General features: G+C 41.6%; 3 protein-coding genes and 1 long non-coding RNA gene across 10 annotated transcripts in view; 3 read left to right on the top strand and 1 right to left on the bottom strand.

Annotated features, from left to right (window-relative positions):
* LOC138738894 (coiled-coil domain-containing protein 8 homolog) overlaps positions 1-53,718 on the top strand; it is a 71,356-nt gene extending 17,638 nt beyond the window's left edge. For 3 of the 5 annotated variants that reach the window (XM_069890048.1, XM_069890045.1, XM_069890046.1), the window contains exons 2-4: positions 10,544-11,929; positions 22,180-22,242; positions 26,475-27,301. In XM_069890048.1, the coding sequence (XP_069746149.1) occupies positions 10,607-11,929; positions 22,180-22,242; positions 26,475-26,525 (1,437 nt within the window). In that variant the 5' untranslated portion in view covers positions 10,544-10,606 and the 3' untranslated portion in view covers positions 26,526-27,301. Of the gene's footprint in view, positions 1-9,316; positions 10,456-10,543; positions 11,930-22,179; positions 22,243-26,474; positions 27,302-37,112; positions 37,154-44,900; positions 44,986-53,684 lie in introns of those variants that run through there. The other 2 variants (XR_011341847.1, XM_069890047.1) reach the window with 2 other exon arrangements.
* Positions 53,719-53,947: 229 nt separating this feature from the next.
* On the top strand, positions 53,948-73,499 carry LOC138738896 (uroplakin-1b-like). The gene is made up of 8 exons (XM_069890053.1): positions 53,948-54,018; positions 57,500-57,577; positions 61,111-61,311; positions 64,119-64,193; positions 71,211-71,333; positions 71,571-71,750; positions 71,989-72,072; positions 72,530-73,499. The coding sequence occupies exons 2-8, from the start codon at positions 57,509-57,511 to the stop codon at positions 72,578-72,580; spliced, it is 783 nt and encodes a 260-aa protein (XP_069746154.1). The 5' UTR covers positions 53,948-54,018; positions 57,500-57,508; the 3' UTR covers positions 72,581-73,499.
* Positions 73,500-97,583: 24,084 nt separating this feature from the next.
* On the top strand, positions 97,584-109,354 carry LOC138738889 (uncharacterized). Its single transcript, XR_011341845.1, has 3 exons — positions 97,584-97,779; positions 98,206-98,273; positions 107,913-109,354. It is a non-coding gene; the product is annotated as an uncharacterized lncRNA (long non-coding RNA).
* A 6,109-nt stretch (positions 109,355-115,463) lies between these two features.
* On the bottom strand, positions 115,464-213,473 carry arhgap31 (Rho GTPase activating protein 31). 3 transcript variants are annotated; one of them, XM_069890022.1, is made up of 12 exons: positions 212,817-213,472; positions 156,204-156,306; positions 154,491-154,635; positions 152,026-152,108; positions 149,857-149,964; positions 143,372-143,517; positions 139,330-139,528; positions 135,137-135,261; positions 131,385-131,447; positions 128,102-128,731; positions 125,592-125,890; positions 115,464-118,531 (listed from the first exon to the last, which is right to left on the bottom strand). In XM_069890022.1, the coding sequence occupies exons 1-12, from the start codon at positions 212,917-212,919 to the stop codon at positions 116,387-116,389; spliced, it is 4,149 nt and encodes a 1,382-aa protein (XP_069746123.1). In that variant the 5' UTR covers positions 212,920-213,472; the 3' UTR covers positions 115,464-116,386. The 3 variants fall into 3 exon arrangements, with proteins under 3 accessions (XP_069746123.1, XP_069746124.1, XP_069746125.1); XM_069890023.1 differs by having other exon boundaries at positions 131,385-131,444; positions 212,817-213,471; XM_069890024.1 differs by lacking the exon at positions 149,857-149,964 and having other exon boundaries at positions 212,817-213,473.
* Positions 213,474-288,358: the final 74,885 nt, after the last annotated feature.

Genomic DNA, 288,358 nt, shown 5'->3' with positions numbered 1-288,358 from the left:
CCATGGAGTGAAGTTGGTGAAAGTCCCATCACAGCAAAAAAAAAACCTTCCATCCAAAATGAAAACACTATTTGCCCTCCAAATAGTGGGTAAATTAAAAGATGCCAACATTATTGAGCAATTGAAGCTCTTGAGTGGGCACCCCCCCCCCCCACTCATCCTCTCATTTTTGGGTGTTTCCTCTTTTTAACCTTTCTTTTGTAAGGTCCTTCTGAGTTGTCAGGGCCAACATTTACCAGCACGACTGGCTTCTTTGTATTTTGTTTCTCACACACACACACACAAAGACTGCGGAACACGTCGAGTTTGCTTGTTTACTTTGTTCCGCAAAACAGAGCCCTGCAGTTTTTGCTTCCAGCTCCACAAAAGCTGTAAACATGTCCGTTTATCTCAGAAGAAAAACGGACTTTATTTTAAAAGGCACCTTCAACTATTGATTACTGGGATGTTTTACAGACAAAGAAATTTCACCAACTTTTAATTTCAAAATCTGAATATTCATGGCTTGCATTTCTATTCCCAGACCGAATGAGGAGAGGCTTCCCTCACCTTCCACCCCACCTCTATTCAACAGATCATACTTCTCAATTTTCACCAACTCCAACAAGATTCTACCATGAGAGCTGAAGACACAGGAGCAGAAATAGGCTGTTCAGCATGAGTCTGTCCTGCCATCCACCAACAGACTCCTCAATGACAAACTCAATCAGAGATTCATTTAAGGACTCTTATTTGTGCATTTTATTGATTTCCTTTTTGTTATTTTACAGTTCTTTATTGACTTACAAATTGACGTTGTGTACAGTTTTCTCTTGTTCTGCCAATTAGTGGTCATTCTCAGGGTTGTATGTGATGTCATGTATGTACTCGGATAATAAATCTGAAATCTATTTTTCCATTCAGCCCCACTGCTTGGCCTTCTCTCCATAACCTTTGATGCCCTGGCTAATCAAGAACCTGTAAATCTCTGCCTTAAATACACCCCAATAACGGCCTCCAAAACTGCCTGCGGCAACAAATTCCAGAGATTCACCACCTCTGTTCCATGTTCTCTGGCTAAAGAAATTCCTTTGCATCTAAGTGGCCATTTCTGAAGTTGTGCTCTCTTTCCCTAGACTCTCCCACCATGGGAAATAACCTTTCAACATTTAAAATGTTTCTATGAGATCCCTAAATTTCAACAAGTAGAGGTAAAGAGCCATACAAAGGTTCTTCACATGACAACCCATTCATTCAAGTTAAAGGTACCTTTTATTGTCACAAAATACATTTCAAATGTATATATACATTTATATATTTTTTTAAAAACTTTGTCTGCCATAAGAAAGAGAAGCACAAGAGAGTCCCTGCAGAGTCACAGAGTGTCTGTAGATTCATCTTCAGTGCTTCTGCAGCCACACAAACTCTTGTTCGATTTGATTCCTTGCATCAAAATTGTGAACATCCTCTGAACCCTCTGTAGCATCATCACATCCTTTCTTAAATGAGGAGCCTAAACCTGTTCACAATACTCCAAGTGACACCTCACCAATGCCTTTTAAAGTCTCAGCATCACATTCCTACTTTTACATTCTATTCCTTTTGAAATGAATGTTAGCATTGTATTTGCTTTCTTTACCACTGACTCAACCTATAAGTTTACCTTAATGGTTATCCTACAAAAGGATCCCAAGTCCCTTTACATCTGGGAATTTACAGTTTTCTCCCCATTTAGAAAAGAATCTTCCCATTTAATTTTTCTACCATATTGCATGACCGTTCACTTTCCGACGTTGTATTTCATTTGCTATTTCTCTGCCCATTCTCCTAATCTATCTCTTAAGTCCTCTGCAGCCTCCCTACCTGCTCCTCCACCTACCTGCATACCATCTGCAAACTTGCCCACAAATCTATTCATTCCATAATTGAAATAATTGATATACAACATAAAAAAACACCCTTAATGCCAACCCCAGTGGAACACCACTAGCAGTTGCCAACAAAACATGATCCCTGTATTCTGACTCTCTGCTTCCTGTCAATCAGCCAATGCTCTACCCACACTTGTATGTTTCCTGTTACACCATGGGTTCTCACCTTGTTAAGTAGCCTCATGTGCGGCACCTTATCAAAGGCCTTCTGAAAATATAAATACACAACATCCACTGCACCTCCTTTATCCAGCCTGCTTGTCACTTCTGCAAAGAATTCCAATAGGTTTGTCAAGCAAAATTTTTCCTGAAAGAAACCATGTTGGCTTCGATCTTTCTTGTAATGTGCCTCCAAGTACTCCCAAACCTCATCTTTCACAATTGACTCTCGTATCTTCCCAACCATTGACATCAGGCTAACTGGTCAAATTTTCTAATGGTCCTATACCACACTTAACTCTTATGTTCTTTGTATACTTTTAAAAAATATTTTATTTTTCATTTTCCATCAATAAACAAAGAAACAACATCACAAATTGCTTCAACAATCTAAGTACTTGTGATGTTTCCACCCCTTCCCTCTCCTACCCCCCTTAAAAAAAGAGAAAGAAAAAAAAGAGAATGCTGGGTGCGGTGTCAGCCCTTCGGATGAATATCCAGGAGGCCATGGACCCACCCCCTTATGTAATTTCTTTTAACAATCCATCTATTGGTAATTTTTGTCAGGGTGTGGCTACATTTGTGCTCCAGTGTATGTCAGATATGGCTACCATATTTTAACAAAGGTGCTATGCCAGTTTCTAGGATGGTATGTGATTTTTTTCAGCTATGCATCTTGGTAGTTCACCTACTGATAAGAAGAAGAGGGGAGTCAGACTTCCAGGTCATTGCTATGCACTTTTTGCTACAGACGAAGCAATTAATATGAATTGAATTTGTAATTTGGTTAATTTATAGCTTATGTTCATGATGTTCCCCAGAAGATACAATATTGGATCTGGCAGAAAGGTTATTTTTATTATCCTTGTTAATTTACCATAATGGAGCCACCTTTGCGCAGGTGTTCTTTATATACTTGAGAAGCTTTTTGTATCATCGTTGATATTATTGTCTAGCCTACTTTCCTACTTCATCTTTTCCCCCTTTTGAGTTTTTCATTACCTTCTGCAAGGTTTTAAAATCTTCCCAAATCCTCTATCTTCCCACTAATTTCAGCTTCATTGTATGCCCTCTCTTTTGCATTTATGTTTTCTGTGACTTCCCTTGTCAGCCACAGTTGTGACATTTTTCCATTTGAATATATGCTTTTTTTTGGGTATGTATTGATCCTGCACCTTCCTCATTTTTTTGCAGAAATTTCATCCATTGCTACACTGCCATCCTCCCTACTAGTACCCCCTTCCAATCCACTTTAGCCAGTTTCTCTCTCATGCCACTGTAAATCTCTTTACTCCACTGAAATACTGACACGTCGGACTTTAGTTTTTCCTTGTTAAATCACAAATTGCATTCAGTCATATTCTGATCACTGCTCCCTAATGATTCCTTTATCCTAAGCTCAGTCCAGTACAGCTGATACCCTAGTTTCAACAAGCTGCTCTAAAAAGCCATCTTGAAGGCTTTCTACAAATTCTCTCCATTGAGATCCAGTCCCAAATTAATTTTCCCAATCGACTTCAATGTTAAAATCCACCTTGACTATCATAACATTGGCCTTCTGACATACATTTTCTATTTTCTGTTGTAATTTGTTGTCCATATTCCAGCTACTGTTTGGAGGACTGTAAGTAACTGCCAACAGTGTTCTTTTACCCCATTTCTGAATTCAGCCCACAATGATTCTATATCTTCTGATCCTATGTCACTGCTTTATAATAAATTTAATGCTATTCCTTACAATCAGAGTCATGCTTTTCCCTCTGCTTACCTGCCTATCCTTTTGATGCACTGTGTATCCTTGGACATTCACTCACAGTGACATCCATCCTTTAGCCACAACACTGCCATGGCCACTATAACATACCTGCTGATCTGTAGTTGAACTTCAAAGTCACCCACTTTATTTCTTATGCCGCCTGAATTTAAATATAAAACCTTTAGGCCTGTATTTGTTACTTCTTTTGACTGTGCCCTTGTTGCATTGCAACTCATCCCACTGGCTGCAATTTTGCCCTATCTGCCTGTACTTCCACACAAACTCCTTACAGCTGTCTCTTCTTGTGTACTGACCACCTCTTCCTCTGCTTCTTCACTTTTTACCCATCCCTCTACAAATCTAGTTTAAACCAAACCCCCTTCACCCACAGCATTAGCAAACCTCCCTGCCAGGGCACTGGTTCTTCTTCATTTCAGATGCAACCTGTCCCACTTGTATAGGTTACTCCTTCCACAGAAAAGTTTCCAATGATCCAAGAACTTGAAAACCTGTCCCCCTGCACCATATTGTCAGTCACTCATTTGTCTGTACTATCTTCAGGTTCTGAACTTGCCTACCTTGCGGCACCAGGAGTAATTCAGAGATTATCACCTTGGAGATCCTGCTCCAGCCTTTTTTCTAACTCCCCAAACTTACTTTGCAGGACATCTATCCATTCCTGCCAATGTCATTGGTACGAATACGTACTACCAACTCTAGCTGCTCACGCTCCTCTTTCAGAATATTCTACATCTGCTCAGAGACATCTTGGACTCGAGCACCCCAGAGGTAATACACTATCCTGGAGTCTCTTCTGTGGCTGCAGAATCTCCTATCTTCTAACAATCAAGTTCCCATGACTATCACTCTACCTGAACAGACTTCCCTTCTGAAGCTCAGAGCTGACCATTGTGCTATTGTCTGTCTGCTGCCTTGCCAAGGTCATCCCCTTCAAAGAGGTTGATCTTTTGTTCAGGGGAATAGCCACAGAGTGGCTTACCTTTTATGATTTTTTTAAACATAGAATTTACACCTTTTATCTATTCAAAAATGTCTTCCTACCTTCCGGAGTGGCCATTCACACAAAACAACCAAAACTTGAAAGCTCTGTTTCCTCACGCAAGTTTAAACAGCATACTGGAAGCGTGGTAATTAAAGAGGCGAGACTTGCTATTCATTTTCCCATTGTTTCAAGAATGCCTATAGCCTCTCATTTCTGTTTCGATTTTTTTTACACAGACTGCGTTCTGGAAATTTGGGAATCATTCCCTGAAACATAATGGCTGTGTAAAAAAACATATGACTTACTCAGCCTCCCAGATGATCTTCAGTTCATCCACCTCCAGCTCTAGTTCCTTAATATGGGAACTGGAGTTCGCTGCACTTCCTGTATTAGATTTCATGAATTGTCACATCCTGTAGGAGGACATTCCACTGCCATATCTGCCATAATTCCTGCACTGTGCCATGGGCAACCAAGACTAAATCAACAATAATGAAAGACAAAACCTACCCTTCTCACCTGCTCCTTTGGCCTCAGCCTCTTCCCCAAAGCCTTTTGAGCTAAAGCCTCAATTCCCCACTCCAAGTCTGCCCCACTCACACATTGGCAGCTCCACTTATAGAATATAGAACATTACAGCACAGTATTCACCACTTTGAACAAGCCTTTTTCTGTACTCTCACGCTCCAACCATTTGACATATATTTCTCTCCCAATGCAGCATTTTGAAGGAACTGTTCCCTTTGTGACTCCCTGGTGTCCTGTGCTGTCTCGACCCAACCATTCGCCATCTTATCATGTTTTCCTATGCAACCAGAGGAAATTTGTCACCTTTTATATCCAACATGGAAAGTCTTTACAGATGAAGCAGAGATTCACTTAAATTGCAAATCCAGTGAATTCATTCAGTAATCACAGTGTGTTCTCTACAATGGAGAACCATATGCACATTGGGAGATCACTTTGTGGAGCATCTGTGTTCAGTCCACAGGAGTGACCCTGAGCTTTGGATTGCCTGATACTTTATTTCTCCATCCACTCTCACTCAGACCTGTCTGTGACCTCTTCCACTGTGACAATTAGGACTAGTGTAAGCCCAATAAACACCTCATCTTTGATCTGGGTACTTGGCATACTTCCAGATTCAATATGGAATACTCTAACTAGAGGTCACTTTTTCTATGTCAGTACTGACGGTTTATCCTGTAGATTGTCCACCTGTGATGTTTAGTTCAGTTCTTCTCTCGCCTTCACTACAACCAAACTGCCATGCATGTCCTACAATCCTGCTTTTAGCAACAGATAACATAGAAAAAGTAGCATAACCACCCTCGAACTGCTTCACCTGGTCTCACTCTCACAAATATTCCTTTTATCCTATCCTATGCAACTTTCTCTGCAATTTAAATATATGTACTTTTCCTAGTTCTGATAGAGGCTCTCTTACATGAAACATTAATTTTGCTATTTATTCGACAGATATTGCCTGACCAGCTGAATGTTTCCAATACTTTATTTCAAATTTCCATCATCTATAGTTGAAAACCATGGATTTTACCCTAACAGGAACATGTTGGCCTTAAATCCTTGCTATTTCCTCTTTGAATACTACTCACTATGCAGACGTAGACCTGCTTGCAAGTAGATCCTCTCAAACCAGCCAGGTCCACTCTTGTGTTAATGAATGACTTTATCCTAATTTAAGACCTTGATTACAGGTCCACCCCTATTAACTTTAAAATGTACAGAACTGTGGTAACTTTCTCCAAAATGGTACCCATTGATACTCCCTCTAATTAGCCATCTACATTTCCCAAGACAAGGTCCAGTAATGAAAACATAATAACATAAGAAATAGGAAGAGAGGTAGGGCATCTGGCCATCAGGCCTCCTCATAGGCCAATCCTCTAATCTCTGCAATAAACCTAGTAAGTCTCCTCTGAACTGCCTCCAAAGCCAGGACAGTAAAACCCCCAGCATCTGGGACAAATGCAGATAGGCAGATGCCAAATAAGTGAATTTGCTGTTTGCTTGAGATTGCATGTCACGTAGATTTGCAAACCGACCACTAGGTGGCGTTAATTTTAAACTTTCATATTTTTTACCTATTTATTTTCCATGATTTTATTTTGCTGGTTGCTTGATGTTGCTGATTGCTTGAATTCCAAATAACAGGGATTTTACTGTATATTGTTTCTCAGCTAAGGAGACTAGAAGTTTATGCAATAGTCCAGCTATGGCCTTGCCAGTGCCCTGAACAGTTGCCACAGAATTTCCCTGTTCTTAAATACAATCCCTTAATCAATGAAGACCAATATTCTGTTTGCTTTCTTTAATTACCTGTTGCACCTTCAAACTAACCTTTTGTGTTTCATGCACCAGGACTCCCAAGTCCCTCTGCAGACCTGTATGCTGCTGTCTTTCACCATTCAAATAATAATCTTATCTTCTATTTTTCCCCTCCAAAGTGTATGATTTTACATTTAACAATATCATACTCCTTATGTTAAACCCTTGCTCACTCATGTCTCTGCACAGTTTGGTTTTCCACTCACCAAACTTAGATGGTTGATCCCCTCATCCAAATTGCTGTTGTTCATCATGAACAGATGTGGGCGCAGTACCGACCTCTACGGCACTCTGAGAAACACCCTTATCCCAATTCTTTGTTTTTTCTTTCCTCATCAATCCCATGACTATGACCATACTTGACCATGACAATGACCAACTTAATGCTTCCTTAATTTTCCTTCTCTCATTCATCCATCTACATTTGATTGGAAAAAGCTCTTCTTGACCCTGCACAAAAATGTCACCCTCTCTGAGCTTTTAATGCTAAGATAATCCCAGTTTAAATTTGGGAAATTGAATTTCCCCAGTACAATAACCCTATTTTTAGTGCATTTCCCTGAATGCTGCCTCCATATTTGTTCCACTATCTCCTGTTGATTGCTAGGAGGCCTGTAAAACTGTCCCAGTGAAATGGCAACACCTTTTTGTTTCTAATCCCTACTTGTATGGCCTCATTTATGAAGATAGGATCTCCTTCCTGAAACAATATTAGGCTAATAGTACAATAATGCCTCTCTTTATATTTCCCCATCTATTTTGCTTGAGAATTTCAAACCCTGGGGTATTGAATTGCCAGTCCTTCCCATCCTTTAACCATAGAACATTGAATATTGCAGTATAGTACAAGCCCTTCAGCCCACTATGTTGAGCTCACCTATACATACCAAAAAAACTTTAAAAAAAAATGAAACCCTCCCTACTTCATAACCCTATATTTTTCTTTCATCCATGTGCTTGTCTAAGAGTCTCTTTAATGCCCCAATTGTTCCAGCCTCCACCACCATGCATAGCAATGCATTTCAGGCATCCACAACTCTCTGTGTAAAAATGCTTACCCCGATCTCTCCCCTAAACCTTCCTCCCTTCTCTTTATACAGATGTTCTCTGGTATTTGCCACTCGAGCCCTGGAAAAAAGGCATTGATTGTCTACCTTATCTCTGCCTCTCATGATTTTGTAGTCAAGTCAATCTATAAAAAATAAATAAATAATTGTTTCTTTGTTCCTTAATCCTACATGCCAAGGCCTATACATGCCAAGGCCTATACATGCCAAGGCCTATACATGCCAAGGCCTACTCATGCCCCCTTCAAGCTCTCCTAAGTCCTTTCTTAAGTTCCTTCCTGGCTACCATGTAATTCTCATGAGCCCTTCCTGTTCTTTGCTTCCTAAATCTAATGTCTGCTTCCTTCTTCCTCTTAACTAGCTACCTTACCAGTTTTCTCAACCACAATTCTCCTGTCTCAGTGGGATAAACCTATCTAGAACCCCACGAAAATGATCCCTAAATATCCTCCACTTTACTTCTGACCCTGGCACCTGGGAGGAAACATACCATCCAGGAGTCTCAATCTTATTTACAGAAACCCCCAACAGTATCCAAAATGGTATATTTATTGTTGCGGGGAATGGACAAAGAGATACTCTGCATTGACTGCCTCTTCCCCTCTCCTAAGAGTCACCCAGCTACCTGCCTCTTGCTTTTTGGGTGTGACTATCTCCCTCTGTCTATCACCCTCTCTGCCTCCTGAATGATTCAGATTTCAACCAGCTCCAGTTCACTAACTTGGTCTGCAAGTAGATGCAGCTGGATGAACCTCTTGCAGTGTACTCCCAAATTTCCCACATCCTGCAATTGGACCATTCCACTGCCCTAATTGCCATCCTACTACCTACTCTTACCTTACCTGCTGTATTTCCTCAGCCTCTACTCGCCAAAGCTTCAATATCCTCTCCTGCACAAGCCCACTCTTGTAGTCCCCGACCGAATAGAAACCATGTCTCAGTTATGGCCACAGCATTGTCGACCCATTCTTAAGTAAAGTTTGAGTTCATTTACTTTACAAGTGCAAGTCCTTGCAATAAAACAAGCAACTTAGCTTTGTTTTTTTTTTGGTGCACTTACTCGCTTGTTTTGCTGACTAGTTTTTCTATTTCTCCTCCAGATGATTGTACCCCTCTGTCTGAACAACTGTCCCATTCCCCTGCCAACTCAGTGTAAATCTTTGCAAACTTCACAGCAAGATTGTTAATCCAACTCTGCAAGGTGCAACCTGTCAAGCTTGTTCAGCTTCTATCCTCTCCAGAAACAGTCCCAGCTATCCAGGAACCTAAAGCACATCCCCCTTCACTGTTCTTCAGCCACACATTCACCTGGCATCCAACTACCTCTATACTCACTAGCTTGTGACACCAGAAGCAATTCAGAAATTACAATTTAATTTTATATGTAAATTTATTCATACCGCATGGAAACAGGCCATTTCAGCCCACAAGTCCGTACTGCCCAATTTACACCATTTCGAATGGTGGGAGGAAACCAGAGCCCTCGGGGAATACCCATGCAGACACAGGGAGAACGTACAAATGCCTTCCAGACGGTGTGGGATTGTCCCGATTACTGGTGCTGTAAAGGCATTGCGCTAACTGCTACACCAACTGTGCCACCCAATATTCAAAGTCCTGCTCTTTAAATAGTTTTCTAGTTCCCTTAACACTTATTGCAGGACCTCATTACTTCAACTCCCCAAGTAATTGGTACAAACATGTACCACAAACTAGAGCTGTTCACACTCCCCTTTCAAAATGTTCTTCAAGTGCTCTGAGACATTCTTGTCCCTAATACCAGGAAAGCAACATACCAACCTGGATTCTTTTGTGCATCCACAGAAATGCCTATCTGCCCCCCAATCTGATAGAATCTCCTATCTCTTTTGTTCTCCCAGTCTTGATTCACTTCCACAGCCCATTTTTTATACTGCAATGCCCACTTTGGAGAAAAAAATTGGTATGTTGCTACTTTTTTTCCCTGAGGAGCCATTCTTTCCAACAATACCCCACATGGTATACTTGCTTGAGAGGGAAATAAATGTAGGGGACTTCTGCACTACCTGCCTGCCTTTCCTAGCGCTCTCTTTCTGTATCTACGGAGCGACCACTCAGTACATGCATTGTCTATGACGTTCTCCCCATCTAGGAGCTCCACAATTAGTTCATCTGCGGCTCCATACTTCTAAGCAATCTGCCAGGAACTGCAACTGGACACGCTTCCTGCAGGTGTGGCACTGGAAATACTTCTTGCAACAAAATGGTTTAATTGTACACCTATTTACTATATAATTTTGCATTATTTTTTACTGAATAGAATGATGATCAAAACCCTGTAGAAAAGGACACTGAAAGATCTGCATACAATTCTACCCAAGAAATGGAGTCAGCAGCTGAACCAGTGACAGAAATTGTGGCAGAGCCAGCGGCAAAGATTGGAGAACCAGCAAAAGAGACTGCAAGAGAACCAACAGCAGAGACTGCTGCGGAAGCTGCGGGAGAACCGGCGGCGGAGGCTGCGGGAGAACCGGCGGCGGAGGCTGCGGGAGAACCGGCGGCGGAGGCTGCGGGAGAACCGGCGGCGGAGGCTGCGGGAGAACCGGCGGCGGAGGCTGCGGGAGAACCGGCGGCGGAGGCTGCGGGAGAACCGGCGGCGGAGGCTGCGGGAGAACCGGCGGCGGAGGCTGCGGGAGAACCGGCGGCGGAGGCTGCGGGAGAACCGGCGGCGGAGGCTGCGGGAGAACCGGCGGCGGAGGCTGCGGGAGAACCGGCGGCGGAGGCTGCGGGAGAACCGGCGGCGGAGGCTGCGGGAGAACCGGCGGCGGAGGCTGCGGGAGAACCGGCGGCGGAGGCTGCGGGAGAACCGGCGGCGGAGGCTGCGGCAGAACCGGCGGCGGAGGCTGCGGCAGAACCGGCGGCGGAGGCTGCGGCAGAACCGGCGGCGGAGGCTGCGGCAGAACCGGCGGCGGAGGCTGCGGCAGAACCGGCGGCGGAGGCTGCGGCAGAACCGGCGGCGGAGGCTGCGGCAGAACCGGCGGCGGAGGCTGCGGCAGAACCGGCGGCGGAGGCTGCGGCAGAACCGGCGGCGGAGGCTGCGGCAGAACCGGCGGCGGAGGCTGCGGCAGAACCGGCGGCGGAGGCTGCGGCAGAACCGGCGGCGGAGGCTGCGGCAGAACCGGCGGCGGAGGCTGCGGCAGAACCGGCGGCGGAGGCTGCGGCAGAACCGGCGGCGGAGGCTGCGGCAGAACCGGCGGCGGAGGCTGCGGCAGAACCGGCGGCGGAGGCTGCGGCAGAACCGGCGGCGGAGGCTGCGGCAGAACCGGCGGCGGAGGCTGCGGCAGAACCGGCGGCGGAGGCTGCGGCAGAACCGGCGGCGGAGGCTGCGGTGGAGGCTGTAGCAGAATCAGTGGCAGAAACTGGAGAAATAACCAGAAAGACCGGTGCTGAACCAGCTGGACAAACAATGGTGGAGATGGCAACTAAACTAGAGGAACAAGCCATTACCACATTTGAAACTGAGCCAATAAGTAAAAGTGAAACAAATGTCACTACAGTTCAAGAAACATCTACAGCTGAGACTTTAGTTTCAACTATGACAGAGATGACTGCAGAAGCTGAAGAGAAATTTGCAACCTGTTTTGAAGATCCATATAAGCGATCTGTTTTGTACATGGAAAAACACAATATTCTACAGATATTTCAGGTTGGTTGGATGCTTCAAAAACCACCTCATTTTCAATAGGTTAAACTTACTGAAGGAAAAATTTCCTTTAGCTAGTACCAGATTACCATTCCATATTTTTTTTAGGGAGGAGTGGATTTGTGTATGATAGATGGCTGGGTTAAGTTCCTTATTGTTTCCTTTCTTCTCTGTCCCAGTATGCGTACAGGCACAGAAGACTAAATTTACTGTTGTCAGTGATTTACATGCTCTTCACTTGTTCTCGGTTGAGCTGGCTAATCTCAGTCAGGGATGTGACAAGAATCCTCTGAACTGGCATCAGTGTCCCTAAATCTAGAAGGAAAGAGATCATTTAGGGTTCCTGCAAAAAAATGTTTTTCTGGTCACTTTTGCTAAACCAAGCCGTGGACACAGGATAAGGACATGATTCTCCTTATCTGTGGTGTGGCATACGAGGAAGTCACACTGTTCAGGTTCACAGGTGAAAAATTGTTACTTTCCTGATGTCCTGTGGCGAACTCTGGCCCTTAGTGCCACATTAGCCAAGATTTAGAAGAGGAATAAATGGTTATTAAAATCCGATAAATGCAGTCATCCAGGCTGTGTCACCAGTGCTGGCTCTTTTACAGAGCTATCTAATTAGAGTCCCTTCTCTCCTGATTCCCATGGGCGTGAAAATGCTTTTCACATTTTTATTGAAATTTACTGAAGAATCTTATTAGCATCCTTCCAAAAATCACAACGATTCACTGTAAAAAGTAAAGGTTCCATGTGTTTCTCTGGTTCTTTTGCCTATCACAGGGCTGGCCAAACTTTTTTGATTGTGGACCACATTAAAAAAAAACATAAGGAGTCACAGGCCAAACAATATAAAGCCCGGCAATTTTCAACCAGTTACACTGCAATAAAAATGGTGTTTTTAGACCAGAAAACCCCTGTTCCATTGAAAATTGATTGTCAATCAAAATAATTATATGACAGTTCAACTGTTGACATTACAGTAGTTTATTGATATGCTCAGATATTACTATTGGCATTTCTGTTTCTTCGATTCTAATTGAGTTTTTTGAGAAAGTAACAAAAGAAATTGATGAAGGTAGGATAGTAAATGTGGTTTATATGGATTTTAGTCAGACCCCCAATGGTAGACTTGTTCAGAAAGTCATGAGGCATGGGATCCATCTGTGGATTCAGAATTAGCTTGCCTGCAGAAAGCAGAGGGTGCAAGCAAATGGAATGTATTCTGCCTGGAGGTCAGTAACTCGTGGAGTTATGCAGCAATCTGTTCTGGGACCCCTGCTCTTTGTGTTTTTTATAAATGATTGGGATAATAAAAATGGAAGAGTGGGTCAGTCAGTTTGCAGATCACAAGAAGGTTTGAAGTATTGTGGATGATATAGAAGGTTGTCAAAGGCTGCAACAGGATATAGATACAGAATTGGGTGGAGAAGTGGCAGGTGGAGTTCAATCTGGGTAAGTGAGAAGTGCTGCGTTTTGGAATGTCGAACGTGAAAGTGGAATACATAGTTAATGTTAGTATTCTTAAGAGTTTGGAAAAACAGATGGACTTGGGGCCCAAATCCATAGATCTCTCAAGGTTGCTGCACAGGTTGATAGGGTAGTTAAGAAGGATTATGGTATGCTGGCCTTCATTAGTCAGGGGATTGAGTTCAAGAGCCATGTGTAATGTTGTAGCTCTATGAAACTCTGGTTAAATCACACTTGGAATATTGTGTTCAGTTCTGGTTGCCTCATTACAGGTAGGATGTGAACGTTATGGAAATGGTGCGGAGGAGATTGCCTGGATTGGAGAACGTGTCTTATAAGGCAAGGTTAACAGAACTAGGAATTTTCTCCTTGGAGTAAAGAAGAATGAGAGGTGACTTAAAAGAAGGCTATAAGATTATGAGAGTCATAGATAGGGTGGACAGCCAGTGCCTTTTTCCCAGGGCAACAATAGCTAATACCAGAGGACAACTGTTTAAGAGAGAGGAGGAAAGTTCAGCAGAGATGTCAAGGGTATGGTTTTTACACAGAGGGTAGTGAGTGCCAGGAATGCATTGCCAGGGATGGTGGTGGAGGCTGATACAAGAGGGACTTTTAGAAGAATGTTAAGTTGGCAAGAAAAATAGAGAATTATGGGTGAGATAAAGAATGCTTAGATTGTTGCCTAGGTACTTATTGGTCAGCACAACCTCATGGGCCAAAGGGCCTATACTGTGTTGTCATGTTCTATTTGATTAATTAATTAGGGACAACATTATGTAATTGAAGTCCTTTAGTTGATGCCTATCTGTGACATCCTTCTATATATTTATGTAATCATTCAGTAAAGATGAATCATCATATGGTGAAAGAGATTGAATCTTGCATTCTGCAACGACTACAGCAGATAATTGTTTTTTCTCCCTTCACTCCTTTGAAGGTTGCGCCATTTTGCAATATTGGCTGTTGTAACACAGACAATGATACTAATGGGAAGGGGTGGAAAGAAAACACTAATGTACAATCCCAATTCAATAAGATTCAATTTATTATCATAGTAATAAAACAGTATCATATTACATGAAATTTCTTTTTGCCTGCTACAAGGCAGACAGATCTGCCTCTGGCAGGAATTGCCTAAGCACCTCTTACAGTCAGACTTACAGTCATTGAGAGAGAAGCTAAAGAGAATCCCTCTAGAGCAGGGGTGTCAAACTCAAATTCACAGAGGGCCAAAATTAAAAACTTGGACTAAGTCGTGGGCCAAACTAAATATTTATTGAAAATTTTCAACAACATCTGTATGTTTTCTCTTCTTTCAACATATGTAATGTTAAACTTTTTCTTATTTAAAATAAATGTTTAATAATAGTTTTGGTTAAACTCTTTCCAGAAGAAGCATTAACAAATGAGAAATAAAATATTCAATAAATACTATTTCTCTATAGCCTTTAAGCTTTTAAATGTATTTTTTTTCACAAGCCAACAAGTCAAAAAAATAACAATGTGCTTCAATGACAAACAGGTTTGTCTTTTAAAATGATGAACATATAGTCTGGCTCCCACCTGTCTTGAAAGTTCCTGTTTTCTGTCTTTCGTTTGGCCATTTTTCGTAAGGGGTTTATTACATGTGAGTTGGGCAACAGGTCGCAGATGATAATGTAAGTAAAGAGAGGAGGTGGGGGCGATTAGCAGGCTGACGGGCCGGCGCCAATGCATTTGCAAAGCATTCTGGGATTTGTAGTATTAGCTGTGCATGCGCTATACTGGCACGGCGGCCAGCGGGGCAGCTCTAATACATATTTGATATGATCTTGTGGGCCAAATATAATTATATCACGAGTCAAATTTGGCCCGTGGGCCTGAGTTTGACATGTGTGCTCTAGAGTTACCGAGTGTCTGTAGATTCACCTCCAGCACTCTTCAGCCACACAGACTCCAGTCCAAACCATTGGCAACCCAAGCTCCATATACAAACCTCAAATACAGTCAGGAACCCTTCCACGCCCTCAGCCCTTCTCGCATCCCAGTTCCCATACCTGGTACCCCTCCAGTCAGTTCAAGCCAGTCTCCAGTAGTCCACAGCAGCAGTCTCCAGCAGCCCACAGCTTCCATGGGTTCCTCATCTCGAGTTGTCAGCAACCTGACACATGCACTGGTCCCTCAGCTGCAGAGCCCCCTCACTGGTCTGCCAACGTGGTCACTGTCCTGGTGGGTTGCCTCCTCTGCTTCTCCTTCTCAGACAGTGCGTGATCTACCAATCGTGTGGTGCCCTGCTCCAGTTTTCCACTTCCCCGGAGTCTGTAGCCCCTCATGGCTGCTGCCAATTAATAGGCACTGCCATCTTGGGTGTAGACCCATGGTCGTGGGATTTCAATTAAAACCACCATTGGCTCTCTCAACGGGCTGTTCATAACCTGTGCGGAGCCGACAGTAGTTGACTGGGTGGCTGGACCCCACGGGAGCACTGGATCTCCACTCCCTTGTTCCCTGAGGGTCTGCACCAGTGGCAACACTGCTGCTACAGCGGCTCTGGCAGTGTCAGCAACTTTCCACAAATCAGCCACAATAAGCCACTTTCCACAATGACATGCAATGCTTATTAGAACTTAAAACACCATTCTTTTAGAAAGTATAATATCTGGTCTGAGTGTCAACGTTCTGTTAATGACTAGAAATATCCTTTGTTTCCTCAACAAAAGTACAGGTGTATAGTTAAGACAAAACAAAGCTAATCCTCAATGAAAGCATTTCCCTATAAAATGTAGTCAAGTATGCCAGTGTAGAGCTCGTCGAAAGAACCAAAGACTTGTTGATCCAAACCAAGGCTTTTATTAGCAAAAGACCGGAGCTCTTCACAGGTGGCCGACCAGTCCGGAATGATCCGACCTGGCTAGGGACACAACCCTTTAAGGCCCAAACAATAGGTGTGGCTTAGCTCTCAGCCAATCGCTGTAAGCACAGTCTAGATACAGTAACTATATACACTATGTACATTGGTGATAGATCTGTACTATCACATTCACCCCTTCTTGGAGAATTGACCCGGGAAAAAAAAAAAAACAAAAACGAGGGAGAGAATGAAAAGGGGTAGGTCAAGGACTGGTCGGCCACCTGTGAAGAGCTCCGGTCTTTTGCTAATAAAATTGTAGAGCTCGTCGAAAGAACCAAAGACTTGTTGATCCAAACCAAGGCTTTTATTAGCAAAAGACCGGAGCTCTTCACAGGTGGCCGACCAGTCCGGAATGATCCGACCTGGCTAGGGACACAACCCTTTAAGGCCCAAACAATAGGTGTGGCTTAGCTCTCAGCCAATCGCTGTAAGCACAGTCTAGATACAGTAACTATATACACTATGTACATTGGTGATAGATCTGTACTATCACAGCCAGCTATTCCTAATACAGTAAAACTCCTGGTGTCCAGCACCTATGAGGATTGTTAGATGCTGGATAAGTGTATTTTCTGGTTGCTTGAAACTTACTCTTAAAATGGCTAACTAATACACCAGCATTAAGAATAAACAATTTAAAAGACAAAAATACTATACTGTACTTAGACTGAACAAACTTCACTTGCATGAATATATAAAACTTAAAAGCATTTTACTTTTTTTTAGTCACATTCTTTGAAAACATTTAACTGTCGCTACATCTGCAGGTTCCTCCCCCTTCATGGAGCCACCCAAAAGACAAACAATAATATTATTGATAATTCAACCCCCACCCCACCACCCAAGTTTACAAATAAAGTCTCTGACCGGGGCGACTATTACTAAGCAAGAATGAGGAGACACTTTAAGAGAGTCACCCCACCATCTCTTCATCTGGTGTGATGCCCTTGCTCTTTCACACAATTTTATTCAAACAGCTGCTGCGAACAAAGCACAACCAAATCACTCTGCTGACTGAATATTTGCTCCCATCTTCACCAAAGGTTTATGTGTTCCTTCAGAGGACATTTACTTCTATCCTTTTAAACTTATGTATTCTTACCTATTATTTTATTCTTATTTATTTTAATTTCTAAAATTTATTTTCCTCAGTTTTTTGCTGGTTGCTTGAATTCCAGATATCAGGGGTTTTACTGTAGAAAGGAAAAATCCATTACCTGTATCTGGATATGTTTGCCCTGACATTATTTTATTAGCTACCATTTTAAATAAAACATATACAACACATGTAAATGTATAAAATAAAAATTAAAAAAACAAATTAAAATGTTTCGACAAGAATATATGCTATGGGCACAGAGGTCATGTTATCTGTAATCTAGATCAGTCATTCTCAACCTTTTTTTTTGGCTATGGACCTCTTTGGACTCTGCTCAAAGTTTATGGGACTCCTTCCTTGTGAAGGATAGTTGGTTCCTTCTGTACTTTTCTCCTACTGACTACATAAAAAACAAAAAATATTTTACGATTTCAGTCCTCCTCCTTTACTGTGCTGTAGCCCCCAAGGTGGGGCTGTATGGCTCCCATGGAAAATGGCTAATCGAGATAAGTATTTAAATCAACTAACCCAATTCCTGATTGGATCACCTTGTCTTGATAAGGATGGATGCACACCACAAAGTCATCTTCTTGTTGAAACAAAATGAAGAATTAGCAAAGCCATTACTCAGACAAATTATTTATGTTTCTAAAGTATCTATGTTTGAATTAGGTTATTTTCAGTGATTTTTAGAATTAGTTTAAGATCAGATTAAATTTCCTTTTGGCTCTCAGACGTCATATTTTTTTGGTCACTGCATAATAAAAACAAGTAAAAGTGTTTTCTTCATGTTGGTGAAAGGAAAAATTTAGACCAGCCATTCTTTACATTTTTTTTTACTATGACCCCTTTAGGACTCTGCTCAATGTTTATGGGCCCCGTTCCATATAAAGCAGTCAAGTGTAGTTGGTTTCTTCTGACTACCTAAAAAACATAAAACATATTTTATGATTTCAGTCCGTGCCCCCCACCACCACCACCCTTAAATGTTCTGTGGCCCCCAGGCAAGCTGTATGTCCTCTGTTAGATATGGTTATTTTTGGATATGGTGTGTACTACTTCCAGATTTATTTACCAACATAAACTATGTACTTATCAAAGTTAAGTATATCTGCAACTGAAAATGCAACAATTTCTTATGGAATTGTCACTTTTCAATTTATGGCCAGGATCAAGTATTTTCAAGTAGTGCACAGAAAAGCAAAGAGCACAGGAAGTTCTGACTATTCTGTACCTCTCTGAAATTCTTCCGTTGAGCACAGAAACATCAAAAAATGGGATGGGATGAAGATGAAAGACCCTTGCTCTGTTTCATTATGCGAGTCTCATTTTGTCTGGGGGCATGTGTGTCATTCAGAATGGAAGTTTATGATATTTCAGATCTTTAGTGCCTTTCCACTACTGGCACAAGGCCAACTGAAACAAAGTTATATCCCCTCGAGATAGAGCTTCTCAAAGTTGCCTTTAAATTGCTCCAACATTTTGTTTGGCCTGATTAATCCTTAATTTTTACACTTTCTTTGTAACTCCATAATGCATGTTTCTCCAGAATAGATCAATCTTCTCTTTAATTTGGTTTTAGTTACACTGCCGTGCAATAGACCTTTCACCAAATATAATCTGCGTTTGGAAATAAGTTAAATGACTTCTTTGAACAAAGACAATGCAGACTGCAATGGTACTGCTTTGTTTGCCTTTGTCCCAGCTTAGACCTTGCACCTGTAATCAAAATGAAACTGATACATTTTGCCAGAAAATCTTTTCATGTACTATCTTTTTGAATCAGAAATCTGATTAGAATAGATATTTACAACTATTCACACTGTAAAAATAATTTAAAATGTTTTACCTTCTTGCATGAGTGTTGGTGAATTTTAAAACTAAAAATCACTGTTTTATCAAATTTTCTGACTTGAAAAGCTAATTTTAAATGTGTGGATTGTTATAAACTGAAAATTATGAAAATATTAAAATAATAAAAACATTTCCTACTTAATTTTTAATGTTTATTTGTTTTTTTTATCTTCTATCTTAAATCTTTATTACATATTCTGTAAAATATTTAACATGCTAATTAAGAAATTACACTTCTCCTTTTCTGTTTTGCTGATTGTGAAAATTACTGGTAATCATACACATATATTGGAATAGTGTGATAGTGTGAAGATAATTGACTCTTGATCTGTTTCATTATGCAAGCTCCCTAGTGCATTAATCTGGTCCCTTACTGGGTATTCTTTGATTTTCATAATAAGAAATTGGAGAGATTGCATTGATAGTACAAGGTCAGATGAAGCAAATCCAAATCCACAGCCTCCATCAATTGGTATCAAATTTTGATCAGATTACTCATTGGTGGCCTATAAGTTGCTTTACTATTTTATTAATTGGCATTACTACATTGCTTTACTATATTGTTATATTACTATATTGTTAATCAGCATTAAAACAGCATTTCATGTCATCCTCATGCCGTTTAAAAAGTTCCATAAATAATGTGATTTTTAATTGCAAGGATAGGTGAAACAAACTTGCAGGTGTGGTGAATTGTGAGAAGGATTTGAATGGAGATTAAGATGTGCTATGGAATGGGTGGATGGGTAGAAGAAGACATTTAATGCTGACAAAAACACTTTGACAGAGCAACAAAAAGACAAGGAGACACTGCTACAAGACACTAGACAGTGAGTTATAAAGTTATTAGTTACTGAAGTCTTTAAAATCATGAAAGGTATGGATTGAGTAGATGAGAGAAACAATTGCTATTGGTGGAATGGTCAAGATGGACTGAAGGGGAATGACAAAAGAACCAAGAGTAATATGTGGATAAAACATTATCACTGCCAGGTTAGTAATGGAAGCAGATTTAACTGCAGTGTTTGAGAGGGAGCTAGATGCATATTTTATAGGAAGACATCTTCCGGATTGTAGGGAGTAGCTAGGGAAGTGAGCTTGAGAGATCAGTATAAGCAATATCAGTAGAAGACATTTTCTTTGTGTAAAGAGATCACGGAGATCCTCCAGATTTCAACTGGGTACTGTAAACAGGAACTTGCAGCAATTGTGCAGACTGAGAATGAGTGCAGTGGGTTGAAGGAAATGCAAATGATGTCTTCTTGTATACATGCTGCAAGTATGAAATCCCTGCACCTTCACTGCATTTAAACCTTGTAATAAGCCATGAAACACCCCAACAATGAAGACGCTGTTTACATCCGGTACCGCACGGATGGCAGTCTCTTCAATCTGAGGCGCCTGCAAGCTCACACCAAGACACAAGAGAAACTTCTCCGTGAACTACTCTTTGCAGATGATGCCGCTTTAGTTGCCCATTCAGAGCCAGCTCTTCAGCGCTTGACGTCCTGCTTTGCGGAAACTGCCAAAATGTTTGGCCTGGAAGTCAGCCTGAAGAAAACTGAGGTCCTCCATCAGCCAGCTCCCCACCATGACTACCAGCCCCCCCACATCTCCATCGGGCACACAAAACTCAAAACGGTCAACCAGTTTACCTATCTCGGCTGCACCATTTCATCAGATGCAAGGATCGACAATGAGATAGACAACAGACTCGCCAAGGCAAATAGCGCCTTTGGAAGACTACACAAAAGAGTCTGGAAAAACAACCAACTGAAAAACCACACAAAGATAAGCGTATACAGAGCCGTTGTCATACCCACACTCCTGTTCGGCTCCGAATCATGGGTCCTCTACCGGCACCACCTACGGCTCCTAGAACGCTTCCACCAGCGTTGTCTCCGCTCCATCCTCAACATCCATTGGAGCGCTCACACCCCTAACGTCGAGGTACTCGAGATGGCAGAGGTCGACAGCATCGAGTCCACGCTGCTGAAGATCCAGCTGCGCTGGATGGGCCACGTCTCCAGAATGGAGGACCATCGCCTTCCCAAGATCGTATTATATGGCGAGCTCTCCACTGGCCACCGTGACAGAGGTGCACCAAAGAAAAGGTACAAGGACTGCCTAAAGAAATCTCTTGGTGCCTGCCACATTGACCACCGCCAGTGGGCTGATAACGCCTCAAACCGTGCATCTTGGCGCCTCACAGTTTGGCGGGCAGCAGCCTCCTTTGAAGAAGACCGCAGAGCCCACCTCACTGACAAAAGGCAAAGGAGGAAAAACCCAACACCCAACCCCAACCAACCAATTTTCCCTTGCAACCGCTGCAATCGTGTCTGCCTGTCCCGCATCGGACTGGTCAGCCACAAACGAGCCTGCAGCTGACGTGGACTTTTTACCCCCTCCATAAATCTTCGTCCGCGAAGCCAAGCCAAAGAAAGAAAAGAATCAAGTATATTAGTTGAGGTGCTGGAATTAGTTTTGGGTGAAAATGGTGTTGGTTATGAAGATGCTAGTGTAGACCAAATCCTTTTGCTTTGGGATCCTGGTTTAGATTCAGCACAAATGCTACATATAAGGTTCTTAAATAAGAGAAGTTTTGGTAACATTACAAAGATTCAAGTGAATGTACAGTAGTGATTTTGGAAAAAAAAAATTTGCAAGCCATTAAGCTAAAATAGATTATTGTAGAGACACTCGCTTCAAAATTAATAAAGCATAAATATTCTGGGAAAATTGAATATCAAATGTATATAATGTGAAATATAACTGGTAACAAAAATAGATTTACGGTCAGTTAAATGGTGAAGTAAAGGAATAAATAATTAATGGATTGGAGAATGCTGAATTTCAGAAATCAATTAGATCTCATAATACACCATGCAAGTACGGCAAAGAAACATCACAGATTTCAAATACCTATATTTTGTTTTACAGAAATTGACTGAAAATCTGGTGTATGAAAGACCAGATGACCCTCTTGATTTCATGCTACGGCAGGTATGTGATGTACCACAAAATAATTTGAAAACCCATTTGCTTAAATAGAAAAACTGTTGACAGGGTTACCTTAATACCTCAGTGGTTAATATGCTGAGGTTAATAACTGAGGTAGACAGACTAGGAAGTTCCCATTTAGAATGCCAGTCAATGATCCTCAATTTGAACAGCTTTAGGATTATACACTTGATCTAGTACATTTCTTACAAATTTTCTTTTCTAAATTTACTCCCTATCATCTTTAATGCATGGATAATTAAAAATAAAAGTAGAAACATATCGGGGATATAGTTTAATGAGGTGTAGATTGGGCAGCACAGATTCATGGAGTGAAATGGCCTAATGTCTAAAAAATTTTTCAAAAGCTGCTGCAAATATTCAGCAAGAGGGTCAGCAGTTCTATGGAAATGAAATTTAAAAACCTTTCAGATAATTAATTTTAGATTTCCGACATATCTCTCTGAATTGACTTTTTCATTATCCTGGATAAATTTCTTTCTGTATGAATATTATGCTCACCTATGACTGACTTTATTTGGCTTATCCTGATTTATTTTGCTTTCTTATGCCTTCTTTCCAGGTTTAAAATGTTGCCACTTTCATATTTGAACCACTTTTTAAATGTAGCCCAGAGCAGTAGAATGACTCCAATCTGTGCCTGAGTTGAGGTTAACAAACTGGAATACCACTTCCTGACACTGCACCATTCTCAGGTGTTAGACTGGGGTCAAATCTTTCTCGGTTTCTGAGGTATTAAACTGCAGCAATAAGACTTTAATTCCTTTCAATAACTATGTCATTAGCATCTCTTTTTATTCCCAATGGAATCCAATACAAATGTTGAAAATATTTGCTACGAGAATCTTAAACTGTAACTAGTCCTTGATGAGTTGTTCAAGGTGTAGAGCTCGTCGAAAGAATCAAAGACTTGTTGATCCAAACCAAGGCTTTTATTATCAAAAGACAGGAGCTCTTCACAGGTGGCCGACCAGTCCGGAATGATCCGACCTGGCTATGGACACAACCCTTTAAGGCCCAGACAGTAGGCGTGGCTAAGCTCTCAGCCAATCGCTGTAAGCACAGTCTAGATACAGTAACTATATACACTATATACATTGGTGATAGATCTGTACTATCACACAAGGTTCCTTTTATTGTTACAAAAATACAATATACAGTATGTGATATTTTTATTATAATAAAGAATCTTGGGTTCTTTTTAAACAACTATACTTTATTAGCTATACAATAGACTCAAGATCATGTGGGGGTATCTATCTTGGATCCCCAAGCTCCAAAAAACTGTCTCCAATTCCTTTGTGGTCAGGGGAATCACTACAGTCTCTGCCTCCATCTAGTGGTCGGGAGGATCTCTAGCATCCTATCACTACACAGTACATGATATACTTCAACTTTTGCCTGCAAAAGGAAAAACAGAGAATCACCATGAGCATTGCCTCATACTCCTAAAAATATGAGAAAGAGAAACAAATGAGGGTCCCCTCAGAGACAATGGATGCCTGTGGATTCGCCTCCAGCACTCCTGCAGCTTCTGCAGCCACACAGACTCTGGTTAAAACCATCGTCAACCTGAACTCTAGATTCAAACCTGATATGATCAGGAAGCTTTCCGTGTCCAAGGCCCTTTGGGAGCCCTTCTTACCCTCATCACCCCCATAAATACTGGTTCCGATACCTGCTTCCCATGAACATAGCTCCAGCAGCCTATAGCCTGCGTTGTTCGTTCGACCACACGTCGTCACCAGCTCGCAGTCCTTCAACTGAAAGTCCTTCAACTGAAAGTCACCCACAGATTATGTGCATCCTTCAGCCACTGAGCCCCTTGCTGGTCCGCTGCCGTGATTACCTTCCATGTAGGATCATTTCCCAGGTTTCTCCTTTTCAACAGTGGAGGTGGGTTCTCTCCTTTTCCGCTGGTCCACAACTCCCCTGAAGTCTGCAACCCCTTGTATGCACTGCCCAGCACAGGCACTACAGTATTTGGCACAGACCTCTGTAGTTGTAAGATTTAACAACAACACCATCAGCTCCTCGATGTAGAGGATCAGTATGAATACTTCGTCCAGGTTCTGGAGTGAGATCTCAGTCAGCAGTTTATGCCCTTGAGGAATGAAGGACTTGGACGTCTTCTTCAGCCAATTCAGTTTATTTGATACACAGGCCTTAGAATACAATGCATGGATTTCTATACTCCAATGTTATCTGAGACTAACTTTTCTTAAAACAGTCTTCTCTGAGGCAGCAACCAATATCCATCAGCATTAAGCAATGCAATGTACATCTACATGTTGCACCATAAGGTGGACCTTTCCCCTTGGGTATTGTTTACAGTTTTGGCTCCCTTAGCTCATGCAAGTCACATGAGTTTGGGGCTACTGTCAAATTGTTGTTGTCAGGCAACAAACATCATAGGGCGCCCACTGTCCTTGGGCCTCTGAAACCATCTCAGCACTCCTCCACAAGGCACCTGCCACATACAAGGATTAATTAAGTTGTTTTAATCAGCATCACTCCAAACGAGACAGACCCTTAATTCCACATATTTTTTTTTCTTTGGCTTGGCTTCGCGGACGAAGATTTATGGAGGGGGTAAAAAGTCCACGTCAGCTGCAGGCTCGTTTGTGGCTGACCAGTCCGATGCGGGACAGGCAGACACGATTGCAGCGGTTGCAAGGGAAAATTGGTTGGTTGGGGTTGGGTGTTGGGTTTTTCCTCCTTTGCCTTTTGTCAGTGAGGTGGGCTCTGCGGTCTTCTTCAAAGGAGGCTGCTGCCCGCCAAACTGTGAGGCGCCAAGATGCACGGTTTGAGGCGTTATCAGCCCACTGGCGGTGGTCAATGTGGCAGGCACCAAGAGATTTCTTTAGGCAGTCCTTGTACCTTTTCTTTGGTGCACCTCTGTCACGGTGGCCAGTGGAGAGCTCGCCATATAATACGATCTTGGGAAGGCGATGGTCCTCCATTCTGGAGACGTGACCCATCCAGCGCAGCTGGATCTTCAGCAGCGTGGACTCGATGCTGTCGACCTCTGCCATCTCGAGTACCTCGACGTTAGGGGTGTGAGCGCTCCAATGGATGTTGAGGATGGAGCGGAGACAACGCTGGTGGAAGCGTTCTAGGAGCCGTAGGTGGTGCCGGTAGAGGACCCATGATTCGGAGCCGAACAGGAGTGTGGGTATGACAACGGCTCTGTATACGCTTATCTTTGTGAGGTTTTTCAGTTGGTTGTTTTTCCAGACTCTTTTGTGTAGTCTTCCAAAGGCGCTATTTGCCTTGGCGAGTCTGTTGTCTATCTCATTGTCGATCCTTGCATCTGATGAAATGGTGCAGCCGAGATAGGTAAACTGGTTGACCGTTTTGAGTTTTGTGTGCCCGATGGAGATGTGGGGGGGCTGGTAGTCATGGTGGGGAGCTGGCTGATGGAGGACCTCAGTTTTCTTCAGGCTGACTTCCAGGCCAAACATTTTGGCAGTTTCCGCAAAGCAGGACGTCAAGCGCTGAAGAGCTGGCTCTGAATGGGCAACTAAAGCGGCATCATCTGCAAAGAGTAGTTCACGGACAAGTTTCTCTTGTGTCTTGGTGTGAGCTTGCAGGCGCCACATCTAACAGGTTGTTTAAAGCCTGTACAGAGCTGTCAGCATTGGAACCGGGTCCACACCAGCAGCAGCACTGCTGTTACAGCAGCTTTGGCAGCATCACCATTAAAATATATTTGTTGTGATAATATGTCAACCTACCTATTCATATTTTTGATCAGATGAACCTGATCATTCAGCAGAGAACACTGTATACATATTGTGTGCAATCTCAGACACCAGGGCTGCCTGGGTTATGAATAGCCTCAAATAAAATTCTGACTTTACAAAAACTCTCTCTTACATTTTTAAATAATTTTAATTAATAATAACAGGATGTTTCATGCTATTAATTAATGAGTGGATGTTGAATAAATTCTATTTGTTTAATTATGGATTATGTTAAAGTGATTGTCAATGAAATAGTACATTTAAGGTAAATGTATATAGAGCAATATAATATGGATAGCAAGAGAAAACAGGCTTCTCACTTACAAAGAAATTGGCTTATGGCTAGATCTCAGGAAATGAACCCTTGCGTAACCTGCGTCTGACTGAATTTGCATGTCATATAATGGACAGGAGAAGGTGAAATTCACAATACATGTTTGATAACTGGTTATTTCTGCTCCATGACAGATACAGGCCATGATCTGGATGCGTGATCAACAAGAACTCTGTGTGGAATAACTGCACCTGACCACACTGTGCTATGAAAATGTCATGTAGGCGTTTAAATGTTTTGATCCTTAATCAAGCCTCTTCTGCTTCTACTGTTTCTATTACTGAATATCATGTATAGTACAATGAACAAATAGAGAACACAAGGCAAGTAAACAATGTGACAGTTTGAATGGATGAGATAGCAACTCCTTCACAAGCAAAAACCAAGAGCAGGTCAATATTTCTAATCATGTACATTTTACATGTTTTTGAGGTTTTGCTTTACAGTTTTTTTTCCTAAAAGACCATTAAACATCTGAACGCATCTTTTTCACATGTTTATTTGTATCACTAATAAGGATGTGGTGACAGGGCATAATAAATCATAAAATCATTAGGCAGAATCAAGATAGTTTTGTGGAGGGGAAATCCTATTTTTAAGGATATAGCTAGCAGGGTGGAAGGGAGGGGAAGGCAGCTAGTGTATCTGGATTAAAATTGTCTGATAAAGTGCCATAAAAAGCTTTAACATAAAATATGAGCTCTTGAGACACTGGAAAATATACTGCCACAGTGATGCAGTTGGCTAAAAGGGAGAAAATAATCTTTTTAGGTAGACCGATGTGGTGAAACATGGTACTGCGGGCATGTCCTCACTGGGCTGGGCGGGTGGACCCACCTTCTGTACCTGTAGCTCCTCCCCAGAGAGCCCTCATCTCCTCCCTCATACCTGCCTTGGACGTGAGCCAGCAGCATGTAGAGGCATGTCTGGGTCTTTTGATCAATAAAGCCTTTGACTACTTGCTTCATGTCTGTGAGTGGTCTTTAATTATGCAACAATTTATTGATCAGAATGTTAAAGTGCCATGGACAAGGCAATCTGACTGGAGAAGCTGGAGATCGATCCAAAGGAACCAGAGCCTCCGTAAAGTTTGATATGTGGCTACGCTGTTTGAAGGCCTACCTGAGGTGTCACAAAATCACAGACAATGGTGATCAGTGCAACCTGCTCTTCACAGCGGTGGGCCACCGAGTTTACCAATTAATTTACAACTGCACTGAATATGAAGAGGCAATGTCCCTACTTCGACAGCAGTATGGAGCCTCCAGCTTGGATCCTGATTACATGGTCTGGGTGAGTTGGTCAACAACTTCGTGAGGGCCATGCGGGAGCTGGGACAAGACTGCAGGTGCCGGGATGTGACTGTGTCAACCTACCAGGAGGAGCTCATCCGCGACAGGCTGGTCACTGGATTCCGATTCCTGGAGAAAGGCGATTGGTCCCTACAGGAGGTTGTGCAGATGGCCTGAACGATGGAGACGGCTCAGAAGAACGTGGAAACCTACTCAGCGGGCCACGTGGCCACCAGGTGGGGAGAATGGGCGGCGCCATCTTGGGACTCAGGGGCCCCTGACTGCTGCTGCCACTGCCGAGCACACAAGGTGCAAGTTCTGCCCGGCCCATAGCGTGACCTGCTTGAACTGCCAGAGGAAAGGACACTATTGCCAGGGTATGTCATTCTAAGCCCCTCCCTAGCAGTGCTATGTGCGGCCTGCAATCCACGTCGCTATCTTGGGCCGACCCACTTCCATAGTCATTTCCGCTTGCTGAGAACCAAACTTCTGGGCCAAGGGCGCAACGACACGGAGGGACATCACAACCAGCTTCACTTCTAGGCTCCACTGCATGAGATCTATGGGGCAGCCATCTTCAGGATATCCCAGGTGGCCATCTTGATGGCAGCCAACCCACTGACATAGCAGCAGTGAGTCAGACAGTGAGCTGACATTGGCTTCCATTGTGCTGGACCACACCAGCTGAGACTATCGATGATGGACATTGAGTTAAACAGTCACACGAAAAGCACCAAAAGCTTCATACACTAGGGCACAGCAGATCATTATTCCTTCACTGTGTCCCCAGCCAAGTGCAAGGTAGCACTAGCCTCTAAATCCCTCTCTGTGTAAATCCACAGGAGATGCACCATGACCCTAACCATGGGAGGCACCAAATATAAGAACTTCAAACTGCTGGTGATGCCCCTCCTCTGTGCACCCATCATATTGGGGCTGGATTTCCAGTGCCAGCTTAAGGGTGTTCTGATGCAGTTTGATGGCCCCACCCCCGTGCACCATCAATAATAACCAATTCCAGAAGGCCCCTACACTCCCCCCCCAGAGAGGCCCGAACACCCAGCCGGGCTCCCAACCTGCGAACTGGCCACCTCCGTGTCCCTCCACCTCCACTGTTCCAAAACCTCACCCTGGACTGGAAACCTGTGGCCACTAAGATCAGGTGATACAGCCCTGAGGACAGGGAATTCAGGGAAACAGAGGTGGAGTGGCTGCTGGGGGAGGGCATAATAGAACCATGTAACATTCCCTGGAGGGCACAAGTAGTGGTGATGAAGATTGGGGGGGGAAGTACCAGATGGTGATAGACTACAGTCAGACCATCAACCGGTTCACCTTACGGGATGCCTACCTTTTTCCCCGCATTGCTGATATGGTGAACGACCATAGACCTCAAATTGGCGTATCACTAAATCCCAATTTGCCCAAAAGACCAGCTGTTTGAGGCCAATGGCCAACTCTACCATTTCCTATGGGTCCCGTTCGGCCTCACGAATGAGTATGAGTTCCAAAGGGAAATGGACCGCATGGTGAATGACAATGTCACCATCTGGAGCCATGACCAGAAGGAACAATGAGAACCTGCAGAGATACCTGGCCACTGCAAAGGCCCTCAATCTCGCATATAATAAGAAAAGGTATTTGTTTAGCACCAAGCAGCTGGCAATCATGGGGTACCAGGTGGAGCATAATGTTATCACCCCCGACCCCAAACGCACGTGGCCCTTTCTGGAATTATCTCTGCAACAAAACCCCAAGGCTTTAAGAAGGTGCCTGGGGTCGTCTTGTATTATGCTCAATGGATCCCCACCTATACAGACAAAGCCCAACCCCTAATGAAAGCCACTACCTTTCCCCTGTCAGCGGGGGCCCATAAGGCTTTTGAGGACATCAAGGATGAGATTGCCAAGGTGGGAATGCACACCACTGATGAATCCATCCTGTTTCGACTTCGCTCTGGCTGCCACACTGAACCAAGCAGGCAGGCCAGTGGCATTTTTTCCTGCACACTCCAAGGCCCCAAACGAAGGCACTTGGCCATCGAAAAGGAGACACAAGCTATTGTGGAGGTCATGCGCCATTGGAGGCACTACTTGGCCAGCAGACCATTCACCCTGCTGATGGACCAGAGAGCTGTCACTTATATGTTTAACAATAAACAGGGTAAGATCAAAGAAGGCAAGAGCATGAGGTGGAGAATTGAGCTGTCCATCTACGATTATGAGATCTTGAACCAGCCAGGCAAGCTCAATAAGCCACCTGATGTCCTGTCCCGGGAAACCTGCACTAGGGTGCAAGTTGATTGCCTCCTTGCCCTCCACGATAGCCTCTGCCACCCTGGGATCACCAGACTCTACCATTTTGTGAGGGCCCATATCCTCCCCTACTCAGTGGAGGAAGTCGTGAAGCTGACTTGCGATTGCCTGGTCTGTGCGGAATGCAAGCTGCAATTTTACAAACCAGAGAGAGCCCAACTCATCAAGGCCACTCGCCCCCTTCAAATATCTCAGCATGAACTTCCAGGGGCCCCTCCCATCCATGAATTGGAACATCTACTTTCTGAGCATCGTGTTTCCCATTCTCCATCCCCTGTCCCGACATGACCACATCCACAGTCATTAAAGAACTCCACACAGTATTCACTCTTTTCGGATACCACAGTTATGTTCATTGTGACTGGGGATCCATCTTCATGAGTGAGGAGTTGCAGCAATATTTCCTTTCCAGCTATGAGCAGAACCACCAGCTACAACCCTCATGGGAACAGGCAGGTGGAGAGGAAGAATGGTATGATCTGGAAGGCAGTCCTTTTGGCCATCAAGTCAAAAGAGATGCCCATATCCCAGTGACAAGAGGTCTTTCCAGAAGTGCTGCATGCCATCAGGTCCCTACTGCAACTAATGCAATGCCACATGAAAAAATTGTTCTCCTTCCCTAGGAGGTCGGCTTTGGGAACCACGCTGCTGGTCTGGCTGATGACTCCAGGGCTGGTGCTTCTCCAGAAGCATGTTAGAATGCACAAGGTGTCCCACTGGCCGAGGAAGTGCACCTCCTACATGCAAACCCCCAGTATGTGCTGGTAAGGTACCTGGACGGATGGAATGATACAGTGCTTATCTAGGACCTGGCACAAGTGGGGGGGCCTAGCATGGGAGGTGCATCAATACTCCCAGGCAGTGACCAGTCGGCCCCAGGGATCACCCTGACAGATCGAGTAATGATCCTACCTCCAACACAGCCTCCTGAGTGTTCCCCCCACTGGAATGTCCCCCCTACTGTTATAAACCAATTCCCCACCTCCTACAGACCTGCTAGACAAAGACACTGTTCAGCCCTCCAACACCCAGCTGAGTGCCTAAGCCACTGTTCCGCTGGAACCAACCATACAGCCAGCTGTAATTCGGAGATCTCAGCACTGAATAAAACTGCCTGAGTGGCTGAACCTTTGAACTGTATGAACTATAAGACCCGTGCCAATGGGCATTGCCCCATATCACCCTGAGACTTTATTCAAAAAAAGGAGTGAATATGGTGGAACATATGCCCGCTTCACTGAGCTGGGCAGGCTGGCTCGCCTTCTGAACCTGTAGTCCCTCCCCATAAGATCCCTTAATAAAGGCTAAGACCCCTAGTCTCCTCCCTCATAGCTGCCTTGGACGTGAGCCAGCAGCATGTAGAGGCAGGACTGGCTCTTCTGATCAATAAAGCCTTTGACTACTTTGCTTCATGTCTGCAAGTGGTCATTCATCGGGCCGCAACAGGTTGATGCAAGAATCAATGGAGGATTCTCTGATATTGCAACACACATTAATGGCTTAGCTAAAACTGCAGAATTCTGTAAATCCAATCTTGGTAGGAATGGAGCTTTGAGGGACAAAGGGATCGAGATCGGTGAAATATTTGATTAAGAGAGTGGCAAACTGTAGTCAGGTGGAAAGATATTTCAATGCGATAGTACAAGAACAAATTTATTTTCTTAAATGGTGAGAGACTGTTAACATCCAATGCTGAGCAATTGGAATATTGTGAGATCCGAACTGGAAACTGGGAATTCAGGGGTATGGTGGAGAACACTGCTGATCTGTAATGTCATGGACTGGCACATCCCAAGCCAAATGAACAACTCTGATTTGTGAGGAATGCCCAAAAAAGGGCATGCCAGAGCTGCACCAGGTGTTTCCAATAATGAGCTGCAGGCTTATTGAAGCTGAAACACAGGAGTGTATGCATGCTAAACAGCAAGAAGAGTGTGCATAATAGACAACTGAGCAATGTCGCAACCAATGGATCAGACTGAAGCTCCACATTTAGTTGCGAAGGGAAGTGGACAATTGAATTACCAAAGGGGGGATTGCCACTCTCATTGCTAGTGAACAGAATATGTGTCCAAAAGACAAGGCTGAAACATTCACAATTATGTTCAGCCAGAAATGATGAATAGATGATCATGAGTTTATTGTCATGCACACTATACCATGTACAAATACACCAACAATCTTACTTGTTTCAGCTGAAACAAACACAACTAAAATAGTAAACATTAAATTGAAACAAGATAATAAATATTCACAGTTATCCTACAGCAAAAAAGTAAAGTGACTGCAGTTGTGCAGATGGTGCTTTTGTGGTGTTGGAGCAACACATGATTAGTATAACAAGAGGAGGTTCAAGAGCCTGATGGTCTTTGGAAAGAAACTGTTCTGGAACTTAGAGATGCTGGTCTTCTGGCTTCTCACTGCTACCTGACAGAAGAGGTTGTGACCAGGGTGTGGGAATGTTGGCTGCCTTCAATGTATTGGAGGTCAGAGTTGATGGTAGACCTGAGTTTGTATGCAACCTTCTGCACTCCTGAGCACTCCAATTACCAAACCAGGCCATGATGGAACTTATCTGTATGCTTTCCACTCGTTGGTTTGATTTAGTATTTGATGACATATCAAATCTCCTCAGACCTCTTGGAAAGTAGAGGTGTTGGCATGCCTTCCTCATAGTGACCTCAATGTGCTGGCTCTAGGAAAGGTCTTTTGAAATATGGACTCCCACTTTGTCCCATCAATGCAGACAGGTGCCTGGTCCCTTGGCCTCCTCTTCCTAAAATGAACAATATGCTCCTTGGACTTGGTGACAGTTGGCGTAATGGTTAGTGCAACGCTGTTACAGCACCAGCGATGGGGATTAGGGTTAGAATCCCATGCTGTCTGAAAGGAGTTTGAACATTTTCCATGGGTCTGCATGGGCTATCCCTGGGGGTTCCGGTTTCCTACCACCATTTGAAACATACTGGGGGTGTAGATTAATGGGGTGTAGATTAATTGGGTGTAAATTGGGCGGTACAGTCTCGTGGGGCAAAATGGCCTGTTTCTGTGATGTATGTGCAAAAAAGAGCAATTGTTCTGGCAGCTCCCAACCAGGCTCTCAATCTCCTTCTGAGTCATCATTTCCAGCTATTCGCCCAAAAACAATGGTGTCATCAGCAAATTTATAGATTGTGTTGAAGCAGAGAAGAGAATCTACATGACCACAGTGGTGGACCAATGAGGGGTTCTGTGGCTGAAGAATATTCAGGCAGCAAGCTTTTGGTGATTTAAGGCAAGGAATCCACGGAGTCTGAGGGCTGCTGGCAACTATTAGTCAAAGGACTCACACCAGGCTGTGGACTGCTGGAGATTGGATTGAGACTGGCTGAAGGGGTACCAGACATTGGAACCAGGAAACAAGAGGGTGATGAGGGTGCAGGAGGCTTCCTGATCATGCAGAGGTTTGGACCTGGAGCTTGGATTGCTGATGATTTAAACCGGAGTCTGTGTGACTGAAGAGACTGCAGGAACATTGGAGGCGAATCCATGGATGCTCAGTAACTTTGCGGAACTCTCTTCTCCTTGACTTTCTCTGACTGTAAGGGGCGCCGGTAATTTTCTGCCGATGGTGAGTCTTTGTCTGCCTTACAGTAGACTTGTATCAAATATTTTTCTTTATAATCACTTGAAGGTTATCAGAATGTTGGTGTTGTCAATGACTCCTTCAAACAAATTCATAATAAAGATGAGTTGAGTTTATTTCAACATTTTAATATTATTATCAGTTGCTATACATTGTTTCAGCCATTAAATGTTGTTAGATGGTGTTGTTAAACGGTCAATAAAATTTGTCAGAATATTCTTAATTCCTTGCCCTTTCATAGAACAAAGGGAACCAAACTAACGTGTAATCTCTAACAAGCCATAAGACTTTGACTCGAAGACGATGCTAGGAGACACTCAAAAGGACATGTAAACAACATCTTGAAAACTGCATATAGAATTTGCTTGCAACTAGCAATTCATTTTTAACCCTTATAATACCAGGCCCTAATTATTATGTTTAAAAAATAATAATATCACTGCAAAGAAAAAGAATCAAACATAGTAATATATTGGTTGAATTTCAAAAGAAAGTGAAAGTCAATTATCAAAGGTTTCTGCCTCTTGTAAAAGACAGATTTTGGTAATTGGTCTGTTCAGAAAGCTAGTTTTAGTCTTGATCCGAACTTGACTGGTTATCAACAATCTTCCCATCAACCAGGAATTCTTTGAACAAATTTGGGAACCGTACATGAAACATAACAGAGAGGGCTTGCCTCGGACCTCCACCTCCTAAAATGATAAGAAGACAAAATGGCTTGATCCAGTGTGTAAAAGTAGATGACACATTTTTCTTGTTTATTTTCGTTTTATGATGACATTATGGTTTTATTGTATTGTATATGTTGAACATTTATTGGTTGGGGGGAAGGGAAGTTAGGGGGGATAAAAGGGGAGAAAATGCCACTGTGTATATTTAAGAGGGAAATATTTGTATCTATTTTGGTTGATATTGTTCACAGTGTGAATTATTTAAAAAAAACAGGAATTTCAAGGCATTGAATGGTCCATGATGATCACGACATCCCCAGCCATGAAATAGTGCCTGATTTTAAACCATTTCTGTCACTCCTGCAACAGTGGAAGATATTCTTTTACCCATCTTTGCCAGAACAAATTCAATATAAATTGCACCTGCTTCCACCTGTGGTGCACATATATGTCTTCCTTCTGAAACTGCCCCGGTGGCAACGAAGGCTTAATCTGAAGAATATCCATTCTCGTTCTTAGACTTGGAATTTTGTTTGCAAATCTCTTCCTCTGGAAAAAGCAGATTATCTCCATCTCAGCATGAATCATTTCTTCAACTGTGAGACTTTCTTTTGCTTGAGTCTCAAGATCACTTGCTTCTTTTTGTGGTGGATCTTTTTGATGGATGTTATCCCATTGAAATTGAGCAGGAACATAGCTTGTTTATTTGCTCTGTCTGCTACGATTCAGAAACTATCTTTTAAACCTGAGCATTCATGCGTTGCCTTTTTCAAACAATTTCAGGATGAGAAGTAATGAATTAAGTGGGCAACTGTATCCATTTGTTCAGACATTATCCCAAAGGAGGGAAAAACCCAACACCCAACCCCAACCAACCAATTTTCCCTTGCAACCGCTGCAACCGTGTCTGCCTGTCCCACATCGGACTTGTCAGCCACAAACGAGCCTGCAGCTGACGTGGACATTACCCCTCCATAAATCTTCGTCCGCGAAGCCAAGCCAAAGAAGAGAAGAGATTTTTTTTTTAATATTTTATTTTGATTTTCCAATATTAAACAGGAGAGTACATCACTGGTTGTTACACACCATATAATCTTCATCCAGTAGTTTACTTATATATGATACCTGTTTTTCCCCCCCCCACCCTACCCCTCCTTCCGTCCCAAGTGATTAGACATCATTTGAACAGCATTTACAGTCTGATTTCAGGGTCTTCTGGTAAAATTTATTTTAATTTATCAGGATTTTGAGACCACTCCTTTTGAGGCTGTAGAAGAGACCAAGGCCCTAGCACCCACATTTCATTCTTCAGAAAAAACTTGACTTTCAAACCTCAGGGAGCCAGATTGGCAGGATTGTTAACTGCATTAACATATCTCCACTGAATTGGACGTGAGATTTTATCAATTTCAGTGATTCTGTGAGCCACAAAAGTTCGAAACCTTGTGATTTTATTGTTGATGTATTTGAGCATGGAGGTGCTATCAGTCCAAAATATGGAGTCTGTTAGTTTTATCTGCAACTTTCTTTTTAACATTGTGTCCATTCTGCTTGCCATGGTAGCAACTGTCAACTCCATTCATGGGATAGTGACTGGTTTCAGTGGAGCCACTCTGGCCTTTTCCATTGTAAATCCACAATGTATCTGATGCTTGTTATCATGCAGTAACAGGTAACTAATAGTTCAGGTATCATTTATTAATCACAATTAACACCATACAGCATTAAAACCAGGATAATGTTCCCCTGACCTGGTACAAAAACTACCCAACAATAATCAATTTTCAGAAACCAGATAATGGTACAAGGAGACAGGTTGCAGCTAAATGTTATAAATGTCCACCAGTTTCGGGTGAAGAAGAATGTTCCCCGAGACTGAAAGGCCACTGCGGGCTCTGTTCGCGCAGCTTTCAACAGGTTGGAATACCAACCCCGTCACAGATGTTAAGTTCACCAGCAGTAGGGAACCCAACTACCACCCAGTCATGTTCATGTGGCCTGAGCCCCCAGCACCGTCCTTCCTGAGAGACCAAGGTGACTCAGCCTCAAGAACTCCATTTATCCACAAGGCCTAGGCACATCTCTCCCAACCTATGAGCCCAGCATGGCTCCGCAGCACTTGTCGGACCGACACTATCTTCATTTTCACCGTACGTCCTTTCCATGCAGCCTGACAATAGCCACCTCCAACAATGCTCTGAAGAGCCGAAGAACCACCAGCCTCCAACGATGCGGGTGGCTCGGCCTCCTCCTCTCGGCCATGTCTGAAGCTCCATACCTCCATTAGGTGGGTGAGTTCCACAACTCTGCAGCATCCGGCCGGATCTGCTCCCATTCATCCACACACTATTCCCTGCATTCCAATGTCCATTAAAAGTTGTTCATGGCTCCATACATCTAAGTTCTTGCAGCAACCATGATCAGGAGTGGCCGATGCAGACAAGTCTGTGCCGCCATTTTCAGAACCGCTCCAAAAGTTCCAAAACCATTTTCACATTTGAGCAGATGTTACAATTCCTAAAATTTGTGGGTTTGAAGCAGTTGTCAATCTTGAAGTCTTCCAGCTTACAAAGATCCTGAATCCAACATGCCCATACTTGTACAATCATTCCAATCAATCCTCTTCCTACACAAATTTTGCAGGATCTTCTTGGCAGTCAGGACAACTGGTGCCAATATTTCTAGAGGATCATATATCGAACTGACTGTTGACAGAATCCCCTTCTTCTGAGAGGTCAGTCCTTCAAAATGATTTTGAACTTAAAAACATCACACTGAACACACCAATGTACACCAGTCAGCCTCTCAACAGGAAGGTTGTCATAGTCTAAATCCAAATTCTTCATTTTGTTTGCCCTCTCTCTTTCAGGTATGGGAGCCAATACCTGGTGACTGTTACTTGTCCATTTGGTAAGTAAAAAGCTTCCTTTGTAACAGATCACACTTTACTCACAATAAAGAGCTACTGTAGCTGCAGATGTGAGTCAGTCACCCACATAGAAGTTATTCCTGATGGTCCTTATAGCTTGAGAGCTAAATTGTTCCATATTGTACTCAACTCAACATAATTCCTAAGGGCTAAATTTGCACAACTTGGTGATGAAGTCACTCCCAATAGATGCTCTGTTATACTGTATTCTACCATGTTCTGACCATAGTCTCCATCAGGCCACTAAAGAATTCGTAACACGTCATGGTCTTTATTCTGTACTTTCACCTGATGGAACATTGCTTCAATGTCTGCAGTAATGATGACAGGTTCTTTATGGAATCTAGTTAAGAATCTTATCAATGTACTGGTCAAGTCAGAATCCTGTTAGAGTTGAGAATTTAGTGAAACTCCCCAAAAGTTTGTTTCACAATCAAACACCACACAAAGCTTTTTCTTCTATGGATGCAAAACCCCCATGTTGTGGTAAGTACCATTTTTTTGCCATCACTACATTCCAAAATATTATCTTGTACTTTCTTTGTACAACCTTTCAATATCCTGTCAGACACACATTTGGTGTAGTCTGAATTAAAGGAAAAATCTTTTTTGAATCTTCTCTTTAAATTCAGTCTATTATCACTTCTCTTATCAGGCATGCATATTTCCCTTCTCTTTAAAGGTAATCCAATGCAATAATGATCATTAACTAGCTTAGCAGTTTTTGTCACCGATTCCAAGAACTGCTGGTCTTCCTTTGAAGGTCTTGGTCATCCCTGGGGCACTCAGGAAAGTCATTCTTGAACTGCTGCTCCCACAGTCTATCAAGCTTAACAATTGATATCTTGTTGATACTTAGAGCCGACTGATTTTGAACCTCTTTTCTTTCTCCTAATGGTCCATTAATCATCCAACCAAGCATAGTTTTGACAGTGAAAGGTCCATCTCGCACACTCCTCATCATATCTAATGGTTTCAGAGCTTTAGGTATATCTGAACTAATTAGCAACTCAATCTCAGAGTTGAATTTGCATAAACAAACCTTCGGGGTCCATGTAAGTCTCGTAACCATAACACTGGCTCTTCTTTGGTATTAAATATTTCCTTTTTCTGTTGTCCTTCCTCAAAATGGGACTCCAAAATGCTAGATGTTTTAGATCATTTACTTAGAGCACCGGATACTTCAGAGCCCTCGACCTGGCCTGACTAACAGCAATTTTTTTGTCCAGTTCCATTTGCCCCTTTTGCCTTTTTAGCTGCACTTCCTCCCTCATTAGCTGCTTCTCCCATCTTATTCTTATCCTCCTGCTCTTTTAAGGCCAATTTAATTTGAAGCATTTATTTTACCGCTTCAAGAGCTGCCATGTTAGCTTGAACCTTTAAACGTGTAGTTGCAGTACTTGAAACTCTGGAGCTGTAGAACTCCTCTTGCTTCTCCTGCTTCCAGTATTTGATGCACTATCACTTGGTCATATTTCATCCTGATGTCAGATGCCGCCTTATTATTGGACTTTGTCTCCACTCTGAATTACCCGTCCTCCTCACCACCATCTTGTGGCACAGCTTCAGCCACCACTTCCATGTGGCTGATCTTAGTTTCTATTGATATTTTTTGCAGTAATTCTGATGGATTTGTATTCCCAGCAGCTGCAACCTTCTGCTTTTCTAGTGCCTTGATCAATCTTGCAAAGAGAACAGCTTTGTTTCCACCTGTATCTAAGTGCCGCCATTGCAATTCTTCTTTAAGTTCCATTACCTTCATCTTCTTGACACATAGCTCCTCAGGAACAGCAGCTTCAATGCCGGCTGCCATATTATCCATTCAGCCGACTGACACACTCAGATATTAAACATGTGCAACAATAACTCCAAAACCAAATCAGTCCTAAAAAACAAGCGCAGTTTCTCCAAAATCTGTTCTAACTTGCAATAAACACACAGAAGGAATCCTTTAGTAAGTTTTACCACTTCTTCAATTGCTTTGGTGATGCTGTTGACATTTGTGCCTCCTTGGGTTCGAAATGTTCTAAACAGAGCCTAATTGATCCAGTCTGAATTCTAAATCCAATTTCCAACTTTCTATTGTCTTAAATTCTGTTTTGTATTGACTAAAAATTGTAGTGACTATTTTCCTTATAATCGCTTGAAGGTTATCAGAATGTTGTTATCTATTCGTTAAAAAAATCCATACTAAAGTTGAGTTGAGTTTATTGGACATTCTTAACATTATTAATAGTTGCTGTACATTGTTGCAAGCCATCAAACGTTGTTAGATGGTTCTAAAACTTTGTTAAACGGTCAATAAAATTTGACGGAATATCTGATTCCTTACCCTTGCATAGAACAAAGGAAGCTAAATTAACATGTGTAATCTCAAACAAGCATTAAAATTTGACTCAAAAGACATTGCTCGGAGACACTCAAAAGAATATGTAAACAACATCTTGAAAGCTGCATACAGAATTTGCTTGCAACAAGCAATTCATTTTAACCCTTACAAGACTAAAGAAAATTTTGTGTAATGTCACATTTTTTTTGTTTTTGCCTCAGATCTTGTGTAGTTCTTATTAGAACTGATCAACTAGATCTGTGAGAAGTGAGAAGCTATACCTGCAGGAAGGAAGAGAAAGATACCCAAGAGCACTGTCTGGAGCAGGAGATCATTTGGTGTGAGCTTGCCTACTGATGCAGGGGTTGATCCATCCTGATTTGGAGACTAATCTAACACCCTTTCCAGCAAAAGCCCACCTGCACAAGTTCCACGAGGATGACTGCATCAGCAGCACTCAGAATCCGGAACACCATCAGGGTGGCAGTGAAGGACCTCAGCAAGGATCACCATTTTCCCAAGACCTCTTCATTTGTAAGGTCTTGATGGAATGCCTCAAATATGAGGTGAATGACTTCAACTGCCTTTAGGATGTCATGGATAGCAGTCACTTAGATGTGACATTCAAGACCCTGGCAGGATGAGAAAAGTTGCTCTGGGACTTCCAGGAGAAGGGGAACATGGCTCCACACTCACTATTCAAGGTGCAGCCACTTCCAATGCAAAAGGAAAGAGTGATAATGGTGCACATGTTCAATAGGAAGGCCATCATACCAAGGACTGTGGAAAGAGAATGTGCCGCAACTTGTGCGGGGAATCAGGTCACCTCAACAGTGCCTGCCACCTACGCACAGGCAATAAGAACGCAAATGGTCAACACCACCACGCCCTCAACCTTGACTGCAACTGAAACTCCAACAGGGACTGAGATCAGGCATAGAGAGGAGACCCAAGCACATCCAACTCCAACCCTCAAAACCCAGCCACAATTCTGGAGGTCCCTCCTGAAGAGGCAGAGTGGATGGAAGAGGGAGCTGCAGAGGGAAAATGGCAGACAGTAGGAAAAAGAAAGAAAATGCAAGAAGCCCCAATGACGAAACCAGCAATGGACACTGCAAGCAGGGGGAAGAAAAAGGTCAAGGTACGAACAGAAGCCAGCAACCTCTCAGCATCTGAGTAGGAAGTCAGCGCAAGTGCCAGACAAAGACAGAACAAGTGCAAGGATGGAGAGGAAAGAAAGGAAGAAAGTGGGTTACAATTAAGCCTGATGATGGGAAGTACAGCACCCAATGACCCCCAGCTCAGGGAGACCATCAGCAAGGCAGAGGCCACCAGCCCCCGGCTCTGGGAGACTGGGAACAATATAGAGGCTGTCACTGCACCCCAGCTCCAGAAGACTGGGAGTAATGGAGAAAATGTCACTTCCCCCCCCCCCAGCTCCAGGAGAGCAGGAGCAGTCCAGACACTAGTTCCCCAGCTGTGGGAGAAGAAACCAGAGGACGGAGGAGCTAGAGCACAACTGGATCTCCCACCAGGTTTGCCCAAGGAAGACTCCCAGATGAAGATCATACCTTGTTCCTGAGCCTGCAATCAGTACTGAAGTTCACCAAGGCGATGGACATGTGGGTTCAGACCGATTGACATTGACTGGACAATAAGGATTGCAAATTGGGGACTCCAAGAACAAAAAACGGAGATTAAAATTGGATTCACCATCTCAGCAGGCAGCTCATTCCACATTCTCACCCCTCTCTGGGTGATGAAGTTTCCCCTCATGTTTCCCCTAAACTTTTCCCCTTTCACTCTTAATCCATGTCCTCTGGTTTGTATCTCACCTACACTTCAGTGGAAAAAGCCGATCTGCATTTACTCTGTCTATCCCCCCCTCATAATTTTAAATACCTCTATTATTTTTCATACTGCTCATTGGTTCGCTAATATGAGATCCCATCTGCGCATGTGCAGCCAATTCATCTGTTTGACTGGCAGCACTCGGGCGCCATTTTGAGCACCGACAAAAGTTCAAAAAATGTCAGTAAATCATGTTTAAGATGATCCAACCAATGTAAGGAGGCCGAGCACAAAACCCAGGGAGGCTCTCCCTCGAAGGAAGCAAGCAAACTGCAATCCAGGGCAGCCAGTGGGAGGTTCCCATGCCCTGAGGGGGGAGGGTGCGGGGAGGAGCACAGCAAAAAGGCCTCAAGCTCACAGAGTTTCTACAGCACGATCGAGGTGCCGAAGAATCAGCGGGCCTGCCTGGGAGCAATCAGTCCACTGAGAAGTAGCAATGCTAACCTACCTCTGTTGGGGGGTTGGGTCAGGGCAAGCCAATCTACTTCCAATGGGGGAGGGATCAGACAACAGCGGCCTACCCTCGTGGAGGGTGAGGCCCAAGTCTGGCTGCACTGACCTAGCTTCACTGAAGTTGGGGTCCGACGTGTCTGGCAGTGATACAGAAATGCTACTGCAGGAGGTGAGCTCAATGAGGGCATGTCTCCTCACTTCTAGCAGCGGTGTAGAGGAGGTGCCTTCACTTAGTAAGACAAGGCCTGGCCATTCTATGACCTGCTCAATGGGCGAGGATGACCATCAGCTGCAATAAAAGCCTGAGAAAAGGCAAGATAAGTGTCTCTGATCCACGGGCACCCACTCGATTGGGGTCCATCACAAAAGCCTGCTGGAGTGCAGAGCCTACGACCTATAAGAAGATCTTGCTAAGACTGGACAAGTTGGAAAGCATGATATCAGCAATCATAAGTAAACCATAAGCACCTTCTGAGCATGGAAAGGAATCTTATTTCCAATATGAATGGAACGAGGGAGAGCCTGAGGGGCCAGACATGGAAATTGTGCCCTAACCACCAATACACTACTCCCATTGGTCGGGATGAGAGAAAATTTCCATCAATCGCAGCAAAATTTGAAGTACCAAGATGCATTGGGCAACCCCTCAATGAAGAAATTGCAGGGTCGGGGTGGGGGGGGGGGGGGGGGTGTGCCAAATGATAACATGGAGCTAGACTTGAATTCTCTACTCTCTCCAAAAAAATTTTAAAAGAGAGTCAAGAAGCCTGAACTGACTGCAAGAAAATAGAAAGGGAAGCTATTGGAAGACCTATAGGACAATATGCAATCCCACCTAAGAAAGATAAATTGACTGTTACTTTTCAAGAACGTACAAGTAAAAGAAGCTGATAAAGAAGAGAGGCCTACCTTGAAGAAGTATCCTGGAGCTCTCTGGAGGGTAGGTGCCCTTGGGGATAAGCCTGGAGCTGGGGGACCTTGGACATTGCTGTCTAAGGTCTTTCCCGACAATGGCAGTCTGCCACGGGTGAAGAAGTGACACTGCACATGCGCGAGGAGTCGTGCATGCATGCACAGAGTACAAAAAAATGGAGGCAATTTTAAAAAAAGCTCAAGAAGGCTCCAGCTCTAGTGAACAAGAAGAGGATCAGGAAGAAGAAGAAATGAATGTTGATCAGAGAGTTTTGGCCAAAAAAACAGGAGTAAATAAAAGAGTCTTATATATCCACAACTGAAATTAATAAATATATGATACTTTCCAGCAAACTTTGCCACAGTTAACAATGGAAGTTAAAAAAAATGTAATGAGGGTATAATTGAAAATAAGGGTTCTACAAAGGAGGTGGAGTGAATGATGTCTCAAATGGAACAAAAATTTGAAGTGTTGGATGCAAAATTTAAAGGTAAATAATTTGAATTTCAGCATGTTAAAGAGCAAATGAATCAAGCTGAAGCGGACGCAACTAAAGAACAATTAACTAAAAAAATTGATATGTTAGAACATTTCAGTAGAAGAAATAATATAAAAATTGTTAGACAAACAAGGTGATGAAGGACAAGATATGAAGATATTTTTACAATATTGGATTCCACAAACTTTGGAGGTAACTGAATTTCAAGGAGATATTGAGATTGAAAGAGCTCATTGAGCATTACAATTTAAGCTTCAGCCAGATCAGAAGCCACATTCGATTCTGGTCAAGTTGCTTTGTTATGAATGAGGGAGAAGGTCTTGGAGCTGGCTGTGAAGCAAGTGAAGGAGAAACAATCGCCATTGATTTATAATGATAGTAAGATTTTCTTTTACCCTGATATAAGTTTTGATTTGTTGAAAAAAAGAAAAGAATTCAATGCTGCTTAAAATGTGCAAAGGAAGAAAGGTTACACTTTTGTTTTAAGGTATCCAGCAGTCTTAAAGGTTTTTGTTCCTGAGGACAAAAACAGATTTTTTACAGAACCCAATGAAGTGAAAGTATTTGCAGATTTGTTGCTTGAGAAAATGAGACAAGGACTGGGAGATATTTGAAGAGAGAGAGGAAGTGGAAAAATTGCAGTTGGGGATGGATAATGACATGATATAAGTTTAGGAGGAGAGAGAATATTATAGAGGACAGTTTTTACCTGATAGATCTATGTAAAAAATGAATTGATCTTTGTAAGTTTGAGTAGATTTGAGGAATAAGAGATAGTGTAATATTTTGGGGGAATTAGGTGGGAGCATGATCTTGGCCTCTACAGAATCAAGTGAGTGGGTGTGGTTTTTGATCACAACTTCTACAGATTTGGGGCGGTGGGGGGGTCGGGTTACTGTCCTTTTCTTTGTTTTCTTTCTTTTTTCTCCTTAATACACCTAAATTTAACAATTGTATTATGAATTATTTAGTTAGTATTTTGGATGTAGGAGAGGAGTGGAGATGGAAAGTTGGATGGTTATTGGATGTATGAAAGATTAGATGGCTGATAAATAGAATTTTATTATTATTAATATTAATGGGATTCAGAATCAAATAAAGCAGAAAAAGTATTAGTTTATAGAAAAAATTAAAACAGGTATAGCTTTTTTACAGGAAACACAGTTAACAGAAAAGGAACATCAAAAATTAAAAAGAGATTGGGTAGGGTCATTAATAGCATCATCTTTTAATTCTAAGGCTAGAGGGACAGTAATATTAATTAGTAAAAATTTACCAGTTAAAATATTGCATATTAATATAGATGTAGCGGGAAGATACGTTATGGTAAATTGCCAGATTTATTCAGAACTTTGGGCCTTAATGAATGTATATGCACCAAAAGTAGATGATAGGAAATTTATGCAAGATGACTTCTTGAATTTATCAAATGCCAAAGGGAAAGGTATATTGGGAGGGGACTTTAATTTTGTTTTGGACCCTAAATTGATAGAGCGGGAGATAAAACAGTAAGATAGAACAATAAGGTAGCAAAACTGGTAACAGATTTGATGAAAGATATGGATTTAGTGGATAGTTGGAGAAAAATCCACCCAGATGAAAGAGATAATTCTTTTATTATTTTTAATTTAAAACATATTCACACATAGATATGTTTTTAATTTCTGCACAATTTCAACACAGAGTACAAAGATTGGAATATCAAGTGCGGGTATTATCAGATCATTCACCTTTAATTTTGTCTATTTCATTGGAAGAAAAACAAAAGGTAGGTTATAGTTGGAGGCTAAATACTACTTTATTGAAGAAAATTGAATTTTGTGATTATATGAGATAAATTTTTTTCTAGATAATAATAAAGATTCAGTTGTATTTAAGTTTGTATTATGGGATTCTATGAAACATATTCGAGAGGTCAAATAATAAGTTATACTTCAAAAATAAAGAAAGAATATTTGGAAGAAGTAATTCAATTAGATAAAGAAATAATGAAATTGGAGAAGGAAATTCAGGTACATAAAGATGAGGAGAAGAGAAAATTGATAACTTGAAGAAATTAAGACTAAATGCTGTGCAGACATAGAGTGGAGAGAGATATAATGAGATCACAACAAAAATATTATAAGTTGGGTTAGAGGGCTCATAAAGTTTTAGCATGGCAATTAAAAATGGAACATATTTCCAGATCAATAATTGCAACTAAGAATTTATCAGGACAGAAAACTTATAAAGTGCAGGAAATAAATGATAATTTAAAAGATTTTTATGCTAAACTTTATCATTCAGAATTTTTACAAGATCAAACCAGCAACCACAAAGAAGGCATATCACATGCCTTCTTTGAACAATTACTTTATTAACAAAAAAAATTCACCTTCAAACTTTAATTCAAAATCCCCCTTTTATAACAATACCCACTGGTTACTATGCAAATTTCTATAACAGTGTAAAATTAATAAATTCTCCAGCCTAAATATAACATATGTAATTAAAGTCTAAGTTATATTTCCAACCAACACACAGAAAAATTTAGACACAAAACACACAAGACTCACAAAACTTCGATCTCAATATTCAGTTTTTTTGGTGAACTGAAGCCAAAAGATCTTTGAGAGAGAGAGAGAGAGAGAGAGAGAGAGAGAGCACACAAAATTCGAAGTTGTCCTGTTTTGCTTGCAGAGAGAGGAACAACTGGCTTGGTCCGGATCCTTCTGGCTGCCTTCGGAATGTTCATCCTTTTTGAAATCCCAACATTCTAAACTGTCCTCCAGACCATGACTCATGCTTTGGGCCTTCTCCCACTCCACAGCACCCCCAGTGGTGGTTTATCATCCAAGTCCAGAAATTTTTAGATCATTTTCTGCACATGCTCAGTCTGTCTCCCACTCTTTCAGCAGTCCACATTCACCTTGACTCTCTAAGGCAAACTGTCACTTTTTAACATAAATCCACACATTGCATAGGCCAATACACAACACAGAACTCTGTAACAGAATCTCTGAGAGATGATCAGAAGAGATTATTTGAGACAAGTTAAATTACCAGTGTTAAAGGTAATCTGGTGTGAGGTGCTCTTGGTGCTGCTGTACATGGTGCAGGTGTGGCCCATCCACCACACCTACGCCCTGATGGTTACCAGAGAAGTTTTCCAATTTATATGGGGGTACAAAATGGAGAGGGTCTGAAAAGGCACAATGTACAAGTTGCCAGACAAGGGCATATCCATCATGATCCTCATCCTTTTTTAAAATAATTTTTTTATTTTTCATACTGTGAACCATATCAACCAAAATATATACAAACGTTTCTCATTAAATATACACAGTGGCATTTTCTCCCTTTTTTTCCCCCACCTACCTTCCCTCCCCCCTTCCCACAGCCCTCCAAAACTAATAAATATTCAACATATACAATGCAATAAAACCATTAAACAATGTCATCACACAATTAAAAATAAACAAGAAAAATGTGTCATCTACTTTTACACACTGGATAAAGTCGTTTTGTCTTCTTATCATTTTTGGGGGTGGAGGTCCGAGGCAAGCCCTCTCTGTTCCATGTATGGTTCCCAAATTTGTTCAAATAATGTGACTTCATTTTTTAAATTATGTTATTTTTTCCAATGGAATACATTTATTCATTTCCATGTACCATTGCTGTATTCTCAGGCTCTCTTCCATTTTCCAAGTTGACATTATACATTTTTTTGCTACTGCTAAGGCTATCATAATATATCTTTTTTGTGCTTTATCCAATTTGAGGCCTAATTCCTTACTTTTTATATTACTTAGAAGAAAGATCTCTGGATTTTTTGTCATGTTATTTATTGTGATTTTATTTAATATCTGATTTAGATCTTCCCAAAACATTTTCACTTTCTCACATGCCCAAATTGCATGTACTGTTGTTCCCATTTCCTTCTTACAGTGAAAACATCTATCTGATAATGTTGGATCCCATTCTTTTAACTTTTGGGGCGTTATATATAACCCGTGTAACCAATTATACTGTATCATGCGTAACTTTGTGTTTATTATATTCTTCATAGTTCCAGAACATAACTTTTCCCATGTTTCATTTTTTATCTTTATGTTTAAATCCTTTTCCCACTTTTGTTTGGGGTTTTAGCTTATTTCATCTTTTTCCTTATCTTGCAGCTTAATGTACATGTTGGTTATAAATCTTTTAATGATCATTGTGTCTGTAATCACATATTCAAACTGCTTCCTTCTGGTAATCTCAGTCTGTTTCCCAATTTATCCTTTAAATAAGCTTTCAATTGATGATATGCAAACATTGTACCATGAGTTATTCCATATTTGTACTTCAACTGTTCAAATGTTAATAAATTATTTCCCAACAAACAATTTTCTATTCTTTTAATTCCTTTTCTCTCCCATTCACTAAAGGAAAGGTTATCTATTGTAAAAGGGATTAGATGATTTTGCGACAATAATAATTTTGGTATTTGGTAATTTGTTTTTTCCCTTTCTAAGTGAATCTTCTTCCATATATTGAGTAAATGATGCAGTACTGGTGAACTTTTATATTGTACCAGCTTTTCATCCCACTTATAAATTATATGTTCCGGTACCTGCTCCCCTATTTTATCTAGTTCTATCTTAGTCCAGTCTGGTTTTTCCCTTGTCTGGTAAAAAAATCAGATAAATACCTTAATTATGTGGCTCTATAATAATTTTTAAAGTTTAGTAACTGCAAACTACCTTGGTTGTACCTCTCTGTTAATTTATCTAACACTGTCCTCAGTTTCCCCCCTTTCCACAAGAATTTCCTTATTATTCTCTTTAGTTCATTAAAGAATTTATCTGTTAAGGGAACTGGTAATGATTGAAATAAGTATTGTATCCATGAGAAGACATTAATTTTAATGCAATTTACCCTCCCTATCAATGTTAGTGGTAATTCGTTTCAATGTTCTAAGTCTTCCTGCAATTTCTTTATTTGTGGCTGATAATTTAATTTGTACAGGTGGCTTAAGTTATTATCTAACCTAATACCTAGATATTGGATTGCTTGTGTTTGCCATTTAAATGGTGATTCTTTTTAAAATTCTGTATAATCTGCATTACTCATTGGCATCACTTCACTTTTATTTGTGTTGATCTTGTACCCCGATATTTCACCGTACTCCTTCAATTTCTTATGTAATTCTTTTATTGATATTTCTGGTTCTGTTAAGTATACTATGATGTCATCTGAAAATAAACTGATTTTATACTCCTCCTTTATTTTCATTCCTTTTATTTTATTTTCTGTTCTTATCCGTTCTGCCAATGGTTCTATTGCTAAAGCGAACAGTGAGGGGGATAATGGACATCCCTGCCTAGTTGACCTATTTAATTTAAATTGGTTCGATACATATCCATTTACTGTTACCCTTTGCCAATGGTCCATTATATAATGCTTTAATCCAATTAATATATTTTTCTGGTAGATTGAACCTCTGTAATACTTTGAATAAATAATTCCATTCTACTCTGTCAAAGGCTTTTTCTGCGTCTAAAGCAACAGCCACTGTTGGCTTCTTATTTCCTTGAACTACATGAATTAGATTAATAAATTTACAGACATTATCTGCTGTTCGTCTTTTCTTAATAAATCCAGTTTGATGTTGTTTTACTATTTTTGGTACACAATCGGCCAATCTGTTTGCTAATAATTTTGCTATTATCTTATAATCTGAATTAAGTAGAGATATTGGTCTATATGATGCTGGTGTTAGTGGATCCTTCCCCATCTTTGGTATTACTGTAATTATTGCTGTCTTACCTCACTGACAAAAGACAAAGGAGGAAAAACCCAACACCCAACCCCAACCAACCAATTTTCCCCTGCAACCGCTGCAACCGTGTCTGCCTGTCCCGCATCGGACTTGTCAGCCACAAACAATCCTGCAGCTGACGTGGACATTTACCCCCTCCATAAATCTTCGTCTGCGAAGCCAAGCCAAAGAAGAAAAGAAGACATGAATCTGGCAAGTTTTGTGTTTCTTCTGTCTGGTTCATTACTTCCAGGAGGAATTAACTCTTTAAATGTTTTATAGAATTCTATTGGGAATTCATCCTCTCCAGGCGTTATATTGTTCAGCAGCTTTTTTAATATATCCTGTACTTTCTCTATTTTAAATGGTTTTATCAGTTTGTTTTGTTCCTCTTCTTGCATTTTCGGCAGTTCAATTTTAGCTAAAATCTCTTCTATTTTATCATCTTTCCCCATGTTCTCAGTTTGGTATAATTGTTCATAAAATTCCTTAAAAGTTCTCATTAATCTTTATTGGATTATATGTAATTTGTTTGTCCTTTTTCCTTGATGCCCATACAGTTCTTTTAGCTTGTTCTGTTTTAAGTTGCCAGGCTAATATTTTATTTGTTTTTTCTCCTAGTTCGTAATACTTTTGCTTTATTTTCATTATGTTCTTCTCCACCTTATACATTTGTAATGTTTTGTATTTTATTGTTTTTTTCTGCCAATTCTCTCCTTTTTGTTATATCATCCCTTTTTCCTCATTCCTTTTCTGTACTTACTATCTCCCTTTCCAACTGCTCTATTTCTCGATGTAATCCTTTTTCATCTTAGTTACATGACTTATTATCTGCCCTCTAATGAAGGTTTTCATTGCGTCCCATAATATAAATTTTTCTTTCACTGATTCCGTATTTATTTCAAAATATGTTTTAATTTGGCATTCAATAAACTCTCTAAATTCCTGCCTTTTAAGTAGCATGGAGTTTAACCTCCATCTCTATGTTCTTGGTGGGATGTCCTCCAGTTCTATTGCTAATAACAGATGTGAATGATCAGATAGTAATCTAGCTTTATACTCAGTTTTCCTAACTCTCCCTTGAATATGGGCCGACAACAAAAACATATCAATTCTTGAATATGTTTTATGCCTACTTGAATAATATAAGTATTCCTTCTCTCTTGGGTGCTGCCTCTTCCATATATAGATAAGTTTCATTTCCTGGATTGATTTAACCATAAATTTGGCCACTTTATTCTTTTTGCTAGTCTTTTGTCCAGTTTTATCCAACATTGGATCCAAATTAAAATCCCATCCTATCAATATATTTCCTTGTGTAACTACAATCTTCAAAAAAATATCTTACATAAACTTTTGATCCTCTTCATTAGGTGCATATATATTGGGCAAATTCCAAAATTCTGAATATATCTGACACTTTATCATTACATACCTCCCTGCTGGATCTATTATTTCCTCCTCTATTTTGATTGGAAAATTTTTATTTATTAATATAGCGACACCTCTAGCTTTTGAATTATATGATGCTGCCGCTATGTGCCCTACCCAATCTCTCTTTATTTTGTTCTGTTCCACTTCAGTTAGATGCATTTCCTGCACAAATGCTATATCTATTTTTTTCTTTTTTCAGTAAATTTAATGGCCTTTTCCTTTTAATTTGGTTATGTATTCCATTAATGTTTATAGTCATATAGTTCAACGTGGTCATCTCATATCCTGCTTATACCTCATTTCCACTTCCTCACCACCACCACCCCCCCTTTTCCCCATTTTTATCTCTGTTTTACCTTTTTAAACTCAATGTATGACAACACATTTAAAACATAAAATACTCTAACAACTCCCACATCCAATATTCCCTTAACACCAAATATCACCCCCCTCTCTGAGTTGCCCCTTATCCCTTGCCGGGCAACCACAACTCCTCTTTCCATTTGAATTACAAACCTGCTCGCAAGTGTCAACTGATTTCGCAGTGATGGTTATTCTCCCCCCCAACCCGCCAGAAAACACTTTTTTTTACACATATAACAAATTTATCCCCTTTTTCCCCTTACTTCCTTTCTTCCCTTCTCTTTCCCTTCTTTAGTTCTTTACATATACATTATTTTTACATCTTTATATATATTTTATCGCTGTTCTTCATTCTTGTTACATCTCTTCATCTCTCCTTCTGTCCTGCAAGCGTTCTGCAAATTCTTGTGCTTCCTCCGGATCTGAGAACAGTCGGTTTTGCTCCCCAGGGATAAATATTTTAAGCACAGCTGGATGTCTTAACATTAATTTATAACCATTTTTCCATAGGATTGATTTTACTGTATTAAACTCCTTCCTCTTCTTTAAGAGTTCAAAACTTATGTCTGGGTAAAAAAAATATTTTTTGACTATGTATTCCAATGGTTTATTGTCTTCTCTAATTTTATTTCTTGCCCGCTCCAGTATATTTTCTCTTGTCGTATATCTCAAAAATTTTACTAAAATGGATCTTGGTTTTTGATGTGTCTGTGTTTTCGGAGCTAGTTTTCTGTGTGCCCTTTCTATTTCCAATTCTTCCTGCATTTCTGTTGTTCCCAGGACCTTCGGGATCCATTCTTTTATAAATTCCTTCATATCTGTGCCTTCTTCATCTTCCTTCAGGCCCACTATTTTTATGTTGTTTTGCCTACTATAATTTTCCATCACATCAATTTTCTGAGCTAACAACTCTTGTGACTCTAATTTTTTTAATCATTTTCTTCCAATTTTCTTCTTAAGTCATTTACTTCCATTTATACAGCCGTTTCTTGTTCTTCTACATTTTCTACTCTTTTCACTATTTCTGTCATGACTAGCTCAAATCTTTGCACTTTATCTTCTGTTCTTTTCATTTTTCTTTTAATTGCACTAAATTCTAATGACAACCATTCTTTTAATGCTCTCATTTGTTCTTGAAAAAAAGCTTTATCTATATTCTGTCCATTTGTTTTACCTTCTATTTCTCTGTGAAGATCTTGGTTTTCTTCTTCCTCTTCTTCTGTGTTTGTACCTGTGTTTGTGTCTTCTTCTTCTCTTCTTTATATCTGTATCTCTTTTGACTTTCCTGATGAGTTGATTGTCTCACTTTGTTGGGCCTCTTCTTGCTTGGCCTCTTCTTCTTAGCTGCTCATCTGAGCCTCCTGCTGCTGCTCTCTTGCCTTTCACTCCCTCTCCTGTCACTTTCTTCTTCTTTCAGCTGAGAGCCTGGTGTCGGGCATTCCTCAGCTGGTCGTGCTGTGGTTGCCCGCTCCTCAGCTGAACCCCCCTCCCGTCGGTGTTCTCCTCCTCCTTAGTTTGTGTACTTTTGTTTGGCTCAGAGATCCATTTTTGCAGTCCAGCGGTCGGGGGATCTCGACTCCGCAGGGCTGACACCAACCTTGGAGATCGGGTCCTCTTCTCCACCACGGTTCTCTGTTTCTTTGTGCAGGTAAGGCCTTCTCCTTTCTTTTCCGGCGTCTTTTCTTGTTTTTTTCCCATTTTTACTTTTTCCTTCTTGGGTGCCATTTTTTTTCTTTTCTCTACAACTTTATCTTTTATTTCTTATATTTTGTATTTATTGAACTTTGTCTTTTCTTAACTTTTTTTCTTCTTTTCTGGCGAGGGCTGGTATTACCCTACCGGCCACTACTCCATCACATGACTTCTTCGATCCTCATCCTGATGACCATCTTTGTGTGTAGCTGCTGTGCGTGGAACCAAAATAGGAGGGCACCAAGTGCCGCTATATGCTGAGATTCTACCTGTCCCAGGTGTTGTGAAGGAAGGCCCTGTTCCTGTACCATCTCCTAGTTAGCTGGACTTTGCCACACCATCTATCCTTCATGGAAAACTTTTTCCAGAACAATACCTTTGTCCTCAAGGCCATCAGGTGGTGGTCAGCAAGGAAAGTCCTGGTGAAACTGAGAGATAAGGACTCGTGGATCCAGTGGGATTGTTCAGACTGTCCAGGTTATCTGGCAGAATGCCTCATCATCAGAGCTCACAAACAAGCACCAGGAGTTGGCTTGGCTGGCGGTGAGAGGAGCCCTCCCCGTCAGATTCATCTTGTTCAAATGGAACATCACCCACCACGCATGTTGTCCTTGAGATGACTGCATCAGAGTGGAGATAGCCATCCATCTCTTTGCTGAAGAGGACTCTGATCTACGGGGTGATCCCAGGGACACACTTGGAGTCAGACATCCAGAACTGCTGGAAGACCATCAACTCGGTGAAAGACACACATTAGTTTGCTCAGTACCTTTTGGTCTTTCTGCATACTGAGATGTTAGTGAGGGAATGTACCACTGATACATTCCAGGCTGCAGGAGTACATGCTGAGGGATGCACAGATATTTGGCACAGACAACACAAGGGCACTGTGGCAAAGGACCACAGTCTAGACTAGATTCCTCCCATTATTGGGCACTGAGAGGCTGAGACCAAGGGGGAAGTCCATCAAGCAATAGAGTGGGGAATAATGACAAGGTGTCACAGTGGTGGTAATGTGTATTGAGAGAACAATGTAAATTGATGAGAATGTATAGATATGGCTCACATTATGAGTATTAAAAGACTTGAAAGATTTTTTCTTTGTAAATAATTTATGGTGAATAAAGTATATTTTTGGTTAAAGTATTTCTGTTTTATTACATGAATGTCCAACCGTCTTTTCAACGATAACATAGAGTTGCTGATTGTCATCAAGTACATTCAAGAAGGTAACAGTTTCTTTTACTACCCTTCTGCGGGTCATTAAGTGTCTCAACTCAATCAAAATGACAGCTGATTAATGCTGTATTTAAGCAAAATACCTGAAATACAAATTGAGTTATGGAAATACTGGTCAAAAGAGGCAGCAAGTCACTCCAGTGGGGAAACTTTCTGGGCAGTAGCCCCGATGCGACGAGAAGGCGAGGCTTTGGAGGGTGGGGGCAGCAGGACGCAGATTCTCAGCTGATTGGAGGCATAAAAACTGCAGGCGCCGCCCCTCCTCCGGTAGTGCAGTCGGCGAGCGGAGAGGTAAGGAGCGGGTGCCGGGGCTCTCAGAGCAGGGGCCCAGGGCCGGAGGGGGGAGGGGGCAGAGGAAGGAGGCTTTCGCCTTTAGTTGCGTTCAGTCCGGAGTTCCGACTGTTGTGCACATTTTGGAAGCGCTGGTAAAACTATTTTACAATAGTAAAACTATTGTCACGAGTAGTATTGTTTGGGGATACTCTTCTCCGTCCAAGATAAGTTGGAAATCAAACTCTTGAAACCTCAGCCGATAAGGTTTTCCCGACGTTCTCCCCACTCTTCTTGTGACTCGGCTCTTCACCTTTAATGCAACAGGTATCAGCTTCGCCCCGTGTGCCGGGGGAATGGATGCGCCCGCTGGGCGGGTCGCGCTTCTACCTATTGGGCTTCAAGTAACTGATTCAAGGGAATTTGGGGATGCCTATTTTGCCGGAGAAATTTGGTTTAAATCAAACGATGTCCATCCTCCCTCCCACCCCTGTGTACGAAACGGGCGTATTAATGACGATGGTTGTCGCTGCCCCTCCGAGGCCAAATTGGAATTTTTAGTTCGTCACTTTAAGAATGTTGTTAAACCTGTTGTTCCCACCCAACTCATGGTGTGGCTGAGAGTCATCCTGGATAAAACCAAGGCAATGTCACGAGGGAGGGGTGCGGAGAGTTTACTAATTTGACACAAAAATAACTAATCTAGTGAGAAGGGTTCTTCTGCGAACAGGTATCTCTGAAGTTGCAGCTGAATAAAGAGTACAGAATATTTAGGGTTGCAATATATGAGAAACATCAAGGGCAGCAGTAAAGCATTATTAGGGGGTTTATTCCAGAGCCTGATGGCTGCAGGGAAGAAACTCTTTCAGCCTGTTGGTCAATGTTTTTTTAAAAAAATACTCAGAAGCCTTCTCACTGATGGGAGGAAGGTGGCAGGTCTTTGTACTGGTTGCCCTTTCTAGGTAGTGGGGATGCAGATGATGTCCAAGGAAGTGACAAAAGGGGGTGTGATATTCCGAGCTCCATTCACTGCTGATCTTGAACAGAGCTACTCCCATTCCATGCTTTGATGTATCCAGCAAGTATGGTTTTGATGGAGCACCTCCAGAAGTCATTGAGGAACAATAGGGGTGTGCTGAACTAAGAAAGTAGAGGCGTTCATGTGATTTCTTGATTGTTGCATCAAGTTACTTATCTCAGGTCATTCGATACTTGTTTCTGAGAATTTGAACTTGTCTGCTCTTGACTTAATTACCATTAATGTGGACAGACATGTGGACTTCATGAAGTTCATGATCATTTCCTTTTCCTGCATTCTCATTTTATTTGATACCTAGCCCACAACTGTGATGTCAGCAAATTTGAAGATGGAATGGGGGGGGGGTTATTGAAGGGACAGAATCTCACATCTTTGAGGACATTGTGATTGTTGGGGGCGGAATGTTTCCCATCTTCACTGGTTGCAATCTTTTAGACAAGAAGTCAACGGTCCAGTTATAAAGGGGGCCAAGATCCTAAAATTTTTTAATGGGGTTGCTAGGGACTAGCATATTGAATGCGGAGTTATGGTCTGAAGGAAGGAGCAGTGGGGGCTGCAAAATGTTAATGTCTATTCTACAAAGGGAATTGTCCTTTATATTAATCCACTGATTAAGCTGGGCTTTCTGATTTATTTTTTGGATATGTATAAACTTTTTATATATAAAAAAAAATTTCTGGAGCTGCTGGAAGTCCTACCTTTTTGCTAGTTGATTGTCTTTGCTGGAATTTTCAAGTCCCCATTTCAATGAAGAACAGTGGATGATAATCAAGTACTGACTGGGATTTGTTCAGGTGTCCTGTGTGTCACAGTTATCAGGAAATTTCCCTGCTTAAGCTTGATTTCTCCTGAAATTCACTTTTGACTAAATGGTTGTCTCATTTTAAAGAATTGATTATCTAATTATCCAGTATTGTCAATCATGATTGTCATTTATGGCAATGAAGGTAGTCAAATTGTGCTTTGTCCTGGAAGTGTCCTATTGTTCTGCAACATTGTATAATAAGAAAGTTTTTTATAGTCATGGGCTCAAGTAAAATGTACAGATGTGGTGATAGTTTGCTGCAGAGACTTGGGCACATATTATACACACAGGATAATATAAATTGAAGTTTCACAATAGGCCACAAGCCTTGTTGCCGGAGCTCAGCTCTGGCCACTTCAGGGGGCAGCTCCAGGGCCCCTCCTTGTTGCTGTTTTTGGTGAGCTCTGGCACCTAAAATAATTAGCACTGCACCCTTGGTGATAAACATAAAAGGATAAATAAATGTTCTTGTGTATGTATTTTGAGTAATGCAGTATGAAACAGGCCTTTCAGCTCAATTTGTCAATGCTGAACAAGTAGATTTTTGGGATAGTCCCAGTTGCCTTTAATTTGTCCATAGCCTTCTAAACCTTTCCTATCCATATCTGTTCAAATGTCTTTTGAACAACACAGTTGTACTTCTCTTGCATCTCGTTCAGATGCGGACTCCCATCTGAGTGAACAAAGTTGCTCGTAGGTCCCTCTTAAATCACTCCTGTCTCATCTTAAACCTTTGCCCTCAAGTTCTAGAATTCTCTGTGCTGGGAAATGTGAGTATATTATCCATGCTCATTATTATTTTTGTATACCTCTTAAGTCCACTATGTCCAAGGAGTATTTAGTCATGCATGCAGCACGGTAACCAGCCATTCACCCACAAGCCCATGCATCCCAGTTTACACCCAATGAACCTATATTCCCGGTACGTTTTGAACGATGGGAGGAAACTGGAGCCCCCAAAGAAAACCAACGTAGACTTGGGGAGAATGTATAAACTCCTTGCAGGCAGTATGCAATTCGCACCCCAGTCCCAAACGCTGGTGCTGTAACAGCATTGTGCTAAACGCTATGCCAGCCCTGCTGCCTGAGTAAGACCTATCCAATATCTAAACTCAAGCCCTCCAGTCCTGCCAACATTCTGGTGAATCTCCTCTCCACCCCTTCCAATTTATTGATGACCTTCCTATGGTTGGTGACCAGAATGGCACACAGTTGTCCAAGTGTGGTCTCTTTATGATATGCTTGATTTCTGATTGTGCCATATGTTGTCTTGCTGTAATTTGGAAGATTGAACCAAATGTCACTGCCTTGGCCCTGTTTTGTTTGATGATGTAATAAATAGGCTATTATTTGTAACCATTTACAAAATTAAGTATAAACCTTTTTTGAATATCCGAGATGTCTGAACACAAATAGCTAATCTAGATATGAATTTTCCCTTCCAACAGGTTTTTAAAAAATAAAAAGTTACTGCAAACAGTTATAAGAACTAGTAAAAATGAGCCTTTACTAATTGATCTGTGAACCATCTACATTGTCCAAACAGAAGCAATATCACTGCTGCTGGTTGCATTCATTACAGTAGTTCTTGCTATAATTTTTTGGCTTTGATGTCCTAGATAGGAGATTAATTTTTGTTTCTCTTTTTTGTTTTGGAGGATTACAAAATGGCCAACGGTAGTTCTGGAGTGAGGGCTTTTCAATGTCTTCTCATTTTCGGAAATGTCGTCATCATGGTGAGTATAACTGAGGTTCACATTGTGTTCATGTTATTATTCTCTATCGGTTGGGCATCAACATCAATCAAAACTTAATGATGGACCAAGTTTTCCTATTGATAGGCTTGACAGAGGCACACCTATTTTGTTTCCAAGGGAGAAAATATTGACAGCAAAAAGTGAACTAGACAAAGCCGATTGGAATGGAATGCAAACTTCTATTGCCTATTTTTGACAGGTGGTTGGTTATGCACTAGAATTATTTTGACAACCACCAAAAAAAGCTCCCAACTGCCAAGACTCTGGCTGTCTTAAAGTTTGATATGTATAAAGATGTAAGTAATCAACTCGTACTTGGCTAAATGGGTTCAGTTATTCCATTTGAACCAAACCGATTTATTTGTTGTTCAGTTCTACTCCGTGCTAAGAACATCCATGCCATCAATAGGTTTCTAAATGTTAAGGCTCATGGAGTTGGTGCGGGAAGGTGGATAAAGGTCAAAATGGCTGACTTCCTATTTCTGGTGTCTCCTTGATTTTGATGTGACTGCTTGCCCCAGGCCCAACCTGGCATATTTTGGCAAGCAGATCTTTGGCATTAGAGCAGGAAAACTGAAAATTCTTGTTATCCCACTGAATTCAGAAGGAGTGTTCTGGAGCAGAAGATGATCTGCCCATTTGTCTACTGGTTCTCAATGAAAATAGTTGTCTGCCAGAAGAACCTTGTCCTTGGATGTATGCATCATAAATCATAACAATCTTTGCAGGTTAAGGGAACAATTAAAAAATGCTTAATACTTCAGATGAATTGTAAGTACTGGTATTTTTCCCTGGACCCACAATCCTCTCTCCAAAAAAAATCTGCTCTTTCTAGTCCACTTCTTCCTGTCAATATTTGCTGCCTTGGAAACAGCATTGATATTCCAAAGGAGGATTTTTGTCTACATTAAAATTTTCTTTGAATCCTGAATCTTGTTTCCAGCAAGTGTTCCAGCAATATCTTGTAGATGGTCATCTTAAAGAAATTGCCTAATCATAGTGGTTGTGAACTTGATGAGAAAATAACACCATCTGAGCAGTAATCGTTCAACTTTGATTTTTAAGGTTTTTTTTCGCAGCAGTGTTCCCTTTTAAATGGGATTGGTGCTGTTCATCAGCTTGAAACTTTATTTTACAGAGAGGATTGGGGATCTTGGGTGGGGGGGAGGGGAAAGAAATGTTTTTTGAAAATTTTATTTACATTTTTTGTGTGTTAGCATCCACATATAGAAATAACCTTCATTATTATAAACAATAATACAGTATTTTGTCACCAATCCCTCCCCAAAATAAGCCCAATAGCATAAAGAATTATAGAAAGAAAAAGATACAAAAGATAAAGTAAGAAGAAAGATATCTAGTTACAAAAATCACAGTAAATTCATATTAAACATGTATTCACCAAGGAGTTGATAAGGTTTAAGGTTTTGTGAATGTAATACCTACAATATGTAAATAAGGGCAACAAATTTTTAAGAAATTATCATATTTCTTAAATTGTAATTTTTTAAAGAGGTATACAACTACACATTTCAACATGCCATCTATCTATTCCCAAATTTGAATCTAATCTCTATAACACTGTTGTAGCTTTCCTTGCAACTGCCAATGCAATTTTCACAAATTGCTTTTGAAACAAATTAAGTTTTAGTTTTGGCCTAATCCCAGAAATCTTACATAGCAAGAAAATCATTGGATCTTGAGGAAATTTGACTTTCTTAACCCATTCTAAAAATATTGATAATTCTGTCCAACAAGTTCCCAATTTTGAACATGACCAAGTGGAAGGGAAAAAAATCTCACTTGATTACACCTGAAACATGTATCTAATAAATATGATAAACATGTTGAAAATTTTTGTGGGGTTAAAATGTAAAAGTTATATTGGATCAGTCAATATCTAAAATTGTATTTATCGTACTGTCATGGCACAATTCCAACCAATGATCCTCCCAATACTAATGTTCAAATCAGTTTCCCATCTTTGTCTAGATCTGTGAATTCCTTGTCTTTGTGTTCCCTTTTGTATGTTGCTGAAATCACTTTTTAAATAAAGTTATTAGAAATGAAACTTTCTATCTTGCTTCTTTCAGGTAATAAAATTATTGAACCTAATTTATCATGTAAATATGCCATTATTTAATGATAACAAAATATTGTATTATTTTGTATCCTATATTTGTTTTAATTGATCAAATGTCATAAATTTCCTCCCTTTAAAACAGTCCTTTATTCTTGTAATTCCTTTACTAGACCAATTATTAAAAAGTCTATTATTCATTGTAAAAGGAATGTTTATTTTTTTATTTTGAGTCAATAGCATTTTAGGTATCTGATAGTTCTTAATTCCCATTTCAAAATTTACCTTATTCCATATATTCTTCAAGTGTTTCTGCAATGGAGTGTTTCAGATTGTTAATCTATTATCCCAAATGTATACGAAATCCTCAGGTATTGTCTCGTCTATTTTATCCATCTCTATCTTAATCCACGTGCTTATTTTTCTCCTCAAAAAAAAATCTCAATTGTGCTGCTTCGTAATTTTAAAACTTGGATGTTGTAAACCTCCTTATTCAAATTTCCAAGTCAATATTTCTAGTGAGACTCTTGACATTTTACCCTCCCAAAGAAACTTGCTTACATATTTATTTAGTGCTTGAAAACATTTCTGTGGAATAGATATTGGTAATGTTTGGAAAAGGTATTGTATCCTTGGAAAAATATTCATTTTTATGTAATGAACTCTTCACAATAAAGTTGTAGGTAATTCCATCCACTTTCTTAAATCTTCATTAATTTTCTTAAGAAAAGGGTTTTAATTTAAATATTTTTTAAATTAACTATTCTATTCCTAAATAAATTCTAATTCTATTTTACGATACAAGATTAAACTATTTCTTCCAATGATAATTGGATGTGGATGGATTCTTATTACTTCAAATATAATACTATATTATACAATATAATATAACTGGGTGGGAAAAAACCTTGTGGCCAAAAACAATACCAATGCTTAAATATAAAAGATTTTTTTTTGCTTGATGATTTTCTTGCCCACTCTCCCCAGTATTTTAAAGAGTATACCTCGGATGTTATTTTGAGCCCTTTCCACTAGGATTGTGGAAATTTTCCAGGCTTTAGATGAACTATAAAGGTGGGCAAGAAGCATCATCTGCCCTTTCTAGTGGCAAGGTCCAACTATCATTTTGGAGCCTGCCCAAGTAATCTAAATTGCACCAATACATTGGTTGGTTTGATAAATTTTCTTCTGCATCTTGTTTCTCATGGGATTGTTTGGGGGCAGTGGGGAAAAGAGGGCTATTTGCAGTTGCATGGGAATTGCAAGCTACCACCCATCTAGGAGAATATGAAGAAGAATTTTAAAGGCTTTCAAGGAGTTTCCTAGTATTGTATTAACAGCAATTTTCTCAGTTGTTCTCCAGAACCAATTCAAACATGTCTCTTGTTTGGAAAGATGCAGCTCCTGATTAATCTATTACTTCTGTTTGCAGTTATGTGGCATTGCATTGACGGCTGAATGCATCTTCCATGTTTCTGATCAGCACGGCCTCTACCCACTACTTTCAGCTGCGAATAATGATGATATATTTGCTGCCGCATGGATTGGGCTCTTTGTTGGCTTTTGCCTGTTTTTGCTGAGCATTGTTGGTATATTTGGAATCATGAAATCAGCCAAGAATGTTATTTTGACAGTAAGTAGGAACTCTAGTTGTTTTGCTTTTCATAATGATTTTTACATTTCCCTAAGAAATGAGTCTACATCCTAGGGTACTTAAGGAAGTGGCCATTCTGATAGCAGATGCTTTAAGAATTATTTTCCAGAACTCAATAGACTCAGGATTAGTACCCATGGATTGGAGGGTAGCTAATGTTACCCCACTACTTAAAAAGGGGGGTAGAGAAAAAGCGGGGAATTATAGGCCGGTGAGCCTTACATCAGTAGTGGGAAAAATAATGGAATCCATTATTAAGGATGTAATAGCGGAGCATATGACTAGCAGAAAAGGGATTGGACGGAGTCAACATGGATTTACAAAAGGTAAATCGTGCTTGACAAATCTATTGGAATTCTTTGAGATGGTGACAGGTAAAATAGATGGGGGAGAGCCAGTGGATGTGGTGTACCTGGACTTCCAAAAGGCCTTCGATAAGGACCCGCATAAACGACTGGCTTCCAAAATCAAGGCTCATGGGATTGGGGGAAAAGTATTGATGTGGATTGAGAACTGGCTGGCAGGTAGAAGACAGAGAGTTGGGATAAATGGCTTGTTTTCTGAGTGGCAGGCGGTGACCAGTGGGGTGCCACAGGGATCTGTACTGGGACCCCAGCTGTTCACAATTTACATTAATGATCTGGATGAGGGGATTGGATGTAATATCTCCAAATTTGCAGATGACACTAAGCTAGGAGGGGTTGTGTGCACGGAAGAGGGGGTCAGGAAGCTCCAGTGTGATTTGGATAAATTGAGGGACTGGGCAGATACATGGCAAATGCACTACAATGTGGATTAATGTGAGGTTATCCATTTTGGTAATACAAACCAGAGGGCAGATTACTATTTGAATGACAATAGATTAAGAGATGGAGAAGTGCAGAGAGACCTAGGGGTACTTGTACACCAGTCTCTGAAGGCGAGCATGCAGGTACAGCAGGCGGTTAAAAAGGCAAATGGTATGTTGGCCTTCATATCAAGAAGGTTTGAGTATAGGAACAAGGATACCTTACTGCAGCTGTACAGGGCCTTGGTGAGACCACACCTGGAGTATTGTGTGCAGTTTTGGTCACCTTATCTAAGGAAGGATGTTCTTGCAATGGAGGAAATGCAGAGGCGATTCACCAGGCTGATACCTGGAATGGCAGGAATGACTTGTGAGGAAAGATTGCGCAAATTGGGATTGTACTCGCTGGAGTTTGGAAGATTGAGAGGGGATCTCATAGAGACCTATAAAATTCTGGCAGGACTGGACAGAATGGATGCAGATGGGATGTTTCCAATGATGGGAAAATCCAGAACCCGGGGCCATGGTTTGAGGATAATAGGCAAACCATTTAGGACCGAGATGAGGAGGAATTTCTTTACCCAGAGGGTGGTGAATCTGTGGAATTCATTACCACAGAGGGCAGTAGAGGCAGGTTCATTAAATCTATTTAAGAGGGAATTAGATATATTTCTTCAGTATAAGGGTATTAAAGGTTACGGAGAGAAGGCGGGGACGGGGTACTGAACTTTAAGATCAGCCATGATCTCGTTGAATGGCGGAGCAGGCTCGAAGGGTCGAATGACCTACTCCTGCTCCTATCTTCTATGTTTTTCTAAATGTCACATTTTGGTGCTAATTCTCTGCTGACACCCATCCTGGCATGGGTTTCCTTGAACCTACTAACCCAAATTTGTTTTTGAGTTTGTGATGGCAACTTAAATGACATGGTCTTTTGGAAGTTCTATTGTTTCATATTTAAAAAAACAGTTAAAATGTTCAACTTGTAAAATCCTTCAGATAGTGGAAGGAGCACAATGTCAATGCAGACACATGAACTCTGATGCACTTTTCCATGTGATCAATTAAATGGTTGTAGTAAATAGCATTCAGTTGATGAAAATATCTTTTTCAAGATTTGTTTATTGTCATGTAATAAAATGTGATTTTACACAAAATTTCCTTGAGTCTACCATAAGGCAGACAAAGATTAGTTATCAGCAAAAATTCTCCATAACCCCTTACAGTCAGAGGAGAAAGAATCAAATGAGACCCCTCTCTCCCTGCATGCCCCCCCCCCAAGTCTTTGAATGTCCATGGTTTCACCTCCAGTGCTCCCACAGCCTCTGCAGCCATACAATCTTCAGTCCAAACCTTTTCAACTCCAACTCCAGATCGAAACCTTCAACACAATCAGGAAGCCTTCAGCATTCTTGGCACATTCTCGTATCTCTGTTCCGATACCTGGTACCTTTCACCCAGTCTCCTGCTGTCCGCAGCCTGGTGTGAATCCCTGGACTGCAGTTGCCCACATGGGTTCTTCAGTCTCTGAGCCTATCAGTGGTCTGTTGCTGTGGTCACTATCCCATAGGTTCATCTCCTCTGCTTCTCAAATAGGAGGAGGTTCTCCTTATTTTCTGAGGCCCTGCACCAGTCCTCTACTTTCCCTATGGCTGCTGTCATATATAGGCACGGTATCTTGGGCCCAGACTGTGAAGTATCAGGGTTTTTAAAGTAAAATGGTCTGTTTAAAGCCTGCATGGAGCTGACAGCTGTTGGACTGGGGAGAGCTGAGACTTTGTGCCCTGCTCTCTGTTGATCCACACCACCAGCAGCAGGGTAGCCATTTTATCATAGGCAGCACTGACATATACAGTTAACAATTAATTGTCACTATATTACTTTACTAGCTAATCAGCAGCAGGGCTATTGATCAAGAAACATTCAAACAGTTGTGTATCATGCACACATTTAGTTGCTTTGTAGCCACTGCACTTGATTGATATTTATTCTATTGCAGTACCTCATACTGATGATAATTGTCTACATCTTTGAAGTAGCCTCCTGTATCACAGCTGCAACACACAGAGACTTTGTAAGTAATTGTTATTACAGAAATTCACAAGTTCTCCTTGAATAAGAATTTGACTTGAATGGTACTGTCTAAAGTGCAGCTTAAAACAATATGTTTTTATTTGATACAGTTGTATTATCAAATTGAATATTCTGCATGGTTAACAAGGTGTTGTGGTGATGTATATGGAGTTTAAGATTTACTCTTGCACATTAGCAAGGTGAGCAGAGACGGCAGGGCCGACATTCTCTCGTACCTTGATGAGGGGCTCAGCCTGAAACATCAGTTATGTATTTTCACCTTTGCTACATAAAGGACACTGTTTGACCAGCTGAGTTTCTCCAGTTTGTTTGTGTTTTTGCTTCAACCACTGCGTCTACAGATTTTCATGATTTACTTTCTAAGTGGGGAACTGATCTTGTGCAATTGTATTTGCCTGCTTTGGATCCTGTTCTGGATAGATTGGAAAGGAAATGATCTAGGACAAAGGCACCTAAAGCTTCCTGGGGTTAATGGAGGAGCTGAATTTGATGGATATCTGGAGGACTAGAGAAAGGGACTACTTTTTTGGAAAATTTTTCCATTTGCATCTAAATGCATGTATTCACCTTGAACAATACATTATAATAAAAACGATGCAAAATGATACATAGTTTAATTTTTATCCCTCCCCTCTCCCAAAAGAAAGAGATAAAGAAACACACCTGAATAATTTTGCATCAATATTTATATTTTCTAACATATTAATTCTATCTTGAACATATTAATTGGGAAGAGTGAGTGTAATGGGCGATTATGGATGGACTTTTATCAACAAAATCCTATAAAAAAATGTTTCTGGTTGGTTCCTTAAATTATAAGGTAATTTTTTTTCTAATAGTCTACAATTTTGTATTTCCACATGCCATCTATCAATATTATCCAACTTCCACATTTTCTGCCATACTTGAGGATAGATTTATTTTTGGTTTCGGCCCATTTACAGGGTAGGATCATGGAAACTGAATACAAGGCGAGGCTTTTATCAGATTACTTACCTCTCATATTGTCTATTCTTATGCCAGTTAAGAAGGAGACAGCCTATAGATGGTACCTTAATACATTGCTGTTTAAAAAATATATACATATAAAATGGGAAAAATAAGATCTAAACAGAAATGCAATGATCTAGGGGAAAGAACCCATAAGGTCCTCTCCTGGCAGTTGAAAACAGAACAAGCATCCAGAATGATAAATGCGATTAAGCGAGACTCTTGACAGGATCTCTTTCAAACTATAGGGTATAAATGAAGCTTTCATGCAATTTTGCTAATTTATATAAATCTCATTCAGTGGGGGGATTTGAATAAAATTGAGTTTCCTGTCACAATTGGATCTCCCAAATTAGAATTTAGAAGAAATGGAGGGGTTAATTGCTCCCTTTAATCAAATTGAGATAGGGAAGCATTGGCCTTGTTTCAAATTAATAAATCCCTGGGAGAGGATGGATTTCCAACAGAATTTTATAAAGAATTTAAAGATGTAATAACCCCTCTGTTTATGCGTCGTCTCCGCTCCATCCTCAACATTCATTGGAGCGACTTCATCACCAACATCAAAGTACTCGAGATGGCAGAGGCTGACAGCATTGAATCCACGCTGCTGAAGATCCAACTGCGCTGGGTAGGTCACGTCTCCAGAATGGACGACCATCGTCTTCCCAAGATCGTGTTATATGGCGAGCTCTCCACTGGCCACCGAGACAGAGGTGCACCAAAGAAGAGGTACAAGGACTGCCTAAAGAAATCTCTTGGTGCTTGCCACATTGACCACCGCCAGTGGGCTGATATCGCCTCAAACCGTGCATCTTGGCGCCTCACAGTTCGGCGGGCAGCAACCTTTGAAGAAGACCGCAGAGCCCACCTCACTGACAAAAGACAAAGGAGGAAAAACCCAACACCCAACCCCAACCAACCAATTTTCTCTTGCAACTGCTGCAACCATGTCTGCCTGTCTCGCATCGGACTTGTCAGCCACAAACGAGCCTGCAGCTGACGTGGACATTACCCCTCCATTAATCTTCGTCCGCGAAGCCAAGCCAAAGAAAGAGATCAGGTAGTATTGGCCCATACTCTCCTGGAGTTCTTTTCGATAGCAGATATTAAAGTGATTCCCACAAAAGGATAGGGATCCATTAAAACTGTCATTTTATAGGCCCATATCACTTTTGAATGCAGGCTATAAGATTATTGTCAAAGCCTTGGCAAATAGATCGACTTCTTATTTGTGTAAATTAATAAACGCTCATCAAATGACTTTGCAGGGGTGGCAATCGGCAGACAATGTATGTAGATGACTCAGTAGTGTATATCTGGTACAAACAAGAGATAACTTGAGTGTCGCCATGGCTCTAGATGCTGAGAAAGCCTTTGACAGACTGAAGTGGTACTTCTTATTTAAAGTGCTGGAAAAATACTTATTAATTGGGTTAAAGCTCTATATTCTGAGCCTAAAGCTAAAGAAATAACTAGTAGTCAAATTTCATTAACATTCCCACTGTCCAGATCTAGTAGACAAGGTTGTCCATTATCTCTAGCTCTTTTCCTCCTGGCTATTGAACTGGTGGAATCCATCTGTCTAGACCCAGACAGGATCAATCAGGAAGAATATAAAATCAGGAAGATTTATATGCTGATATTCTGATATATCTGACAAAACCAGTTAAGTCATTACAAAAATTTCACTCTAAATTGGAAGATTTTGGAATTATATCAGGTTATAAAGTCAATTGGGGCATTTACCTGTCATTTACAGGTGTGAATTATGAATAAATTAAGTGAAATTCTCAATTTAATTGGTTGCTCAATGGGATTAAGTATTTAAGTATCAAGGAAGATAACAACCTGCAGAATTTACAAGTTGAATTATCTTCCCTTCTGAAAATTGAGGATGATCGTAATAAATGGGCAACCCTCCCAATAACTTTGTTTGGAAGGGTCATCTGTATTAAAATGAATGTGCTGCCTGTTTCTATACCTCAGATTCAAAACCCTAATAAATGCATCAGGAAATTTCTGTGGAAAGGTAAGCCTTCCAGAGTCTCTTGATGAATTAACTTGGAATTATGAATTGGGAGGATTAATGCTCCTGGATTTCAAAAAATATTTTTGGGCCATCCAATTGAAGTTTGTCACCTCCCTCTTTGACGGAGGAGACAAGTCTTCATGTATAAAATTGGAGTTGCATAAGGTTGGTGAGAGTATATCAGAAATGGAATCCATTTATGCATATATAAATGGAATTCTAAATTATTATCTGGCTCTAATGAAACCTCCCTATTAAGGCATTATAATTATAATATGGAATAAAATTGATGCTCAAATTGGGGACAAGAGGGGTCTTTCACCTAAAACACTCCTAACTCAAAATGTTAATACCATTAAGGATGGATAATAAAATCCTGGACACTTGGACCTAGAGATTGTTATGAGCAAGGACAATTTATGACATTTGAGCAAATTAGGAATAAATAAGGAGTTTTAAATACATATTTTTTTCAGTTAAGATCTTATTTAAGGGACAAATTTGGGTCCAGCACTAACCACAGTGTAGCGAAATAGAGACTCTGGTTTGAAAGGGAAGCACAAAAAAATTATTTAATAAATGAATTCCTTACTTCAGGCGGGAATCCCCTAAACAAGGGTGTGATGAATCAAGACAAAGGTGGGAATCAGATTTGGGTATAGAAATTGATCCATTTTGCTGGTCCAACTTGTGTCAGGACAGCATGGTTAACACAATTAATGTAAGGTATTGGCAGGTGCAATACAAGTTCTTGCATCAGCTATACCTTACTCCACAAAAATTAAATAAATTGAAATCTGAAATATCAGACCAATGTTTTTGATGTGGTCAAGAAATAGGTTCTTTCTTTAATTGAAGCTGGTCATGCCCTAAAGTGAGGCCTTTCTCAGAAGATTTGGGTATTCTCCTGGAAAAAAATATCACTGCAATTCGATACCCTCAGGTACCTGAATTATTGGGAAATTTAGACATAACTCGTTAAGCTCGCTTTAGCAGTGGCCAGGAAATGCAGAGCAGTTACTTGGAAATTTGATCCCCAACCAGATTTAGCCCACTGGAAGATAGAAATGCATAATTGTTTTCCCCTGGAGAAGATCACCTATAACCTCAGAAACAGATATAATGTATTGTCAAGAAAATGGAATTCATACCTAAGGTGCATTGGGGTAAATCTTTAATGATTTCCGCCTCCTGTCTCTTCTCTCTTCCCCCCCCCACCCTCCCCAACCATTCCCATTGCTTGCAACACCAAGGACCCTGGATAGGTCAGATTATTTGTCCCTTGATGGGAACGGGGTTAATCTTCTATCCTTTCTTCCTTGTTTTGTGGGGGTGGGAGGCTTCCTCTTATTTAGTTCTTTATCTTTTCTCCCTTTGGTTCAACATGGACATTGAATTTGCATTTTTGTAGTAGTATTGTAATTTTTCTTGCCTTTTTTGAATGATTTCTTTGCCTCAGTATTCACTAGGGAAAAAAATGTTGAACCAGTTGAAGTAAAGAAAAATAGTGGGGAGGTCATGAAGCATATAAGGATAACCGAGGAGGTAGTGATGGCTGTGTTAAAAAAGATAAAGGTGGATAAATCTCCCGGACCGGACAAAATATTCCCTAGGACACTCAGGGAGGCTAGTGGACAGTTAGTGGGACCATTAACAGAGATATTTAGGATGTCACTGGCCACGGGGGTGGTACCAAAGGATTGGAGAGTGGCGCATGTGGTTCCTCTATTTAAGAAAGGGTCCAAATGCAAACCTGGAAATTATAGGCCTGTAAGTCTGATGTCTGTGGTGGGCAAGTTGATGGAAAGTGTTCTGAGGGATGCTATTTAGAAATTTTTGGACGTACAAGGATTGATAGGGAGTAATCAGCATGGTTTTGTCAGGGGTAGATCATGCTTGACAAACCTGATTGAGTTCTTTGAGGGGGTTACAAAAAAGGTTGATGAAGGGAAAGCTGTGGATGTTGTCTATTTGGACTTTAGTAAAGCTTTTGACAAAGTTCCCCACAGGAGGTTAGGAAAAAAGGTGGAGGCATTAGGTATAAATAAGGAGGTAGTGAAATGGATTCAGCAGTGGTTGGATGGAAGGTGTCAGAGTAGTGGTAGACAATTGTTTGTCAAATTGGAGGCCGGTGACTAGTGGAGTTCCTCAGGGTTCGGTCCTGGGTCCACTATTATTTGTTATATATATTAACGATCTGGATGTAGGGGTAGAGAATTGGATAAGCAAGTTTGTGGATGACACAAAGATTGGTGGTGTTGTGGACAGTGAGGTAGGTTACCGTAGATTAAAAGGTGATTTAGGAAGGCTGGAGGTGTGGGCTGAGAAATGGCTGATGGAATTTAATACAGATAAATGTGAGGTGCTGCATTTTGGAAAGGCAAATTTAAATAGGTCATATACATTGAATGGTAGACAATTGAGGAGTGCAGAGCAACAAAGGGATTTAGGAGTTATGGTAAATAGTACCCTCAAGGCTGATACTCAGGTAGATGGTGTGGTGAAGAAGGCATTTGGAATGTTGGCCTTCATAATTCGGAGTATTGAATTCAAGAGTAGGGAGGTTATGATGAAATTGTACAAGGCATTGGTGAGGCCAAATTTGGAGTACTGTGTACAGTTTTGGTCACCAAATTATAGGAAAGATATAAACAAAATAGAGAGAGTGCAGAGAAGGTTCACGAGAATGTTGACAGGATTTCAGGGTCTGAGTTGCAGGGAAAGGTTGTGCAGACTGGGGCTTTTTTCTCTGGAGCGTAGAAGATTGAGAGGGGACTTGATAGAGGTGTTTAAGATTTTAAAAGGGACAGACAGAGTAAATGTGGATAGGCTTTTTCAATTAAGAAAGGGGGAGATTCAAACTAGAGGACATGGTTTAAGATTGAAGGGGGAAAATTATAAGGGGAACATGAGGGGAAATTTCTTTACGCAGAGGGTGGTGGGGATGTGGAATGAATTTCCGGCAGACGTGGTCGAGGTGGGATCATTGGTTACATTTAAGGAAAGACTGGATCGTTACATGGATAGGAGGGGACTAGAGGGGTATGGACCGGGTGCTGGTCAGTGGGACTAGGAGTAGGGCCGAACTGGCCTGTTCTGTGCTTTAAGTGGTTATATAGTGGTTATATGGTTATAATAATTGAATCACATGTTAACTTTTTTCTCACTTATCGACATAAATTGATATTTGTATTGTTAATATATTATGGATATTGATGTTTTAATTTTTGATTATTCTTCATTTTGACTGCATGTTGTTTGAAATATTGAGTATTTGCCTGCTTGGGTCTTGAGTGAAATCCTCTAAATCCATATTATAAAGTTTATAATGAAAAATTCAAAGCTGGAGATTATCAAATTGCACAGTGATTTTTGGAAAAGAGAAACAACATTTTAAGTTGTATATCCATCATTAAAATTGTATTCTAGATTTGTGTCTAAATCAGTGGTGTTTAACTTAAAATGTTATTGAAAATAAATCAAACAAACTTTGGTTTTACTGCAATATACAGAAATCTTCATTCCATAATTGTTGTCGTGTTCTAGCCAGGTCTTAAAGGCCCTAGATTTCTCTTGTTTATTTGTATCAACCTTTAAATTGGAGATTGGACTATAAAGTTTGATTTAATGCAAAATAAACTTTAATAAAGTTTATTCCAATTTTCCAGTGGTCCTTCTAGGTAGGCACAGGTTTTGACAAGTTTCCACATTAAACTAGTTTTTCCATCCTTTTGAGGAAAAAAATTATAAATGGTTAGTGAAGTGGTTAGCAAAATGCTAATACAGTATCTGTGCCCTGGATTTGAAGCTGGACAACACAGGCTCATGGGCCAGATGGGCCTGCAACTGAGCTGTATCTCTAAATTTAACAAAAATCAAAAATGTTTTAAGTTGTTTGGAAATTATTCGGAGGGGATGGGAATTGTTTCAGATCTGAATGTACAAATTTACTTTTCACCATCTATTTTTCTTTAGCTTGTTCCAAATTTCTTCCTCAAACAAATGCTGCAGATGTATTCCAACAGAAACTGGCAAAATCAAGCTCAGTTTAGAAACTTCGTAGACCTCACCAATGCTTGGAATCGCATCATGCTTGATGTAAGTAAGCAAGGGAGGGGTGGGAAACACTCAGTGAGGTAGCAATAAGTTGTATTTGGATGGAATAACAAATATTAAGAATAGAAAATGCTTCTGGAGGTGTTGTGTGCAAGGAATAGCCTGAATACCGTTAATGAAGCAATCATTGTTGGGCTGGTCAGAAATCTGAAATACTGTAATTGGACTGCTTTCTCTTCAAGCACCTAGATCTGAAGTATATTGTTTCATTCTTTGCAGAACAATTGTTGTGGTGTAAATGGACCTACAGATTGGATTCGGTATGATTCTGCATTCAGATCAACCCATTCCGACTCTGACTTCCCCTGGCCTCGACAGTGTTGTGCCACAGACTCATTTGGCTTGATCAGAAGTGAAGATGGATGCAAGCTTGGTATTGATGGATTTGTTTATAATCAGGTAAAGTTATGGAAATTTGATTGCTCTATTTGTGAAAAGCATTTTTAATTTTAAGGGCAAACATTGAGAAGTTGGAGAGGCTTGGTAGGTCAAGGGGCAGCCCTAGAAAGAAATAGTCAATTTTTTTGGGTCCATTTCTCTCCATGGATGCTGCCTAACTTGCTGAGATTCTCCAGCTTGATCAAATATTTGATTTGAGCAAACAGATGCATTATGTAATGGTTTGCAATGTTTTTAGGGATGCTTTGAATTTATCTCTGGACCTCTAAATAGACATGCTTGGGGCGTAGCATGGTTTGGTTTTGCCATCCTTTGTTGGACGGTAAGTCTCTATCTTCATTGCATTGTTCACTTGTTCATTCTCAATAACTTACAATTTGTGTATTACTTTCCAATAGTCTTCTTGCTCCATTACTTTAATCTGACTGCTACTTGTTACTCTATTGAATTTGCAAATCAGATTTTTTTTCTTTAAAACTCCATTCCTCTGCCCTCTAAGAATAACTCAACAAATGTTCAGTGGATAGACTTTTGAGTGAGGACAGCGTTTCAGTCAATACCCATCTACAAAACAATCTAGAACAATGATTGAGTAGAAGATTTGTGAAAAAGCTATCTTTAGGTTTTTAACTTCCACTTTAGGGAGCATGTTTGCACAATCTCAAGAGATGAGTGGAATAGTTCTCCCTGTTCTAGATTTAATCCCTCTGACAATGGTACTTTAATCTGAATAATGAGTTTGAATTGTCAAATAATATAAAGTGACTTCTTTGTTTCAGTTTTTTGTCCTCATTGGAACAATGTACTACTATGCTATACTGAAGAATTGAATTGGACTTGCAATGGATTTGAGTTGAATGATTTCCAACTGTCTACCACTTGACAATACTGAGGAGAACTGTTCCTGTGACGTATTGGGAAATGTAGCCTGGTCTTGTATTAAATTTCTTGTCTCTCTCCTGCATCATGGCCTGAAGAAAGATTTTGTAATTGATCTTGAAATAGTTGTAGTTCCTGCCTAGGTTCTTGTCAATCAACATTGCTGTCCTTTTATTATATATAGAATCGTGAATATCAACTTGCTCACGTGTGCTGCTATAACCTGTCATGAAAAATTGAACTGCTGAAAATGGGATATTTTTCTCTGTGTCTTGCCCATTTTAATTTAAAAAAACACATTTTGGCCAGCATTCAAAGTGAGTTATTTGACTAATTAATGTACACGTTGGCCTTCCTGGAATTGTGAATGGACATCTCTTTAGTGGCTTTTTGAACAGTGCCTGGATTTTTTTAATATAAACTAGTTATATTAGACATTGCTTTTCTGTGATTGTTTTGGAAAGAAACTTGCTCCTTGAAGTCTGCATAATTGTGGATAAAATTCTAGTTCTCTTTCGAGCCATTTCTGTTACTTGAATAGATTTGTAACTTTTTTAAAAAGACTGTTTACTGTGCTTTTCACTTAAGTAATGATGGAACAATAAAATTAGTGGCAGAAGTTGCAGTGTTTTGTATGTGCTGTCAGCTACATATAAACTGGAAAGTACAATTAGATGCATGGAGAGATAGTGAACTTATTTAAGCACAAGTTATTGAATTGGAAATTGAAGGTAAATTTGGAGGTTGTACTTGTATCTTTTCACTGGTAAGCAGATCATGAGTATTAAATATGTAATGTACATTGCCAGGCTTCTGTATAATCTGTTAATGTATTGAAGCATTAATTTTTAATAAATTGTGTATCTTCAAGATCTGGCATTGATTAACAGTTTTCTTAAGGATGTTCCAGGCTGCAAAATGATAATGGACAATTATCAAGACTGAAGCAGTGATGGAGCTGAATAGTGGTTTGTCCTGAATGCTCCACGTGGATGGACTTGAAGGAAAGAAAAATGGAGCCACTGCCTCCCTCCACCAGGGAAACAGCTTCAATCTTGACCATGGCTGTTCATGGAGTTTACACAATTCCCCATGCACATAAATTTCTTTCCACATCCCAAAGGCAAGAGGGTTGCTAAGTTAATTGGCCATTGTAACTTTGCAACTTGCCACTTTTGTAAGTGAGTGGTAGAAACTGGAGATGGGAATTTTAGTGGTGTAAATGTGTGATTGATTGTTAAAGATGGTGGTGCAGACTCCAAGGGAGTGGAGGGCATCAGGAAATGGGAAGATCATTTCCCCTCCCCCCCCCCACCCCGTCTTGAGAAAGAAGCAGAGGAGACGACCCATGGTGGCTGACCAGTTAGGGGGGTTCTGCGGCTGAAAAACCAATGCATGTGGCGAGCTGCTGGTGACTTTCGCGCCAGGCTGCAGACTGTTGGAAACTGGCTGAAGGGGTACAAGGTATCAGAACTGGGTTAAGGTGCTGAAGGGTTACTGACTGTTGGAGGTTCTGATCTGAAGTGCAAGTTGCCAAGTATTTGGACTGGACTCCGGCTACAGAAGTGCTTGAAGTGAATCTACGGACATACAGTGATGGGGGAAGGGAGGAGGGAGAACTCCTTTCTCTGACTGTAAGGAAGTGCTTCAAGCAATTTCTGCTGATGGTGAATCTATCTGCATTGCAGTGGGCAAAAGAAATTTCATGTAATATGACTGTTTTATTACAATGACAATAAATTGAATCTTGAAACACAATTGCTGGAGAAACTCCACAGGTCCTGCAGCCTCAAGAGGAGGTAAAGATGTAAAACAAATGTTTTTGGCCTGGGCTGTTCAAGGAGTGAGCAAAAAGAAGGCAGGTGCCTGGATCAAAAGGTAGAGGGAGGAGCACAGGCCAAGAGAACATAGTAGACATGGATATGAGGGCAGGAGAGAAAAGCTGAGATTTGATATGGGGGGGGGGGGGGTGGTATTATCACTGAATGCAAAGATGGAGGAGTAGGGAAAGAAACAAGGGGAGAAGAGCTGAAGGAATGGGGATGTGGGGTAGGGGACAAGATAAATTGGGGAGGGGCACTAACAGAAACGAGCTTGATCTTGCTGCTCTCTAGTTGGAGGGTGTCCACAAAGGATGCAAGGTGGTGTTGGTGGTTTCAGTTGGGCAATGCATGAGGCCGTGGACTGATGTGTTGGTATTGAAAAGGGTGTCCATTGGAAGATACCCAATACTATTGTAGACAGAGTAAAGATGCTCAATGAAGCAATCTCCCAGTCTGCGTTTAGTCTTTCTGATGTAGAGGAAGCTTCAATGGGAGCACGGTTGCAGAAGATAACTCCTGCAGATTTCCAAGTGTTGCTTTGCGTGGAAGGGGTTCTAAATAGTGGTGAAGGAGGAGCTCTGTGTGCAAGTGTAGCCTTTTCTGCAGACAAGGGGCTAGGTAGGTACCAAGGAGGTGATTAGTGGGAAGGGATAGGTGGATGAGAGAGTGATCCCTGCAGAAATGGAAAGGAAGAGGAAAATTTATCTGGTGGTGGGATTGCATTGTAAGTGGCAGAAATTGCAGAGGCTGGTGGAGTGGTCAGTGTGGGCAAGGGAAACCTGTCCTGAGGATGGCCAAGTTGATGGTGGTGGAAGGGAAGGAGCATTGTTAGTATTGGTTCATTGGGCTGAAGGGCTTTTTGTGCTATATACCTTGATTATTGTCTAACTTCAATCACAAGACTGCCATTTGACTCTTCAGAATTTGTCCAAGGTTATACTTGCATTTGCTGGCTGAAAAGAAAATACGAAAGGTTTGATCTCGTTCTCCACTGATGGTCGGAACATAAGGAATGGGGGTTAAGAGTCTGCCATCTGGCCTAACAAGCCTGCTTTTCCATTTAACAAGGCTGATCTGGCTGCCTTCCCCATAACCATCTTTTCTCCTACCGTGCAAAGTTTGCCTTTTATATAGTTTGAGGCAGTCTTTGCTGCTTCCTTGGACAAAAGATTCTGCAGACTTACTGCTGTGGGGGGGGAGGGGTGAAGAGAATAGTTCCTCCTTATTTCTGTCTTAAATCTACACCCCAAATCTTGAGGATATCCCCCTAGTTCTAGTCTCACCTACCAGTGGAAACAACTTGCCTCCTGCTATTCCCTTCATATTTTTGTTTCCATAAGATCCCCTGATTCTTCTGGATTCTAGTATGTGTTTTTCCAGGCAACTCTCCCTCCTTGGAAACTAATCCCTTTGGCCCTAGAATCAACCTGATGAACCACCCCTACATCACGTCCAAAGCTGTATGTGGCTTCTCAAGTAAGGGGACCAGAACTTTGTGCAGTACTCCAGATGTGGCATCAAGTACCCTATACAGATGTAGCATAACCTCCCTGCTCTAAAATTCAGTCACTATAGCAATGAGGGCCAGCAATCCATTTGCAGGTGCAACAGTTAATAAAGGCAGCAAGCCAATATTTTGTGATTTGTTCACCTGCAATCTTTCACCATTTCAATAATAACCTGATCTGTTTTTCCTTTCATTGTGGATAAACTCATATTTACCAATGCACTCACTCCAACTGCCAAACCTTACCCACTCACTTAACCTATCTCTATCTCTCTGCTTCTCCATTCACTTCAGTGCCATCAATAAACTTTGCACTACACTTGGTTCCCTCTTTGAAATCATTAGTGTATATTGTGAGCATTTGGACCCAGTGGCCAACCCCCTATGTCACTATTCACCACTGATTACCAACCAGAGAAGCACCCATTCATCTCACCTCTCTGCCCTCTATCAGTTAACCAATCCTCTATCCATACCTAAAATATTGTCCCAACTCCATACATCCTTATGGATGTGTTTTGTGCAACACCTTGTTGACTACCTTCTGGAAATTGAAGTATATAGTATCCACATGTTCTCCTCTGCTCACTGCACTATTACATCCTCAAAGAACATGAGTAAATTTGTTAAACAAGGCTTGCCCTTCCTAAATCCACACTGCAGCTGTCTGATGGAAAGATTTCTATCCAGATGTGTTTGTTTCTTAATAGTTTCAAGCATCATCCTGTCTGCAAATGTGAAGCTAACTGGCCGAGAGCTGCCTGCCTTTTGCCTACATCCCTTTTGACACATTAGTATGATACTTGCTGTCTTTCAATCTCCTCGGACCTGGCCAGAGAATGTTCTTAAATTGACACTGTAACTTCTACCATTTCTTTCAATACCCTGGGATGCATTTAATCAGAGCCAGGGGATGTACCTACCTAGACTCTCCAGTTTGCCCAGCACTACCTCTTTAGTGATGACAATTGTATTGAGATCCTCATTTCTCACTGCATAAATCAAATTACAAATGTCCAGTTTCAAATGTATAGCTACCTTACACAAACGTCACAGTCCCATAGGAGGTGGTGGGGTGTGTGAGGGATGTTAATCAAGTTAACTGCTTCATTTGGATGGTTTAGAACTGCACTGTTCCTGAACAGAAGATGCCATCTAACACATTTTGGAACTGGTGTAAAGGCCTTTGGGATGGCAGAAGGTGAGTTGATTGGGACAGGATATTCAGATTATGACCTCTAAATGCATTATTGCAGGTCTTTAATGACCCTCTTCCATACCCTGCAGCTTCCTTCCCCACTTCCCTGACCTTTCTGGGTTATTGGTGGTTGGGGCTTGTTTATGGTTATACCATTGAATTTGGTATTGTGGCATTTGGCCTACGTGTGAATGTTATCCAAATTATAGAGCAGAAGCTGGGCCTTCAGTCCAAATTGTGCATGCTGACTCTAATCCTATTTGACTGTTTCCTATCAGAGTACCCATCCAAATACCTTTTTAAATTGCAATTGTATCCACCTTTACTGCTTTGGCAGTTCATTTGGGCTAACTACCAATCTCTAGAGGTTAAAATTTGCACTTTGGGTTTTTTAAACCTTTCCTCTTGCCTTATCCCCTCAGCCTTGTGCTTCATTGAAAACAAACCAGGCTCCATCTCCTTGTCACTGAACCCTTTATTTCACATCATCCTGGTGAATTGCTTGTACACTTTTTCTAACGCTACCACATCCTTTGGTGTAATGACTAGAACTGGGCACATTACTCCAGGTGTGTCTAACAGTGATTTGTGCAGTTGCACCATGATATCCCAACCCCAATGCCTCAGCATTTCAAGGCAAATGTACTAAATACTGCCTTCTGTACTATCTACCCATGTGCCATTTTTTTGAACCCCAAGGTTTTTCCACAACATTCCTTTGCCCTGTGCTGTTTACAGTCCTGGCAGGATTAGATGACCCATAATGCATCTCCTGCTCTGCCTAACCTTTCAGCAGATCTGTGTCCCTCTGCATCCTTCAACCACCTTCATTATCAATGACTCCAGCAGGTTTTGTCATCAGCAAACTTTCTAACCAGGCTAATTCTCAACAGAGTTTTTCTATATCAAGAGTAAAGGTCCTAGCACCAATCCTGTGTCAAACCACTAGTTAGGTACTTCCATTCAGAGGAAAAATCCTCTGCCTTCTATCTTTGAGCCAAATTTGGATCCTGTTTGCCAGCATTCCTAAGATATCATGTGCTTTAGCTTTCTGGACCAGCCTCTGGTATGAGGCCTTGAAAAAAGCCCTGCTAAAGTCCATGTAAACTGTCTTTTTTTTTGTGACAGGATTTTCCCCTCCACAAAACCATGCCAATTCTTTCCAACTGAAGATAAATTGTTTACCTTGGAATCTTTTCTCAAAAGTTCCTGCCAATGCAGGAATGTCTGCATTTTCCTTTGTTTCTTGCTCATCCAAACTGCCATTTCTGATTAAATGAACATTTGCTCTCCTATCTTCTGTACATCACTTACTGCAGAGACCCAACAACCTCATTTTCCCAACACTCCCCCAGGATAGAATCTATCAAGCTTTGGGGATTTGTGCACCTTAATGTATGCCAATATCTCTACCACTTCCTGATTCACTGGTTCCAAAGCATTAGAGTACTCCCCTTTTCTCTTCACTCTCTATAATGCATCCCCTGCTCTACTCAGCTTTCCAGTGGATCTATGTCCCTCTGCATCCTTCAACCACCTTGAAGAATATCAAGAAAAATAGTAATTTAGAGTCTTGCTTGTGCCCCTTGGCAACACAGATTTCCCCTTTGGTTCCTAAGGTGATCTCATACCCTCTTGCTTCTAATATACTTTAGGGTTTTATGATTCTCATTGGTCCTAGTAATGAAGGCCTTTTCATGCTCCCTTTCACTTTTGGTTCCTGTATATCCCGATTAAACTTTATAGGACATGCATCATTTGATATGAATGCTTATACTTGACATGTTTCTTTCTCTTTTTGGATCAAACTTTCAACTTCTTTTATTTTTGGTTTTCTAATCTGACTAACATCTAAACACTTCCAACTTAGTGAATGTTTTTCCCTGGAGTAGCTCTTCCTCATCTACTTTCACCAGGTTCTGTCTTAATCTATTGAAATTGTTCTCTTCCACCACTCCCCTGCCATCTCCAATTTAAGACCCTAACTCTGGGATTATCTTTTTCCATGCATACCTTTTGAAACATACTGAATTATGGTCATTGTTTCACCACAGACCCTTCTACCACTTCCCCATGCCCATCCCATTCCCTCGATGGACTCTGCACACGCTTTTTTAAAAAAAAACCTCACTAGGATGCAATTTATAAATTCTCTGTATAAGCCCCTTGCATCAAGACAGTTGCAGTCAATAATGAGAAAGTTTAAAAAAAACATTTGTACTACAGTTTTTGTTTACACTATTGAGATGTTCCTACACCTGTTCTAATTCCTGCAAACTAGTGGGAAGCCTATTGTTTACTTTCAAGGTGATCTATTGTATTACTAAGCACCGCCCATTTATCCTCATTGGCCCATTTGTCCAGGACATCTTTTCTGAGTACAACCATGTTTCTCTACTGATGTTCAGCAGTGTAATACCCCTTGCCCTTTGTACCATTCCCCAATCCCAGCATGCCTGAAATATCAAAACCCTGGAAACTGTTAATCCTGCTTTTCTCTCATCCACCTTTTGGTGATCATATTATCACAACCTTTCAGCTCATTTGTCTTATTGGGAGGCTCATTACATTAAATAAATGCAGTTGAGCCTACCAGCTATACTTTGAATGTACGTGACAATAAACATCATTCGAACTTCATTCATAACCTAGATATTGGAGAGTAGCTGCTGCTTGATTGGATAACTCATTCTGTCCCTTTACTGATGAGAGTGGACTGGGTGTAAGTGACAGATCATCCCTGGGGAATTTTTCCAAATTGTTGAGTGGATGTCAGCATTTTAACTTTACTGAAACTTTACAACTTGTATGGAGATGTAGCAGGGTGGTGTACCCTGAACTAGAGTTTGGCTGGAGACTTTAGAAGGGAGAGTGATATACCCTGCTGTACTAGAACTTGGCTGGAGAAGTAGCAGGGTGGTGTACCCTGAACTAGAGTTTGGCTGGAGACTTTAGAAGGGAGAGTGATATACCCTGCTGTACTACAACTTGGCTGGAGAAGTAGCAGGGTGGTGTACCTTGCTGTATTGTGTTTCAGCTGGAGATGCAGCAGGGAGGGTGGTGTACATAGCTGCACTACCCTCAGCTGGAGATGCAGTAGGAAGGGTGATGTACACAGCTGCAATAAACCTGGGATGTTGTCTGATTCCACTGCATTGGTTCTATCTGGTTCTTTTGCCTGTTTCTTCAAATCCTGTGGAGTTTATTGAGTTAGCTGAGTGGGCTTCTGTGCTGGAGAAAGTCAAAGGATCAACTATGCGTTGCTTTTGTCCTGTGCTGTGTTGAGGATTACAATGATGTTGAAGCATCCTCCTCCAGTGGACCAGTGCTATTTGCAACTTGACATGACAGAAATTCAGAACTTCTGACCTGATCCATTACTTGTGGATGGTTATGAAGAATTTCATGGTGTTTTCATTGTTTACCATTCACCACACATTTTGTTTCAGCTTCACTAGGACAGAATCTCTTTTTTTTAGCCAGAATCATCCAGCTCAGAAACAGGCCTGACAATTCCTTGTTGCCACCAAACACCCTTTACACTAACCCTGTGTAGAGTGATCAATGACCACTTAGACACGAAGCAAGGGGTCAAAGGCTTTATTAATCAGAAAATCCAGAGATTCTTCTACATGCTGCTGGCTCATGTCCCAGGCAGGTATGAGGGCAAAGACTAGAACTCTCAGTCTTTATTAATGGATTTTATGGGGAGGGGCTACAGGAACAGAAGGCGGGCCAGCCTGCCCAGCCCAGTGAGGACATGCCTGCAGTACTGTGTTTCACCACACCCTGCATTAATCCCATTTTGTTCACTCCATGTTCCTATCACCTCACACCCACACTGGAGACAATTTATTACACTGACAACCTGCCCTGTGTTGGGATGTGGGAGAAAGAATTTGGTATGTCCTTTGTGAGGTCTGAATGTGGCTATCGAAAGCTAATGCTAATTTGGAAATTTTGAGCACTAAGTTGACTGGCCTGGTGGTTTTTCTGTGTCTGAATTCAGCACTTGGGTTGACCATCCAGTTTTTTTTATTTGTCTTAATGAAGCACTGAATGGTTAGCTGGGCCATTTTGAAGGATAGTTAAGAGTTGACTACATTCCTATGCAACAGGAGTCACATTACCAAACCAGAGTTTCCCCTTTGTAAGGAAGAAGTGAACCTTATCCATTTTCACAGCAATCTGGTGGTTTTGTGGGACCAGGTGAGTCCAGGAATGCAGAAAGTGGCAGAAAAAGTCAAGTCCATCACAGGAACCAGACTCCCATCACTGAAGACATCTGCATGAGCTGCTGCCTCAAGAAGGCAGCCAACATCACAAATCCATCTCTGAAGACCAGCTTTCGACAAACATCATCTGCAAACCCACCAACTTCTATGGCTACTTCGACTACAATTCTTCACACCCTGTCCCCTGTAAGATTCCATTCCTTTCTCTCAATTCTTCTGTCTCTGTTACACCTGCTCCCAGGATGAAGCTTTCCATGCCAGATCATCAGAAATGTCCTCCTTCAAATAACATGGCTTCTCCTCCACCACCATCAACTCAGCTCTCACCTGCATATCCTCCATAACATGCATACCTTCCCTGGTCCCCTCTGCCCCCACATGCATCGGCAGGATTCCCCTTGTCCCCACCTATCCTCCCCACCAGCCTCCACATCCTTGTCCTCCTCCATTTCCTCCACCTACTATGTGATCCCACTACCAAATACATCTTCCCTTCTCCTCTCTGCCTTCTCTTCCCTCCATGTCCACTTTTCCCTTTCCACCATCACCCCCTTGTCACCTACCCCTGTGACTGCAGGAGGTGTTCTACTTTCCTCCTCCCTCACCATCGTTCAGTTATACTCCAAACAGTCCTTCCAAGTGAAGCAGCACTTCACTTATGTACTGCAGGGGTCATCTACTGCATTCAATGCTTTTGTTGACTCCACTACATCAGAGAAACTGGATGTAGACTGGGAGATCACTTCATTGAGCACCTCAGCTCTGTCACAACAGAGTGGATCACCCTGTGACAACTCATTTAATTTCCCTGCCCCATTCCCTTGCTGATATATCTGTCCATGGTCTCATGCACAGCCAGTCTGAGACCACTCAAAATTGGAGGAACAGTGCTCAATATTCCACCTGGGCACCCTCTAACCTAGGGGAGGCCAACTTTTTAATTCTTAATTTAGACATACAGGCCATTTTGGCCCTGGAGTGTAGGTCAATTGGACGGCATGGGCTTGTGAGCTGAAATGACTTGTTACCATGTTGTATGTCCAAATTTTAAAAAATTAAGTTAGCCACCCCTGCAAAAGTCTAACTGGGTGGAATTGAACAGTTTCTGTTTACCTTGCCTTCCCCCCCCCCCACCCCCATCTTTCCCCATGTGTGCGTCTCTCTCTTTTTCCCCTCAGAGCCAAAAAGTACCCCTTCCCTAATTCAATTCTCACCTTTTCCCCCCATCCTCTTATCCAATTAACATCTTTTCTCTGTTGCTCTGTACTCCACTCCCCCACTCCCCCCATGCTTCCCCTTTTATCTACCCTTGCCTGTGTTTTGCTCCAACCTGAAGGAAGTGCTCAGGCCCATAATATCAGTTATAGATCTTTACCTCATGTCGATGCTATGAGACCCAATTTCCTCCAGAATTTTACAACATCACAAAGGAGCCCTATCATCCTTGTCACACTCTTTTCTGGCTCCTATCTTCAGTTGGAATTGCAGAAGTCTGATTTTTTTTCTTTCATCACCTCTAGGTTCAAGAACAATTTTCCACCCACTGTCATCAGGCTCTTGAACTTTCCCTAACCTAACACTACTACTCTAGGTACACCAAAGACGTGTGTGCACTGTTGAACCAGCATGTGTTTTGGACCACTGAGCATGAGAATATTTTCTATCCTTTTATGTTTTCTCTGGTGCATTGTATGAGTGTGATTTGTACTGTTTTTAGATTTCTCTGTAGTTGCAGCAAGAATTTCATTGCAATTATGTATATGATAATAAAGCATTATATTATTTTCGGGTTTTTCTTGAGTGAATTATTGTAGTTAAGAGAGTGGAGAATCATGATTAACAGGTGAAGACTAAATTTTCCTCACAATCTGGCAGCTTTGGTATATTCATACAATCCATGATACGAAGAACAGCAGATAATCTCTCCAAGAGTTCCAAGGAAATTCACCCCTCAACAATGAAATAAATACATCCTAATGCAGCACAAGCCCTCTATGCTTGCCTTAAAAAATGCTAGAAGCCACAGGGAGAACTTGGCTGGGCAGATGACCTTGGTGTCAAATCCTTCTGTGGTGAATGTCCAGCATTAGTTTCATGCTGGTAAAAAAAATACAATGCTGGAGAAAATCATTTGACTTTATATAGCAAAGATAAAGATACATAACCAATGTTTCAGGCTTGAGCCCTTCATCAAGGTCTGGACAAATCATTTTTGTGCTGTTCATATGCAGAACTCCTCACTAAAATTTTGTGTGGCCTGTGTTTTGGGGAGAAAAATTTGTGAAGTGTGTACCTTGCTCATGTTTTCTTGCCATTTGTTTGAATGTGTCATTGTGCAGCACTGGGGAACAGCACTGATAAACTTAAGATCTGTCAGTGTAAAACATTGTGGACCATATTGATGGACACGCTTCTGTGTACAGGTGAGCCCAGTTCTGTAACTGTATAATGCTGGGAATCCAAAATGGTGGGTATGGTTCTGTCCCCATATAACCCTGATATTACAGTGGTGACCACTGGTCAGTCATTATCTAACCCCAGGATATTGTAGTGGTAGACTCAGGTCTAACACTGTCATGCTGTACGGTCGACAGATGCCTGTCTTTTTTTCCAAAAATAAACATAACTCACAATAAAACTATAAACAGGAAAACCTTACAAAGTCTTTTTGCATCATAATGGCATATTCACATTCATTCCATGATTGCACATTGTTATGTTAATCCTAGCACAGTTGCTAATGTAATGGCCCCTTGCAGTTATCACAAGGGACTTTAACTTGCATATAGACTGGGTTGACCATTGTTGGTCGAGCAACCTTGAGGAGGACTTCATAGACAGCATATGTGATGACTTTCTTGAATAGCATGTTACTGAACCTACAAGGGAACATGCTTTCTTGGATCTAGTCCTCTGCAATGAGACAGTGATCTTCTAGTTAGGGATCCTCTTGGAAAGAATGATCACAGGATGATTGAGTTTATCACACAAATGGGGGTACAATAGTTTGGTCTAAAACTATATATACCAAAACAAGGGAAGCTACAAGGGGATGAGAGAGGAGTTAGCCAGGATATACTGGGAACACAGGCGATATGGAGGGATGATTGAGGAACAGTGAATGACTTTCAAAGAGATCTTTGACGGTGCTCAGCAAAAGTATATTCCAGAATTACAGAGAGGAAGACATCAAGCTAAAACCCGTGCGTTCAAAATCGCCAAGAGTAGTAGTAAACCATTACAAAGCAACAAAGAACCACAAAGTGAGAAAAGAAAGGGAAGGTAGACTATGAGAAAGGATTAGCACAAAATATAAAAGTTTTTATAATTATATAAAGAGCAAATGGGTGGCTACAGTGACGGTTGACTCCTTGGAGGATGAGAAAGAGGAATTGATAATGAAGAAATAGTTAAGGCTTTCAATTATTATTTTTATGACCATCTTCATGGTGGAGGACATGTTGAACATGCCAAAGGCAGATGTTACAGATGTGATGGGAGTTGAGGACCTGGATGTAATAGCTATCACTAAAGAGGTCATATGAAGAAAACTTGAAGGTCTGAAGACAGGGTAGTGAAAGAAATGGCAAGTTATAGTGGAGGCTTTGGTGATAATTTTAAAAAAGATTATTTAAAAAAGGATGTAGTCAAAAGATGGGGAACTCTTGGGCAATTAGTTTAACATCTGAGGTTGGGAAAAAATGCTTGAAGCTATCATTAAAGAAGAAATAGTGAGGCTTCTGGAGTGAAATGGATCCATCAGGCAGACACAGCATGGATTCAGCAAGGGCAGGTCTGGGGGGACGTCTCATGATGCCATAGAGTTAGGTTGTAGGAACCTGACCCTCCTTGTAAACTAGTTTTTAAAAAAAAACTAAATAAATAATGTTTTAAAATAATTAAACTCTTTCAAGTAAAATGCCACCGAAGAAAGATAAAATCGCTGCAGCTCAATGTGAAGAGAAGACTAGAAAAGATCTAAGGCCTGCATTGAGCTTGGAGCAGGGAACTAGTGTTCGAGGTGTTCCCTGGGTGTGAAGGTGCAGAGGGTACATCTCCCAATGTCGCTCTTTTGCAGCGGCAGAGAGCTGGCATCGGAAGAACCCAGAGGTGTACTGTGCATATGTGAAAATCCAAGGTCTCGGAAGAGGAGGAGTCGGGCTCACAAGTGTCTAGCAACGAAGAGGAAGAACAGCCATGTGAAGAGGAGGTATTGAAAGAAGTTAAGATATTTATAGGTAAATGTACAGTAGAGGATGTAACAAATGTTGAACTATTAAGAGTGTGATAGTACAGATTCTATCACCAATGTGTATATGTACAGATGGTAGTGTAGGATGACTGTGATTGGCTGAGAGTGTAGCCACACCTACTGGCAGGTCTTAAAGGATTGCTCCTAGCCAGACCAGGTCATTCTGGACTGGTCGACTTACTTGTGATATGCTCCAGTCTTTTAATTAATAAAAGCCTTGGTTTGGATCAACAAGTCTTTGGTTCTTTCGATGCACATTACAATTTTATTAACTAAAAGACTGGAGCATATCACAAGTAGGTCGACCAGTCCAGAATGACCTGGTCTGGCTAGGAGCAATCCTTTAAGACCTGCCAGTAGGTGTGGCTACACTCTCAGCCAGATGCGCTCTCCAGGGGGACTTGCGCCAACATCCAACTGGACAGGCTACAGAAATTCCACGAGGAGCTCTGTCATCCAGGGGTCACTAGGTTCGCGCACTTTGTCAAATCTCGCAACCTGCCCTACATGGTCGAGGAGATTCGCTCCATGACCCAGGCCTGCCCAGTGCGCACTGAGTACAAGCCCCACTTCTTCACTCCAGAGAACACCCACATCATCAAAGCCACCAGCCCCTTTGAGCGTCTCAGCGTAGACTTCAAGGGGCCCCTACCGTCGACCAACTGTAACACCTACATCCTTACGGCCATCGACAAGTACTCCCACTTTCCGTTTGTTGTGCCCTGCTCGGACATGACTGCCTCCTCAGTTATAGAGGCCCTGCACAGCATCTTCGCCATCTTTGGGTACCCCAGTTACATCCACAGTGACAGGGGGTCCTCGTTTATGAGCGCGGAGCTCCAGCAGTACCTTCTGGAGCATGGTATTGCTTCAAGCAGGACCACCAGTTATAACCCATGCAGTAATGGGCAAGTTGAAAGAGAGAATGCTACTGTCTGGAAAGCAGTTATACTTGCCCTCCGGTCCAAAGGTCTCCCCATCTCTTGCTGGCAGGATGTGCTCACTAGTGCCCTACACTCCATCCGCTCCCTCTTATGCACCGCGACCAATGCCACACCCCATGAAAGGATGTTCTCTTTCCCGAGGAAATCTGAGTTGGGTATGACCATACTGGCATGGCTCACGATACCCGGTCCAGTCCTTTTACAACGCTATGTCTGGTACTCTAAGAACGACCCCTTGGTTGACCGAGTGACTCTGCTCCATGCGAACCCATATTATGCCTACGTTGAGTACTCAGACGGATGGGAGGACACAGTCTCGGTAAGGGACCTAGCCCCAGCCGCATCAGACGCAGCAGTGCCTTTAACCCAAACCCCCCTATTCCTTCTCTCTCAGGTCTTGTGCTTGAACAGAGGGTCCAGCACCACCCCACCAGCTCAGGCCAGACTGTCGACAACGGCGTTGGGGAATTGAGCGAAGCAGTGGCTGCACCCTCCAGGCCTGCCGGCGACATGACTCCGGCGACCCCAATCCTGGCACCACAGCAGTCATGCCTAGGGTCAGTTCTCAAAGAAGGGGTGAATGTGATAGTACAAATTCTATCACCAATGTGTATATGTACATATGTACAGATGGTAGTGTAGGATGATTGTGATTGGCTGAGAGTGTAGCCACACTTACTGGCAAGTCTTAAAGGATTGCTCCTAGCCAGACCAGGTCATTCTGGACTGGTCGACCTTCTTGTGATGTGCTCCAATCTTTTAGTTAATAAAAGCCTTGGTTTGGATCAACAAGTCTTTGGTTCTTTCGATGCGCATTACCAAGAGAACTTCAAGGAATGCAAGGGGAAATGAACAGTCTTGGTTGCAGTCAATAAGATGAAGAGAAACTGGATGGGAAAATGAAGATGATGCAGGAAGAAATGCAACATATTGATGATAGTGAAAAGAGTGAAAGTACTTCTACAAAAGCTCAACAGAAAGTAGACATACTGGAAAATTTCAGTAGAAGAAGTAGTATTAAAATAGTGTGTCTTAAAGAAGGAGAGGCAGAGCAAGACCCAATCGGCTTCTTTAAAATATGGATTCCTGAAATTTTGGGAACACAAAAATTTGAATGCCCTATTGAGGTTGAAAGAGCTCATAGAGGAAAACCACTTCCAAATCAGAACCTGTGTTCTGTGTTAATTAAATTCCTTTGATATCAAGATAAAGAGAAGATCTTGACCCTTGCGGCAGAAGGGGAAGAGCAAGGAAAGGCCCACTTGAGTATGAAAGGTCTAATGTTTTGTTCTACCCTGATATAAGTGCAGATTTATTAAAGAGAAGTGAATTTAATCCAGTTAAGAAGGCTCTTGGGGGGGGGGGCAGGAGGGGGGGGAAGGATATCATTTCATGCTGCATCACCCTGCAACCTTAAAGATTTTCCTGCCTGGAGGTCAAAATAAGTTTGTTTTGTACAAGCAGAAGAATTTATGTGAGATCCTCCAAGAGTGCAAGTAGAATGAAGAATTAGAAACTCAGTTATTGCTACTGTGTTCCAGATGAACATTTTTTTTCAAACAGCTTTGTAGGACTGAATAATTCAGAGTATTGGCTATTCTATCTTTGCTGATCTTTTTTATGAATTAAACTATTTAAGATCAAATAGTTAATGCACCAGGGGTTGGGGTGAGGGGAGATGAGGTTCTAATTGCGAATGGATCATGAGTGTATTTGTGACCCTGGTCACAGTCCATAAAATAGAGGGTGATAGTGTGTGCAATTTAAACAACACTTGTTTTTTTTGAGGGGGGGTATTCTGTTTATATATTCCAACATATATACATATATACACATATCTTTTCTTTGGCTTGGCTTCGCAGATGAAGATTTATGGAGGGGGTAAAAGTCCACGTCAGCTGCAGGCTCGTTTGTGGCTGACAAGTCCGATGCGGGACAGGCAGACACGGTTGCAGTGGCTGCAGGGGAAAATTGGTTGGTTGGGGTTGGGTGTTGGGTTTTTCCTCCTTTGCCTTTTGTCAGTGAGGTGGGCTCTGCGGTCTTCTTCAAAGGAGGTTGCTGCCCGCCAAACTGTGAGGCGCCAAGATGCACGGTTTGAGGCGATATCAGCCCACTGGCGGTGGTCAATGTGGCAGGCACCAAGAGATTTCTTTAGGCAGTCCTTGTACCTTTTCTTTGGTGCACCTCTGTCACGGTGGCCAGTGGAGAGCTCACCATATAACACGATCTTGGGAAGGCGATGGTCCTCCATTCTGGAGACGTGACCCACCCAGCGCAGCTGGATCTTCAGCAGCGTGGACTCGATGCTGTCGACCTCTGCCATCTCGAGTACTTTGACGTTAGGGATGAAAGCGCTCCAATGGATGTTGAGGATGGAGCGGAGACAACGCTGGTGGAAGCGTTCTAGGAGCCGTAGGTGATGCCGGTAGAGGACCCTTGATTCGGAGCCGAACAGGAGTGTAGGTATGACAACGGCTCTGTACACGCTGATCTTTGTGTGTTTCTTCAGGTGGTTGTTTTTCCAGACTCTTTTGTGTAGTCTTCCAAAGGCGCTATTTGCCTTGACGAGTCTGTTGTCTATCTCATTGTCGATCCTTGCATCTGATGAAATGGTGCAGCCGAGATAGGTAAACTGGTTGACCGTTTTGAGTTTTGCGTGCCCGATGGAGATGTGGGGGGGCTGGTAGTCATGGTGGGGAGCTGGCTGATGGAGGATCTCAGTTTTCTTCAGGCTGACTTCCAGGCCAAACATTTTGGCAGTTTCCACAAAGCAGGACGTCAAGCGCTGAAGAGCTGGCTCTGAATGGGCAACTAAAGCGGCATCGTCTGCAAAAAGTAGTTCACGGACAAGTTTCTCTTGTGTCTTGGTGTGAGCTTGCAGGCGCTCAGATTGAAGAGACTGCCATCCGTATGTTCTATAATTGTATATTTGTATTTTCTTTATTTGGATTTACTGGAGAAAATGCACATTTGACACATTGGATATTGAGTAATAGAGTTAAAGGGGGAAGATTCACAGGCAGAGGTAGAGGAAGTAATAGAAGTAATACTAAAAGGAATGAATATGCTCTGTTAAGATGAGTAATACAGTGAAATTTGTAAATTTAATGTTAATGGGTTAAATGGAGTAGTGAAGAGAAAGAGTCTTAACAAAAAAATGGGAGTTGACTTTTTTGCAAGAAACCCACTTAATTGAAAAAGAACATCTGAAATTAAAAAGTGATTGGGTTGGGTATGTAGCAGCTTCATTTAATTCTAAGGCAAGAGTTGTGGCAATTTTAATGAAAAAGAATCTTCCAATTAAAATTCAAAATGTTGTGATTGATCCTACAGGGAGATATGAGTACACTGTCAAATATATTCAGAACTATGGACCCTTTTGAATTTATATGCACCTAATGTTGATGATGAAAAATCTATTCAAGGAACATTTCTTAATATAGCAGATGCACATGAAAATATTTTAATAGGAGGTTGTTTTAAATTTTGTTTGGATAATTTTTTTAGATGGATCTAATTCCAATTGAGGAGTGACAAGAGCTAAAGTGGCAAAAGCTACATTAGTATTAATTAGAGACTTGAATTTAGTAGATGCATGGAGGAGAATTCATCCTCGAGGAAAGGATTCTTCTTTTTATTCAAGTAGACATTATTCTTATTCTAGAATTGATTTATTTTAATTTCAGCACACATTCAAGGTTGGATTTTAGAAGCAGAATATAAAGCAAAAATTTTGTCTGGTCATTTTCCTTTATTAATGATGAATGTAATGCCTAATAAAGAGAAATTGGTTTATAGATGGGGATTGAATCCATAATTTCTAAAAAATTGGATTTTTGTGATTTTATTAGAAGACAAATTCAGATATTTTGTGATACAAATGAACTCTCTGAATGACAAGTTTGTAATATGGGATGCTTTGAAAGCATATCTGAGAGGGGAAAATACAAGTTTTACTTCAAAAATTAAAAAGGAGTATATGAAAGAGATCAATTAGAAAAAGAAATAATGGTTTTGGAAAAGAATTTTCAAAGGAGAGATAAGCATATGCAGCTAATTAACAAAAACTTAAGTATCACACAATACAAACCTGTAAAACAAAAAAAGCAATTACAAGATATAAACAGAAGTATTATGAATTAGGCAAATTATCATACATGGCAATTAAAAGCAGAACAGGTTTCAAGAATGATTAATGTAATTAAGAATGACTCCAATGTTATTAGTTATAAACCTCAGGAAATAAATGAATCTTTTAAGAGTTTTTATTATAAATTATATAGGTCAGAATCTTTAAAGGATAACAAAATAGATAGATATTTATCTCAGATAAGTTTATCAAGATTAAGTATTGAAGAACAGAAAGAATCAGACAGGTAGAGGTGAGGGAGGGAATAAGTTAGTTACAAAGTAATAATTCTCCAGGAGAAGATGGCTTTCTGCCTGAATTTTACAAAGCATTTAAAGATTTATATATTCTTATTTTTATTGGAAATGTTAGATCAAGCACCAATAATTCTCACTTTCCCAGAATCATTTTCATTAGAAATAATTACTGTGATACGAAAAAAGACAGAGACCCTTTAAAATGTTTATTTTATAGACCAGTTTCATCATTAAATGCAAATTATAAGATTGTTGCCACAATTTTGGAAAATAGAATGATTGAATTATTACCTAATTTAATAAATATGGATCAAAGAGGCTTTGTAAAAAAGAGACAATTGAATGATAATGTGGCTAGATTAAATAGTATTATACATTTAACACAAAAAGAAGAGACAAGTGTTGCAATGGCTTTAGATGCAGAAAAAGCATTTGATAGATTGGAGTGGGACTTTTTGTTTAATGTGTTGGATAAGTTTGGATTTGGACAGTCATTATAAACTGTATTAAGGCATTATATAATGACCCTAAAGCTAAAGTAGTGACTAATGGATAAATATCTGCTCTATTCCAATTAACGAGATCTCGTAGACAAGGATTTCCCTTATCTCCAGCTTTGTTAATATTAGCTATAGGGCCACTTGCTAAGGTAACTAGGAATGATGTGGAAATTAAGGGATTTAGGATTGGTCAAATATTATAATTGATGAGCCAAGATGGTCAGATCTCTGTCGAGACTGTATGACAAATACTATTCATGTAAGATATAGATTAGTTCAAAATAATTTTTTTACATCAGCTATATTTGACACCACAAAAATTGAACAGAATAAAATCAGATTTATCAGATCAATGTTTTAGGTGTGGTGAGGAGATGGGAACTTCCTTGCATTCAACTTGGCCACGTCCCAAGGTAAGAACTTTTTGGGTGGACTTATGGAATTTTTTTTGGTACAGGTTACAGGAATTGTATTTTCATAATATCCAGATTTAATTTTATTGGGAAATATAGAAGGAAATATAGAAGGAACAAGACCCAAGCTAAAACCATTTGAAATTTGTTAAAATAGCACTAGTGGTGGCAAGAATATGTATTGCAGTTACTTGGAAATCAGATTCATACTTGGGTATGGGAAGATGGAATACAGAAATTCCAAGTTTTACTCCCTTGAGGAAAATAACAGAAATAAATTTGGTATATTTTTGAAAATTTTGTGCCCATATATGCAAATTTTAGGTATAAACATGTAGTAGTGTTCTTCCTGTTCTTTGTGTTAATCTTCTCTATAATTATATAGAAATTATAATGAAATTCTCTGTGTTGGATAGCGATCCTCTGAGCAATCCATGAAGCTTTTTCATTTTCTGTTAAAATATTATATTTTTCTTGTACATAAACTTCTTCAGGCATGGGTGGTTTAGGGGGAGTATTTGGGGAGGGGAGGGGAGGGATTACAACCATCATGTAATGATTGCAGCTGCCTTAAATTTAAATTTCTATTGTTATATATTAATTGTTTATTAATTGCATGCATGGATAAAGTTTTAAATAAAATATTCAAAAAAAAGCAAAGGCAGATTCTGTTAGACAAATTTACTGGAGCTCTTTGAGGATATAATGAGCACAGTAGATAGAGGGGAGCAGGTGGATTTCCTGAAGATGTTTGATAAGGTGCCACATAAAAGACCTGTACAGAAGATAAGGATGCGTGGAATTGGTGGTGATGTATTAGCATTGATAGAGGATTGGTTAACCAATAGAAAGCAGAGAGTTGGGATGCAGGAATATTTTTCTGGTTGGCAATCAGTTGTGAGCAGGGTGCCACAGGGTTCAGTGCTGGATCCACAACTGCTCACAGTATACATAAACAATCTGGAAGAGGGGACAGTGTGCAATGTATCTAAGTTTGCTGATGACACTAAATTGAATGGAAAAGCAAATTGTGTTAAGAATGTGGAGAGTCTGAAGAGAGATATAGATAGGTTAAGTGAGTGGGCAAGGGTCTGGGAGATGGAGTGCAATGTTGGTAAATGTGAGGTTGTCCACTTTGAAAGGAAGAATGGAAGATCAGATTATTTAAATGGCAAGCTATCGCAGTATGCTGACGTGGAGAAGGATTTGGGAGTGCTTGTGCATGAATCGCAAAAGATTGGTATGCAGGTGCAGCAGGCTATCAAGAAGGCAAATGGAATGTTGGCCTTCATTGTTAGAGGGATTGAATTTAAGAGCAGAGAGGTCATGCTGCAACTGTACAAGATACTGATGTGGCAGCATCTGGTGTACTGCAGGCAGTTCTCGTTTCCTTACTCGAGGAAAGATGTACTGGCTTTGAAGGCAGTGCAGAGGAGGTTCACCAGGTTGATTCCAAGGGTGAATGGGTTGGCCTGTGAGGAGAGATTGAGTCGTCTGGGACTGTACTCGTTGTAATTTAGAAGTATGAGAAGGGATTTTGTAGAATCATAAAATTGTTAAAGGCATAAATAAGATAGGTAGGTAAGTTGTTTCCATTGGTAGGGGAGAGCAGAACTAGGGACCTAGCCTCAAGATTCAGGGTAGTAAATTTAGGAGAGAGATGAGGGAGAACTTATTTTCCCAGAGGGTGGTGAATCTGTGGGATTCACTGCCCATTGAAGCAGTGGAGGTGACCTCAGTAAATATATTTAAGATAAGGTTGGATAGATTTCTACATAGTAACGGAATTAAGGGATATGGGGAAAAGGCAGGTGGGTGAAGATCACATCAGCCATGATTACATTGAATGATGGTGGAGCAGTCTCAACTGTCCAAATGGCCTCATCCTGCTCCTATTTCTCATGACCTTGTGTTACTCTTCCCTCAGTTGTTTGAGAGGCTCCCCCTGTGGTTCAGAACTTAATTTTAAGAATTTCCTTCAATAATCAAAGTGTTAGTTTTTATTTTCATGTGTTTCATATTATAGATAAAAAATGTTTAATTCTAGAGGTGACATGATTGACAACTTTATTTCTGATGGTTTCAAAATATTTGATAGCTGGTAATTTAAGATTCTTTCTCATTTGGATTCAATGGACAGTTCCTTTAGATAAAGGTTAAAATATATGAAACCATTCTTGTTTATTTTCAAATGTTTTACACCAGTTTGGCACAGTCTTCAGCCTTATCCTTACGCCACAGGTGTGAGTTGCTGCAGCGATGGACTAAGTTTAGCTGGTGATCATTAGCGTTAGATGCAGAAGTAATGTAAATGGTCTTAGCAACATGCACCAAGGGAAAAATGCTTGTGTGTGTCTGCCCTTGCATTTTGAAAGAGCTATGCAATTAGTGACGCTCCTTTTGCTCTTTACTTACATTCTTGGAAACCTATACTAATTGTACTTCTTATGTAAAATCGCACCAAATCTTACATCGGCAGAACAAAACTGACATTTGAGTGAGGGAATTCTCTGTGCGACCTTTGTTGAGTATAACCTGCAGCTGTGAACATGAAATAACAAGTCATGAAATGACGTCATTACACAGAGTCGAATGGGCATACCTTCTCTTTCATGATGTCCTGCAGGATATTACAGTAATAGGATTGCAATGGATTCATGTACAGAAAATTTTAAGATGTGAGCTGTGCATAGCTTAGAAATTAGACACATACAACTAGCTTCAAGCTGCTTGACAGGACAGACAGGTTTGGCAGAAACCATTTGTTGACCCTGAACTGATTGCTTCATCACAGCATCATACATTACTCATGTTCCTCAAAGAGCCAGGTAAAACTAGCTGTGGAGTAAGTGTGTTTTTTTTTGTACTTTGTAATTGAAAAAAATAAATCTCATTTTTATGGTTGCTCAATTACAAAATGATTTGCACAAACGCAATGGGGTGAGCAGTTAGTGCAACACTTTTAACAGCGCCAGTGACCCAGCTTCGAATCTAGTGCTGTGGGGAAGGAGTCTGTGCATTTTCCTTGAGTGTATTTTCTCTGGGTGCTCCAGTTTCCTCCCATCCTCCAAAATGTATGGGATTGGTAGGTTAATTGGGTGCAGTTGGGCAGCATTGTTTTCATGGGCTGGTAGGGCCTACTACTGTGCTATAGCTTTAAAAAACCAAATCTCTCCTAGATTGATGGTTTCAACTGAATCCAATGAGAATATCGAAGGACTAAAGACATTAATTTTAACTGTTCATCACCCAAAGGTGCGTCAAAGCTCCTTACTACCTCACACAGGATTTAAGTGCTGCTGACTCCTGACCCTCCAATCATGATTAAACACAGCAGTGACACTGAGAACATTTATTTCTGAAACAAAAACATAAAATGTTGGAGGAACTCAGCAAATCTATGGCTGATTCGCCCATAAGAACAAGGAAGAAACAACACTACTCTGCATCCCTTTGTCCCCTGATGATCCCTTCCTGTCTGTATCCAAGGATGATGTGCAGTCTGGATTCTGGAGAGTAAATCCAAGGAAAGCATCCTGTCTGGATGGAGTACCCGACTGAGTATTAAAAATATGTACTGACCAACTTGCCCGTATATTCATGGACATCTTCAACATCTCACTCCAGCAGGGCATGGTGCCCACCTGTTTCAAACAGGCAGCAATTGTACCTGTGCCCAAAAAGAGTGTGGTGACCTGCCTATCTATCAGTGACCCTCACATCAACAGGGAGGAAATTATTTTAAAGGATGCTGTTGAAGCATATCAGCTCCTGTCTGAGTGGTGATGTGGATCAGTTTCTATTCACCTTTTGTAGCAACAGGTCTAAAGTGGATGCCATCTCACTGGCTCTACACAAAGGCCTGGGACACCTGAACAACAAAGATGCATACATCAGGATGTTAAGTTCAACATTTAACACCATCATCTCCTCAAAATTGAACAGCAAACTCCAAGACCTGGGGACCATCACTTGACTGTGTAATTGGAGCCTGGATTTCTTCACCTCCAGGCCACAATCAGTGAGGATTGGTAAGAACATCTCCTCCACAACCTCCACCAGTACCGGAGCACCACAGGGCTGCGTTCTTAGCCCCTGTTCTACTTGCTATACACTTGCTAAGTTTGCTAAGTTTGACACAACACCATTTACAAATTCACTGACGATACCACGGTAGAGGGTTGTATAAAAGGAGATGTGTCAGCTGACGGGGTGGGGGGGGGGCGTGATTGAAAACTTGGCTGAATAGTGCACCAACAACAACTTCTCACTCAATTCATTGGAGGATCAGAGATGAAGAGATTGAGCAGATTTAAATTCTTGGGAGTCCCTATCTTGGAGTATCTTTTCTGGACCAACACACTAATGATGCCATGATGAAACCACATCAGTGCCCATCCTTCCTCAGGAAATGACAGAGATTTGGTATGACATTGGAAACCCTTGAAATTTCTACAGATGTGTTATGGAAAATGTGCTGAATGGCTGCATCACAGTCTGGTATGGGGACACCAATACCCCTGAGCTTAAAGCCTTGATTGGAGCTGGACATTGCTCAGGACATCTCAGGCAAAATCTTCCCCACCGTTCAGAACATCTCCAGGGAACACATCTGTCAGAGAGCAGCAGCAATCATTAAGGATCCACAACACTTAGGACACGCCCTGTTCTCATTGCTATTCTTTGTGAGGAGCTCAGCATCTGAATGACTCACACAGGTGGAAGGTGGTCAGTGACATGGATGAGGGACTCACACATGCTGAAAACTGTTGCCAACTTGCAGTCAAAGGACCCACACAGGTTGCGGGCTGCTGGAGAACGGATTCTGAGGGCAAGAAGGGTTCTCAAAGGGCTTCGGTTGCTGAAGACTTCCTGATCCTCTCGGAGGTTTGTACCTGGAGCTCAGGTTGCTGAGTAGATCGAACAGGGGCTGTGCGGCTGCAGAGGCTGGGGGAGTTCTGGAGGCAACTCAGTGACTCTTAAGGGACTCTCTTTTGCTACCATTTTACTGCATTGACTCTACAGACTCTTTGTCTGCCTTCCAGCAGGCAAAATGAAATAATATTACATTTTCTGTATTATAACATGACAATAAAAGAATCTTGAATCTTGAAAATCGTGGACATTAATTTAATGAAGAAGGCTGATCCAATGGTGGAAAAATAGTATTTTAAGTGTGAATTTAATGTTTCAGGATAAACACCGCAACCCACAACTTGACAAGCAACTTGAATTAAAGATTATGAGGGGCATAAACAGAGAAGTCAACCAGCACCTTTTGCCCAGGGTGGCAATGGCCAATATCAGAGGATATCTGTTTACGTGAGTGGAGGAAAGTTTAGGGGAGGTGTAGAGTTAGGTTACACAGAGAGTAGTGGATGTCTTAAGTGCATTGCCAGAGAGCGATTGGAATACAATAGGAATATAAAAAAAATACTTTTGGAGGGGCACGTGATTGTGGAGTAGGTTCATATGGGTTGGCACAACATTATACTGTGTTGAATCATTTTATGTTCTAAATATTAATGAATTTGCGTCACTGGGTTAATTCCTCACATCTTTGGTATTCCATCTTAAATGAAAGCTTTGTTTGCTGTACCGAACATCAGCCTATGACTGTTGGCACCCTGTAGGTAGAATCAGGAGAAAGGTGTGGCTACATTCTTTTTATGCCTCTCCAAAGGAAGGACGATCTGTGCTCAATATCATTCAGGGATTGATGACATATCCCAAAGATTTCCTTTGAGTTGATCTTTCGAATGCTTAGTTAATATCTTTTAATTTAAAAAAAAATGAGGAAAAAAATGCAGTAAATGCCAGGAGTCCAAATCCAACATGGAAGTTTCTGGACACACGCTGCACGTTGATGAACAACAATTGTGAAAAGAAAAGGTGCGGACATTTTGGGTGTTACCTGTTGTCAGAACTAATCTTTCTATCTCCTGTTATTTAATTGAGAATTCAGTAATTATCACAACTCTGCCTAATGACAGTAATGTCATCATATGCAAACTAATTTTTCTTACTTGTTCCAGATTTTTCTCTCTCTCTTGTTCTTCACCATGTTAAAATCATCCTGGAGTTGATCAAACACTTTCTTTAGCCTCTCTCTCAAAATTCCAAATTAAGCCTGATGGCCTGATTCTGATGCAGAGATGGTCACTTCCATGTGACTAGTTTTGATGGAAGGTCTGAGACGTGCAACTTCAACTCCTTGTCTCCCTCTCCTTCTGCAGGTGCTGCCTGATCTGCTGAGTATTTCTTAGAATTTTGTTTCTTCCTTAAGCCTCACTTCTAATTATTCATCATACTCAACAGATTTTTGATCTCTTGGGGAATCAGTGGACATGGAAATCATTAAGAAAGGAGACCTTCTGGACGATATGGTACACCCTTGATTCTATTTCTTGCATTTCTCATTCTGCAACATTCATTCATTTCTACCCCAAGGCAAAATATGTGAGGTAGAGCAAATCCGACTGCAAACAATAGCTCCACATAGTGGAAAAAAGTTGGTATCCTCTTTTATATTACTGGTGCGGTTTCCTTCATATTCCATTGATTCTTCCCTTTCCCTTATTGTTTATTTTGTTGCCTTCTGTTGGTTTTTAAAAGTTACACAATCCTCTGGCTTCCCATTAATTTCTGCAGTACTCTATGGCCACTCTTGCGTTTCTGGAGTCTCTGACTTCCCTTGTCAGGCACGATTGCCTCACCATCCCTTCAGAATCCTTTGTTTTCTTTGGGATGAAGCAATTCTGCATCTTTTGAATTATTCTGAGAAACTCCTGCCATTCCTGCTGGGGTCCTCTACTGATCAACTTTGTCCAGCTCTTCTTTCATGCTTCTGTATTTATGTTAACTTGTTTGAAATACTGACATCCAATTTTAGACCCCCCACCCCCCCCCCCCCACGCCCACGCAGAGTGAATTCTATCATATTCACTTCCTATTGGCACTTTTACATTGAGCTAGCTCCCTAATTAAATCTGGTTCATGACACAGCAGGATTGCCTTTTCCCGAGTGGACTCAACCACAAGCTGCTCTAAAAGGCCATCTCATAGGATTCCACAAATACTTTTCCTTGGGATCTAGTGCCAACCTGAATTTCCCACCCCAACTTATATTGAAGGACCCCATGACCACTGTAACACTGGCTTTTTTTACATGGCTTATCTAACTCCTGTTGTAATTTGCACATGGCATCCTGGCTGCTAATCCATCACGGTTACTGGATGTAAATCCTAGAACTCCTTCTGCACGATGAGAGCAGCATCACCAAAACGACTACAGTGGTTTAGGAGCACATCTTACCATCTTCTTGGGGATGTTCAATAAATGTTGGCCATAACAGTATTGAGACATATGCAAAATGAAAGCAAAGAGCAGAAGTCACTTGCACAATGTTACCAAAAATAGTGGCGGGCTGATTAGTAAGTTGGCAGATGACACAAAAATCAACTAAGTTTTGGATAATAAAGAAGGCTGTCAAATTATACAACAGGATGTTTTAGATGTAATCAGCAAATACATACTTTTTTACATTCGACCTGGATATGTCCAAAGTTAAGACCTTTTTGGATAGAACTAGATTTATATTTAGATCCAAATATTTTTCTATTTGGAAATATATTTGAAGGGGCATGACGTGATGGTGTAGGTGGGAGACGTGAGAAGACACCTCTCCCAACAGAAATGTTAAAAACCCAACATTAAAAAACATTTTTTTTCAGTAAAAAGTATTTAGAAAGTTATAAGAAATATTATTAAAATTATCGACAGTTAAAATGAGGAAAACTAAAACAGACAGTGGAAAAAAATGACTTCGAGACAACAAGCAAGTTTGGAAGAGGTGAGGTCTACCTTTGAATCAGAGCCTGGGGACTCAATTTCGGCCGGTCCGCGTCCCCGGCGACAACGTCTGCATAGAGTGAAGTTGACTCCGCCCCTGACTCCCCGGAGCTCCGGGGAAGATGGCGCCAGAGCCAGAGCCAAAGATGTCCTCTCCTGACCAAGAAGTTCAAATGTGCATGCATGGGACTTCGCATGCACTCTACACAGAGTGTATTCCACCCTGTGGAGGTGGGAGGGGGCGACCGCTCTCAATCCAGCAACCCTGGATTGTTGAGAAGGGCCCAGAACTCGGGAGCAGGTGGAATTGTCATCTTGATCTACAGAGGAGGAAGAAGGAGACATCGCTGGAGGATTTGAAGAAGAGGATATTTATTTGTCTACTGAAGAAAAAGACAACACAGGTGGGCCTACTTCTAAACAGTCAGAAGGATCTCAGATTGGTTATTTGACTAAACAGATTGAGGCTATGTCTAAACAAATGAGCCAAGGCTTTTTGTCAGTGAAACATCACTTCATTAGTGTAAAAGAAAAAATTTCAACTATGAAAGCTGATGTGGCAAAATATGCAAGAGTAGTGGATAAAGTACAGAATAAAGTTAAGAAGTTTGAAGAAGTTTTGTCATGGTGAAGTTGAACAATGTAAATAAAAAATGAATATGATGGAAGATTCCTTTACTGGTTGAGTAATTCAAAGAAATGACATTAAAGAAAATTAATACTTTAGAGAACCAGAGCCATAGAAATAATGTTAAAATTGGTGGACTCCCAGAAGATTTTGAAGATTCAGATCCAGTACAGTTTTTCCAGAAATGGATTCCTGATGTTTTGGGAAAGATTTTTCTGAATGGACTGAGCATTGAGCACTTAGAAAGAAACCTCTTCTGGGTCAACTGCCACACTCTATTTCAATTAGATGTTTGCATTACCAAGATAAAGAAATGATCCTGCGTCTGGCAATTCAGAATGCGAGAAAGCATCAGGGACCGTTGGTGGTTAAGAATAGTAGAGTTTTCTTTTATGCAGACTTAAGCCAAGTTTAATGCAGCTAAAGCAGTTTTGTAGAAGAAAGGTTAGAATTTTGCTTTCATTTATCCAACAGTGTTAAATTTTTTCTCTGGACAGTATCAAACCCAATTCTTTAGTGATGAAGCTGAAGCTCTGAGATTTGCTAATTTTTTGCCAGATAATAAACAGCAAAGAAGTCAAGAAAGTTTTTCTCAGCAGTTGGAACCAGCTCAAGAAAGGAAGAAGAATGGAGTGCAAAAAGTGAAACAGTGTAAATCAGCTGAAATTGACATTGATAATGATCAAGTTAACAGAGATTTGGAAGAAGCTCATCATACATGAACTGTTTTATTTACTGTTGTTTAACGTTGTTCTGTTCAGGAGAGGTGGTATTTGTTGCTTCTCCTTCCGAAGTCATTAGCCACTTAGTAGTGTAGGTCACTTCCCATGTGGTAGAGGGAAGTAATACTGTGGTACAGTTTTTTTTTGGGGGGTGGAGGAGGGATGGATTTCTTTTTTCTTTTGAGGGTTTTTTCTTTTTTGCTTTATTAAGGAGATGAATATTGTATTGCAGCTAATAGTGGATTGCGACTTCACTGCACGAGGTAAAGAGGTTTTAAGATTTAAATAAATAAGATGTCTAATTTAATATTTGTTACATTTAATGTTAACAGGCTCAATAACCTGATTAAAAGGAAGTGAGTATTGGCTTATATTAAAAAATTTAAAGTAGATAATGCTTTTTTACAAGAAACTAATTTAACTGAAAAAGAACATCCGAAATTGAAAAGAGATTGGGTTGGTCAAGCTGTGGCTTCATCTTTTAATTCTAAAGCAAGAGGAGTTGCCATTTTGATAAATAAGAAATTATCATTTAAATTGGAATCTGTTATTGAGTCGGTTGGTAGACTTTTAATTGCAAATTGTAAAATTTATTCGGAATCTTGGACTCTTAGGAATATTTATGCACCTAATGTGGATGATGAAAAATTTAGACATGATTATTTTTTTTAATTTATCACAAGCATATGATAAAGTTATGATTGGAGGTGATTTTAATTGTTGTTTGGATCTATTATTAGATAAATCTCCGAAAACAGTAACTAGAACTAAAATGGCATTAACAAGAATGAACTTTAATGAAAGAAATTAATTTGGTTCCTATATGGAGAAAGATTTCTCTTTATATTCATTTCAATAAGACTCTTACTCTAGAATAGATTTATTTTTGTTATTGGCAGAACTATAAGGTACGATTAAAATAGTGGTTTTCAAACTTTTTCTTTCCACCCACATACCACCTTAAGCAATCCCTCACTAATCACAGAGCATCTAAGGCTTAGGGAATACTTAAATTGGTATGTAAGTGGAAAGAAAAAGGTTGAGAACATACCACCTCTCCCGAACAGAACAACATTAAAGAGAGAAGCAAAAGAGAGACAAGAACCACTGGACTAAGGTTACAGGGTGCATCGGTGATACACACTATCAATGACTCTAAAGATTGAGGAATGATAGGCTTTAATACACATTAGATTTCGGCTGGCCCAACTCCATGTGCTCGAATGAATGGAAGGGGGCAGGGAGGTCAACCTTTATGGCCAGGTCACAGGGGGAGGGGTTACATGGGGTCGAGTCATCAGTGGGCGGGCCAGCCACTTATGTACAGAGCAGCAGCAGTCTCACTACATTGACCCCCTCTTTTAAAAAAATAAGACCCAGTCCTAGAGGTTCAGCCGGTCAGGTTCTGCCTCTGTGACCTGTGCAGCTCCACCGGGGGGTACTGGTCGGCACCGTTGCTGTTTGGGTGTCTTGAGGCGGCCGGGGGGAGGGGCAAGGCTGACACTGTAGGGGGTGTGGTCTGGTAAAAGCCAAAATAAAAGCAAATGAAAGGACATACAAGGAAGCTGTGGTGCGCTGAGGCAGCAGTGACAAGTACAAAACTCAAAGGACTGTACAACAGGATTTATTCAGGTAAAAGTCTGAACACCAGTTCATGCTTCGGTGGCTCCTGTGTGACTGGCTCAGGAGGGGTCAGCTCAGGTTTATATTCAGGTTGGCTAATTGACAGCTGGCCAGGTGGAGTCAGCCCCTTAGGGGGTCTATTCAGATTGGCTGATTGACATCTAGCCAGGTGGAGTCAGCCTGGTCTTCCTGCAGTTACAGAGATCATAGTAGGGAGATAAAAGACTTGGAAACTTTTCAAATCTTAGAGAAGGTAGCTGAGGTGATTAGGAAGGAAAAGAGAAATTATGAAAGGAGGTTAGCAAATAATATCAAAGAGGATTCTAAAAGCTTTTCTAGGTACGTAAAGAGCAAAAGAGAGACATGAGTAGACATAGGGCCATGTGAAAATGATACTAGAGAGATTGTAATGAGAGACAAGGAGATGGCAGAGGAACTGAGTAAATATTTTGGATCAGTCTTTACGGTAGAAGACATTAATAGCTTACCAGACTCTCAATGGTCTCTGGGAAGTGATGTAAGTGGTGTCAAGATCACATGATAGAAGGTACTTGGGAAGCTAAATGGTCTAAGGGTGGATAAGACCTCCCAAACCGGTTCCAAAGCACCTTTGAGTTTTGAAGGATGTTGCTGCAGAGTTTGTGGAAGCATTGGCAATAACTTTTCAGGAATCAATGGATTCTAGCATGGTTCCAGAGGACTGGAGAATCGCAACTAACACTCTGCTCTAAGAAGGGAAGGAGGCAGCAGAAAAGAAACCCATTAGTCTGACATCGATGGTTGGGAAGATGTTGGAATCAATTTTCAAAGATGAGTTATGGAATACCTAGAGGAGCATCACAGATAGGTCCAAGTCATCATGGTTTCCTTAAACCTACTACAATTTTTTTGAGGAGATAACAAACAGGATAGACAGGGGAGAAGCAGTGGATGTTGTGTACTTGGACTTTCAAAAGGCCTTCAACAAGATGCCATTTATGAGGCTGCTTAGTAAGATGAAAATCTCATGGAATTACAGGAAGGATACTAGCATGGATAGAGTTGATTAATAGGTAGGAAACAGAAAGTGGGATTCAATTCGAGTTGGTTGCCTGTTACTAGTGGTGCTCCACAGAGGTCAGTGCTGGGGACACTTCTTTTTGCATTGTATATGGATTAGATAGTTTTGTGGCTAAATTTGCAGATGATACCAAAATAGGTAGTAGAGCAGGTGGTGCTGAGGGTATGTAAAGGCTGCAGAGAAACTTGGATAGATTAGGAGAATAGGCAATCCGATGGCAGATGAAATACAATGTTGGGAAGTGGTCAGTCATACAGTTTGGTACAAAAAATAGATGGGTAGGCTATTATTTGAATGAGGAGGAAATTCCAAATTTGGAGGTGCAAAGGAACTTGGGAGTCCTCATGCAGGATGCTCTAATGGTAAACCTCCAGGATGAGTCGGCAGTGAAGAAAGTGAATACAATGTGTACATTAATTTCTAGAGGAACAGGATACAAGAGCAGGGTTGTAATGTTGAGACTCTATAGGGCACTGGTGAGACCTCACTTGGAGTTCTGTGTACAGTTTTGGGTGCCTTATTTGAGAAACGATGTGCTAGCATTGGAGAGGCTTCAGAGTAGATTTACTCAAATGATACTAGCAATGAAAGGGTTAGCATATGAGGAATGTTTGTCAGCTCTTGGACTGTACATGTTAGAGAATAGAAGGATGAGGGGAGACCTCATAGAGACATTTCAAATACTGAAAGGCCTGGACAAAATAGATATGACAAAGTTGTTTCCCATGGTAGGGGAGTCTAGGACAAGAGGCCACAATTTCAGGATAAAAGGGTGCCAATTTAAAACAGAAATGTGGAGGAAATTCTTTAGCCAGAGGGTTGTGAGTCTGTGGAACTTATTGACAGACAATAAGTGGAAGTGAGGCCACTGGATTTAAGACAGAAATTGACAGGTATTTGTTGATTCAGGGCATCAAAGGTTACAGGGAGAAGGCTGGGGAGTGGGGCTGAGTGATGAGGATCAGCTCAGGATTAAATGACAGAGCAGACCTGACGGACTGATTGACCTACTTCTGCACTTTTAGCAGGTCCTGTCTCAGCAGTGACATGGTTACATTTCCAGTTCATCTGTCATAGTAACAGGTGAGATGCCATCTCACTGGCTCTACACAAAGCCATGAACACCTGGGCAGTAAAAATTCATACATCAGGATGCTCTTTAGCAACTACAGTTTGGCATTTAACATCATCATCCCCTCAAAACTGATCAGCAAACTCCAAGACCTTAGAGTTAACAACCCACTGTGTAATTGGATCGTGGATTTCTTCACCTCCAGACCGCAATCATTGAAGATTGGTAAGAACTTCTCCACCATCTCCATCAGTACTGGAGCTCCACAGGGCTGCTTTCTTAGCCCCCTGCTCTACTCACTTTACACCTACCACTGTGTAGCTCGACATGACAATAACACCATCTACAAATTCGCCAATGATACCACGGTAGTGGGTTGTATAAAGGAAGGGGATGAGTCAGAATACTGGATGGAGATTGAAAACTTGGCTGAATGGTGCACCAACAACAACCTTGTTCTCAATGTTGTCAAAACTAACCAGCTGATTGTTGACTTCAGGAAAGGAAAGCCAGAGGTGTACAATCCAGTGATCATTGAGGTGGAGAGGGTGAGCACATTTAGGTTCTTGGGAGTCCCTATCTCGGAGGATCTTTCCTGGACTCAACACACCAATGGTATCGTGAAGAAAGGAAGACGGTGCCTCTATTTCCTTAGGAGTTTGCAGAGGTTTGATATGACATCAAAAATCCTGGTAAATTTCTACAGAGGTCTGGTGGAAATTGTGTTGACCAGCTGCATCAAGGTCTGGTATGGAAGCACCCATACTTGTGAGAGTAAAACCCTTCAAAAGGTAGTGACAAAGCCCAGGACATCACAGGCAAAACCCTCCCCACTACTGAGTACATCTACAGGCAATGCTGTTGTCAGAAAGCAGCATCATCATCAAAGACCCTCACCACCAGGGGGTGTGGCAAGATGGCGTAAGGAACAGACGTGCCTTCCAGTCCTCTCCTGACTCTAACTTATTGTTTTGTCTTTAAGTGCCCGTTAAAACTTTTTAAAAAAGTTTATAAATAGTATGAGGTGTTGAATTAATACCTAATGGTACATTTGTTAAAAAAAGTAAAAGGAAACAGATTGTTAAAAAATTATATTTTCTGAAATTTTCTGAGCTTGCTTGTTTATAAAAAGCCACGACTCAGCTTGTTTACAAAAAGCCACGACTCAGCGTGAAATGGATCCAGGAAAACAAGCGAAGAATTCGGCCTTGGAGCTCCGTTCTGATTCCGTAAGTCTTTCTGAAGGTCGTTTTCAGCTGCCTTTAGAACAAAGGGCTGGCTGGATGCCAGTATTTCAAACAACGTCTACTGAGACTTTGACTGCTGAATTAGCTGGGGCGCCACCAGTTGGAGAGTTAAAGAGTTGTTATTTGACTGCTATACCACCAGTTATAGCAGCTCTTCCAGATACTGACGTAACAAAGCTTTTAAAGGAGGTTTGGATCAAAGATAACCCTGATCATCAGCCTCCTGATACTTCTGGGGGGTCTGTGGCAGGGGCTCTTACACAGAGTCAAACTGCAAGAAAAGCTACTAAATTAAAAGAAGGGATAGAAGGTCCTCTGATTCCACAAGAACAGCAGGATCCCATCATGTCTGGATCTACTGATGTTGATATACTTTTCAAGAGTCTTGAACATTAGATATTTTCTACAATGATGCATTGAAGTGATTCTATGAATAATCTTACTTCTAAGATTAATGCATTGGTGGATGTCAATACTCAACAGATGGCTGATTATGGAGCTTTTAAAGTCGAAACTATTGAAAGACTTGAGATGTGTGATCAAGGATTATCTGATGTACAAGATCAATTGAAAGATGTGAATAAAACAATTGAAACGCTACAGATTCAGAATAAAAATTTAGCAAAAAAGGTTGATTATTTGGAGAACCAATCCAGACGGAATAATGTGAAAATTGTCGGCTTGCCAGAAGGCATAGAAGGGCCAGATCCAAGAAAATTTTTCACTGAATGGATTCCACAAGTGTTGGGACAAGATAAGTTTCCTGAAGGTTTAATATTGGAACGGGCTCATAGAGCTTTGAGAAGGAGACCTTTTTCAGGACAGAATCCAAGACCTGTTCTGGTTCGCTGTTTAAATTACTGTGATAGAGAGACTATTTTACGTATGGCTATTAGAAATGCACAGCAAAACAGATCTCCTTTGATGGTTCAGAGTAATCGTGTTTTCTTCTATCCAGATTTGAGTCAGGAAATTATGTTTCAACGACATGAATTTAATTCTGTGAAATAATTATTGTGGAAAAAAGGATATAAGGCAACATTTAGATACCCTGCAGTACTGAAGATTTTTCAGGATGGATATCAACCAAAGTTCTTTGATAATCCTAAAGAAGCTATGGATTTTGCTCAGTCTTTACCAATTATGCAATTCCAGGAACGACGTAGTCCTCCACGGCCTCCAAAGAGGGCAGAGCTGCAAGAAGGGAATTTGATTTCTGGAAGAAATGGAAGAAACGGTGGTCGCAATGGCAAAGTTGATTAAAAAAAAAAAAAAAAATTTTTTTAAATTATTTTTGTTGAGAAGATTTTAAATAGTGATGGGAGTTGGGAGAGGGAACTGGGTGGGCACCAATTTCCAGAAGTCATCAGCTGCATGTGAATTACCTCACACCCAATATTTTGGGGGAGTTACCGCATTAGGCGGTTTAAACAGGAGGAGGTAATTGTGACCTCCGACCTGTTTTTTTTTTCTTTTTAATTTTTTGGTTAGGGAGTGAAGCTTTTTTTAAAATCTTTTTTAAATAATTAATTTTTTAAATATATATAACTTTTTTTTATTTTTTTTAGTTTTTGGTTGTAATTTCAAAGGGGAATTAAGGGTTTTTTTCTTTTTTTCTTTTTTGGGGGGTTTCTTTTTTTTCTTTTTTTTCTCTCTTTTTTTCCTTTTTTTTGTTTGTTTCTTGTTGTGTTTTATTGAGTGTAAGAAATGTCTAAATTGAAGTTTGCTTCTCTTAATGTTTAGGGTTTAAATAATCCTATTAAGCGTAAGAAAGTACTTGCTTATTTAAAAAAATTAAAAGTTGATGTTGCTTTTTTACAGGAAACTCATTTAACAGATAACGAACATTTGAAACTCAAATGTGAATGGGTTGGGCAAGTTTTTTATTCTTCGTTTAATTCTAAGGCAAAAGGTGTGGCAATTTTGGTACATAAGAATCTACCATTTCAGTTACAGAATGAAGAGAAAAATGGTGGAAGATTATTAAAATTAAATTGTACAATCTTTAATGAGGCATGGACTTTGCTTGATGTTTGTGCTCCTAATGTTGAGGATACAGCTTTTGTTGTGGATATGTCTTTATTACTTGGACAATCGAACTCTAATGTGATGTTGGGGGAGATCTGAATGTGGTGTTGGAGCCTTTATTGGATAAGTACCCAAGAGTAATTAAGAAGTCTAAGATGGCAATCCAAGTGATTAATATGATGGCAGATTTGAATTTAATTGATATTTGGCGAAGAGTTAATCCTACAGAGAAAGATTTTTCTTTTTATTTCTCGCGACATAATTTTTTTTAGAATTGATTATTTTTTAATATCAGCACATTTGCAGGATAGGGTTACATCTGTGGAATATAAGGCTAGATTGGTTTTGGATCATTCATTATTATTATTAGAATATTTGAGTTCACAAGATGTTCAGAAAGCTTCAAGATGGAGATTTAATACTATGCTATTGCAAAAACCAGAATTTATTAGTTTTTTTAAAACAGCAAATTGAAATTTTTATTGGTATTAACTGTAATTCCGTTTCTAGTCATTTTGTTTTATGGGATGCAATGAAAGCTTTTTTGCGAGGCCAAATGATCAGTTATGCCTCTAAAGTAAAGAAGGAGAGAATTAAAGAGATTGAAGACTTAGAGGAAAAGATTAGGTGGAGGGATCTACCTTTGGGTTTACTAGGGAGGATTAATACCATAAAAATGAATATTTTTCCTAGAATACAATATTTGTTTCAATCAATTCCTTATTTTTTTTAAAAAAAGTTTTTTTTTAAGGATTTATATAAAGCGATTAGAGAATTCTTATGGAAGGGAAAATTTCCGAGAGTAGCAATCAGAAAATTGATGTGGGATTTTCAATTTGGAGGTTTAAGATTACCGAATTTTCAGCATTATTATGAAGCAGCTCAATTCAAATTTCTTAGTGTATTAATGAATATGGACGACCCACCTAGTTGGGTAAAGATAGAAATAGCGGTTATTTTAGAAAAATTTCCTCATGAGTTTTTGTTTCGATGGAATAAAAATTTATTACGAACTTATGATGTGCCAATATTGAAACATTTATTGAATTTATGGACAAGTAAACTTAAAAAATTGGGACTTAAAAATATATATTCTGGAAGTTTGCCATTATATAATAATCAACTTGTTCCTTTTACGGTCTCCAATGCCACTTTGAAACAATGGGAAAAGAAGGGAATAAAAAATTTATCTGATTGTTTTTCTGAGGGTTGTTTTTGTTCCTTTGACGAATTACAAAGGAAATATGGTATTAGTGCAAATTCTATATTTGTATATTATCAATTAAGATCTTTTGTAAAACAGTTATGTGGTCGACATATGATTTTATTGCCTGAATCTAGTTTTGAAGAATATGTACTTTCAATACCAAAAAAGGGATATATATCTGATTTGTATTGTATTTTACAAGAAATTGATAGTAAAAAAGACTGGGATAAAGATAAGTTGAAATGGGAAAAAGATTTAGGACATAAAATAGCTGAAGAAGCTTGGATGGAAATTTGTCAGAATAGTATTTGGAAATTAATTAATGCTAGACTAGCGATGATTAATTATAATTTTATTCATCAGCTATATTTAACACCGGAGAAATTAAAAAAATTTGGTTTTAGTAAGTTGGATTCTTGTTTTCGATGTGATCAGACGGCCAATACTTTTTTGCATACTGTTTGGCCTTGTGATCGATTGCAACAGTTTTGGAAAGGTATTCAATCTGTTTTTAACAGTTTTTATAATATCCATCTTGTATTAGATCCCGATATATTTTTATTAGGGAACATGCAATCATTAATCGATTTAGGTTTAGAGGATTATCAGATTTCATTTATTTATTTAGCTTTAGTTGTGGCTAAGAAATGTATAGCACTTACTTGGAAAGATAGAAATATACTAACTTTAGATAAGTGGTATTTGGAAATGAAATTTTGTTTGACTATGGAAAGGATATGTTTTTCAATTCAGGATAAGATGTCTTTTTATAAGTTTAAGTGGACTCCGTTTGCTAATTATATGCATTTAAGTTTGATTTAAATATATGTTTAAGTGTGATATTTTAGTATTGACATTTTTTTTTGTTGTTAGAATTTTTTTAGGTTAAGTTTTATCTCTTTTTTTTGTAAGTGGGTATTTTTTTTCATATATAATATTGTCAATTTTATTAACTCTTCACTCTTTATTTTGGGGGGGAGGGTTGGACTAATTTTAAGTTAGACTATTAATATTGTGTTACAATTAACGGGGGGGTTATTTTGTGTAGTTTTCTGATGTAATATTGTAATCATACCTTTTTAATTTTTTTTCTATTTTTCTTTAAATGTAATTCTTTATTGTATTCATGTTATAAAAATTTTAAATAAAGTCTTTAAAAAAAAAAGACCCACACCACCCAGCACACACACTGTTCTCATTGCTGCCACCAGGAAAGAGGTCTAGGTGCCACAGACTCGCACCACCAGGTATAGGAAGAGCTTATAGCTCTCCACCATCAGACTCCTCAATGACAAACTCAATCAAGGACTCATTTAAGGACTCTTACTTGTGCACTTTATTAATTTTCTTTTTGTTCTCTCAGTATTGCGCAGAGTTCGTTTATATTTGTTATCTGTTTACAGTTCATTGTTTACATGTTTTATGCTGTGTACCATTTATTTTTTTGCATGATCCCTTCTGCCGCTCCTGCAGGAAAATGAATCTCAGTGTTATGTGTGATGTCATGTATGTACTCTGGCAATAAATCTGAAATCTGATCTTGTGAAGCAGCCACCATGGGGAGAAATGAGGAGCATGTTTGTTCCACCTGGATGGACTTGGAGACAGATCCCCGTCGGCACTCATCAATGAGATACTGGCCCTCCTGGTGATGAGCAGCCCGGCATCGTGTTCGAGTAGGCGTTCCTGGAACAGATGCCTGAAGACATCCAACTACTCCTGGCGGATGCGGATTTCACTGACCCCCGGAAAGTCTCAGCACAGGCAGACATTCTGTGGAAGCAGAAACAGAAGTGCTCGGCTACCATGGGCCTTGTAAAGAAGTCCCGCAATCAGACCAGAGCAGTTCCAAGCAAGGAACAGCAGAAGAGAGGCAGGAGCGAGTTCAGTGACAGATGGTGCTTCTACCCCTGTAAGTTGCAGGGAAACGACAAGACCAAGCCGTCGCTGATGTCCTCGACAGCTGGCCATCAAGAGATCTACCTATATGTCTGGGACCGCCTGTCCCGCAGACGCTTCCTGGTGGATACAGGAGCAGAGGTTAGCGTGAGGTCACCGACAGGATTGAACACTAGGTGCAGGCTAGCAGGACCCACGTTGAGGGCTGCCAACAACAGCAGTATACGGACCTATGGCACTCGTAGGGCCGAGCTGCAGTTCGGGGCATCACTTCTCATGGGAGTTCACGTTGGCCGCAGTGGAACAACCACTCCTCGGAGTAGATTTCCTGCGAGCCCACTGCCTCCTAGTGGACCTTAAGGGTAAGTGACTCATCCACACCGAGACCTACCAGACCATCACATTGAAGGGCGCTAGGCTTCCGGCAATGAACCTGGACTCCATCCACAGCTCGGAGGATGAATTCTCCAAGGTACTAGTGGGATTCCCGGCAATCCTTTCCCCTCACTTCTCAGAGGAGATGCCTCAACATGGCATCAGCCATGACATTCTGACCAAGGGCCCACCTCTCCATGTAAGGGCGAGACGACTTCTCCCGGAGAAGCTCTGACTGACCAAGGAGGAGTTCAACAAGCTCGAGGAGTTGGGTGTTGTTCGACGGTCAGACAGCCATGGGCCTTGCCCCTGTACATGGTGCCTAAAGCAACTGTGGGCTGGAGACCATGTGTGGACTATTCCTGGTTCAATGAAGCCACCACTCTGGACCGTTACCCCATGCCACACATCCAGGATTTTTCGCCAAATGTGCATGGGGCAATAATATTCTTAAAAGTGGACTGTAGTGCGTGTCGAAAGAACCAAAGACTTGTTGATCCAAACCAATGCTTTTATTAACTAAAAGACTGGAGCACATTACAAAGGTCGACCAATCCAGAATGACCTGGTCTGGCTAGGAGCAATCCTTTAAGACCTGCCAGTAGGTGTGGCTACACTCTCAGCCAATCACAGTCATCCTACACTACCATCTGTACATATGTACATATATACATTGGTGATAGAATCTGAACTATCACATGGACCTCGTGCGAGGATATCACCAGATCGCGGTGCATCCTGATGACATCCCAAAGACGGCCATTTGGGCTGTTCGAGTTCCTGAGGATGCCATTCAGGCTCAATGTGGCACAGACATTCCAGCGACTGATGGACGCAGTGAGCTGAGACCTGGACGGCACTTTCGTCTACCTCGACGATATCCTTGTGACAAGTAGAACTCGACAGGAACACCTTCAGCACCTCCGAAATCTCTGTAGTCATCTGCAGGAGTTTGGCCTCACCATTAACTTGGCCAAATGCCAGTTTGGCCTGAACACCATCGACTTCTGGGCCACAGGATTACAAAGGACAGGGTCACATCACTTCCTAACAAGGTAGAGGCCATCCGCAGCTTCCTGAAGCCCAGTACAATTAAAGGTCTGCAGGAGTTTGTGGGGATGATAAACCTTTAGTGGAGGTTTATTCCAGCAGCTGCCCGAGTGATGCCCCCTCTCTTCATCCTGATGTCCGGCAAGGAGAAGGACCTGACTTGGGACGATGAATCCGCACGTGCATTTGTTGAAACTAAAGAAGCCCTAGCCAAAGCTGCACTCCTGACCCACCCCAAACCAGATGCACTTGTGGCCCTCATAGTGATTGGTGGAGTCCTGAAGCAGCAGATAGAAGGAAGTTGGTACCCACCAGCTATCTTCAGTAAACATCTGCGGCCCCCTGAACTAAAGTACAGTGCTTTTGATAGCTGTTGGTGCTGTACTTAGCCATCCGCCACTTCTGGTACTTTCTTGAGGGAAGGGCTTTTACAAACCACAACTACTGTCTTTCACCTTGGCTAAAATCTCCGACCCCTGGTCAGCCCACCAATAGAGACACTTATCTTGCATCTTGGAGTACACCACCAATGTCCAGCACATTCTGGGCAAAGACAATGTGGTCATGGACGCCTTGTCAAGACACAACATCCACTCCCTGGTCAATGGTCTGGACTTCACAGTACTGGCAGAGGCACAGCAGCAGAACTACGAGATCCCGCAGTACAGGACCGCTGTCACAGGCCTTCGGCTTCAGGACGTTCCAGTTGGCACAGGTACTACGTGCGATGTGGCCACTGAGCAGGTTCGACCTATTGTCCCAACGTCATGGAGGCAATGAGTTTTTGACTCCATCCACAGGCTTGCACACCCATCCATCAGGACTACAGTCCGGCTGGTGACCAGCAAGTGCGTGTGGCATGGATTGCTGAAACCAGTCTGGGGGTGGGCCAAGGCGTGTAAGCAGTGCGAAACTGCCAAAGTGCAGTGACACACTAAGGTTCCCCCGTAACCTTTCGAGCCAACGGAACGCAGATTTGACCACATTCACATGGACATAGTGGGAGCCTTGCCAATCTCTCAGAGTTTCCACTAACTGTTCACAGTGGTCGACCACTTCATCTGGTGGCCAGAAGCAATTCCCCTGGCTGACACATCCACCAGGTCCTGTGCCAAGACACTCCTCTCATCCTGGATTGCAAGATTCGGACTGCCACAGCACATCACTTCTGACCGAGGTGCACAGTTCACCTCCAGTTTGTGGACCGACATTGCTAACCTGTGGGGCATTCTGCTACACTATACGAAGGCATACCACCTGCAAACCAATGGCATGGCGGAGCATTTCCACAGGCACCTCAAGACCGCCCTCATGATTAGACTCAAGGGCCCCAACTGGGTGGATGAGCTACAATGGGACTTCCACACATCCTCCGCTGAACTCGTCTACGGAGCCCCACTCACAGTTCTCAGGAATTTCATTCCACAGGCCAGAGGACAGCAGGAGGAGACAACCACCTTCCTGGACAGGCTACACGAAAAGGTTGGTAACCTGGCTCCAATCCCATCCTCCAGACATGGACATGCCAAGTCCAACATCCCCAAAGAACTCAAGAACTGTGAGTATGTGTTTGTATGCAGAGGACTCCACTGTTCACCACTGTAGAAGCCATGCAAAGCTCCCTTTCAAGTCATCCAAAATAATGGAGCCACCTTCGAGCTGGACATTGGTGGTGAACCAAAGGTCTTCACTACAGATAGACTCAAGCCTTCCCACACAGACCCAGCAGAACCCGTGGAGACACAAACACCTCGACGAGAAGCAGACCACAAAAGACTTTGGGGACTATACCTACGGACACTATAGACTATATTGCTGGTTCTGGTGGGGGGGGGGGGGATCATGTGGTGGCCCGCAATTGCGGAGATCGGGCCAGCACATCGCGTGGCAGCAGATGTGGACGGAGATCGCTAAAGTGACTCCCAGGACAACGAACTGGCAGGGATAGAAGCTGGGGCAGCATCAGACCAACAGCCCTAAAATGGTGTTGGTCAAGCTACCCAGCAAACTCAGTAGAAACGGGCTGGGGAAGAAGGGCATTCATATGCATGGATGTTCCCACCTGCTATTGTTCTTCATATGGATGAACTCAGTCAATCAGCAAAAATGGTGGGCACTTGAACAGTATAAAAGCAGCCTTTCCAGCCCTAATAAAGGAGTGAGCTTAACCTGCCACACTGTGTGTGTGTATATTTCTTTGTAGCGGTCGGCTACAATTCACTAATTATGCTGAACTTTCAGATGTTGCTGGAAATTGCTGTCAGTGCAGCTTTGAGAACAGTCAAGACACTTGATGCCATCCAGGATAGAGCAGTCAGCTTACTTGGTAGATACAAATATTTTTGGTAGGTGTGTGTAGTGATGGCCACATGACAACAGATCATCGTCTCACCTGATATCCACTCAAGGTGAAGTGGAACTGGTACATGCAATAATGGAAGGAAAATTTTGGGTATCATTTGGATGCAGAATAAAGGACTGAGGAATATTAGAATCAGGTTTATTGTCATGAATGTGTCACAAAATTTGTTGCTTTGCAGCAGCAGGATTGTGCAGAACAAGGTGCAAAATTACTCGACATTACAATTCTATAAAAACAAGGTTTAAAAAAATTAATAACTATTGCAAAAAATAGAAAATGTGAGGTACTGTCCATGGGTTCATTGTCCGTTCAGAAATCTGATGGTGGAGGGTAAGAAGCTGTTTTTGTGTGCGACCTGTTACCTTGAGAAGAGGGAGAATGTATCCCTGACCTGTTGAGTATTCGAGCAATTTCTGCTTTTAGGAACAACAAAATATTAAACAAGTACAGGTTTGTTCAAACAGTTTAATTTTCATACTTGACAAAAATACTTGTGTTTACCATTTGACAATACAGAAATAATTTCATTACAAATGAGAGGTACATAATCATTGAAACTAAGATGGTAAAGCATTTACAGGAACACTGCTGTCTACTCTTTGAGATGGTTGTATTTAGATAAATAATACAGTAGTATGTCTAACATAGATTATCTGCTTTGGTCAAATTCTTAATTATGTAATTTGCTTTTCTGTGAGGTATAAAGGGATCAATAAAATTTTGTAAGGGGAAATCATTTGAATTTACATTGTTCTATTAACCGTCTCTACAAGGAAATAATCTTAAAACAACATGGTGTTCAATTATAATGAAAATCAGTTATTAAGTGCATTAACCATCAACAAGAATTCTCCAAGCTTGTACTATATAAGGTAAAATCTTTTTTTGCTGCAAGGCTTACTGCAAAATATAAGAGTATTACAGTAATATACTCCTTGTAGAAGTTAGGCTAAAGTGAGAGATGATTCATCAACAGAAATGATTTTGCTGTAATCAACTCCCATTCACATTCAAGGCACAGATTGAGTTTGGAGAAAGCTTACAAAATATTCTTTTTAAGGAACGACTTGGCTGTTATTTGGTATTAACTAATTTTGATTTGATCGTAGATATATTTTATAATCAAAGTTAGAATTAAGCACCTTATTTTTCTTTCTCAAACAATTACCCTTTTTAACATTTACCTTTGGTTGACCTTGTAAACCAAAAAATGTTATATTCCTTTTCCAGATACATCTGGATATTTTACCATTTCTACCTCTTTATTCTGATGTATACTTTAAAACTGAGCTTATGAGAAAGAATACATGTGGAGTTGGTGATGAAAAATAGAATCTTGTACAAAGTGTCCAAAGTTTGTCGGATTATTAATTGTCATTCAATTTGCCTGCCACCTCTGTTTTCAAATATCATGGACCTCCTCTGAGGCTGGTAGAAGCAACTTGTTGAGGTCTCCAACCTCTGACCACTTTTAGGCATGCTCATACGATTTCGAAGGATTACCCCTTCAGGAGCTTTCTGACTATCAGTGAGTTCATGTGGGTTGCTGCTGGGAGCTGAGTGGTCCAGTTCTGATGTCATCTGTGGCTCAGGACTGGATTTCACTGGGCTGAGGGGCACTCTACCGGGCTCTGTAGGAGAAGAGCACTCCATGCTCGGCCAGGGAGGGTTGAACAGGATGAGACTCTGGGGCCTGATGGCTTTTGATCTGTGCTGGGCATGCCGTGTAAATGCAGGTTTTTGCTGTACTGGGGATCGTTCTATTCTCAAAGATGATGGGCTGTCAAGTAAATCTTCCCTGTTTCTTTTGTAGGGTTTCTTCACAGCTGGCTCTACTTGACTGGATTTAGACTGTGTGAGCGTGATGTCTGCAGAGTCAGTCCATCTTCCGTGTTCAGGTGTTTGAGACTTTGGCAGGCCATTTTCTTTCCTGTCTTTATATTCTGGTGCTGAAGAATCGGTTAAAGATGAATCAAGTTTTTGTTTGTTTTCAGGCCAACTTAGCTCACATACTGCAGCTGGTTGCAGGATGGATAATACTTTGTCCAGTGGGATGGAAGGAGATGTGAGGTTCTTCTTTGGCATGGGCTGGGGGACCTGGGTAAACTGCACCTTTGGTGGAATGACAGGAATTGCTTTGACTTGACATGTCTTAATCATGTAGGTTGTTCGAACAGCATTGACACTAATTGGGATTGATTGAACTGGGGATTCATCAGATACAGACTTGTTATCGACTGTGGAGGATGGTACCTGATCTTCAGACTTGCACCAACCCTTCTCAATTCTATCAGTTGTTACCACTGTGGATTCTGTATTGTTGTCCTCTAAGCATGGTTTTGCCCCGATGCTAACTATGTGTAAACTATCCAAGTTAGAAGATGCTAATAAATTGTTTTCTGCTGGAGAAACAGTCTGCTGGTCATGTGTGGAGGTTTCTTCCAGTTCACTTGTGACATTAACAGGTTTAGTTAGAAGAGAGCTATTGCTTAAAGAATCATCATTGCAAATTGGTAAAGGGGTCTCTGGGCTTTGACTGTTCCATTCAATATTCTTACTAATGGACTGAAATGACATGTTGTAAACCTCTTCAGGAGCCACTGCATCTGTGCAAGCCCCAGGGGACCAGTTGCCCTGAGCATTATATTTCCATTCATCGGACACTGTTGCCAAACATTCTTCCTCATCCTTTTTGACTTCGACTGAAGGGGAATTAGGCTGCCCTGATGTTTCACTGTCCATCCAGTGTTTGGGAGGGAGGAACTCACTCGTATCAGTTGGCAGAGCTTCAGATTTCAGCTTTGACTGAACTTCTGCCAGTTTCTTTTCGTGATCACTTTTATTGCTAGACAGGTCGTGCAACGAAGCTTCTGCCTCCATGTGCAAAGCGTCGAAGCATAGTTCTGGCAAATTAATAGTTATTTTTGAGTTTAGTCCGTGTGTGTTAATGCAAGGTTCTGAAGACTGAATTTCATGAGAAGCAATTGGATATTGATGCTTTACATCAGAATTAATATCAATGAAGTGACTTGAATCTATAGATGCTCTACAGCACTCTGTGGGTGAACTCTCTGCTGACGCCTTCAAAATATTTTCATCCTTTATTGGTTGGATAAACTCTACTTTGGAGGAAGCATTCATTAAGGACCCCATAGATTTAATTTGCTGAGGCTTGCTATGATCCGGTATCTTGGTGCCATCACCTTCACTGGAACATTTGGCACTTGCGAAGTTTAGGCAGAATTTTTTTTGATCATTTTCAAGCATTGGAGATGAGTTTTGTAAGAATGGTTTAGGGAGACTGTGCATTCTTTGCTGACCAGTAATATTTATTGCTGTTGAGGTATCAGGCAATGACATACACTCGATATGACTGTTGTCACATGATTGAACTAACTTTTCTTCCATCTTTTCCACAAACACATTGGGTCTTGTGACCTCCTCAGGTTCAATGATCTCAAGTTCTTTGGTGTGCGGCCACTGATCCTCCATAAATACCTTGGCAGTGGGATCTATGTCCTACAAAAGTATGTACACAATGACATTTATTACAGTGAAACTGCATTTTTCATGGACAATATTTATGAAATAATAATGTACTATATCAGATGACGAGCTACTCTCAATATGCAAGTTCCTTCTTTCTTTTGAATGAGGTGATTCTTGCTGACAGACCCCTTCAATGGTTCCAAAAGCCCCATGGTAATAAATACAATGTGATAATGATTGTTGTGCAGATGGTATTGAACAAGACCACAGAGGTAACTCTCCTGTTCCTCTTCTAAACCTTCCCATTGTTTATGTCATCTAAAAGGGAAGTGAAGGGTTTTCGTAATGACAGCCAACACCCATGACAATGCCAAACTCTCTGAACTGCAACACAAGGTGAAACTTAATCAGGAGTACCATTACTGTCAGTCATAACCATGTCCTCGTCCCAAAAGACCACGTTCATTGTCCAACAGGGCTGAATGGGCAACAATAAGGAGCAGGAATCCTGGTTAACTTGGGACTTTTCAGGTCAAGTACATCCTAAGCAGTAATCTTAGGTAATGAACCTTCCTGGACTGTGCATTCGGTGGGGGGGGGGGGGGGGGGCACTGTTGGCATAGTGGTTAGCTCAATGCCATTACAGCATCAGCCATTGGGACCTTGGCAGTGGTTTTGGAGATCTTGCTATGCACAGAATAGTTGGCTGTGTTACCTACTTGTAATAATAGCTACATATTGAGAGTACTTCTTTGGTTGTGATGCCACGAGACAATGAAGGATCCCAGATAAATGCAAATCTTTATTTTCTTGCATGTACATGTACAATGACTGTGAGTGAGATGCCACGGAACCAGTGAAGGGGTCTGTCAGCAAGAGTCACCTCATCCAAAAGAAAGAGGGAACTTGCATTATGTAGTGCCTTATTTCATTTTGCCTTGAACTACTTTACAGCCCAATCACTTGGTTCACAAGTGCAGCTATCATAAATATATCAGTCCATGTTCATGACACAATATCCCACAAAAATCAAAATCCACGTGTGACCTGATAATCTTTGTTCTTTAATGTTGGTTGATGGTCTATATTGGCCAGGACATAGCAAAAGCTTCCCCCCACCCCCCTCTGATGTGTAGGATCTTTATACCTGCCCAAGCATATAGGCTTTTGACTTTGCCTTTCATCAAGAAGCTTGTACATTCAGCATTGCAAGGTTCCCCTGTCTTGCATTGACCGATCGATATTGTTCTATAGACTAGTCATGAGATTATGTCTAGCTCTGGTGTCTTCCTACATTCCAAAGACATACAGGGTTGGTGGGTTGATTGACCACATGGGTATAATTGGATGGTAAGGGCTTGCGGACCAGACAGACCTGTTAGTGTGCTATATTTCTAAATTACAGTTATAAACTTCTGTCCTCTAGCGGAAGCAGTGGACGTTTTGACTTCCTCAATTGCAGGAAGTGCTGTAGATTATCCATATATTAGATTGAATGTATAGAGCATTCATCAAAGATTGTTCATTCACACATTTGTGAGTCAGACTTGAGATTGCTTACATGAGCTAAGATAAAATGGCAAGAGAGGGATTAAAAAAATACACAAAGGTTCACATTGAATGAGTACTGGGAACTCAGAGATGGAGATGTATGACCTTTGATGAATGTCCCATGGGTAGATATGTAGATATCTAACAGACCTGTTTATCTTTCTGCCTGAAATTCCAATACACAAGCTTGGCTGAGACTGTTGTTTGCTCTGAGAGCTTAAATATTTTAAACATTACCTTTAATACCCTTCCAATTGAGAAGTCAAAATGTTTGTGATCATTGTGTCCACTGGAGGGCAGGAATGGTACACACTAACACAACATTAGTGGGCTCTAAGCCATTTTTCCACACCTAAATATGACCTGTCTCAGTGATCTTTGGACAGTTCTGGATAAGTGCAGCTAAAAATATGTTTCAATAGCTATTGGAATTTCCATGTTGTGAATAAATAAATCCCATTTTAGTTATTTAGATTTAAATCATGAAAACTCAAGGATAATTCATATATAATGAAAACAAGGCAGATAGACCCACAAGGTTTTAAACAGTCAATCGTATTACACTATTACTAAAGGAGAGAAATTGCTTTTTTGCAATATAAGGGGCCATAGCATATAAAGTCATTTTGATAGAACAACTTTTGTAAAGATGTGCTTCTACCAGCATAAGGCAGCTGTGCCATTTTTAGTCCATGCCATGGTGATCCCGGTTTGAGAGGAGGTTGTCGTAGGTTATAATCAAGTGTGGATGTGACATGGTGATGATGTCCTCTGTGGAGTCTGTCCTCCATCAGCACCAACTCCAAACGTATTCCTAAAGTAGAATTCCACCCTCCCCTCATTTGTTTGTTCAAATTTATTATCACGTGTACAGTGAGAAAGTTTTGTGTGCAATCCAATGAGTCAACCCATACATAATGCAGCAATTAAAACACAGTGCAGAGATTTAGAGAGTGTGTAGTTAGGACCGAGCCTAGGAGCATTCTGACTGTCCATTTTGCAGTGGAGTTGAGTGTCGAGTATGTTCTGTGCTGTCTGACCAGCCTAGTGCCCCTCTTGTCTTTCAAAAAAATAGGGAAATGCATGTTCTCTTTTCCACTGTTGGAAGTGTGAATGTGAAAAGGCAAGAGGAACAGGTTCAAGAAGTTGTCGTCTTATTTAAGATATATATTAAAACTGGTTGGAAAGTCCAGTATATAAAAGTGCTGGAGCAGAAAAGTTTGCCTTTCTGATTATTATCATGCCCTTAAAATAAAAGTCTGCAGTACTTTGTTTTATATGGGTGGGTTTGACTCTGGTCTAACTGGTTTGCAATGCTGCAATAAGACTCATAAGACCCATGAGTCATCAGCACCTCATTCAAATATGTTTGTACACTTTATGGTAGGATCACCTAAAATGATACCCATAAATTTGGTGGGCAAATGACTAAGTGTCCACAAACCTGAAAGATCCTGCACCATTTCCCCCACCCACCACAAGAAACTGCCAGAAGTTTGGATGGTGTTTCCCTGAGAAGATAAATTGTTCTCAAGGATTGTTGCCATTTCAATTTAAACTCTATTATTTGTTATTTGTTACATTAGCACTGCAGAGTTATGACAGTGAGAATCTATGGACGGTTCACCATAGGGGAGAATGATGTGACCCAGTCACATCCACACCCTTACTATTCAACGTCAGTTCCATAATTAGTTTCAGAAGTCACCATTGTGAAACTTTTAGGGCATTTTGCAATTGTAAGAGTGCATACATAGGGTGTGCTGTGGGGTGTAGTCATTCCTTAAAACTTATTCAGAGATAATTGACTATGTAATTGGTTAACATAAAGTTGGAATTGGGCGCACACTTACTTCAGTCTTCTGGCTTGATTCTAAATCCCCTCCTAAAAGGAAATTATAAGCTTTTCTACAGAAACCGAAATAAGCCATGTGGTAACTTAATCCAAATTTGTTTAATAAATTAAGAACAAATTCCAGGACTTGTGGTATGTCAAAATTTTTACATTGCCTGGAAGCTCTCAACTGTTAACATGTAGACTTTGCATTAAAGCTTTCAAAGGTTTAGTTGGGAATATATGTTATGAAGACTGTGTGTAAACAACCTGTGCAGCTGGTCTGAGAGAAAGAACTCTGGGACTTCCTAGTGCCTGAAAATGCTGGAAGAGTAACAATGGGAGACATTGCTTTGTGGATCTGGAACTGGCTTGCCCACAGAAGGGAAAGAATGGTTGAAGACGGGTCATATTTTGCATGGAGGTCGGTGACCAGTGGTGTGCCTCAGGGATCTGTTCTGGACCCCTTACTTCTCATGATTTTTATGAATGACCTGGATGAGGAAGTGAGGAATGGGTAAGTAAGTTTACTAATGATACAAAGTTTGGGGTTGTTGTGGATAGTGTGGAGGGCTGTCAGAGGTTACAGCAGGACATTGATAGGATGCAAAACTGGGCTGAGAAGTGGCAGATGGAGTTCAACCCAGATAACTGTGAAGTGGTTCATTCTAGTAGGTCAAATGTGATGGCAGAATATAGTATTAGTGGTAAGACTCTTTGTAGTGTGGAGGATCAGAGGGATCTTGGGGTCCGAGTCCATAGGACACTCAAAGCAGCTGTTCAGGTTGACTCTGTGGTTAAGAAGGTATACGGTGTATTTTCCTTCATTAATCATGGAATTGAATTTAGGAACCGAGAGGTAATGTTGCAGTTATATAGGACCCTGGTCAGACTCCACTTGGAGCACTGGGTTCTGGTCACCTCACTACTGAAAGGATTTGGAAGCCATAGAAAGGGTGCAGAGGAGGTTTACAAGATTGTTGCCTGGATTGGGGAACATGACTTATGAAAACAAGTTGAGTGCACTCAGCCTTTTCTCCTTGGAGTGATGAAGGATCAGAGGTGACCTGATCGAGCTGTACAAGATGATGAGAGGCATTGATCATGTGGATAGTCAGAGGCTTTTTTCTAGGGCTGAAGTGGTTGCCACAAGAGGACACAGGTTTAAGATGCTGGGGTGTAGTTACAGAGGAGATGTCAGAGATAAGTTTTTTTTACCAGAGAGTGGTGAGTGCATGGAATGGCCAGCTGGCACTGATGGTGGAGGCAGATACGATAGGGTCTTTTAAGAGACTTTTGGATAGGTACTGTCCATGGAGCTTAGAAAAATAGAGGGCTATGGGTAAGCCTAGTAATTTCTAAGGTATAGACATGTTCCCCACATGGGGCCGGTATTGTGCTATAGGTTTCTATATTCTAAATCAGGGGGCTATGCTGACCTCAGATACGGCCTGTGTTGAGTTTGCACACACTCCTTTTGATTCCATGGGCTTCGTCCAAGAGCTCCGGTTTCCTCCCACATCCCAAAGGCTGGGGATTGATGGGTTATTTGGCCACTGTAAATTAGCCCTGGTGTGCAGGTGAGTGGTAGACTCAGTGAGGTGGCAGATTGATAGCAATTGAGAAGAAAAGTGGGATTAGCGTAAAATGTGGTTGACGGTTGACATGGGCAGTTTCTGTATTCAATTTATCGATGACTCGAAGGGAATTAGAAGGGTTTTGACAAGTATTGAGCATTATTTGCCAAAAATCCAAGGTAGCACAAAGCCCATGTTCTTGAAACCATTTCCAAAAGGGCATCAAAGCCTTCAGAGGACAAGAAGTGTGGAAAGGAGCAGGTCTCAATGGATTTATTGCCAGGCGCCACCTTGCATTCATAGTATTCTTTACCTTTCCAACTTTTATTTTCTCCCTCCCTTCCCAAAGGTGATGATGTAGCGAGGTCAGTCAGAAAAAAGCCAATGTTTCTCCTCCTTAAAGTGTAATGGAACTTTTCAGGTTACAGGCGTGGCACAGCAAAAATCCAGGCATGGGTCTTCAGACAAACACAGTAAAAGTACAAGTGAACTTAACCTTTCAGTATGTAGGGCTTGACTTGTGTGACACAAAAAACGGGTGAGTTTACCCTTAGGCAATAGGCTGCATGCAACTAAATAGAGAGGTGGAAACAGGCTCACTATATCCTGCATTGAGATATTGGACACAATGAAAATTATACGTCAGCTATTGATGTTAATCAATTGTATAATGTGGGGATATCTAAATACTTTTCAGTAGCAGTTGTGGAATATGGATGGTACAGCATTCCCTATGGAGTTACATCATCAAACATTGGTCAGGTCACACCTGGAGTACAGTAAGCAGTTTGCATCACCACACTATAGGATTTGATTGTATTAGAGAGTATGCAGAGGTGACGCACCAGGATGTTAACTGTGATGGAATGATTCAGCTATAAGGAGAGACTCATAGACATATCTTGACAAAGGGTTCAGGCCCAAAATGTTGGTGAAGTAAAAGTAATATATGATACTTTATAGATACTGTGCTTGAAGTAAAAACGCAACGCTAGAGAAACTCAGCACATCAAAAAGTGTACGTTATATAGCAAAGATAAAGATAAATAACCTAACCCTAACCCTAATGTTTCAAGCTTGAGCCCTTCATCAAGGAATGGACAAAATGTGGGCAGGCACCAGAACAAAATGGTGGGGTGGGGGGAGGAGGAAGGGTGGGGAGAACAATCCCATAAGCAGGAGGTAATAGGTGGATAAGGGAGGGAAGGCACAGCAGCAAACAAGGGGAGGGGAGATGACTCTGTGAATGGGGAGGGAATGGGGTGGAGAGCTGGAAGAAAGAAGACAGAGGGATGGAGAGGAACGAGGAGTAGGCTTGCAGAAGTCAGAGATGTCAACATTAATGGTATCTGGCTGGAGAGTGCCCAGACAGAAAGCTAGATGGTGCTCCTCCAATTTATAGGTGGTCTTGGTTTGGCAGTACATGAGGCCATGGACAGACATGTCAATATGGGAGTAGGGTACAGAATTGAAATAGTTGGCCACTGGGAGATCCTTGTACTGATGCAAACATAGCGATGGTGTTCAGCGAAGCAATCTCAGAGTCTGCGTCCAGTCTCTCCATCGTAGAGAAGGCCACAGCGGGAGCACCAGATGCAGTAGATGACACCAGCAGATTATGTATGTTTGCCATAAAGAACACTGTGTGACCTCCTGAGTTTCTCCATCAGTTTTGTGTATTATACTACAAATCACAGCATCGCAGACTTCGTAGTTTAACTGGATGGACTGGGTTTGTTTGCTGTGAGATGAAGCAGGCTGAGGGATGACCTGATAGGGGTGTACAGTGTTGACAGTAAAAAATCTCTTTCCGTGGTATAATAAAGTCATAGGTTTAAGGTGAGAGATAGGAGGTTGTGAGGGGATCCAAGGAAGAATTATTTCACATTCAGGGTGTTTAGAGTCTGGAAAAGGCTGCCTGGACAGGAGTTGCAGGCAGATGGGCTCATGACAATTAAGACACTAAGACAACGTTGGCTAAGGAACCTAATGCGGGTAAATAGGATGAAGTGTTCTGTTCCTGTGCTGTATGATTATACGACTCTAGTATTAACACTGATTTGAACACCTGCAATATTCTTCTCCATTCTACCAAATAATAAATTCAATGTGCAGTGATGTATCTAACCTGTTCAGTTGCAGGCAGCTCTTTGGTGCTCCTGCTACATGTTCCTTGATGTTCATTTTCATATGGATTCCCTGCTGAAGGAACAATGGGAGGAGGCACTTCATCCAAGTCTGCATTTTCAAGGGGGTTTAGTGAAGCCGATGAGATGATCACTGATTCCACGGGGGAGAGAAGCTGCAATTTGTCAGAGTCCTGAGGTGGAGCGTTGATGGAAAACTCTGCTTGATCCTGGGGTGACGAAGTTGGGGAGATTGTCAGAGGGTCGGCCTTCCATCCAGCCTTTTCAATGTTCTGGTCAGCTGAATAAAAATAAATCAGACACTTATATCAAAATAACTGTTTTTTCACAGAATTTGAATTTTTCACAGAGAACTCAAATTCCATCAGCTCCATAGCTGTTCATTAAACCAAGATGTTTCCACTAAATCTTTACAGTGACAACTTGAAGAAAATGATATTGACAAACTACTATAAATAATGTACGTTCCTGAGATGTCATAATTTTGTTGACAGGGTCTATTATTGATCTACTGCCTCAGTCTTTCTTATCCCTCTCAGGATCAGGAGACAATGTCACCTGCCTCTACATTCAATGGATCATCCCATGGCAAGGTTAGCATAGCGTTTAGCGCAATGCTGTTACAGTGCCAGCGACCAGGATTCGTATCAGGAGTCTATAAGGAATTTAAACATTCTCCCCATGTCTGCGTGGGTTTACCCCGGGGCTTCCGGTTTCCTCCCACCATTCAAAACATACTGGGGGTTGTAGATCAATTGGGTGGTGTAATTAGGTTTGAGGGCCAAAATGTCTAAATAAAAATATAAATATAAGATGCAACACCTTAAATGGGATGAAATCACTAAACACATCTTCCCTTCTCCTCCTCTCCCCTACCAACATTACAAACCGACCCCTTTAGCACGTTGCTCAATTTGGCTCACTCTTCAATCTCCTTTGTGAAGTATTGACTTTGGTAAATCAAACCAGATTTGCACAATGAATTTCAGGACCCTGTTGTAGAACAGGGGTACAGATGCATTATTCCCTGAAAGTTGCAACTCGAGTGGACAGGGTGGTGAAGCAGGATTTTGGCACTCCAATCTTTATTGGGCAGGGTATTGAGTACAAAACTTGGGACCTCATGATTAGTCTGCACAAGGCGTTCATTAGAGCAATGTGCACAGTTCCTTTCTCTCATTTAAATTTAGACATACTGTATGTTTCAGTCAACCCCCATTTTTTGAGAGATTTTTTTTGGGGTTTCATGACTCAATGTATGTCAAAATATATGGTACATATGTAGGGATATCAATAAGTTGGAAGAGGTGCAGGGGAGATTCAACAGGATGTTGAGAGGAATGGAGGGGATGAGTTATAGGAAAAGGTTAGAGAGATTTGGTCCTTATTCCCTGGAGCAGAGGAAGGTGAGGGGTGACCTTATTGAGATTTAGAAAATGATGAGGGGCGTGAATAAAGTGAATTCTCACAGTCTTTTTCCCAGGGTTAGGTGATTCTCAAACTACATGGATTTAAAGTGAGAGGAGAGAGATATAGGAGGGACCTGAGAGGCAGGTATTCACGCAGAAGAAGTTGTGAAAGCAGCACAATTTTGACGTTCAAAGGACATTTGCAAAGATATGGAGAATGATGTGGAAAAAATGCAAGCAAGTGGGACTACTTGCTATCCCTTCCCATGATAGTTTCCTATGCCAACACAGAAGTATTGGATTTTTCCTTTTACTTTCCCTCTTCCCAGGACTTACTGGGTGAAACGGATTCATTTCTATGGCTTTCAATTTCACCTATGGCCTTCACTGCTCTTGATGGTGTCTCCTCTTTACAAGATTAACTAGTGGTTGCGTGATAATGTAATGTCTTCATAAAAGACAACTATTTGCAAACATGACCCCTATGTTTCTAGTCACGTCATTTTAATTCTCCATCCTAATCAAACTCTGAACTTTTCCAGAGAAATTCAACATCAGTATCCCATCGTCTGGTCACACACCTGACAACATGCCACCGATGGCATGAAATTGAACAATTTCAGATAACCTGCACATCCTGAACTTACCTTTTCAAATTCAAATTTGCGGCAGACATAGCATTTTCCTTCGGTAATTTCACATTATAATTCTGCACTACACCTTCTCCAAATATTTTGCTTCTTTGTATGATCCATTAACATCTTTCACCTTGCACTTTTACCCCTTATCATTTAATTGGGTGCCTTCTGCACTATCAGAAATCTTCACTTCTGTTCTTTCCTCTCCTGCCTCTTATCTCTGGCTATCTAAATCTGTTTCCCAGTTCTGTTGAAATATATTTGACCGGAAACATTGACTTGATTGAGTATTTCCAACATCTGCAGCATTCCATTTTGTACCAGTTTCTTAATACTGAGCTGTAAATTATAGCACAGGGGCTTATTATAAATGAAGTACTCATAACATTTCAAATGGAGTCTTTTCACAGGTACTTAGTATGCATTAGGATGTAAGGAACATACCATTCAATTCCTGCTTGTCTGTGTCAGTTTGCCTGCAGAGCAGATCTCCCATCCTTTTACTGGCGATGGAAGTGGGACTGTCCTCAGCTGGAGATGGTCTGTCCATTGACTTTTGTGATCCTGGACCATTCAGAGTTTGTGCATCATTTTGTGTTTCTTTACAAGGTGTGGCATTGGGGCTGATAATTCCTGAGATATGTAATGGCACAGAGACGGAAAAGGGCTCAGAAATATTCACTGCCATTGGCTTTCTATGATGTCGTGGCGATGCCTCAAGGGGAAACAAGTTACCCGGGAAATTAGACTTTGGAGAAGAATCGTTGAAATTTGTTGAGTAAAACAACCGTCGTGTCTTGGGTGATGGTTCAGATTTGTTGAAGGCATCTCCACGAAAAGCCTTAAGCTGCTCTGGCTGTACTCTTAAGTTTGCAGGCTCTTTGTCAGATGTTCCCAGGCTAATGTTAGCCCCACATCCTCCAATTGCACCCACCAGGTCTTCCTGATCCCAATCACTGTGCCTCCGGCTTAGGTTGTAAGAACTTCCTGATCCGAGAGTATGTGACTTCATAGACGTGGAGAGACTTCCTCCCATAGACGCTGCATGTTTAAATCGAGCCCCTTTTTCATCATCTATGAAACAGCAATGATAATAAAGCTTGAAATTCTGTGAAAATTAGATCTTTGAGGCATAGAGTCTGTGTGTGAGAACATATTGATTTCCATTTCACCCCTTTCAGGAACTGTACTCAATGCCCTACTCTCAAGCAAAGAGCTTGAGCTTAACTCAGAGATAAGGCAGGTGGGATCCTAAAACCTCTTTACCATTTGATGAGTGAATAAACAATCTATTATTGTCTTCTAAAAGCACTTGGGAAGGATAGACAACTACAGGAAGAGACAAAAGGTAAGGGGCATGATATTCAAATTGCATAGCCTCTACCAGGCCAAGATAGCACCTTGATAGTTGTGTTCTCTGGTTATCACGGTCACTCAAAGTCATTCTGAGTTACCAGAAAAAAACAAAACAGAAAATGCTGGAAACACTCTGCAGCTCAGGCAGCATCTACAGAAAGAGGAACGGAGTTAATGTTCAGACTGATTGACCTGGGAAAGAATTGAGACACGTTAGTTACCAGCTGACTTGTTTTCCTCTTTCCTAATTTTCAGGTTTCTTTACTTTGCATTTCTCAATTTTTGATTTTTGGCCAATAATTTTTTTTTCAACTTTGAAAATACATGACTAGTGTTAAATGAAAAGGTATATTCTATAACTCTGGACAACAATTTTTCTCAAAAGTCTTGCTTCTTGTAAAATAATTGGGGATTATGACAAATAACTTCAAGTTGAACAGAAAGATAATTTCAGATTTGCTGCGTCACATAGGAATTTGAAGAAAAATTAAATTAACTTTTATTGAATTTAGTATGTAATTTAGAATGGCATTGTCTTGGTCACCAATTTTACAACCGAATTAGAGCTCATAGGCTTTCTTAATAAGTGCAGTCATGCCGTGTCTTTGAGCCTTAAGTCTTTACTCATCACAAATGTAACAGAATATATCACAGCTGTCACGACATTGATGAGACATTTTTGAATCTTCCTGAAGGCAATAAACATTATTGTTAAGTACACTCACTATACTATTGCATGAAGGATATGTGTATCAACTGTTTTTATAGCCTGTCTGCATCAATCCTGACTAAGCATGTCCAGGCCTAAGGCAACATTTGTATAGCACCTGCAATGAATACATGCCCAGGCCTGCTTGGACTGACCAAAACAGTTTGCTTTATGAGCAATAAACTAGTAGACTTAAAATATGACAGGAAATCAGAAAAATATGTTATATCTTTAAAAAAAAAGGAACATGATAGGAAAATTTTAAGTTGAATTTTATGATCAGCAGACTGAAATTCATAAAATATAACCAAAGATGTTCAGGAAGCAAAATCTTCATTGTCTAGTGTAATTAATGATATAGATGTGGAAGGTACAGAACAGTTTCAAGTTAGAATAAGGATGCAAAGTTTAAATAGGTGAAAGCACCTTTAAGATCAGTCTTCTGCAATAGTTCATTACAAGGTGTATTTAGTCTGGAAATAGTTTTCTGGGTATAACAGGGGGTACATAAAATTCCTTCCAAGAAACAACTGTATACATTCTGACTTTGAAAATCAAATTTCTGAGACATTTCAATCTTAATCTTCCCTTAATCTAGTCTGGTCTGTAACTCATGAATATTTAACATTATCTCCCCAAAATATGGAAGAATTCAATGACTATATAAAATGAGACACCAGAAACTAACCTACATTTCATATAGGAACTGCCACTGAAAAATCCAACTGTTGATTATAAAATGTTTCAGTGGAAAAATGTGATTTGGCTATTGGGTTGGAGGTGAAAGTGATGTTCAACTTACATTGATCATGGCAGTGTTAGAAGTGTTTGTAATTGATCAGACTGCGACAGGGAATTGGCATCAGTTGCATGATCTTCAACTGCAATAAAGTGCATTTGTCTTTTTCCCTCTCCTTTGGTTTTATCTCTCTTCTAAAACATACATTTGAGGTATGGCAGATTTTGGATATGTTTTGCTCATTAATGCTTTCTTTTACAGGCAGAGTTACAGTTTAAAGACAGTCCTATCCTCATGCAGTGCTTAGAGTCACATGGTTCCATCAAAGATCACCAACCAAAACCAAATCTTGGCATTTTTCCTATATTTCCTTTATTGAGAGCAACTCAATAATGGCTTTATTACCATTGAGAGGCAGTATTTATATCTGGCAGCTACCTGTCTTACATGATTGAATATTACGAGTCGACTTAGTTGCTCATTACCTTGCACTTCAATTTGCTATCCTTTTTCTATTTTTTGTATTTTATTAGTTAATGCCAGGTATGGAGTTGGTCTACCTATTTGGTTTGATAGTAAAAGAAAGATTGAGCTTCTAGCCACTTCTTGCTCATGTTTACGGCTCTACTAATGTTAGTTTCCTTCCTCCAGTAATTTAAATGCACCAGGACTTGCAGAAGTAGTGGAATAAAAGAAAATTATACCAAGATATTTTTGAAATCTTTTTAATTTTCTACAGAATGTTCACTGTGATTCATTTTAATGTACTCCAGAACAACTCTTTTGCCATCATTTCAAATTTGGTCCCATAGCCGTGTTAATCTGCTTTAATGGTTGTCATGACAGCAAGGATTACAGGTTGGATTTAACACCACATTAAATTCTTCATCAAAAGGAGAATAATCAATAAAACAGTTTCTTACCTTCTATTGGTAAGGAGCAAAGGGACTCCATACTCTTAGCAGGTCGAATATTGCCCTTTTCTGCTTAAAAGAAATAAAACAGAGAACTGATGAGCAACAAGAAAACTGGTTTAGAAAGGTTTTCAACCATTAAAGACCATGAACGGTTTAGTCCTTAAAGCTACATCATACAGACTACAACCTTGGCTTATTACTTTGGCTTAGTGAGAGCATTCTTGCTGGATCAGGAAGGTTACTGGTCCAAATTCTACTTCAGAGGCTCAACCACATGATACACACTGACACTTATGTGCAGTATGATTGGAACCCTCCATATTCAGTAGTGATGTCTTTGGATGGGACATTAAACCAAGATACTGTCTGGCCTCAGTTTAATCTTTTAGTTTACTTGGCCCATTCAGAGGTAGTTAAGAGCTGCAGGTCTGGAGTTACATATAGAAGATAACAAGTATCTTTCATACAAGAACATGAAAATTGGAGCAGGAGTAAGTCACTCACACACCATTACTGACCTCATAACTTTTGGTCATCATCTTCCCACAGCATCTAAACTCAGACTAGTCTCAGGCCTTCAAGCCTGCTCTGCTATTCACAATGATCCTAATTCATCTGCTCCAGGCCTTAACTCTTACATTGTGTGAGTTTTCCATAGCCCTCAATTCCCTGATCTTCCACTCAAAAAACCATCTCTCTTCCCCTTTATTAGTTCTCGTGATATAGCATCCATATGGTCTGCAGTAACGAATCCTACAGATTCACCATTCCCGGTGAAGAGAAATTCCTGAGCACCTAAGTTGTAAATAACAAAACCTCCCCCTTTATTGTGTAATTATGTTGATTTCTTCAAGACTCTTTCTCTCAAGGAAACATCTCACTGTCATGCCCTCCAGTATCTTACAATTTCAATAAGATCACTCCTCACTCTGCTAAACTCCAAAATGTTTAGATCCAACTTTTTTAGCTGTTCTACCTAGAACAACCTTCTCAACCTAGGTGGCATTTAGCCTCTTCTGGACTGCCTCTATCGCTAGTACATCCTTCTTTAAATAAGGGGACTAAGACTGTACATCGTACACCTCATGTGGCCCTACGAACACGGTTTACAAATGTAGCAATATTTCACTATTACTAAATCCCAATCCCCTTGTAATAATGATCATGGGATTGGTCCTTTATAAAAATCCATATGGACTCTCTCACTACCATCTTTCTCTCCTGTCATTGCTCCTTTAATGCTCCTAATCTCCTTTCTGAGAAATGTTAAACTCTGCAAGGTTTAATTGTGGCAGAATAACTACTCTTCCAATTGGCCTTCAGAATTAGTGGTTTTAATCCATTTTGGTGAAACTTGAAGTCATCTCAGTAACTACAACGCTGTGCACCCAAACAATACAGCTTTGTTCACCGAGCATATCCCTGTGAGGTAGACTGACTCGTTATCAACAGCTATGAGAAATCAACATGACTGTCAAGACTATAAGTATGTTCGTATTTACCCCAGACTGTTGCCACTTAAATATCCAAATGTGAGAAAATAAAATGCAAGAAGATGACCATTGAGTAATGCTATCAATTAGACCTGACAGACCAGAAGTCAAGATTAATAGATTTTAATCACTATAAACTTACAGTCCTATCTAACATGCTGTTGGCCCAATTCCAAGGCAGTATTGAGGGAAGGGGATCCTGAGGGGGGAGGAGTTACAGTATCCGAGGTGAGCCAACTAGTATATTGCATATATTACAGTTTTCCACCATAATTTGGCCTGTCATTTTGTTGTCACTTCAAGTCACCAAAGCAAACAGCATTTTGTACTTGCCAAATGTTTTTGATTCTACTGTTTTGCTTAATGTTCTTGAAGTAATATTCTCATTGTTTTATGTGTAACTCTGAAGTTATTGTTACAGAGTTCTGTGTTGCGTATTGGCCTATGTGTTGTGTGGTTTTATGTTAAAAAATGACAGTTTGCCTTAGAGAGCCAAGGTGAAGGTGGACTGCTGAGAGAGTGGGAGACAGACTGAGCATGTGCAGAAAATGAAAAAAAAAATTCTGGACTTGGACGATAAACTGTGCTGTGGAGTGGAAGAAGGCCCAGAGCATGAGTCATGGTCAGGAGGACAGTTTAGAATGTTGGGCATTTTAAAAGTGATGAACATTCCAAAGGCAGCCAGAAGAATCCGGACCAAGCCAGTGGTTTCTCTCTCTGCAAGCAACACAAGACAACTTCGAATTTTGTGCTCTCTTTCAAATATCTTTTTGGCTTCAGTTTACCAAACCAACTGAATTTTGTTTATGATCTTTGCTTCAGTTGAGATCAAAGTTTTGTGAGTCTTGTGTCTAAGTTTTTCTGTGGGCTTGTTGGAAATATAACTTAGTCTTTAATTACATATGTTTTATTTAGGCTGGGGAATTTATTAGCTTTACACTGTTATAGAGATTTGCATAGTAACCAGTGGGCATTGTTATAAAAGGGGGGGATTTTGAATTAAAGTTTGAAGGTGAATTTTTTTTGTTAATAAAGTAATTGTTCATCTTTACCCCTGTGTGATACGCCTTCTTTGTGGTTGCTGGTTTGATCTTGTAACATTACTATAAACTTTCTATTTCCACCCATGGGTGCTTCCTGACCCTGACCCATTGAGTCCCTCCAGAAGCTCATATTCGATCAAAATTCCAACATCTGCAGTTTATTTTAAATATAAACACAGAAATGCTGGAGGAACTCAGCAGATCCCGCAGCATTGATAGGAGGTAAAGGTATATAATCAATGGTTAGGGGCTGAACCCTTTTTTGAGATATGAGTAAAAAGCAAGCAGGCACCTGAATGGGGGGGGGGGGTGGGTGGGGGGGGGGGGGGGAGAGAGTAAAAAAATGTAGTGTGAGGGTATTAGGATGAAGGTGAGGATTCTACTGAGGACAGAGCATTCTGTCTCCAAGAGGGGAAGGTCAGAGGGTATAGTAAATACCAGGTAGGGATGTAGGGGTTGGGGGGTGGATGAGGATAGGGTAGATCAGGAAGTGGAGGGTAGGAAGGAACCAAGAGGTTGGAGGGGTGGAGAGGGAGGGGGAAAGAGGCCTGAATGAGAGTTTGTGATGGACACGGTTCTGTAGGCCACAGGGACCATGGCGAGAATTCATGATGGAGGGAGCTTGGTCCTGTAGGTCATGGGGACCAGGGCGGGAGCTTTCATTGGAGGGGGCTTGGTCCTGTAGGCTATTGGAGCCAGGGTGAGAGTTCTCGATGGAGGCTCAGTCTTGTAGGTCAACAGTGCTGAGGTGGAGATCCACATCAAGAGCTTGGTCCTGTAGGCCAATAAGGCCAGAGTGGAGACCCATATAGGAGGCTCAGTCCTGTAGGCCACAGGGGACAGAGCGCAATTTCACATCAGAGTCCATGGTGCCAAGGTGGAGAACCACTTCAGAAGCTTGCCTGTGGGCCACCTGGCTAGAGTAGAAACCTGTGTCAGAGGTCTCCAGGGAGGCAAGCTTTCAATCTCTCTGCAGTCTTTTTGTTTCTCTTACAGACAGTCCAGCCTGACTATTTTGGCTGTGATTCTATTTGTTTTCTTCATGCTCATTTTGACATAAACAACTGCCGACCACAATGACTTTAATGTAAAACTACAGTATTGTAGATCCATATTGGATCAGCTCTGTGTATCCCATAGAAAGTGAAATACAAAGAGGGGAAAATGTAGAATAGTCAGCAAATACAAATGCGCAGCCACTAGGTGAAAGCAAATTTCTTACCAGCAAATGGAGGAGCTCTCACAAACACACTGCCGTTCCTGCTGAGTTTTCCCTTTGAGTCATTTCCCAACCGTCCCAGGTTAAATATGGATTTCCACTTTTTAGTCTTTGCAGAGAGCTTCCTCCTGGAAATGAGACAAAATCCACACACTGTAATTGCAAACTACATGCTGAATCTTTGTGCCAGATGACATAATTTCAACTCCACATTACCTTTGCAAACCAAACAAATGGAATATAAATATTCTATTTGGGCCCCAGAGCTATCTGTCAGGAGAGGATTGGGGTGGTGAATTAGAGTGGTTCTTTCTCATGGGATGATCCCTCACTCTCTGCAAAGAATTACTGAAGTTCCCTCAACCATCCAGCCCTGATCATTCACCAGAACACGAAGAACACTCACTGCCCACAGAAATGAACAGCACTGGCAAGACCTCACACCCACCCCCCCGCCCCCCTCCCCATCTAGCAAGACCACACCTCAGGACCATTCATTCTCCAGACTATCAACATCTTCCCCCATCAACAATCAAAAGCATGTCCCAGGACAAATAGCACTCCTCAGAACTACTGGCACACAGGGGCACTCCCCATGACCATTCCCAAACCCTGGGATTCTGCAGAAATGTTCAGCAGTGTTCCTCATGAACAATTCCCAATACCATTGCTCTGTCCCATCATAGCCGAGGTCTCAATTCCAGCACCATTCCTGGCACAATTGTTCCTGAACCTACTTGAAGGACAAACTGGGAAGCAGGTTGAGGTTACCAGAAGGAAGCAGCTTTGAATATGTGATTACAGACACAATGATAATTAAAAGATTTATAACAAACATGTACATTAAGCTGCAAGAGAAAGAGAATGATGAAATAAGCTGTAAACCCAAACAAAAGTGGGAACAAGATCTAAACATAAAGATAAAAAATGAAAAATGGGAAAAGCTATGCTCCGGAACTATGAGAAATACAATAAACACGAGGTTACGCATGATACAATATAATTGGTTACACAGGCTATATATCATGCCCCAAAAGTTAAATTAATGGGATCCAACATTATCAGATGTATGTTTTCGCTGTAAGAAGGAAACAGGAACAACAGTACATGCAATTTGGGGATGTGAGAAAGTGGAAAAGTTTGGGGAAAATCTAAATCAGGTATTAAATAAAATCACAAAAAGCAACATGCCAAAAAATCCAGAGATCTTTCTTCTAAGTAATATAAGAAGTAAAGAACTCGGCCTCAATTTGGATGAAGCACAAAAAAGATTTATTATGTAGCAAAAAAATGTATAATGTCATCCTGGAAATCAGAAGAGAGCCTGAGAGTACAGCAATGGTACATAGAAATGAATAAATGTATTCCATTTGAAAAAATAACATATAATTAAAAAAAATAACATCACAGTATTTGAACAAATTTGGGAACCGCACATGGGACACAACAGAGAGGGTCTACCGCGGACCTCCACCCCCTAAAATGACAGAATGAGAAGAAGACAAAATGAACTGACCCAGTGTGTAAAAGTAGATGATTCAATTTTCTTGTTTATTTTCATTGTGTGATGACATTGTTTAATGGGTTTATTGTATTGTATATGTTGAACGTTTAGTGGATAGGGAGGGAAGGGAGGGGGGGGTGGGGAAAAAAGGGGAGAAAGTGACACTGTGTATATTCAAGAAGGAAATGTTTGTGTGTAGTTTGGTTAATATGATTCATAGAGTGAAAAATAAAAATTAAAAAAAGGATATTTGACACAACTTGATTCTAAGTCCCTCACTCTCCAGCACCATTCTAAAACACTTAGTTTACCAATGTTGTTCTCTCTCCATGTAGAGAATTGCCCAGAATGCAGGATTATTTCCTCCCACTTCCCAGGTTTGTTTCAAAAAGGAGTCACTTGGAAGATACATTTTTCACATAATTTCATTGACTTAATAGTTTTACCAATGATAGAAGGTAATAATGACTAAACATCAGTCTTGGTAGTAACTCGTAGGTGTCACCAAAATCAGTCTTGTTATATATCCGCTAACCTTTTGACTTGCGAGATGGAAGCCCATGGGAGTATCATTAGAACTGGAACCCAGGATTAATTATTTTTCTTTATTTCTTGCCTCAGGAGTGTTGAGGATAATTGTGAACATTCTTCTAGGACTCGAGCTGAAATCATTCAACTTTATTTAGCTGTGGGTAGGAGGAGTGCTGTTGCTCTTGGTCTTTCCTACATACCTCAGCCTATAACAGTGAATCTGGGGAAATGGCTGGAAGTAGACATAACTCAGTCAACTGAATTCACCCCAGGCTCATCTCACTGGAAGCTCAGCAAGTGCAAACCTTTTCTCTACACCTTCCTCCCTCATCTCCATCCAGGGCCACAAACACACCTTACAGGTGATGGAGAGCTTTGCATGCTCATCGTTCAAACTCATTCACTGTTATTGGTATACTTAATGTAGCTTCCTGAGACCAAAAGCAGATTGAGTGACAGCTTTATGCTCTGATTGTGGGTCTAAATGTGAGATTCCCACAGGCAACTATTTTAATTCCCGAGCCATTCCTACAGTGACTTGTCTGTGTTTGGCTTAATCTGTTGTCAGGATGAGGCCAACTTCAGGAGCAAAACATCATATTTCTCCTGTACAGCCTTAAACTTAATTTCACGAACAGTGAATTTTTAAATTTTAGGTATTCCCCCACTCCCATCTGGTTCTGCTGTTTCCATCTCTTTACTTACACCTGAAAAAAAATTCCTCTCTCTGACTTTTCCCTCAACCCCCCGCCCCACTTCCAAATGGTTTCTCTCTTTACCTGTTTCTCCACTTCTCACAACTTCTGTCCTATCATCTCTGAGCCCCTTACCCTGATTCTTTCCTCTTTTACAAGTATAATAGTCTTATAAAGGGTCCCGAGCTGAAACACTGATCATTTCTACCCATGCCTGGCTACAAAAAGCTCATGTTTAGACCCACAAACACAGTTAGGTGTTTGGTGAAGCAGTCATCCAACCTTATTGATGTAAAGGAGGTCACGTTGAGTCCTCTGATTGCAGCAGGTGAGGTTGGATGATGTGAATATAAAGCTCTGCCTCATCAGGAAGGAATGCTTGTGGCCCTGGAGGGAGGTGAGGAGGAAGAACAAGTTTTGCTGTTGAGTGCCTCCAGCAATTATTTGTAAATTAAGGGAGAAGAAGCCTGCACCTTTCTTGGTTTGTTTATCAGTGAACACTTACCGAACTCCCACATTCTGCTTGTGGGTCTAAATGTGAGCTTCCTGTAGCCAACCATTTTAATTCAGGAGCCAGTGCGATTAGCCAATAAAATTAAATATTGATTGCTACATTAAATCATTGTGTTAAGAGGTAGAATGACAATATGTTTTTCTCTAGGAGTCACCTCCAGCTTATTCCCCCTCTCACACTTTGCTGTATTCCTTTTTCCATCTGCCTAGTTCACCTTAAAAATATTATTGATGCTATTTGGACAAGAGTTTGTGACAGAAGTTTTAGTTTTCTGACTTCCTTTTAAGTGAAGATAATATCACTCTTGCCTTTCAACAGTTCAGTGATGTGCCAACCAAGAAAGGTGTTGGCTTCTTGCCCCTTGATTCCCATTTCCTCTTTGGCCTTATCTCTCACCAACTCTGCAATCTCTAACATTCCAGGTCACTCCGTTCTTTTAACTTTTACATCACGTGCCTACTTCATGTCCTTTACTCTATCAATAATCATTTTACTCATGTCCTTTACTCTATCAATAATCATTTTACTCATGTCCTTTACTCTATCAATAATCATTTTACTCATGTCCTTTACTCTATCTTTATCTCTACTGATCTTAAATGTTGAGATTCCATCTCCAAAAATGTCATTCTCTCTCTCCCCTTCCTTTCTGACTGCTTCAAACTTTCCTCCCTGAACTGCTGTTGTTACTGGTCTCGGCTTAATACATCTTCTCTGGAACTGAAATGAACCTGACAATTCCTGCTATTTATGATTAGTTCTTGTTCTGCATTAAATAATGTAATATATATTGGAAGTGGTAGCTGATGTCAGTGAAAACTGTCTTAAAAACTGATTATTTTTGTCACAAAAATAAAAGGCAGGTTGGCTGGTCAGGAGGTATCAAGTCATGGACTGGTGTAAGATTCTAGCTGGGATTTGGAGAGTAGAGGGATTTGAGAAGCATATTTACCTGGGATCTGGCAGATCGATGACTGTGTGATAAATGGTCCCAGCAGCAGGTCCTGTGTCCATTGGAGCACAGTGAATTTTCTCAAGGCGAGCAGGGTGGTCTGGTTTCAAGGTCCTAGCCTGAGCCTCCTCCAGCGATAAAAGCTTCATGGATGGTGATACAATAGGCAGTGACTTGCATTTAGCGATAGGATTGTGTGCTGCAGAGTAAGTTGTTTCAAACAGAGTGTCGGTGTTTACCAAGATATTACTGTACTTATTCTTTATTCCTGCTCTTCAGCCAGACCATAAAGGCTGAGAAATTATTTTAAATAGCAGTAAGCATTTGTGAGCCATGCAAAGGAAATCAGCCGAGAGTCTGGTCTATCCAGGGTCAAGCACTTACTACATAATTCTCAGAGAAAGCCAAATATGGACTGGGTCTTTCAGCAGAAATAAGAAAAACACAGGGAGATACCTGAATAAAAAGGTGGGGGAAGGGGAAGGAGGAGAGGAGGCCCACCTATTACATCTTGCCTGTTGCCCTGTCCTCTGCCTCTTCTCCTTCCTCCCACCTCTCTCCTCCTCCCCTCTCTCTCCCCTCCATTTTTTTTATTCAGGCATCTACATGTTTTCTTCTTATTCATGACAAAGGGCCCAGCCCTGAAATGTTGGTTACCTTTTGCTTCCTATGGATGCTGTGTGACTTGTTGAGTTTCACCAGCACATTTGTATATTGTACATGACTCCCTCATCTGAGGACTTTCTTGCTTACCTCTATGTTCTGAGTCACATTTATGCTGAGAGACATGTCATTCAACACACAGTTTGACTTTAGGAGACCTGACTTTATTTGCAGATGTGTGACCAGCATCTGGGACAGTCCACTCATGTAGAATAGATTTTTACAAGCCAGGTGAGATCTTATGAGAGGATTTTCCTCGCTGGGCTGATGGTAAATGAAATTCAGTGTGCGGAATTTTTTTTCCACACTGTTCCACCTTTCCACAACCTGGCCCTCAAGTTCACCAATCACCCTTACAAAGAATGAGCACTCATCCCACCACCTCTTCCAATCTTCAGTCCGTCATTGAGCAGTTCTCATTCATGGCCCATCCCTTCGCGAGCAAAGATGAACACGGTGCCTTGTAACTCTTCTGCCCTCACAGAAATTTTTGTAGTTGTTGGCACATTGTGATGTGCCACTGTGAATCACAGAACGCCATGCAGTGCGATTTTTTGCGAGGTCTTCCCAGTCAGTATGGTTAACGTGGAATGACTGGAGATCGCACTTGATTACGTCTTTGTAGCGAAGACATGGGTGGCCAACAGGGCGGGGAGCATCTGGTCACCTACCGTAGAGGATATCTTTGGGCAATCAGCTGTCCTCCATATGGACAATGTGGCTAGCCCACCGCAGGCGGCAAGCGCGGATGATTGAGTAGAGGTCTGTACTTCCAGTCTTCTCCAGGACTTGGACGTTTGTGACTCTGTCATCCCATGAGTAGCTGAGGATGGATCTGAGGCAATGGAAATGGAGTGCGTTAAGGCCGTGTTCTTGCTCTCTGTATGCGACCCAGGATTTAAAGCCGCGGAGAAGAGTAGTCAGCACGCAGACCTCGTAGACTCGGATCTTCAACTTGGTGGAGAGGTGGGAGTTATTCCACACCTGGGCACAGAGGTGTCTGAAGGTAGTGGATGCTTTTCCCAGGCGTGTGTCCAGTTCTGCGTCGAGTGAGTTTGTTGTTGTCATGCTTGAGCCCAAGTAGCAGATTTGCTCTACGTTGGCGAGCACTGACCCATTGATAGTAATTGATGGAGTGGGTTTGTTGGCTAAAGACAACTGTCTTGCCCAGGCTGATTTTCAGACCAAATTTGGTGCAGGCAGATGCAAATGCATCGCACAACACTTGCAGCTCTGGCTGGGAGTGAGCCACGAAGGCAACATCATCTGCATAGAGCAGTTCTCGAATCATAACTCTTCTGATTTTGTTCTTGGCATGGAGCCATGACAGATTAAAAAGTTTTCCGGAGCTCCTTGTATGCAGGGCTATGCCTGAAGCCACTGGAAAGGCGCGGCACAGAAGAGCAGAGAAGAAATTGCCAAACAGAACTGGAGCGAGTATGCAGCCATTTTATGCCACAGCAGATTGGGAACTCTTCTGATCTCAAGCCATCTAATTGGGCGGTGGCCTGCATGTTGTTGTGAAATTGGACGATGATGGACAGTAGTGTGCCAGGGCAGCCAAGATGTTTTAAGACATGGAATAGGCCTAAGCGACTAACATAGTCAAACGCCTTGGTGAGGTTGATAAGTACACGTAGAGGGGTTCATGATGTTCAATGCATCTCTCTTGTAGTTGGCGAAAGGTGAAGACCATATTGATAGTTGATCGAGATGGTCGAAAGCCACATTGGCTTTCAGGCAGTATTCAGTTGGCGATGGTTTGCAGGCAGGGGAGGATTGCATGACAGAGTATCTTGCCTACAAGGCTGAGCAGTTGTTGCAGTCTTGCCGGTTATCTTTGTTCTTGTAAAGGGTAACAATTTTCGCATCCTGCAGATCTTTGGGGATGCAACGGTGGAGCCAGCATGTTTTGAATAGCATTGTGAACTCTGAGATGAGCACTTAGCTGCCAAGCTTCAAAATCTCAGAGGGGATACCATCGATTCCAGGTGATTTGTTATTTTTCCTGCAGTGGACTGCTTTTCTGACATAGGTAATGGTAAATTCAGCATCTAGCTCTGCTAGGACGGGTAGCTGTGACAGGGTGTTGTTGATGATGTCAGGGTCTACATTGACTGGTTTTGCATAGAGAGAGCTGTAATGTTCAACCCAGCAGTGTAGTTGAGAGTCGAGGCCTGTGAGGAGACTCCTGTCGAGAGCGAGGAGTGGAGCAGATTTCTTAGGTACTGGACCTAGAGCTTCTTTGATTCCGCTGTACATCGCTCTAATGTTGCTGCAATTTGCACTGTTTTCGAAGTGTGCGGTGAGATCTCTCCAGTATTCTTGCATCACAGTCCTGGTGGCTCTTTGAACTTTCTGCTCAGCAGACTGGTCAGCTGCCAGCGTTGAGGCAGACGTGTCTTGCTGTAGTGCTCGGTGGGCTGCTCTTTTCTCGAACAGTATTGAAACAAACTTGTCCGCACTTGCACGAAACCAGTCAGGGCGATTTCGTTTCTGGATTCTGAAAGCAGTATTTGCATGAGCAGAAACAGAGCTTTTCAGTCTCGTCCAGTTGTTGTCAGGGTGTTCATCAACTGTACCCAGTGCAGGGTGGCTGCGGAGGAGCTCCAAGCAAGTAGAGTCTTTAAAGTCAGTGGGGTTGAGCGGTTCACTCCCTCAACAATCTCCCACCTTTTCATTCCCCACCAACCTGTGATCTTTCTTCCCCACCCTCACTGTTAACAATACCCCATCTCTGTCCTCAAACATGGCAAACATACACTAGTAACATTTCTGAGTTTCCCATCGATTAAAATTACCCATCCCTACCCCACATTCTCCTCACACCTCCATCGCTTCCTCCCTCCATTATCATTGTTCCTTAGGGTCATGGGACCTGGCGATCAATAGAGATACATGCAACCAACCACCATACCTTGGAATATAACATGTTGCTACATTTCATTAGTAAAACCAGAAAATACTGGAAATACTCAGCAGATCATACGGCATCCGTGAAAGGTGAAGCACATGAACATTTTGGGTCAAGACCCTTTGTCTGAATGCCAGAATATCAGACCCAAAATATTAACTCTGATTCTCTTTCCAAAGATGCTGCCTGACCAGCTAAGCCTTTCAGGATTTTTTTTTGGGTTTTATTTCAAATTTCCAGCATCTTCAGTTTTTCAAATTTGCATTTCATTTGTAGTGAATTGTCAGTAAGCTGTACTGTGTGTCCCAAGCATGTGATAAGACCCTGAATGAATACAGTCATGTTTCTGATTTCTTCTGCAGGTACTTGGGCTGAAAAGACCAGTATCACAACACATGGCACATTCAAACACCACTCAGCTGGGGCAGAGGGTAGAGAACTGTGTCTTGACTGCTTCAGTCCTACCTTCTGTCTCCTGCTTAGGCTGGGCTGTGTTGCTGGTAAACAGCTGATTGACATGATTCAGGATGAATTCAATAACAATGGACTGAACTCGCACCTCCAGAAATGCAGCATCATTATTATATCCAGATCCCTCTATTTCTTTTGACCTGTGGATAAATACAAGGTGCTATGTGTAAGATTAAAGAGTTGATTTTTTATCATTCTTTTGGAAAAAACAACAATAATTTGTTCTCATGTTTCTTCATTTGAATGCTATTTTTAATTTAGTTTAGACATACATCACAGTAATGGGCCCTTTCTGGTTTACGAGCCCGTGCTGCCCATTTACCATGGGAGGAAACCCGAGCACCTGGAGGAAACCTGCACGGGCACAGGGAACACTTACAAACTCCTTACAGATAGCGCTGGAATCGAACCCGGACACTGGTGCTGTACCAGCATTGCGCTATCCGCTCCCCTAACTGTGCCACTCAATATCCCATGTACCTCTCATAGGATATTTACACTTCCAGCAAAGTATTTTTTTAAGATTATCTTCACTGAGTGCTTCTTTGGGGCATGTTCTAATATAGCCTGCTGCTCTTGATAGGAATGACGCCAACAGTGGCTCTTCCATTTTGTGGAATTCTCTCCAAACAGGTCCCCTACCTCATCATCAGCTCTAACAGCAAACCTTGCACCAGTTACTTTGGACTGCTTCTACCTTGGTTTTGCCAAGGAAAACGAGGCAAGAGTCAGCTGCAGCCCTTCCCCTCTCCGTATAATGCTTACACTGGGACATTCAGCATGCATTCATTGTGGAATTCTCAGGAAGTCTTGAGATTGAGTTTTGCCTTTGGAATTGCAGCCATCCCTGACTTTCATTACTCCAACATTGGTGTCCCATATCCCAAACTCTGAAATTTATTTCCTAAACCTTTTTTTTCCTTTTCCTCTCTAACTTGCCTCCCTGAAGACGATCCTTGAAACAGATAACTTCTTCATCCTGCCTGTTTATCTAGATCAGAAGCACTAATGTAAAGTATCTGGCTATTCATGCAAATAATTATTTGGGGACAGATGTGAGGTGCATAAGGTCACCACCATCAAATCTTCCCGAGGTCAAATCTGGAGCTCTTATAATTCTGGAAAAGCCACCAGATGATTTGTAAGCAGTATCTTTATGTGTGGATCAAGGGAAAGGGCTGAAGTTTCACACACCAAGTGGTAGGAAAAGTATAAAATATGGGCTCTCTTGAGCTGCATCTGGGAAGATGCAAGAGCCTCTGCAAAATGGACCACTGATATCAGTGGCTTCTGGCAGGACTTGTGTGCAGGTTCGTGTGCGTACGGTCCTGGCCGCAGCCACCGGCTTCAATGCTGGAGCTAAAGGAAGGCAGAGAGCCACAATATGCTGTGGTCAGCCGAGCTGAAGCGCTCTTGTGCCAGTAGATTGTTCACCATAGCTATTGAAGCTTCGTAGCTGTGGCTCAAATCCCACCCCCACTCCCACTCCCACATGATGTTTAACAGGCCATATTCAAGGCTTTACTGCTTGAATGGCATGTTGAGACAGTGAATATTTGAGTGAGTGTATCTTCAGACCCCACATCAGTTGTTCTTGTTTATAAACAATCTCACAGCACTTGGCTGACAGTTATTCTAAAACAAGGAAGCAACAAAACTGAATGAGTCCCTTGAACAACTTTGGATTTTCAAGCCAGTGAAAGAATTCCGAAGGGAGTTGGCTGCCTGATTATCTAATTTTCATGCTTCTAAACACAATCTAGTGGATGGTAAATTTCAATGTTATTACCACAATGCTCTATTAACTAAGTGTGATGACTTTTCCAGTTCAGAGTTTCTGAGAGATTTTATTCAATGGTGAGTGGAGCAAACATGCACAAATAATCACGTGGGTAACTTGATCCTCTGAGGAGAACAAATGCATCAGGGTGAATGTACGTGGAACATTTCCACTTACTCACCAACTCACCTTTCTGCCTAGGAACATTCGGAACTCCCTGCCTTTTGACTCCTACAGAGTATAAACGAGGAAAAGTAATTTATCTTCAGATAAAGGACTTTATCCGCTTTCAGACTCCTTATCTGGATGGTCAAGGTTCTCCACACCAGTCTTTGTTCCTTCATTAGTCCCACCACCACTTACCTTTTGACTTTTGAAATAATAAAGGGTGGACATCTGCTGTTTAGAGTTTAGAAAAAAAAATGACATAAGCATATCTAAAATGCTGAGGGGGTTCAAGAGAGTAAATATTGCCAAGGAGTCCAGAATCAGGGGTCACAGACTCAAAACAAAGGGAAAGCCTTTTAGAAATGAAGAGAAGCCTCTTCACTCAAAGGGAGTTAAATCTTTGGAACTGGCTACCCTCGAGAGTTGTGGACATACAAATGTTCTGAACTGAGATCAATAGATTTTGGACTATTAAAGGAATTGAGGCGTATGAAGTAAGCTGAGGATCAAACTTGTCTGAATGTTAGTGTTCTATGTGGCTGTTTCCTCCTACTTGTTTAAAGCCTGCAGGGTCGATAACTTTCCCCTTCTATTGATGAAAGGTCATTGAAGGATCAGGTCAGAATTTGTGGTCAATGGTGTCCTACTTGCACTTCCCACTCACCCATGAGGAATTCCACTTTTCTTGTGCAAATCCAGCCCCATCTATCACTGTGAGACCCTGCACAGCAACAGAGCCTCCTACATTGTAGTGCCACGCTAATTTCGAGTCAGCGAATAAATAATGTTTTACTTTCTACAGATGAAAACTGATCTGAGAAATACCTTCACCATTTTTCTATTTCATTTCAGATTAGCCAGCATCTTCAGTTTGATTGTTCTATATAATTTTAAAAAATTTTTTACACTATGAACCATATCAATCAAAATACACACAAACATTTCCTTCTTGAATATACACAATGGCATTTTCTCCCCTTTTCCCCCCTACCTTCCCTCTCTCCTTCTCACCCCCCTCCAAACCCATTAAACGTTCAACACATACAATAGAATAAAACCATTAAACGATGTCATCACACAATGAAAATAAATAAGAAAATTGTGTCATCTACTTTTACACACTGGATCAGGTCACTTTGTCTTCTCATTTTATCATTTTAGGGGATGGAGGTCCACGGTAGGCCCTCTCTGTTGTGTTCCATGTACGGTTCCCAAATTTGTTCAAATAACGTGGTTATTTTTTAAATTATATGTTATTTTTTCCAATGGAATACATTTATTCATTTCCATGTACCATTGTTGTACTCTCAGGCTCTCTTCTGATTTCCAAGTTGACATTATACATTTTTTTGCTTCTGCTAAGGCTATCATAATAAATCTTTTTTGCACTTCATCCAGTTTGAGGCCTAATTTTTTACTTCTTATATTACTTAGAAGAAAGATCTCTGGATTTTTTGGTATGTTGCTTTTTGTGATTTTATTTAATACCTGATTTAGATCTTCCCAAAACTTTTTCACTTTCTCACATGCCCAAACTGCATGTACTGTTGTTCCCGTTTCCTTCTTACAGCGAAAACATCTATCTGATACTGTTGGGTCCCATTTATTTAACTTTTGTGGTGCGATATATAGCCTGTGTAACCAATTATATTGTATCATGTGTAACCTCATGTTTATTATATTTTTTATAGTTCCAGAGCATAACTTTTCCCATATTTCATTTTTTATCTTTATGTTTAAATCTTTTTCCTAATTTTGTTTGGGTTTATAACTTATTTCATCATTTTCCTTCTCTTGCAGCTTGATATACATCTTTGTTATAAATCTTTTTATTATCATTGTTTCTGTAATCACATATTCAAAGCTGCTTCCTTCTGGTAATCTCAGTCTGTTTCCCAATTTGTCCTTTAAGTAGGTTTTCAGTTGGTGGTATGCAAACATTGTACCGTGAGTTATTCCATATTTGTACTTCATTTGTTCAAATGATAATAAATTATTTCCCAAAAAACAATTTTGTATTCTTTTAATTCCTTTTCTCTCCCATTCTCTAAAGGAAAGGTTATCTATTGTGAAAGAGATTAGTTAATTTTGGGTCAATAATAATTTTAATAGTTGGTAATTTGTTGTTTTTTCCTTTCTAAGTGAATCTTCTTCCAAATGTTGAGCAGATGGTGCAGTACTGGTGAACTATATTGCACAAGTTTTTCATTCCACTTATAAAGTATATGTTCTGGTACCTTCTCCCCTATTTTATCTAGCTCTATCTTGGTCCAGTCTGGTTTTTCCCTTGTTTGATAAAAATCTGATAAATACCTTAATTGTGCTGCTCTATAATAATTTTTAAAGTTTGGTAGCTGAAAACCACCTTATTTGTACCATTCTGTTAATTTATCTAGCGCTATCCTCAGTTCCCCCCTTTCCATAAGAATTTTCTTATTATTCTCTTTAGTTCATTGAAATATTTCCCTGTTAAGGGAATTGGTAGTGATTGAAATAGCCATTGTATCCTTGGGAAGATATTCATTTTAATGCAATTTACCCTCCCTATCAATGTTAGAGGCAACTCTTTCCAATGTTCTTTCTTCATTAATGGCTGATAATTTAATTTGAATGGGTGGCCTAAATTATTATCTAATCTAATACCAGGTATCGGATTGCTTATGTTTGCCATTTAAATGGTGATTCTTTTTTAAACTCTGTGTAATCCGCATTATTCATTGGCATCGTTTCACTTTTATTTGTATTGATCTTGTACCCTGATATTTCTCCATATTCCTTCAATTTCTTATGTAGTTCTTTTATTGATATTTCTGGTTCATTCTAGTTCTATGATGTCATCTGCAAATAAACTGATTTTATATTCCTTCTCCTTTATTTTTATCCCTTTTATTTTATTTTCTGTTCTTATCAATTCTGCCAATGGTTCTATTGCTAAAGTGAACAGTAAAGGAGATAGTGGACATCCCTGCCTAGTTGATCTACTTAATTTAAATTGGTTTGATACATATCCATTTACTGTCACCTTTGCCAATGGTCCCTTATATAATGCTTTAATCCAATTAATATATTTTTCTGGTAGGTTGAACCTCTGTAATACTTTGAATAAATAATTCCACTCTACCCTGTAAAAGGCTTTCTCTATGTCTAAAGCAACAGCCACTGTTGGTATCTTATTTCCTTGTACTCCATGAATTTAGTTGATGAACTTACAGACATTGTCTGTTGTTCGTCTTTTCTTAATAAATCCAGTTTGATCTAGTTTTACTATTTTTGTTACACAGTCGGCCAATCTGTTTGCTAATAGTTTTGCTATTATCTTATAATCTGAATTAAGAAGAGATATTGGTCTATACGATGCTGGTGTTAGTTGATCTTTCCCCGTCTTTGGTATCACTGTAATTAAAAACCCAACACCCAACCCCAACTGACCAATTTTCCCTTGCAACCACTGCAACCGTGCCTGCCTGTCCCGCATCGGACTTGTCAGTCACCAATGAGCTTGCAGCAGGCGTGGACACACCCCTTCATAAATCTTTGTACGCGAAGCCAAGCCAAAGAAAAGAAAAGAAGACATGAATCTGGCAAGTTTTGTGTTTCTTCTATCTGGTTCATTACTTCCAGGAGAGGAGGGATTAATAACTCTTTAAATGTTTTATAGAATTCTCTTGGGAGTACGTCATCTCCAGGCATTTTATTGTTTGGTAGCTTTTTTAATATATCCTGTATTTCCTCTATTTCAAATGGTTTTATCAATTTGTTTTGCTCCTCTTCTTGCAATTTCGGTAGTTCAATTTTAGCTAAAAACTCATCTATTTTGTCTTCTTTCCCTTTGTTCTCAGTTCTGTATAATTGTTCATAGAATTCCTCTGTTGGGTTATATGTAATTTGTTTGTACTTTTTCCTTGCTGCCAATACAGTTATTTTAGCTTGTTCTGTTTTAAGTTGCCAGGCTAGTATTTTGTGCATTTTTTTTCTCCTAGCTCGTAATATTTCTGCTTTATTTTCATTCTGTTCTTTTCCACCTTATACGTTTGTAATGTTTTGTATTTTACTTTTTTGTCCGCCAATTCTCAGTTTGATTGTTCTAAAGTGATACTTTGATGCCATGGTTTTTTTTCTTCTACACCAGTGGTTCTCAACCTTTTTCTTTCCACTCATATACCACTTTAAGTATTCCCTATGCCATAGGTGCTTAAGGTGGTTCATGGATGGAAAGAAAAAGTTTGAAAACCACTGTTTTAATCATACCTAATTGACTCATTATGTGCATGGTTTCATAACTCCAAAGGAAATGGGCCAATGACAATTTTTCTCAAGCAAAATATTTCAGTACCAATTGGGTCTAGTGCAGTGATTCTCAACCTTCTCACATCCCACTCACATACCACCTTAAGCAATCCCTTACTAATCACAGAGCACCGATGGTATAGGGATTACTTAAAGTGGTTTGTAAATGGAAAGAAAAAAGTTGAGAATCACTATTACACAATTAGCCAAAGGTTGGCAAATAGAGGTTACTTTGATAGCTTACCTCAGTAGATTGGGAGCCCAGACAAGGGCTAGGTTCCGGGAGTGCATGTTTGTCTTGGTGCTAAAGGAAGCTATATGAGTTAAATGTTTGCTCAGGTACTCCAAAGTTCTGCAGGAGGAGGAATAAGTACATTATTTTTGTTTAATGCTGAAAGATTCAAAATACATTATGAAATGTTTTGGTGACTTGCACCACAAATACATAAATCTACCCAATAAAATACCACCTGTGTATTAAATATAATTTTTTAATTAATTCACAGGATGCAGGCATGGCTAACATTGATGGGTCTGGAGTCACATAATGTTAAACGAGGTAAGAACAACAGAGTTCCTTCACTGAATGAAATTCGTGACCTGGGCAAGGTTTTATGGCATTTCTGTGGTTTCATGGAGCCCTTTATAGGAGTAGATTTATTTGGGTAATTTCAGGCTTATTTAGTTATTTAAATTTATATTCCCTGTATTCTATGTTGGGATTCAAACTCATGTCTTTGATCAACAATCCAGCCTCAGGTTAAACATTCAACTACCAATGGTACACTTGTTACCAATGTAACAGCAAAAGATGTTTCATCTGGATAAAACCAGGTATCACCATGGTTCAAACCACCTCCTATTTGTATTGAATCCTGGAGTCTGTCTAATGTACCAATGAGGAGAAGGTTTGAGAAATTCTCTGTCGACGTACAAAATTAAATGCGCCTGACTGACTGGTCAGAAAGCTACGAGGTTCAAAACCACGACATGGGCCCTTGCATCCTTCTCCACACACACTTAGCCAATCAATGTACTGCAAAGAGGGGGTGACTGCCTCCTCTCCACCGCAGTCATCTCAAGGACAATGAAGATGAGGGTGATGATGCCCTTCCTCATGGAGTCTGATGTGCTGCCTGCCAGGAGCCTAGCTATGTATACTTCCAGTACGTCTGTACCTTCCCAATCTCACAGAGTCATGCACAACTCAACTGGTAAACCACCATTTCTGACTCAAATAGCGCATTGAGTCACCAGCTCCCCCAGCGTAATTGTCTGGTCAGACTCTCCCATTTACTGTTATCAAGCCTTAATGTCGTACAGTTTGGTATAAAACAATCTACTGATCCTCTGCAATCTGGGAAGAAAATGATGCCATTCCTTTTTTCTCCTGTGTTTCCTCTTGGAATTTAAAAAAATTTAACATTTATTTTGTAGTTGAATCTCCTTGCATGTTAGCTGTCTGAAAATAGTGTACTAAAACCACAGGGGGCTTAGTTCTTACTGAGAGCCGGAGATCGGTTTGGCGCAATGGAGATTTATAGAAATGGGATGTTTATCTCCTGGCTTTTTTAAAAAACCAAAAATAGACTTTATTCACAATGATGTATTTACTAACAGAAAACCGAATAGAGTTTCTTTGCACCTTTAGTTCCGTATCCCTACATTTCCATTACTGTCTATTGTTACTTTAATTTCTATTTAGCAGCATTGCTCTCCTCTGTTGTTTGAGGGACTTCCCCTCGGTCTCAGCCCCTCAATGCCATGAGGACTCTAGACTGTGTTCCTTCCCTACAGAGCCCTCACATTGGCTGCACCAAGCCTCAGTGCGTCCCTCAGCACATGCTCCTGCAGCCCGCAATGTGCCAGTCGGCACCAACATTTATGTGCGCTGAAAACCAACAGGTTTTGGATGGACCAAAGTGTATCTTTCACCAGTTCTGGATGTCTGACTCTGTGCACGTCCCCAGGAACATCCCATACATCGGAGATACATCTGTCAGGCTGCTGCTGGGGATGAACCACGACATGGGCCCTTGCATCCTTCTCCACACACACTTAGCCAATCAATGTACTGCAAAAGAGGGTGTGACTGCCTCCTCTCCGCCGCAGTCATCTCAAGGACAATGAAGATGAGGGTGATGATGCCCTTCCTCATGGAGTCTGATGTGCTGCCTGCCAGGAGCCTAGCGATGTATACTTCCAGTACGTCTGTACCTTCCCAGTCTCACAGAGTCATGCACAACTCAACTGGTAAACCACCATTTCTAACTCAAAGAACGCATTGAGTCACCAGCTCCCCCAGAGTAATTGGCTGGTCAGACTCTCCCATTTACTGTCATTAAGCCTTAATGTTGTACAGTTTGGTATAAAACAATCTACTGATCCTCTGCAATCCCATCTGTGAGCTCACCTGTAATGTGGAGGAGGTAGCTCTTTGATGACATCTTGGATCCTCACCAGCTGCTCCTCCTCTGACTGAGCAGCTACAGCCTCCTAAAGGTGAAAACAATAGAGCTTGAAGTGTAACAAATCCCTTCGGGCTGTCTAATTATATTTGTTAAAGGAGACTGGATAAAGAACATTAATCAAATGCATATCTAATGTTTCTCAGTACTCTGCTAGACCATTCCCTATGGGAGATGTTTGAAACTCCTCACCCACTCCAATCTCACACGTTATTTGATTTTCATTTTGATTTTCATTGTTGTTAAACCAATTTCATTGCTTTCTTTTGGTTTTCGAGATTCGCATCATCACAAAAAATTATGATCCGGACTGGCTCTCAGACCAAACATTTAATCACTTGATCACAGAAGATATTTGATCATGATCCAGTGAAATTTCAAAATCGCTCACGGACCGAAATGAAGAACACAGTGTGTGCTTACTTGGCTACATGTTTACTGATGAGTGAGCTGAGGGGAATTAATGGGGACTTTCAATTGTTTCCCCACCCCCACCTGCCACCACCTCACCCCCACCTCTCATTTCTCCCACCTGCCACTCTCCCATCCATTCATTCCCTTCCAGAAGTTTAAGTGAAATGGAAGACTCAGGTCTTAAAATTTTGGCTGAGTATCAAGGACTATGGAGGAAGAGTGTGTAAATGGAGTGGAGATATAGATCAGCCAGAGGAGCCGCATTAACTGCTTGGTCTCCTCTTGCTTCTAGGTTTGTGAAAGCCCAAGAGCACTTGGCTCTGTGAAGGTGATTGGAAAAAGAATATTGTTTGTGTCTCATAAATTTCATAAATGAAGAACTTGCTCATGCCTAGGTACATACTCTTTATTTATACAGAGGAACGTGTGTCTGTGAGTTCATGGCTGCTTAAGTGTTTATGTGCATTTATGAACTCGGAGAAAATACGCGGCATAAAACAAGGCTATTTGGCCCACTAGGTCTGTGCCAGTCGAAAAAGAGCTTTCCCACTAATCCCACCTTCAGCTTTTGATGCATTGCCCTACAACTATGATTCTTCAAGTACTGTTGCTTCGAGCTAGCCTCTACTACCTCACCCTGACCAAGAGCTGAGTGAGAAATACTTTCCTCCCATCCTCTCTCCTCTACCTCCTGATTTTGACATTGGTACTTGGGGAAATAAGTCTTTCTTCTTTACTCTCCCCAGGCTTCTTAGAATTCTATACTGCTCAATTAAGTCTCCCCTCAGGTTTCTCTGGCCCAAAGAGAGCAACTGCAACTTATCCAATCTTTCTTTATAGCTATAAATTGACAACGCATTTGTAAAGAGATTCTGCCCCTCTCCACTGTAGTCATACTATGACCAGCTGACCTCTTTTCCGTCTCAGCTATTGAGAATTCCTGTCCTTCTTCAGGAACTCTGCATGCAGCACCATAGCCCAAATAAGTCAAGAATAAAATTGGAGGAGGGCAAGGCAACTTTGGTTATGCATCAAGAGCCACCAATGCATCAACAGCTGAGATAACAGTCACAAGCACACTTGAAGGACAATTAATCATTCCTTAATCAGGCCTCAGATTCTGTGGACCATGGAGCAGGAGGTTTTATTGACATCGCTTGTGGTACAAGTTGAATCCCTATCAAAGTCATGCAGTTCTAGCTGAGGGCAGTCATGGTGGGATTAAATATTATAATGCAATGGTACCTGCCAACAGCCTGGGTTTGCTCATCCAACCTCAGATTTGAACTCATCACAGATCAGACCCATGGAAGAGTCTATCTGCTTTCACTGATCCAGCCTTCCTTCCCCTTGTATACTTCTTGAGAGGATTCTATTTTTTTCCCCCATTCTAATGGGGTCATGAACATATCAAAAGAACAAAGATTTTACTCATATTTCTACAGTGAAATTAAAAGCCTTGACTTTGCAATGAGTAGGTGTTGAGGAAAAGTGCCAGATGGTCATGAGACATAAATCTTCCATATTTCCTGTAGTCCCTAGCCTCAAGTGCTTAGCACCAGGTGAATCCAAACATCTTTGAACTTTAGCAAAGTGGGATGCAAGTCAAATTTCAGTGCTCAGGAGACTCCTCTGCACATACAGCTTCTTTGCTGTGACACTATTTTACTAAACACAAAATGTGCCATACCATGCGGAGCTTCGAGCCTAAACTTGGGTGTGTTTCACTGGGCAACAAAAGCCAAAGAAAACCAAAGCAAATCCGCTGGGTTGTGACTCACGATTGGTTTTTGCTTAGTGGCAGGATCAGTTGTGATTTGTAATCCCTCGCACTCTGCAAAGCCCCATCGCCAGACATCACCTGAAGAAAGGTGAGGTGCTGGGGGGCAGGAGTAGTCTTGGAGGATTGTACCTCATATGCCAACTATTGGCTTGACAGCAGGAAGAGGGAGAAGAGAAAGGAGCAAACTTCAGATAGAGGAGAATGAGTACTCACTGTGAATTTTTTGTAGAGTTCATACGTGAGGAGAGGATTGGGTAGTTCTCGAAAGTAGAGCTTGCAGAGGGAACCCACACAGTGGATATCTTGCAGATACACTTCCTTTGTCAGATCAGGTCGCTGGTCTGTGCCAAACTCCTGCCTACAACAGCAACAATAAGGGTGGAGATGGTGAGGTACTGAGATTGACCAGAGTTTCACAATTGATGTGGGTTCCTCTGATCCAGAACATAGACACCAGTGTCCGCTCATTGCCTGACTCACTGCTGCTGTATGTGTGCGTTGGTGGCCTGCAAGATGTCTGTCCCAAAGATGGCTGCCCCCATGGTTCACACACATTTGCCGCCAGAATTGAAGCCAGAAGTGATGCCAGGTTCCCACTGCATTATTCTCCGCGACCGGAATTTGAGGAGGAAATAACACAGTCCAAAATGGTGATGCCTACTGCCCACAAGCGGTGCTGCAGGGGAAAGGTTTGGACCTACATACCCTTGTGTAGTGTCATTTTCTTCCGCAGCTTGAGCAGGTCATGCTTCTGGCAGGGCAGTTCTTCCACAGGTGCTTCATCTGACTGCAGTAGCACTTCGAGTGCTTGGTGATAGCAGCTTCTGTTTGGGTCTCAACGACCCAAGATGGAGGTGCCTGTGCTCCCCACATGGTGGCTGCATTGCCAGAGGAGTAAGGCTCCACGTTCTTTTGGGCTGTCTCTACTGATTTAGTGAGATCAACCACAACCTGTAGGGTCTGATTGCCCTTCTTCTGGAGCCTTTATCTGATATGGTCAGACCTGAAGCTGGCCACACTTATCCCTGATCAGCTCCTCCTGATAGATGGCTGCCGTAATGTTGATGCCCCAGCTCCCGCATGGCCCAAATGTATTCATCAATGGACTCACCAGGTGCTTGTCAACAGCTGCCCAGGAGGTATCTGGAGTAGATTACATTCATCAGGGCCCCATACTGTTTTTGTAGGAGCTCCATAGCAACTGAGTAAGTGTCACAGTCACTAATCATCTGGAAAATGTGGTGGCCAACCTGTGCAAACAGCACATCTCTTGTCGAATTCTTCCTGAATATCGTTTCACTTCATAAATGCATTCAGGCAATGCAGCCACTGGTCGAATTTTATGGAGGCCTCCGGATCCTTCTGATCAATGTCCAGCTTCTCTGCTCGAATAGCCTTGCTCATAGCATGAAAGTATAGTGAGTAAATTGTTGCACTATCAATTAGACCCGACAGACCAGAAGTCAAGATTAACAGGCTTTAATCGCTATAAACTCTCAGGCATATCTTACATGACGTTGCCCCAATTCCAAGGCTGTCACTCAGGGAGGGGATTGGATGGTACCATCTTTATTAGGAATCCTGAGGGGGAGGAGTTACAGTATCAGGGTGGGAGAACCTCTTCAATGCTTGAATTACAGTGTTTCACCACAGCATCAAAAACATTTTTACCATTTAAAATTTCTAACACTTTAATCAGAGATTTTTGCAATGTGAAGCATTAGTTCAAGAGGGGGATCATTCAGAACAGAAGTTGCCTTCACTGAGAAAAACCAGGCATTAATATTAAGTATAATGAAGCTTCAAGCATGACAACTCTTGGGTCAAACACAACTTTAAATGTAGAGTGTTGTCTGAAATTCAAATTCCACTACTGCAATTTCACACTGTTATAGTCATAAAAATCTGGTGCAACTGATGCCTTACCTTAGCCTTTGAATGTTAGATGTAATCCCTGAGAGCCTGTAGACCCCATCTACAATGCCATGTTTCTCAATGAATTCCGCACAGCTTTTGAGGACTTGAGGAACTGTTTAAAAAGAAAAGATGGTAAAGTGCTTTAATTCTTAAGCATCCAACCTTGTTCACTTTAATTTAGTTTAGTTTAGAGATACAGCACTGTTATAGGGTCTTTTGGCACACAAACCTGTGCTATCCAAATGCACGCATGTGACCAATTAATCTACTGTTTCCGTAAGTCTTTGGTATAGTTAATGAATATACAGTTGCTCTCTGAAATATAATGTGAAGCAATCTTTGGAAGGAATGAGATTATTATTCATAATTTTAATAGGACATCTGCGAGTGAACCCTGATCTATACTGATAAATTTGAGAAAGTGTGTCTTCTTTTAGTTTAAAAGCAAATCTACAATGCATTTTCTCCCAAGACAAAAAAATGCCGAGTCAAGAATTCCTACCACTTAATTGCTAATCATTGCTATTGTGGTATATTCTAATTTAAGATTTTGGAGTGATGTCTAAAAATGCAACTGGGTTAAAGCCTGAAATGTTTGAAAAGCTGCTTTAAGATTAAAAGGCCTGTATAAAATGAGAGTTTGCTGAGCTAAATGATGGTGTACAGGCAATAACATTTCCTTTGCTTTGAGCCACAATGCATTAATCCAGGATAAGTGCACCCAGGATCCACAGTCAAATTAGTTGGGACAGGAGGGAATAGAAGGGAAGGGAGGTGAAGCAAAGTGCATAGTGAGCGCCCCCCACCCCCCAAAAAGCTATTTAAAAGATATAAAACATGAGCTTGTGGACATGCAAGCACATCTTGTATCTTTCCAAAATCTGGGAAACTTAGTTTCTGAGTCTGTGCTGCTTGACTTCTTCTGGCTGTAGTTTGTGAATTGTTCATAATGACTGAAATTATATAAAGCAAATAATGCAATAAATTGGTATATGTTTCTTGGCCATAAAAAATATTTGCATGCAAATTATGACTTGTCAGTCTCTCCAGGAACATTGGAGCAATGTAACAAGTACTGACCAGACAATCTCAGGCCTGAAAAGACCCAGATATTATGATGAGGTATGTTCTAATGTGAGTACAGTTTTCTTCTCTTCTCTTTGGCTTGGCTTCGCGGACGAAGATTTATGGAGGGGTAGATGTCCACGTCAGCTGCAGGTTCGTTTGTGGCTGACAAGTCCGATGCGGGACAGGCAGACACGGTTGCAGCGGTTGCAAGGGAAAATTGGTTGGTTGGGGTTGGGTGTTGGGTTTTTCCTCCTTTGTCTTTTGTCAGTGAGGTGGGCTCTGCGGTCTTCTTCAAAGGAGGTTGCTGCCCACCGAACTGTGAGGCGCCAAGATGCACGGTTTGAGGTGATATCAGCCCACTGGCGGTGGTCAATGTGGGAGGCACCAAGAGATTTCTTTAGGCATCTCGAGTACTTCGATGTTGGAGATGAAGTCACTCCAATGAATGTTGAGGATGGAGCGGAGACAACACTGGTGGAAGCATTCTAGGAGCCGTAGGTGATGCCGGTAGAGGACCCATGATTCGGAGCCGAACAGGAGTGTGGGTATGACAATGGCTCTGTATACGCTAATCTTTGTGAGGTTTTTCAGTTGATTGTTTTTCCAGATTCTTTTGTGTAGTCTTCCAAAGGTGCTATTTGCCTTGGCGAGTCTGTTGTGTATCTCATTGTTGATCCTTGCATCCGATGAAATAGTGCAGCCGAGATAGGTAAACTGGTTTTCCGTTTTGAGTTTTGTGTGCCCGATCGAGATGTGGGGGGGCTGGTAGTCATGGTGGGGAGCTGGCTGATGGAGGACCTCAGTTTTCTTCAGGCTGACTTCCAGGCCAAACATTTTGGCAGTTTCCGCAAAACAGGACATCAAGCGCTGAAGAGCTGGCTCTGAATGGGCAACTAAAGCGGCATCGTCTGCAAAGAGTAGTTCACGGACAAGTTGCTCTTGTGTCTTGCTGTGAGCTTGTAGGCGCCTCAGATTGAAGAGACTGCCATCCGTGCGGTACCGGATGTAAACAGCGTCTTCATTGTTGAGGTCTTTCATGGCTTGTTTCAGCATCATGCTGAAGAAGATTGAAAAGATTGAAAAGTTTAAGCTCAGTGTAAATGCCATTATTAATAGTTTAATTATCCAACAGCTTGTGGCAACAAAGATACAATAAGGAAATGAAGAATAGACAGGAGGGAAGTCAGGACAGTAACAAAAGTAGATGATTAAAAACACAACATGCTGAAGAAACTCAGCTGCTCGGTGCTCTTTATGTAGCAAAGGTAAAAATACATGTGGTAATACACCACTAGCCTACTGCAGGGGGCGATCTCTGTACCTGCAAGAAGATCACTGGAGGACAGACCACACCTGGCCAGCTGTCAATCAGCTGACCTGAATAGACATAACTCCACCCGGCCAGTTGTAAATCAACTGCCCGGCATATAATCCTGAGCTGGCCCCTCTGGAGCAGTCACTCCGGAGTTACCAGTACAACTAGCAATGTAGCAGAAACTTTTAACTGAATAAAGCCTGTTGTACAGTCTTTCTCGAGTTTTGTGTCTGCTTCCAGCTGCATCATAATACATAACTGACATTTTTGGTCCATGAGATTACTTAAGGAATTCTAAGAGATTCTCCGAGTATATTAAATGCAAAAGGGTAACATGGGATTGAATAGTCCCCATTGAAGATCAATGAGGTCACTATTTGTCGAGCCATGGAAGATGGATGAGGTCTTAAATGAATATTTCTCATCTCTATTTACAGTGGAGATGGTCATGGAAGCTAAGGAATAAAAGCTGAGTCGTGGTTTCTTGGAACATATGCACTTTACAAAAGAGGAAATGTTTCTGTTGTAAAAGCCCCAGGGCCTGACCATATATGTCTGAGGCCATTGTGGGAAGTGGCTCTGGCAGAGATTTTTGTAACATCTTTAGCCACAAATGAGTTACCAGAAGTTTGTAGGGTGGCTAATTTTGTAATTTTATCTGAGAAGGACTGCAAGGACAAGCCAGGGAATAACAGACCAATGCAACCCAAGAGCTGCCAAATGCTTGCATTCCAGGAATCATCCTAGTAAATCTCCTCTGCACCCTCTCCAACAAAATCACATCTTTTCTAAGATAGGGGGCCCAAAACTGTACATAGTACTCTAAACCAGTGCCCCACAGAGTCTCATTAACACCTCTCTACTTTTACACTATTCCTCTTGAAATGAATGCTAGCAGAGCAGCCGCCTTCTTACCTACCAATCCCACCTTGGCATTAACTTTTAGATTACTCTGCACAAGGTCACCCAGGTCTCTTTGCACCTCAGTGGACTGAATTTTCTTCCCATCCAGATAGTTCTCTGCCTGTTTATTTCCACCTCCAAAATGTAGAACCGACCACTTCTCAACATTGTACTTCATCTGCCATATTTTTGCCCAGTCTCCCAAACTGTCTATATCCCTTTGCAATCTTACAGTTTCTTCAACTCTCCCTGCTTCGCCACCTATCTTGATGGCATCCACAAATTTGCCCACAAATCCAAATCGTTCATATAAATTGTAAACAGCAGCGGCCCCTGTGGAACATGACTCGTTACAGGCAGCCATCCTGAACAGGATCCCTTAATTTCAACCCTTTGATTTCTGCCTATCAGCCAATTTTCTATTCAGTCTAATAGCATCCCTGTAATTCCATGGGCCTAACATGTGGCACCTTATTGAAATCCTTTTGAAAATCAAAATATATTACATCCACAGCCTCCCCTTTGTCTATCTTACCTGAGATTTCTTCAAACAACTCTAATAGGTTGGTCAAGCAGGATCTACCCTTTAAAAAACCACGCTGACATGCATTTCTAGGTATTTCATAACTTAATCCTTGAGGATTGACTCTAATATCTTCCCTCTTTCTATTAATTTAATGTCATTACTTATCATCAGAGCCTCCCTTCCTCCTCTTCTTTCCTGTCTCTTTCCTATAGACTGTGTATCCTTGGATATTGAGCTTCCTCATTGAGCCATGTTTCTTTCAGTAATGGCCACAATGTCATACCTTTTTAGTTGAATCTGAGCAACCAGGTCATCTACTTTGTTTCTAATGCTACATGCATTTAAGTATAGTGTCCATAAGCTCATTATCAATGTTGTTTGTACTGTATTCCATTTGAACAGCTCTTTTTCCTGTCTGCTCCTGTTGGTGGGGATATGGAATGAACTGCCAGAGGAAGAGGAAGAGATTATGATATTTAAGAGTTATTCAGACAGGTACTTATTGGAAAGGTTTGGAGGGAAGACAGGCATAAACACAGGTAAATGGGACTGACTTGGATAGACAACCTAGTCAGCATGGACAAGTTGGGCCGAAAAGCCTGTTTCTGTGTTGTAATGCACTATGACTCTGAGTGTTGCCCAACACATGAAGGTACTGCTTTGTTCAATAATTACTACACTTGATGGTTGGAGCCGTGAAAATCTCAAATATGCCACCTCTGCATAAACTATAAACCATGAATCCTTCTAGGTTCTTTTTACAATATCGAAATGAAATTTTTCCTTTGTACTAACTGTAATACTAACTGTATCGGTGAATATTTATTATCTATCTTTTATATATATATATCTATATATATATATCTATATATATAGATATATATATAGATGTATATAATATAAAATATATATATTTTTCTATACTGTCATAGTTTAATGTATACTATGTAGTTTTTTTGTCCAGACCGTGGAGCTGGTTATTTACATGGCTAAATTGCATCAGAAACTTTTTTATAAGTAACATATCACTTATAAATATCATGTTACATATGCTAGCTGTGTGTCCCCAGAGTTCAGAAGCCTCACAGCTTGGGGGAAAAACTGTTTCATAATTTGGTCGTGAGGGCCCAAATGCTTCGGTACCTCTTCCTGGATGGCAGGAGGGAGAATAGATTGTGGGAGAGTTGTATGGAGACTTTCACAATGTTAATGGCTTTCTGTGAACAGCAGCCATTATAAATGTCCATCACGTCAGGGAGAGAGATCCTGATAATCCCCTCTGCAGTCTTGCATTCTGGGATGGTGCAGTTCCCGAATCAGGCAATGATGAAGTTACAAAGGATGATCTCAATGCATCCCCTGTAGAATGTAATGAGAGTGGAGGGTGGAAACTAAACTTTCCTCAACCTCTTCAGGAAGTAAAGGTGTTGTTGGGCCTGCTTGCCAATGGATCTGGTGTTGGGGGACCAGGAGAGATCCTTCATCAGGTGCCCACCAAAGAATTTGGTGCTCTTGACTACCTTGATGGCTCCACCATTGATGGTCAGCAGAGAGTGGTCCTCTGGGCTCTCCTGGTCGACTACCATCTCCTTTGCCTTGTTAACGTTCAGGTTTAGGTTGTTGTCTCTGTACCAGTCCATTGGTGTTTGCACCTCTTCTCTGTAAGCTGACTCATCGTTCTTACTTAAGAGGCCCACCACGTGCATGTCGTAAGTGATGTGTGATTAGAACTGTATCTAGCTGCACAGTCGTGGGTCAGTAGGGTAAACAGCAGTGGGCTGACCATGCAGCCCTGGGGGCACCCATGCTTGGTGTGATGGTGTAGATATGCTGTTTCTGATCCGGACCGACTAAGTCTTCCAGTCAGGAAGTCGAGGATCCAGTTACAGAGGAAGATGTTTAGGCCCAGCAGGTTCAACCTTCTAATCAGGTGCTGCAGTATGATTGTGTTGAATACTGAGCTGAAGTCCATGAACAGCATTCGAACATATGAGTCTTTATTTTCCAGGTTGGTGAGGGCTAGGTGGAGTGTGGTGGCAATGGCGTCGTCTGTTGATCAGCTGCAATGGTACACAAACTGCAGAGGGTCCAGTGAGGGGGGTAGCTGAACCTTGATGTGCTCCATACCAGTCTTGCAAAGCACTTCATGATGGAGGATGTGAGTGGAACAGGGCAGTGTTCATTAAGACAGGACACTGAGGGCTTCTTCGACACAGAGATGATTGTGGCTACCTTGAAGCACGTTGGTACAGCAGCACTGGTCAGGAAGATGTTGAAGATGTCTGTGAAGACATCAGCTAGTTGGCGCACTCATCCTTTGAGTGCCCTGCCAGTGATGTTATCTGGTCCTGCAGCCTTATGAGGGTTGGCCTTGAGCAGCATCCTTCTCACTTCAGCCTCGGTGAGACAGAGTGCCTGTTCGTATGGAGGAGGTGTGCAAAGTAAATGGCAAAATAATAACAAAAGGATGATTTGGTACAAAAAAATGCTTTGAAACTTTTGATAACTTGAAAGAAAACTTTGAATTATCACATAATGCACAGAGTGCAAACTGAAAATTGTTCTAAAAAGTTGGTGCAACAACTCAAACTAGGATTTTCCCATAAATTATATATTTGTCTTCTTCTCCCCCACCCCCCACCCCCAATCAAAAGTATATGAAGGTCTTTTTTATTGACACCTTCCAAATAAGCTTTTATTGCTGCTGGGTTTAGCTCTTTTTGCAAATAACTCAGTCCCTGCATTGAGTAATTGCTAAATTCAGGGTTTCAATGGCTCTTTCCATTGCAAGCAGTAAGGTTGAGGTCACAGGAAGTTAAAATTAATTGTTTGTTTCAGTAAAGAAAAGGGAACACACCCAGCAAGTGAGTGATCTTGCCGTGATGAAAAGGCAGCAGACTTAGACACTGCACCTCAAAACTGTGCTAAGAGGTCGATGGTTCTCACTGTTTCTAAGTAGAGGACAGAGTGGCGACTTTGCAAGATGGGAAAGGTGGCCCTGATTCTATCAGAGAAATTGCCATTCTTATTTAGCACATACTTCTAAAGTACATTCTACACTTTATATATAAATATAAGGTCTCATTAAATATTTTATGAAACTTTACATCCATACATTGCAACAATAATATATGATGAAGAAACTTTTTAGGATGTATGTACAGATGCTTGTTGGGAGAATCTATTTCCAAGTATAATTCATGAAGTTACACAGATATCTTTCTGTACAGCCACATCTAGACTTCTTACACAAAGGGATTAAGGCATCTTTCTGGGTCGGTGCATTAATTATCTTTGGGATCAGTAATTTTCAGGGATGGGTGGGCCGAGGGGCAAGGTGTTGCTGGTGTATTGATGATAGCTCTGGCTTGGGAGTAGCATCCCTGCAGTATGTTGTTACTTAGAGGGGTTGAGTGAGTCTCAATGAAGGGGCTGCAGCCTGACTGTCACTTCCTTGCTTCCAGGCAGAGCTAAACCTAATTCCGATTCCCAATACATTTCAGTTCCATATTTCTTGTGGGAACCTTACTGGACCAAGAAGAGGATAAGCCAGTGGTGATGGTTGTGTTAGTCATTAATTACATGGTATTCCCTCCACTGGGAAGAGGAGGGAGCAGGAGATGATTGTAATCAGAGTAAAACTTGGAGCTCTCTCGGTCTGATTGGCTCTGGCAAATGATCTGCTGGTTTCCAACTGGAGGGAATGAAATGGATTTGGCTGTCTTAAAAATGCCTCTGCAATTTCCCTTATGTAACAGTGCTTGGAAAATTGCGAGTTGAAGCAAATATTTTCAGTTCGGGCTTGGAGGAGTCATATAGGTAAAAAAATCGTGGCCATGATAAGCTTGACAGTCCATGGCAATGCAGTCCCGCCTTTGCTTTAAAGTTGCAGATGTGCTTGCTGTAGTGGGCGCATTTTGAATAGCAGGTAATGAAAATGCTCCTCCTTATTAGTGCCCAGCATGTTAATGACAAGGATGGTCATTTCCCGGGACTTGTATGGCATTCCTCTTACTTGCCATTTATTGTTCGGTGCTTGAATTTTGCCCTTTAGTAGTTTGTCTGACAGTGTAGGTCCTGTTTATTCTTCTAAATATTCTGCATCCTGAAGCTGCATGTGTGTGTGTGTGTGTGTGTGTGTGTGTGTGTGTGTGTGTGTGTGTGTGTGTGTGTGTGTGTGTGTGTGTGTGTGTGTGTGTGTGTGTGTGTGTGAGAGAGAGAGAGAGCAAATCTAATGTACAGCATTAATGATTCTACTACTCTCTAACAATCTGTCTGTCTGGCCATGGGAGAATTCAGCAGAATTCCCATGGTCACCAGGCCTTTGCTGAGGTGGAATCATAACAGGGGTGGAGTGGGATTGGTCATCTGTGGGGAGCAGTAACAGTAGGAAATGATCAGATGTACATGGGATGGCTTTATTGATGAAGAAGACTATGATCCACAAGTTGCTCTGATCTGCTCTATCTGCCATCATTATCTCCTCAGGTATTGTTTCAGGAGTAGTGCAACTGGAAGTGAAATTAATTCTTCCTAAAATTCCTATGACAAATTGTGCCTTCCTAAATACAAAACAACTCCTGTATCTCTGGCTTGGAGTTGTATAGACTTGCCCTCTGGTTCAAGATTTGAGAGAGCTTTTTTATTTCACATTTCCAACTGGCGACTGCATCTCTTCAGCTTTGCCACAGGCCAGTGATAGTGGATCCAATTATCACAATGTTTTCTTGTCCACCTCCTCCCACCCTCCCCCCCACCCCCTGGCTTCGACAGCGCAGCATCGCTGAGCCCTCCTACTCAGTTCCCTGTCTTCAGGCAGACACTCTCTCACAGTCAGTTCCATCTGTGAGTCAGGTTGGCTGTTGTGGCGATATCTATGGTAACCCCACTCTAGACTGGATTCAGCCCACGCACACCACTGTCTGCAAATCTATTTTATTTACTTTTGGAGACAGCCCAAATAGAATCAATGAAAAGCCCAGAGACTCACCCAAACTGAGTATATGAATTGCTGTATTCATAAGTTTGAACAGTATGAGACTGTACTTTACTGTCCAAGTTTGAAAAACATTAGAAAGCCACAGTATTTAGATTTTAGTCAAAAGCTACAAGTAGTTGAAATTTTAAAATTTCCCTGGGTGTCTTTCTGAATACTTTGACTTATTCTACTTATAAAAATGGATGCTGGCCATATCAGGGCAGGTTTTGCACTGGCTGGTATATTAACAGAGCTAATACTGGTAGAGCTGACAGTCTCTCACACACACACACACACACACACACACACACACACACACACACACACACACACACACACACACACACACACACACACACACACACACACACACACACACACACACACACACACACACACAATCCTTTTTCTAATAGAGACATTCTCTTTTCTTCCCAACTTCGTACAATTCCAAGACTTGACACCCCACAATTTACCATGACTCATCTGTGGCTACTGGGATATTTTGTTCTTTTTGTTGAAGTGGAGAAAATGAAACAAGATGGTTGCTAATCGATTGTTGGAGATCATACATAAATTGAACCTTGGCTGTCTTAATTAGAGGGCTGAAATGTTTCATGACAGCAGTAAATCAAACTGCATGTTGATTCATCCCTTGGTTTGCTTGCACAGGGAAGTCAGTGCAGAAAAGAAATAGGATAAAGTTGTCCATTCCATTCCATTCTAAAAGGGAAAGCTAACTAGTTAAAAGAATCATAACAACTAAAATAATCAGAATTAGAATTTATTATCATGAACAAGTCATGAAATTTGGTGTTTTGCGGCATTAGTACTTAAGTGTTAGTGTGTACGTCCTGTTGGTCTCAGGTCTTTCTGTGGGTCCTGATGATACTAGAAGTTGAGAGCAGATGGAGCTTGTTGTGAGGCTAACTTAACTGAAGCAAACTCTCACAAAAGTGCTGACCTCATTTACAAGATTTCTTTATTCATTAATGCTGTTGAAACTCTGATGAAGGATGAACCAATCACAGATCAAGAAAACCACAAGGTTAACACACATTGAAATTAATATTCGAAGGGACCTCCCAATGGAATAGATGCACTCTATAAAAATTCACCCTTTAGGTCTGGACATTGTTGATGCTTATTCACCAGTATTAATTGTCGAGAATACTGCAGTGTATCTGAGATTATTTATGCCAGTCTCATTGTGTGGGTGGCTAAAGCCAAGGCATAGGCCAGTCTAAGTTCAAATAGTGACTTCCTAGCCTAAAGGACATTCCACAATCTAAGAGTTTCATGGTCACTTCAATCATGTTTGGGGGGGGGAAAGGAGACTGGATTTCAATTCTTAATCTGCTATGTGTACCATTTGAAATGCATGTTCGCCAATTTACTAGTCTAGGTCTCTTCTTCCTAGGCAAGTGCCTTGGAGTAAAACTCTCACAAAGCTCTCAAAGCCTATCATTCTTGGCCCTCTTGCACATCATCCATCAAAACTTCATCAACTTTTATTGAAGCAGGGTAAATGTCAAGAAGTTTCCACTAGTCAGAGAATCTTGAACAAGGAGGCATGGCTACAAGTCTTAAGAACAAAAGCAGCTAAAACAACTTTAGCTGTGATGGAAGATTTAAATTTGATAGATATTTGGAGGAAAATTCATCCTAGGGAGATGGATTACTCTTTTTATTTTAGCAGACATGATTCTTATTCTACAATAGATTTATTATTAATATCCACTCATTTATTAGGTAGGATATTGGATGTGGAATACAAAGCTAGAATACTGTTGTATCATTCACCATTATTATTGATTATTACAATGTCAGATAAAGAGAAATCGGTGTATCGATGGAGATTAAACTCAGCATTATTGAAAAGGAAAGACTTTTGTGATTTTGTTAGAAGACAAATTAGATTGTTTTGTGATAAAAAAAACAACTTCATTTGTGAATAAATTCATCATTTGGGATGCATTAAAAGCATATTTGAGAGGTCAAATTATGTTTTACTACTAAAATTAAGAAGAATTATGAAAAGGAAGTAGAACAGTTGGAATAAGAGATAACAACATTGGAAAAAGACCTTCAGGAGAGACCTTCCATAGACAAGCATAGACAATTAACTAACAAAAAGCTTCAATTCGATACATTGCAAACTTACAGAACTGAAAAAATAATCACAAAAACTAAATAAAGTATTATGAATTAGGGAAGTGTGCACGTCAATTGAAAGCTGAACAAGCTTCAAGAACAATTAATGCAATGAAAGATGATTCTAATATTGTGACTTACAAACTCCAAGAGATAAATTAAACTTTTAAAAGATTCTATACAAAACTTTAAAGTTCAGAATCGTTAAAGGATGAGAATAAAATAGATAGGTATTTGTCAAACATAAATTTAACTTAACTAAGTTTAGAAGAGCAGATAGATCTGAGTGTTTGATTTACACAATTAGAAATAAAACAGGCAATGTTCATTGCAAAGTAATAAATCCCCAGGGGAAGATGGTTCCCCCCTCAGTTTTATAAGGAATTCAAAGAGGAATTGATCCTTATTTTTATGGAAATGTTGGATCAAGCTGCAAGGACACATACCTTACCAGATTCATTTTCTACAGTGATAATTATTATGATACTGAAAAAGGATAGAGATCCCTTAAAATCTTCTTCATATAGACCAATTTCATTATTGAATGTAGATTATAAAATAGTGGAAAAAAATTTGGCAAACAGAATTACTAATTTATTGCCTAAATTAATAAATATGGATCAGACTGGATAAAAATTTTCAGCAGATAATGTAGCTAGACACAATGGTATTATTCACACAGCATAAAAAAGAAGGAAGGGCTTGAGATGCTGAAAAAGCCTTTGACAGATTAAAGAGGGACTTTTTGTTTAAGGTTTTGGACAAATTTGGGCTCAGCTAAACTTTTATAAATTGGATCAGGGATTATTATCATAAACCTAAAGCAAAAGTGGTAACTAATGACAAATGTCCAGTCCCTTTTCTTTGGTGAGATCAAGTAGACAAGGCTGTCCCTTATCCTCAGATTTAGTTATTTTAGTTATAGAGCCATTGGCTGAGGTGATTAGAAAGATATAGATATTAAGGGATTTAAGATTGGTTAAGAGGAGTATAAAATAAGTTTATTTGCAGATAATGTTTTGATTTATCTGACTGATCCAGAGAGCTCATTACCTAAATTAAATTTAATTTTGGAAAATATGGTAAACTTTCAGGTTATAAGGTTAATTGAGATAAAAATGAAGTTATGCCTCTTATTCAAAGTGCACTGGAATCACACAAAGCTGTATCCCCTTGGAGAAAATTATGTATAATTTGAGAAATAAATATTCTTTTTTTGTTCATATTTTGAGCCTGTTTATGCATGAGTTAGGGATAAATATTTAAGAGTACTTCCAGCTTCTTTAGTCCTGTATTGATCTTCTTCACTGAAGCCATGTACATCTGCTGAAAGTATACTCAAATTAAATGGCTAAAAGAAGCAATTAAATATTTGGGTATACAAATTGAACAATGTACCATTGTTTAAAAAAGTAGAAGAGAATTGAAAGAAATGGATTACTCTCCCAATAACATTAGTAGGCAGAGTAAATTGTTATAAGATGAATATTTTTCCACAAGTACAATAGCTTTTTTGAACATTGCCAATATTGTTACCACAAAATATTTTTTCAAGAACTGAATAAATACATTAGAAATTGTTTGTGGAAAGGAAAGAGTCTAGGGTATCTATAGAAAAATTAACATGAAAGTATGAAATGGAGGCTCACACCTCCCCCATTTTAAAAACTATTACCAGATGGCTCAATTGAGATTTCTTACTTCTTTATTTGAGGGATCAAAAATACCAGCTTGGGTTAAAATAGAATTGAGTAAAATAGGAGAGAATTTAGCAGAAGAGTTTATTTATAAATGGGATTCAAAATTGGTAAATGGAATGAAAGAAGCACCATTGCTTAACCATTTGATAAATATCTGGAGAAAGTTGAATAATGAAATTGGTTCAAAGGGAAGTATCTCTCCTAAAACACCTCTATTTCAAAACAATCTTATACCCTTTACAAAGGATAATCAATTTATGAATATTTGGTTCCATAATGGAATTAGAACAGTGGAAGATTGTTTTTAACAAGGTCAATTGATGCCATTTCAGCAATTAAGAAATAAGTATGGAATATCAAGAAATACACTTTTTTGTTATTTGCAACTGAAAGGACACTTACGAGAAAAGTTAGGTACTGAGACTTGCAGTAAGATGGAGCTTCTTATTATGAAAAATTGTACCAAGAAATTTATTTCTGTAATGTAGCTCTCGCTGCAGGCAGGTACTACAAAAAAGGGTCTTCATAAGACAAGACAGAAATGGGAGGAAGATTTGAATATTGTGACTGGTGAGAAAAGATGAGCCGAACTTTGCCATGATTGCATGACAAATATCATTAATGTTTGATATAGCTTAGTTCAATACAATTATTTTCATCAATTATACTTGACACCTCAAAAATTGCATAAAATGAAATTGGATTTATTGGTGGTGAGATAGGTAACTTTTTACACTCTACATGGTCATGTTCTAAGTTTAGACCTTTTTTGGGAAGTTTTGGGACTTGTTTTTCTACAAAATCCAGATTTATTTTTAATGGGCGATATAGAAGGAACAAGACCTACATTAAAATTATTATTTCACCAAATTAAGTTTGTTAAAATTGCTTTAGCGGTGGCATGGAAGTGTAGTGCTGTGACTTGGAAGTCGGATGATTTTTTAGGTATGGGAAGATGGCACTTGGAGATACAAAGCTGTATCCCCTTGGAGAAAATTATGTATAATTTGAGAAATAAATATTCTTTTTTTGTTCAGATTTTGAGCCTGTTTATGCATGAGTTAGGGATAAATATTTAAGAGTACTTCCAGCTTCTTTAGTCCTGTATTGATCTTCTTCACTGAAGTCATGTACATCAATATTGTGTGATTCCAGTGCATGAGCCAATCCTCTGTGAAATCCAGACTGATGCTATTCTTTTCGTCTCAGGTTTTCTTTCTTTTTATTTGTTCTTTTTAATTTTTCTTCTAATTACTGTATTTTTTTTAATTTAGTAGGCATTGAGGGATGGTGGGGTTATAATTTCCATGTAATTTTTCTATTTCCTGTTTTACATAAGCACTGCTTATATTAATTATATAATTGCATGGTTAGAAATTTTAAATAAAATATTTTTTAAAAGTCTCAGGTGAGTGTGGAGGTGCACAAGGTAGGGGGGGAGTGGCTGTTTGAATGGCGGAGCAACCTTGAGAGGTGGGTGGCCAACTCTTGCACCTATTTTCTTATACTATTCTGAATGAGTATCAGTAACAGCTGAAGCATGACAATTGGGAGAAAATAAGGATCAATTTGAGTGAGGTTCCTTCAGCAATCATAGATCATGGAAAGTGGGAGATTAAGGGTAGCATTGTTCATCAAAATTAAGATGGATTTTCAAGGTACCTTCTGTAGAATCTGCTCAAAATGCTATTGTACATTCCAGTCATATGTTAATGTTAGAAATATAACGTGTTCATATTTAGATATCTCTGCAAGATGACTGGATGTTGACTTGCTTCTGATCTTGTCTCTCAGGGTTGTGTAAATCTGAATCTACTTGAAGGCCACAAAGCAGTGCCGAAATGCCCATGTTCCTTTCATCATTGGGATGGTTTTTCCTCCATTGTTAGTAAGAAACAATGAGGTTGCCAAATGACCATTGAATAAATATCCCAGCAGTAACATAATGACAAAGGAATCACAAACTGAAGGAAATATGTTGATCATATCCTGTTGAGTTTTCCAGCCTCATTCAGGCAATCCACAATGGATTGCTGTGTGCAGTGTTCTCAATGTCTGTGCTTGGATAGATTTGTGTGCCTACAACAAGATGTAGGTGAAAGCTAGTCAGTGAGCCGTTGAGAACTGTAATAGAGGAGACATTTATTCGTATAGGCAATTGTGAATCAATTGAATTTTCCACTGGGAAAGCTGTCAGATTAATGGGACATTTACTCGAGTACTATCTCTATTTTCTCTTATTTGAGTACATAGAACAGACAGCACCAGAACAGCCTGTGGCTTCTCCAAAATGCTGCCCATTTAAACTAAAAGTCTGCTGCTTGCAAGATACATGTCCCTCTGTTCCAAGTCCATATACACATCCCTCTGTTCCCTGTACATGATACATATCCCTCTGTTCCTTGTACGTGATACATATCCCTCTGATCCCTGTACATGATACGTATCCCTCCGTTCCCTGTACATGATACACGTCCCTCTGTTCCTTGTACATGATATATGTCCCTCTGTTCCCTGTACATGATACATGTCCCTCTGTTCCTAGTACGTGATACATATCCCTCTGTTCCCTGTACGTGATACATGTCCCTCTGTTCCCTGTACGTGATACACGTCCCTCTGTTCCCTGTACATGATACACGTCCCTCTGTTCCCTGTACATAATATATGTCCCTCTGTTCCCTGTACATGATACACATCCCTCTGTTCCTTGTACATGATATATGTCCCTCTGTTTCAGGTACGTGATACACGTCCCTCTGTTCCCGGTACGTGATACACGTCCCTCTGTTCCCTGTACGTGATACACGTCCCTCTGTTCCCTGTACGTGATACACGTCCCTCTGTTCCCTGTACGTGATACACGTCCCTCTGTTCCCTGTACGTGATACACGTCCCTCTGTTCCCTGTACGTGATACACGTCCCTCTGTTCCTTGTACGTGATACACGTCCCTCTGTTCCCTGTACGTGATACACGTCCCTCTGTTCCTGGCACATGATACATATCCCTCTGTTCCTGGCACATGATACACGTCCCTCTGTTCCCTGTACATGATACACGTCCCTCTGTTCCCTGTACATGATACACGTCCCTCTGTTCCCTGTACATGATACACGTCCCTCTGTTCCCTGTACATGATACACGTCCCTCTGTTCCCTGTACATGATACATGTCCCTCTGTTCCCTGTACATGATACATGTCCCTCTGTTCCTGGCACATGATACATGTCCCTCTGTTCCCTGTACATGATACACGTCCCTCTGTTCCCTGTACATGATACACGTCCCTCTGTTCCCTGTACATGATACATGTCCCTCTGTTCCCTGTACATGATACACGTCCCTCTGTTCCTTGTACATGATACACGTCCCTCTGTTCCTTGTACATGATACATGTCCTTCTGTTCCCTGTACATGATACATGTCCTTCTGTTCCCTGTACATGATACATATCCCTCTGTTCCCTGTTCATGATACACGTCCCTCTGTTCCAGGTACATGATACATGTCCCTCTGTTCCTGGCACATGATACATGTCCCTCTGTTCCCTGTACATGATACACGTCCCTCCGTTCCCGGTACATGATACACATCCCTCTGTTCCTGGCACATGATACACGTTCCTCTGTTCCCTGTACATGATACACATCCCTCTGTTCCTTGTACATGATACATATCCCTCTGTTCCCTGTATATGATACACGTCCCTCTGTTCTCGGTACATGATACACGTCCCTCTGTTCCCGGTACATGATACACACCCCTCTTTTCCCTGTAGTTTTATCTGGCAGGGAATGGAGAAAAACAGATTGGAAATATTTACTTGCAATGTGAATGTCTCGGAGCGATTTTCTGTTAACCTACCCAATGGAATATTTTGTAGGCTTCCTTGGACCACATTATTCTGCTTGACTGAATTTCCCCTTTGTGTCTTGCCGAGGTGAGTCAGTACCTGCCAGCCTCAGAACAGCAACATTTTCTGCTGGATCTTCACACTTTCTAAAGCTTAAAGGTTCTGAAAAGCCTATTGACTTTGTGGGGTTGAGGGTTGAGTCCGATCTCCTGATCCCCGTAGTACAATCAGGTGCATGGTCTCATTTCTTGTATGGCAGCTGTTTCATTCTGTCTCCTAGGGAAGATCTGCTGGGGAAAGAGTGGAAGCCAGTTGCTGCTGGGTGTTGCTCATGGTAGATCTATTGGCATCCATCAATATAGTGGAAGTCATGGCATTCAGAAAATATCATTTTCACATGGGCGTATGTTGGGAATGGAATGATGCCACCGTGACCTGAGCACTCAGCAGACTAATACACATCTCACCACTCTCGAACTCAAGCTTTGGGAGGGAGGTCCGCTGCTCACTCACTCTCCAGTGGTGGTGCAAATGACAGTAAGCGCAGCAATGAAATGCCATGTTTGGTGCTCGGAACTCCCCAGCTGGCACCTGTTAATGAGAAGCAAAAGAATGGTCCCAGTAAGAGTGGTGAGCTCACCACACGAGTGCTGGCCAGGCAAGGTCCAGGCATCAACAAAGAATCAAACAGAGAAAGGCTTGACTTTGTCCCACAGAGGTACCTAATGAATTCCCATCCTTGCATTCATCTCATTCTGGATTTAATGTTAAAAAAAGCAAACAAATGGGTGAGCAGATCTGGCAGAGAGTACATTTCTACTGTTTTACATGACAACTTGCATTGGTTGCTAAAGAGCTGAGAAAAATGTTTTAGAAAAATACATTTTTAATGTGGTTTAATGAAAATTCTGTTAAATGGGTTGTGACCTCCCATTTAGATTGAGGATTAGTTACACAAAAGAAGTCAGTTTCAAAGTATCTGCCATGCCAGCACACATTGTTTCAAACAAATCTAAATTTAGTGGTCCCCAGTAATAATACACTAAAGCTATAAATAATTCTGATGTGTTTTATTGTTATTTCATTGTTATATAGCATGTGCACTACCTCGAAGTGTGGAAAGAATGACACACACCCAAGTTGTCGAAGTCGAAGACTGGTTTATTGCATAGGCAACTTGGCTTATATTCTTTCCCTGCCGCTGATGACAGGAGGGACGCCACGGCAGCACCGGCCTCAGATTGGTTGGGGTTTCTGCCATTGCTTCTCACTTCTCGCCATGTGGGTGGTCACCTGGGACAAAGGTCATTGGTCCCCACGGGGTCTGTGCAGTTGCTGCTTTCATCAGCTATCTTGTGTACCAGGCTGCATCCTGGTTAGTGGGCCGCTACATGACCACCCCCACCCCACCAGAACCAGCAATTGGAGCACTGACAACCCACTTTTGAAGGCCTACCTCTGCGTTGCGGGGGCTGCGCGGAGACCAGTTGGCTAATATCCAAATGTACTGGCTTGAGCCAGTCGATGGTGAAGGTCTCTTCCTTACCACTGATATCCAGCACACACGTTGACCTGTTGTGTCTGACTACTTTGTATGGCCCCTCGTATAGCTGTTGCAGAGGTGTCCACTGTGCCCTTCTCCAAACGAAAACATACTCACAGGTCTCCAAGTTTTTGGGGATGTAGGACTTGGACTGGCCATGTGGCGGAGGTTGCTGAGGGGCTAGAATACCCAGTCTTTCTCTCCACTTTGTCAATGAGGCCATCAGGTTCTCTGGGGCCTTGGTGGTGGCCAAGAACTCCCCTGGTATCACCAAAGATGCCCCATACGTCATCTCAGCAGTGCGGATTCTGAGGGTAGCTCATCTGTTCAGTTTGGTTCCTTGAGCTGAGCCATCAAGGCAACCTTTAGGTGCCTGTGGAGCTACTCCACCAACCCGTTGGCCTGGAGCTGGTTAGCCAGCACCATCCAGAATCCCGAAGTGAACCATGTACCTCTATCGGAAGTCATATGCTCTGTGACTCCAAATCTCAACACCCAGGTGTTAATCAGTGCCCTGGCTCAAGTCTTGGTGGTTGTGTCAGCCAGCGGGATCGCTTCCGGCTACCTAGTGGAGTGCTCAACCATGGTGAGGTGGCGTCTCTCCCTGCGGGAGACCAGTAGTGGTCCTACTATGTCAACATGGATGTGGCTGAACCTACGTCATACTGGCTCAAACGTCTGGGGGAGGGGTGCCTTAATGTGTGTCTGCACTTTGGATGTCTGGCAGAGCATGCAAATCTTGGCCCACTGACTGACTGTTTCCAGAAGCTATGCCACCATTTTGACAGAAGTTTTGATGGCTGGGTGCATCAGGTTGTGCACCGTGTCAAAGACTTGCCATCTCCATGCTGTCGGCACGATGAAGTGGGGGCTGCCACTGGAGATATCGCAGAGGAGCATCTGGTTATCAAGGCTGATGGTGACACCCTCTAGCCTGAGCCCAGGAACTGCCATTCTGTATGCTGGGATCTCAGGGTCTTCCTGCTGTGCCTTGGCTAGGGCTGTATAGTCTATATCCTGGGACAGGGCCTGGACGGTCTCGATTGCAGAGTGCGACAGTGCATCGGCCTCCACATTGGTTTTCCCCACGATGTGTTGAATGTCTGTGGTGAACTCAGATACATATAAGAGGTGTTGCTGCTGCCTGGCCAACCACGCTTTATAGAAGGCAAAGTTTATGGTTTATGGTCCATGAAGACCCTGAATTGTCTACCTTCCAAAAAATATCTGACTGTCAGGTACAGCACTAAATTTCCCAGTCAAAGGCATTGTATTTGAGTTCTGGTGGCCAGAGGTACCTGCTAAAGAAGGCCAGGGACTGCCGTTGCCTCTGGACAATTTGTTCCAGTACGCCTCCTACCACTGTGCTGGAGGTGACTACTTTGAGAGTGGTTGTCACCTCTGGCCTGGGGTGTACCAGAAGGGTAGTGTTGGCTAGTGCATCGTTAGCCTTCTGGAACACCTTCAAAGCCTCATTGTGCCAGGTATTTATTTTTCCCCACCATGATTGCGAACAGAGGGCGCATGATGTGCGCCACTGCCAGTATGAAGCGGTGATAAAAATTAATCATACCAGTGAATTCATGTAGCCCCCTTCATTGTAGTGGGCTTGGTGAAGCATTGAACAGCCACTATCTTTGTGAGCAGTGTGCACTCCGTGGCTGTTGATTTGATGCTCCAGTCCAAACTGGCACTTAGCAGGGTTTATAGTTAGTCCGAATTCCTTTAGCCAGGTGCACAGTTGCCTGAGATGAGCTTAGTGCTCTGTGTCATTGCGGCTGGCAATGAGACTATTGTCCAAATAGATGAACGTGAATGGGAGATCCTGGCCCATCGAATCCAACAGCTTCTGGAAGCATTTTTAAGTCCAAAGGGCATTCTCAGGAACTCGAAAAGTCAAAATGGGTAATGATGATAGTTTTGGGGATGTCATCGGGATGGACTGGGATCTGGTGATAGCCCCTGATGAGGTCAACTTTTGAAAATACCGTGCCCCTTGTAAGTTAGCGGTAAAGTCTTGTATATGGGACACACTGTCTGGTATGGTGGCCTTATTGAGGCGGTGATAGTCACCACATGACCTCCACTCTCCTGATGCCTTCGGTACCATGTGCAGAGGCTGTCAAAACACTGCACTATCCCAGCTCTTTCAGATACATTGCTCTTGCTTTTGACACCAGAAACACCCAGTAAACACAAGATGCTGCTCAGTTTCCTGTATGATATTTTTAGATGGAACAAGGTAGTGCCTTGAGGAAAGAATATTAACAGTGTAGCAACACGCTGCAATGGCAATTGGCCAGGTGCTCCGAGCAGCAAGTGCAACCTAGGGCCAGCAGACCACGTAGTGGCACTGGCCCCAGCAGATGAACCGGCGATGGGATGACTAAGGCAGCATAGGGGCTGGCCCTGCCAACAGAGAAGGACAGGCAAGCAGGGAAGAAGGCATTGTCATGTAGGAATGTGCCCGCACGTGGGAGTCCTGCTATTGGTATGCGAATGGTGACATGAGGAAACTGGAACAGGAACGATATAAAAGTCAGGCTTTCAGTCTGTCTTTGTTTCGAGTAGCGTGCGGCTACAATTGATGACCCAGACCGGTTTAGACAGCTTCTAAACTGCAACGATGAGCAAATGCCCTGAAACTGTCAGCCTTCTGGACAAATCAGCCATGTGTGTGGTTTGATCAGGCGGAAGCGCAGTTTCACATCTGCCAGATCACAGTAGAGTCTACCAAATACTACCACGTGGTGAGCTTCCTGGACCAGGACATGGCGAGCTGGGTAGTCAATTTCATCCAGGATCCCTCGTTGGAAGGTACCTATACTGCTTTCAAGGCCCTTCTCATCGAAACCTGTGGGCTCTCAAGACACAAGAGAGGAGCACGTCTCTCCACTTGGATAGGCTGGGGGACTGGCCTCCGTCAGCCCTGATGAATGACATACTAGCCCTCATTGGGAAGCACAAACCCTGCATAATGTTCGAGTAAGCATTCTAGAGCAACTACCTGAGGATGTCCAATGGCTCCTGGCAGATGCCGACTCAGTGATCCCTGAAAGATTGCAGCATGAGCGGACATCCTCCAGAAACAGAAAAGAGAGTGCTCGGCATCCATGGGGCTCATCGCCAAACCCCGCAGCAAGAACCAGATCGACCCACCAAGAGAACAGCAATCCCACAAGGGAGGTGAGCCCAACGACCACCACCAGCAATAGGGCTCTTGAGCCCACCGATGCCAACCCCCTGCTCGTTCCAGGGAAATGCCGGGGCCAGCCTTTGCTAATGACCATGACGCTGGCCAAAAGGAGAGTCTCCTGTACATGAGGGACCGTCAATCTGGATGGTGATTCCTCGTGGACACGGGGGCAGAGGTCAGCGTCCTACCCCCATCGGGACAGGAAACCAGACGTGGATGAGCAGGCCCCACACTGTGGGCTGCCAACAGCAGCACCATCAAGACCTATGGCACACGCAGGGTCCAACTGCAGCTGGGGGAAAGCCACTTTTCTTGGGTTCTCACATTGGCAGCAGTGGAGTAGCCACTTCTTGGGACAGACTTCCTCTGTGCCCTCAACCTGCTGGTGGACCTGAAAGACCAGAAACTAGTCCACGCGCAGACCTTCCAGACTTTCCCCCTGAAGGATGCAAGGCTCCCGGCTCCCCACCTCAGTTTGGTACAGTGACCCATGAACGAATACACCAAGATTCTCGCAGTGACCACCCCACAGTTCACCATGGAGTGAGGCATCACATCCTGACCCAAGGGCTACTGCTCCATGCATAAGCTAGATGACTCCCCCCCAGAGAAGCTCCAACTAGCAAAGGAGGAGTCCAAGAAGATGGAAGAACTTGGCATAGTACAGCAGTCGGACAGCCCATGGGCTTCTCCCTTGCACATGGTGCCCAAGGCCACTGAGGGTTGGAGACCGTGCGGTGACTACTGCCATCTCAATGAGGCCACCACACCAAATTCTTACCCCATGCCGCACATCCAAGACTTTGCAGCGAACCTGCATGGGGCAAAGATCTTCTCGAAAGTGGACCTCATACGGGGATGCCATCAGATCCCAGTACACCCTGATGACATCCCCAAAACCATTATTATCACCCCATTCAGTCAATTCAAATTCTTACGCATGTCGTTCGGGCTGAAGAAGCCACTCAAACATTTCAGCGCCTGACGGCACCTTCGTCTATCTGGATGACATCCTTGTGGTGAGCAAAGACCAGCAAGAACACTTGGTGCACCTCTGCAACCTCTACACGTGGCTGAGCAAGTTTGGACTGACAATCAAGCCTGCCAAATGCCTGTTTGGGTCGGAGACCATCGTCTTCCTGGGCTATAGGATAACCAAGGAAGGGGCCACACCATTGCCCAGTAAGGTGAAGGCCATCCAGAAGTTTCCTAGGCCCAGCACAACCAGGGGACTGTAAGAGTTCGTTGGGATGATCAACTTTTATCGCAGGTTCATCACTTCAGCTGCTGGAATCATGCGACCCTTGTTCGCTGGGATGGTGAGTAAGGCCAAGAATGTAATATGGGACAAAGAGTTGGCGGAAGCCTTTGAGAGCCCTGCCAGGCACCGCTCCCCTGGCACATCCCAGGCCAGATACTCCAACAGCCCTGACGGTGGACACCTCAGGAACGGCAATCGGTGGTGTTCTGGAGCAGCAGATTGAAGGACCAGGTGACCGCTGGCTTTCTTCAGCAAACATCTGCGGCCTCCGGAACTGAAGTACAGTGCTTTCAACAGGGAGTTGCTGGCACTGTACTTAGCCATCTGCCACTTCTGGTACTTCCTCGAAGGCAGGTCATTCACAGCCTTCACCGACCACGAATCCTTAATCTTTGCCCTGGCCAAAATTTCAAACACCTGATCAGCTCGCCAACAACATCATCAATCATACATCTCGGGGTACACCACAGATGTACAACATGTCTTGGGAAAAGAGAACGTGGTGGCAGATGCTTTATCCAGACAGAACATCCACGCACTATTGAAGGGAATGGATTTCGTGGAGCTGGCGAAGGCACAGCAGAACAACGCGGAGATGTCCCAGTATAGGACAGCAACTACAAGACATCCTAGTCGGCACAAGTAACACCACCCTCCTGTGCAATGTAGCCACCGGACAGGTCAGACCTATTCGTTCCAAAGGCTTTGAGGCGACAGGTTTTCGATTCCATCAACAGATTGGCTCACCCATCCATCTGGACCACGGTCCGACTGGTGGCCAGCAAATACGTATGGCCTGATCTTCAGAAAGAGGTCAGCAGGTGGGCTAAGGTGTGGATGCAGTGCCAGACAGCAAAGGTGCGATGGCATACCAAGAGACCGCCAAAGCACTTTGAGCCCACAGAGCGAAGGTTTGACCATGTCCACATGGACATCGTGCGACCCCTACCAGTATCCCAGGGGTTCTGGTACCTGTTCACAATGGTCGATCATTTCACCAGGTGACCGGAGGTTGTCCTGATGGTGGATACCTCCACAACCTTGTGTGCCAGAGCCCTCATCTTCTCCTGTGTGGCACGGTTTGTCATACCCTCCCACATTGCATTGGCCAAATGGGCCCAGTTCACTTCCAGCTTATGGTCTGACCTCACCAGCCTGTGGGGTGCTCAGCTGCACCACACGATAGACTATCATCCACAATCAAACGGGCTAGTGGAGCATTTCCACAGGCACCTCAAGTCTGCTCTCATGGCCAGACTACAAGGACCCTACTGGGTAGATGAGCTACCTTGGGCACTGCTGGGAAGCTGCACAGCACCTAAAGAGGACCTTGACACCTCATCTGTCAAGCTCATCTATGGAACCCCACTGGTGGTCCCTGGTGAATTATCACCACCCCTGGACAAACAACAAGACGACACAGCAGCACTCCTCTGCAAGCTGCGGGACCAAGTCGGCAACCTGGCCCCGACTCACCAACCAGGCAGAGACAAGTGAGGACCAACATACCCAAAGACCTGAAGGACTGTGAGTATGTTTTCATTCACAGGGGTCCACACCATCCACCGCTACAAAGGCCATATGAGGGTCTACTCCGGGTCGTACGGAACAACGGCGCCTCTTTTGAAATAGAGGTTGGAAATCAGACAGAGGTGTTCACCACAGACAGGTTAAATATGGTACACCGGACCCAGCTCGCCCAGTCAAGACACCAGCACCACACAGGAGAGGCAGACCACTATAGCCCACAGAGACATTGCCACTGGGCACCAGAGACAATACCGCCGGTTCTGGGGGGAGGGGTCATGTAGCGGCACATTGCAGTGGCAATTGGCCCTGCGCTCTGAGCGGTGAATGCAACCTCGGGCCAGTAGACCGCGCAGTGGCACTGGCCCCAGCAGTCAAACCAATGGTCAGATGGCTAAGGCAGCATAGGGGCCAACATTCCCAACATGGTGCTGGCCCCGCTGCACAGCCAAAATAGAGGGGCAAGCATGCGGGGAAGAAGGCATCATGTAGGAACGTGCTCGCATGCGGGAGTCCTGCTATTGGTACACAAACGGTGACATGAGGAAATTGGGGCAAACGGCGAGGACAGGAATGATATAAAAGTCAGGCTTTCAGCCCTAATAAAGAGAGCTATACCTGCATACATTCGAGTGCGTCTTTACTTCGAGGAGCGCGCGGCTACAACAGTGTCAATGAGGATAACTAATTATTTAAGGTCAAATGTCTTCATTAAACAGTTTGAAAGAGCAATACACTGCTAATTTGATATTTTAATCATTTATAAATCAAGAGGACAAAACATTATAGAGTAGGTTTTATGGGGATTGAACTCAAGGAATGCAGAGCCAATAGTTCCAAACACTATGCTCTTGTGCAGCGGTGCCAAAAAACACCCACATGGAAATGAAACACACTTTTTGTCAGAAGTTCATCTGCAGCCCATTGTTATCCCAAAGTAAGTATCAAAGGTTAACAATGAGCCCATCACAAACACAGAACTTATAAGGAAGCGGGTGCTTGGTTGCAATGCAACATTAGACAAAAAGAAAGCTAAGAATTTTTTTTTTAACATAAAAATCTGCAAAAGCCAAACACGGGCAAAAATGCAACTGACATTATAAAGTTCTCCCTGCGGCGCATGAATGAGAAAGCATTACCTTTCTCACAGTGGTAAATTGGTGTCAAGCTGATTTTAGATGGTCTGCTGATTTTAACTTTAAAAGTGACAGCAGGTTTCTGCTATATCCAGTTCAATATGTTTTGGGCTAAGGTCTTTGCTTCTCTAGCTGTGTCATTCAGCACCAACACCCCAGAATCACTTTGGAACAGGGTGCTATTAAAGATTTAAGTAGTCCTAATTATGGTTGTTGTGAATGGAGACTTTATCATGGAATGACCAACTGCTTGCCGTGTGAGGTTTTAGATCCCAATAATGTAATATCTATTCATGGTCTGGGGTCCTAACCAGGCCTTTCATGTGAATCAACTCTTCACCTGTACATCCAGAGGACTTATTTACTGCATTCGATCCTCTCCTTGTGACCTTCTCTACATCGCAGAGACTGGTCACAGACTGGGAGATCGCTTCGCTCAGCACCTCTGCTCCTTTCGCAACTGCCCAGTGGCTAACCATTCCAATTCAGGGTCACACTCCTACAATGGCCTTGTGTAATATCCCACCTTCCCCCCCCCCCACCCCACCTCCTCCCCGACCACCCGCAGATTGGAGGAACAAGACATTATTTTTGTCTGGGCACTCTCCAATCAGATGGCATGAACTTCTCTGCTTTTTGCTAAACTTATTCGCCTTTTCTTTCTCCTCTCTTTTTCCTGTCTTTCCAGTTCTCCCCTCCCTTCCCCCTTACCCACCCAGCCATCCTTCCTCCCCCTCTTTTCTGTACTATTCGCCCTCCACCCAACCTTTTGGTTCAGACGCCAGCTGGCATTCTCTCATACCTTGATAAAGGGCTCAAGCCAGAAACGTCAGTTCTGTATCTTTGCCTTTGCTACATAAAGGACAGTGTTTGAACTGCTGAGCTTCTCCAGCATTTTGTGTTTTTACTGTATCAGGGAAGAGATGGTTTGAGAGTAGGAAATTGCCACAAGTTACTGGATAATACATGCTGCTTTGATGTTGGCCTTATGAAAATGACAATCCAAGCTCCCCTTGAGTTTAATTTCACTGCTGCATTTGTGGTATTAAAATCAGTATGGCAGTAAGTCTCAGGCAGCACTGTGTAGTAGGACCTCTAACTAGTATTCCAGTCATGCCACATAACATTCAGCTTAACATGGGAACAATTGCAGCTCTGCAGTCTCATTACTGTAGGAAATAGCTTCTGGAACAGCGGAGTGACACATCTAGTGGAGCCACTGCCTCACGGGTTTTTTCCTAACCTTGGATGCCGTCTGTGTGGAATTTGAACCTGTGGGATTCTTCCCACTCTCGAATGCTGTGTGGGACGATAGGTTAATTGGCTACAGTAAATTTCCTATCATGTGGGTGAGGTGTAGAAAACTGGTATAAGTTGTTGAGAATGTGGGGGAATAAAATGGGTCTAAATGGGTGCCTTGTTCAGTGCTGTATCTCTCCACAACTTGGTTAAATTTATAATTTTTCTTATTCTCCCTCTTAAACCATTATTTTGTTTTCTCACTTTAGTCCCCTGAATCTAATGACTTTCCGCATTTTGCCTCTTCCTCACCAAGGACTCAGGTGCTGTGATGCTTTTCTTTCATTGGTATCAATTTCACTTCCTGCTATTTCCACCTAAAATGCGACTAAGACACTCCATTCAATCATATTTTACAGTTACCTTTTGGTGGGGAAAACGGTCCAGTTCATAATTTCTGTTGTGGTTATTGGCCCATTTTTACAGACAGGGAGGGAGATGGCAAATGATGGTATAGAATGATGCAAGACCTTGAGCATTCAAAATTCTGATCGCTCTGTGCTGTTGGGATAATTTATTACAGGGAGATTGTGTGCAAAATTAAAGCACACAGATTGGAAATAATATACTGTATATGGCCATGGATCAAAAATAGTGTGAGATGGGAAGCTTATAAATGGGCGATAAATGGATGATTTTTGGGATGCAAGCTGTGACTTGTGGGGCAAGGGGATCAATATTTAGATCCTAGCGATTAGAAAGAGCAATCTGAAGATAATATTTCAAATTTACTGACATCGCCACATTGTGTAAATTGTGAGAAGGATGAAAACAGGCTTCAAGGCGATATCGGTAAGTCGAAGGTGCAGGCCAATAAAACACAGATACAGTATTGAGTGGACTTCTCCATTTTGGTAGAAAGAAAACAGAAAGGCAGAGCATTACAAACATGGCAACAGATTGGGAAATGTTCAAAGGAATCAAAGTGTCCTTGTACACCAGTCACTCACAACAAATGCAGGAAGACATAATGATAGGTCGACCTTAATTGTGAGAGGTTTGGATTTATAGGAAATTTGGTATGTTCACACCTGTTGCATTGTGTACAATTTCAGTCACCTTATCTAAACAAAGATAAGAGTTTGAATGAAGATTCACCAGAATGATTCCCAGAAAGACATAACTGGTGTATGAGATAAACTGAGTTGTTTAGAATCACTGGAATTTAGAAGAATAAGAGACCTTATTAAGAGACCTGACAAGGCTTGAGAGACTGGATGCAGGCAAAACAGTTTCCTCTGGATGGGTGAGAGAAGGGGAGTGGTCTAGACCTAAGAGCCACAATTTAAAGGTACATATAAAAATATGTTAGTCTGAGAGGAAGAGAAATTCTTTTACTCAGACAGTGTTAGATCTTTGGAATTCTCCACCACAGAGGGCAAGTCACCAAATATACTGAAAGATAAAGATTGATTTATAGACTCACAAAACACCAAGATGTATGGGGAACAAGATAATATAGAATGGCAGAATAGCTTACTTCTGTTCCTATAGATTGATTTTTAAAACATTTTCTCATGATACAGTAAAAACTGATCTTGAATGAGTTTCAAACAACTTCAAATGTACATTCTTTCTCTGGGATCTGTTTCAGGAACAGTAACACTCACTGGTTTCCTCTCTCTAGGAAATGGAATCTAATTAGCTTCCCCATCAGAGAGAGTTGAACCAATTTCCAAAAAGTCAATAATTAATAAACTGTTGACCCTTCTGTGCATTGCTGGAAAATGCTGCACATTAAGGAGCAGATAACATTTTGTAATTGATCCCATGATTTCTGATGGAGACTTTTGGTTTCATTGAGCTCTGAAGTTCAGAATGATGTGAATCCAGCACAGTTGGATTGTCCAGGTTACAGAGCAATGATGGTTAATGTACCCTGTCTCCTCAGGAACTTGTTCATTCAGAGGTGACAGCTGGTGGAATGTCTCTGCTCTTTTGTAAACTGTTTATTTTGTTACTCTAGGTGCTTAATTAAAGAATATCCAGAATCCACAATCTTAAAGAGTATCCAGAATCCACAATCTTAATTAAAGAATATCCAGAATCCACAATCTTAATTAAAGAATATCCAGAATCCACAATCTTAATTAAAGAATATCCAGAATCCACAATCTTAATTAAAGAATATCCAGAATCCACAATCTTAATTAAAGAATATCCAGAATCCACAATCTTTGAGATTTCTAGATTGAATTACAGTTTTAGAACTCCCAGCCCACCAGTTCGTACTCTTGAGTGTAATTCCAGATATACCCTCTGGTGAAGTGATCCATTAAGCTTTGCTGTTCATAGAATCTGGACTTACTATATACCCTGAATAAGTAACAATAAATGACACTTACCTTGAATAGACAATCGATTGTGCTGACCATTGTCTAAAAGACAACCAAGCATAGAGTAGTATAGTACAGAACCAGCCAATGTGACAAACACCTATCCAAATAATATCCAACCATGCTTCTTCTTCATAGCCATTTAGTTTTCCATTTCTGCCTGCTCCCACAATTGATTAACCTACCAAACAGCAGGCCTTTGGGCATAGAGGAGCCTTGAGAACCTGGAGGAATCCTATACAATCACAGGGAGGTCTAGAGAACTCCATCCAGACAGCATCTAAGGTTAGAATTGAACCCAGGTTACTGACTCAGCTCCACAATTCTTTATTAATTCATTTTCTGGGGACTGGTGAGTAAGAGTCCCTCTCAGGACCTCATTAAGAATCCTTCAGCTCTCAAATGCCAGTCTCTAGAGGCCTCCTCCTGCTCACATCCAGAGGCCCCTCCCCACCTACTGGATAGCTGAATGTGTTTCTTCGACTCCCTGACAGAGGATGCTGCTTCTGAGTTCTCATTCCCACCTTCCTGCCTGAATTGGGTAAGGAGTTAGAGAAAATATTTGTCCACACCCTCTCATTTAACCATTACTGAATCTTTGCTTTAAAGCAGGAACCCACAGAGTTATTTTAATTTATCAAAACTCTGTCAAAGGTTTTAACTGCATTTGCATATGTTTATCCCACTCTTCAAATGCTGACAAATGTTTATAAAATAACTGTTATGGGAAAAAAAGTTTAAATTTCTCAAGTTAAATAAGAATATCTGCCTGCTGTTGTGATTGTAATTTAATACATGAAAATCCTGAAGAAACTTAACAATTCATGTAGTGTTCTTTTTTGCTGAAACCTTAATGAAGGGTTCAGGCCTGAAATGTAGGTTATGTATCATTGCTAGATAAAGGATGCTGTGTGACCTGCTGAGTGGTTCCAGCATTAAATTTACATTTCTAAAAGAGTTTAACCCTACCAAGATGCAGCTTATAGATACATTTCTTACAAAGGTTAATGAAGGGTTTATTAAATTTCCTGCTATTATTTTTTCAAATGTTTGTTTAACTTTTTCAGGATACATTTGAGGTTGTGCATTAAAATTTACAAGCCGAGGGAGTCACGTGATGGAGTAGTGGCCGGACGGTGAACTCCAGCCCTCTCCAGAAAAGTCGGAAAAAACAAAGGAAAACACAAAGGCACAGAAATAAAAGTTAAAGAAAAGTGAGTATAAAGGTGCAAAGAAGATGGCGACGAAAAAAGAAAAGTCAAAACCAACAGTAAGAAGAGAGGAAGAGAAGAAACGGAAGATGAAGGAAAAGGCCTTACCTGCTCGAAGAGGCCCGCGGTGGAGAGAGAAACCCGCTCCCTCAGGTCAGTAGAAAGTGGACTACAAAAATGGCTCGCTGAGCCGAGTAAAAGTGCGCAACCGCGCATGAAAAAAAACACACCGACGGGAGGGGTGACCAGCTGGGGAGTCGATCTCCACAGCCGGCAACGACAGCTGCAGAACTCCTGCAGCAAGAGGAGAACACAGAAGACAATGAAAACAAGAAAGAAGAGAAGAGAAGGGCAACAAAGAAACAGCAGATGGCCAACCCAGAGGAAGAAGAAGAGGAAGAGGAAGAGTACAGTGAAATAGAAGAAGAAGGGAAAGGCAAGATAAAGGATTTACTTTCTCTTATTAAAGAATACATGGAGTCATTTAAAGAATGGCAAGCGCAGGAATTTGATGATTTAAGAAGAAGAATAAACAATACAGAAGAGAAAATGAATAAAATAGATATGACCTTATCAGAAATGGGAAAAAGAATGGACAAAGTGCAGGAACGAGAAGCAGCAGTAGAAATGGAGGTAGAGGACTTAAAAAAGAAATTAGAGGAATCTAATAAAAAAGTTAAAGAGACACAAGAGCTGTTAACTCAGAAAATAGATATAATGGAAAATTATAACAGAAGAAATAACATAAAGATAGTGGGCCTTAAGGAAGATGAAGAAAGCAAGAATATGAGAGAGTTTATAAAAGATTGGATCCCTAGGATCCTAGGATGTCCAGAACTACAGCAAGAAATGGAAATAGAAAGGGCACATAGAGCATTGGCCTTTAAACCACAACCACAACAAAAACCAAGATCTATTTTAGTAAAATTCCTAAGATATACTACAAGAGAAAAGGTACTGGAGAAGACAATGGAAAAAGTAAGAGAGGGCAACAAGCCACTGGAGTACAAAGGACAAAAAATCTTCATTTATCCAGATATAAGTTTTGAACTCCTAAAGAAGAGAAAGGAGTTCAACACAGCAAAGGCGATTTTATGGAAGAAAGGGTATAAATTTATACTAAAGCATCCAGTGGTATTGAAAATATTTATTCCAGGACAACAAAACAGACTATTCTCGGATCCAGAAGAAGCACGAAAATTTGCGGAACAATTACAAAATAGACTGAGGGATGAAGACGTGTAATAAAAGTAAAAATGACCACGATTTATATGTATGTGGGTAAAGAGGTATAAGTGTGTATATGTATAATGTGCATACGTGAATGTATCCGTATTTAGAGGAAAATATAGATAGTATAGATAAGAATTAATAAGGGAAGGAAATGGAATAGAGGGAATAAGGAGGGAACTAAAAGAGTGACCTTTGTTACATATGAAAAGTGAAATCTTTTCTGGGGGGGCTGGGTGGGGAGGAGTTGCGGTCACTGCAAAATCAGCTGACGCTTGCGAGTGAATTCACAAACCCAAATGGAGAGGGGAGATGTTGTGGTCCGACAAGGGATAAAGGACAACTCAGGAGGGGAAGGGGAGATTGGGGCTAAAGAAGTTTTAAATAGGAGAATAAGGAAAATGTTTGATGTTTTAGGAATGTTGTCTTATAAAGGGTTTAAAATAAGAAAACAGAAATGGAAAAGGAGGAAAGGTAATGATGGAAAAACGGAAAGGGAATATAAACAAAGTATAAAATGGCTACGTTGAACTATATGACTTTGAATATTAATGGAATACATAACCAAATTAAAAGGAAGAAACTGCTAAATTTACTGAAAAAAGAAAAAATTGATATAGCATTTGTGCAAGAAACACACTTAACTGAATTGGAGCACAAGAAATTAAAGAGAGATTGGGTAGGACATGTAACAGCAGCATCGTATAATTCAAAAGCAAGAGGAGTGGCTATATTAATTAGTAAAAATGTGCCATTTAAAATAGAAGAGGAAATAGTAGATCCAGCAGGGAGATATGTAATGATAAAATGTCAGATATATTCGGAGTTTTGGAATCTACTCAATGTATATTCACCTAACGAAGAAGATCAAAAGTTTATGCAAGATATCTTTTTGAAGGTAGCAAATACGCAAGGGAACATATTAATAGGAGGGGATTTCAACCTGAATTTGGATTCAAATATGGATAAAACTGGGAAAAAAATTAACAGAAAGAACAAAGTAACCAAATTTATAATTAAATCAATGGAAGAAATGCAACTTTTGGATATATGGAGGAAACAACACCCAAAAGAAAAGGAATATTCATATTACTCAGCTAGACATAAAACATACTCAAGAATAGACCTATTTTTGTTATCAGCTAGTATGCAAGATAGAGTAAGAAAAACAGAATATAAAGCTAGAATACTATCGGACCATTCACCCTTAATATTGACAGTAAAGCTAGAGGACATCCCTCCAAGAATGTATAGATGGAGATTAAACCCTATGTTACTTAAAAGGCAGGATTTTAGAGAATTTATTGAAAAACAAATAAAAATGTATTTTGAAATAAATACGGAATCAGTGGAAGATAAGTTTATACTATGGGATGCAATGAAAGCATTCATTAGAGGGCAAATAATAAGTTATGTAACCAAGATGAAGAAGGACTATAATCAGGAAACAGAGCAGTTGGAAAGGGAAATAGTAAATATAGAAAAAGAATTAGCAATGAAGGAAGATACAACTAAAAGAAGAGAATTGGCGGATAAAAAAATAAAATATGAAACACTACAAACATATAAGGTGGAGAAGAATATAATGAAGACAAAACAGAAATATTATGAACTAGGTGAAAAAAACGCACAAAATCCTAGCATGGCAGCTTAAGACAGAACAAGCTAAGAAAATGGTATTGGCATCAAGGAAAAAAGACAAACAAATTACATATAATCCAAAAGAAATTAAGGAAAACTTTAGAGAATTCTATGAACAATTATACCAAACTGAAAACGAAGGGAAAGAAGGGAAAATAGATGAATTTCTGACTAAAATTGAATTACCAAAACTACAAATAGAGGAACAAAATAAATTAACAGAACCATTTGGTATAGTAGAAATACAAGAGATAATAAAAAAAATTACCAAATAATAAGACACCAGGAGAGGATGGATTCCCAATAGAATTCTACAAAACATTTAAAGACTTATTAATTCCGCCCCTCCTGGATGTAATCAACCAGATTGATGAAACACAAAGCTTACCAGATTCATGTAAAACAGCAATAATAACAGTAATACTAAAGCAAGGGAAAGATCCACTCTCACCAGCGTCATATAGACCAATATCTTTACTAAACACAGATTATAAGATAATAGCTAAACTATTAGCAAACAGATTAGCAGAGCATGTACCGAAAATGGTCAATTTAGACCAAACTGGATTTATCAAAAAAAGACGCACAACAGACAATATTTGTAAATTTATTAACTTAATTCATGCAGTAGAAGGAAATAAAGCACCTACAGTAGCAGTTGCTTTAGATGCAGAGAAGGCCTTTGACAGAGTAGAATGGAATTATTTGTTCAAAGTATTGCAAAAATTCAGTTTACCGGAGAAGTATATTAATTGGATTCTTCTTTTCTTTGGCTTGGCTTCGCGGACGAAGATTTATGGAGGGGGTAAAAAGTCCACGTCAGCTGCAGGCTCGTTTGTGGCTGACCAGTCCGATGCGGGACAGGCAGACACGATTGCAGCGGTTGCAAGGGAAAATTGGTTGGTTGGGGTTGGGTGTTGGGTTTTTCCTCCTTTGCCTTTTGTCAGTGAGGTGGGCTCTGCGGTCTTCTTCAAAGGAGGCTGCTGCCCGCCAAACTGTGAGGCGCCAAGATGCACGGTTTGAGGCGTTATCAGCCCACTGGCGGTGGTCAATGTGGCAGGCACCAAGAGATTTCTTTAGGCAGTCCTTGTACCTTTTCTTTGGTGCACCTCTGTCACGGTGGCCAGTGGAGAGCTCGCCATATAATACGATCTTGGGAAGGCGATGGTCCTCCATTCTGGAGACGTGACCCATCCAGCGCAGCTGGATCTTCAGCAGCGTGGACTCGATGCTGTCGACCTCTGCCATCTCGAGTACCTCGACGTTAGGGGTGTGAGCGCTCCAATGGATGTTGAGGATGGAGCGGAGACAACGCTGGTGGAAGCGTTCTAGGAGCCGTAGGTGGTGCCGGTAGAGGACCCATGATTCGGAGCCGAACAGGAGTGTGGGTATGACAACGGCTCTGTATACGCTTATCTTTGTGAGGTTTTTCAGTTGGTTGTTTTTCCAGACTCTTTTGTGTAGTCTTCCAAAGGCGCTATTTGCCTTGGCGAGTCTGTTGTCTATCTCATTGTCGATCCTTGCATCTGATGAAATGGTGCAGCCGAGATAGGTAAACTGGTTGACCGTTTTGAGTTTTGTGTGCCCGATGGAGATGTGGGGGGGCTGGTAGTCATGGTGGGGAGCTGGCTGATGGAGGACCTCAGTTTTCTTCAGGCTGACTTCCAGGCCAAACATTTTGGCAGTTTCCGCAAAGCAGGACGTCAAGCGCTGAAGAGCTGGCTCTGAATGGGCAACTAAAGCGGCATCATCTGCAAAGAGTAGTTCACGGACAAGTTTCTCTTGTGTCTTGGTGTGAGCTTGCAGGCGCCTCAGATTGAAAAGACTGCCATCCGTGCGGTACCGGATGTAAACAGCGTCTTCATTGTTGGGGTCTTTCATGGCTTGGTTCAGCATCATGCTGAAGAAGATTGAAAAGAGGGTTGGTGCGAGAACACAGCCTTGCTTCACGCCATTGTTAATGGAGAAGGGTTCAGAGAGCTCATTGCTGTATCTGACCCGACCTTGTTGGTTTTCGTGCAGTTGGATAATCATGTTGAGGAACTTTGGGGGACATCCGATGCGCTCTAGTATTTGCCAAAGCCCTTTCCTGCTCACGGTGTCGAAGGCTTTGGTGAGGTCAACAAAGGTGATGTAGAGTCCTTTGTTTTGTTCTCTGCACTTTTCTTGGAGCTGTCTGAGGGCAAAGACCATGTCAGTGGTTCCTCTGTTTGCGCGAAAGCCGCACTGTGATTCTGGGAGAATATTCTCAGCGACACTAGGTATTATTCTATTTAGTAGAATCCTAGCGAAGATTTTGCCTGCAATGGAGAGCAACGTGATTCCCCTGTAGTTTGAGCAGTCTGATTTCTCGCCTTTGTTTTTGTACAGGGTGATGATGGTGGCATCACGAAGATCCTGAGGCAGTTTACCTTGGTCCCAACAAAGCTTGAAAAACTCATGCAGTTTGGCATGCAGAGTTTTGCCGCCAGCCTTCCAGACTTCTGGGGGGATTCCATCCATACCTGCTGCTTTGCCACTTTTCAGTTGTTCGATTGCCTTATATGTCTCATCCAGGGTGGGAACCTCATCCAGCTCTAGCCTTAGGGGCTGTTGAGGGAGCTGGAGCAGGGCGGAATCTTGGACTGAGCGGTTGGTACTGAAAAGAGATTGGAAGTGTTCTGACCATCGGTTGAGGATGGAGATCTTGTCGCTGAGGAGGACTTTGCCGTCTGAGCTGCGCAGCGGGCTTTGGACTTGGGGTGAGGGGCCGTACACAGCCTTTAGAGCCTCGTAGAAACCCCTGAAGTCGCCAATGTCCGCGCTGAGCTGTGTTCGTTTGGCGAGGCTAGTCCACCACTCATTTTGGATCTCCCGGAGTTTGCGCTGAAGATGGCTGCATTGGATTAAAGCATTATATAAGGGACCGTTAGCGAAAGTGACAGTAAATGGACATGTATCAAAGCAATTTAACTTAAGCAGGTCAATGAGGCAGGGATGCCCACTATCATCTTTATTGTTTGCGTTAGCTATAGAACCACTAGCAGAATTGATAAGAATAGATAATAATATAAAAGGAATAAAAATAAAAGACAAGGAATATAAAATCAGTCTATTTGCGGATGATGTTATAGTGTACTTAACAGAACCAGAACTATCAATAAAAGAATTATATAAGAAATTGAAGGAATATGGAGATGTGTCGGGTTACAAGATAAACTTAAATAAAAGTGAAGCAATGCCTATGAATAATGCGGATTTCTCAAAATTTAAGAAGGAATCTCCATTTAGATGGAAAATGCAGGCAATAAGATACCTAGGTGTACAAATAAACAAAAATCTCGGCCAACTATATAAACTCAATTATTATCCACTAATGAAAAAATTACAGGACGATTTAGAGCATTGGAAAGATTTGCCACTAACACTGATAGGAAGGATAAACTGTATTAAAATGAACATTTTTCCAAGGATATTATACTTATTTCAGGCATTGCCAATACAACTGACAGAAAAATTCTTCAAGGAGTTGAAGAAAATAATAAGGAAATTTTTATGGAGAGGGGGGAAACCGAGGATAGCACTAGATAAATTAACAGAATGGTATAAACAAGGAGGCTTACAACTGCCAAACTTTAAAAATTATTATAAAGCCGCACAATTAAGATACCTATCAGATTTTTATCAAACAAGGGAAAAACCAGACTGGACGAGATTAGAATTAGATAAAATAGGGGGAAAGATACCTGAACACATATTATATAAATGGGATGAAAAATTGGTACAACATAGAAGTTCTCCAGTATTACATCATCTCCTCAATATTTGGAAGAAGATTCATGTAGAAAGAAATAAAACAAATGATCAATTACCAAAACTAATATTGACGCAAAACAAGTTACTCCCTTTTACAATAGATAACCTTTCCTTTAAAGAATGGGAAAAAAAAGGGATTAAAAGAATAGAAAATTGTTTTTCAGGAAATAAATTCTTATCCTTTGAACAAATGAAAGATAAGTACAATATAACTCAAGATACAGTGCTGACATATTACCAATTGAGATCCTACTTGAAGGATAAATTAGGAAGCAGTTTGAGTTTGCCAGAGGCAAGTAACCTTGAATATGTGATTACAGATACAATGATAATCAAAAGATTTATAACAAATATGTATATTAAATTGCAAGAAAAGGAGAATGAGGAATCAAATGGTAAAACTAAACAAAAATGGGAACAAGATTTAAATATAAAGATAAAAAAGGAAACATGGGAGAAGTTATGCTCTGGAACGATGAGAAATACAATAAATACGAGGTTACGTATGATACAATATAACTGGTTACACAGGCTATACATTACACCTCAAAAGTTAAATAAATGGGACCCAACAGTATCTGATAGATGTTTTCAATGTAAAAAAGAAATGGGAACAACAATTCATGCAATCTGGATATGTGAAAAAGTAGAAAAATTTTGGGAAGATCTCAATCAGATATTAAATAAAATAACAGAAAACAATATACCAAAGAATCCAGAGATCTTTCTCCTAAGTAACATAAAAAACAAAGAATTTGGAATTGATTTGGAGGATGCACAAAAAAGATTTGTTAAGATAGCTCTAGCCGTAGCAAAAAAGTGTATTATGTCAACCTGGAAATTGGAAGATAATTTGAAAATACAACAATGGTATATAGAAATGAATAAATGTATTCCATTAGAAAAAATAACATATAGTTTAAGAAATAATATTGAAATATTCGAACAAGTATGGGAGCCTTACATTAAATACAATAGCGAAAACCTACCGGGGACAATCATTACCTAAGTTGATGGAAGGAGAAGGAAAGAAAAGAATGGACTCAGTAGAATCTCTGGTGTATTTTTTTTGAGTGACAACATTGTCTGACTGGTTTAATGTATCCTAGATTGTATACCTTAAATAGATGGGAGGGGTGGGTGGGGGGGGGGGGGGTGGGTTGGGAGGAGGGAGGGGGGGGGAGAAAATGTCACTCTATATGTGTGAAAAGGAAAAAGTGTGTATTATGGTTAATGTGATTTATGGTGTGAAAAATAAAAAATTAAAAAAAAAAAATTTACAAGCCATTCAAATAGGGAAGCACGGTTGGCGCAAAGCCTTTACAGTGCCAGCGATTGGGACCGGGGTTCGAATCCCGCACTGTATGTAAAGAGTTTTTACTTCTCCCCATGTCTGCATGGGTTTCCTCCCATGCCTCGAAATGTTCTGGGGGTGTAGGTTAATTGGGTGTAAATTGGGCGGCACAGACTCGTGGTCCAAATTGACCTGTTACTGTGCTGTATATCTATTTTTTTTGTTTTAGAAATTAAATTTAAAAATTGTACCTGAGGATAACATAGGCCAGACATGAGTCACATCCTTTTTCTTCTTCTTCTGAAGAGTCATTCATTGGATTAAAATCAATGTCACAAGTGCCCACTGGCCAGTATGAGATGGTGGTGAATAATGTGAAGTAGGGCATGTAAATGCAGGAAACTATCCTACAGCAGTGGCCATTGTAGCAAGATTTTCTAGTTCAGTCACAGGCACACCTTAACAGGAAGTCAGGAAGTCACATGAATGCCAAATTTTGGAAGTCAAGTGGGTAAAGAAGAGAGGCACCAGTGCCAGTAATGTAATGCCAGTGTCAGAAAGCCCATTAAAGATGGCATGATGCTGTAACCATCATTGATTAAGACATGTTGCTCAGACGTGCAAGTCCCGAAAGAAAGTGACGTATAGCATTGATGATCCTCATTGTTCCAGATTCCAGGGATTGAAGATAAGGAATGGTTCAACTGGGAAGCAATCCACACATGGGAAATGGATGATGAAGGGTTGACAATAGGTGTGTTGAATGGTATTATATGTGAATGATCTATTCTTGGAATGATATCGTACAGGTGTAAAGTTTTGTTCATGGAATGATTTCTGGTTGAGGGAATTACAGAAACAAGTAAATTTATGAGCAGACAAGAACTGCTGGAGAACTCAGCAGGTCAGGCAGTATCCATGGGTAGAGATGGTCAGTCAATATTTTGGCTCCGGACCTTTTATCAAGACAAAGAGAAAAAGGTAAAGTTCCATATTTAAAGGAGGAAAGAAGCAAGTGGAGGGGCCCAGATGTGATAGAGGATAGCAGTATAAGAGGAGGAGAGAAAGGTGGAAGATGAGACCACTAGGAAATTGGCGTGGGAGGGGGGGAAGCTAAGAAATGTGAAAAAATTCAGTACTGGAGTAGGTAAAGATGAGATGGAAACAATGGAGCCAGATGGTGCTCACCTGAAATTAGAAAACTCAATGTCCATGCCATTAGGTTCAAGGGTTTCCAGGAGGAATATGATGTGTTGTTCCTCAAGTTTACATTTGGCCTCATCCTGATAATGGATGAAGCAATGGGTAGACTTGTCATTGTAGGAATGGTTGGGGGAGTTGCAAGGGTTGGCTCAGGTATAGACTCACAAACAGATGGTTAGGTGAAGCAGTTATCCAACCTGCATTTGACCTCACAATGTAGAGGAGGCTGCACCAAGTACACCGAATGCAGTAGATTAGATTAATAGATTTATGACCCTGGATGAAGGAAAGGAGGGAGATGTAAGGACATTTTGCACTATCTGTGGCTGCAGAGGGAATTGGTCAAGGGGGGGGGGGTGGAAGGGTGGGTGGAAGATGGAGGTGGGGACAGGTAAGGGGCAGTCCAGGGAATCCCTGTGAAAAGTAGATAGTGGTGGAGAATGAAAGATGTGGCAGGTGGTGGGACCACACTGAAGGTTGTCCCAAAGCATTGACTGACTATGTCTACCCATCCATGCTGTCTGACCTGTTGAGTTCCTCCAGCAATTCTTTGCTCAAGATCTCAACTCGGAATTTAATTGTTTATTGTCGTGTGCACCGGGATACAGTAAAAAGCTTTGTTTTGCATCCTCTCCAGACAAGTCAACCCATAATTAAGTTCAACAGATAATGCAATAATAAAACAAAGTTCAGGGTGCAATGTTGCACTGAGTCAAACAGTCCAGAGTGTAGTGTTACAAGGACAAAGTGCAAGATAGCGAGGAAAATACAGTTAAACAGTGCAGAGGCATCAATTTTTGCCAATGAGGGCCCAATTCAGGGTCTGATAGCAGCAGCAAAGAAACTCTCCTTGAATCTGAAGGATTCTGACACTGAATCTGGATGTATGTAAATAGCTGGTGAATTTGCTTTTTAAAAGAAAATATTTTGTGTATGTGAATGTATTCCTTTAAGAGCATAAGTACCTTTGCAATATAGCTATTCGTTGTACCAACTACTGTTGGCTGAGTGCTGACTTCTTTCAGAATTGGTGCTTTGTTGGAAATTCTACTCTTTTCTTACATGCCTCAATGAACAGCAATTCCCAAGAACACATGTACGGTACAGCACGGATCTGGCAAAGAAGACGTTTGTCTTCCTTGTTCATGTTGGAAAGAGGCAATGAACATTTACAGCGTGAGAATGACAATACGGTTCCTGGAACTACTGATCTTCATCAGCTTCAAGAACCCACTAAAAAGAACCCTGTCTGAAAAGTTATGCTTCAAACCAGATGATCGAATGGAATGAAATTTTGAATGAAGTACCTGTACATAAGGTATTTATTCTGCATCCTGCTAACACCTGTCCTAGGCCATCAAGTTCACAGAAAGTCTCACCCCTAGCTCTTCAGGACAATGGCCTCATCTTCCAAAACAGTTTTATTAAAACAATGTATGTCAGATCTGCTGCATTTAATTTCTCAGATGTATTGTTTAAAAACAAAACTGCCTGCAGAGTTCCTTAGGACTGTATCAGGGCTGTTTCCTGACAGCACAGGGTAACTCTAACTTGCCCTTGATTCTGAAGGGGGGGTGTTTTTAAGGGTAGTTTGGTTGAGGGAGGTGTTTGTCGATAGGGAGGTTAATTGTTATGAACTTTTAGCCTTGCATCCGAAATTTTTTTTTTGGACATGACTAAAGAAGTGGGATATTTTTGAATCAGCACTCATATTGAAAGAACGTCTCAGCTCCAAGCATGGGGGAGACCAGGCCAGAATCAGATGGATACTGAATATTCATCCTTCAAGAATATAGGGGAAAAGCCATTAAACTCTAGAAAATGGAATGAAAAAGATGAATCAGTCTTTTTTTTTCTTTCACAGACTGGGTAATTCCTAATTCCCTAAAATAATCTGGCTAACCTTTAAAAATGTTCATTGATTCCCACACCTCCATTTAACCCAGGCCAGCTGCTCTCTACAAGGTCCTCGGTGACTCGATATTTCCATCTGCACATTAATCTTCACCGCATATTTTCATCTTGGCAGTTCTTTGGCAGTTTTTGAGATAGTTGGAGAATGAGCTGTTTGTATTTCTACTATTATGCTGGTCAAACCTAAACTGGTGCTAGGATCACTGACCTCCATTTTCTCTGGGTCTGCAAATCCTGTGGGGTAAGAGAATCTGACTTCTTTATGTACACTGTGGAAAAAAATCCACTAGCCTCTCCATTTAAAGATACCTTTGTGGCATGCTTTAATTCAAGGTTTATTCCCAATCAGAATTTAGAATTGATTCAGTAGACTGCACATCATTTTGAATTTAATTTGACCCCCATCTTGAGACATCAGCCAGGGGTCTTTTCAGTAATAGGATTTGGTGGCTTGTATCTGCAGCTGCGCAACAGAGGCTCCTAGCCCGCTGCCTCACCTGGCTACTTGCATGTTTATGGTAGGGGGGGGGGGTAGGGAATGGGAGGGTGGGTGTAGAGGAGGGGAAATGGCAGGAGTGAGAGAGGTGTGCTGAGACAGAGGTTGGGGTAATAAGTAGTTCTTCAGATCAAAATCCGGTTTGAAGAATTAACGGTACTTTTTGAAATTCTTAATCATGACAAACCACCTTCCTGTGTCCGTGATTCCTTTTTTCTAACACTGAGATCAGCTGCAACTTAGCTTAGAGATGGGTATGGCTGGACAGGAGGTCCAAGCTCACAGCAATTTAAATATTCTGACCCAGTCCATGAAGTTGGTGTGAGGCGCTGCCTCAAGAAGGCAGCCGACATCATAAAGAATCCCCGTCATCCTGATCACAACTTTTTCTCACTGCCTCCTTCAGGCAGAAGGTACAGAAGCCTAAAGATTGACAACTCTAGGTCCAAAAATAGTTTTTTTTTCCCTATCGAAAGCTATCTGACTATTGATCCTGCCTGTGTTACCCTACCACTACTCCTGGGCCACCAAGAATCTGTCTGCACCACTGTTTCTGACTCAGTTTCTGCCTGAACTGCAACTATCCTTTTACATTTTTTTCATTCTCATGTGGTAATTGAATTATATCTATTGTTTGTTCATGCATTTTACACACCTATGTAGCTGCAGTAGGCAGAAGTTCCAGTGCATCTTATATTCTACCGATGTAAATGACAATAATTTTTCAGAACTACCATTAAAATGCCTTCCTGAATGACAGCCAAAACTCCTTATTCCCCAACCCCACCCTACCCCAGGATTCTCTCCATCGGGATCTGAGGTCTATGTAATGTCATTCACAAATTCATTTTTTTGTCCAATGTATTCAGGGCATGAAACGTCTGCTCCTCGCATACAGTGAAGTACCTATGCTCAGAATATGTTGGGTGATCACTTATTGTGACTTGACAGGGATGTCTGAGACCATTTCTAGGCTAGAGCTCTGTGACAGCTTCATGTGGCTTTCTGCATCACAATTACCACTGAACATTTATTAGTCGGTTATTGGTATCTTTTAGAACTAGTTTGTTTCAAACTTAGTTATTTTTAAGAGAGAAAGAAGAAACAGGAAGGTAGTTGCAGAAATCAGTTCCAATGGAAGGCCATCAACCTAAATAATTAATTTCATTTCTCCTGCAATGTTTCCAGCATTTCAGTGTTTCCTTCAGATTTCTAGCAACTGGGCTGTTTCATAGTTGAAAATTATTAAAAATCTAGTATTGAGAGAATAACTCTTGGGACTGGCAATGTTAGTGACTCATCATTTAATACCTATGTCCACTATTTTAAAGAGGGCATGGCACTTTCTGGCATAAATAATCAGCACCCTTGTCCTGAATAACTGCTGTTGAACTTAACATTGCCACTGATGTGACTCTCTCTGAAAAGATGCAGGGCTGCCCCACGTCCTGATGGCAGTGAAAACCCAATTTTTTTCTTGGTCTATCCAGGTGCTGCTGGGCCAGATTGCTCTCACCACCGGACAGTCAGTATCAAACTTCGGAATGTAGAAGTGCCTTCATTTGGATTCATGGATGAAAGATAATGATAATTATAACATTGCCATATACTTGGTAGAATATACATACTGTATGCACCAAAATGTATACTTGCTGCAGCCAAACAGGTACTTGTTGAAAATATAGTATTCATTAAATTAAAAATTGATGATAAATACAAAAGATTGGGAGTTAATAAATATTCACAGTAACCATAGTACTAGAAAAATGTTATTTTGTATTAGTGCCGTCAGCTCTTTTGTGGTGTTGGAGCAGAACATGATTTGTGTAACAAGGGGAAGTTCAAGAGGCTGATAGTTTTGTGAAATAAACTGTTCTGGAACCTAGAGGTTCTTCAGGCTTCCATGTCTTCTGCACAAAGGCAGCACTGAGAAGAGGTTTTAACAAGGGTGATGGGCACCCACTATGATGCTGGCTGCCTTCCTGAGGAAGCAGAGCTATCTTCAGTGGATGGGAGTTTGGAACCTGTGATGGATTTGGCTATGCCCACTGCAGCCTTCTGTGTTTCTGGGCATTCAAATGAGCAAACTAGGCTGTGATGCAACCAGTCAATATACTTTTCACAGAGCACCAGTAGAAGCTTGGAAGAGTGTTTGATGACATGACAAATCTCCTCAGATTTCTTAGAAAGAATACTGGTGAGTATTGGTGTGCCTTCTTTACAGTTACCTCGATGTGCAGGGTCCAGATTGAGGTCTTCTGAAATATGGACACATAAAGATACTAAATCACTCCACCCCTGTCCCATCAACGTAGACGTGTAGGGTCCCTCGACCCCACCTTCCTAAAATTAACAATAAGCTCCTTGGTCTTGGTAACATTGAGAACAAGATTGTTGTTCTGTCTCCGCCCAACCAGATAAATAGAGAATCATAGAGTTCTATGTTGAGCTCTTATTCCCCACAACTCCAATTTTAGTCTAAAATCTCAAATATTCCCAAGAAACTTAAGACTTTAATCCTTGGCAATTGTTTATTATTCATTGCTTTGCAGTTGACAGGGTGTCTAATGAAGCTAGTGATCTCTTGAAACAGCTGTGGATTCCTGAACCACTCTGGATCTTTGAAAGGCATGAAACCCAGCTTGCCATTTCAGACTGGAGGGCCTATTATCGCATTTCTGATTGTGTAACAGCTCAGCCGAATACACTTCCCATTTAATGGCACACATTCTGCAAAACTACTTCAAGAATATTGTGAAGATCAGTCTCACCTATAGGGCCAAACCCCTTTGATATTTTGTGCAGAGCAGTCTGGCCCATTACAATATATATATATTTGTATTCCATTTACCATAGTAATACTAATGTCCATTTCAGAGCTTTAAACCTTGATGTTCAGACCACTCTTCAGTTTGTGTTTTATCATCCCCATCCGATGCTTGAAGGCTGGTAAAATCTTCTATTGAGTTTTACTGGCGCAAGAGCCAGTCAGCCCAATGATTCCATATTGAGTCTCTGTGGAAAAAGCTAGTCGGTCCCATTCTCCTATTCCTCATCTGATATAGATCAACACATTCACCATCCAAGGACCCCTGGCATTGTTTTCTCTGCCCTCCTCTCATTTATCTCTGAACCCAGCCTGTACCTGAAGCCTAGTTTCCTTCAAGATCAGACCGTTCTTTCTTAGACAATGTTTGGTTGCACTTTACCCAGGTAAGCTCTTCTTTATTCCATTCAAGTTTTTTCTTTCCTCTAGTTTACAAGTTCTACTTTGGAGTGCTCCTTTATTATTGATCTAAAACCTAAGGTAGATATTCACCTACCAAATTATCCTCCTGCTGACATTTCAGTCTCTTTCATCCACCTCATTCCCAAGTTCCAGAACAACATTCCTCCCTTCCGAGTTAGGCCAAAAACAATTGGCCAAGACGTTCTCTTGTATTTGATATTTGGATCGTTCAAAAGTCTCAGGATGATTGTATATTTCTTGCTCACATTGGTAATGTCTCTGCAAATTTACTCCTCATTTTGCCTCTCACTATTTAGGGGCTTATAGAACATCCCAGCAGCCAAGTGAATTCTGTCCATGTCCCCTCAAATTCAAGTTTATTATCATTTGCCTGTACATATACAGCCAGATAAAACAGTATTTCTCTGGACCACAATACACACACATACACACATAAAACATTGCTCCTAAGTTATTCCCCTTTTCCAATATATTATCCACTCAGAAATGCCATAGTATTTTGACGGTTCCTTCTCCTACCTTTTCTGAACACTTTGTCTCCATAAAGATAAGGTGCCATTTCTCACTGTTTAAGCGGATGCACAGCAATGGGAATCATTCAGAGTTTTGAGATTCTACTTTTTAAATTTTTCCTGAGCCTATGAAAATATTGGCCTCTGAAACTTGTACCAACTTGTATCATCCCCATAACCTCTGTAGTATTATAAAAAATAAAACGAGTTTCATAATTTGTTCAGAAATGTAAATTGGGAATAGTAGAGTCCCCCACCTGCACACCATTACTTGTGTTCAAGAAACCTGAACGGTGAAGAGAGAAATATATAAGAAATATATATTTATAAATATATAATAACACGGTTTATACAGGTTATGAATGAATGCTACCAAAAAATTATTTCATTCATTATAGGATATTGAAAATGCCTTGTGGATTAATACAGGCATGCGAAACAAGAGTGACTGAAAATAAATGATACTTAAAAGCCACTGTTTAACAACACTGCTTTCGATTTGTATTTGGCTTGGCTTCGCTGACGAAGATTTATGGAGGGGGTAAAAGTCCACGTCAGCTGCAGGCTCGATTGTGGCTGACAAGTCCGATGCGGGACAGGCAGACACAGTTGTAGCGGTTGCAGGGGAAAATTGGTTGGTTGGGGTTGGGTATTGGGTTTTTCCTCCTTTGTCTTTTACCATGTCATTATAAGCGTCAATTCTTTTGAAGCATCACACAAGTTGTCTGGTGGCATATTCCAGAATGATGAAAGCTGAATAAAACATTAATCCTAATCTCCGAAGAGACAATTTATAGTTTTTCTAATTTATAATCACAAGATCACAAGAAAAATGAACAGAAGTAGGCCATTCAGCTCATCGAGTCTTCTCCACAACTCCACCCTGGGCTAAATCGTTCTCACATCTAGTTCCAAATTCTGGCCATATCCCTAGATATCCTGACTAATTAGATACCTAGCAATCTCCTCCTTAAACTTGCCCAATGATCGGGCCTCCACATGTTGATGTGGCAACAAATTTCACAAATTCTCATCCCTCTGGCTAAAGAAATTTCTCCTCATCTCTTTCAAGTGGATACTCTCTAATTCTAAGATAGTGCCCTCTTGTCCTGGATTCATCTACCAAGGGGAAAATCTTATCTCTACTACTCTGTCTACTACTGTCTAATCCTTTCAGCATTCAAAATGTTTCTATGAGATCCCCTCTCATTCTTCTATACTCCAATGAATACAGTCCAATAATCGATAAATATTCCTCATATCATCCGGGTAAATCTTCTCTGTACTTTCTCCAACATCATTACATCCCTTCTAAAATAAAGGGCCCAAAATTGTACACATTTGCTCCAAATGAGGTCTCCCCAGTGCCCCATAGAACCTCATCAACACCTCTTTACTCTTATACACTATTCCTCTTGAAATGAATGGCAACATAGTATTAGCTTTTTTTTTACTGGCGATCCAACCTGGTGTTTAACCTTTAGGGTATCCTGCACAAGGGCCCCCAAGTCCCTTTGCACTTCTGAATTTTGAATTTTCTCCCCATCCAATCTGTTTATTTCCTCTACCAAAATGTACGCAACTATACATTTCTCAACATTGTATTTCTTAACCCACTCTCCCAGGCTGTCCAAGACTCTCTGCAACCTTTCGGTTTCTTCAAGACTTCCTACTCCACCACCTACCTTGGTGTCATCTGCAAACCTTGCCACAAAACCATTCAATCCATAATCTAAGTCATCAATATACATTGTAAAAAGAAGTGGCCCCAACACCAACCCCTGTGGAACGCCACGAGTAACCGGCAACCAACCAGGACAGGATCCCTTTATTCTCACCCTTTGCTTTCTGCCTATTAACCAATGCTCCTGTAATTCCATGGGCTCTCATTAAGCAGCCTCTTATGCTGCACCTCATCAAAGGCCTTTCGAAAATCCAAATCCAACATCCACAGCCTCTCCCTTGTCCATCCTACTTGAGATTTTCTCAAAAAGATTCCAATAGGTTGGTCAGGCAGAATCTTCCCTTCATGAAACCATGGACATAACATCATGCACCTCGAGGTATTTCATAACCTCATCCATGTGGATTGACTCCAATAACTTTCAAACTACCAACATCAGTCTAATAGGCCTATAATTCCCTTTTTTCTGCCTCCCTCCTTTCTTAAACAGTGGAACTACATTTGCGACCTTCCAATCCTCTGTAACCATGCCAGAGTTCATTGATTTCTGGAAAACCATTTCCAATGCCTCCACAATCTCCAAACCCACCTCCTTCAGAACTCATGGGTGCACCTCATCTGGTCCAGGAGACTTATCTATCTTTAGTCCATTTAGCATACTAAGCACTATCTCTCTAATAATCTTGACTGAGATCTCTATCAGCTATATTGCTATAGTCTTCCTCAGGGAAGACTGATGCAAAATACTCATTTAGTTCCTCTACCATCACTTTGTTACACATTATAATTTCTCCAGCATCATTTTCAATCAGTCCTATATCTACCTGTCTCTCTTTTACTCTTCATATATTAAAAAAACTCTTTGTATGTTATTTGCCAAGTTCCATTCATAATTCATCTTTTCTTTCCTAATGACTTTCTTTTGTCTCTTTCTGTAAGTTTTTAAAAGATTCCCAGTCCTCTTTTTCCACTAATTTTTGCTTCCTTGTGTGCCTTCCTTTTTGCTTTTATTTTAGCCTTAACCTCTCTTGTTAGCCACATCTGTGCCATTTTTTCCATTTATAATTTTCCTTTTGCTTGGAATATATCCATCCTGCACTTTCTTTATTTCTTGTAGAAATACCATCCAATTCTGCTCTGCCATCGTTTCATCTAAGCTTACTTTTCCAGTCAACGTGGGCCAGTTTCTCTCTCATATCACTGTAATTTCCTTTGTTCCACTGAAATATTGACAAACCTGATGCCAGCTTTTCCTTTTCAGATTTGAAAGTGAACTCAATCTTGTTTTGATCAGTACTTCCAAAGGGTTCCTTTACCTTTAATTCCCTTATCACCTCAGGTTCATTACACATCCCCCAATCCATACCGCCGATCGCCTGGTTGGTTTATCGATAAACTGTCCCAAAACGTCAGCCTGTGGGCATTCTACAAAGTCTCTCTCCGGAGATTCTGTACCTTCCTGACTTTCTCAATCCCTTTCCATGTTAAAATCCATAATTATCTTGACATTTTCCTTCTGACATGCTTTTTCTATTCCCAGATGTAACTCGTAGTCCTCTTCCCAGCTGCTGTTTGAGGGCCTGTATATAACTGCTAATAGAGTCCTTTTACCCTTGCCATTTCTTTACTCAACCCATAAGGATTCTACCCCTTCTGTGTCTATGCCCCTTCTTTTTAGTCATTTAATATCATTCCTTACCATCAGGGCCACGCCACCTACCTGCCTATCTTTCCTATGGATATTCAGCTCCCAATCACATCCATCATTAACCCATGTCTCAGTGATGACTACAATGTCATATCTTTTAATCTGTAGGTGTACAACAAGGTCCTCTACTTTATTCCTAATGCTCCGTGCATTTAGGCACAGTACCCTTAGATCAGTATCTGTTACTGACGTTTCTGCATTTCTATTGTACAGCAAATTATCTATTTTCACCTGCCTGTCCTTTTTGTCATCTTTGCTGCACCTTATTTTTGACTTTTTTCTATTTTCCTCTTTCTCGATCCCTTCTACTCTTATCTCTGCACTCACATTCTGATTCCCAACCCCTTGCCAAACTAGTTTAAACCCTCCCCAACAGCTCTATCAAACCTGCCCACCAGGATATTGATTCCCCCTCCAGTTCAAGTGCAGCCCGTCCTTTTTGTAAAAGTCAGACCTTCCCCAGAAGAGATCCCAATGATCCAGAAATCTGAACCCCTGCTCCCTGCACCAACTCTTCAGCCACACATTCATCTGTTACAACTCCTGTTCCAACCTTCTCTGGCTCTATCTCATAGGAGTGCAGAAGCTTGTAAAAAAGCTGATAATAGTAGATTTCCATTTGGAAAACAATGATTGTAGCACAGTCTTGGAGCTGTGGCTTGGAGAACTGCTCCCACTCAGCTCCAGAGGCCCAGGTTCATTCCTAACTTTGGGTGCTCTCTGTGTGGACCTGGCAGATTCTCTCTGTGACTACAAGGGGTTGCTCCAGGTGTCCAGTGTCCTCCAATATCCTAGGCTCACGAGCTGGTGGGCTAATGCACCCCTATAAGTTACCCCTAGTGTGTAGGTAAGTGGCAGAGTTGAGAAAGAAAGACATTTGGAGCAAAATGTTGCAGACACTGAAAATCAAAAACAAAAACCAGAAAAGATTGGGAGTCAGAAACAAAAGGCAGAAAATGTTCCTCATAGATGCTAGTTGACATATTGAATGCGTACAGCACTTTTTGTATTTGCTCCAGACAAACAGATTCCATTGCCAAAGATACCAAGAAGAGACAGTTATGCGATTGGTTTATACTAAATTTAAACTTATCTGCAAAGTTACAAAAACAACAGGTTAACTCATCATACCTCCCAGTCTCCATTAATTGCCAGTAGAGTTTAAATTTGGACATCACTTCACTTTAGGAACATAAGTCCCATTCTTTTGAGGAAAAAAAATCAGTATGTAAGTATATTTTTCACAAAAAAAACTTTAAATGCTGGGTCGAGAAACTTTTGTCCAGAGTAGTGAATTTCATCAGCGCAAATACAAAAAAATAATAGTAATAATGTGCTTTTAACATTCCCTAGATTAATTAGCGGCTTTCTATGGTTCACTGTCAAGTGAAAATTGATCAATGACTACAAAAATTCCACATGAGATATAACTTACTGACCATAACTGCAAGAAAGTGATATGAAGGTGCTATAATAATGTGAGGGCTGCAACTAGCAGTCAGCACAGGAAAAGTTCGCACTGATGATTCTCATGACCTAGTACCAGATCTATTAGAAGTCTCCTACATTGATATGGGATGGCCCACAATGTAAAGTCGGAGGAATTTTGCAAGGAGTATTTAAAACATATGCAGAAATACTACACTCCACAGAGACACATGTTAGTATGGACAGATGCTCGAAATCTACAATAAAAACAGAAAATGTTGGGAATACTCAAGAGGTCTCTCTTCCAGATCTGGCCTGATGTGGAATATTTTTGGCATTTTCTGATCTGTACTTGATCAGACAATTTTATTAAGGCGTCACATTATACTGGACAACAAAGATTTTGCTTCCTGAACACGTTTGGGTGATCACAAAAATCACTTTAAAATTTTGCTATCACATACCATTTTTTTAGATTAAACCTAATTTTGTGATTTCCTGTCATAATTTAAGTCTGCTTCAACCATACAAAACCACAAAGAATAACACTTGAACTTCTTCCCTGCTGATCTTGGTGCAGTCATTGATGAACATGGTGAAAGATTTCACCAGGACATTGTAACCATGGAAAAGTGGTATCAGGGCAACTGGAATCCATCAATGCTGCCAAACTATTGTTGGACACTGACATGAGAGGCATCAGATGCTGAGTACAAATGTAAATCAATAGCAAAACATTTTTAGGTCAGTTGAACTAGCACAATGTATCAGCATTATATGAATAAACATGCTATATTCAATAAAAGTTAATTTAATGTTTCTCTAACATGATATAGCAAATCTTAAATTATATTTTGTGTTCAGCCTGTAGATGTCTTATCATAATTCCCAATTTTCTTTTCAGAAAGCAAACCTTTTGAAAATAATTGACCAGTGTTATTTGTGACAGGACAAGTTTAAATTTAAACTTGGCAGAATTCAGCAGGTCACACAGTGTACTTTATACAGCAAAGATAAAGATAGCTAACTAATGTTTTGGGCTTGAGCCCTTCAAGGTATGAGCACAAAGTAGGCAGGTGCCTGAATGAAATGGTGGGAGGATAAGGGCAGAATGAAAAGCACAGTCCCACAGGCAGGAGGTAATAGGTGGATAAGAGTGGGAGGGCACACCAGTAAACTGGGGAGGGGGGATGGCTCTGTGTATGGAGAGGTAAGGGGGTGGAGAGCTGTAGGAAAGAAGGTGAGAAAAAGAAACGGGAAGGGAGGAAGAAAGGGAAGTGGGCTAGCAGAAACCAGAGAAGTCAATGTTAATGCCGTCCAGCTGGAATGCCCAGACAGAATATTAGGTATTGCTCCTCCAGTGCTTGAATCACTTTTACTTCAATTACAGCAGTTGCAGACTTAAGTCCAAATTTAGTCTGGTGAGAGAGCTTTCCTTCCCAAAGAAGTGAAGTGGAGCAGAGTCTTACTGGTGGAGCACTGATATAAGTGATCTCCATGGACTTAAACAAGATGTCTACACAGGATACGAGACAAGACAGGTGATCATAATACCATTAGTTTCAATTTAATTGTGGATAATGATAGATCTGGTCCTCGGGTTGAGATTCTAAACTGGAGAAAGGCCAGTTTTGAGGAAATGAGGAAGGATTTGGAATGCGTGGATTGGGATAAGTTGTTTTCTAGTGAGGATATGCAAGGTAAGTAGAAGACCTTCAAAGGTGAAATTTTGAGATTACAGACTTTATATGTTCCTGTCAAGATTAAAGGCAAAGTTAACATGCATAAGGAACCTTGGTTTTCAAGGGATATTGGGGAACTGGTTTAGAAGAAGAGGGTGGTACATAGCAGATATAGGCACCATGTAGCAAATGAGGTACTCAAGGAGTATAAAAAATGTAAGAAATAACTCAAGAGAGAAATCATGAGGTTGCTTTGTCAGACAATGTGAAGGAAAGTTCTCAGGGTTTCTACAGGTATATAAAGAGCAAAACAATAGTAAAGGACAAAATTGGGAAGTAAGGAAAAAAAACAGCGAGGTCTTAGAACCTAAACAGATTAAAGAAGAAGAGGAGGTGCTTGCTGTCTTAATGCAAATAAGGGGGAATAAATCCTCAGGGCCTGACAAGATATTCCCTCAGACCTTGAGGGAGGCCAGTGTAGAAATTGCAGAGGCTCTGGCAGAAATATTTTAAATGCCCTTAGCCATGGGAGTGGTGCCTGAGAGTAGCTCACATTCCGTTGCTTAAAAAGGTTCCAAAAGTAGTCCTGGAAATTATAGGCAAGAGAGCCTGATGTAAGTGGTAGGTCAATTATTGGGAGGGATTCTAAGAGATCAGATGTACAAGTATTTGGATAGCCAGAGACTGATTATGGATAGTCAACATGGCTTTGTGCATGGTAGACCATGTTTAACCAATCTGAGAGAGTTTTCAAGGAGATTGCCAGGAAAGTTGATGAAGGAAAGGATGTGGATGTTGTCTACAAGGACTTTAGTAAGACCTTTGTCAAGGTCCCACATAGGAGGTTAGTCAGGAAGGTTCAGACACTAGGTATTTATGGTGGGGTTGTAAACTGGATACAGCATTGGCTATACCGGAGAAGCCACAAAGTAGTGGTGGATGATTGATTCTCGGACTTTAGGCCCGTGACTAGTGGTGTGACTAAGGGATCAGTGCTGAGACCATTGTTGTCTGTTGTCTATATCGATCTGGATGATAATGTGATAAATTGGATCAGCAAGTTTGCAGATGATACAAAGATTAGGTGTGTTGTGGACAGTGAGGAAGGGTTTCAAAGCTTGCAGGAGGGAACTGGACCAACTGGGAAAATGGGATGAAAAACAGCAGATGGAATTTAATGCAGACAAATGTGAGGTGTTGCATTTTGGAAGGACAGACCAAGAATAGACATGTATGGTAGACACAATGGTAGAGCACTGAGGTGTACGGTAGAACAGAGAGATTTGGGAATACAGATATATAATTTCCTGAAAGTGGTGTTACAGGTAGATAAGGATATAAAGAGATCTTTTGGCATATTGGCCTTCATGAATCAAAGTATTGAGAACAGTATTGGGGTGTTATGGTAAAGTTGTATAAGACTTTGGTGAGGCCAAATTTGGAGTTTTGTGTGCAGCTTTGGTCACCTATCTATAAGAAAGATATTAATAAGAATCCAGAGATGATTTACTAGGATGCCACCCGAACTACAGGAACTGAGTTTTAGGGAAAGGTTAAACAGGTTAAGACTTTTATTTCCTGGAGCGTAGAATAATGAGGGGAGATTTGTTAGAGGTATTTAAAATTATGAGGGGGGTATAGACTGAATAAATGTGGGTAGGATTACACTGAGGGTAGGTGAGATACATGCGGAGGACATGGATTAAGGGTGAAAGGGGAAAAGTTTAGGGGGAATATTAAGGGAAATTTCTTCATACGGAGAGTAGTGGGAGTGTGGAATGAGCTGCCAGCTGAATGCGGGCTGAATTTTAACATTTAAGAATTTGGACATGTACATGGATGATCTGGAGAGCTATGAACTGGGTGCAGATCAGCAGGGCCATGCAGAAAAATAGTTTGGCACAGTCTAGAAGGGCCTGTTTCTGTGCTGTATTATTCTGTGGTTCAAGGATACTGCAGATGCTGGGGGATTTGAAGGAATCTGCTGGAGGAACTCAGCAGGTTCAGCAACATCAGTGGAGAAGAAGAATTGTCAAGCTTTTTTGGGTGGAAACCCTTCATCAAGATTGAGAGCATAGAGCACACATGTCAAACTCTGGCCCGCGGGCCAAATTTGGCCCGTGATATAATTATATTTGGCCCGCAAGATCATATAAAAAATGTATTAGAGGTGGCCCGCTGGCCGTCGCGCCAGTATAGCGCATGCACAGTAACCGCTGTGTCCCAGGGTGAGAGAAAGCCAAGGCCGCTTCCCAGCGCCCGGAACCCCAGTGGCACCACGTTTCTTGGAGCTGCAGATGGAGTCGGGACGCCAGAGGGAAGATTGGGGCTCCCCGCCGGGCAATGGGGGCGCTGGCCGCCGTACTCCTTCCCACCGGACCAGCGGCGGGTGCCCGGAGTACACGTGGAGAGCGAGGCTGGTCGGGCAGGTAGGGTGGAACCCCCCGCCAATCTCGGGAGTGGCGTGGGCTGGATCGGGATTAGCCGCACTCACCTGCTCCTCCACTGCTGACCGGGATCCCAGCGCGGTCCTGAGTGCGGAGACTGCCCTGGAAAGGTCCTGGGACACCGGCACGGAAAGAAGAGCAGGGTCCGTAGAACATTACAGATCAGAAACAGGCCCTTCGGCCCTTTGACTCTACCTCGTGAAAACCCAACACTGGAGAAACTCAGCGGGTTAAACCGTATCCTTTATCCAGCAGAGAGGTACCTGACAATGTTTGGCCCTTGATCCCCCTCATCAATGTATGAGCGAAAGTCTGTGGTTTTCGTAAAAACACCAGAAAGGAGAAACTCAGCAGGTCAAAGGGGGTCCGGGAGAAACTCAGCAGGTCAAGGGGGGTCCGGCAGAAACTCAGCAGGTCAAGGGGGGTCCGGGACAAACTCAGCAGGTCAAGGGGGGTCCGGCAGAAACTCAAGGGGGGCCTGACCTCGCCAGGACCGTTGCCCACTCCCCCTCCCTGCCGCAGGCCGACCCGCGACTCACGGTGACGGGGCCGCTGATCCGCCGAGATGCCGCCCTGCAGCGAGAGCCGATACCCCCGCACTGTCGTTGTCCAACCCGATCGCCCGCAAACCCCGCCCTCCCGCACACAGGCCTGAGTAAGGATTATGAACTTTAATCTCAGGATAAAACGATCTTCCAATAGTTTCATGTCACAGTGATCAATATATTCCTGGTTAAAAATGGTCCTGCACCTGGATACAAGCTCATTAGGCATAAAACTTGAAAAGTGTGTAAATCAAAGGATATCCGTACCAATGGAAAAAGGGCATGGCAAATAACCCTGCTAGAGTTCATGCCCACAATCAGTCACCCATTTGATTGTTTCAGGAATCATGTTATTCTCCCACATTCTCAATAGCCCTCAGATTTTACTATTGGACAGCACACTAGCAACATTTGACAAATCCTCTATAGAGAAATATTATTTATCGAATATTTTATTTCTCATTTGTTAATGCTTCTGGAAAGAGTTTATCCAAAACTATTATTAAACATTTATTTTAATAAGAAAAAGTTTAACATTACATATGTTGAAAGAAGAGAAAACATGCAGATGTTGTTGAAAATTTTCAATAAATATTTAGTTCGGCCCTCGACTTAGTCCAAGTTTTTAATTTTGGCCCTCCGTGAATATGAGTTTGACATCCCTGGCATAGAGGGAGTGGCCAGTATATAGTGAACAGAGAGGGAGGGGATGGACAGGGGCAGAGAGGTATTGGAGAAGCAGGAAGGGGTGAAAGATGACGGATAGAAGCACTTGATTGCCAGGTGATAGACAAAGGGAGAGAGGAAGAAAAAAGGGTTAGATGGAAGATGAATCATGTCATTGCGATATGTGTAGCAGGATTCGGAAATTCTTCCGATCAGAATTAAAGAGACGAGGTTGAAGAAATGCAGATTTGAATTCAAGGATCAAATTTCGAAAGAAAAGTATTTGTCTGCTGCATGTTTCCACTCTCATCGTCGGCTGAACCTGCCGATCACACAGAAGCGTCTTTTTCTCCACCTGCCAATGGACCATGCGTTTCCAACCACGACTCCTTTGTATCGTAAGGTCACGGGGAGATGGGGTGGGGACCCTCCAAAGGTATTACCTTGCTACGGGTTGGAAATCAGTTCTCCCCACCTCCCAGCGGGCAGGGATCGTCCCTTCCATCCCCCGCAGCTCCCATCCTGACCAGGGAGGGCTTCAGGCCCGTGATGTTGATGCCTTTCTTCCCAGGGTGACCTGCTGGGGTTTCTCCAGCCCTTTAAGTGCATTGCTCTCAACCCCCATCCCGTCTCCCGTCATTAGAACAAGTTGCCTCTGACCCTTCAGTCGAAGTTCTCAACGCCAGTGTCACCGACTTTAACACTGGAGATGCTGTTCCGGCGTCACACGCTGCCTTTTAAGGCTGGCAGTGGGTATTACGTGGACTTTTATCACGCTACTGAGCGTGACAAGAAAATAAACGGATAGCGGCGTTCTTCATGCCGACTCCACCAAGAATCTGCAGGACAGCAGCGAAGCGCGTTCACGTCCGAGCTCGGAACCGGAGTGCACAAGGCTGGAATGAACCAAATGTCCCCGACAGGCACTCATTTCAAATCCTACCTTTTATGCTGCTCTCATCTTGTTATTTCCGATTTCATTGAAATGAAACTTCCTTTCACCAAATTAACAGCAGCGCGGTTGATAATAGAACTGGGGGCAGAAGTGGAGCGCGGGGATTCATCGATCACCCTGGAATACAATTTCACAAATAATGGCCAAAGAAGTGTTAACTTTACCATCCTGGTTGGAGCTCTGCAAGTGTTCGCCCAGATCACAGCCAAACGCGGAGTCCTTTGCACCTTTCCGCTTTCCTTTCTGTTTTGCTGCCTTGTTCTTCATGGGTGAACAGGTTGACTTCGATAATCCTTGGCTCGAAGTGGGTCGATCACGGGAGCTGTCCGCAAACAACCATGAGTTTCTTTTTTTCCCCCCTTAAAGCCCACACACAAATAAATCCCAGCTAATCTCTCCCGGCCGAATGCAGACTCACATCCTGACCCGAGTTGAGTCAGTAGGCTGGGGTAGACACTGCTTTTCGCAGAGTCCACATTGTGGGTAGCGAGAAATGATCGGGTTCCTTGCGTGACCTTCCTCAGGACGCAACTCGCCAGCCAGTCCTTGGAGTTGAAGTGGCTTCGAATCCGTCCTTTTCTCTTCCAGGCCGTACACCGGGAGTTTAAACATCAGTTTCCCGTGCGGTTCTCACATTCCACCCCCCCTCCCCACTCTTTTCCAAAGCATGTCAATGGTTTATCAATTTGCGCTCAGGAAATGCTGTAAGAAACCAAGGAAGTGAGGCACTAAGCTTTACTCTGAGCCGGGTCTGACAGCAGGGAGATAACGGTTCCAGCCTTTCACAGTCAGAGCCTGACAGGAAACCTGCTGTAGGTCAGACTTGGTGCTCAGCGCTAAACCACATCCTGTTGCAAATTCTCGGTTTCAAAACACACAAACACATAGACACAGAAGAAATAAAACGCTCGATGGTTCTCATCAAACGGATACCAACATGTTATGATGCAGCGATAAGTAAACAGGGTCTTTCCCTTAGAGCTGTTGCATTATATTCATTTATGAAAAATTATTGCTTTTTTCCAACGCCGTTTTCTATAAAAGGCAAGCAGGATTACTATGAGCTCCTAAATGTTTATTATTAAAGGCAGGGCTTCACTGCAAAATGAAATCAATGTTTAATTTCCTGCAACGTGTTCCTGTTTATTCTCCTGTTAACCCCTGAGACGGTGTGAAATGAACATTTGGATGAACACATGAGCCTGCACTTACGTAGCACCCCATTCACCCCTTCAGGATGTTACAAAGTGCTTTATGGTCTGTTTAGCCCTCTGAAGAATGCAGACTGTTGGTTGTTGATTCAGGGTAGGGTTCCCTGGACGGGTCAGAGAAACCAAGGTAAACAAATAGCAATCGCCTCTTTCCAAAGATTGCCCCCAAACTCCCCCCACTAGTTCTCAACCTTTTTTCTTTCCACTCGCATACACCCTATCATCCTTTGCCATCGGTGCTCCGTGGTTAGTAAGGGATTACTTAAGGTGGTGTGAGAGTGCAAAAAAAAAAGGTTGAGAATGACTGTCTTAGATCTTCATAGAACCATAGAACACCATGACACAGTAACAAGCCTTTGGGCCCACCTAGTAGATACCAAACTATTATTCTGTCTTGTCCCAATGCCATTTAACTGTGAGGTGTTCGTAATGAAATCAGTTGTGATTCAAAGGGGAGGACTCACCTCTGGGTCAGCTGGTACCACCTCACAGATCAGCATAAAAATCAAAACTTTCCATTTTACAGAGAGGCGGTGATTTCTGCACTCTCTTTCCAATGAGATTGGTATAATAGATCAATGGCACTATTTAAAAGATAAGTGGTGTCTCTCTTTGTCACATTTGTGGCCCGAAATGTGAAACTGATAACACCATCAACACATGATTTACCTGTTGAACATCAGGGTGTCTTTATTTCTCTGCTTCCGTTATTCCACCATTTCGCGCCTGCCTACAACACTGACCACCGCCAGTGGGCTGATAACGCCTCAAACCGTGCATCTTGGCGCCTCACAGTTTGGCGGGCAGCAACCTCCTTTGAAGAAGACCGCAGAGCCCACCTCACTGACAAAAGGCAAAGGAGGAAAAACCCAACACCCAACCCCAACCAACCAATTTTCCCCTGCAACCGCTGCAATCGTGTCTGCCTGTCCCGCATCGGACTTGTCAGCCACAAACGAGCCTGCAGCTGACGTGGACTTTTTACCCCCTCCATAAATCTTCGTCCGCGAAGCCAAGCCAAAGAAGAAGACAACACTCGCATGCCCTCTCACTTCCGGTCAGGTGAATACCTCAACCTTTATCTGCATACATCTCATGCATATTCATTATCACGACATCCCTCCTTTCACCAGAAATAAACTTTATATCTTTATGTGTCTTAACCTTTCAATCTAAGTGTATATCTCGTATGAATATCACCGAACATAATACATTGCTGTGTTTCTTTCTGTTTAAATGCAAACACTTTAACACTATCAATAGCATTTTTCTGCCTTCAGACCAACAAAAGCAACATCAAATTCCCTCTTCACAAAATGTAATGTAACCATGTAATATAATGTAACCATGTAATATAATGTAATATAATGTAATATAACCACGTAACCAAATGTAATATAATGGCTCAACATTTCTTCTCTAGTTATACTAATACAATGGTCACCTCATATGCAAAATGTACATGTTTAAAATTATACATTTTTTTTCATTTAATACCAAATCGTCAACCAAATCAAAAATGCAATTCTTACAGCACTCATACATGTACTTTATGATGTATTTATCAAAATCACTGTCCAAATGTTCCCATTATCATTCCTCTTCCTGCATCAAACTACTCTGATTGTTGGTTACTGCTACTGATGGTCCAAAGTCAAACCACGTCAAGTATAAAATAAATGTTGGGTGCACAGTTTTCTTTTTCTAATAATGCTAAACACAACAAAACAGCGATGATCCAGGTAATCATAGCACAACTTTGCAAAGGTCTCTTTCTCGGAGTTCGCAATGGTTTCTTTCCTGACATCCACATATATGCATTCACTGCGTGTTTCACAAGGGCAGCGTTCGGCGTACACCCTTTTCATTATTTCTCTTTTTTTTTCACAATCATCACACATTTCCACTTTTCCTTGGCATGTATCATTACTGCGCTTCTACCAAATCAATGCACTTTTTTTTTCTTCATTGAAACTCATTCCAACTATCACAAACTTTCATGATAATGTGGGCACGATTAGAAAAATGGCACAAAATCTTCATATCACTTAGGTGGTTTCCTGTCCCATCTCAACCTTCCTGCAATGCTACTGTCGCGACTTGGTTGCTCACCCTCAGCACCGGAAACACTGCTCGCTACGGCCTCTGGTGTTTCTGGTACTCTGGCCACTTCATCAGGAAAACTGGTAACTACCACTGGAACGTCATCTGGTCCCTCAGGTTGAGCAACTCGTACTGGATTTCCAACCACTTCACTCGGTGCTGCTCTGGATTGGTATTTTTTGACACCAGACACGTTTCTTTTGTAGAGGACTCCAGCTGGTGACCTGACTGTCACAATACTGCCGCTTCTGGATACAACAGTGTAGGGTTGATGGTAATAAGGTGTGTCTAGCTTACCACCATTCTCTTGCCTCACAAGAACATTATCTCCAGGCATGATGTCTGAGTACCTGGCCCCACGCCTCGAGTCCCTCATCTCCTGGTCATCCCTGATTTCCTTCAGTTCGGGCATTTTTGTGCGGATTTTCCTTCCGAAGAGTACTTCTGCTGGACTTTTTCCTGTGGTTGCATGACGGATTGTCTGATAGACAGCTACATAGGATAGCAATGCTTCTCTCCAGTTCTGTCCTTCTGCATGAGCGATCCGTAGTCGTTTTTCGATGGACTGATTTTGTCTCTCTACTTCTCCGTTGGCTTGCGGCCATTTAGGAGTTACTTTGTGATGGTGGATGCCTGTGGTCCTCATATATTCAGCAAATGTCTCTGTGATGAACTGTGGACCATTGTCAGAGTATAGCGTTACAGGCAAACCATGTCTCGTGAAGATCTCTGCCAATGTTTGTATCATTTTTTCAGTGGTCGTTGACCTCATCACAGAGTACTCATAGTATCTGCTGTAGTAGTCCACCACTACCATGATTGACTCGCCAGTTGGTAAAGGTCCGAGAAAGTCAACAGCTACATCGATCCACGGTCCTGTCGGGAGTTGCGTACTCTGGATCGGCTCTGGGGAATTACTTCTACTTGTGAGTTGACACCCATGGCAGATTTTGACAAATTTCTCCGCGTCTTTATCACAACCTGGCCACCATACTTTACTCCTAAGGTTTTTCTTGGTACCAACAATACCTAGATGTCCTTCATGAGCTAATGATACGATCTTTGGTCTCAACCTCTGTGGTATCACCAATCTACACCCCCTCAATACACATTGCCTGATGCAACAAAGTTCGTCTCTAATGGGAACATATGCCTTGTGAGTGCACTTGTCCCATTGTCCACTTTGGATACATTTTCTAACTTCCATGAGTTCTGGGTCATGTTCGGACTCTCTCTCGACTTCCTTTGTCGTCACAGCTCCCGGTGTTGACTGGATAGCTACAAAGCGTACAAAGCTTTCTGCTTCTGTCCCCAGTTCTGACTTGGATTGTGGGCATCCATCTTTCAACAATCTGGTCAGCGGATCAGCAATGTTCGCTTTGCCAGCAATGTGGACTACTCTGTACTTGTACGGTTGGAGTCTGAGCACCCATCGTTCTATCCTGGCACACGGTTTGGACCTGGCGGTGTAGATCACCTCCAATGGTTTATGGTCCGTGATGAGTTCAAATTCAATGCCATACAAATATGCATGGAATCTCTCACAGGCCCATACAAGTCCGAGTGTTTCTTTCTCTGTCTGAGAATATCTCCTTTCAACGTCTGTCAAAGATCTGCTGGCATAGGCAATGATTCTTGGTCCCTCATCATGCGTCTGGACCAACACGGCTCCTAAACCAACAGGGCTAGCATCCGCTATGACTTTGGTTGGTGCATCCGGATCATAATACCAAAGAGTATCGGCATTCGTCAGACTTTGTTTCAGAGCTGTGAATGCTTCCTTCTGCTCAGGGCCAAAATGGAATGGTACACCTTTCCTGGTTAGTTTCCATAGTGGTTCTGCCAGTGTAGTGAAATTAGGGATGAACTTAGCGCAATAAATTAACCAATCCCAAGAAACTCCTCATCTCCGTTGCATTCTGGGGTTCATGTGCATCGGCAAGAGCTTTCACCTTGGCATCAGCTGGGTTCAGCCTGTGTCCCATGAAGTCCATCTCTGAGACACCGAACTGGCACTTGTCTCCATTCACAGTAAGGCCTGCCCCCTGTAGTCTGGATAGCACAAGCCTCATCCGTCTGTCATGCTCTTCCTGTGTAGCCGCATGGACTATGATGTCATCAGAAATGTTGGCGACTCCAGGAATTCCTTGAATCACTCGATGGATTTCGTACTGGTAGATCTCAGGAGCTGCATTGATGCCGAACGATAGCCTCTTGTACTGGTACAATCCACAGTGAGTCACAAATGTTGTCATGTCCCTGGATTCTGGGTCCAGCTCTAGTTTAAATCGATTTTTGAGAACACCTGACTATGAGTTGTTAACTCCTGGAGTACTTCTTCTACTGTTGGTATGGGGTGTCGTTCTCGAATTATAGCTTCATTGGCCATCCTCATATCAACACACAGTCTCATGTCACCATTTGGTTTGGGCACAGTCACTACTGGGCTGACCCATTGGGTTGAATGTTCTACAGGTTCAATAATGTCTTGCTCAATCAACTCTTTGATTTTGGCCTCGACTTTCCCACGATGACCAAATGGGGTTCTGCGCACTGGTTGCGCCTTGGGTTTGACCGTTTTGTCCACTGCTAGATTTAGTTGTCACCTTTCAGCTTTCCTACTTCCTGGAAAACTGCGGGGAATTCTTGCTTCATATCCTCGTATGACTGAACTGAATTAACACGAGCTCCAATATGAAGTATTGCCAGATCTTGTGGCATGCATCTACTCAGCAATGGATCTCCCCTCTCGTCTATGACAACAAACTCTGCTTCGGTGTGCTTGTCACCAGCTTCAACAGTCGCAGTGAAACATCCAATGGTCTGCAATGGCTTGGTTGCTGTGTATGGATACAGTTTCTTTGAACACTTCTTTGACGTACAAATGATCTTTTTTTTTCAATTTCTCCCATAAGTGTCGGTCAATTACATTACTGTCACTGCCTGGGTCTACAATGACCGGAACTGTCACACCACCAATTATCACTGGGACTTTCTCATGATGGTCACCATTCAATATAAACTGATAGTATTTCTGCCCATCCTGGTTGTTGTCATCATCGTCATTTTCTGGGTCACCTTCTATATGGCGAATAGTGCCTTCCTTTCTCTGTCCATAATTGCCTTTCTTTCCAGGAGACTTTCCTTTCCCCCAAGCTTTGCCCTTAGAAGCTGTACTCTTCCCATTCTGGTTTGCATTTGACTTGCTTTTGCACTTCTTTGCAAAGTGGTCTTTACCTCCACACTTTCTACAAACTTTGCCTTTTGCTGGGCAGCATGGGTCTTTTCCAAAATGACCTCTGTCTCCACATCTGTAACACTCCAAGTCACGTGTCGGCATATTTCTTGGCTGGCTATGGCTATGCGAGAGCCTATTTGCTTGTTGACCAACTTTGTCTTTACTGGTCTGGCTTGAGTTGTCTTTCAGTTTCATGGTATGAACTTGCCCCTCAAGAGCCTCTAATGCAGCAGCAATTGCTAAAGCATTGGTAAGTTTCAACTCACCCCCTTTTTCCAGCAGTCGCCTTCTGAGTTTGTCTGATCTGTAGTGCTGCATGACTTGATCCAATAACTGGTTGTCCAAATCAGCTGCCACGTAATTGCATCCAACAGCCAGTTGTCGCAATCTCGTCATGTACTGGGCGACCGTTTCCCCATCTTCCTGTTTTGTTTTATGAAACAAATGGCGTTGAAATGTGGCATTCAGTGTCACTACTTAGCGTGCATCCAATGCATCTACAGCTTTCTGGTATTCCTCCTTCCTTCCAGTATTCGAAAGCGTCTTAAAAGTTTCCCGAACTGCAGGTCCTGCGGTGAATAGAAGTTACGCTCTCTGCTGCGCTTTCTGCTCCACCATACTCCCATCAAGAAATAGGCCACGACTGTCGGCGTAAGCTTTGAACTCTTCAAGCCATGCCTTCCACTTCACGTTTACAGTGCTTGCATCGCCCATCGGGTCAAAATGAGGAACACCGCAAAGTGCTAGAAATTCAGCTCCAGTGACTGCCATGATGAAACGTTCCAGCTCAAAACCACAGATTAAAAATCCAAAATGTTTCTCCTCATTGCCAATGTCACATTTGTGGCTCGAAATGTGAAATTGATAACACCATCAACACATGATTTACCTGTTGAACATCAGCGTGTCTTTATTTCTCTGCTTCCATCATTCCACCATTTCGCGCCTGCATACAACACTCGCATGCCCTCTCACTTCCGGTCAGGTTAATAGCTCAACCTCTATCTGCATACATCTCATGCATATTCATTATCATGACACTCTTCTCCCCCCCAACCCCCTGCGTTTTAAGCAATATTTATTGCCAAGTCAATCTCACTAAGAGAGACGATCTGATCAATATCATGTTACTGCTTTGTCAGAGCTTACTGTCAATAGATTAGCTGTCGTATTTCCTGCATGTCGAGATGCTGTGTGAAATGCTTTTGGATATTATTATCAGGAAATTGGTTTTAAATATGTGAGTTTTTTAGCTATAGCCTCTGTTCAATTTGCCAATTGTTATCACTCACTCGCCTTTCAACAATGTCTGTCAATCAACATTTAAAGTCCGCCTCATGATCATACACTACTGCAACTTCATACACAAAATTCACACCTTGTGCACACTTTTAGCTGTTCACCCCATGACAGGTACATATTGTTGCCATCATGCCCAGCGATACCGTTATTTAATGGAGTTTGCTGCATCTTAAAGCACACATTCTTTCCTCATTTGCAAGTGTGGAAGATGTATGGAAAAATCTCTCACTCTCAGAGCCCTTTCTCCTCTCCGCAACCCTGGAATGGTGTGGGAGTGTAGCAAGAAGAATACAAGATGCAGTTCCAGTATCTACGACAAAGTAGATATGAAGTTGCTCTTTCCCCTAATAGTGAATCTTTGGAATCTTTAGAAACTAAGAGTTTAATTCACTGAGTACATTCAAGGCAGAGCTTTATTAGATTTTTAGATGTTGGGGAAACAAGGGACCTGGAGTTAGGGCAGGAAAATGGCAGAGCAGATGAGAGGAACTGCTTCTTTGTTTTACATTTTGGTGATGCATCCAGTCAGCAAGCTGAGATTATAGCTATGTTGCCTTCTTTCTTTGGCTTGGCTTCGCGGACGAAGATTTATGGAGGGGGTAAAAAGTCCACGTCAGCTGCAGGCTCGTTTGTGGCTGACCAGTCCGATGCGGGACAGGCAGACACGATTGCAGCGGTTGCAAGGGAAAATTGGTTGGTTGGGGTTGGGTGTTTGCTAATATAGCAGCTAATGGGTGTGTGAACTAAACAAGGCAATTCGGAGCAGTGGCCAGCTATTTGGTTCTTCAGGCCTTGTCTCTCATTCATGAGGGATCATGACTGGCCTTGTACCTTAGCTCCATTTTCATCTATGTATCCATATCCTTTGATTCATTTAATATCCAAAAAAAAATCTGTCCATCTTAGTTTTAAATGATTCATCAGGATGGAATTCATGATAATTAATTTACCTGTGTGTGGGTAGCTTGCGGTAGCTGTCCTGGAGGCTCATGTGCAGACATCACAATCAAGGCTGGATTAACCGTTAAGCAAAATTAGCACATTCTTAGAACACCATTTTTTTTTTCCAGTGCCAGATTTACCATGGTGCAGCTGAACTAGGGTCCCACAAAAAGGGGGCACCCATGATAAATTAAAAATAAACATATATATATATATTTACAGGTTATATTTAATATAGTTGTGGGGTCTGGCCTGTAAGAAAACTAAATTTTTAATCTATTATTTCACATTCAGCATTTATTAATGTCTTGTCCATTAGATAATGGAAGGGTCGAGGGGGAACCATTGTTGGCTGTTCTTAGGGCATCAGCTGGTCTTAATCCAGCCCTGATCACAATAGACTGCGTCAGAGAGAGTGCTCCTTCCTGGCTATAGTCATTATTTAGAATGACATAAGTATTTCATCTTGCAGCAACTGCATATGTGTTTTAAACCCCCACCCCTGAGTTCACATTTGGGGTTAGCAATGTGACCACAATGTGTACAATTGTACCAAATGACAAACCCTTTTAAGTTTTTTTTTCTTCTACAAATGAGTAGCTCATAATCTTGATGAAACCATAAGCTAGCACGAACTGCTGCAGTATTGTAGGTATAATGAGGTTCACTCAACTGTCTTGGTCCAGAAAACATCTAGCATTTCTTTATGCAGCGCATAAGCAATCTGTGAGCATTGGTTACGTTTCTAGCTTCAGCCTAGAAAGAGACTGTTGCCCACCATCACCTAAACAACTGCTGACATTAGTCCTGCTCTGCAGATATTTTTGGCACATTTCAGTAAGAATCTCTTCACTGGATCACAGGTTGTAGACTGGTTGTAAATGAAGCCTCTAGGAAAGCCACCCATTTTCTTTTCCTGACCTCCAACAAATGGTCATTCTCAACATATCTTGCTAAGCATTCCAAGAGGAATAAGTCCTGGAGCAGCAAGGAGTGATTGTATTGCAGGCACCTGAACTCTTAAAGCACCAGTCACTAATAGCCTGCAGGCGATAAATAGAAATGTGTCAGATGAAGTAGCGGGAGGAGTTTGAATACTGGACTCTCCAGGTGTGTTGACACAGAAGAATTCTTCGTGGAGATCACATTTGATAGCTGCATCTCGATGGGAGCTTGAATCTGACTGCTCTGCAAATTTCTGGCAGTGTGCCACATCTTGCAAATATGGAATGGTTTAAGGGATCTGTATTGGAAGCAAAGTTACACATCTGTCATCCAAAGAAGGGCCATGTAGCTGAATGTTCTGGCCTGAGAGTTCTTGAAGGAAGGTTGCACAAAGCAAGAAGAATGTTAAAATTTTATCATCCTCAGAGAAGGTAGCAGAGGGCCACTTTATACCAACTTAGTTACTTTTGAAAGCAGCTACATCTGTACTATTTTTAAGGGCCTGTATTGTGCTGTAGTGTTCTACGTTCTAGTTCTGCCTTTGGCAGAAAACAATGTCTGTAAAGTCCTTTCACCTTTATGGTGTCATTTCACAGATTGAAAAATAAAAGCTGTTGAAAGATAGTGTTCTTACCCTATTTCAAAGTGGTTTAATTAAATTAGTACTGCACATGAGAAGGAAATTGTCAAAGGTAAAAAGGTGTAGATGTTCTTAATTCAACATGTTTTTTTAAGTCTTATGGACGATACTATTTATATTTAAACGGTGACAGTTTAGAATGGTGTCTCTCATGAAACTTACACGTTACTGTACCTTAAATTCATTTACATGCATTTTCACACATTACTATGGCTGTACATAAAAAAAAAGATAATTTTTTTCAGCTGGTTTCTCTCCTATTCTGTTTGGATGAATTTGTGATTTGTGGAATGATGTCAGACTGTGCTTGGAACTGTTTTATCTGGAGCTCTGACAACTGTAGACATAGGCGACACTGTGGTTATTTTTGGAAAGTTGTTCACTCCCAGGTTTTTCATTGTTTAGATAATTTCCTTTCTATCCAGCATGTGTGTCAACTCCTGAAATAACTAAACCCACGGCTTCATTCTAACATCAAATTATAAAGATCAAGCTACAAATCTTCAATATAAAGCAGCTTGCATTTTATTGGTGCTTAAAGCCTTGAGCAACATTCATTTTTAAAAACATTTTTAAATCTAGACTTACAACATGGTAATAGGCCATTTTGGCCCATGAGTCTGTGCTGCCCACTAACCTCCACCCTCGAATGATGAGAGTAAACTGGAGCCCCCAGGGAAAACTCATGCAGAGATGGGGAAAACGCACAAACTTCTTTCAGATAGCATGGGATTTGAACCCCTGATCACTGGAACTGTAAAGGTGTTGAGCTAACCACTACGCCAACCATGTCGCCCTTACACCATTGTTTGTAAGATAAAATTTAGACAGATGTTTGAAAAAGTTTCAATTGAGAAAGAAGAAGAAGGAGGAATTTCAGACCCAACTTTTCTCAGCACAGACTCAAGTGAACTTCCTCTAGGTTCCGCTCTGTTGTTTGCAACTTGAAAAGATATGTGTAACCTGTAAGTTATGAACTGGATGAATATCTTAGATAATTGTTTAAGGTCATTATTTTCAATTCTCATGGATCTAAAAATAGTGGCAGATTAATATAATAGATCTCAGTTAGTAAATTCCAAGAAAACAAAATCAAATACTGGTCTTTCATGCTTTTCATCATCTTCTCAATCAATCCTTTGCTGGCAGACCTTCGATTCTGAATCCTCTGTAAAGATCAGTCCATTCAATCAGTACCACTTGCTTTACTTCCTAAAGGCAAGAGATTCAATAAAAGGTGCAGACCCGAAATGTCAACTATATGTATATTTGTTCTGCATATGTATCGCTGTTCTGTATGCCCGGAATGTTTGTCAGCGTGTTTTATACTGAGGACTGGAGAACGCTGTTTCATCGGAATGTACTTGTGCCATTGGATGATAAATGAACTTTAAAGAATTGGAACATTCACTTTATAAAACTCGTTAACTATATTACTGAATTCTTCTAGCGAGTCAGATATTGCCCAGTCTGGATTAATCAGGCCAGGGCCCAATGTGGCAAGCTTCCCTTCAGAGTAGAGATTTAGGTTTTCTCTGCAATTTTTGCTTTCTAATTATTGCTGTCAGTCGCTCATGGGTCACCTTTTTATACATATGTTTATTATCTTTGTAGACATTGCTTTAATTTTATACCCAATAGTATAAGATCATAAGACATAAGAACAGAGCTCTTTAATCATTTAATCATGAGCTGATCCATTTTTCCATTGCCCCACTGCCTGGCTTTCTCCCCATAACCATATAACCATATAACCATATAACCATTTATGGAGCAGAAACAGGCCATGTTGGCCTTTCGAGTCCGCACCAGTTCACTGATTTTGTGCGCCCTCTTCAGGCATTGGTCCCGGTAGATAGATCTTCATTCAATAACGATGGGCGAATCAGTCGTAGAAATGTTTGTGAGGTTGGAGGACTAACTGTCAGGGACAAGCCATGGCTGTCAAGTCTCTGGAATAAAGCCTGGCCTTGTGGTCAAGATGAGAAGGGAGGGTGGGAAGAGGAAGGCTGTGTTGAGAGGAGATGACAGTGAGTTCAGCTTCCATCTCTTTGTCGAAGAATTTTGCCTGATTATTCCCCAGTAAAAAAAATTAGTATGGCAGGATGGCAAAAAGAGAAATTATAACCCTTCTTCCCAAGTACAGACTTTGAAGGATTAAATTTAAAACCCTGCAAAATCTAGAGGAAACAGTCCAAGACATCATGGGTAAAACTCTCCCCACTATCAAGAACATCTGCAGGGATGCTGTTATCATAGAGCAGCAGCAATTACCTTTGATCTCCTGGCTAATCAAGCACCTACCAATTTCTGTGTCAAATACATCCAATAACCTGGCCTCCACAACTGCTTGTGGCAACAAATTTCATAGATTCGCCACTTCAAACACTTTTTTATACCATCTACCTGGAGGAGAGCACATTGTGAGCTCCGAAAACAAGGCATTAAATTGGAGAACGTGCTGACTCCTCTGGAAGGACTATTTGGATAGTGGGAAGGATTGGTGCAGTTGGAAGAGTGAACTAGGGCTGCAGATAGAATACTGAAAGGAGAAGGAGGGACAGGGAAGACATATCCCGGTGATGGAATCTCTGTTCCAAATTAAGCAGGACTTTCTGCTGTCAGAGATCTACTCAAGTTTTTCCCCACACCAATCTCAAGAGCCAGTTGCATTCTACTGGCTGAAATTGACAAATATCTGGTAAGCTAGGCCTCCACTTGAATTGATTTATAAGGCATGGTGCTTTGTTTTAAATTGCCAAGCCTGCTAAACAGGCAAAGACTGTGTATGTCCCAGTCCAGACAGATAAAAAAGCAAACAAGGAGAGTGTGGATTGTAAAAGGCAGACACTCATAAGTGAACTTTCTAGCCTAGGAAATTACTTTAAGTGACAACAGAATGGTTCCTTCCCACTCTGCCACAAATCACTACATTTTTATTAGATCAAATTTTTCAAAGATCAAATTTATTGCCATAGTACAAACATGATGTCACATACAACCCTGGATTCTTTTACCTGTGGGCCAGGCAGAATTTCTACTTATCAGTCATGCAAACTATACTCAAAAAACAGATAAATATTTAAAAGAGAAATGTAAACAAACTGACAATGCAAATACAGAAGATAAATATCCAGTAATTCATAATGTGGAAAGTAAGAGTGCTTAAATGAGTCTTTTACTGAGTAAAAACACAAAATGCTGGAGAAACTCAGCTGGTCAAACACTGCCCTTTATGTGGCAAAGGTAAAAGTACATAGATGACATTTCGGGTTTGTGACCTTCATCAAGTTATGGAAGAGTATCAGCAGGCATCTGAACAAAAGGGTGGGGGAAAGGGGGGGAAAAGGCAGGAGTGATAGGTGGAGAAGGGAGGGGGGCAGCAGTGATCAGGGGGGAGGAGGGATGGGTGGAGGGGGAAGGGAGGGGAGAACTGGAAAAACTGGAAAGGGGAGAGGAAAGAAAAGGCAAACTGGTTAGCAGAAAGCAGAGAAGTTGATGTTAATGCCATCTGGATGGAGAGTGCCCAGATGGAAAATTAGGTGTTGTTCCTCCAATCTGTGAGTGTTCTGGGTGGGATAGTACACAAGGCCATGAACAGACATGTGAGCACAGCAGTGTGACCCAGAATTGAAATAGTTGGCCACTGGGAGGTCTCTGTTTTGGTAGTGGAGGGAGTGGAGATTCTTAGTGAAACGATCTCCCAATTTGCGACCGGTCTCTATGATAAAGAAAAAGCCAAAAAAAAAAGCACTGGTTGCTTCACTTGAAAGGCCTGTTTGGGGCCCTGGACCATGGTGAGGGAGGAGATCTGGGCACAAGTGTTGCACCTCCTGCGGCCACAGGGGAAGGTGCCGGGGAGGGGGAGGGGTGCAATAGGTGGGGAGGAATGAGTGCTTGAGGGTTGTTTAGGAGTCTGATGGTGGAGGGGTAGCAACTGTTCCTGAACCTGGGACCTATATCTCTTTCCTGTTGGCTGCAGTGAGAACAGAGCTGGGTGGTATGGATCCTTGCTTTCCAACAACAGCGTTCCATGTAAATTTTCTTGACGGTGGGGAGATTTTTGCCTGTGATGTACTGTGCAACCCCGCTACCTTTTGCAGGGCTTTCCACTCAGAGATATTGGTGTCCCCCCACCCCGCACCCATAACAGGTTGTGATGCAGCTAGTCAGCACACTTGTAGAAGTTTGCCAAGGTTTCCAAACCTCTTCAGCAAGCAGAGGTGCTGATGTGCTTTCTTCATAATGGTATTAGGGTGTTGAATCCAGGAAAGTAACTGCAAGATAGTGACTCCCTGGAATTTAAATTTACTGATCCTCTCCACCTCTGATCCCACAATGAAGTCTTTTCATTGAAAACAAAGCCGTTGGGTATATTTACAACCAGCTCAGTTACGGAACCATATATGCTTAGAACATGGAAAGACATCAATGAAGGGAAGTGTTTGCTCTGCAAGTAATGTTGAGGCAAATGATATATGCCATTTTCTTGTACATAATTACTATAGAACTTAAGGGTGAGGGTCTTGGACGTGGATGAGTTTAAAAATCAAAGCTTAATGCCAGAAAAGATGCTTCTCCATAGTAATCTTGGGAAAGTCATTTCTCACTTTCAAACCAAGATCACTGGAAAAAATGATGCCTTATCACATCATGTCTGTTTCCTTTTAAAGATTCAATAATGTTAATTACTGTATGACAACCTGAATATTTAGTTCTATAACATAAAATATGGAATATTGAACATAAGAGCACAGTACAAGCCCTTCAGCCCAAAGTGTTGTGACAGTCAATGTAAACCTACTCCACAACAATCTCATTATTCCCAACTACTCATTCCAAAACCCTCCAATTTTCTTACATCCATGCACCCATCGATGAGTCTTTTGAATGTTTGCATTGTTCTAGCCTCCACCACCATCCCTGGGAACACAGTTCAGACACCCGTTAATCTCTGTAAAATGTTTTACTTCTGCTGTCTCTCCTGAACATTCCTTGACTCACATTAGCACAAACCCTTTACAGTGCCAGCAATTGGGACCGGGGTTTGAATCCCGGGTTCTCTATAAGGAGTTTGTACATTCTCCCCAAGTCTGAGTAGGTTTTCTCCAGGAACTCCAGTTTCCTCCCAATGTTCAAAACATCCAGGGGGTGTAGGTTAAAATGGGTGTAAACTGGGCAGCATGGCCTGTAACTGTGCTGTATGTCTAAATTTTTTTTAAATTAAAATGATAATTTAAGATCTCTGGTATTTGCTATTGTTACCCTGGGAAAATGGTGCTGGCTGTTCACCCCGTCTATGCCTGTAATAATCTTATATGCTTATATTAAATCACCTCTAATCCTCCATCACTCCAAAGAGAAAAGCCCTAGCTCAGTCATTTACATCAGGGCTTGATTAAGAGCCCTGATTGTACTTTAAACCTTGGTGAGAAAACAATCACCATTTTTCTGCCCATGGGAACTAATCTGGATCTGGTGGGGAGCCAATAGAAATCCTCCCAGGAAATCCTCCCAGAGGATGGATGGAGGAGTTCTGGATTGTCATTTGTTCAATCTGAGGATGAGACATTAAACAAAAACAAAAACCTTGCACGGAATGTAAAATGGAGGTGCTGCTATTGGTGGTTAATCAAAAATAACCCATCTTGGACTATTGTCCAAAGTCAAAATGACACCCTTGTCCTTCATGTGACATGAAATCTATTTGAGGCCTGTTTCCAGGCTGTGTGACATTTTAAAGTTATTGGTCAGCTGTTAGCATTTTGTTGGACTGTTAGTGTGCTGTCAGCTGGGCTTTGTTGATCATATTCTTGTGCCAGAAGGTTTTGAAAACAAAACCCAACTCTAGAGGCAAATGTCAGGCTCTAGTTTGGTAATCCAGTGCAATGACAACAATTTTCATATACAAAGTCCAACTTCGGCCCTGGCTATTCTCTGAGGTGTAACTAAAGGGTCCCTCAGTTTTAAGCAGCATTTGTTCCTCACTCAAGATTGCTAAGGCAGGTCATGTGGCTATTACTACACTGCTCTTTGTTGGAGTTTGCAATATGAAAATTGAACTTCCTATATTAACATTGTGACTAGTCTTCAAAAAACAAGTGCTTTAGAGTGACTAGAAGGGTGATGTTGTCAGATGCAGATTAATTTTTTGTTAAGTCAGGAACATAAAATAAAATATTTCACATGATTTTGGGTGTGAAATGGAACATTAAATGAGCACTAACCTGTGCGAAGTTTGATGATTATTATTTGAGCAAATGGGAGTTGGTGAATCAACGTGAGATCCCATCCGCACATGTGCAGCCATTCCTTTACAGTCTGGAGGGGAGAAACCACTGAACTTACATAAGCTAAACTGAAGAAACCAACCATAACACAAACCTGTGACTGAACATATTTATTACAAACCAAACATCTTTATCTGTAAACAAGAAAAAAGGGGAGGGAGAGGTGGGCACGTTGATTCACCAACTCCCATTGCTCGAATAATAATCATCAAACTTTGCACAGGTAAGTGCTCATTTAATGTTCTATTATTCTTCGCAATGTATGTTGGTTTACCAACGCGAGAGTTTGTAGCTCAGTGGCTTATCATGGTCCAACAGACCATGATCACTTCAATGGGTCCCCCTTCTGCAGCCGTATTCAATCTGCCACATGTAGGATAGAAGCCGTGAAACTCTGCCCCTTTGAATTTAAAAGTTTGTTGTAGAACCTATTAAAGATTCTCTCATTACTCCATCCTGCCTGGAGGAGGATATCCCATATAAGGATCTTGGCCCTATTGGCTGCCAAGGTTGCCACCGCTCTAGTTGAATGGGACCCAAACTGAGAAATATCCACTCCAGCCACTCTCATGACCTCCCACAGCCACCTGGCCAATGGCTGGGAGGTAGCCTGCTGATGCGGTCTTCTTTGTAACATTATATAGAGGTATTTCTCATTTAGTCTAATAGGTCTTGTACATACAAGACCTTTAATAGGTTCTTAAACAATCCATCACACATAATCTTTCATCTTTTCCATATGCATACAATGAAAATTTTGTCCTAAATCTCTCTTGCCTGTTATGTTTCAAAATGTTTGTAACTTGAATGCTTACACAGTCCTCCTCCCAAAGGATATAGTCCACATGAATGAAAGACAAAGTTTGTACCCTCTGGGCCGATGTCAAGGCCACTAGTATTATCAGCTTATGGGACAGGCTACATAAGTCCAAACTGGAAGTTGGTGACAATAGCCTTAAATAGTCCAAAATAATCTTTACATCCCAAATTTCCTTATATCAGGATACCAGAGGGTGCAAATTGAACATTCCTTTCATAAATCTTTTGATCATGGGGTGGTACATTATCTCATGCTCAGAGTCCTGAAGTGTCCAGAAATCAGCTAGTGTACTTTTTGCTGTATTAACTGCACTGTAGCTGGCCCCTTGCACATAGAACATATCGGTTAGAAAACTCAGGACGCCTCTGTTAGAGGCTGACTGTTCATTCAGTCTGATTTGTGCACAGTACTTTTTCCACATAGGAAGCATACTGCTTTTGTGTAGACTTTCTCCAAGCTGTCCAAGATGTCCAGAGCTCTAGGCTGCAGAGCGTTTATATCAGTCCTCGGTCTCCGATCCTGCAACATAACTGACTTAAGTGAGAAAATGGATGAGAAATCTTTAATTAGTAAACCTTTGTTTTTTGTGAATACCGGCAGAGTCCCCACCATAAGCCTATGAGAACAGGGAACCAACATTGGGAAGGCCAATTTTACACTACCAGCAATCCCATGGCACTGTCTTCCTGCATCTTATTCAGGCACTTCGCCACCAAGGTGAATGGAGGGGAATGCATAAAAGTTATATTTTAACCAGACCAGGGTAAAGGCATCAATGGCCTCCCCTTGGGGATCTGGCAGTCAGGACATGAACCTCGGAACCTGGACATTAAGCAAACAAATCTATCTCCGACATGCCAAAGGTGTCTGCTAGTAGTTTAAAATATTTCTTGCCCAGAGTTCACTCAGTGCTATCATGGAATTTTTTGGTCATTAGGTCCACCTGTATGTTGATCCAACCTGGCAGGTAGGCGGCAGTAACCCAAATGTTTCTTTGAATGCACCAAGTCTTAATGGCTAATGTTACAGAAAAGAGATTTGAGACTTCCCATATTATTGAGGTAGGCCACTGTTGAAGTGTTGTCCAACCTCAACAGAACATGAATGTCAGCTTCCCTCACACAGAAAGACTTTAGTGCTAAAAAACCTGCCAGCATTTCCAAATAATTGATACCTGATTTTCAGGCTCCCTGAGCTCTCTGTCTGTCCATCTTCCTTCAGCAGAGATCTTTAGATTCGTGGCTCCCCATCCTTTGCCAGTAGCATCTAACCTGATCTCCAGGTCCACCTTTCTGAGCTTGATCCTTGCGTAAGCCAATGAGATATAGTCAATCCACCATGCCAGGTTGGATCTGGCCTCACTTGTTAGCCTCATGGGCCTGTCAAAATGTCCCCAGCTGCCTTAAGAGCTAATATTTTGTCCCTTTCCAGGAACCAATAATTTAGCGGACCATATTGTACTGTCAGGAAAACCGCCACCAATTTCCCAATCAACCTAGCCACCTTTCTTATGGAGGGACGATACTCTGGCATGAGCCCTCTGTAGGCTGTCCTAATTTCTGTCACTTTATCCTCTTGCAGGGTAAGTCTCATGTCTTCTGTATCAATAATGAAACTGAGAATTTTAACCTTTTAATAGGCACCAGCACTGATTTCTTGGAATATATAAGAAACCTCACATTGGCTTCATAATCTCGAGGTGGCTGCTACTGTCCTTTTTGTTTTCTCGACGATTTTCCCACAATAAGGGTATTGTCTAGGTAACTCATTACCATGTGCCTCTCTTTCCTGAGCCTTACAAACACTGGCTTCAGTAACTTGGTAAATTCGCTGGGCACCAAGCTTAGCCCATTCGGCAAAGCCTTATACTGCCATAGCTCTTCCTTCCAGGTAAATTTCAAGAGTTTCCTATTCTGTGGGCAAATCACGACCAAATAGTATGCGTCTTGCAAATCTATTGAGGCCATGTAATACCCCTTACGTAACATCGGCATCACAGAATATATGTTATCCATTTTAAAATGCTTGTACAAGACATATTCGTTAAGATCCGACAGATCCAGTATCGCTGTAGTGCCACCACTTCTTTTGGGTCACGTGAAGATGTTTGATACAAACTCATGTTTTTCATGGCTACAATGTTCAATAACATTTTTCTTTTTTAATGCCATGATCTCAGCATGTATAGCTTCCATCAGTTGTGGTCCACGTACACATGTATATTGACCCTTCCTCCTTATCGGAAGGGTTTTCTGTGGATCAAATTCGATTTTATATCCCTTCACTGTCTGCCGATTAGAAGCATCAGTGCTAATATTACATCATCTATCATAGAATTGTGTTAATCAAGCGCCAATCATTAAAGACTTGTAATTATCAAGTGTACTCAACTGTAATTGCATAGTGTTCACTTTCTCGATCCGCCTAGTCTACGGGCTGGTGCATTCTGGGCCCACCTCCACGAAGCACTTTGAGCAGGAAAATTCTGCTGCTGCCGTCTCCATGAGGAGTGTTGCCCTAAAAAAGGCCTGCTGGCTGTTGTCACTTGGAGCGGGAAACCGCTTCGGATAACCAGCTTAAATTCCCTCACATACCTGTGATAGGAGTGAAACATAACAGATTCTCTTGCCTGTGCTCTCGGATCTCTAACCATGCCAGCCACTGCCTTCTGCTGCTCACTCAAATCGTTCACCTGTTGAGATTGTCACCAAATAGAAATTTTGTTACAGGGTTAGTCGGTCTGCACCAAAGACTATATCTTACATTTAGGTCGGGCTTAATCAGCTCCTTCATGAAGACATTCAGTTCACAGCTTACATGGGATAACAGCCCCAGAGCATCTTGTTGGGTTTCCGATAAATCGTGTAAGAGCGTTTGTGCGAACGCAGGGATACCTTTAACCAGTGACCCCTGTAGTCTTTGCAATTTTATGTCTTTTGCCCTTGTGGCAATCTTCAAATTGTCCCATATTCCATGCTTTATCTTAGGCACCTCCAACAGAGGGCAGTTAACATGGCAGGGTACTTCTCGATGGATTCTTCTAGTACCGTCTCCTGAAAAGCATTGGATTCCATATAAGTTATTGTCCTTGCAATATCATCCTCTAGTGGCTGACCGATACCCTTCAGTACTGTAAACTTTGCAGCAATAGTCGGTATGTGACTCATCCTGCCTGGCCTGAGCAGTGTATGGGTATTTGGGTGACTTGGCCTCCATTTCTGTCCCGTAATCATCTTCCCATGCATAATCATAAATGTCCTCCCCTTCTCTGATGGTGTTGGAAACTTACTCACCGTGGCCATCTCCAATTGTCCAGATGATTTACAATTTCGTCGCTGGTCAAGGCCTCCGCTCTCTGGCAGGCCTTACTTTCAGACCCCGATCGAGCAGGTGCCATCATACAGAGACCACGTCCTTCCTTGGGCTTTTTCTGGTGGTTATTCTCGCCGGTTGAATTGACGGCTTTGCTACAATCTCAAAATTCCATTATGAAATGAAAAAAAATATTGTGTGGCAAGTGGAATTGCAACTCTTTAGATGTGAAAGGACTGAGCACTTGTTCCCACACCCAGTGGAGCCCTGGCAGTTTGTGATTCAGTGACAAATAAACTCTCTGGAGCATCTATCACAGCAGATGTTCCACAGTGCAAGGATCATCAACAATCTGTTTGAGAGGGAGACAGAGAGTTTCTTTTCATAAAGGTAGAAGTAATTTTGATTTATTTTGTTTCCTTCACAATCTCAGTGTGTTCTCAACCCACCACAGACAATGATATATGTTTGTAATGGAAGCTTGACTGCAGCCTGTTGGTGCAGCGTAGACTTCTACCAATAGCAGTGATGTATTTTTATCATGTGGATTATTAATTTGCACTCAACTCTTCATCAAAACACCCAGGAGATACAGTATGTCTTGATAAGTTATACCGTGTGCACGTGAAAAAGGTGAAAATTTAAAGCAGAAAAAGTGTGTTAGATAGAATTTACAAAACAGAAACAGATCTACATAGATTGTGCCAGAGTGTGTTCTTGCCAGACCATTGTCAGGATCTTACATTCTGGGTCACTTCCATTTCTATTGTTTCTTTTTCACTTGAGCACCTGTTTAAAGCAGAGGTGAAGTTTAAAGCTTACTCCTAGTGGCAGAAGCTCAGTGGAGTTGGCTATTTTCAAGTCTGCTGATGGTGAAATTAAACAAAGTAATGATTTACCTGCCTAGTGGAACAGCTGGGAAATGAATTGGAATTGGCTGCTGTTTGACAGCACAGAACTTGCCCAGCAGCGTTGTGCCTAGTCAGAGAGTTTCATGGGATCTTCCAGCTGCAACAGGTGTGAGTAGAAATGGGATTACTTAGGCCTATCTTCTCTTGACTAGAACTCCAAGTCCTTCTGAACCTATTTAGAAAAATGAAGTTTGTCTTAAATGCCTTCTTGTGCTTCTCTTCTAGAACTTGTTTTATCAATTGCCACTTGTATACTTTGTATCAGAGATTGTTCAGTAATGTGCTTCAGTTTGTAATGGTTTGCAACCTAACTATGATGAGTGCTCTTACTGACTGAAATCAAGCAGATCTCAGGATTGGCTGTCGGCTGAAATGGAGTGAGCCAGTTCTGTATTGAGAAATACTGCACAGTCAGGTGTGGGGTGTGTGGCCTTTCAGACAAGACCTAAACCCATATCCAAAGTCCAATAGGCATAAAACAAATCCATCCCATGAAACAGAGAAGGAACATTGTCCCTAACATCCTGACCAGTGCAGTGAACTGAGATTCACTGGTGATGGGTTGTATAGATGGCTGGCTCCTCCCCCAGGCTCTGTCCCCATCTACCCATATACAACCCAGGTTTCCCACCTAAACCCAGAGCCCTACTGAAGATCCTTGTAATACCCTACCCTTTGTTATAAGCTAATAAAAGCACGTTCTCCCTCCAGTTGTGAGAGCTTTTATTCACGCTACAATTTTATTAGCATTAACAAAAGATGGAAGCGCTGCTCAAGCCAGAATCCTCCTGATTGACCCTCTGTCCCCAGATGCTGCTGAGGAGTTTGCTTATTGGCTGGACTGCTTCCAGGCCTATCTGAATGTGACCAGGGACGCATTCGACGGATGAACTCAAGAGGTCGGCCCTCATTTCCAGGGTAGGAACTAAAGGGTATGCCATCATTCGGGACTGTACAATCTATGATGCTGCCATTGAGGTTTTGAAGGCTTGGTACCTGAAGTCACAAAACGAGGTCCTAGTGAGGTATCTATGACAGCAACAGCCTGGAGAGACCATCGACGACTATCTGCTTGACCTGTGGACTCTTGCCAAGAAGTGCCGTTATGAAATGGCTACCGCCTGTGTTCGTGAGGAAGAGCAGATCCAGGATACCCTAGTCGCAGGGATCTGCTCAAGATATGTGAAGCAGTGACTTCTTGAGTCAGGTGAGAAAGACTTGGCCAGCTATGTTGAACTGGCCAAGTCCCTTGAACAGGGATATGAGGTGACCATTGTATTAGTATAACTACAGAAGTAATGTTGAGCCATTATATTACATTTGGTTATAACATGGTTACATTACATTTTGTGAAGAGGGAATTTGATGTTGCTTTTGTTGGTTTGGAAGGCAGAAAAATGCTATTGATAGTGTTAAAGTGTTTGCATTTCAACAGAAAGGAACACAGCAATGTATTATGTTTGGTGATATTCATACATGATATACACTTAGATTGAAAGGTTAAGACACATAAAGATATAAAGTTTATTTCTGGTGAAAGGAGGGATGTCATGATAATGAATATGCATGAGATGTATGCAGATAAAAGTGGAGCTATTAACTTGACTGGAGGTCAGAGTGCATGCGCGCGATGTATGCAGGCGCGAAATGGTGGAATAACGGAAGCAGAGAAATAAAGACACGCCGATGTTCAACGGGTAAATCATGTGTTGATGGTGCTACCAATTTCACATTTCGGGCCACAAATGTGACAGGCAGGCCAGCCTCATACATACAGGGACATAGGTAGGGAGTAACGTACAAGGAGGAAACATATCACCACACTCCCCTTGCCCCTTCGTCCCTCCTCTTCCCTCCACCTCCCTCCTCCCCCTCCCACCATTTTATTCAGGTGCCTGCTTATAACTGCCCAAGAGCCCCGGCCCAAAACATTGGTTCCCCTTTATCCACATGGATATTGCATGACTTACTGAGTTTCTTCAGCATATTTGTGTGTTGCAGCATTATAACCAATTTGTGTGTCTTTATTAACTTCTAAGTTATTAACTAATACATTTTAAATTCCACAACTGTGAGGTTGTCAGTTGATGCATCAGTATTATTAGTTCAGGCCTCTGGATTAATATCCTCATATCTGCCTCATATCTGCACTTGACTAACTTTCCACTTTTGGAGGGATATCTGGACAGAACTTGCTTTCAATAGTCCACATTAAACTGAAATTGCTTCCTCTGGCTGGCAAACTATGACTGCATATATCTGTTTGTAAGCCCTGTCAGTTGATGCAATCATGAAGAAGGCTTGTGAGTGGCTAGGTTTTGTTAGGTGATTGAGAAGATTCAATATGTCACAGAAGACTCTCGGAAACTTCTACAGATGTACCATGAAAAGCATTCTGGCTGGTTGCATCGCTGTCTGGCACAGAGGTGACAGCGCTCAGGACAAGAAAATATTCCAGAGGGTTGTTAACTCAGCCTGCAGCATCACGGGCTCCAGACTTCACTCCATCAAGGACATCTACAAGAAGTGGTGTCTTAAGAAGGCAGCCTCTATCCTCAAGGACCCCACCACCCAGGCCACACCGTCTTCACTCTGCTGCCATCAGGGAAGAGGTAAAGGAGCCTGAAGATGTACACTCAGCGACACAAGGACAGCTTCTTCCCCACTGCCATCAGATTCCTGAATGATCAAAGACATTGCCTTACTTTGACTTTTCGAGCATTATTTCTATTTATTTTTGTAAGGTGGTTTTATATGAATGGTTGCAGTGACTTGTTCCTGACAATAAATTCTGATTCTGATAATAATGGACAAGTTCATTCAATTCCTCTTGGTGTGTAGAATGCCTCATTTATGTCAATAGTTCAAGCCTCAAAGGTGGTAGAGATGACCAGGTTAATTACAGATAAGATAATGCTTCTTTTGCAAAACATGCCACCCGCACTGTTAATATTAGCCCATTCTTATTTCACAGTTTGTGCTTTTGACCAAAACAAATAACCAGCACTTATTATAGGGTTGAGTCTGAGAACAAAAATAAAAAGAAATTTCCAGGTTCTATCAGTGCTCATGTTCTGCTCTGAAAATTCATCATGTTACGCTAACCAATCCCCCCTCACTATTGATTCTGACATTCATAAATTTGTATCCAGTTTCTGTAACATTAGACTAACCTTGCATCAGAATTAGGATGCCTTAATTGTCAGGGATGTTGTGGTTCTTCAAGGGGCCAAAATAGAGTTCAGTTAATAGGGAGAGAGGAAGATAAAAACTAGGATTCACAGAAATTAAATGGATGAAGATAATGTGGAAAGTATAAATACTATGGATAGTGGTAGTCTTCAATTTGAGACAGAAATGTGGCTGTAATAAGTCTTAAAGAACGTGGATCTTGGGAGCGTTGTGACTGAAAATGGTTGTGAGCATGTCAGTGTTCTAAGCAGGAAATGGGTATAACGTCCATTTTCAGGAAACTGTATCTGTTAAGATGGCTACTATTTTGGTGAAGACAACATTTCAGATGTCCTTGGCTTTTGCTTGGAAGTGGCATGAGTTTTCTGGTGTATCTATATATACTGTATTTCCTAGGCTCTGGCCAGAAATTCATCTGCTCTGAGTACAGCAAGAATAGAAGCTAGGTTTGCACAACCTTGGTCTCATATTTCAACCTTATCATTATGGCCAGGATAAATTTAGATCCCCACCACAAAGTTAGGTTCAACTAGACAGGCTGCATTAATACTGTGGCTAAAAGAGCTGGTGAATTCCAGGTATTCTGCAGTGAGTGACTTAGGTCCTGATTTATTTTTTAACAGACAGCACATTTCCAGGCCCTTTCAGCTCATGAGCCCGTGCTCCCCAGTAAACCTACAACCCCCGGTACGTTTTTGAACAGAGGAAGAGACGGGAGCCTATGGGGGAAACCCACACAGACACTGGGAGAACATACAAACTCCTTAAAGACAGTGTGGAATTGGAAGCCGCGTCACTGGTGCAGTGACAGTGTTGTGCTGACCGCTTCGCTAACCATGCCACTCCAATCTTCAAAGTCTTTTCACTATCTGCAATGGCTGAGAGAGGAAAGTGATAGAAATTTTTCTGCTTTCCTGGATGATTGCAAATCCAATATTTCTCAGGTGGATTAACAACATCCTGGACAAAAACAGCCCACAGGACTTGGACTCTGTCCACCACTACCAGTCCATACCATCTACAAACTGCATTGCAGTTCTGCATACAGTATTCTCTGGCAACACCTCCAAAACCTATGGCTTCTCTCACAGAAACAGTAGGCACATGGGAACACTATAACTTGCAATTTACCCTCCTAGTCACAACCATACTGATTTACAAGCACTTCACTGGTCTTTCATTGGCACGGGGTCCAAATTCTGGAACATGACATAAGAAGGTAGATAAATTATGAATATTTACACTTATGGTTGTGTAAGTCCTTTTAATAGTCATTTGTGTTCATGATTAGGGAAGTAAAGGGAGGTTCAAGAGCCTAATAGTACTTGTAAAATACTGTTCTTAAACCTCACGGTTCTAGACTTCAATCTTCTGTACCTTCTTCAAGTTCAAGTTTATTATCATCTGATTGTACATGCACAATCGGAGAAAACAGCATTTCTTCAGAGCATGGTGCACTCACCTGATGCACACATCACACAGCACATAATAATCATATATGTACATCGATGTATAATAGAAAATAAATACAGCATGTACTGTATATATTTTTTGGAAAATTTTATTCAGTTTCATTAATGAAAGGCCCACAGTTACAGGAATAATGAGACGAAAACTTGTTTGGTAATGGAAAAAATCAAGTATGTTTTACATGATAATTATTCTTTTTTTCTTAATTAGTGGTCTTTATATTCAGAATATTTACATTTAAATTTACCTTGATTAGATTTTAGTAAATATATTTTAGTTTTTTTTCTCTTTGGCTCTCCTAAAGAGAGCTGGCTGAGAGGGGGAGGGGGGTTCTTTCTTTTTTTTCTCTCTTCTTTTTTATATATAAAATTTTTTAATTGTTCATAATGTGTACTTTTTTTAACTGTATGTAATAACCTTGTTGAACAAATAAATAAAGTTATTAAAAAAAAGGAAATTCAAAGAATTTACCATACATCATACATTAGCTTTGACTTATTCCCATAAAAGGAGATACAGCCTGGGAAATATATTCTTCCCACAGGCTGTGAGATTCCTGTAACTGTGGGTCTTGGATGTTCAAATGACCAGACCTGGCTGTGATGCAACCAGCCAGTACACTTTCCACAGTGCACCTAGAGAAGTTTGTTGGAGTATCTCTTGACAAGCCAAATCTCCTCAGAATTCTAAGAAAAAAGGGCAATCAGTGTGTCTTCCTCATAATGTGCTGGCTCCACAAGAGGTCCTCCAATATGTGGACTGCCAGGGACTTGAAGGAGAAAACCGTCTCCTCCTCCACCCCATTGTTGCAGACAAGGAGGTGTGATCAGGCTGGCTGTAGGTGGGTGGCATTTGTCCTGCCCATTTTGTTGTAGAAGGACCTCTCACTGCCCTGGGCTTTGGTACCAGGATCAGGGCACTGCTGCCACTTGGTTGTCCGAGTTAAGTTTGTGCTGCGGTCAGAAACTTGTAGAGAGTCGGTGTCCTGCAAATGCTTGCCCAACATCCTATATCAGCCAAAATGGGGTAAAGAATGAGATGTTACATGGATTATTGACATGCCTTTGCCAGGTTACACAATTTCAGGTAATCCAAATTGCCCCATTGTACCCACACAAAGCATCTTTTATGTTGATTGTTGATTTAGTATCAAGATTATTTTCATTGTCATGAAACAGAAAATAAATTTCCTTTAGTCTCCTGTAAGGCAGACAAAGATTCGCTAACATCAGAAATGTCCCCTTTACAATCAGAGAAAGAGAAGCAAAGGAGAGACTCATAGCCCCTTTCACACTACCAATGAACATGGGTTGAATGGAGCAATTTAGTGGTTAGTTAGTGGGACACCTGACAGTGTGAATGCTCCCAACTGGGTGGTGGGGGGGGGGGGGGGACGAGGGGGGTAGTAAAAATCAACCAGGGGTTGTATCAGAGCCCAGCTGAGTTGACTCGGCTCCAATGTGAATGGGAAACCCACTCAACCAGGTATCATTAGTGAAGTCGGTACCTGGGTGTGTGCGTCAGTCTGGTAGTTTTAATATGAGTGCTGTTATATTTCACAGAGCTGCCATGGAGCTGTCACAGAGTGGCTGGTGGAGCTGTCACAGGGCAGCTGGTAGAACTGTCACAGGATGGCCATGGTGCTGTCACAGGACGGCTGGCGGGGCTGTCATAGGGAAGCTGGTGGAGCTGTTCACAGGATGGCCATGAAGCTGTCACAGGGCAGCTGGTGGGGCTGTCATAAGGTGGCTAGTGGGGCTGTCACAGAGCGGCTGGCAGGTCTGTCACAGGGCAACCGGTGGAATTGTCACAGGATGGCTGGTGGGCCTGTCACAGGATGGCCATGAAACTGTCACAGGGCAGCTGGTGGGGCTGTCATAGGGTGGCTAGTGGGGCTGTCACAGAGCGGCTAGCAGGGCTGTCACAGGGCAATTGGTGGAGTTGTCACAGGATGGCTGGTGGGCCTGTCACAGGATGACCGGTGGGGCTATCACAGGGCAGCTGGTGGAGCTGTCACAGGGTGGCTGGTGGGGCTCTCAGTGTGTACCTATGCTTTAAATAATCTCAAGATTATTTATAAAACCTAATACAATGTTATGGCATGTAAATAGTTGTTATACTCTTGTTTAGGGAATAATGACAAGCTGGTCTGTATGATTGTCCTAAGTTTGAACAGTCTAATGCTCACTGCAAAAGATTTTCCCACGGTCTTTTATACATTGTGCATGTATGTCTTATTATATTGTGCATGTTTTTCCCACAGTCTTTCATAAATTGCACAAGTATGTGCTTTATGCCTGCTACAATTTCACTGCTCTGTGAGTACGTAATATGTCATTCAGGAAGTCAGCATTGGAATTCGGGCCCCCCTTAGGTTCACGATATCTGCATGAAGCAAGGAATTCATGGCCCAGTGTGAATGGCTCACCCAGTAGTGCAATACAGGTCATTTACTCGCCTATTTAGTGGGTTTCCAGTGTGACAGGGGCTAACTGAGTGTCCATGAATTCACCTCCAGTGCTCCTGCAGCCTCCTCAGCCACATAGACTTCATTCCAAACCATCATCCACCCGAGCTCCAGATGCAAACCTCTGACATGATCTGGAAGTCTCCAGCACCCTTGGCACCCTCTCGTGTCCCGGTTCCAATACCTGGTACCCCTTCGGCCAATCTTGAGCCAGTATCCAGCAATCCACAGGCTGGTATGAGTCCCTTGACCGCAGTTGCTAGCAGCCCACAGCCTTCGTGGGTTCCTCACCTCAAGTTGCCAACAGCCTGCAGCCTGTGTGTTGTTCAGTCCCTCACTGTTCCGCCACTGTGGTCACCGTCCCGTGGGTCATCTCCTTTGCTTCTCCTTCTGGAATGAGGTGTGGTCTCCCTCTTTTTTTTGATGCCCTGTGCCAGTCTTCCACTCCCCAGAAACTGCAACCTCTCCAGGTGCCACCATCTTGGGCCCAGACCCCACGATCGCAGGATTTTAAAATAAACCACTGTCGACTCCTTTATGGAGCTGACAGCAGTTGGACCCTGCGGGGGAGTGCTATGCCCCAACTCCCTACTCCCCACTGGTCCACACAAGCAGAAGCCTGCCATTTTCAATTCAGCACTCAGTGTTACAACCCAGTGTATGATTTTCAGATGAGCATTAAAGCAACAATAATTAAGAACATCTGTTGTTACCAGCTGTTAGAGAATTCAAATTCTCCTCAGCCAAGAACACTTGGTTGTTAAATAAAAAATACAGAGAGCAAAATGTGCAGGTTTATAAGGGGTGAAAACACATTTTACCAGAAAGGACATTTTTTCTCCATTTGATCATCAGAGTTGACATTTGGAGAAATGTGTTTCCAATGTGAACTTCACGTTTTGTTTCTCACCAGATATCACTTAGTGGAGGTGGGTTTCGTTCATGTTTTAAACTTTCTTTTTATCGAATAGCATGTACAGAGTTGAATATAGTGAGAGCATCATGGTGGAAAATATAACAAAAGAGAATGTAATTTAAAGAGTTTTCGAGTCACTTAAAATCAAGTGTCTTGTGATAGTTGTGTAAGGGTCTAATTCTTTGATCTTTTATGCATATTTCCCTATGACATCCATTAATTACAAAATTGATCAAAGGCTTAATGTTACTAAAATGTAAAAACCCAACGTGCTTGTGTGACTGGCTTAAATTGGCCTTCCTCCTAAAAATAGCTTTCGCAATTACAAGTGAATTCATTGCAACCAAGGCGACTGAATGTCACAGGCCTGGACTGACAGACAATAAATCTTTCTCACTGTTCAGCACCTTCCAGTTCAGAGTCAGCGGACACTTTTACTGTCTGATTGGAGATATGGGTGCTGATGGACCCATTGCTGCTTGGCTTTATCTCTGTAGAGCTAGAGTTGGGATCTGGAATCCTAGGACGGTTATCAAGATCTGTATCTGTGTGTACGGAGTCCCGATGTTGATTGATATTATTTCCATTCAACTGGAGGCTGTGGGATACCTTCTGTTGCATTACAGTACAGTGTGATGAGAGGCAGTCAGGAATTAGAGCTCGGTGTTGACTAGACAATTTCTTATTTGCCGATAGCTACATCTACTCGAGGTTGTGGTTTTTAGGGGTTTGGGCGCGGAGGCCCACCCAAATATTTCTTCAAATTACTTCAATAGGATTTACTGTTAAAACTGACATAATCCTTAGTAATCCTTGCTCTGCCTGTTGCCTTCCTGTTCTTTGCTTACTGTGGTGCGCTGAGGTAACAGCAAACAAGCCCAAAACTCAAAAGACTGTACAATAGGCTTTATTCCAGTAAAGGTCTGAGCACCAGTTCAAGCCTTGGTGGCTCTCCGTGTGACTGGCTCATGTGGGGCTGGCTCAGGTCTATATTCAGGTCGGCTGATTGACTGCCGGCCAGGTGGAGTCAGCCCCTTAGGTGGTCTTCCTGCAGGTACAGAGATCGCCGCCTGCCGTAGGCTGGTGGTCATATCACCACACTAATACCTTGAAGAAGGGCTCAGGCCTAAAATGTCGGTAATCTATTTTTATCTCCAATGGACGTTGCAAGACCAGCTGAGTTCCTCCAGCATTTCTGTGGTTTTTTTTTTACGACAATCACAGCGTCTGCAGGCTTTTGTGTTTCACTCCATAATCCTTGGTACCTCCTGCTTCACATCTGCAATGAGTTTATCACTCATACACTGCCTTGGATCTATGATTGTTGGAGGGGGCATTGGCCCTGATTTTAAAGGTTGGTTTAGTACAGAGAAATGATTAAGGAGAGGCACTGCTAGCAATAGGTGGGCAGTGTGACCCAGGAAGGTCTTGAGCTTGAGGCAATGTAAAAGGCACTCCATCTCCCATTGACCTCAAGGAATTCTCACAAGAGTAAGTGTTTTAAAGGAAACTGATTAACCCGACAAGTAAACCAAGTGAGCACCTAACGCCAGAGAGGATCAAAGTGGTCCAAACAGTTTTAACAAGCTGTGATGGACAAGGAAAGATTCATGCTCACCGCAGCAAGTAAGCACTCTCTTATAAGCCAAAGTTCACTTTGTGTTATAGTTCGAGAAGGTGGCATTATACATCAGAAACTGCCACATCTTCAGGAGAGAAACTAAATTGAGTACCATTTGTTGGCTCCTTCACAACCTTTCCCCAAACTAGTCACATTCACTTTTTGTTGTATCTGAATCCCAGGTTGAGAACTTCAACCTGCACAGAGGCAAACTCTGTTTCAACAGTAAATTGTGCTTCTGTAATCTACTGAATAACTCCCTTAGCACCTGGGAGAAGCTGTTCCTCCAGATCTCCATTTTAGATCTACTCCCCCACATGTGGCAATGTAGTGGGGGGGTCTGTGAATTGTCCTCTGCTTCTCAAAATCAGCTTTCTAACTTTCCTTGGTCATTCACTGGAGGAACAGTGGGACCATTAAGTGAACTGTTCCCTCGCAACCCTAGAGATCTGGGTTCAGTCCCGATTTCCCATGCCGCCTATGTGGAGTTTGCACGGAAATCTGTGACTGTGCAGGTTTCCTCTGAATGCTCTGGTCTCATCCACTGTAAATTTACCCTTTTGTGTTGATGAGTGATTGGAGCTGGGGGAATTGGAAGTGAGGAGAAGGGAGTGGGATAATGTAGAAAATTACTCATGGAAATCTTGCACTCGCTTGGCCAAGAGGGCCTTTTCCACACGTGGCTCTATGACACACCAAAATTGGGTTTAATTTCCACAGCAGTTAAGATTCAAATGGCCTGATTTGCGATGCCAATGAATAATGTGGATTTCACAAAGTTTAAGAAAGAATCACCATTTAGATGGCAAACACAAGCAATCCGATACCTAGGTATACAACTAGATAATAATCTAGGCCATCTATACAAACTAAATTATCAGCCATTAATGAAGACATTACAAGATGACTTAGAACATTGGAAAGATTTACCACTAACACTGATAGGAAGGGTTCTTTCTTCTTTGGCTTGGCTTCGCGGACGAAGATTTATGGAGGGGGTAAAAAGTCCACGTCAGCTGCAGACTCGTTTGTGGCTGACAAGTCCGATGCGGGACAGGCAGACACGATTGCAGCGGTTGCAGGGGAAAATTGGTTGGTTGGGGATGGGTGTTGGGTTTTTCCTCCTTTGCCTTTTGTCAGTGAGGTAGGCTCTGCGGTCTTCTTCAAAGGAGGTTGCTGCCCGCCAAACTGTGAGGCGCCAAGATGCACGGTTTGAGGCGATATCAGCCCACTGGCGGTGGTCAATGTGGCAGGCACCAAGAGATTTCTTTAGGCAGTCCTTGTACCTTTTCTTTGGTGCACCTCTGTCACGGTGGCCAGTGGAGAGCTCGCCATATAACACGATCTTGGGAAGGCGATGGTCCTCCATTCTGGAGACGTGACCCATCCAGCGCAGCTGGATCTTCAGCAGCGTGGACTCGATGCTGTCGACCTCTGCCATCTCGAGTACTTCGACGTTAGGGATGTAAGCGCTCCAATGGATGTTGAGGATGGAGCGGAGACAACGCTGGTGGAAGCGTTCTAGGAGCCGTAGGTGGTGCCGGTAGAGGACCCATGATTCGGAGCCGAACAGGAGTGTGGGTATGACAACGGCTCTGTATACGCTTATCTTTGTGAGGTTTTTCAGTTGGTTGTTTTTCCAGACTCTTTTGTGTAGTCTTCCAAAGGCGCTATTTGCCTTGGCGAGTCTGTTGTCTATCTCATTGTCGATCCTTGCATCTGATGAAATGGTGCAGCCGAGATAGGTAAACTGGTTTCAAGCTTTGTTGGGACCAAGGTAAACTGCCTCAGGATCTTCGTGATGCCACCATCATCACCCTGTACAAAAACAAAGGCGAGAAATCAGACTGCTCAAACTACAGGGGAATCACGTTGCTCTCCATTGCAGGCAAAATCTTCGCTAGGATTCTACTAAATAGATAGGAAGGGTAAATTGCATTAAAATGAATATCTTCTCAAGGATACAATACCTATTCCAATCGTTACCAATTCACCTAACAGAGAAATTCTTCAAGGAGCTAAAGAAAATAATAAGGAAATTCTTATGGAAAGGGGGGAAACCGAGGATAACGCTAGATAAATTAACAGAATGGTACAAACAAGGGGGCTTACAGCCACCAAACTTTAAGAATTATTATAGAGCAGCACAATTAAGATACCTATCAGATTTTTATCAAACAAGGGAAAAACCAGATTGAACCAGATTAGTGCTAGATAAAATAGGGGAGAAGGTACCTGAACATACACTATATAAGTGGATGAAAAACTGGTGCAACATAGGAATTCACCAGTACTGCACCATCTGCTCAACATTTGGAAGAAGATTCACGTAGAAAGGAATAAAAGAAATGATCAACTACCAAAATTAATATTGACGCAAAATCAACTAATCCCTTTCACAATAGATAACCTTTCCTTCAGAGAATGGGAGAGAAAAGGGATCAAAAGAATAGAAAATTGTTTTTCGGGAAATAAATTATTATCTTTTGAACAAATGAAGGACAAATATGGTATAACTCACGGTACAATGTTTGCATACCACCAACTGAAAACCTACTTCAAGGACAAATTGGGAAGCAGGCTGAGGTTACCAGAAGGAAGCAATTTTGAATATGTGATTACAGACGCAATGATAATTAAAAGATTTATAACAAACATGTACATCAAACTGCAAGAGAAAGAGAACGAGGAAACAAGCTGTAAACCCAAACAAAAATGGGAACAAGATCTAAACATAAAGATAAAGAATGAAACATGGGAAAAGCTATGCTCCAGAACTATGAGAAATACAATAAACGCATGATACAATATAATTGGTTACACAGGCTATATATCATGCCCCAAAAGTTAAATAAATGGGACCCAACAGTATCAGACAGATGTTTTCGTTGTAAGAAGGAAACAGGAACAACAGTACACGCAATTTGGGCATGTGATAAAGTGGAAAAGTTTTGGGAAGATCTAAACCAGGTATTAAATAAAATCACAAAAAGCAACATACCAAAAAATCCAGAGATCTTTCTTCTAAGTAATATAAGAAGTAAAGAACTTGGACTCGATTTGGATGGAGCACAAAAAAGATTTATTATGATAGTCTTAGCTGTAGCAAAAAAATGTATTATGTCAACCTGGAAATTAAAAGATTGCCTGAGAATACAGCAATGGTACATAGAAATGAATAAATGTATTCCATTGGAAAAAATAACATATAATTTAAGAAATAACATTACATGGAACACAACAGAGAAGCCCTACCACGGACCTCCACCACCTAAAATGACAGAAGGAGAAGAAGAAGAAATGAACTGACCCAGTATGTAAAAGTAGAAGACACAAATTTCTTGTTTATTTTCATTGTGTGATGACATTGTTTAATGGGTTTAATGTATCATATATGTTGAATGTTGAGTGGGTGGGGAGGGGGGTGGGAAGGAGGGAGGGAAGGGAGGGGGAAAAGGGGAGAAAATGACACTGTGTATATTCAAGAGGGAAATGTTTGTGTGTATTTTGGTCGGTATGGTTCATAGTGTGAAAAATTAAAAAAAAAATTTAAATGGCCTGATTTTATTCCAGAATATTTCTGAACTGTCTCTACAGTTACAGTGTACAAAAAAACCCAGAAAAGCTAAGACTCCAATCTCGAAAGTCCAGAACTAAAGAGATATCCTGCACTGGTTGAGAAACCAGGTACAAAGTAAAGTGATGTAGGTCGACAGAAATAATAAAATATGGTGAATAGAAGTATCCAGTTATCAGAATTCAAAACATGAAAACATGCAGAAGATCGAACCTACTGTTACTCCTTCAGCTCCCTCCCTAGAAAACAATATTGCTGTTTGTGTCTTCAATAGAACAATGTGGTTTCATTGCAGCCGCGACTTGTCAATGACATTCTCTATCTGTGAAAAGATAGAGTTGCAAATGAAGGTTCCAGGGCAGAATTGAGTAGGGTTTCCATTCATGTTGTTTTCAAGAGCATTAGCCCCATTCTAGCACAAGCAGGACCAGAACTCAGACCGATATTTCAGCTTAACTGTTATGGAAGTAAGCAAGATCATTCCCAGTTGCTGCCCCAGCCAGGATTCTTGACCTTCTCCGGATGACCCTTTCTCCTGTCTCCAATGTCCCCTCTCCTTTTGAACACCTCATTCCAGCCTTTTAACCCTCTTGACCTTTTCACTTCCAATTGTTCCCCCTTCCCCTCCTTGCTTGTCTGCTTTCACCTATCACTACCTCCCAATCCCTCCCCATTTGGTTCCACATATCCATCATCCTGCACCTCTCCTTGATCCATTCACCTCTAACACTATCTGTCTTCAATCTCCTTTCCCTATCGTGATTCCGTGAAGCAGGATTTTGACCTGAAGGACCCATTCATCAATAGATGCTGTCTGGCCTGCTGAGTTCCTCCTGCAGTTTGTTTTATTTCTCTAGATCCCAGCATCACCTGTCCCTTGAACTCACAATGTTAATTCCTTGAACTCTTGAATTACAAAAGTGACCGTTCATTAGTAAGGAGAGTCATTGCAAAATGCAGCATTAGTTTTCATATGATTACTACATCTGTATTTGATTTTAATTATTGTTCAGCATGAACTGTTCATGCGAATGAGAAATGTATTGGCTTTTGGGAGAGTTAATGATCGTAGTTTTTCTATTATATACAGAGCACAATTTGACACAACATATTTCAATACAATCTGAATGGTCCTCAATGATAAATGACTTTGCTTTGTAGGTGCTTTGCGATGGGGCTGCACATGATCTAGCGGTAATTGTACACCCTCTTTCTTCATCTGTCACTTTTATGGTCCCTTCCCACTTACTTCTACAGGAGCTCTATTGAGAGTGTTCTGGCCGGCTGTGGTATGGTTGCGCTAGAGAAATGGACCAGAGGTCAATCCACAGGACCATAAGAGTGGCAGAGAAGATCACTGGAGTCTCCCTCCCCCCAATTAACGAGGTCTTTTGGGATCACTGACTGAAGAGGGTGCGCAAAATCATTCATGACTTCTTCCACCCTGCACAATGCATCTTTTAGCTACTCCTGTTGGGAAAGATATACCGGAGTATCAGCCCATTTCCTTTGGAGTTATGAAACTATGCACATAATGACTCAAGGAGGTGCAATTATAGCAGTGGTCTCCAAACTTTTTCTTTCCACACAGATACCACTTTGAGTACTCCCTTACAAATCACAGCGCACCGATGGTATAGGGATTACTTGAGGCGGAAGGTGAGTGGAAAGAAAAAGTTTGAAAACCATTAATTTAAGTCTTCCTGGATAAAATGTTACAATGAATTCAACAGCAAATAAAAATGTAAAAGAACTCTTGATGCTTGATTTTCTAGCTTTCCCACATTAATTTTAGATTTCCAACATTTGTAATTTTATTTTGTTTCCTTAAGCAGTCTATGAAATAGTTTTGGTATATTCAATCTCAAAAACATTCAGAATGCAAGACTGCATGAAAAATTGGCAAGATAAAAGTAAAACAAATACAGAAATCAAAACTTCCACGTGAGTTCTAAAACAAACTCGCGCTAAATCTGAAGGAATAAATTTCCACATATTTTGTGGTTAAATTTCAGTGCTACTTACTACATTGGTAAGATACGACTTAAAATGGATTCAATAAAATTGAATAAAGCCCCACAGTCAGCGTCGCCATTAGCGCAATGCTGTTACAGTGCCAGCAATTGAGACCGAGTTTCAAATCCTGCGCTGTCTGTAAGGGGTCTGTCCATTCTCCCCGTGTCTGCATGGGTTTTCCCTGGGGGTTCCGGTTTACTCCCACCATTCGAAACGTACTGGGGATTGTAGGGCAATTGGGTGTAATTGGTCGGCACAGATTTGTGGGCCAAAATGGCCTGTTACCATGCTGTACAACTAAATCTTTAAAACAAAAATTTTTAAATTCTACTCACTTTGCTGAATAACATACCATTCAGTGAGTGACTACAGTAAAAAATAGAATTTGCTGAAAGCACTCAGAACGTCAGGCAGCATAGAAGGAAATAAGGACAGAGAATTTCAACAAAGAAGTGATTGCAGAGGAAGCTAAAGACTGAGACAGATATGCACCAGCTACGGCAGGGAGTGCAGGCCATTAAATCTTACAAACCGAGAGTGAACACCATAGATGACTGTGATACATCACAAGCCGAGGAGCTGAATATATTCTATGCCCACTTTGAGAAGGAGAACCCAACAGTGCCTACAATAATCCCTGCAACGGCTGACATCAGAGCATCATTCAAGAGGGTGAACCCTCTCTCTACACCAATGACTGTGTGACTAGACACAATTCCAATGCTATCTACAAATTTGGCGATAGTAACACAGTTGTCGGCAGAATCACAAACGGCAATGAGGAAGTATACAGGATGGAAATACTTCAGCTTGTTGACTATTGTCACACCAATAACTTTGCAATCAACATTAGCAATACCAAAGAGATGATTATAGACTTCAGGAAGAACCCAGGAGAACACAAAGCAGTCCTCATTGAGTGGTCAGGAATGGAGGGGTCAAGAACTTCAAATTCCCGAGTATCAACATTACCGAGGATCTGTTCTGGAGCCTCCATGTCAATGCAATCATGAAGAAGGCTCACCAGCAACTATACTTGTGAGAAGTTTGAAGAGATTCTGTACATCATCAAACACTCTTGAAAACTTCTACAGGTGAACAATGGAAAGCATTCTGGCTGATTGCATCACTGTTTGGTTTGGAGGTGCCAGCGCTCAGAACATTAAAAACTCCTGTTTACTTTGCCTTTTGACATCATGGTACCCATCTTCACTCCATTGAGAATATCTCCAAGAGACAGTGTCAAGAAAGTAGCCTCTATCCTCAAGGACCCTCACCATCCAGGCCATGGCCTCTTCACACTGCTACCAATAGGAAAAATGTACAGGAGCCTGAAGACAAACACTCAGTGGCACAAAACAGCTTCTTCCCCTCTGCCCTCAGATTCCTGAATGATCAATGAACCCCAGATACTGCCTTACCTTGACTTTGACTTTCTCCTGCTCTGTTGTTATGAATTTTGTAAGGAGGTTTATATACTGTCAATGTTTGCACTGTGATGTTGCCACAAAACAACGAAAACAATGTTTATGACAATAAATTCTGATTCTGCTACAAACCCAATTCTAGTGATGTAGGAGATGGCAAAGCTTCACTCCCAGATCTGCCTTCTACACCCGATTCGACCACAACTAGAAAGAACCACCACTGCACGCCCCCATGTCCCCCGATGTTCCCATCCTGTCCATGTCCATGGATGATGTGTGAGCTGCCTTCAGGAGAGTGAATCTGAGGAAAGCGTCTGTTCCAAATAGAGTACCCCGGCCAAGTATTTAAAAACCTGAGCTGGCCAACTTACCAATGTATTCATAGACATCTTCAACATCCACTCCACTTGTTTCTACCAGACGTCAATTGTACTGGTGTCCAAGAAAAGTGTGGTAACCTGCCTAAATGACTATCGACCAGTGGCATTCACATGCACATTGATGAATTGTTTTGTAAAGCTGGTGTTGAAATGTATCAGCTCCCTGTCTGAGCGGTGACATGGATCTGTTCCAATTTGCCTAGCCATCTCTCTGGCTCGACACAAAGCAAAGATGCATACATCAGGATGCTCTTTATCGACTACAGTTTGGCATTTAACACTATCATCCCCTCAAAACTGATCAGCAAACTCCAAGACCTGGGAGTTAACACTCCACTGTGTAATTGGATCCTGGATTTCCTCACCGCAGATCACAATCAGTGAGGATTAGTAAGATAATCTCTTCTACAATCTCTATTAGTACCGGAGCACCACAGGGCTGCGTTTTTAACCCCTTTGGCTATTCACTTTACACCAGTGGTTTTAAAACTTTTTCTTTCTACTCACATACCACCTTAAGTAATCCCCATGCCATATGTGCTCTGTGATTAATAAGGGATTGCTTAAGATGGTATGTGAGTGGAAGGAAAAGGTTTGAAAACCATTACTTTACACCTATGATTGTGTGACTCAGTATGACAGCAACACCATCTACAAATTTGCTGACAATACCATGGTATTGGGCTATATAAAAGGGGGCAAAGAGTCAGCATACAGTAGGGAGAATGAAAACTTGGCTGAATGTTGCACCAACAATAACCTTGCACTCAATGTCACCTAAACTAAGGACCTGATTATTGACCAGGAAGGGAAAGCCAGAGGTATATAATCCAGTTATTATTGAGGGATTCAGAGGTGGAGAGGGTGAATAAATTTAAGTTCTTGGGTGTCACTATCTTGGAGGATCTTTCCTGGATCCAATACACCAATGGCATCGTGAAGAAAGTACATCACTTCCTCAGGAGTTTGCAGAGCTTTGGTATGGTATAAGAAACCTTGGCAAATTTATACAGATGTATGGTGGAATGTGTGCTGACTGGCTGCAACACGGCCTGGTATAGGGACACCAATACCCTGAGTATAAATCCCTGCAAAAGGTAGTGGACACAGCCTAGGACATCGCAGAAAAAATCCTCCCCACCATCGAGAGCATCTACAGGGAATGCTGCCATCAGAGAGCAGAAAGGATCAAGGAACATGCAAGGATTCATCAAGGATCCACACCACCCAGCACATGCTCTGTTCTCGCTGCTGCCATCAGGAAAGAGGTGTAGATGCCACAAGACTCGCACCAGCAGGTTCAGGAACAGCTGCTACCCCTCCACCATCAGACTCCTCAACCACAAACTCAATCAGGGACTTAGTTAAGGACTCTTACATTTGCATTTGATTTTTTTTTTCTCTATCTCAGTATTGCAGTCAATTTGTTTACATTTTGTGATTTGTTTGCATGTGTATGTTGATTAAGGTTTTTTTTGTACTACCAGTAAGTGGTAATCCAAAATCTTACAATTTGTGGGATCATCCTTTGTTCAAATATCCTCTTTATTTCTTTTGTTAATAAAGATACACTATAATCAAAAAGCATTTTGTTTGCTGCCAAAATCTTTAGGACATCTGAGCTCAAGAAAGGTTCTGTATAACTGCAAGTACTTTCTTGCCTCTTTTTAATCTCTGACCTGTGTATTGCGGATGACTTGGAGAAAGGAGATTGAAAAAAAAACCAGATACTTTTACAATCCCTGTTATAAATTAGTGATTTTATCTTCATTGTAATTTCATAATTTCTGCATCAAATAAAAACATTTCAAAGTTGAACACATGTTAAATGGTGATGGCATCAGTGACAGACAAAGAAATGAGGTTTTGGCCAGTATTCCCTTCCATACTCTGCATCCTGGCAGCAGAACAGATAAAATCCCACACTTCCCCTTCCATGGCCAATGCTCCTGTTGAGAAATTCTTTGGATTCTCTGGACTTCCCTGGGGAAATGTTGGCCAAGCACTGCCAAACCAGTGGAAGAGATAAAAGATTTGAGTACGTGCAGTGTAAGATTGCAAAGCATTTATTTTGAGTAGGTTATTGCAATTCTCTTGAAGTTTATGTTTGTACACAACTTCCCTCTATTTTGGAAGCTAGATGATGAAGGTATACCTTGATAAAGGGCTCAAGCCCTAAATATTGCCCACAAGGGAAGCTGTTTTGATCAGTTCAAGCTTTACTGTGGATGTACTCAGTACAAGTGCTATGCAAATATTGTCTTTGACTTGGGCATGCATTGAAGACTTTTAAAGATGTTGTTGAGAATTTTATTGGCAACTAAGAGCACCAAACTATATCAAGCATAAAAACCAGTGAAATGCAACATGTCATTGAAAATTCAGTTTCTTCATTTACACTTATACTTAATGCAGTCAGTGATGAACATGGTGAAAGGTTTCACCAGAACATTGCGACTAAAGAGAAGCGGTATCAGGAGCAACTAGAATCTATCAATGGTGGCCAACTATAGTTGGACACTGACATGAGAGGCATCAGATGGTGAGTACAAATGAAAATCAGCAGCAAAACGTTTTTAGGTTAGTTGAACTAACGCAATGTGTTAGCATCATTATGCGATTAAACATGCTAAATTCAATAAAAGTGAATTTAATGTTTCTCCAACTTCCTATATGATGCAGAAAATCCAAAATGATTTTTGTGTTCAGCTTGAAATTGTATAACATACTCATTTTTTTCAGGAAGCAAATCTTTGGAAAAAAATTTGTTGACCAGTGTTATCAGCACATGGATGGGAAAAATGATGTTCACTGCCAGGCAGGTCTCACAAATCCACAGAGAGCAGTGCTGTCGATAAGCTCAGAGTTCAACTTGCACCAAAACGTCACAGCGTGATTCAAGTTCATACATGCCTTGAAATAAGGAATTTTGTAAACTTAAATTTTGTATCATTTTATGCGGTGATAACAGAATTATATTACATTTCTCTTCCTCTTTGGAATTTGAAATACTTACCTACTTCAAGGACAGAAATTCATTTATACTACTATACCAAAATTAAAAAGGTGAGTGTAGATGAAAATTGGGTGCCCTTCTGGAAGTTCATCTCTTCATTTTCCAACTTGACTTCTGTTCAATCATCACATTTTCTTCCAACATAAAACTTCTCAAATTATGTCACAGAAATGTTCAACTTCACTGATTTAGTAAGTGACGATTCTTATTCATTCACAGAACAACCAGGGTCACTGACCCTTTTCCTCCCGAAACTGCTACTTACTGGAAAAACTGCATGCTTTGTCCTCGCTGAGATCTGCAATTGTATCCTCATGTGATTGCCTTAACTGCTAAGCCCAATGAGGTCTAAGATCCCTAGTTTCAGAATTATTCCAGCTGCTACTTTTGATGTTGGTCACATCCTATAACTTTCTGCTTGAGAAAGATTTCCTGAACTCCTTAATCATTAGAGAAGTCTTCATCTCATTTTCATCAAGCTCACAAGGGCAGGCATGTCTAGGTTCCACTGACACTTCCTCCCACACCACAGAGCATTCTTCTACCCCCTGAATGGTGCAGCAGTGGTTGGTTGCATTCAAGGGCAGCACAGTGACACTGTCTCTTACCATGTCCGATCCTGACCTTGGGTGCTCTCTGTGTGAAATTTGCACATACTTTCTGTGACCACATGGGTTTTTCCCTGGGATGTCAGTTTCCTCCCACATCCTAAAGTAGGTTGCTGGTTGATTGATTGACCACTCTGGCTAGCCCCTAGAGTGTAGATAAGTCAGACAATCTGGTGGGAGTTAATGGGACTTTGGGGAGAATGAAATAGGTTTAAGGTAGGATTAGTGTAAAAATATGTGGTTGATGGTTGACACAGAAGATGTATAAAAGGATTTGTTTCCATATGTTGTCCTCTCTGGCTTTATGACTCTCCTCGATCTGGAAGAACATGGCTTGTATAATGGTATTTCTCTTAAAGAGATTGGTCCTGAAGTGTTAGACTTGCAATGAATGTCAAACTGAAAACATTACACACTGATATCTAACAATCAAGTCAAGTCAAGTCACCTTTATTTGTCATTCATACCATGCTCGCACATTAAAGATGAGACAGCATTTTTCCAGGACCACAGAGCATATTTACCGAAATATGTTAGAATAGAATTAAAATATTAAAATATTGAGATGCATACATTAAAAGTCCATGGTATTCTATCCACATATGTTCTGGGAATTCAGGAGCCTGATGACTTGGGGGAAAAAACTATTGCCCAATCTGGACACAAGGGCCTGAGTGCTATGGTACCTCTGGTCAGATGGCAGAAGGGAGAACAGTTTACATGAGGGGTGTATGGAGTCCTTCACAATGTTTATGGCCTTTCTCCTGCATCGTGTGTTATAAATGTCCCTCATGGTAGGAAGAGAGCCCCCAAAGATCTTTTCCGCTGATTTCACTATCCTCTGCAGGGTCATGTGGTCTGAGGAGGTACAGCTTCCAAACCAAATGGTGATGTAGTTGCACAGGATGCTCTTAATACATCCTCTGTAGAATTAGTGAGGGTGGAGGGTGGGAGATGAACTTTCCTCAGCTTTTGCAGGAAGGTGCTCTGAGAACTGTGATGTGCAGCCTATAAAGTTCATGTGCCTTTCTCAAGCAGCAGTGGAGTGACCCACAGTACTACTTCAATAGCAACATCTATCTTAACTGCAATGCACTCAGTGAATTAAGTCAATAATTACCACTGTCCTAACCTCAGTACTTATTGCTGTATTTCCAAGTTCAGGAGATTCTGTTTATTGTTATGTTAATGATAAGTATTTGCTTTTTCTGGCATTTCCTGCACATTTCCCCAAGTCATTGTAGATTTCCCTTTGATGGAAATGGATCCTTTCCTGCAGTTCCTGCTAAGTTCTAGGAAGAACTTCTTGCATCGCCTAAAGTTTGCTGGTGTCAGGCCATGGAGTCTACTTGATTTTTGCACAGCAGTAGATTCCCTGATGATTTTTCCCAAATACGCACTTAGGTGTGAAAAATGTTCTGTCCTTGTTCAACTGAATTATGCACCTTCACGCCTGCCATCCTAAACATTACCAATCTCAGAATATTCATTCTGGGCGTCTACATTGGAGAGCCAATTTGTTGGAGAGTTCTTACCCTAAATCCCTAGATGCTCAGATGCGTTCTGCTCTTGAACTTGGGCATGTTCTTTTGCAGAAAACATCAGCAGCAGGTGGAACCCAGACATCCTTCATGACCAGCATAGTGGAGAGCACCCATTGGTTGATAAGTCATTTTGAAGCAGTCAAGGGCAGGATCTGAACCAATTCTCTGATGCAGACAAGGATATTACGAGAGTGAGCCTGTTATCATGAACCAGATGTGAGTACTCTGCTGGATCTCAATGGGCTGGTGATTATAGTCCTGGTCTGCAATCATTGGGCTTGCACCTTAATCAGAAAGGAGGAACTGAGCTAAATATTCTCCCAGACAGTAACGGTTAAAACAAATTTAATTGCCTGAAATGCAGCTCATTTATCCGATCTTTTTAGTTTTGAAGGACCTCCTTGCTACTTTGTTATTAGCTTCCTCAAGCAGAGGAAGTGTGGCTGCCCTCACTCAGGGTGTAGAAGAAATGATTGATGGATTTCCAGCTTTGAAGCTTCTCTACATCCTACCTTTGAAAATCTGTTAAAAATAATCTCTCAAACCTGCAAAATGATTTATCCCCTAGCTTCTGCCCATTTGCAGATAGTCATTAAGATAAATAATCATTCTAAACCATTCATCGATAACCTGGTACCATCTCTGCCCAACATCTTTCTTCAGTCATATTCTGAGTAAGTCCCTTCCATCACGTGTCAAGGGAGGGGAACAGGGGTAATGTGGATAGGAACCAGTCCTTCTGTAAAGTTAGAAACATAGGGAGGGATTTTGAGAACAGGAAGCAATTGGATCAGGGATGATGGGTTCCAAGCAATGGTTGGTAAGGCATCATCCTCCATGGAGAAAGGGCCAAGGGAGGGTATATAATTTGGAGAAACTCAGCAGGTCATGCAGCATTCATAGGAATTAAAGTGTAACCAACGTTTCAGGCCTGAGCCTTTTGTCAGGTGTAAGATTTCAGGGAACATTTGGAGTCGGATATGTCACCTCATGACCCAATAAAAACAAACCCAACACTCATAGAAAACATAGAAACATAGAAACATAGAAGATAGGAGCAGGAGTAGGTCATTCGACCCTTCGAGCCTGCTCCGCCATTCAACGAGATCATGGTTGATCTTAAAGTTCAGTACCCCGTCCCTGCCTTCTCTCCGTAACCTTTAATACCCTTATACTGAAGAAATATATCTAATTCCCTCTTAAATATATTTAATGAACCTGCCTCTACTGCCCTCTGTGGCAATGAATTCCACAGATTCACCACCCTCTGGGTAAAGAAATTCCTCCTCATCTCGGTCCTAAATGTTTTGCCAATTATCCTCAAACCATGGCCCCGGGTTCTGGATTTTCCCATCATTGGAAACATCCCATCTGCATCCATTCTGTCCAGTCCTGCCAGAATTTTATATGTCTCTATGAGATCCCCTCTCAATCTTCTAAACTCCAGCGAGTACAATCCCAATTTGCGCAATCTTTCCTCATAAGTCATTCCTGCCATTCCAGGTATCAGCCTGGTGAATCGCCTCTGCACTCCCTCCATTGCAAGAACATCCTTCCTTAGATAAGGTGACCAAAACTGCACACAATACTCCAGGTGTGGTCTCACCAAGGCCCTGTACAGCTGCAGTAAGGTATCCTTGTTCCTATACTCAAACCCTCTTGATATGAAGGCCAACATACCATTTGCCTTTTTAACCGCCTGCTGTACCTGCATGCTCGCCTTCAGAGACTGATGTACAAGTACCCCTAGGTCTCTCTGCACTTCCCCATCTCTTAATCTATTGCCATTCAAATAGTAATCTGCCCTCCGGTTTGTATTACCAAAGTGGATAACCTCACATTTATCCACATTGTAGTGCATTTGCCATGTATCTGCCCAGTCCCTCAATTTATCCAAATCACACTGGAGCTTCCTGCACACAACCCCTCCTAGCTTAGTGTCATCTGCAAATTTGGAGATATTACATCCAATCCCCTCATCCAGATCATTAATGTAAATTGTGAATAGCTGGGGTCCCATTACAGATCCCTGTGGCACCCCACTGGTCACCGCCTGCCACTCAGAAAATGAGCCATTTATCCCAACTCTCTGTCTTCTACCTGCCAGCCAGTTCTCAATCCACATCAATACTTTGCCCCCAATCCCATGAGCCTTGATTTTGGAAGCCAGTCGTTTATGTGGGACCTTATCGAAGGCCTTTTGGAAGTCCAGGTACACCACATCCACTGGCTCTCCCCCATCTATTTTACCTGTCACCATCTCAAAGAATTCCAATAGATTTGTCAAGCACGATTTACCTTTTGTAAATCCATGTTGACTCCGTCCGATCCCTTCTCTGCTAGTCAAATGCTCCGCTATTACATCCTTAATTATGGATTCCATCATTTTGCCCACTACTGATGTAAGGCTCACTGGCCGATAATTCCCCGCTTTTTCTCTACCCCCCCTTTTTAAATAGTGGGGTAACATTAGCTACCCTCCAATCCATGGGTACTGATCCTGAGTCTATCGAGTTCTGGAAAATAATTCTTAAAGCATCTGCTATCTGAATGGCCACTTCCTTGAGTACCCTAGGATGTAGATTATCAGGCCCTTGGGATTTATCTGCCTTCAATCCCATCAATTTCCCCAAGACCATGTCCTTAGATATACTGATTTCTTTCAGTTCCTCCCTTGCATTAGTCTCTATGTTTTCCAACATCCTTTGGAGGTTATTTGTATCCTCTCTTGTAAAAACGGAACTAAAGTAAGAAATAATGAAATTAAATTAAAGAATTTAAAGAATCAAATGAAACCAGATTCCATAATAGCATATAATTAAATTCTGGCATATCTTTCAGTTGCCCTGCTTCACTACTAATCAGAGGATGAAGGGGCTGAATTTCATAGCTGCAGTGGCACGATCTATCATGATATTTTTAAAAATGTGTTCATTGTTCAGTATCGGAGTGTTGCTGGCAAACCCAGTGTTTGTTAACCTTCACCAATTTCCCTTAAGAAAGTGGTGGTGAGTTACCTTCCTGATCTTCTGCCATGATTGATGCTGGTGACTTCAATCACATCAATCTGAAAACTATCTTAACACAGTTCAACAGCATGTAACGTTGCCACCAAAGGAGAGAACACCCTGGGTTGGGTGTATGCCAATGTTCCTGGTGTGTATAAGGCTGCACCTTGACCCCCACCTTGATTACTTGGATCACAAATCTATCTTGTGTACAGGGAGATCAAGACATGGCTGGTGGGGTGGGGAGGGAGGGGAGACAGCAGTGCTGCAAGACTGCTTTGAGACCATGAAGCTGATTCAGGGAGGTGGCCACCTACAGTGGTCATGTAGACATGGAAGATTACACGAGCTCAGTGACTGGCTACATCAACAAGTGCACTGAGGATGTCACTGAGATCAAATGCTTCACAACCAGGGATAACCAGAAACCATGATTGGATGCAGAGGTTCGAGCCTTTCTCAGAGCTTGTGATGCTGCCTTAGGACAGGATGTAGGATGACACTAAAATCATCCAGGGCTGAACACTCCTGTGCAATCCGGAAGGCAAAGCATGGGTACATTCAGAAGATCAACAGAGAGCTGTATGATACCAGCGATACGAGGCACATGTGGCAAGGGATCAAGACTATAATGGATCGCAAGACAACCTTGCAAATTAAGAACAATGACGCCTCCCTTCCAGACAGACTAAACATCTTCTATGCACAGTTTGATGAGAAGGCCAGGAAAACTCCATGCCCCCTGATGAACTGCATAGTCATGGCCGAGGTAAGGAGGACCTTATCCACGGTGACCCCACACAAGGTGGTGGGACCAGACAACATACCTGGTTGGGTACTGAAGGACTGCACAGACCAATTGACGGAAGAATTCATTGGACATCTTCAACACCTCACTGCAGCAGTCCATCATTACTGCAGAGTTCAAGACAGCCACCATCATCCAAGAGGGTGAGAATAATATGCCTCAATGACTACCACCCTGTGGCACTGACCTCCACCATTATGAAATGCTTCTAGTCTCTGCACGTCAAAGTACACCTCCCAGAGACGCTGGACCCATTTCAATTTGCATATAGAAGAAACTGTTCCACAGATGAATTTTTAATTTATATTTAGACATATGGCATGGTAACTGGTCATTTTGGCCCAAGAGTCTGTGATGCTCAATTTACACCCAATTAACCTACACCCCTGGTACATTTCAAATGATGGGAGGAAACTGAAGCCCCCAGAGAAAACCCATGCAGACAGGGGAGAACATACAAACTCCTTACAGACAGCATGGGTTTTAAACCCTGGTTCCGATCACTGGGACAATGTAAAGGCGTTGCGCTACCTGGTACACCAAACATATCGTCCATAGTCTTGTCAGTTCACTCTGTCCTGGCCCATCTGGAGAATAACGCTTCATATGACAGGCTGCTGTTCATTGACTTCAGTTTGGCATTTGATGTGATTATTCCCCAGAGGCTGGTGGAGATGCTGTCCTCACTTGGACTCAACACTCCTCTCTGTAATTGGATCCAGAACTTCCAAGACCACAGTCTGTCCGGGTCAGTAGCAGAATATCAAGCACCATCAAGCTAGGCACTGGCACACTTCAAAGCTGCATGCTCAGCTGCTGCTGTTCATGCTACTGACCCACAACTGGATCACCAGATCCTGTCCTAAAAGTGTCATCAAGATTGCAGATGCCACAGCAATATTTGGCCTCAACAGCAATAATAACGAGTCGCACAACAGAGGAGGTGGAAAATTTGGAGAAATTGGGCGAGAATAACAACCTAAATCTCAACATGGAAAGATGAAGGAGATGATTGTTCACTTCAGGAGGACCAGGAATGACTACCCTCCACTACACATCAACAACTCTGTAGTACAGAGTGGAGAGCACCAAGTTCCTTAGAGTTTACTTAACTAGTGATCTATCATGGACTCTCAACATCTCCTCATGAGTCAGGAAGGCGCAACAGAGACTGCACTTCCTAAAAAAAACTGAAGTGGGCAAGGCTACTGGCCACCATTATGTCGATTCTATAGGAGCTCTATTGAGAGTGTCCTGGTCATTGCATCACAGTGTGGTACGGTTGCTGCAGAGAAATGGATTGGAAGTCAATCCACAGGACCATGAGGGTGGCGGAGAGAATTACTGGAGTTTCCTTCCCACAGATTGGCATGAACTACTGGGATTGTTATCTGAAGAGGATGTGTAAAATCATTGAGGACCCCTTCCACCCTGCACACAGTATCTTTCAGCTGCTCCCGTCAGGGAAGAGATATAGAAGGATCAGAACCAGCACCACCAGGCTGGGAACAGCTTCTTCCCATGGGCAGTGAGAACGCTGAATGACCAAAGGAACTATCCATCCATTTGTACAAAGCAAAATATATTTACTTATTTATTTGTATAGATAAAATACTTGTTCTGCATATATATTGTTTGGTTGTACGTCTGTTACGTCTGTGCGTTTTGCACCAAGGACGAGAGAATGCTGTTCTGTCGAATTGTCCTTGTACAATCAGATGACAATAAAATTGACTTGACTTGAATACTGAACCTGTTGCAGAAGAGCTTCACTGCATTTCCACATCATGGACAACTTCAGTTAAACTAAAGTCAAGGTTATGAATGGAAGTATCTTAAAGCTTATCAGTCAGTGAACCAAAGGAGGTGTTACAATTAGAAATGTAGCAATGTTATCAGCAAGAGCAATCACTACGCAGAAATGCATCCTGTTTAGTAAATGTAGGCTGGTTAATTGCTGCAATGTGTTGTGATATCCTCTGTTCAAAGATCCAAGTCATTTAAAGAAATCACTCTGTTGAATATTGCACCATGGGTGAATTTTCTTCTTCGCTACCAGGATGGTAATCTGAGTGAAACCTGTCTCTTAAATCAGGGATTTAACTACCATAACACTGGGGTGCTGTGCAGGATAAATGGCATCAGGACCAGGGGTGTTGAAGTTGTTTATTAGATGCAGGATCAATACTCCAGCCCTCAAGTCTGTCCCACCAGTCAGGTTCTCTAAGTAACTTATGCACCTTCCCGCTTAACCTTCATTTTTCTATTTTTTCAGAGGCCCAAAATGCATCCATATCAGTTTTTGACAAACGTCGTGGTTGAACATCACTGAATGGATGTCGAGAGGCTTTTTCCCTTTGCGGGAATTACTGAGGCTACTTCAGATCGAGGTTGGAAAAATTATTTTGTGCGGAGGGTTGTAAAGCCTTTGAGTTCCAGATTCTCCCCCATTTCCCCCTCCCCCAAATCTTCAAGTTGAGAGAACATGATATCTTAGTTTCCCCAAATTACTCTCAGACGCTTGACGGAAGTTCATTGACCTCTGTTTCTCTCACCATGTCTGCCGCCTGACCGGCTGAATATCTCCAGCACTCTCTGTTTTCATACCTAGGATTGAAATGATAGTGTTTTACATCATCTCCTGTAACTAAACACAGCCCCACTACTTCCAGATACAATATTGTTAGCAGTGCAATAGCATTTGATGAAGTCAATCCATCCAGTGTGCACAAGGGTTAATCCTGCTCCCCAAAATTTACTCCATTAATGTTCCACCATAATGTGCTTGATACACCCATGCTTAACCTTTTTTAGGCTATGGCTGCCTTAGGTTTATGGGCCCCTTCCCTGTGAAGCAGCCAACTTTGGTTACTTCTACCAACTGCATAAAAAAACAAACATATTTATGTTATGCGAGGTGAAAAGAAAACAAAACTTTTATTTTAATGTGCTGTAGCCTTGGATGGTTTGGGGTGGCTGCCGTAGGGGCCTTGTTGAGAATGACAGTGCTAGAATATTACTGTGGTGCTTTATTCAGGCTCTAAGGAGCAGGATGTAACATAAAAAGATGTAACTGGAAGAGGTGGATTAAATGAGAATGAAATTAGTTTCAAAAGTGAAATTTTCATTTGTCTCTGTTATGGAGGCTGCACGTCACAATAGTTCATTGTATGTGTGCCCTCTTGAGACATTTCTGCTTGATAGCAAAGTCCTGTACAAATGCAAATCTCTCTTCTCTGATTACATTGGACAACAACATTTTTAAAAGGTTTGCTTCCTGAAAAAAAATTGGAGATTATGATAGACAACTTCAAGATGAACACAAAGATAATTTCAGATTTGAAAACCACTGTTTTAATAGTACCTCATTGACTCATTATGTGTATGATTTCATAACTCCAAAGGAAATGGGGTTGATAATTTTTCTCAAGCCAAATATTTCAGTAACAATTGGGTCTAGAGCACTGGTTCTCAACCTTCCCTTCCCACTCACATACCACCTGAAGCAATCCCTTACTAATCACAGAGCACCGATGCCACTTAGGTGGTTGTGAGTGAAAAGAAAAAGTTTGAAAACTACAGATCTAAGTGAATAGAATCAAGAGAGAAAAAAGTTTCATTTGTGATTTTGAGGAAGAATCAAAAGGCGTCTGTGCTGAAAATGTTCTTCCTGATGCAAATGCGAGACATCCTTCTGTTTTGCATCATGATCAAAAAAATAAGGGTGCTCATGTTTGTTGAATACTAAGTCCATTCAAATTCTCCATGTTATTTTGACACAAAAATTAATCTATCTAATTTACTATCCTTGATGAGGACACACTGTGTGTTTGTTCTTTACTGCTGATGGGTTTAAATGAAGCTGTCTATGTGGTGTAATGTTCAGAGAAGATTACCATGGACCATGGCTGAAGCTGAGGTCAGATCAGATCAGATACTATTTACAGTCATGTAATAAAACAGAAATGTAATATTACACAAAATTGCCGTTAGCCTGCCATAAGGCAGACAAAGATTCGTCATTAGCATTCGCATTGCGTGGCACACCTTACAGTCCGAGAAGAGAAGTAAAAGTAATTTCCCCCACACCCCGTGTCACCAAGTATCCGTCGATTCACCTCCAGGGCTCCAGCTGCCTCTGCCTCTCCAGTCAAGCCATGGGCAACCAGAGCTCAGATCCAAACCTCCGACATGATTAGATTTAAAGTACATTTAAAGCACGTACAACCCTAAGATTCTTTTTCCTGCAGGTGAGGCAGAATCACCACTTATTGGTAGTGCAAAGAAAACTGTAGACAGTGTATACATGTAAACAAATAAAAAACTGTAAAGAGATAATGAATGTAAACAAATTGACTGTGCATTACAGAGAGAATGTTTTTAAAAATCAATAAATTGCCTAAGTAAGAGTCCTTAAATGAGTCTCTGATTGAGTTTGTGGTTGAGGAGTCTGATGGTGGAGAGGTAGCAGCTGATCCTGAACCTGGTGGTGCAAGTCTTGTGGCACCTATACTTCTTTCCTGATGGCAGCAGTGAGAGCGTGTGCTTGGTGGTGTGGATCCTTGACAATGCTGCTGCTCTCCAATGGCAGGTTTCCATCGTTGGTGGGGAAGGTTTTACTTGTGATGTCCTGGGCTGTGCCTACTCCCTTTTGGAGGGCTATACGGACAGGGGTACTGATGTCCCCATACCAGACCATGATGTAGCCCATCAGCACACTTTCCATCGCACAGCTGTAGAGATTTGCTAAGGAGCCTTTAGCACCCAAGGCCTTTCAGTAACCTTCTTTTCCCTCAACACCTCCAGTAACCTGCAGCCTGGCATGAGTCCTTTAAACTGAAATTGCCAACAGCTCACTGCTTGAGTTTGTCCTTCAGCCGCAGAGCCCAACACTGGTCCTCCACCATGGTCACCATCCTCAGGGTCGTCTCCTCATTGGGGAGTGTTCTCCCCATTAATGGTGCCCTGCACCAGTCCACTGCTCCCCTGGAATCTGCAACTCCTCAAGGTGACTTCCGAATGCTCCTGCAACCATCTTGGGCCCAGGATTTTCAATGAAACACTGCTGGCTCCTTTAACTGGTTGTTTAAAGCCTATATGGAGCCGTCAGCAATAGGCTGAGTGGTAGGACCCCACAGGAGAATACTGTGTCTCTGATCCCTGCTCTCCCTAGGTCCACATCAGTGGCAGTGCTGCCGTGACATCAGCTCTGGCAGCTCTGCCATTTTTTTGCAGTTAAGTTGGTACTGACTTACTGTCTCCTGTGGTACTGTATTCTTTAATGAATTTGTAGCGGCCGTGTAGTGGGCTGAGTGGGTGCATAGTATTGCGAACCATTGCCGGCGTGGTTCTTCGGTGGGCACACAGAGCCATAGGACAGACAGTTGGGTACTCACCCACTTAATGGGCCGCAAGCGCGCGGTGCTGTGTGCTGAGTAATGGCATGTTGGTTTGCAGAGTCTCCTGCTGGAAGGCGTGGGACTCTCACTGTGCTTAATTTGAACCTGCCGGTCCCGTGGATCGGCAGCAAACTCATAATGATGTCCCACCCCATCCCGTGAAGCTCAGGACGTGAGGTATATAAAAGGAGCCTGTAGTCCAAATAAAACAGTCGTATTGACTAATCTGGTGTATGTGTATTGCTTTAGTAGCCTCTACCGAAGTAGTCACTACACATTCTCATTTTGGAATACTGTTTGGTGAATTATGCCCACCCAACTCGCCTTCACAAGACTGGAATAATTTAACAGCATCTTATTGCTGTTCTTGGTCTGTGACATACAGGGATGTTGAAAGATGAAAGGAGTTTCTTACCAGAGGGTTTCACTTGGTGATCTTTTCACAATGATGGCTGTGGCTCTCTCGCAGGTTAACAGAGCATTGTGTAAAAGCTGACGTGTTTCTCTCAAGGACACCAACATCATTCAGCAACCCATGGGCTTAGATATTAGAAGGATGGAGGCCTTACTGGAATATTCAAATGATCCTTACCCCCTTTTTCCACCCCTTTCCTGCCAGAATTGCCTGGCTTAGGATCATATTCTGATTTCTAACTTTTTAGTATCTGAATCTACTCTCAGCATTTACCTTTACATGGTAAAATTCAGACCAGAGCATTGCTGGAAAAGCTCTGTGCTGATATATCTTTCAGACTGTTGAAATCCAATCATTCTGCCCATGCTTTTCCTGTTGAGAAAACATCACTCAATGGACATCAGAAATCTGTTCTTGTAACTGTGAAATTCAGCGTCTTTGACTCCAATGGAACTGAATTTTGTTAGTGGGTGCACTGTACAATCTCTGCCAAAGCCCATCCAGTTGTTAATGCATTCAATACAAGCCTTCACGAAGGAGAACACAAATAATCTCCAAAAAGTATCGGAAATCCAGGGTTGAGTGAGAGGGATGAGATAAAGGAAATCAAAATTACTCAGGAATGGCATTAGGATCATGGAAGGGATTGAAAACTTTCTTTTGATTCCAGATCCTTCCTTTTGCTTAGGTTTATAGAATCATGAAGGGCATTGATGAAGGGAATGCTCACAGTTTATTCCCAGGGCAGATGATTCTAGAACAAGAGGGTATCAATTTGAGTTGAGATTGGAGAGATTTAAGAGGGACTTGAGGGCAACCTTTTCAGTTGGAGTTTGGGCCATATGTGGAATGAGCTGCCAGACGAAGCTGTAGAGGCAGGTACAATTTCGACGTTCATAAGGCAATGGAAAGGAAGGATTGAGAAGTTATATGGACCAAAGGCAGGGAAATGGGACTCATCCCAAATGCCACTTTGGTTTTCTTGGACAAATTGGTGCTGCATGGCTCAATGACTTTATGGATTGAAAGGTGGCTATTGGACTATAAACCAATTAGCTTGAGTTTGACAGTGAGGAAAATGTTGGAGTCAATTATTAAAGATGTAATAGCAGGGTATTTATAAAACAAATGACCTAATTGTTCACAGTCAGCATGGATCTACACAAAAGTGCAGGAGTAAACAGGTCCAAGTGGTAAATAGTGATTCAGTGCTGGGATCTTAGCTATTCCAATTATATATTAATGATTTAGAAGTGGCAATTAAGTATAATTTCTCCAAGTTTGCCAATAACACTAAGTTGGGAGGGAAGGTGAGTTTGAAGAGGAGACAGAAAGGCTCTTTTGTAAGTGAGTAGACAGTGCATGAAAAATGTGGTTACCCAGTTTGGAGGCATAAGCAGATTATGATTTGAATGGTGAAAGATGAGGAAATGGGGAGGGGCAGCAATACCTGTCCAACAGTAAAGCAGCAGCTGTTCAGAAAGCAAAATGTGTGTTGGCCTTCATAGCAACAGAAATTGAGTATAGGAACAGGGATGCAGTTTTTACCGAGCCTTGGTGAGAGCAGACAAATACTTTGTGAGGTTTTGGTCTCCTTGCCCGAGGAAGTGTGGCGAATAGAAAATCCTCATGGGACTGGACAGAGTGGATGCAGGAAGGATATTCACAGCGTTGGGAATTACAGACCCATCCCGCTGATAGAGGGCAGGCTTATTTAGGAATGACATTTGGAAACAATTCTGCATGTGAAGAGTGATGAACCTATGGGATTCTCTAGGATAGAAGGCAGCTGAGGCCAAATTATTTAATATATTCAATTTAGGAGACAGCCGGAACATGGTGTTGAACTTGTTTGATGTACCATGATCACAAGGACTGGCAAAAGAAACTTGAAGGGCAGAAAGGCCTGGACCCGTTCCCAATTTCTATGTGATTATGAATTTACATCTCCTATTTTCTCTGGAACCAAAGCAATCTACCAGAATCCAAATGATTGGTGTTGTGGCATGACTCAACAAGCTGATCTAGAAGTCAAAGCCTGACCTGTATGCTATGTCGTAGTTATAGATGGAGAGTTCAATCCTTCACCTAGTGATCTTCTCATTCTTTATTTTTCCCCTTTTTGCATTTCAGGGAGAGATTAAGGAGACTGGGACTTTATTCATTGGAATGTAGAAGGCTGAGAGGGGACTTGATAGAAGAATTTAAAATTATGAAAGGAATAGATAGACTAAACATAAACAGACTCTTTCCCCTGAGGGCAGGGGAGGTTGGAACAAGAGGGCAGAATTAAGGGTAAGGGGAGAAATATTAGAGGATGCTTTTTCAATCAGCGAGTGGTGGGAGAATGGAATGATCTTCAAAAAGAGATAGTTGCGGCAGAGTCCCTTCTGTCATTTAAGAGAAGATTGGATGTGTACATGGAGGTGAGGGGGTTGGAGGGTTATGGGCGGAGAGTGGGAGAGTTGAGCTAGTGGAGTTGTTCAAGAGAACCAGTGTAGACCCGAAGGGCCGACATGGCCTGTTTCTGCTCTGTAAATGGTTATATGGTTATATTATTAATCATAAATGCCACTGATCGCTGGTCGGTGAGCAGTGTAAATTTTCTGCTGGCCAGCTAATGCCTTCAGTGCCTGATGGCCTCTATAATGGCTTAAGCCTCTTTCTCCACAGATGGATTCCGAAGCTCGTACCTTGTAGGGTGCGGGAGAAAAAGGCAACTGGCCTGCCCGCCTGGTAAAGGATAGCATCCAGAGCTACATCAGAGACATCACTCTCCAGCTGGAAGGGTGCATTCTCGTACACCACATGCATGGTGGCTTTTGCGATGTAGCTCCGAAAGTAGTCGAAAACTGCCTGGGCTTTGGCTGTCAATGGGAAAGAGGTGGACTTTAAGAGGGGGCGGACCTTATCTGTGTAGTGAGGGACCCACTGGACATAGTAGGAGAAGAAGCCCAGGCACCTCCTTAAAGTTTTCATGGTCTCTGGGATTAGGTCTAACAGGGGGCACATTCGATTGGGGTCAGGAACAATCAAGCCATTCTCCACCACATAGCCCAGGATCACCAGACGTTTTGTCTGGAACATGCACTTACTGGAGTTGTACATGAGGTTCAGGAATCTCTGGAGGTTGGCATCATGGTCTTCCAGAGAGTGTCTACAAATGGTGATGTTGTTGAGATAACCTGTACTCATTGACCATTTTGTCCATCTGTTTCTGCAAGACCAAGATCCCATTAGTGATGCCAAAAGGAACCCTCCAGAACTGATAGAGCTGTCTATCTGCCTCAAATGCTGTGTAGGGGCAGTCCTTGGAATGGATCGGTAACTGATGGTATGCAGCTTTCAGGTCGAATAGACCCAGTACTACGCAATTTCATTTACCCTGTCCAAAATTCGAGGGGGAGGGTACACATCCAGGAGTGTGAAACAATTAATGGTTTGGCTGTAGTCATTTACTAGCCTGGACTTTTCTTCCCCTTTCATGATTACCACCTGTGCTCTCCATGGGCTGTTGCTAGGTTCAATGATGTTTTCTTTGAGTAGCTGCTGTGTCTTGGCTCTGATGAATCCCACACTGTACCATCTGCTCTTTGTAGGTATTGGTTTGCAATCGGGAGTCAGGTTCAGAAACAGTGGGGAGGGATCAATATTTAGGGTGGAGAGACCGCATGTGATGTCCAGCTTTTGGGACTTTCTGTTGCACACCGTGATTGGGGGGAGTGGGCCAGAATACTCCATGGTCACGCTTTTAAGGTGACACAGGAAGTCCAGGCCCAGCAACACAGGAGGACACAAATCCTTGAGTACCTACAGTCAGAACTTACAAAATTCCCCCCTTTTACTGTGAGATGTACTATACAATACCCCTGGATCGTTGCAGAGTGTGAGTGTGAAGCTAGGATAATATGATAGTCCGTCAGGTACATTCTTAAGTTGTACTGTAGAGCCGTTGCAGAGTTTATAAAGCTCTCCGTGGAGCCAATGTCTACTAAGTAATCAGTCAAATGTTTGTTTACTCTCACCTCCATCATCAAGTTGTTCAATTGGTGAGGTATTGTCTGATCCAAGACAACCGATGCCAGTGTCTACATCGACTCTCTCCTCTTGGCCTGTGAGCAGTCAAGATGGCAATGACCATGAGGCACGGCAAGATGGCTACTGTGGCTTCCCGCGATACCTTACTTCTGGTGGTGGGTTCCACCACGAGATGCAGCAAGACACTGGTGGTGACACATGGAGAGGCTGAGGCTGGCACTTTGGGACTCGGGCACAGGTTGAGCGATGATTCAGAGGTTGCACATGCAGTCGCTCTCTTTGGCTTCCCTTTAGCCAGACAGACCTTCACCCAATGCCCTCGCATATTGCATCCTGAGCACATGGAGTCCTTGTGGCGGTGCTGTACCAGTCGCACATGGCCGCAGCGGTCGGCGCTGGGGCTGTGGGGCTCATAGGCATCCAATGACCTGGTCCTCTGAAAAGTTGCCACTTTTGCTTGTGAGGTCGTCAGCTCCCAGTTGGGCCTGCTCGTGTGCTTTTGCCAGCTCCAGGGCTCAAAAAATTATAGAGAACTCTTCCGAACAAAAATCAAGACAGCCAGGCTTGGGAATCATTTCTTCCTGCAGCCTGTGAAATTGATGAATTGAGTAAATCATACCAAAACACACACACACACACACACACACACACACACACACACACACACACACACACACACACACACACACACACACACACACACACACACACACACACACACACACACACACACACACACACACACTCACACACAATTATTATCTGCTGTGCAATGTGTGCTCCGTGGTCCAGAAAACACAGTTGCATATATACAGTCAGATGATAATAAACATGAACTTGAACTAATCATAACTGGAAACAACCAGTGATCTATTTTGTATCCCAGTGTCGACTACAAATTAGGTTATGATTTTCTATTACACCTTTTTATGGCCAAGGAAATTGAAACAATTCCTTTCATTGGCTGCTCTGGCTCTAGATATATTAGAAGCATCTGAACTAATTGCCAGTATAAATGATCATTACTGACAGTTCAACCCTCCATAAACTGACCCATTACCCCTACACTTGCAGACGTTTTGTCCAACATCCCAATTTTAACATTCTTATCCCTTGTCTGTTTTTCCATTAGTGTAACGTATTGTTGATGAGCAGCAGTTTTGACCCTGGGTTCAGAAAACCCACAGGGCATTATTCTAGCCACACCACAATGACAGAGTTTTATATGTTTGTTTTCCCTTCAGCTTTTACCTGGAATCCTATCATTTCCTTGGCTTCACGAGATCTGCTTTAGAGTCATGCAAATTATTATAATTTAATTTTTCCAATATGTCTTCTCAAGAAACAACCCAGATTTTTTCTGAAATTCTCTAATTTTATTTTATAATTTAAAAAGTCAAGATTAAGTAGATTGGGGGAATGTTGCTTTTTAGGTCAATGTTTCATTTCAATATAATTCTAATTGAATAAGAACAGTCTTTGCTTAAAATACCATCTGGTCCTTATCAATCATCTTGAGCCTGTGCCATTGCCCAAAGAATTATCTTATATTGTCAGATCCCGAATAACATTCTGAGAGCACATTCCGGAGTTATCATGCTTATAAATACATATCACTTTCACTGCTCAAAGCAAATGCAGCTGAGGTGAGTTACAGCTGATTTATCCTTCACCTAACAGAAAATGATCAGTGAGAAGAGGGCCACCAGTTGGCCACCAGAGAAGTATAAAGATCACTCAACCTAATAAATGACTGAAATAAAACAGAAAATGCGGGAATTACTCAGTAAGTCAGGCATTGCCTGACTTTGGTTAGTTGAATTTTGTACAGAACTGAGACGTTAGAAATTAAATGTTAAGATGTACAGACAGGGGCATGACAGTTGACGAAAGGAAGGTCTGTAATAAGATGGCAGGTGGGGGAGCTTCATTGACAAATGGATGGTGAGTGTAAGATGAAAGAGGATAGATAAAGAATTAGAGGGTAATTAAAGGTCATCTTGACCACCTTCTCTTCCTCACCTATGTTAGTATTCGAACCTTGGACATTTAAATGTGGTTTAAGTAGAACCTGGAGTCTTCACTCAATTAAAACCACAACCAGAACCATCAATGAAATTTACTATGTTTGTGATGTATGAACATAGAGTATCAAGAGAGAAAAGGATCAGTCACTCCATACTGTATGTATCTCAATAAATACATTCTGCACTCACTTACAACTGTGTGATTGCTCAAGAGACTGGTCCAGACCTGAAAATTTCATGCATTCTCTACTTTCTGTAATCTTGAGCTATGAACTGGAGGAATTCAATTAATTGATTCACACACTTTCCAGCTTTAATGTGGTGCCTCTGTGGAAACAACCTTAAAGCTAGAGAAGTAAATATGTCCTGGGAGCTGTTGGCAAATAAGATGTATTAAAGAGTCTGATACACTTCAAGGAGAGTTCATTGGACCTGGCTAAACACATATCGTTCAGGACATTTGATAGTCTGCAGTATATTTTTAAATTAATATACACTGATCATATAAGAAAATTAATCAACTCTGTATTTTTACATAGGCCTGAGCCATGATCAGGTCTATGTAAACATATAGAATTGATCCCTTGTCCACTCTTTCCTCCCCACCAATCATCCCCTTGGGGCCTACCCCTGTGACCATAGGAGATGCTCCACTTATGCCCACATTTCCTCCCTCAGCATCATGTGGGGGCCCTAACAGTCCTTCCAAATGAAGCAACATTCGCTTGTGAATCTACTATATTTGGTGTTCCCATTGTTGTTTCCTCTACATTGGAGAGACTGGACGCAGACTGGGACATTACTTTGTTGAGCACCTCGGCTCTGTCCGTCGCAATAGTGTGGATTTCCCAGTGGCCACCCATTTCAATTCCCCAACCCATTCCCTTGCCAACGTCTGTCCATGGTCTCATATACTGCCAGATTGAGACCACCTGTAAATTGGAGGAACAACATCTCATATTCTAACTGGGCACCCTCCAACTGGATGGCATTAATATCAACCTGGCCTGGGCAGGAATGCAGAGAGCAAGGGGCTTGTTGATTATGGGGTCTGGGCAAGTCAGGAGTCTGTGGCCTGGGCCATACTGACTGTGAAAATGTCTTGAACCATAAGACAATAAGGAAGCGAACTGGTAGTAGGTAATTTGGGCCACCAACCCTGCTTCCATCATTCAAAAAGATCATGACTCATCTGTCGTTGAACTCAGCTCTTGCTTCCTCTCTGCTCCCATTTTTCCGATGACCCCCCCCCCCCCCAACCACTAAAAAATCAAAAATGTTATAATACTGTGGTCAGGTCACAATTAAACTATTGTATGCAGTCTTGGAGACCACCCCATAGGGAAGATGAGACTGCAATGGAGAGGGTGCAGAGAAGAATTACCAGGATGGTTCCGGGGTGGATAGTGAGAACATTGGCTCCAGGGTGAGATGTCGAATTTCCACAGGACTGAGGTTTGAGGTGAGAAGGAAGAGTATTAGAAGGGACTTGAGGATTTTTTCCCCCAGAGAGTAGTTGGAATGTGGAACAGACTGGTGGAGGAGGCAGATACTCTCACATTTCAACAATTATCTGTATGATCACTTTGGCAGAGAGATTTAGGAAATGGGATTAATATAAATAGGTCAGCATGGACATGGTGACCAAAAAGCTTATATCCGTGTTTCATTGATCAGAGAGAAGTGCAGCACAGAAACAGCCTCTACGGCTCACAGATTCCAGGCTGACCCCATTTTATTCTCTCTACGTTCCTATAAACTCCACCCCTCCTGATTCTATCCCTCAGCCACTCATAAATGACTCTATAACTTTAAAAATATACTCTGCCCTTTCCTGAGCCATTATCGTGCTTGTAGTGAATAGATTGTTTGTTCATTCTGATATAATGGGCTGTTTGCTGGGTTACTTCAGAGGGCTGTTAAGGTCCAAACATTGGTGTATATGAGTCACATACAGACCAGTCAAAATGAGGATCACTGCCCAGACCCAGGTAGGATAGATGGAGTCAGTTTTGATATCAGTCACTCTCTGACTTCATGCATTTATTTAGTGGTGGTTGGGATGACAAACTGAGGCCTGGGCAGGAATGCAGAGAGCAAGGGGCTTGTTGATTGTGGGGTCTGGGCAAGTCAGGAGTCTGTGGCATCAGGGCCTGGGCTATACTGCACTGTAGCATCAGGAGATCAGGCCAATCAAGCCTGGACCTCGAGGAATCATGAAGCCAGGGTGGAGATGGTGAAAGGTTGGTGCCATGTAGGATAGGACCAGAAGACTAAGGTTTCCCATCCACTTTCGCCCTGGAGAGAATTTAATTGTCTCAGGAGGGCCCACGTTCCCCTGCATGCTTCAAACAGGGTGTTGCAAGTGGGATGGTATTGTCGCATAGATATCCCATTGACTTCTGTAATTTGGCTGAGCCAGAATTTACAGGGCAAGGAAAATTATTCAAAATTTATCATGATGGCATTTCACTTTGGAAGGTAATCAGTTTTCAGATGCATAACCCTGAAAAAAAAATTATGTGGGCCTATTCCATCCTTTGAGTAGTTCTTGAGTTCATGCTTCATTTGCGCTTGATTCCAGCCTTGACATAGGCAGCAAATGAGTCGAAAATGAGAATCTTTTCCACGTGAGTGGCAGTAGCATCTTGAGGATAGAAAACAGTAAGGAAACCCAGTGAGCAGCTGTGTGATTTCCTGCCCTCGATTTCTCCAAAATTATACACAGAGCTTGCACAATGATTGCCCCAAGGGAGGAAACTGGAGCACCTGGGGAAAACCCACACAGGTCACAGGGAGAACATACAAACTCCTTACAGTCAGTGCCGGATGTTGTTGGTGCCATAATATATGTAAAAAGGTAAAAGTTCCATTATTGTCACGTAATACTGCATTTAGAATGCAACATTCATAAAATCCTTTAATTTTATCTACCGTAAGGAAGAAAGAGAGTCATCACTTTGCCCAATACCCCTCACAGAAATGAGGCCCCAGTGAGGAATGAACTTATGACCCCTCGTTTACAAGGCCAGTGTTCTAACCACTGAGTTACACTGACCACTACACTAACTATGCCACCCTTTTGTCTCAATAATCCACGTGTCCATGAGGTTAAGTCAAGTTTATTTGTCCTATTTGTTCAGACATGAATGCGTGTTGAGTTCCTATTTATATGTAAATGTACACATTGTATTTTTTTCTGGAAATACATTGCTTCTTTAATTGGGGTTTATATTGTTATGTGAATATGTTAAGAGAGCAGCTATGAAAATGATTCATTTTATTCTAGATTAAATGATAAACACATAAACAATTTTATAAACTATAAATGAAAGTCATCACGAAAACCCCAAACCTAATTCTCTCACCCCATTTTGTGTCTTTCTAACATTAAAGGAGACTGTTAATAAATAAAAAAATCAATTTGATGAAGTGCATCTGGGTTGTCACCCTATCTTTCGTAGTGTGGCTTTAAGAAATCTCTGCACAGGCATTTGCAGAGCTGGCTTTCACACCCTGTAGAATTCTGCTGGGTCAGTTCTTACAGCTGTAAGAATTCAGGACAGGAACAGTACATCTTCCTCATGAGCAGCAGCTGAATAAATTCCGTCCAGTTAGTCTCCTTTTGATTTCCTGTTCCGAGGGCTGTGACCTTCCTTCAACAATAATTGAAATTTGTGTTGCGTGATACTTGCATAATTTTATTCATATTATTATTCAGAAGCATGCAGATAATTTGATGACAGGACAAGTTAGTGAACTCATTGGTAAGTAATTACACCTTTTACTTTATTGTACTGTCTTTATGTTTGCTCCATTATTGTAACATTCCCTGCACAACTTTGAACCTTTAAACAATTGCATTATTCTTAATTTCAGTTAATTCCAGATAAAATCTCTGAAGACATAATACTTGTATCTGCTTAATGGTCATTTGGATTGTAGTCAATAATCATCTACAACTGAAAATAGAGGCATTTTGTGGCTTATTTTAAGACATTATCTCATCAGTTTTGGGGGATCGTTTTAAAAAGGACTGAACTTGCAGAAAATGTTTGAATTTATCACATCTGCAAGGATCTTACAATTCAGGAGAATGTCAGTGATATATGTTCACAGTTTAAGATCATGATTTGCATTTTAATTTTGGATGAGCATTAGAGATAAGCTCAAACATTTTGCATTCAGTTTGAGGTGCATGAGCTTTTAAAGCAGTCTGACCAGCGACTGTCATAACAAAATTCCAAAACAAAAATGAGCATGAATTATCAAGATTTTTGTATGGATCAGAGAAGTTAATGGTAGAACCACTTATCTCATTATGATTAAGAGAGTTTATAACTTTCAGTCGACCTGGTAAAGAAATTGTCACAAAGCATAAAGATGACAGCAGTTTTTGTGATTTTTCTGTGTTGCCTCCCAGAAACCCAAGAATGCCTTAGAATATATTAATGACCAGACTCCCTTCAGTCAGAAGGTATCCATCTGAAACAGTCCTACTCATAGGGGGAATTTGAGCTTCAAAACAGGACAATTGTTCCTTCCATTGAGCATCTATGACCTGGACTCTTCCCAAACCCCAAGAGTGAAGCTGAGGGTACTGTGGTTTCAAACAAGGAGATTACCAAAAACCTCTGTAGTATTTTCCCTGTTTCTGTAACTTGTGTAATATCATTTCCTGAGAATACAAAAAGGTCAAATTAAGCAGAAAGAATGAAGGATAGTTTGCACATTGAGAGTGGCAATTGGTGCTGGTCACGTGGTTCCCAAAGTCTTCTGTAATTACTTTGGTCTCGTGGATTGCAGTGGAGTAATGGAAGGCAAAAGATCCTCTGAGCTTTCAAAGATCAGATTTCAGATTTATTGTCAGAGTACACAAATAACATCGCATATAACCCTGAAGTTATTTTTTCTGTGGGCCAGGCAGATTTTCTATTTATTGGTAAATAAATTGTACTCAAGAAAAAGATATGTGTGTATAAGAGAGAAATGTAAACAAAAAATGTAAGCAAACTAACTGTGGAATACAGAAAAAGTAAATATTCAATAATAAATAATGTGCAAAGTAACACTCCTTAAATACATCTCTGATGGAGTTTGTGGTTGAGTCTGAAGGTGGAGGGGTAGCAGCTGTTCCTGAATCTGGTGGGATGAGTCTTGTGGTACCTATGCCTCTTTCCTGCTGGCAGTGAGAAAAGAGGATGTCTTGGATGGTGTATATCATATATTGTTGCTGCTCTCCGACAGCAGTATTCCTTGTAGATTTTCTCAGTGGTGGTGAAGTTTTGCCTATGACGTGCTGGGTTATGTCCAGTACCTTTTGCAGGGCTTTCTGCTCATAGCTATTGGTGCCTCCACACCAAACCATAATGCAGCACACTTTCCACAACATATCTGTAGATATTAGCTAAGGTTTCCATTGGTATACTGAACCTCTAAAAACTCCTAAGGAAGTAGAGACGCTGACATACTTTCTTAATGATAACATGTAGGGTCCAGGAAAGGACCTCTGAGAAGGTGACTCCCAGGAATTTAAACTTGTTCACCCTCTCCACCTCTGAACCCCATATACTTCTGGCTTTGCCTTCGTAAAGTCCACAATCTGCTTCTTGGTTTTGGTGACAAGGTTGTTACACCATGTAGCTACACCATGTAGCTGTGGAGCACACACTAATCACATTGACAGGAGGAGTCATGTGATGGAGTAGTGACTGGTAGGAGAATACCAGCCCTCTCCAGAAAAGAAGGAAAAACGTAAAGAAAAAGCAAAGCCCCAGATACACAAACCACAACAAATAAAAAATAAAGGTGTGGAGGAAATGGCACCAAAGAAAGAAAAGCCAAAAACAACGGGAAGAAAAGAAGAAGGAAAGATGCCAGAAGAGAAAGGTGAAGGCCTTACCTGTACAAAGAAGCAGGGACCCACTGTGGAAAAAGGAGCCCACACCCTGAGGTCAGTGGAAACACAGCAGGGCTGCGACCCACCGAATGCAGGACTACAAAGATGGCTCACGGAGCCAAACAGAGGTGCGCAACCGCACATGACAAAGACAACACCGACAGGAGGGGAGACCAGCTGTGGAGTGGAACTCCACAGCTTGAACAGCTGAGAAAGACCCGACAGCAGGGCTCCCTGTGGGAAGATACAGAAAATAACGGTAACGGGAGGGATGAGAATGAAAAAAGGAAATCAGAGACACAACAGATGACCAGCCCAGAAGAAGAGGACCAACATCAAGACACCATTAAAAAAAATACCCAACAAACTGAGACAAACAGCCCAACAAGAAAGTCAGAAGAGACACAGATACAAGGAAGAGAAGAAGAAGACACAAACCCTAGAGCAGACACAGAAGAAGAAGAAGGAGAACATCAAGCTCTGCACAGAGAAATAGAAGATAAAGGGAATGGACAGTACATAGATAAAAAAAATTCAAGAATATATGGAAGCATTAAAAGAATGGCTGACACGAGAATTTAGTGAAATAAAAAGAAGAATAAAAGGTACAGAAGAAAAAGTGAGTAGATTAGAGATGGTCATGACAGAAATAGGGAAAAGAGTAGACAAGGTGGAAGAATGAGAAACAGCCGTAGAAATGGAAGTGGACGACTTAAAAAGAAAATTGGAAGAAACTGATAAAAAAGTTAAAGAAACACAGGAGTTGCTAGCTCAGAAGATGGATATAATGGAAAACTATAATAGGAGAAACAATATAAAGATAGTGGGCCTTAAGGAAGATGAAGAAGGCAAAGATATGAAAGAATTTATAAAAGAATGGATTCCCAGGGTCCTGGGAATGCCAGAAATACAGGAAGGAATAGAAATAGAAAGGGCACACAGAACATTAGCCCCAAAACCACAGCAACAACAAAAACCAAGATCCATTCAAGTAAAATTCCTGAGATATATGACAAGAGAAAATATATTGCAGAAGGCAATGAAAAGAAAAGATCAAAAAATATTTTTCTACCCAGACATAAGTTTTGAGCTCCTGAGGAAGAGGAAAGAGTTTAACGCAGCAAAATCGATCCTATGGAAAAAAGGCTATAAATTTATGTTAAGATATCCAGCGGTGCTTAAAATAGTTATCCCGGGGTAGCAAAGCAGTCTGTCTCGGATCCGGAGTAAGTACGAGAATTTGCAGAATGCCTGCAAAACAGAAAGAGAGATGAAGAGATGTAACAAGAACAAGAATGACAACAATCTTCATATAAAGAAGAAAAATAATGTATAAGAACTAAGAAGGGGAAGAAAAGGGAAGAAAGGTAGTAAGGGGGGAATTAAAAGGGTGAGCTTTGTTATATGTGAAGATAAAAGTCTTTTCTGGAGGAGGTTGGGTAAGAGAGAATAACAGTCACTGCAAAATCAGTTGACGCTTGCGAGTGGGTTCGCAATCCAAATTGAGAGGGGAGTTGTGGTTGCCCAGCAAGGGACAAGGGGCAACTCAGAGAGGGGGGGGGGAGGGACATTTGGGGTTAAGGGAATTTTAGATGTGGGAATAGTGGAAATATTTTATGTTTTAGAAATGTTGTTTTACAGTGCGTTCAAAAGAAGAAAACAGAAATGGATAAGGGGGAATGGTGGTGATGAGGAAGCGGAAATGAGAGGTAAACAAAGTCTGAAATGGCTATGTTGAACTATATGACTATAAATATTAACAGAATACATAACCAAATCAAAAGGAAGAGGCTGTTAAATTTACTGAAAAAAGAAAAAATTGATATAGCATTCGTGCAGGAAACACATCTAACTGAAGTGGAACACAAGAAATTAAGGAGAGACTGGGTAGGACATGTAACGGCAGCATCATATAATTCAAAAGCCAGAGGAGTAGATATATTAATCAATAAAAATGTACCAATCAAAATAGAGGAGGAAATAATAGATCCAGTAGGGAGGTATATAATGATAAAGTGCCAGATATATTCAGAATTTTGGAATTTGCTCAATGTATATGCATCTAATGAAGAGGATCAAAAATTTACGCAAGATATCTTTTTGAAGATTGCACATACGCAGGGGAATATACTAATAGGAGGGGACTTTAACCTTAATTTGGACTCAAAGATGGAGAAAACTGGACAAAAGACTAGCAGAAAGAACAAAGTAACCAAATTTATGGTTAAATCAATGCAGGAAATGCAACTTTTGGATATATGGAGGAGACAATACCCAAAGGAGAAGGAATACTCATATTATTCGGGTAGACATAAAACATACTCAAGGATAGTACTGTTCCTGTTGTCAGCCCACATCCAAGGAAGAGTTAGAAAAATGGAATATAAAGCTAGATTGTTATCTGATCACTCACCCCTGTTATTAGCAATAGAGCAGGAGGACATCCCACCGAGAACGTATAGATGGAGATGAAACTCCATGCTACTTAAAAGACAGGATTTTAGAGAATTCATTGAACGACAAATTAAAATGTTCTTTGAAATAAATACGGAATCAGTGAAAGATAAATTTATACTATGGGATGCAATCAGAGGGCAGATAATAAGTTATGTAACTAAGATGAAGAAGGACTACAATCGGGAAATAGAACAGCTGGAAAGGGAAATAGCAAGTACAGAAAAAGAATTAGCAACAAGGGAAGATACAACAAAAAGAAGAGAATTGGCGGACAAAAAAATAAAATATGAAACACTACAAACGTACAAGGTGGAGAAGAACATAATGAAGTCAAAACAGAAGTATTATGAGCTAGGAGAAAAAACGCACAAAATACTAGCTTGGCAGCTTAAGACAGAACAAACTAAAAGAACGGTATTGGCATCAAGGAAAAAGGACAAACAAATTACATATAACCCAACAGAGATCAATGAAAACTTCAAGAAATTCTATGAGCAATTATATTGAACTGAGAATGAAGGGAAAGAAGACAGAATAGATGAGTTTCTAGCTAAAATTGAACTACCAAAATTGCAAGACGAGGAGCAAAACAAATTAATAAAACATTTGAAATAGAGGAAATACAGGATATATTAAAAAATCTACCGAACAATAAAATGCCGGGAGAGGATGGACTCCCAATAGAATTCTATAAAACATTTAAAGACTTATTAATTCCTCCTCTCCTGGAAGTAATGAACCAGATTGAAGAAACACAAAACATGCCAGATTCATGCAAAACAGCAATAATTACAGTAATACCAAAGACGGGGAAAGATCAACTAACACCAGCATCATATAGACCAATATCTCTACTCAACACAGATTATAAGATAATAGCTAAACTATTAGCAAACAGATTGGCCAACTGTGTACCAAAAATAGTAAAACTAGATCAAACTGGATTTATTAAGAAAAGACGAACAACGGACAATATCTGTAAGTTCATTAACTTAGTCCATGCAGTACAAGGAAACAAGATGCCAACAGTGGCGGTTGTCTTAGACGCAGAGAAAGCCTTTGACAGAGTAAAATCGAATTATTTATTCAAAGTACTACAGAGGTTCAACTTACCAGAGAAATATATTAATTGGATTAAAGCATTATATAAGGGACCATTGGCGAAGGTGACAGTAAATGGACATATATATCAAACCAATTTAAATTAAGCAGGTCAACTAGGCAGGGATGTCCACTATCTCCCTCATTGTTCACATTAGCTATAGAACCATTGGCAGAACTGATAAGAACAGAAAATAAAATAAAAGGGATAAAAATAAAAGAGAAGGAATATAAAATCAGTCTATTTGCAGATGACGTCATAGTATACTTAACAGAACCAGAATTATCAATAAAAGAATTACATAAGAAATTGAAGGAATATGGAGAAATATTGGGGAACAAGATCAATGCAAATAAAAGTGAAGTGATGCCAATGAATAATGCGGATTTCACAAAGTTTAAGAAAGAATCACCATTTAAATGGCAAACACAAGCAATCCGATACCTAGGTATACAACTAGATAATAATCTAGGCCATCTGTACAAACTAAATTATCAGCCATTAATGAAGAAATTACAAGATGACTTAGAACATTGGAAAGATTTACCACTAACACTGATAGGAAGGGTAAATTGCATTAAAATGAATATCTTCCCAAGGATACAATACCTATTCCAATCATTACTAATTCACCTAACAGAGAAATTCTTCAAGGAGCTAAAGAAAATAATAAGGAAATTCTTATGGAAAGGGGGGGGGGGAACCGAGGATAACGCTAGATAAATTAACAGAATGGTACAAACAAGGGGGCTTACAGCTACCAAACTTTAAGAATTATTATAGAGCAGCACAATTAAGATACCTATCAGATTTTTATCAAACAAGGGAAAAACCAGATTGGACCTGATTAGAGCTAGATAAAATAGGGGAGAAGGTACATATACTATATAAGTGGGATGAAAAGCTGGTGCAACATGGGAATTCACCAGTACTGCACCATCTGCTCAACATTTGGAAGAAGATTCACGTAGAAAGGAAAAAAACAAATTATCAACTAATCACATCGACCTGATGGAGTGATTAAACGGCTCTAATTACCAAAACCTGAGCATTACTGATACACTACTTGGCCAGGTTCCAGGTACAGGAGCAAGAGGGGGAAAAGTCTGGGCACATCAGCCTTTATTGGGAAATCTGGGAGGAGTCAAGGGAAGAGTGAGGGATGATCAGGAAGGTTCGAACTGGCCAGTCCATACATCTATGCAAATGCCTTTCACCACAGTAGCACGATCAATAACAACCAACAGACTTGGAAGTGAGTGATTAAAAGCTTTAATGACCTAAAACACAGGCACATCTTCACATGCTGCTGGCTTGGTTCCAGTGGTAGTATGAAGAAAGGAAACTAGGGCAGCTCACCCTTTATTAGGAAATCATTCGGGGAGGAGTTACAGCGTCAGAGGTTGGCCCGCCTGTAGAATATACATGCAATGGCATGTTTCACCACACACCATTCAGCCAAGTTTTCAGTCTCCCTCCTATAGGCTGACTCATCACCCCTTTTTATATAACCCAGTACTGTGGCTTCATCAGCAAATTTATAGATAGCATTGTCATACTGAGCCATGCATTTATAGGTATATGGCAAGTCGAGCAGAGGGCTAAGTACACAGCCTTGTGGTGCTCTGGTACTGATGGAGACTGTGGCGATATTCATGCCAATCTACATTGATTAGGAACTGGAGGTGAGGAAATCCAAGATCCAATAACACAATGTGATATTGAGGGCCAGATCTTTGAGTTTATTGATCAATTTTGAGAGGATGATCATGTTGAACAGACATTTCAGTCTGAAAAAATTCAACTCAATATCTCCACATCCTGAAAATAATCAATAATTCCCTCCTACAATAATTTTTCTTTTATGGAAAGGGGGCTTACTAAATTCCACACTTCCTGGATTTTGTCATTTTAAATCAGAATGAACTGAGTCATAGGGCAGCACAGTTAGTGTTAGGGTGGCATGGTTAGCATTGGGGAGGCACAGTTAGTGTTAGGGTGGCACGGTTATTGTTAGGGAGGCACAGTTAGTGTTAGGGAGGCACAGTTAGTGTTAGGGAGGTACAGTTAGTGTTAGGGAGGCACAGTTAGTGTTAGGGAAGCACAGTTAGCGTTAGGGAGGCACAGTTAGTGTTAGGAAGGCACAGTTAGTGTTAGGGAGGCACAAGAGCGTTAGGGAGGCACAGTTAGCATTAGGGAGGCACAGTTAGCATTAGGGAGGCACAAGAGCGTTAGGGAGGCACAGTTAGCATTAGGGAGGCACAGTTAGTGTTAGGGAGGCACAGTTAGCTTTAGGGTGGCACAGTTAGCATTAGGGAGGTACAGTTAGCATTAGGGAGGTACAGTTAGTGTTAGGGTGGAACGGTTAATGTTAGGGTGGAACAGTTAGCGTTAAGGAGGTACAGTTAGCATTAGGGTGGAACGGATAGTGTTAGGGAGGTACGGTTAGTGTTAAGGTGGAATGATTAGTGTTTAGTGCCACGGTTAGTGTTAAGGTGGAATGATTAGTGTTAGGGTAGCACATTTAGTGATAGTGTGGAATGGTTAGCGTTAGTGTAGAATGGTTAGCATTAAGCCATCATGGTTAGCATTGGGGTGGAATGGTTAGTGTTCAGTGCTATGGTTAGTGTTAAGGTGGAATGATTAGGGTATCAATTAGTGCCACCCTGTTATAATGCTAATGACCGGATTTGATCCCACACCATCTGTAAGACATTTGTATGTTCTCCCCATGACTATGTAGGTTTCTTCTGGGTTCTCTAGTTTCCTCCCACCATTCAAAACATTCCAGGGTTGTAGGTCAATAGGATGTAATTGGACAGCACTGGCTTGTGGGCTAAAAGGGCCTTTTACCATGCTGTATGTCTAAATTTTTAAAAATTCAGCACCTTCTGAACTGTGGATGACAAAGAGCATCTTCATTCATGCATATTTACTGTCCAGGTATTCCAGGGTTTTGTCTTGAGTCAGTGAGTTGGCATCTGCCATAGACAAATTGGGATGGACCCATTGACACCACTCAGGCAGGAGCTGATATGCTTCATCTCCAGCCTCTCTAAACATTTCATCAGTATGGATGTGAGTGCCACTGGGCGGTAGTCATTTGGGCAGGTTACCACACATTTCTTTGGCACCGGTACAATTGAGGCCTGTTTGAACCAGATGGGTACCATGCCTGTTGGAGTGAGAAGTTGAAGATATCCATGAACACATTGGCCATTTAGTCAGCACAGGTTTTCAATACTCAGCTGGGTAATCCGTCTGGACTTGATGCTTTTTTAGGATTCACTCTCCTGAAGCAGCCCACATATCATCTTTAGATACTGACAGTAGAGGACATGCATGGAGTTCATTTGGCAATGAAGCTTTGGTGTCACCGACTGTACCATGGTATATAACTGCACCCACTATAGCCTATATTATGTTTCCATAAGAACAGGCTATAAGGATATATCTAAATCAGCCACCTGAATACTGGCAATTACCTACAATAAGTGATCATTTATAGTAGCCAATTCACTTCCCAATATGTCTTTGGGATGTGATGGAAACCCAGAGGACTGGGTGAAAACCGATAGAGAGAAGATGCAAACTCTCTTTACTGAGGTCAAGATCCTGGGAGCTGTCAGGCAACAGCACTAACTGCTGCACCGCTATGTCACCGTCTTCTATTCCTCCTTTTGCTTTCCAACCCTTGTGATTTTTTTTCTTTGGCTGGGAGCTGCAGTAAATGCTCTGGACCATCACCACATTCATTAATTTCAAGTTCACAGGTCATTAAGAATACTGATGTTAAATGCCTCTGAGATCTTGGCCAACAACCAAAAACAAGCTGTCTCTGAGGATGGAGGGTGCTTAAAAGGCACAGGCATTTGATCAGAGGTAAGGAACCATTGTACAGTAAAACCACTGGAATCCAGCACCCATGAGGATTAGTAGATGCTGGATAAGTACATTTTCCAGTTGAGCTCCAGTGAACTGACATCTAGGAGCGTCAATGTTAAATATGTAGGTATGGATGGAATCCCCCCAGAAGTCTGGAAGGCTGGCGGCAAAACTCTGCATGCCAAACTGCATGAGTTTTTCAAGCTTTGTTGGGACCAAGGTAAACTGCCTCAGGATCTTCGTGATGCCACCATCATCACCCTGTACAAAAACAAAGGCGAGAAATCAGACTGCTCAAACTACAGGGGAATCACGTTGCTCTCCATTGCAGGCAAAATCTTCGCTAGGATTCTACTAAATAGAATAATACCTAGTGTCGCTGAGAATATTCTCCCAGAATCACAGTGCGGCTTTCGCGCAAACAGAGGAACCACTGACATGGTCTTTGCCCTCAGACAGCTCCAAGAAAAGTGCAGAGAACAAAACAAAGGACTCTACATCACCTTTGTTGACCTCACCAAAGCCTTCGACACCGTGAGCAGGAAAGGGCTTTGGCAAATACTAGAGCGCATCGGATGTCCCCCAAAGTTCCTCAACATGATTATCCAACTGCACGAAAACCAACAAGGTCGGGTCAGATACAGCAATGAGCTCTCTGAACCCTTCTCCATTAACAATGGCGTGAAGCAAGGCTGTGTTCTCGCACCAACCCTCTTTTCAATCTTCTTCAGCATGATGCTGAACCAAGCCATGAAAGACCCCAACAATGAAGACGCTGTTTACATCCGGTACCGCACGGATGGCAGTCTCTTCAATCTGAGGCGCCTGCAAGCTCACACCAAGACACAAGAGAAACTTGTCCGTGAACTACTCTTTGCAGATGATGCCGCTTTAGTTGCCCATTCAGAGCCAGCTCTTCAGCGCTTGACGTCCTGCTTTGCGGAAACTGCCAAAATGTTTGGCCTGGAAGTCAGCCTGAAGAAAACTGAGGTCCTCCATCAGCCAGCTCCCCACCATGACTACCAGCCCCCCCACATCTCCATCGGGCACACAAAACTCAAAACGGTCAACCAGTTTACCTATCTCGGCTGCACCATTTCATCAGATGCAAGGATCGACAATGAGATAGACAACAGACTCGCCAAGGCAAATAGCGCCTTTGGAAGACTACACAAAAGAGTCTGGAAAAACAACCAACTGAAAAACCTCACAAAGATAAGCGTATACAGAGCCGTTGTCATACCCACACTCCTGTTCGGCTCCGAATCATGGGTCCTCTACCGGCACCACCTACGGCTCCTAGAACGCTTCCACCAGCGTTGTCTCCGCTCCATCCTCAACATCCATTGGAGCGCTCACACCCCTAACGTCGAGGTACTCGAGATGGCAGAGGTCGACAGCATCGAGTCCACGCTGCTGAAGATCCAGCTGCGCTGGATGGGTCACGTCTCCAGAATGGAGGACCATCGCCTTCCCAAGATCGTATTATATGGCGAGCTCTCCACTGGCCACCGTGACAGAGGTGCACCAAAGAAAAGGTACAAGGACTGCCTAAAGAAATCTCTTGGTGCCTGCCACATTGACCACCGCCAGTGGGCTGATAACGCCTCAAACCGTGCATCTTGGCGCCTCACAGTTTGGCGGGCAGCAGCCTCCTTTGAAGAAGACCGCAGAGCCCACCTCACTGAAAAAAGGCAAAGGAGGAAAAACCCAACACCCAACCCCAACCAACCAATTTTCCCTTGCAACCGCTGCAATCGTGTCTGCCTGTCCCGCATCGGACTGGTCAGCCACAAACGAGCCTGCAGCTGACGTGGACTTTTTTACCCCCTCCATAAATCTTCGTCCGCGAAGACAAGCCAAAGAGAAAGAAGAGCTATTTTCCGCAAATTCTTTGCTGGCTGCTTGAATTCCGGATACTAGGAGTTTTACTGTATTAATGAGAAGTGCTTGAAATTAAAAGGGATGGACAGGTACAGAAAGGAATATATTGAAGAGAATTAATGTTGAAACCAAGTTATTGACTGATGCTGTCTCAGAGCTTACAGTGCAGTCAATAGTTTCTTGTTGGCACTTTAATTTTGCATGTGACTTTTCCACCCTGCTACATCTGCGTCTGTGAGCATCAGTTCACTGATGGAGCTAGTTTGGCTATTTTAGAATACTAGAAAAAGGTTGGAAAATAGAGTGATGGGGCAGTTTCAAAATCCTAGCTGACAGGGAAGATCAGAGGTAGACAGAAGGACGTGAGGCAGTGAGAAGTGGGTTCAAAGTGAATCACTTTATATGCTTCTCATCCAGGTTCGAGATCAACTTTATTATCTTCTGACTGTACATATACAAACTAATGAAACAGCATTTCTCCAGACCATGATGCACATATGGTGCACACACACAATACACAGAGACTCCATTGAATCATCCCCACTGACAATATTCATCACACCATTTGGTAGCATTAGTTTGTTCAACTCTCCCTGAGAAATATTTCCCCCCCAAAGTCAATGGAGTAAATTTCTCAGGCAGATTGCACTGCATTGACAATACTCTACTGCTTGCTTATTATCAATATAGATTGGGAATGAAATTGAGGACTGATGTTCTTAATGATATTGTCCAGGATGATATATCAGGATTTTATTTTCCATTTTATGTAAATTTACAAAGAACTGTAAGAGGCTTCCAAAAGAAAATATTGAACACGACACTTTCACACCCAT

The sequence above is a fragment of the Narcine bancroftii genome, chromosome 7, assembly GCF_036971445.1.
Source record: "Narcine bancroftii isolate sNarBan1 chromosome 7, sNarBan1.hap1, whole genome shotgun sequence".
NCBI lineage: Eukaryota > Metazoa > Chordata > Chondrichthyes > Torpediniformes > Narcinidae > Narcine > Narcine bancroftii.
Note: the sequence above shows the minus strand (reverse complement) of the source record. Positions and strands in the feature narration are given on the sequence as shown.

Coding starts and splice junctions, on each gene's coding strand:
- LOC138738896 (XM_069890053.1), top strand. CDS start 57,509: ATGGCCAACGGTAGTTCTGGAGTGAGGGCTTTTCAATGTCTTCTCATT. Junction 57,578..61,110: donor TCGGAAATGTCGTCATCATG/GTGAGTATAACT, acceptor TTCTGTTTGCAG/TTATGTGGCATTGCATTGAC. Junction 71,751..71,988: donor ATGGATTTGTTTATAATCAG/GTAAAGTTATGG, acceptor CAATGTTTTTAG/GGATGCTTTGAATTTATCTC.
- arhgap31 (XM_069890022.1), bottom strand. CDS start 212,919: ATGAAGAACAAGGCAGCAAAACAGAAAGGAAAGCGGAAAGGTGCAAAG. Junction 154,636..156,203: donor TCTAACATTCAAAGGCTAAG/GTAAGGCATCAG, acceptor TTGCTGTTGTAG/GCAGGAGTTTGGCACAGACC. Junction 152,109..154,490: donor AACTCTACAAAAAATTCACA/GTGAGTACTCAT, acceptor TTTCACCTTTAG/GAGGCTGTAGCTGCTCAGTC.